The sequence below is a fragment of the Ammodytes marinus genome (assembly GCF_949987685.1).
Source record: "Ammodytes marinus genome assembly, chromosome: 19".
NCBI lineage: Eukaryota > Metazoa > Chordata > Actinopteri > Uranoscopiformes > Ammodytidae > Ammodytes > Ammodytes marinus.
The window spans coordinates 9,044,756-9,316,445 of NC_137223.1; the positions used below are offsets into that span (position 1 = coordinate 9,044,756).

The window sequence follows — 271,690 nt, forward strand, 5'->3', positions numbered from 1 at the left end:
TATCACCGGTCCCATTTGTCTTTCATCCTGACCCTTATGAAGGCATGCCCAGGGCTATTCGCCTTCCAGGAAGCTGGATTGTCAGCACACATGTGAACATATTTGTTTATTTGTTTTTTATTCATTAAAACATATTATTTTATTTATGATCCTTGAAGAAAAAAATGCCACTTTTTAGTTTTTGAAATAAAGTAACATGTATTTTGCTTGCATGTGACTTTTTTGTATTATATCTTGTTATAATTTCATATCACAAGAAGATTGCAAATTTGATAATTTTTTTAAAAGGTAGTTTGAACTCCTTTTCTAAGTAGCTTCAATTAACCAAACTAGATTTCAGTTAGTTCAACTTCTTGCAGTGTGAAGAAATTGGTAATTTCCAAAGCAATGATTTCAAAGTAGTAGCTTCACCAAAATGGATCATTGGCAACTAATCCTATTTTTTGCTGATAATCATCCCCTCAGAGAGACCCAAACATCTTGAACCTTACAGAAAACATGTAGCATGTTAGAGGATTTTAAAATCTCCAGGCTACTCCCTGTATAACAGGGATCATGAAGAATAAATAAGAAACAACAGACACTAAATTAGCATACAACGTGAAAAGGGAAACATGGAAGATAGGATGGCCCTTAGGTTGTGTGTTTTCCTGTAATTTGTTTGCGACCTTTGTGTGCGTTGACTATGGGTGAGTCTGGTTCCTGCGTGTATAAATATCACACCTGTGCCTCTCTGTGGTTGACAGTCCTGGACTTAACGCCAAGACAATGCACTCCTGTATCCTTCTGTGTGCCTTGGGCGTCTTGGTGGCTCTTCAGGTTCCTGAGTCCTCTTCCCAGGTGAGTGAAATTAACCATTTGTACTCTCTGATTCCGAATTATATTGAGTGCACATTACTTGTTTTTCTTGTGTTTATTTTTGCATCAAATGTGCAGTGACTAAACTAACCGTTTCTTTTTTCTCATCTCTGAAAAGCCCGACCAGAAAAGCAGCGAATGTTTCAACATTATTATCATTATTTTTAATCAGTATGTTAAGATTGAGTATAATCATACACATTCAAACTTCACCAACATATTCTTTATTGTGTATTACTTGTCCTTATTTAAAACCCAAACCCCTCCGTGAAGATTATTTCCTCCGACCCGAAAGAGATTGTGGACAAGCACAATGCCCTGAGAGGAGGTGTCAAGCCCTCTCCTAGCAACATGCTGAAAATGGTAAGATCCACGATGCATTCAAAGGATGTCATCATTTAGAGAAAAAATGAATAAAAAGCATAGCCTACTGTGCTTCACTGAATTGTGTTTTTTGGGTGTGCCTTTTTAGTGTTCGATTTGACATCACACATGATCCCTCGTCCAGCGAATCAGTGACAAAAAAAATCAAAAAAGAATGATATGTTTTCCCAGACAAGCACTTAGTACTTCAATTTTCTGGAGTGTATTCTGTCGTGGTCTACATGGGTTAAAAAAGACGGCTGCTCTGTCACCTTCTCCCCACAGGAATGGAATAACGAAGCTGCAGCCAATGCTGAGAGATGGGCCCAAACCTGCTCCATGGCTCACAGCCCCGAAAGCAAAAGAGAGATCAAAAGTAAGTTCATTAAAACAACTCCTCAAAGAACAAGAAAACAAAAGTCACTGGCGACACCACTTATTTTTCCAGCACATTTTCCTGACTAGGAATTACATGAGCACTAAGTGTAAGGAGCAATAGAAAAAAAGAGGGATGGTGGTTTGATCAGTGGCCATATGTTCTCAGGAGCGATATTGGTCAGGGTTCAACTCAAATTTCCTGGCTTTCACAGACAGACATTGGGCAGCAGGAAACGATGGGTTTCCTTTTGATGTGTGATCATGACTTGAGCATCATTCATTCTGGGCTTTAAGTATCTATTTCTCTCTCTCTCTCTCCTCTTAAACTTGCAGCTAGCGGCTGTGGAGAGAACCTGTTCATGTCTAGCAGCCAGATGAGCTGGAGCAGAGCCATCCAGTATTGGTATGACGAAATAAAGGACTGGCGCTACGGAGTGGGCTCTACTGGAAAAGTGGTTGGACACTTCACACAGGTGCACTTATATCAAGTCTTTCACAAAATTCAACCTGCATAACTTGCAATGAAAACGGTGATATTAAACAGTGGTTTCAAACCATGCTGATGATATTGTGTTTTATCTCATTTTCTCTTCACAGGTTGTTTGGTACAATTCCAACAAGGTTGGCTGTGCTTTAGCCTACTGTCCCAACAGTCGCTTTAAGTACCTATATGTCTGCCAGTACTGCCCACCGTAAGTACACTTCTCACTTTAAGTTACTATTTACATTCATACTTGAGTGTCCATTGTGCTAAATAGTGAATATATTTGTATTTAATGCTTCCCAAAAAGTATAAATTTTTCACACAAATGATCAAATTTTTGTTACATTTGTTATAGTTGTTGTACATTTCACCTATTCATGGCCTATTCTAAGTGCTGTTCTCATACAAATACTGTCATATCATCATTTGAAAGCACTTTTTGTTTTATCTGTAATACTTGACAGATAAGTATGTAAATACTTTAAGTATTCTGTAGTAATGCGGAGGAAAATTGCAAACATTTGCATTTTATTTCGTCGTATACACCTTGCTGGGAAGTCTTCCAACAACAGCGCAGTTTGGGCTGTGTGAGCGATTTTGCTTTCACGTTTAATATTTGACACTTTGACCCCACATTACAGTGGAAACTACCAAAAAGCTCGCCCCTACAAAGAAGGACCCAAGTGCGGTGACTGCCCTAACAACTGCGACAACGGATTGTGCAGTAAGTGGAAAATATCTGATTGGAATTTGGGTTGTACATCCTCAAGAATAAGTTTTGGGACTCCAATCTGAATAGTGTTTTGTTTTTTTATTTTATGCATCCATCCATCCATTTTTCCTCTTTTCCCTGTCATTTGCAGCCAACGCCTGTCCCTACGTCGACAAGTTCAGCAACTGTCCTGCCCTTGTGAAGCAGGGGAGATGCAGTGATTCAAAGTATGCCACTAAGTGCCCAGCATCCTGCAGATGCACCAACAAAATATAATAGTTCCAGGTGTCTGCATGGGCTCTGACTCATCAGTCAGTTTTCAATAAATATACGCATCATTAAAACGTGTGTGCCTTTGATTGAATTCTTCCGGCCATCTGACATGTTTGGTAATCAGCATAGGATAAAAAGGGAAATCTACGTTGGCACAGCACATCTCCCCACAGAGCCAGTGCCCTTTGACTGTACATGAGTGAGGTGTTAACTCACAAAGAGGTTGGATAACACTGTAGACTGGGTGGATATTGGCAAGAGTGGAGGAAGAAAAAGTAAATTCCAAAAGGATTTCCTAAAGTTGAGCCAAGAATCAAGCCTATGTTTGAGACCACACCTGCTTCCTGTGGCTAATAATAACGTTTATTCCTTTTTGTCTTTATCGAAAATATACGAAATGAAGGGCAGTTTGAATCAAGTCATCCTTGAATAATGTTTTGTGAAATTGGTACAACAAGAACACTCTTTTTATTTTCTCATGATATCAGCGACATTTTGGGACCGTATCTGCCTGCTTCCACAGGAAGCTGAAAAGGTCATTTCCTGTGTGATAAAGCATCCTTGAAATAATTTGCGTCCCATTTTGTGGGAGGTGTACAGCTACTGTACATTAATCGGTTTATGTACTTTTACTTAAAGGAATACTTCACCCATACAGAACCGGCGTTCTATCATTATAAAATCACTATTATAATATAATGAATGAGGTTTTTCTTCCCTCAGTCTTCCCTTGGCCCAGCTGTCCTGTTAATCCTAACCCTACATTTTTCTTACTGTGATGTCACAGTAAGAAAAATGTAGGGTTAGACAGTGAGACCATAAAACAGTCTTTCTGCCTTTTCTCAGGCTAGGATGAACCAATTAAAAAAAAATTGCACATTTATACTAAATAGGATCTCAGAGTTCAATACACCTTCATATTCCCACCGGTGAAATAGGTCTTTAAGTGAACTTTTGAATGCAGTACTTTTACCTGTAATGAAGTACTTTGGATTTGTTTTGTAGGGGGGATCAATAAAATACTAAGGAGGTATAATATTATTATACTGTACTGAGACTTATATTTAATAACAGGGAAAGAAGACAAGAGGTTATGGAACAGGAGTTAAAGCTGGGGTGGAGGATTTGGGGAGAAAATGGCAGTTGGGATAGAGATTCGAATTCAAATACCTCAACTGCTCCACTTGTTGTCTTTGGTCCCTCCCCTTACATGCTCTACACCAACAAAGTCGTGCCAAAGTGAATGGACAGTCCCAACAGCCAATAAGAACAGAGAATCGGAGCCTCGCTCTGATTGGTCAAAGTGTACAGCTCATGTTAACTTTGACCAATCAGAAATCATATACCCCAGCTTTAAGGTCTTTAAATCAAGGAGATATTTAGATGAATGAATTACAATTTATCACTGAATACCTATACAAACAGGGTAATAATAAGGAGCATGGTGGCATCTTACAATGGTCACACTTAGGGGAAAGAAAGGATCCAAAAAATATATGTTTGAAGTTGTGGTTATTGGTCTGTGAATCAGGCCCACATGACCAGCAGGACGTCCTTGGTATTGCCAGTTATTGGTATTGGTTCAAATAATGTGTTTGTGTGAGTTGGGCCCATGCAGTACACTTGAGAAGCACAGATGGATCTACAGGCTTTGTATCTGGACTATCTAACTTTCTCTTTTCTTTGATATTTCTCTGTTATGAGTCTGTTCCGAGTTTCCACTCTGTCCTATAACAGCATTAGCTTTGTTTTGATTTTGGCCCATAAAATAATCGGCTCTAACTTCAACATTGGATTTCCGATCGCCACCTTGTCACGCGCACTGCTATTGTTCAGAAATTAGCCCCCTGTTCGTGTGATAACAAACTCGTATCATTGAAAATAAACACTTTTCAGTTATCCTGCCTGCGTGCCAAAAAGAGCCTTGCGCTTCATACTGCAGCTGCATGAGTCAAACACAAGTCAGGGCCTTTTGTTTCTGCTCCGTTACTGCATAGGAGGAGAGCAACACCTGAAGTGAACCCACAGGAGAAAATGACGGAGTGTTGTTCTTCGAGCAGAGGGGATATAAGGTGATGTCTTTTTTTCGTCTGCCAGTTGAGTCAAGCGATAGCGGAAGACCTCCAGCTTGGCAGAGCTCGATAAGACCGGCTCTGCCATCCTGTGGGGCTTATCAGCTCCACCAGCGTGCCTCAGCAGTTAGTGCAAAGACCAGAACATGTTTATGACTTATGGCGTCAGTTTGTCTTCCTCAACGGTAGCTTATGTCATTTGGGGGAAAAAATTGAATAGTGACCATGTTAGATGTTCTGCATGGCTTAAAGGTGCAGTCAGTGATTCTGGAGAATGCTTGCTGTCAAAAATGACCAGTTTGTCCAAATCAACAAATATCTCCTCACTACCTGCTTCCTTTCTGTACTATGTGTCTGTTGAAAATAAATATTATGTTAATACACAGCTTAGCCTTCTGTAAACTGGGATGTATAAAAAGGGGGCCCACCGTAGCTAGCAACATGCCTGTTTACAGAACCTAGGCTGCTGAAGGTGAGATTTAGAAAAATGGTGATTTTGACAACAAGTCTTCTCCACAATCACTGACTGCAGCTTTTAAGCTGTTGATATATATCAACAACGTGACCTCCTGAGTCCTGCATAGTCTCTGCAGCAAAGATTGGCCTGTGCCCCGCAGTAACCTCCTCTAAACGTACTCAGTTCAGATCAGTTACGGATACATTTACACAGCATACAACAGCTACGCCACACACAGCACTCTGCATGTCAAAGTAAGTAGTCAGGTGCAGACGCTACATCTGCTTTGATATTGTGTAAAGTGTTCAGTGTATAGAGTTAAAAAAAGGGTTACATTTTGTTAAAGAAAAGAGAAAGATGGAAATAAGATGGCGGAAATGCAAGAAGACCTTTTTTCGTGGACAGGAAGACTCTAAAGAGATCTGTTGCATCAGTCTGTCCAGACTTGAGACTCTTCAATTAGTCTGAGCTGTTATCTCACCACATCACCGTCCCTTTGGATTAGAAACAGGATGCAGGGAGAGAGAAAAAAAAACTCACTCCATTTGAACCTGACCAAAGATCTCAGGGCTAAGTGCAGAATACTGGATTTGATTTATCGTGTTCAACTGACTCTAAAACCAAGATTAAATACTCTGGCTCGACTACACACTTATAACAAGAGCAGTTGAGGTTGGAGAAGTGGATGGGAGGGTTATACAACTCGTACCAGGCCCATCGGGAAGTGTTTCAGTGTCACTTGTAATTGTTCAAACCATCCTTAACATCCCTTACTCTGCATGAACACATGTGGCACAGATTTTCGTTATATGAAAGTATAATCATACACAGATACAGTATATTACAAGGTCTTGACACTCACAGAAATTTAATTTGATTAATGTGTATTTAACTCATTGAAATATCACAAACAAGTCATAAGAGCAAACCCAGTTTCAGCAGTTAAGTTGTGGGTGAGAGGGTTTTTCCCCGTCAAAAAAGCCACAGACACTAAACAGGGCGCCTAACCTCTTACTCCTTCTCATTATTAACCACACAATGATCTGTCCAACCACAGGAAAGGACAAAAAGCATGAGGGTACGTGGAATTGAGGGTTTTATCATATAATATTCTCAAAATATTTCTATTTGTAATAATATTTTTTTGGGTTTAAAAAAAGAATATGTCTGGTTTTAAAGTCTGGGGACATGTGGATAATATTAAACCCTTTTATTTGGGTTTTCCAATCCTGTTAATTTGATTGATTTTATTACCATTTTTCTTTCTTTTTCTTTTTCTCTCTTAAGCACTTAGTGACAGGTTCTGTAAAAAAATAAACTTGCCGCCATAGGATATACTTGTGTTGTGTGATACTATAGTTGTATTAGCATGAGCACTAAGATTTATAAAATAACATATATAGCCACAAATATCTTTATTAAAATAACTGACATTGCACCTTCATGCCTCACAAGAAGCCCATATCCAGCAGAGGAAACTCAAACATTTCTACCTGATGCCTTAAGAATCGTCTTCTTGCTATTTATGATCATAGTTGCTCTCTAATGTCTAACCACCAACAATTTGTGCAGATATTGCATTAAAAAAACAGACCTTCCTCTTCATTAAGAAAAAAAGCAGAACGCTGCAGTTGTGCCTCTTCCTTCCGCTCATTAAGTGCTTTGAGTCGCGGCACAACAAAACATGCTAACAGGCCCCTCTTTAGCTTTCATCACAAAAACACAGAAACAAGGCAAGAAAAAAAACAAAGCCCACTGCCAACAGATCTCCTCTGTCATACGCTAAGGCCCTTACAGATCACAGTCATCGATAAGGGTCTGAAGGAAGGACGACTGTATGCCACACACTTTATTTCTAATCTGTATGCTGTAGCTGCAGGTTCTATAGTAACCCACATGCTTCCATATATTGTCCAAAGGAGCTCACAACCTATATGAACTGGGTACACGGTATGGGCCTTTTGCTGTCTGGGCTTCCTCCAGTGATCAGGGTTATTGTTTCATCAGTGAGAGCGTGACGGCTATACAAGTTCAACCAGTGGCCAAATGACTGAGTTCTCCCATGCATTACCCGGCTAAATAAAACAGACCTGCTTCACATCAGCCATTAGCAGACGGCTGTTGTTCTTTCTCCAAGACGCTGCCGGTTTGATAGCTATTCTCACTCAATGCCCCCCCTCCCCCTCTCCAAAACCCCCCAAGCAAATGTACATTAAACAAACATTTGGAAAAAAAAGGGGTCCCCAGACGACAGTGGAGGAAATGGTTAAAGTGGGTGTAGGCGTATCCCAAAAACAATGCAGCGCACACACAACCGCGACGGTGGCAAAAAAATAAAATCAAGAGTGTGAACGGACACAAGAAAGAGTTAAAATCCGGTTGTGTAATTTTTTTTACAGAGGTCGTATAAAACAGCCAATGGTTTGGTAAAGTGGGGGTTAGCAGGGTGCATGGATCAAGTCGGATTGAAAGACTCAACTGTCAATAAATTAAATGTTGCTTTGTAATGTTTGTATGTTTTTCATACATGGATCCAGGTCCAGATGTGGCTTGTTTTTTTTCTTATAAAGCTTTAGGGAATAATTGATTAATCCTTATTAAAAACATTGCTGACAAAACATAACGCCTTTTAGTGTTTTATTTAAGAAGTGACAGATTTTAATTTGGCCTGAAGTGTGAAATACAAGTAACAGACTCTCTTAAACTAGGAGCTTCTTTACATGCGGGTCTGTTTCCATCTGTGTCTCCATAAAACTAAACTGAACATAAAGATGTCCAAACAAGAAAGTCTGCACGATGATGAAGAGCAAACACAAACTTCGGCTGGAGTTACAATCTCCAAACAACTTCAAACCCTAGAAAACCAATGACAGTTCATAGTGTCTAACAACTGGTCCCTCTGGCATGTAACGTATGCAAACATCGGATTGTTTAGGCAAATTTGTTATTCCAAACTCAGCGACAAAGTCCACACATGACGGACAAGAAGACAACAACACAGCGACAAACAACTGCAGAACTGAGCTGCAGAAATTCTATATAAGGCCTCTGTGCCTTATGCAAACGTCCCCATATCCACTCCCACAACGCACGCAACCTGAAATATATATTCTGTGAGGAATTCTTGAAAAATTGCTGCCTGTGAAAAAAATGCACAAACTGTGTAGCCGCCCTGGTGTACTATCACACACAGGCCCCTCCGACGCCCTGACAAATATTGCATGAGAGCGCGTTGTTTTCTCTGTTCTCACTCACTGCAGTTCTCTTGCTATTTATTCCACTCCTGGCCTTAATAATAAATAAGCCCCGCGGGTCTTTACATCTGCTTATCGCCGCTGCCACGGTAATCGGACACAGACGTTCGCTGGGGCCCTGACATCTACACAGAAGACGGGGAGAACATTCCTTTTTCTCATCCTGGTAAATCTGTTTGCCATTAGCCGGTGTCGGACAGATGCACGGACCAAATCCATAAGCTTCACTCAGGAATGGCTTGGTCATGCAAGGGTCAGTCGCTCACTGTTCATTATTTCAGCAGCAGCCCCATGCATTCCTGGCCCTGCTGCAGATACGTGACGTGAGAAGAGATAGTTCGAAAGGTCAAGTCCAACTGGGAAGGAATTCCAGGAGAGGGTTAAACTTTACTGCGAATGCTTTGTACACACGGCTTTGACTTTGTTGTATCATGCATTCATGTAGAAATCGGTGCTTTAAAGGTGCACTGTGTAACTTTGGGTGTGTCAGAGACGTGAATATTTTCTAAGGTATATTCTCATAACTGAATAAACAAACTTTCCTGACAGGAAAATTGGATCCCTGGAACACTGCTTGAAGTTAGAAAGCTTCCAGAAAAGTTACTGTTTCACTGTTGTTGTTTACAGCAGCAGGGCCCACAGTTTGGTTTACAAACATACTCTAGTCTTATGTTTGATTCCAGGTGACTCATGTTGTTTATATAATAATAATGTTGTTTTAATTTTTGATGATATAATTATTCAATAATAAGAATTACATGTAGAGAAAATAAGTTTTGTAAACTAACTGCCTGCTCTGCAAATCTGAACAAATTCCCCTCCACTTAAAGTCATAGTGCACCGGTGAGCGGGTAAATAGCCCATAACCTTAATGTTATCTTAACAGTATTTGGTCACTGGCTTTTAGTTATCATTACTAAGTGCAACATCATAATTTGATTTTATTTTTTATTTCCCGATTGCAATTCTGGCTTTATGCTAAATCACAGATTACACTCTGATAGGGAAGCACCCACTTGAGCTAAGACACCAAGTAAAGTGAAACAGATTTAGTGCATTAAATACATTAAGGTCAAATGTATTGTTCAAATGAGCGTTTTATCCCTGTTGCCATCAGATGAAAATGAAAGGTAGACATGTGTTCTTAGATACATATCCTCATATGCTTTCAGTTATCTTTTATCTGGGATACAAATCTGAAATCTGCATCTGGCAGTGGGGGGGAGGAAATATATTTTCACTGTGACAGGCCTTACTTTCATAGGGCCTGTAAAAGACTCAGCTGGGGAGAGATTCATTGTAGGTAATTATGTCCATATAGTTGCATATTTAGAGGTGTCTGTTCACCTCTGTATACTATCCAGTCATAAACAATAAGGAGCACTGAGCTTTATCAACAAGTTGTGTAGAAGTGTTGTGATAATCGTTGAATTTATGGTTCTGTCATAACCAACTACAGCTGTATTTAGATTTTTAATTGCAGGTATGTGAAGTAGTCTCCTTGTTCCCTAAGAGTAAATGTATTGTGTTTGAAATGGGAAATTATTTGTTCAATAAAATTTCTACAGTCTTGTTTTATCAGTTATCGTGGTTAATTCAAAGGAAAAAATTACTTGAATGCCCATCAATCACACCAACTTTGCTTGTTTACTAGCTTTTTTCCGGAGCATTCGTCCACATCTCACAGCCTTTTTGGTAAATGGAAGTTGGAATGTAAGTGTCCTTACATGGGCTAATGTTAAAAACATAAGCCATAAAATAAAGAGGGCCCTTCGCAATGGACACCAATGACAAAAGTTATAACTTACTGCTAACCCAAGTTGGGTTATTTTTAAGTGTGTATGATTCTCCCTCCCTATATAAAACTAAGTGTGATGATAGAAACATTGCCATCTCGCGCGGTCAGATCTTTCCATTCATTTGCACCACTCTGGGCAGATTTGCATCTAGTCCTGTCTTACCATTTACTTTGCATTCTGCAAAAGTCGGCTTGCAGATCAGTTTTGATTCTAAAGAAAAAGTTGGTAGATTAGAATCCCTTCTTCCAAACTACCTTTTAATCTAGTGAACAACATGGGCTGATAGGAAGCTATCACCACCTCTGCATTGACCCAATCTTTCCATACTAGAGCTTTAGCTGTTTTCCTAAATGAATCTGGAGGCAGTCATATCCACTGCAATAACTGATAATACATTTGTGGGAGAGAAAGTTTGTATATGCCTTGCTATGACGTTAACAGTCAAACTTAAACCAACATTGCATGCACACACACAGATATAGATACACATAGAAAAATGCAAATATTATCACATCAAGTGGATTGTGGGACCTAAAGATGGCTTGTAACATTTGAAGTTAAGCATGTCTTTCCAAATTGATGATGTGTCTATCAACGATTTGGCTCGAGGTGTTAAACTTTCATGAAAAAAAAAACGCTTTAAGAGAACAAACATACTGTACATCTCCCATGTACAGTAAACGGACTCTATAGTGGACATCTGTGCAGCCCTTATGTAAATAACATGCCTTCTATAATAACTTGCACGTGGGGAAACATTCAAACAGCCGGATCCACACACTAAACAGACTTTAAATATATGTTTTTCTGTTTCATGTGACTGCTAGAAATGCTTTGATATAATCAGTTAATTGCTTTAACTTGACATTTTCAACAGAGATTTTATTACACAGCGGAAACTCGAACAAGTGTTCTTTGTTTGTACTGGATGCCGACCAATTTCTTTAGCGTGCATACTGTTTAAATAATGTATACTTTTAACAAGCTCCATTAATTATATCATATTCACAAAGCTCCTCCCAGGTGTGTGGTCTGCTCTGATGTTTGCGTGACAAGTAATTTTTTCTTCCCTCCGCTCCCTTTTTCTACTCCTCCGACAGGCCTCAAACCACCAATCTCTCTGCATCCTGTGCATTGAGAGCCAACTCCCCATGTTGTTTCGAGTCAGGATGTTTTTTTATTCGCTTTTGCTTTTTTCGCCCCTCCTTCGTTTTCCTACTTCTGTGGGAAGTCCTGGGTTGTGGCCCAATCATTTTAGTTTTTATTAAGATGTGGTGATAACGCGGCAGGTTGATTGCCGCGCGGAGCCACATGAGGAAAGGGTGCGGTGAAAGGCCCCCCAATTAGACGTCATTTAAAGAAGCCTGCGCTAGATAAAGCAATTATAACATGGCTGCAGGGGGAGGCATGGATGACATCAGGATGTACTACAGAGGAAGCTGCTACCAAGGGGCTCTCATCCAACACAAATATGACAGCAAATCTTCTCAGGCTGGGCGGATTTAGCGGTGTAAGGATAAGGGTTGTGGGAAATCAAACGGCGGAATGAAATAACAGAGGTGTAATGTGTCCTTTTTGGCATCTCAAATCATGGTGTTAATTGTGCTGCAGTGAATAAGATAATCTTGACATTTAAAACTGCAAAACGAAAATGTCTCTCCTCTGTAACATTACGTGTTCAGGTCTAGCTCATTGACCGGTCAAGAATCATCCCCTTTTTGAATAAATTTTCTTGTCACTTTCTCCACCAGAAGACATTACAACTTTAACTGAGCCTTATCATACATTTCTTAGTTGCAGCAGCCTGGGACCAGGGCCTGCTTCGGTTATCTTTGTAATTGAGGAAACTACAAAGTAAAGCAAAGACTAATCTCTGCCTGTGAGCAAATAGGCAGAGTCCCACGACACTGCAAAGTAACCAAACTACCCCCCCCCCCCTGCAATCCCCCACTCCAAATAGGCCGTATACTGTGGTTGTAAACAGTAAGCACAAGTTGAAATGTACTTGTAGACAAAATAGGTCTTCATGGAGCCAAAATAAAGCCAGCCAATGCCATAAAAGCATTATGTAATAAGGGAAATCTCTTCTGTTTAAAGCCCCAAATTTGATGCATCTTTAAATCAATTCATTGTAATCCAACAGCATGCAAGCAAACTTCGTGCCATACTTCTGCAAGCTTATGTAAAAATCTGTAACCTCCCAGGGGTGACCCTCCAGTGAAAACCACTCCTCTTTCAAAAAAGCACGAGTTACTGAGTTACTGAGTTACTGAGTTACTGTACATCTTTTCCTGCTGTCGTGGAAAAGAAACACATAGCTGCGATTTCTCTGTATCACGTTTTGCACATGTGGTATTGCTCCCAAGACGTTCGTACTGTACTCACGCTCCTCTGTCCGCACTCAGTTTTGACTTATGCCTGTTGCACATCCCACGGTAACACGATAGGAATGGGCGCTTAATCCTCCCCGCACCTGTTAAGCATTCAAATGCTCACAGCCTTCTTCAAACACCGCTGCGTGTCAGCATGCGTGCAATGCCTTTTAAGCACATGGGTGCATGGTGTACAGTACACATATACGAAAGGAGGGAACATTTATGTCATGAAGATGCATTTGCCTGACAGAGAGGTATTTCTTCTAATCTAAACCTTGCCTGACAATTCATTCGAGGTGTAAAGGTTTCTATTTGGACTTTATTTGTTGCCATAGTTTCTTTTAAACTCACCTGAAAAGAAAAAAAAAGGTCAACCCTCTTATTAACCCTGTGATGTAAAACACTACGGAATGCTATATAATTGCTTGCCCTTTACATAAATAGCATAAAAGGCCACCGCAACATAAACATGATGAGAGCCATGATTGTTCTTGATTGCTTGCATCTAACATGCTGATTATGCGCCTGCATAGGCTTCCCTCCAGGCAGGCTTATCAGGGTGTGCAACTGTTCTCCTCAGCCCCAGCCACAGGAAACCAGGGGAGGGGTACGAATCGGGGGGGGGGGGGGGGTGTGCACAGGCCCTGAGATGGAAAGGAGGAGTGTCTGTGTGCTATCATTCTCTGCATTCAAATGCACACCCCCACGGTGCATCGACAGGCGCGTTGGGAATTATATGTGGGGGCCAAGGACCTCAAACTGCCAAAATCTACTGTGGTGAAATAAATCCTTTGGTACTTACAAGCAAAACACATCATAGCCTAATCCTGGAAATCTGTAAACAAACAAAGTCCACAAGTGTGGTTTAAGAAACTAACTTTTATGATTTGTAGTATTCCAGGTTAAATTTATTTATTTTTCTTTAATTGTATTTTAATTTAAGTGGGAAATTCAATAAAAACATTTGTTTGAAAAAAAGGAATGTTTTGGTCCTGATTATGATAATCTAACAGGTAGTGATGGCACACAAGGATGGGAAGAGCAAGTTTTTCTCGCCAACAGGCCAGATTGCTGTCACATATGGTATGAATATTCACACTCCCAAGAGGGTGACGTATAGCCTGGTTCCAGACCTCTGAATTGCCACCTAATGTGCATCTGGGATTTATTCAGCGATTCATTCCTTTTGCTCTGTTCACTGATGGCTTTGACCCTCTGAAGGCTTGATCGAGGATGGGGATTTCATCTTCTTAGCAACCAAAACAAAATAACTATCATGAACACAATGTTATGCTGAATGAATGAAGTGAAACAAGTTCAGGCTGATCTTCAGGGAAGGTGCTTCGGCTTCCTTCTCATTTTGGGGAACCATTGAAATTTGAAAAAAACATCATCGAGTCAAAGATTTTCTTCTGAGCAACCTCAACTTTCCTTCTTCAACCATCACAAGACAGGGAATATCAAAACGTAATGGCAGGTTGGCATGGAACCGTGAAGGACTTCACACTTGTCGGAGGATTAACCTTTTCATTTATCAAAAAGAAAAAAATATGTCTTCAAGGATGCACAAAAAACTAAATAAAGATATCACTTAATCGAATTCTGCTGACTGAAATAGAAGTTCCTGTGCAGAGTTTTGCATCCTGGGAACTCAGACAGATCGTCCCCTTTGGAACATTTTCAAACTTTTAAGATTTTTTGTTAATAACACATTTTCGGGAACATATAAAAATGTTTGCAATGCTATCTCTTTGACACACAACTCAAACATCTCTCTTGTCTGGGTCTTGTGATCAAATATCTTCTGACCTAAGAAATCCTCGTCTGGTGCCAAAGCCTACTCATCATCTTCAGCTGCAACAACAGTCCCCTGCTGAGCGTCTGAAGTGGACTACTTCCTTGTCCCACCCAGGCGTACTGACCCCTGCTCCCGCTGGACATAACACCAGACTTAAAACGGCTGCGGTGATGATGGCATGTGTGTGGAGTAGTGTAGTGTAGAGAGTTTATGTATAGCATAACATTTAGACACACCGTTATTTTACACCTTCAATAGACTTCCTCTTTTGCTACCGAGAGGCAAACCGCATAACTCCCACCACAGCAAGAAATCCTCAAGGCCTAAAGGTCGACTTCGAGGCCCCTCTTCCATATGGTCATCTTCCTTTGAATTCATACAATACATTAGGGATTCCTATTCACCACTGGAGATGTTTGTGTAGGACCCAGGAAATGATATCAGCTCAGTTCCTATATTGTTAAAAGCCTACAAAAGCTTGAGTGGACATTTAGTTAGTTCCTCCACACCACTATACACACTGGTTACTTTTTACATACAAGTGGTGTTTCAAACATGCAGTATTTTAGCCTTCCAGCTCCTGGCATTCTTAGCTGCAGGCATGGAGAAATCTGCAACACTGCTCTGCGCCTGCTACAGATTGAAAACAGAACCAGTACAACGCCTAAAGGTTTCCCAGTTGCACTTAAGATTTCAAAGTATATCTCCAGAGCCTCACTTTGAGACGAGGTCACAATTCACTCGAGGAACTCTCCTCCATGTATTCATCTGGCCTCGTAAATCAGGGATCTGGGATTTTTGTGGATATTTCTCATGTAAAGCTCAGGAGAGCCCATGCACATTTATGTAGAAAAGCTGTATATGATGTTCAAAAGCCCGACTAAAGACTTATAGCTTTATAGTTCTGATTAATGGGGAGAAAAGCCCTGAGTTTTGTCTGTCACACAAGCCGGCCTCTGTTTCTAATCAGCCACATACATACCCTCCAAACTGAAGAATGCGGTGTTGATATCTTGCCCTGAGTGTGAAGGCGTGTACGCGGCTTCACACGAGAGCAGAAGTCTGTATCGTGCAGCGTTAGAGGAGGAGCCCTCACCAGACCACACTGGTCCTCGTTACAAGTGATAAGAGAGCTAATGCTTTGGAGTTGTGTGCACCCAATAACGATGCATGCCGGGTTGACCTTTGCATGAGAGAAAAGAGCTGAATAAACAGACACATACGTATCAGCTGCAGGGAGGCCCCCCCCCCCTCCCCACGGCAAGAGAAAAAAAACTCAAAACAGAGCGTGAATGAACTGAGAAAAATGTACTTTGATAGATTTAAAGCTATAGTACGTAACTTCTGTCACCCCCATGAGCATTATGAGTGACAACAACAACACTGTTGGCGCATCTACATGAGGTAAGCATCGTTGATGGTGCATATATTTTATATCTTTTGCTGAAACCAGTTTGTGAACGCTGCCATATCGGAAAAATATAAAGAGTTTTGTCGGGCTGTAGGCTTCATCAACTTTGTGTCAACTCGTTTGGCGATGGCTTGAATGTTACCGACATTCATTGATATGAAAAAGTGACGCACTTTAGCTTCAAATGAATGACACCTTTTGATGTGTGGGTGAAAGCAAAATGTATCTCCGTTAACTGACTTTTCAATAAATATATTCAAATCCTCCTTCTCAGATAATGGTTTTCCTACATGTGGGGGGGTTACATCAAAAAGCCAATATACTGTAAGAAGTACAGTATGTATGAGGCAACGGATCCCCAAACCTCAGTTTGACCTTAACATGTGGTCGACTATGTCAGAGAATATCCTGAAACTAAAGTAGCCTTCTATCATGCAACTCCCTCTCTATTTGATACCTAAAGTCGTCTTGCCATTACAGGGAGTAATCTGCCACTCGTGTCTGTGACGGATGGACCAGGTGAACGGAGGATCAACTGTAGGGTCAACACTGGTCTCAAAGCAGCGCAGGATTCCAGAGAGCGGTCATGTGGGTTTCACCACGGCACGTGGGGATCTGAGACAAAGGATGCGGCCTGATGGCTTGTTTATTTTCCACATATCTGCGCCTTACGGTGGGGCTTGTGAGTGAGTAGAGATAAATTGCTTAATGGTTTTCCTGGAATGCCAAGTTCACAGGGAGGCTAGATTACAACTGATTTGAGAAGAATTAACTGTTTCTCTATCCATCTCTTTCTCTTTTGTTTTGTTGATTTAATGTTCAAACTTTCTCAGATTCTATGAGACTAAACAACCCAACACCGTTATTTTCAGAAGAGATTCAATTTGAGATAATACAACATCACAGTCTCAGTGAAACTACAACTACTTAGAGGTATAACATGTAGCATTACCCCCCTGCTTTGGTTATGCTGCACATTTTCCAGCTAGAAATACACATCAGTTTACCAGCTAGCTAACGAAACAGGGGAAGAAACTGGCGGCTTTTTCAGGCACTTCACGTTTATATAATTATGCCCAAACAGCACATTATGACAATCATTTGTGGTTCATATGTCGCAAGGATTTCTTGGTGAACATTCTTGGTGAACAACAGTAGAGACATTACACAAGAAGACTGGGCGTAGCGCTAAAAACGGTAACACTCTCTATGATTACGCATTCTCCAATTTCTGTTTGTGTACACACTAAACAAACAACATAAGTATGATTAATGAGCTTGGTTGCATTTTTGAGCCGGGCTAGCAGTTGCCCCCTGCTTTCAGTCTTTATGCTAAGCTACGATAACCATAGCTGGCCCTATAGCTACAGTATTGAAGGCACATGCATGAGTCTTATTAGCTTCGTTTAACTTATGGTCCATTTCTGCAGAAAATCCTGCTTAACATCATCAGTCCCTCAACGTCTAATCAAGACATTAAATTGTGTATATTCACGCTTTTAAAGAAGAAATGTGGACAAGAACCTACAATAAAAGTCTAACAACACTGGCACCTCTGGGAGAGCATGCTATGAAATGTGAGACTCAGAGCGTGTGCTATATATTGAACAGCCTTGACCATACAAACAGTTCTCATGCACTCTGTCAAAATGCTGACAGATTCAAACTGAGTAGAGAAAATTTGATCCTCGGGGCTCAAGATCAGGAAACCATAGACATAATAATGGGTCAAATAATTGCAGATTGGATTTTCACCATTATGCAAACATTTCTCAGCATAAGAGGTTCTCTGGAGGCTAAACATGACTTCATAAATGTGAGGAGCCACGGTTTTAAATGGTGATCATCATTGTAATTTTAATAAATTGACATGTGTTGTCATTCCCACTGTTCATTTGGAACCAACAGTGGTAACACTTTACAATAAGGTACACAACATTGTAGTACCTACTACATAGATATGTGTTACCTACTACATAGGGGTTTTTTTTGTGCTACCTAACACATAGGTTTTTCTTTTTGTGTAACACAAAAAAAAAACCTATGTGTTTGGTAGCACAAAAAAAAACTTATGTAGTAGGTAGCACACCAAAAAAAAACCCTGTGTTAGGTAGCACAAAAAAAAACTTATGTAGTAGGTAGCACACCAAAAAAAAAAAAAATATGTGTAAAGTAGCACAAAAAAAAAACTATGTGTTAGGTAGCACACACAAAAAAAACCTATGTAGTAGGTAACACATATCTATGTAGTAGGTACTACAATTTTGTGTACCTTATTGTAAAGTGTTACCAATGAATAACTGTGGCAATTGGACGGCAAATCCTCCTCTGTTGTTCAAGTTTGCCACTTATCTCAATTTGTCGGTGAAAAAAAGAAGAACATACGGTAGCTCCACCAATTGGATAAGCCTGCACTGTGTATAGTAATCTGTTGCGTACCATCATGATTGAATAATGAGTCAGCACGAGTAGATCAGTTGTAGCTTTGCTGCAGAGTGTTTGAAATCTCTCAACATTTGGAAGTAATTTCCCAAAGGGTCTGGGAAAACCCTCGCTGCCTTTCTCCTCCAAGACAAACAAGAGATGTGTTGCTGGCAGTGATTAACAATTGTGCTCATTCATAAAGCCCCGGGGCTCGTAATGAAGGACCCTGTGGCCTTAGGTAATTTGGCGTGAGGGTCTCAGATTGTCACCACGCTCACTGTGGGAGCCACTTACTGGATCAGGACCTGCAGGCCAAATAGAGAGGCAGCAGCTTGGAAAGTTTCCAGTGGGAAAGGAAGCACGGGTATGCAGTGGATGTTAAAGGACTTGAACCATGAAGTAACCTGATCACATTTACACACACACTCCATCTGCAGGGGGCATGAGATGGAATGACAACGTTCAGCATTTTTTCATTGAAACATAAGACAACAAAAACAGCTCCAAAGAGGCCACAACTTCTTTTCCTGGATCCAATGGTGGAGACTTGGAATGACTGAAATTCTTTTAGGCGTACTTTAAATTTCTACTCCGCAACATTTTTTTTATTGCATATTCTGCTCTCGCTCTCGGTTAGTTTAGCTTAGCAGATAGCTAACAAGAAGTTCAGGTTCCTTGAAATAAAGTCCAGGATACAGATAGAGTTTAGGCCTTTGTGATAAGGTTCTATTTACTTCAGATGATTTTTGTAAAACTGTAAAACATACAAAAAAGGAATTTACAATATATTCATATTCAACACTACTAGCATAAACAAATGAGCAGCCATGAACAAGGCTTCCATGCTAACTTACGATGTATTCTTAATGTAAAATGCTGCCGCGATTAGCATCACCGAATTTAAGTTAAAATTATACACTCAGAAACTAAACAAACACAGTTGCTATGCCACACAAGTGATTTACAAGCTTTAAACATAAATACTCACAGACTGAGACTTTCTCAGGACAACACAGGAGAGAATTAACTGTAAGATGAGCTCTCTTGCTTGTTGCATCAAAACTAAACTAAGGTAACACAGGAGGGTCAAAAAACACAAAACACACATGCAATGCCGTTTGTAACCACCAGGTGTCTTCAGCAAAAACTAATTGTGGGGGCAGAACATTGCACATCCCTTCTAACTGATGGATATTTAACGTTGAACATATTCAATGGTCAATATTGTCTTGGTATTACAGTATTTGAATTGCACTGTACATAACATAACCAGAGCCAATCTGCTGAACATCCTTGTCTGTTTATACTTTACATCAGTGTTGTACTACATGAGATCAGACTCATTCTCGAGGCCACATTTTGATGGCATTGGCCTTGGTCTCGTCTCTGACAAAGTCAAAGGTAAAAACCAGACTCTGGTTGAGTGCGTTTTGAGATCGATAAGAATGCCCATTGGGAATAATCCATAGTCTGGCAGTTTTGCCATTCTTGTGATCCGAAACAGCGAGGCCTCTCATGCTCCTGTCCTGTTAATAAGTCCAGTGTGGATCTCTTCATTGCTGTCCAGAGTGCGCTTTAGACTCAAGACCAAGGCCTCTGGGGATATCACTGAATACATACACATGTACTGCATAAAGTATATTGCAATAAAAGATGAATCACAAATCTTTGTCTATGTGTTTACAGGTGTTTCAAAGGGAATGTGGATCTTTCAGATCAATTTGAGGAGTGCCTGGTTTGCAAGTTGTATCTTTATGTGTCATGTAGTGTGGGACTCGCACTGGTCCAGTCTTGGTCGTGATTTGGTCTCAGTTTAGGTGTTGATTACAACCCTATACTGTAAAAATCCTAGTTAACTTACTGAAATGCCAATGCTGCATTATTTTGTGGTAAATATGATTTCTGTGTTTGTTTAGTATGTAGAACAAGTACATCCCTTCTTACTATTACCACCGTATTTGTTGATACTGTGCTTCTAATTGTTCACATTTGCTACTGGTTTGATTAGACAAGGTGATAAGGTGATCAGGTCATGCCACATACAGACAGTGACAGTTAATTCAATCACATGAAATATTTCCTCATGAATTTGTGGATCTGGGCATAAAAGTTTCATGATAATGTGGATTATGACTTATAACATTATGACATGCGAGTGCTTTGGTTGCTGCTGTCGTCTAGTGACAATTAAATGAAGAGATCAGTCAATATAGATACATTGCAGATTAGGATATCACATATTTTCAAAATATACAGCTATATCAAAGATGAAATGTAAATATAAAGCACTAAAACACTGCGTGTACATGAATGGTGTAGTAACATATCCAATAATATGATTTTCTGAAAATGTCCAACCAGAATACTTTTACTTTTTTCACATATAAACATGAACTTTGAATGTAGGACTTTTATTTTTTAATGTTGTGTTATTTACAGTGTTGTATTTCTATTGTAAGCTGGTAATGTTTCTGAACAGCAGGTGCATCATTCAAAATTGCAAAATAGTTAAATATCAAGGGAGTGGTGTCTAAAGTCATCTGTGCTAAGAAAGAGGAACTGTGTTCAGCAGAGCAGGTAAAAGAGGAATGTCAAAAAAGTGCAATCCTATCGAAGCTTCTTTACTTTTTTCTTTAAACAAATACCTATGTATAGAGATATTGCTCTAGCACTTTTATTCCAATGTAAGACATGGAAGAAATGCAAACGTTATACCTTTGAAGTTAAGTCAAACAGTCAACAAAGTACTTTGAAAGTGAAAAATGATTGGGGGAAAGAGCCGTCATTAAGTCCCTGCGTGTCATTACGTTTGTGTTTTTGCTTTGTCCCCCTCTGACGTCTCTGAGAGGAAACCCATCCCTGTGAGCAAAGTGCATGAGAGGGGGGTGTTCACCAGCGAGGCCCCAGTCCACTGGCCTGCCATTGGTCACCACCAAAACCTGCACCAGTTTAAAACCAGACACCACTCTCTTCCCTCCCTTCACACAGCACACAACCCCACTTTAAAAAAAAGACAGATAAGGGAGGGACAGAGTGAGCTGGGTCCGACTGTGTGAGAGATAACCCAGAGTTGGTTCTAAGGATGCCTGCGTACGCCACCAACATGAGGCTGAAGTTCCCCATCGTGGCCCTGTCTTTGGAGATACTCACCATCATCCTGTTTGCAGTGTTTGTGGTCTACGATGATGGGAAAGGTGACGGACACGGCGGGGACCACGACACGAATGAGACTCATCATGAAGCAAATCCCATGGAGCTTTACCCCAGTAAGTTCTGCCTGGGTGCTGCACCCTAAAGGGAGGCTCTGCTACTGAGCCGCCCTTAATGTCTTTGAGGAGATTTGAAATGATTGATTGTTTAATGGATATACTACTTTGCCTTTGCTGCAGCTTTGAGGTTAACATCCTTTTTATTTGGTGGAAATTATCTCTCAAAAAGTGAAGTACACCTAAATGAGGCAAGGTCCTGCAAGGGTACATAGATAATTTGTTTAGTTGTTCTACTGACTTTTCTATTTAAAAATAAATAAAAAATCTACAATCCGCTTTTGTCGTCGACCCTTGAGCTTTGATGGGGTTGAGTGAAGTTAAAAAGGAGCCGCCTGTCTCTCATTGGAATAAATTGAATTCTCTTCTTTATAGGTTGGAATTTTTCAATTGACTTGCAAACATAATTTGAGTGCTGTTTCCAGAGCAGGTCTGCTGAATGCAATAAGAGGAGTCATGGGGTTCTCGCCCGTCACAAAGTCTATTCATACACATGCAGCTGAGGGGTCCACAGGTTCCTGTAGGGAGAAGCCTCAGGGCTCCTGCAGCGGAGGTCACATGTGATTGGTATTACTGGCTCAAACACATACATCATAAAGAACAAAGACAGATGCCAGTTTGAATTCATTAAGTGTTAATGTAGAAACCATGGTACTGAGTGATTATTGAGAATGTGACTTGACGCTTATCTGCATTAAAGACAGTTGCAGCCATATACTGTTGTTTTCCAGTTGTATTAATGCCTGCATATGACTGGGTGTGGCAAGAGTGACCAACAGAGATTAGCTTAAGGCTGAGCATATCTTCTACTTCAGGCGGGATGTTTTCTTTTTTTTTCTTTTGCAATAAATGGTGTCTTGTTTTATAGTCTTATAGTACAACAGTATCTTTATGCTGAATGAGGTTAGGCTATGAGCAGTGGATAACGTGAAGGCTCGTGGTTGCGTGCAGAGAGATCAACTATGCATCGCATACCAGACATGTCTGTTTATATGTTCAAAGGAAAACCTATAAGCAGATGACTGTGGAGCGGAGCGTGTCAAAGCTCTCATTCACCAAATAATCATGCAGAAAATCAGGTGCATTTTAAAATAATGTAGTGACAGAAACTAACGCAGGTTGTATCGTATAATTTAACACAGCAATACTTAAGAGCTTTGGAAAAGAAGAAAAATTGTTGGTTTTGTAGAAAGAAAAAAAAGGCTGAAAATGTGTCACTTTAAAAAAAATTAGATGATGAATCTTTGCACTTGTTGCATCTCTCCTCTACAGTAAGCACTACAGTAGGCCCTGAGGGGATACCCTCTCACTACTTGGCTCACCCATTTCCCCAGAGAGTTACCTAACATCTGGGCGTGGTGCCAGTCACCATGGCTGCTTTCCAGCTTTACCTCCTCCAACATCCTAAAAGTCTATCTGCTCACTAGAAGCCCCTTACTACAAGGAGAGCAAGTCTCAGTCAGCCAGCTGTCCAAGGGCAAACTGCTTTCACTGATATCAAGGTGGTTGTTGAAAAAAAAAAAAAATGTTGACCACATGTTGAGCAACAAGGACACATTGGGATTTTTCTAGCGGACTTTGAACACAAAAAATAAACATTTCACAGCTGTTTTCTTGTGAATTTGTACAGACTCTCAACAACTGATTTGACTATAAAAGTTAAGAATGCCATTTCACAAGGATGAATCCACATACCTGTCTGTCAACCAGTTTTTTTATATAATTGGTTTACTATATTACTTTCTTTTCTTTCTTTTTTTTTACCAATCACTGAGGAATTTCAAGCTTGACAAGCTGAGATATGACTTTAATCATCCCTAACTACAGCCTGATGATAGTCACAGCAGTCGGTCGAGGGTTGTTGTGGAGATGATGACAATTGGGTCATTATTCAGTTAATCTACATTAGGGTACTTCAAATATATTTGAAATATATGAATCTCTTCTGACAACATTCACACTACAATCGTTTTTATAGAGCTACCAGGCAACAGCTGAGTAGATCTGAGTAGCTCAGTTTGAGTGGGCTGGTTAATGATTAAAAAGCAACATCTGTTTAAATCAAGTTTTTTGAGCATGTGTAGAAACTGGACAAAACATTACAGTTGGGGTGCCCTTAGCTCAGTCAGTTGGTAGGGCGTCCCCCCCCCCCGGGCCGGGCCCAGCAGCAGACCCGGGTTCAATTCCCAACAAAACAAAATTACACTTGATTTAAATTTCATGCATTTTTGGATTCTTCCTCACAAAAGTAGAGGTTTCATGTCTCACTCCTTACCAAATGTTAAGAGCTTGCTGACTTACTCTCTCTGTAGGTATATTGTTTGTAAAGTAGGGTGAATTTAATCTCACACATTTGTCTGTCATGCTAAAGTTACTGCATTTTAAACCAGAGCATGCTTCATGTTCTCTTTCATGGAAAAAGGTGGATACTCGCTATTTAACACGTGACATTGCGTTTTGTTCAATCAAAAATGGAAGTGTAAAAACTAAGTGTTTCGGTTTTAAAGGAGGGTGGGGTTATGTGCCGAACTATGTCTTGTCAGTACGAATAGACCTTATGAAGCAGTCTCCCCTTGTGTCTGGTCTTTGTGCTAAGCTATACGCTCACCAGCTGTTGGCAGTAACTTCATCTTAACTAGCCCTCATCAACAGAGTCAATGAATGTATTTCCCACGTGTCAAATTATTCCTTTAAGACTCGCAGAGCAGCAGTAAATTCAGCCTTTGAAAGTCAGAAAGTAAAGAGCGTCCTGTCGGGACAATAGTGGCAGCGTTCACGTTCATTACAGGCCGAGGAAATGTAGCACATTGTTCCACTGCCTTCGCACACGTACACGTTGATTGGTTTTCCATGAGGGGCTCATCTTAACGAGCTTAATGGCCTTTGGGGAAACAGGAGACCGACTTCCTGACGAGCTCAGGGCGGAAGCACCCATTTGTACACCAAACCCCCCCCCCCCCCCCCCCCCAAAATGACTGAGATTTATGGTAAATCAACTGTATAGTTTATCCACTGTATAGTTTATCCATTTAAGTCTATTGCTGTGAATATAGTGATAGCACCATGTATGGGACCTGACAAACAAATGTTGCCATCAACAAATACTAGTATCATAAGGGTTTGCTGAATGTCTCCTCCCCTTGAGACTTCATAAGTTTTAACTCAAGATCAGGGCCACCAAGTCAACAGGAACGCCAAGTTTTTTTCCCCCAGAATCCCATTCATAGTGTGATTGAATTGCTTTTCCAGCCGACGGGTCACGGCTGACAATGCAGCCCCTGTGGACGGAAATTTACCACTGTGAAGGGGCCCGCAGCAACTGCTCGATAAATCATTTAAACAACAAAGTCAAAAGAACACTGCCGTGAAGAGCAATGTGGCAGCAAATGGCCAGTATCTAATTGAAGGCAGTGTATCGTGAGGGCGATTCATCTGATTCAATTTCACGTCCACATTTAGTTGAGACTCTCACGACAAAGCAGGGCCCTGTGGTTGAATAAGCAGCATGAACTAACCCCCACCCCCCTCCCTCTTCATTCCTCCAGTGTTTCAGGATGTCCATGTCATGATCTTCATCGGCTTCGGATTCCTGATGACCTTCCTGAAGAGATACGGGTTCAGCAGTGTGGGTGTGAACTTGCTCCTAGCTGCCTTCGGCCTGCAGTGGGGCCTCCTCACTCAGGGCTTTTTTCACTTGACAGACGGCAAGATCAAACTCACCATCTTCAAGTAAGAATGTCTTTTCTGTTTTGTTCATCAATCCATCTGAGTGACCTTCATGCAGTTTTTAAAGGTGGAGTCAGTGATTCTGGAGAACGCTTGTCGTCAGAGTCACCTTTCGTCAAAATCAGTGAATATCTCCTCACCATATATATATATATATATATCCGGAACCTGTACGTACTGTGTGTGCGCTGAAAAGAAAAAAAATCTGATGAAAATACACAGCCTAGGCTCTGTAAAATGGTATGTTAACAAATGGGGCCCACCGTTGTAAGCGATGTACCCCTTCACAGAGCCTAGTATGTGTTTTAAACAGTAGGGCTTTTTTTTCAGCGAACACACAGTACGGATTGTGAGAAGAAGATTTTAAAGTGATTTCGACAAAAAATTATTTCAACAACAAGCGATGAAAATCACTTACACCACCTTTAAAAACGCATCTTAGCATGCTGAGTAGCTCTGACAGATGAGCATGACGGTTAAACTGCCTTTCCTCAATGTCCTGCAGAATAATCAACGCAGACTTCAGCACTGCTACAGTCCTGATCTCCTTCGGGGCCGTTCTGGGTAAAACCAGCCCAGTGCAACTCCTCATCATGACCGTCCTGGAGATCTTCATCTTTGCTGCCAATGAGCATCTTGTAGCCACCGTCTTTGAAGTAAGTACACAGTGGCCGTGAACCCTTGCATTTTGCCCAGCAACATTAGCTGTGTGCACTTAATCAACACCTTCTCTCTCACAGGCTAATGATGTCGGAGCATCCATGATCATCCACGCTTTCGGCGCCTACTTCGGCCTGGCAGTGGCTCGGGTGCTTTACCGACCAGGTCTAAGAAACGGACACGAGAACGACGGATCTGTTTACCACTCTGATATGTTTGCTATGATTGGTAAGCACTTGTAATGATGTCATGTATTAGTCATATGTTTACAGCAGTGACATGTTTTGTTTGGCTCCCTCACTGGTTCATCTCTGACCTCCTTCACAGCTATGACTTGTGCCACCTAGTGGACACAGATAGCAATGCAGCATGTGCAGTGATAAAGCCATAGTGACATTACACTGTTCATCAGAAATAGGCTGTTTGAGTACTTTGTAACTTTGGGTTTGTCCGTGAACATTTCCTCATGGATATTCTTATGATTGAATAAAGAAACATTTCTCACAGGACAATTAGATCCCTTGAAGTTAGAAAGCTATATGAAAAGTTACAATGTTGTTGTTTACAGCATAAGGGCCACCACTTATGTTTGCACATGTTCTAGTCTTCCGTTTGGTTCAAGGTGCCTTAACATCATTCAGTCTTGATTAACAGTGATAATACTGAGGATTATATAGAAAAAAATGTTTTGTAAACTGCTGGTTCTGCAAATAGGAGCAGTAGTGGTAGTCGTAGTAGTAAACTAATCCCCCTCCCCTGAAACTGCCTAGTGCACCTTTAAATCTATAAGTATCAAACTTTCAGTGGGATTCGATATGAATGATATTTTTAAAAGATTAATCAATTGCTGTTTTCTTTTCACGCTGTTCCACAGGAACCGTCTTCCTGTGGATGTTCTGGCCCAGTTTTAACTCTGCCATCGCTGACCCAGGCCTGACTCAGCTCACAGCAGTGATGAACACCTATCTCTCACTGGCCGCCTGTGTGCTCTCTGCCTACGCCATCTCCAGCCTCGTGGAGCACAAAGGAAAACTGGACATGGTCAGATAACTTTCCTTTAGAATCCAAAAAAAAGCATTATTTCACCAATTAAACATTTCAAAAATCCAGTTATTGATTGTTTTTCTATCTTTATATACTACAGGTGCACATACAGAATGCCACTTTGGCTGGTGGTGTTGCCGTAGGAACATGTGCTGACATGAACATCGGGCCATATGGGGCCATGCTGATTGGATTGGTGGCCGGCACCATCTCCACTCTGGGCTTCAAGTTTCTAACTGTGAGTTAACTTTGCACAATTGTAATACAAGCACCAAAAGCTAAAAATGAAAGTTACTTTAAAAGGTTGGGGGTTGTTGGCAGTTTCCAGAAAATTTGCAAAGTCTTAAAAAAATATTTGTAATTTAAGACAGTACTAAACATTTAGAAAAAAATCCCTTGTTTTAGCTTCTCAAATATGTATTTTTTCCTCACCTAATGAAGGTGGTAAGATGGTAAATGAAGTATCATTGAGTTTTGGCCTGTTTGTCGGTGTGGGCATGGAAGATATGAACATTTAATCTCAGGATTATCCAGCCCCAAATAATTGCGATTAACAGTTTTATCCCAATAATGCTCAACATTTTAAAGTATCTTAAAGTGTCTCTAAAACATACTGGAGTCAAATTATCTTTTTTGTAAAAACAATTATGTTGAGCCTCACATTCTTTGTTAGGGATACAATGGGCGAGCCAAGCCTTCAGCCATGGTGTCTAGTTTAGGATTAAGGAATAACTGATAAAGTGTAGCGCCCCCTTAAGGAAATTTTAAATAAATCAGGAAATCAATATTAGACCCTATGTTAGAGAGCTTTTTCAAGTCAAAGAGGTTTAAACATTCACGATCCTCCCATTAACAAATATCACCACAATCGACATATTGTTTTGCCATAAAATCTTATAGTTTACCAATCCTAGGTCGGACCAAACTTGACAGAACTCTCAAGCTCTGGGCATTTTCTGCAATTTGATTATATTATTTAAGACCCACATATAATCGAGAAAAGAATTGGTAAACTAGTGAAATGAATCATTAGTTGCAAAACACTTGATACTTCACTAAAAATGTGTCTGATATGATCTTAAAAATCAAAATGCATATTTCCTCTTTTTCAAAAAACCTTTTTTTCCCTTCCTCTGCAGCCCATCCTGGCTTCCAACCTGGGCATCCAGGATACCTGTGGTGTCCACAATCTGCACGGCATGCCTGGCGTCCTGGGTGGGTTGGCTGGTATTGTGGCTGTGGGTCTGGGCAAGAAAGATGGGTAAGGGACATTTCACTCCACACAAATCTTACGTGTACATAATATAATAATATATCTCTATACACATGCATGTAACCGAATGTAGCTTTGATGTCAGGTTATGCTTCAATTAAATGGTGTTTCTTTAATTCTTGTCTTCTTTCTCCTCCTTTTCTTCAATAGTTCTGCTGCCATGCAAGCTGCCGCCCTGGCTTCATCCCTTGGGTTCGCTCTGGTTGGAGGGGCTATTACAGGTGGGTGGAAATGGAAAGCGAGGAACATAAAAGTGACACGTGACGGTTTAAGTCCTCAGCACAGGGTTTGTCACACAGCGGAAGTGGCCAGGGTTCTTAGCGTCCAACAAGAGTGATCAAACCTTCTTTTTTTCTCTATTCAAGGTTTAATAATGAAGTTGCCATGCTGGGGCCAGCCTCCTGACCAGAACTGCTTCGATGACTCTATTTACTGGGAGGTAAGAAACTCCCATTCCTCATAAATCCTGTCTGTTGTTTCTGCACTATAGATAGGTGCTGCTGCAGCCCTCTATTTTAGTGAAGTTATTAAATGAGTGGTGTTACGGTCATATTAGAAGGATGTGGTTCACTGCATCAGTAAACTACAGTCAAGATTTATTTTTGATCTAATCTCATATCATCATGCCAATACCACGGATACTGCCATGTATTATTTGTGTCTCTTTTCATTATGTCACGTATAAATGGTTTGGATTGCATGTTTTCCAGGTCCCCGAGGAGGAGGAGGAGAATGAGGAGAGCTTGGCTCACGCCACGAACAAAGCAGAGGTTTAAATGTCTGGGTTAGAGAATGAAGAAGCTACACCATGTCTGAGACATATCAATTTGTCAGCTATGTCAATGGGATAAAAAATAAATATATATATCTGAATACTGAACAATTTACAGGACACATTGACACCAAAACGGCTGTGTTTCAGTCAAAATTTGAGACTGTTTTGTGAGACATGTCTACACTACAGTGTTTTTTTCTTTCATTGCCGTTTGAATTTGTAAGGCAATGAAAGGTTTACACAACAGAGACTCCAAAATTATACATGAGGATTTTTTTATTTAAACATGATGATTTGGTTCATTCCCATTTACACTTTAAAAAAAAATTAAAAAAATAAGAATTTGAAAGGGGAGCAGTGACTTTCAGGGATTTTTTTTCTTTTCTTTTTTTTACATTGACAATTTTCTAACAGTAATGAGCCGCTGTAGAAATAAGCAGTGGGTCACACCATAGCAGCTTCACTGCTGACACACTTTCATAAGCTTTTTCTTTTTTCATTTCATTTTTATATCATAAAAAAAGCATAAGAGCATGTTTTTAAGATATTAGTATTGTGTGTATTTTTTCTTCATACATTCTTTTGTATTCCCATGCACCTGGCACACGTAATTCTTCTGAAGCGGAGGTCAAAAGAGAGGGAGTTAGACCTTAAGCTGCTTCACATCACCTCACTGGAGCCCAGTCCTTCTTCTGCAAGGAGTCAGAGTCAGCAGCAGCCAGGCTCGGGCGAGGGCAGGGATAGTCGCATGATATGTTTGTAACTAATGAACTGTGGCGTTGCTAATTTTTTTCGCTGCTTACAAATCGTTTTCTATCAATCGGAGGGCAGCTGTAGGATTTCTGTAACGCAATGAGGATCACATTCATAGATAGAGTGACTGTCACTGGGCGGGCTGAAGTTCCTCCTTTTTGTCTGTTTTGTATTCAATGTATTCTTAAGTGTACATACCAGTTTAGCTTTTAGAGGGATTGACATGGTCAGCTTTATCAAAGCCCTGCAGTCTAAAATAAACAACTGGTACTGAAATGTTTGTCAGATATCTTAAATAATTCAACAGGAACTCACACACTGGTAGTTTTTAAAAAAATGATGACGTGCCAATTTTACAATGTGCTGACTTTTTACCATCCGTCCAATGCAATTTTTTTTTGCACCTCTCTCTTTTAGGTGAGTTACTGTTGGATTCATTTTTAGTCTGAGTTTTGAATCGCCACACCTGCAGCAAACTTTACATCTAAATCATTAGAGAGCAGCCATTTTCCTGCTTCTCCATATCTTTTGTTGAGCTGCATGGTGTTGGAGTGTGTTTAAAGGTGAAACATAGGATTTGCAGGGCTAGATTTAACCGACTACACAGACAGTAGTGTTAATCGATGATCTTTTTAAGTTTGTCAGATGATTTATGATGCCCAGATACACTGAAATGCATCAAGATTTTTTGTATTTTTATACAGTGGACATGTGCTCTTATTTGTATAATATACTAATACTGTCAAAATAAATGTGTTTTTGTACAATACCAGGTTTTACATGTGTTTTTTGTGGTAGTTTATAGACATGAATACATTTTGCAATCGCATGTGACAATAAGTCAGAAGTAAATGATCAACAATCATTGGATATTAATGCTAATTGATAGTGATTTCCTGACACTGAAATATTTTAAAAACTACTGGATGATTTTCAATTCAAATTAATTCAGACATTCATGTCTGCACCATGCAGGATGATTGTAATAACCCCTTTAGGAGAAGTTTGAACCCCTCAGATTTTAAGTTCAGCATCACAAGCAGAACAGAATTCAGATTTGTATTTTATAAGACCAAATACCTGCAGAAGAATGACATACCCACATTAGCCTGTTTCATGTTTTGCACCAATAAGTCGAGCTCAATGTTCCATCCAACAATAATAGGCATACACAGTAATGTGGAACTATTAACTTATATTTGTGGTCATTTTTACCATTAAATAATTAGCAAATCAATGCCAAGGAAAAAAGTCAACGATTTGGAATTAGGCCCACCTGATAAAACACTGTAAACTAATAATACTCATATCATTATTTTTGCTGAATTGGCATAGGCCTGTTCAAAAATCCAAATAGGAAATAACCTACTATAAATAAAACTTTTCCATGTCAGAGTTTGTTAGCCTACAATTAGTTTAGATAGCTGTCAGTTTTTACAAAGCAAAACAGATATTGGTTTGTGACAATTCTCTTCACAAGCTGATTTTAGATGAAACAAGAAAAGTTTTAAAGGGTAAAAGATCAGCCCTGTGTTACAGTTACGGAGCTCCTGTCTAAATATCTCGAAGTTGCTGAATTTATTTCACAGCAAAAAGAAAAATACAAGGTAAAATTGGTTCTCATATAGGACACCATGGAGAAGAGCATGATGACATGAAGCATTTTACTATCCATGTGTAGGCCTATACATATTTTATCATACCCTTTACCTTGCTGCACTGTCCCTTTTGCTGCTGAGACGATGTATTTCTTTGCTGTGGGACCAATGAATGAATATCTTTGAAACGTGTTAAAAGCGCACAGAGATACGTGTCATGTCTCTTCTTCACCGCTGGGGGGCGCTGCTCTTTTCACTCCATTGTTTTGAACGTAGAGCTGGCCGCGGTGCACTATGGGATACAAAATGCCTCCTCAGAGAGCTGGCTAATGACAACTTATAGGAGTTTACTGCGAATAAATCTATATTTTTACACTTTTTTTCAGCGGGTGTAGTGTCAGTATATGTATCTGATATATTTAGCTGTTTTCTGCCGTCGTCATGGTGAGTCAAATGCCTCTTATTTAACCGTAATCGTTGGTTTTTATCAGCGTAAAGCGGCTTTTAGCTATAGCTCATTAGACGCAGCCCCGGTAACGACGTTAAACATTACACAATTAAAGCAAGATTCATTAGCTTATTAGTCGTTAACCAGAAGTGTATTATTGTTTTGACTATAGCCATTTTAGCGTACCAGTTTTAAAGGTTTAGGTGTAACCGTATTGTGTGTACGACGCACATCAGTTGGTGTATGTCACATCCAAGAAGAAGTCACTACAAAAATATACTTGGCATTTATCTCATTTGTTTAGTCAACTAAAGCGGAGTCCAGGGTGTCCAGAGTTTCCAGCTCAAGCTCCAGAACAGATGAACGGAGGAGATCAACGAGCAGTGGCGAGTGTGCACACACACACACACACACACACACACACACACACACACACACACACACACACACACACACACACACATTTATCAATTAGTGTTTCTCATTTTAACTTCTCTCCAAAGGGGAAGGGTGGACTCGGCGATTCTGTAGAATGCTTGTTGGCAAAATTACCCTTTGTCAAAATGAGTGAATAGCTCCTCACAATCCAGTACTGCTGGAGAAAAAAACTGGTGTTAATTCACAGCCTACGCTCTGTAAACTGGTATGTCTACAAAGGGAATGTGGCCAAATAGGGCCCACGACAGCTAGCAAGCAACATGCCCGTTTACAAAGCTTAGGCTGTGTATTAACACTGGATTTTTTTTTCAGCACACATACAGTACAGACAGTTAGCAGGGTGTGAGGAGATTTACTGATTTTGACCAAGTGATTTTAACAACAAGCATTCAACCTTAATCGCTGACACCACCTTTTAATTTGAGTGTCACCTTCTGTGAAGTTTTATAATAAGGTCTATCTTTGTCCTACTGTCCGTGTCTGTCTATTCCATATTCAGGACAAGAAAAAAAGAAGCGGAAACGCAGCCGTAGTAGATCATCGTCTTCCTCTTCCAGCTCTTCATCTTCATCGTCTTCGTCTTCATCGTCCTCTTCTTCTTCAGGGTCATCACACTCATCCAGCCGTAGTCGGAGTAGCTCCAGCAGTAGTGGTAAGTGTTTCTTTAAAAGTATGCAACATGTCTGTGAATGTTTGGCTGCTAAATTTCTTCTTTCTTTAGTTGCCTTGCAGTCAGTTAAATTGCTCCTGAAATGTATTTATTTCATTATTATTGTTTTATTTTTGTCAAGTTTTTGATTATTTTTATGACATTTTTCCCTACAAAGTATGTTGATGAATCCACATATTATACCAATTTGTGTCATCGTAACAGTAAGAATGTGTTGTTTTTAGACTCCCGCAGTAAATCCAGAAAGGTATCTAAGAAAAGGAAAAAGGAGAAACAACCCAAAAAAGTAATCTCTTTGATACCTCTTTAATTTATTATTTGAAGTAACTGAAATATTGAATGAGTCACTCACTCAACACTACGTCCAACTCTTTTTCACAGAAAGGGAAGAAAGAGAAGCGACACAAACGTAAAAAAGACAAGAAAGCAAAGGCAGAAGAAAACTCGGGACCCGTACAGATCTCTAAGGTAAGTATATCGGAGAAGAAAATCTCCATCTGTGTGACTGAAAATACATATCTCTAAAGATGTATTTTGCACATTATAGTTGCACTTGTAATTACAAGCACACTACGGAATTTGGTCTGTCAACATCATTGTAATAATTTAAAGTGATATTTTCCTTCTTCTTTTTTTTCAGTACTTGAAGGACAAGAAAAAAGGAAAGTACAGCATGATTTCAGGGAAGCAGATAAAGATGAAAGTAAAGAAGACCAAGAAAGACAAACAGGTAATGTCAACGTTGTAGCTGTCATGTAAGACTTTGTGACCTTATAGTTGTGAATCTATAATTCATTTTGTATTTTTTACTATCTATTTTAGGCGGATAAAAATCGTGCAGAACTTCTGGAGTTCTTGAACTCTACCCTGTGATTGCACCGTGGAGGCCATTAGTGGAGCTCAGGCCCGGATCGTCAGCAGAACTCAGGAAACAACAACTTGAGTTTTCTGAGTAAGACATGCTGAACACGACCTACATGGACACACAGCGGCAGCACCGAGCCAGGTGGAGTGAAGGACATTTATTTGTTCAGACCAATAGCTCCATTTTCACTGTGGTCCATGTTGAGCAGGCATCATCCCAAATTTGATCTGTGCGCAAATGCATCAGATGAAGGTGGAATATGAATTAAGACGGCATCTATCGGCGCATTGATTTCTGGGTGAACAGGTGATTGCTTTCTCAACTTTGCTTGCAGTCTAACTCAAAACGTTCCCACCGACATTTTAGGACTCACAATGGGCAGGTTAAAAAAATTGTATAAAAATTGATGTTGTCATAATGTGACATACCGTCTTCCTTTTACTCCACACATTCTTCTTCCTTGTAAAGAAACAGTCAACAACATTACCCAGAAGGCAGCTTGTTTGTCGATATTTCAGTCGGGGAATCGAGTGTGTTTTGCTATTTGGGACTAATAGCCTCAATCGTTTAGCCTCAAGCAGAGATGAGGAATGACTGCATATGTCGGTTAAGCTCCACACACCTACAGATATTTGTTTGAATTTTCAATCTTGAAGTTTTTCCAGACTCAACTAATGTTGAGTCAAGTGACATCACATATGCCAATATATCAGATTGTTCTCAACCTTTCTGGAGACCCAAAATGGCTTTATACACGACTTTCTCATATGCAGTCATACTCCGCAAACCCTTACCTATTCTTTACGTGCTGGCTGTGTCGCCCTTAACTACGTTTAGGACAACCCATATATTTGTTTTCTGACCGTCATGTTTCCAGAGTGAAAGTTTGAACCCCAGTGTCTGCTGATATCCTTGTTTATTAATATGTACATTTTGTTTAAAAAGATATGAGAATCAACTCAACGTTGTTTTAATAAGTATTTTTCATAACATTATTTGCCCCAAATTCTGTCATGAATATTATCTCAATATGAGTCGTTTTTCTTAAATTGAATTAGAAAATACGATTGATGTAAGTCCCCGTGTATCAATCCAGTTCAAAGCTTTATTTTGATGGAGTAAACCTGTTGTGTACTGTTGAATTTTGCTTTGTGACAAAGAGAAATGAAACGGCAATAAACTGCTGGAAAGATTTTTTTTTTTACTTTGAAATGTTTCACTCAAAAAAATCTGGTAACATTTCCTGTTCTTTGTGTGTTGCTCTCTTTATTTCACCTGGCTAGTGAACAGAAGGAGAACCTTCAGTTTGTTGACCTTGGATGATGAATTATTGCGCAAACAGTGCAGTGTGGCGAGAGAGAGAGAGAGAGTGCATGACTCAACCCCTCTATGATGTTAATGTGAACTTCTTATAATTTGTCTCATGACTAAATGAGCATCATCTAAACATACATCTAATGCAATACATTCTGTCAGCGAAAGGTCACCTCTGTGTCCATCTCTCTGCTGTGTGAAGTAACAATACATTTAATGTGTTCCTGTAACATTTAGGAGTCAAAAAAGCCTTTCAAATGACGTAACTATCCTTACCAGGCTATAGAAAATATCCCTTAATGCTCAGATGCCAATGTCTATAAAACATAAAACATTGCTGCATGAGGTGAATATCTAGCTGAAACTGTCATGTAAAAAAAGAGAAAGTTACAGATCAGAGGAAAATCCCTGTTCATTGCCCTTTCAGTTGTTGCCTTTTTCAAGGTAGAGCAGTCAATTGATCAAATGCTAATTGGTCTCATACTGAAAACTGTAGGAGGATTATAAGGGATTTATCCTCCCTCGCCTGGCTGCTACAAAGTGGCAATACTGCTAGCAAAGGGTCCTCTTGGAGATCTCTTGCATCTCACCCTCTTAAAACGTCCCACCATCACTTCTCCCGTGAACGGCACACGTCAGACGACCTTGGACCTACAACTGCTGCTAGTGTCTTTGTGTCTGAAGTCGGGCATGCTCCACCCTCTCTGCGGCCTCTCTTCCCTAGTCTGGCCGTCCCTCTCCGTGCCTCTCTCCACGTCCTCCGACACGGTCCGGAGGTTGCTCATCCCCTCGCCGCCGTTGTCGGCCGCAGCGGAGGTGAGGCCCACCGTGCTGCCGAACGGGTTGATCTTGATGCGCGAGCGGAAGTTCATGAGGGATACGGCGCGTCTGTTGTTCCACTGGTTGGAGAGCCGCTGCGCCTCGTTCTCCTCCTTCAGGTGATCCATGACCTCCAGGAGGACGGAGCGAAACAGGCCCGACACCTCCTGCACCTCGGGCTCGTTGGCTCGCAGCACCTCCCTGAACCTGTGCACAACAATAGCAAGAACAACATACACAGGTAGTGAGCTGATGAGAAGTTTAATCTGGACTATCTGGAAGCGCAATTGAAATGCAGTTGATACCACAGAATGGTATGATGGAGGGGGGAAAAACGATTTTGAAATCTTGGCTTTTTCAAACCACGGTATAGCCTACCTTGAAACTGGTTATCAGACCATGAAACAATGCACTGTTTGAATGCATGGATAAATAGGCTACTGTATATATATATACAGGTCCATAAGAAAATAATGGACAACACATTTTCATTCTGGCCTTTGACCAAAATAACATCCACACAACGACAAATGTTATAAAAAGCAACTTGGTCCACAATTAAAAGCCTGTGTGACCAGCACGCTCCGACTACTATCACTCCAACTTCCTCCTTCTCCTCCCCTTCCTGCTGTCCCTTTAAACAAGAGCTGCAGAGGATGTAATCAGCCTTTCAATAGACAACAATTATTAGGTGAACATGTTTCCTAGTAGGCTAAGTGGTTCCAGTTAACTGGTGATTGGCCGGATTTCTACTTGGACACAAACCGCAAATCAGCGCTAAAGATAAGTGATTCAAGGCCAGAATCATATTTATTATAGTTTAGGCAACTCACTGCCAATGTTAGCAACAGGCAAAACATTAAAGAAGAAAAATTAAGGTGGAATAGTTAAAAGACAGTAACAATCCTTCTGCTTTTAAAATCTTCCACCTCCTTGATAATTTGCATAGCCTACAGTCTCTCCTCTATTAGGCTATTTAATATTTCTTTTGATTGATTTTTTACTGTCCAATTTGTATTTTCATTGTATGTGGACCACAGCCTGACTAGCAGTCACTTGTCATTTTTTGGTGGTGTATTTAAAAAATTAAAATAAACCAAAGGACTGGCAGGCATTTGGGGAAAACTAATCTGTACTGCTATTCCAGATAAAACATCCGTTAAAAAAAACTTCACGGACATCTGACACTTTACCGACTCATCCTCAGGTCGGCTAATTAAAATCACACAAACACGCTTCACTTGGTCCCTGTTGTGTGTTTGTGTGACTTTCAATTTAGCACCTCACTGCTATCCAACATTAACACCAGTCAAACTGCTTCACCCAATCTGTCAAACTCACAACGAGACTCCTGCTCAGCTGCTTTCTGTGCTCAAACGAGCCTGTCACCACGCTGGACACCAAATAAATAATTATTAAAGAGTCGTGTGGGGTGAGAAATTGGCCAGCTGATTAGTTTGGCTTTGTGTCTGTCTGTAGCTCAGCAATAGCCTCGTTTGCGAATGAGCCGTCTTGCTCAGACCTGCGCAATTATGACGCGCTCGTCTTGCTGAGCACTTAAGTGCGTAATTTCTGTCGCGGGGCATCTGTGCTATTAGGCTACAACAACATTGTCGACCCAACTGCACGAGTTAAGCCTTTGGCGTTTGCGCATGGATTTTATTCCTTCTGCTGTACGTAGGCCTACAGGTTTTTTTAGCATTACAATCAACAACTGAAATGTTTGGGCGCTATTGGGATCTTTCTGAGTTCCTGCGCCCAGTGTCGGCGGGCGACACCAGTTTGTAAACGCTACGGTACTGAGTAATACAGAGAGTTTTGTGGAGCTGATGCTGAATCAACTTTGTTTCAACTTGTTTGGCGATTTCTTGAATGTAGCCAACATTCATTAATATTACAAAGTTACACAATATAGCTTTACGTTTTGGTGGTGATCTGGATGTGACATTTCTTATTTTTTTTTTATTTTTTTTTCTAAAATGAGAAAATCTCATGTTGAATCCCAGTTAAATTTGTAAATGCTAATTACTATTAATACAGCGTTGAAACGGAGCCTTTCTTAACCGTTTGCCCTGTGTGTTAAACAGTTATTGGCAAATGCTAGCATTCACATATTCAAGTTCCTATTGTCAAGAGATGGGTTTCCTAGCAACTGAGACACACCAACTCAACGAATAGGCCTATTGTTTGTAAATAGATTTTGTTATAGTCTATGTGTGAACAGTTCTGTAACTTTACTGCAGCTGTAAGGATCTAATGCCCATGGGCGAAGACATGGGCCCACTTCTGTTTTCATGTGGGGCATTGGGCGTAAAACATTTGAGTTAATCAGCTCTGTGTCAACTCATTTGGCAATTGGCTTGAATGTAACTAACATTCATTTTAATGGAAAAGTTTTGCACTGTAGCTTTAAGTATAAGTACTAGGCCTATATGACTGTATTTAAGTAAAGTATTCTGACTATATGATTCAGTTAGTGTCTGTACAGGGTCAGTTTTTTGCACGTTACTCACTTTAGTATGACCAGGCCGCAGCAGGGCGGTGGCACTTTGGAGCACAGGTCTTCCAGGCCCAGCTTCTCCCCTGTGCTGAGGCAGTAGTGTTGCCGCGGTGTGCTAGCCAGCCAGCTGTAGTCCACCCCGGTCTGGAGGCGCCGGTACTCGTTCTCCCTCTCTCTGTGCTGCCTCTCTGCCTCTTTCAGCTGCCAGCTCAGCTCCAGCATCAGCGTGTCAGAGACCACGTCGCCCGGGTCCCGCCGCGGGCTCCGGTAGTACGGCTCATCATTCCAACCGAACCAGGAAGCCATGGGACCGGCCTGATGAGGGACAGACAAACAGAGGCGGTGGTATTCACACTGAAATGACCTAATGGATGTGACCTCTTTTCAGATGTTTGCCACTTGAATATACTGATCAGACTTTTATTCAAAGTAATGAATTGACAGCAACATGAGACAATTTGGAAAAGGTTATTCACCAATTGAACAGAGCTTGAAATAGGAGACCAATTAAACAGAACACTCTGCTACACTATACAGAATGGCAGCAAGCTGTTATGTTGAGCATTTACCTGGTGGTGTGGTTCAGTATTTTTCTAGGTTATTTGAAAAAGCAAGAATTCTCTTTTAAGATTTCCTTTATTGTTTCTATTTAAAATAGGCTGCTGTATGTTTACACGTCCTATTCCTGAGGGCCTTTTCCCCCTCTCATCTCCTCTTCCACTGGCTCTTTGTTCTACAGGTGTCACATCCACACCCACATATGCTGCATTCACCTCATTTCAATGCTCATGCTCAGCCTTTGGTTTGCTTTGCCGGTTGTGATGGAAGCACATAAACGTTACAGAAGAGGCCACTGATGGAGGCTGCATTCATTCAACAAATAAGGTTTTTAATCACCACACGATGCTTATGTTTCTGTAAAGACTACACAAAGACACTGTCTAGTTCCAGCCTCTTAAAGCTCCCATAGTATACACTTTTCGGTTCTATTATACACCATATTATATGGTCTTAGTGGTCCCTAATACGTTTTTCTTTAATTGTTTGCTGAAAAAAACTTTCAGATAATTTATTGTACTATGCTGATGTTCAGCTAATCTCACAATGGCCTATTTTTTAAAAAGAGCTGCAGCTCCCCTCGTAAATATACAATCTTTGAGCTCCCCCCGCCCCCTGTCCAGAAGCGAAGCCAGATACGCCTCGCCCTCTGTCTGTCTGGGCCGTGGACCAATAAGAAATAGGGGTGTGGGCTGCACAGTGGAAGCTTCTGGCTTTCCAGTTTGTGAGGTCAGAAATGAGGAGAATTCTGACTGGAGTATATTGGGGGGGAGGGGTGGGGGTTTCAGAAAGGGGGAGAGTGAGAAAAGGAGAGATTGTTATTTTTTTAAATATTTTGGCAGTCTCTAGGCACACCGTGGACCCATGGATATGTTAGAACACATTTAAAAAGTGCATTTAGCATAATATGTGACCTCTAAATGTGCAGATTTGCCGTCTTTTAAAGCCTTTTGTGATTAGTCGATGCAACTATTTTGATAATTGGTTCATCGTTTTCGTAATTTATTAAGGGGAAAACAAGGACAAACATTGTCTATTTTCAGCCTCACAAATATGCAGCATTCTTTATCATTATATTGTTTGCTGAATATCTAGGTTTTGGAAGAATGGTTGGACAGTACGAGCCATGTATAGATTGTTCTGGGCATTTTTCACATCTCTCTGGTCAAGTGACTGTTCGGCTAATCGAAAAAATAATAGGGAAGATAATTGATAGTGAAAATAATCGTTTGTTGCGTAATTTTCCTAGGTGTGGTCTGCTGAAGAAGCTTAAGAAAGTGTACACGGTGTATTCCTTGGCAGTAGTACACATGTATGATGTTATACTATCAACATGTGCAGAGAAAAGCTTTGGCAACAAGAGCAACAGAGTGAGATTAGTCGCAGCCCTGATCTCACACAGATCTGACCAACCCTTCAAAATGGAGTAAAACACATCAACAAAGACAGATAGCCTATAGTTAAAACTCCTCTGTGGCTTGTTATTCAATGCTGCAACTCAATTATGCAACTGCAATTCTTTTCATTGTTGATAATCATTTGATTATCAACAGAAAATTGGTGAAATTAAAAAGCCCAAGGTGATATCTTTGGGTGTCTTGTTTTGCTTGAACAATAGTCAAAAACTCCAAAATCTTTCATTTACAATTAAGCAAAGTAAAGTAGCAGATTCTTACAGTTGAGATCAGATTTGGGGCATTTTTGATTGCGACATGATTGAAACGGTTATCAAAGTAGTTGCTGCTTTATATCTGCATAATTACTGCCGCTCTAAACAGGAGACAGGTGACATCTGTTCACCAGCTTTTTGGTACATCCAATGTTTTAAGTTATTTCCAACAAATAACAGTGAAATACATTCTGTCATTTCAAATTTTTCCCCAAAGAATATGGCTTGGTCACAAACTGAGCCTCTGAACATGTTGGGAACATCACCTGTCATAAAATGTTGGTCCAAAATGTGTTTCTCCAAAAGCAGGATTTGAGAATGAACCGGTAACTTACCTCTTCTTTTTCTTCTTCTTTGGACTTTGAACAAGGAACAAAATCACCAAAAATCAGAATAAGAGTCCTCGGAAATCACACAGATGGACGCTGAATAGATCAAGCAGCAGAGATAGAAGATAAATGGATCCTCTCTCTCTCTTTCTCTCTGTCTCTGTCTCTCTCTCTCTCTCTCTCTCTCTCTCTCTCTCTCTCTCTCTCTCTCTCCCTGTCCTTGTCCTGTGACAGTCCCAAAGCGTTCTCTCCACCTCCTCCTCCAGGGATCCTGTTTGGCCTGCCTCTACTTGTTGCAGGAGGGGGGCGGGGGGCGGGGGGGGGGGGGCATCGTCTCCATTGGATCACGGCCCCCTGATGAAGTGCTTATGTAGCTTTTTACGATTGGCCGTTGCCATAGCGACGTTGCTAAGCCTATTTGTCCACAATAAGCTCCATCTGCTGAAAGAGAGCTGGAGAGCGATGAAGAGGCAGATAAAGAGGACACAGTGGGTAGAGCATGGCGAGAGAGATGAATCAGAGGATGTTGCTGTGAGTGTCAGCGCAGCGGTTAGTGTGGGGGCTCACCGTGCATTCAAGTGGCTTGTGGTGCAACATCTGCAAGGGGTCAACCTGGGAAAATGAACTTATAATGAGATTCACTCTGGCGGAACAACTGTGCATCAGTAATGGGAGGAAGGGCAGGGAGGAGGAGGAGGAGGAGGGGGAGAAGTGCTAATTGCGAGAGGAAATGTTTGTGAGCGATGCATCATCAGAGATAGAGTTCAGATTGAATGTGCAGGCACTAGTGGTTGTGTTGGTGGATATAAAGGTTTTTGTGTGTGTGTGTGTGTGTGTGTGTGTGTGTGTGTGTGTGTGTGTGTGTGTGTGTGTGTGTGTGTGTGTGTGTGTGTGTGTGTGTGTGTGTGTGTGTGTGTGTGTGTGTGTGTGTGTGTGTGTGTGTGTGTGTGTGTGTGTGTGTGTGTGTGTGTGTGTGTGTGTGTGTGTGTGTGTGTGTGCGTGGGTGGGTGGGTGTAAGCGGGTGTAAGCAGCTAACCTGAGCCGCTTTCCCTCTGCACAGATCACACAGTAACCTCCCAAGCCCCCTCACAATGCCGACACCACCACCATCTTCCACCTCCACCCCCTTCTACTCCTCCACAGTGTAACAGCGCTTAATGAAATGCTGCTGAGTGAACTACTGTATGAACCCCAGGAACCAAAATACAGAAAATATCGTACAAAAAATACACTATCACACATTGTTCACGACACGAGACACTGCACTACTAATGCAAACAACTTTATTAAACACTTTTCAAAACAAAATCAGTATGGCAGTATGTAAGGTCACAGTAACCTTTGACCTCCAACATCTATTCAGTCCATCTTTGAGTCTGGGGTTGCGTTCCGAATCGCATACTCTTTCTTTTTTCTATTTTACATACTACATCCAATGATAAAAATAATCTTGTTAGGATGCAGTAGGCATGCTATTGGGACATACTTTACTCTTTTATTTCATCATAACATTGCGCCTTGATCTTGCCTCTTGCTTTTATATCCGTCGCATCCCTGTTTGTTTTCATATGGAGGCTTCGTCGATGTAACGCCACTTCACGTGCGCAATGGATTGTGGGTCAGAATCGCCCAAATAGGATGCAGTTTTCAACACTAACAATCTTGGCCGCATGAAGTAGGACATCCGGGTACTTCTAACCATCCTAAATCTGGCCACAAGAATCGGGACATCCTAAATCTTTTTTCTACATACGGAACGCAACCAGAGTCGACATTTGTGCAAACTCTGGAGAAAATCCCTCTTAGCATTCTTGAGATATTGCCTTCACAATACTTGAGGTCACAGTTACCTTGACCTTTGATCTCCAAGATCTAATCAGTTTATCCTCCTTATCCTTTAGCCAAATGTGACGGAAATCCCTCCTGGTTCTTGAGATACTGTTAGGCTCTGCAGGATGTAAACAAAGGGTAGACAAAAAAAATAGCCACTGTATATACTGTATGTGGATTATATTGGCTTTAAAGAAATAAAGACGGAGTTTAAGTGGGTTTACCTTTTATTTACTGTACTTTACTGACTCTCTCCTCATGTCAAAGTCAGAGGCTCGTTGTGTGTCAGTGACAGTGAGGCAAAGGCTCAGTGTCTACCTCATTCTGACGGCGACAGATGGGCAGGTAAACTCTCCCAGTAATCCACACGGTTGACAGTGCTAATCCTCTAAAGTGATTCCCACAATCAGCCCCCTGTTTACCAAAACAGGCATTAGGTCACAAGGGGGCTGATGTCATCTTTATCTTCTGATGCATTTATAGTAGTAATAGTTATATATATATATATTTATATATATATAGGGGAGAACGGGGTAATCTGAGCCACTTTTTACATTTGCTCCCCTCAAAGGGAGCTAAAATTATTTATCACTCAAATGTACACATTTCCCATTAATTCGGGATGTTTCCTAGAAATGGGCATTAGCAGAATTTTTTCAAGACAAAGGGCGGTGAAAATATGATTGTTTAAAAAAAGTTGTCATGTGGCTCACTTTACCCCAGCTGTGGGGTAAACTGAGACAGACCAGAAAAATCAAGGGGGTAAACTGATCCACTTACTTTTTCCACTCTGAAACTACCATAACAACACATATTGTAACACACACATTCCAGAACTAATGTCGGACTAGTAAAAGAATGATGGGGTTTGGTCAATTAAGCAAAGCAAATTTTCTAAACACTTGAAAGTAACTCTGAACAAAATCAAATACAACATATTATAATTCAAAAGGTTTTAATAAGATTCAAATGAAAGATAGAACCAGTTAGATTAGAACACAGTCTGGGGGTCAAAACACAGGACCCTTAGAGCCAGCTTGTGTCTGGGGGTCAAAGCATAGGAAAATCAGAACCAGCGAGAACAGCCTGGGACTCAGGAGAAGACCCAACTGGATTATAAGATCAGCCTGTCATACTCTACAACTAGGCCTACTCTACATTCCAGCCCTGAAGGTTACAGGGAAAGATGAGAACGTGCTCTTTCCGTGTGGTTGCCCAAGGTCGTCTTCCTGGTGTATTTCCTTGGCATGATGGCTTTTCTACAATGACATTAAAATAAAACATATGTTATGTAATATTACATTAAAATATGTTTAAGACTAAACTTAAAGCCACTACGAGTAACATGGCACGTTGGCGTCCCCTTTGGACAAAAGCGGTAGTATTTTTACGACGCCCGCTGTCGCAAAGCTGTTTTCTAGCTCGTGCCAGGCGTGCGATTGTGAACTGAGAAGGGCGCAATATAGTGCATGTCCGTGTGTTGAAAGTGTGAGGACTCTTTTCGACTCCGTGAGAGTGGTTTTGACACTGCATCAACTAATGCCAGTCAGTGCTACACACACCTGATTGCAATGAGTTGATGCAGCAGCGTCACCTAACTACTCTCTCTCACGGAGCTGAAAGATTACGTGTCCTCACAGAAAGCGAATGAACGAGAGACGGTAGTTAATATGGATCACGATGAGGTAATGTGTTTGTGTTGTTGATGTAAATAATGACTATTTCAGATAATGGTTATCTGATGATGGTGAAGCAAAGCAAACTTTGTGTTAGTACCAACCGCTCATTCATTTAGGAGTAAACACTGCAGTCTAGTTTCGCTCTCGTGAAATTGTATACACGTTGCTTGGCAATGCCCTTGTCCCGCCCGTAGCCTATATCACTCTCCCTTTTAGCTTTTCCTCATTGCATTCTCTTTTTTTTCTTTGATGGTTCAGCCCCGTTATCAGTTATTATGATGACAAATAACTGTCTCAAACAAGGCTCCCGCTCCCCTTCCCTCACCTGGAGGGATAGGCTTCTCAGATCGCGTTGCAGCGCCACACTGAAATCTGCGACCAATACGGATATGTGACCATAGAGCCTGCACGAGCGAACCGAAAATCGGACTGGATGTGCGACCAGACCAAACGCAGTAATAAAAACTATATAAAAACGTCTTTCTTTGCACTGATGGTCTCGTTTGCTGTTAAAGGTAATTTATGATTATCAGAGGAAACATGAGGCTTTTTAAAAGATATTTAAATGTCACTCGTAGCCGCTTTAACTTGTGCCTGTGGGGGAAAGTGAGACAGTGTCTCACTTTCCCCCACATAATTTGGCTCACTTTCCCCCACCACCACAATTTGAGAAAAAACTACCTCTCTTAGCATTTCAGGCTAATCTTTAGCTAATATCATCACATGGTTTTTATATGTTGGTAGTTCATCAACACGAATGATAGAAGTTTTTCTACGTGAATACATTTGCTTTGGCACAACAGTTGTATTTTGCATGTACTTTTACATGCAAAATACCTATTTTGGTGAAAAAAAACATGCTTACCACAGCACCATGAGGTCCTCTCTTTCAGGGCCATGGGGAAATGAGAGGGGCTTGAAAAAATATATCTCACATGACCACAAATGTTTTCCGTTGCCTAGATACAGGGGGTGGCTCACATTACCCGATGCCTCAGATTCCCCCGTTCTCCCCTATATATATTTTTTTTAAATCAGTGAATATTTCCTCACCATCCGCTACCTGTCCGTGTGTGCAATGAATGTAATGAATATGAATGCTACTGTAAAATGGTTACAGTAATTACCTTAGTTAGTACACAGAAGCTGATGCTGATTCATTAACTTCATAATCTCCAACACATGATCGGGACATGTCACATGAAGACAGTGAGTCATTGTGACTCGGCAAGCAGCAGAGATTGAATACAGGAGCCTGAACTACACCTCTAACTAGGCTCAGGGTCATGTCTTCTCATACTGCACCTCTGTAAAGTTTATGGGACTATGTCTTCTAGTAAGGTTAACAATGTCAATCGTTATGGTCCTGTGAATCTGCACTGTAGACTAAAGTTCAGAGAAATTCTGTGTTTCAGCAGATCCCATCGGCGTCAACCCACCGTTTATTCATACTTTGAACAGCAATTTGGTCAACTGGGGATACTTTTTATGTCCTATATTTATTTATTTAATTTAATTTTATCATTGCTATTTATATTTCTCTAAACCATTAACGTTTTTGTCATCCCACATGGATCAAAAGTTGGATCCGATCACAATAAACCAAAAAAAGTCAGACATAACCTCATTTGTCGATGTTTTTTCTTAAAATGGTTCTATTAAGTTAAAATGGTGAAAAAAAAAGAATGAAAAACTATCTATGTGTGGTTCAGGAACTCACACTGGAAATATAAGTTAATATTTCAAATTGAGTATGATTGGAGACATTTAGTTTCAACGCATTTATAAGATAATAAAGACAACTAATTCTGCTCTCTGTCTTCACTTGTCCAAGCTTTCATTTGTGAAAGAGGAAGGAACAGGATGACCCTGTACTTCCTGGTCAAATTGAACAGGTGACGCTGTGACATTATGGTGATTTTTATTATATTCTTAAATTATGCTCCACCTTTTCTTTCACCTTATGTAAAGCACTTTGTGTTTGAAGGGTGCTAACTAAATTAGCCTTCTCACAGCCTCCAGTATCTCTAGAAACTGCTTATTTACCGATAAAATATGACTTTAAACCCTTAGTTTGTGGTATTTTGGATTGGAAACCGGTTTTCCATGAAAGTAGCCATGCCATTCCAAATTTTAAGAATTCTGTCAGCACTCGAACACACCACTAGAGGGTCGTTTCTCACCATAGTATCTGCTACACTAAATCCTCACTATTTCTTCATCACTCCGCTGAGCAGTTTGAGCCCTGTTACACAGCTTTGGGTGGAGAAACCTTTTTATGTTTTTAAGAACTTAACATTCTTGAGTTTAAAAAAAAAGCAACATGAAAAGGTTTAATCAAACAAACTACATGCTCACCACACCTCGTGAGCAAATATAACTCCCTGTACATCAACACATTCCTCACTGAACATTAAAACAACAAAAAGAGTGGAGAAGGAGACTTCAGGAGAAATACCTGACAGAGTGGTCAGATGAACAGTGCGTGTGTGTGTGTGTCGGGACTTTTAGGGATCGTAGTGCAGCCCATTAAAGGACAATCTGGCCATATTGTTTTCTCCAGTGCACAGACACAGATCAATAGTGAGCTTTGTTTGGCAGGCTGCTTCACATATAGACATCTCTGCACTCCACACTAAAGTGATGATGCACAGTCACATGGAAAGCCAAGCACAAAGCCCACAGTGCTGGTGACCTTGAAGGACTATTCCACTGGAAGCTCTGTAACACTTCCGCAGTTGTTTGGGGAGATCAAGAAAGATACATACTGTGTTAATATGTTTCTGAGTGTGTGTGTGTGTGTGTGTGTGTGTGTGATAGATCTCACTGCTCACTATGTCTATCAATAAAATGTTTTGTCATAATATTAAGATCCGAAGACATCATTTAACGTGTTTTTGTTGTGTAAGAAACCTCAGTTTATCAGACTGAATTTCAGGATTATTGAACTAATTCAATGAGTGGAAATAACCTTGATTACATTGTTGGTAATTTAGTGTGAGTACAATACATACTGTGGTCATGGCCAGTATATTTTAGACTCCACATATTTCAAGGATTATTTAGACATTTTGAGAAATATTCTGGAGTAACATGAGAATATTGATAACACTCTCATATCTGTCTGTTAAATTAAAGGGAGATTAGCGTAATTTAACAAAAGGTCTGGAAACTCACTTTTTCTTTGCTCCATGCAGTGACATGCCAGGTGACCAGAGAGTGCATGAGGTCAAACTACAAATCATTGTTTCGTAGAAAGGTGAGCTACGGTGAGTAAGTATTTCCCCTTTATACTTTTTCACATCCACTCAACAAAATTTCATACAAATCTAAAAAATACTGTACTTTTCAATCAACTGACTTTGACAGCTGTTATGACTAGATAGTTAACACCTTAAGATTTTAACTCCCCACCAATTGTTCAATTTCGTTCTTTTTTAACAATTTTGCATAACGACTTCGTTTGTCATATTTACTTTGTCGTACTTTTAAATGCAGGACTTGATCATGGTAATGGTGTATCGATACCACTATCGCTTCTTAAAGGAACACAGTAGTACTTCTGCTTGGAAAATGTGGAGGATTTCACAAGAAGTGTCAGCAGGGTGATAAGGAGGGAGGTGTGTGGGCGTGTTCCTGGGAACAGAGAGAATGGGAAAAGATAACACATGGTTTATGATATTAAAAAAAATAAAAAAAAGTACAGACATCTGAGTGTTTAAAAACGATTTATACATAATGTATAAAGCTGAAGATGTCATGACTTCTCTCTCACTGTGTGTATTCCTTATCCGTCTCAAACTTCCACTAATTATTCCTCCCTTGCTAAAACTTCATTATGTAATCAACGCAACGCAGTAACAAGCTTGTTCTTTAGCGTCTGACTGCTATTGGCCCAGCTGCCCCTCTGGTGTGACCATAGGGGAAGGAAGCTCAGGGCAGATCACATGAGGGCAGTGAGAAAAAACAACAACTCTGATTTGCTGACATCCACTTTTTCATTGGCCTTTGTCCAGCGTCCCCTTTTACTAGAAAAGCCTGTGTGGACTGCGTACTAAGGTCAGTGAGTCGGCACAGGGAGCTGAATAGTCTCACAGCTTATCGTTGGATTAGCCTGGTCTAAAGAAACAGAAGCTCGGTAACACCTCATAACGACCTGAACGTTTAGGCATTTACAGGCTTAAAGTAATTAGCACCATTTAATATTATTAACTTATGACTTGTGAATTGTTTTCGTACCAAAGATCTCCTCCGCAATTATCGATTTAAAGGTGCATTGTGTAGTTTCAGAGGAGGCGGATTTGTTTACATTTACACAGCCTTGCAACAACACATTTTCTCCACATTTAATTCTAAGCATTGAATAATTTTATCATAATAAATCCAAATTAAATTACTTTGAGGAACCTGGAACCAAATGTAAGACTAGAATATGTTTGTAAACCGAACTGTGGGCCCTGCTGCTTGAAACAACAACAGTGAAACAGTAACTTTTCAGGAAGCTCTCTAACTTCAGGGTCATGTCTTCTCATACTGCACCTCTGTAAAGTTTATGGGACTATGTCTTCTGGTTAACAATGTCAATCGTTATGGTCCTGTGAATCTGCACTGTAGACTAAAGTTCAGAGAAATTCTGGTGTTTCAGCAGATCCCATCGGCGTCACCCCACCGTTTATTCATACTTTGAACAGCAATTCACTAGCTGCTCCAGGGATCACATTTTCCTGTGAGGAAAGTGTGTTTATTCAGTTGTGAGAATATACCTGAGAACATTTTCAATTCTCTGACACTCCCAAAGTTACATAGTGCACCTTCAAAGGACTAGTTGACATTTTTGGTAGCGATAGGAAAGATTATGTTTATGACTCGTGCTTGTGAGATTGCAGAGTTAGTTATGTAAGGGTTGATGGCCGCACTGTCTCCATTTAGTTGTGAATACCTTCAATAACAGACTTTGGCTGACTGGTTTGTTTGGTTTTCTGGCACATGGTTTAACATCCAAGAAAATCTGTTTTCCTGGTAAAATCAATAACTTGGATGTCAGCGTGAACACTATTTCTAAAAAGCCACCTGCAACATACAGTTAGGCTGCTCCCGATATGACATGAATATGGGCTTTTTCACTCTTGCTAAAACTTGGATGAAAAGATTGATTGATTTGTGTGTTAAGTATGAAGCTAAAGCTAGGGTCAGCTTAGCTTAGCATACAAACGCAGTGGGGAAACAGCTAAACTGGCTCTCTCTACAAAGTAGGCAGTGAATCTGTGTATTTTCCAAAATGTCAAAATGTTGCAAAGGTACAAGCAGTGAACAGTGACAACCCATCAGCTCAAAGTTGTCATGGTGAACTTGTTAGCAAACACCTTTCCTACTGGATTACCACATCCAGCTACATGAAGTAATATTATGATTTTCTGTTCTGCTTGTGTCCACCTGACAAATATAATTCCGGTATTTGCTTTCTTTTAGCACTTGTTTTTGGTCTCAACCCAGGGAAATATCTGGATCTTAAGCTGCCAGTACAGAGACGAGAAAGGCTTGCTTGCAATTATTTTTGAATGCTGTTAGCTCTGATAAGGATTTAGTTATCCCCTGATCTTCAGAAAAACAAAGCTCTTTTGCTAGTGATAGCAACTAAACAAAATGTTGTTTCTTCTTATTACTTAAAGGTCCCATATTATGCTAAATGCACTTTTTAAATGTGTTCCAACATATCCATGCGTCCACGGTGTGCCTAGAGACTGCCAAAATATCAAAAAAAATAACAATCTCTCCTTTTCTCACTCTCCCCTTTTCTGAAACCCCCACCCCTCCCCCCAAAAACACTCCAGTCAGAATTATCCCCTTTTCTGACCTCACAAACCGTAAAGCCAGAAGCTTCCACTGTGCAGCCCACACCCCTATTTCTTATTGGTCCACGGCCCTGACAGACAGAGGGCGAGGCGTATCTGGCTTCGCTTCCGGACAGGGGGCGGGGGGAGCTCAAAGATTGTATATTTACGAGGGGACCTGCAACTCTTTTTTAAAAAATAGGCCATTGTGAGATTAGCTGAACATCAGCATAGTACAATAAATTATCTGAACGTTTTTTTCAGCAAACAATTAAAGAAAAACGTATTAGGGACCACTAAGACCATATAATATGGTGTATAATAGAACCGAAAAGTGTATAATATGGGAGCTTTAAAATATCAAAGAAGATAGCGCACCTGTTATCACTAAAGATTGGTTCCTATAATGTTAGTTATCGTGTGATCTTGAGACAAAAACAGTGTTTTATGTTATAAATAGTAAGAGGAAACAACCTTTTGCTTTGTCAAGGAGATTACTTGTGTTTCCTTGTGATACCAGATTATTTTAATTTTTTTAAATATTAATCCTCCCGTTAATTATCCCATTAAAGCTGGGGTATATGATTTCTGATTGGTCAAAGTTAACATGAGCTGTACACTTTGACCAATCAGAGTGAGGCTCCGATTCTCTGTTCTTACTGGCTGTGTCAACTGTCCATTCACTTTGGCACGACTTTATTGGTGTGGAGCGTGTCAGGGAGGGACCATTGGGGAGGGACCAAAGAGAACAAGTGGAGCGGTTGAGGTATTTGAATTCGAATCTCTATCCCAACTGCCATTTTCTCCCCAAATCCTCCACCCCAGCTTTAACCCGTTATCAAGCAATGATGTTATTCGACCCCATGCAAAAAATAATTGCAACCACGGCTGTTCTTGGCTTCCGTATGTACATTTTCCACAGTGTTCAACAGCTAAGATCGTACGTTGTCTGTCTGTTGTTTGTCGTTTTAAAAAGAAATGGCGTTGATGAAATCAGTTAGAGTGAAACCGAAACAACACTAAAGAAAAAAATAAACAATGGACTCCAAAATATGAAAATGCTTCTTACAGCTGAGGGGAATTGTAAGTCAGTTGATTATTTTCAGAGGATTTGTCACTATTAGAGATTTCAAATTATGCAATATTCAGTTTTTTCCATCCAGTGCATATTTCAATGTGTAACCCCCCCAGCCTTATTCTCTGCCTGTTACACGGCCATATTGTATGGCCAGATGGATATAAATGTGTCCTGGAGTTCCATGAATTTCCAAAAGGATTGTCTGCTTGATTTAGTGTGTATTGAAAGTCTGTGTGTCTAAAATAAAACTGCAGGCAGATTTGTCTGCAGCGTGACTCTTTGTCTGCTGCACAGTGACGTGAGGATCTCCAGTTTGTCCTTTAAGCACTGAGGTAACAATAAGACCTTTATCTGTTGACAGAGAACAGAAAAACAAGTAGGGCAGACAAAACATAATGCATTAAGAGAATGTCATATTCCAGAGGCAGTTATATTATAGGGGAGAGTGGGGTGAGATGTGCCACTTTTTACTCAAAGTTATTTTAAAGTGAGGCCTTGACAGTTATGTCTCCAACTCAAATATGTACATATATTTCAGGATGTTGTGGCAATAAAAACTTTGGATCTGGAATAAACTGTTTAAGAAATATAGCTTTCGGAAAAAAGTTGTCTTGTGGCACAACTTGCCCCCGGTGTGGTGTAAGTTGTGCCACAAGAGAGAATACCATGGGGTAAATTGTGCCATTGATATATATCTCATAAACTGTAATGCAAGACAAATCCATAAGACAATTACTTATTTAAAGAGATCCTATTATACTACTTTTCTGGTTTTCATTTCTTGTTAAAAACTGCTATAGAGCAACCTGACATGAATCACATCACAAAAAACTATGTAGATTTTCGGGACACTCTTCCTCTTACCCTAGCGAGCACAGCAGTCTCTCTCTACACACTGCTTTGAGCTTCTCCGCCCCTCCCCCCCCTGCTGCAAACCCCACTCCATTGTGATTGGTTACCTTCCTTCCAGCAGCGGGAAATTTTCAGGAAGGTGGGGGCATGCAGCCGGAGCTTGCCTGAGCGGCAGCATTACCATACATGGAAACATGACAGAAACGACCCGAGCGTGACAGAAACTATCCGGAAATTTGAACGAGTTCGGCTCGACCGGCTGCCATAGTGTTTAGTGCTCTGCATAGCCACCCCAGACGGTCAGCAGGGAATACGTCGAAATGCATGTACTTAATTATTTGATACTCTAGTATGGTTAAACATGACTATAAATCATTATAACAATGTTTATAGGTCACAAAAGTCGAAAAGTATCATAGGTCCTCTTTAAGGTTTATTTAAAGTAAATAAAGTAAATATTTTACAAAGATTGAAGGTCAATTTTCTTAAACAAGGCCTAGCCAGGTGGTTTTACCTGCAAAGCTCACAATGACAAAGTCACCATCATCATCTTTCTGGCCATCTGAACTCTTGTCAGTGGTGTTGTTAAGTGGAATGGAGATGTCAGTCTCTTCTGAGCTACTGTAGATGATCAATTTCTTTTTGGTGAACAGAGTATACAGCCATGCCACATGCACAACTCTCAGAAATGTACTTTGCACTAGCTGCTCTGTGCTTGTGGAACCAACTGCCACCTGACAAATGTGATTCCCCCTCCATTTATGCCTTTAAATCAAGGCTCAAAACCCATATGTACATCCTGGCTTTTCCTCCCCATTAACCATCTTACCTCTGCACTACTTTCTTTGTTTATATGTGGATGTATGGGCTTTATGTCTTTTATTTTTGTTATTGTTATTTTACCTTCATTGTTTACCTACTCAATGCACAATGTAAAGCACTTCGGACAGTGCAAACTGTTATAAATGTGCTTTTATAAATAAATTTTACTTACTTACTTACTTATATATATATACACCCAGGCCCTTTGGCACAAATCACCCCAACCCCCGAATTTTGGCTTATTAGCATGATGCAACAGTTTAGGGCTGACATCGTGCTAACTGTATAGACTCAAAGTGTAGCATACTAAAGCACTAAAACATGTGTCAAATGTGTTCAAACTTGTCTATAATTGTTCAGACACGATTATCAAAAAACCTTGATCATGGAAATTTTACTTTGAAAGGCAAAACACAGTTTTTTTTTAGCTTAAATGTGCTTATATCTTATGCCATGTTTCTCCCTTCTTTACATGATGAGCCAAATGGATGGCTCTTCTTAAATATATATGGTCACATTTCCAATTTCTTCCACGGTTTTCTAGAAACAAGGGGTGGCACAACTTCCCCACTGGCACAACTCAGGCCACTCTCCCCTATGTACTTGTATTTCAAAATATGCCTATGCTATTCTGTATCAGAAATCGAAAAAGAACATTGTATCTTTTCCTATCCACTCAGACAAAAACCATTTTCTTAAATGTTAAATTGTTGGGAGGCAATTGATCAGTCAGCATTATCAGTTATCTGGAGATTGCAAAATGATTAATTGACTTTGACCTCCAAGAATGTTACGATTACGTAAACAGATGTTTGTTTCTCTCTTTTTCGGTGTGGTTGAAAAATAAGTGATAATAGAAAATCATTGTTGTCCTCTTGTTTTCAAACACAACTTAAAGCTGAACCAGTTTGACAGTGGACCCTCTATATATCAAATAAGGGTTCAACCAAGGCTTATTTTCAACAAAGAGGAATTTGCAGAACATTGTCTGGTCCATGCAATTTCAGAAAACAGTGAAAAAGGGCTTTAAATCAGCAGTAATTATTTTTTAAATGCAAACAAACATTGAAGATGTCACATTACAGCAATATGCTTTCAGGTTTACCTCAAGTCGCCTTACCTGTTTCCTCCGTCACAAAATTCAAACACATGCAAGATAGGCTCTGAGGGTGGAGACTGTGTTGATCTATGCGTGTACTTTCCCGTCTGATTGCCTTCCACCATGGTGCATGCTGGGATAGCAGCTGCAATGCACCAGTCCACTCAGTTCATCATGAGCGAAATGACCCGAAAGGCCCCAGAACAAGGTGGTTGTTGTTGCCACTCCACACTCTCTCTGTTTATTTATTTATCAAATTCAATATGCCTTTGTTCAAAATCTGTACTACATTTCGGAGCAATCCCTCCAAAAGTTGTTGAGAAATTGAACTCAAATCAGCTGGTGGATCTAGAGGAAAGGTCGGGGCTTCACCAAAGTCACAGGGTTTCATTTCACCGATGTCTGTGTAAAATTTGAATGGCAAATCCATCTAATAGTTGTTATGTCTGGACCCGCGTGACAAACCAAGCGTCATCTCCATTTTAACAGCCGGGCAAATTAATCACCATCAAATTTGGTTTATTTCTATAATGGCAAAACAGAATACAGGTTATACAGAGGGCAGAGAGGGAGAGGATGAGTGTTAAATACTTTTACTTAATTATATCTTACAAGGCAGATGTGTGTGTGTGTGTGTGTGTGTGTGTGTGTGTGTGTGTGTGTGTGTGTGTGTGTGTGTGTGTGTGTGTGTGTGTGTGTGTGTGTGTGTGTGTGTGTGTGTGTGTGTGTGTGTGTGTGTGTGTGTGTGTGTAGGAGGTAAGCATATAAAAACCAAATCAGTCACTTATGTGCTGTGCTGGTGAGGAGATATCGTGCCCGCGTGAATCAACTGTTTTCACAGAATTCTTCTTGTCAGTTATTACACATGACCTACCTTGTGATAACGTGTGTGTGTGTGTGTGTGTGTGTGTGTGTGTGTGTGTGTGTGTGTGTGTGTGTGTGTGTGTGTGTGTAGCATTTGAATGTGTGTTTGTTTCCAAAGATAGACTTGACAAGATAAGTGTGTAACAGCAAAATGCATCACATTACTGAACAACTAGTTTTCACTATATACCAGGGGTTTTCAAAGTGTGAGAGAGTGAGCCCCCCCCCCCCCTCAGAGAACAAATTTCAGCAGAGCCCCCCCCCCAAAAAAAAAATTATTATTATTTTACAAATTTAAACATGTTTTTGAAACATTCTAAAAAATGTTGTGCGTTTTTAAACACATTTAATACATTTTAACATCTTAATCCAGTGTTTTAATCCTGCTTCCTTTAAGCATGGATAATACTGACTGAGTGTGCATCGGAGTGAGAAAGATAGGCAGACAGACTTGCCCAAATTATTGACTAGTTAAATGCCATTCACACACCCAGTGTTTTTTCACTAGTGCCTCCAATGTCTTGCTGGAGGAGAATAGTAGCCAGTGGAGAACCAGACCCTCCTAGGGGGGTCCGGGGGTATGCCCCCCCGGGAGATTTTTTTTCACCTTTTTAAAGTGAAATGCATGAATCTGGTGCACTTTGAGAGGACAATTAAGAGGCTAAATCTGAGGAATTTTGTGTGAACAAATAATTTGGAGACACTGGGTCTGATGAATTAGAAGCTATTGAAGAAGGACACATGGATTTTCCATAAAAATATTAATTTAAAACAAACAAAATGTATGCAGGGTCCTCTGGGTTGGGCTTGGTGCGCTTTTTCTTTAACGAGACCTATTTCTCTGTAATTTACTGAATGCATTTAAATGCAGTGAGGGGAACGAAGCAGAAGAACTTGTGTCCAGCTATGCCGTGATCTTAGTATAAAAAAGAAAAAAAAAAAAAAAAAAAAAAAAAAAATTTTTTTTTTAGTTTTTCTTTTTTTTTACATATTCATCCGCGCCCCCCCTGCCATAACCCCGCGCCCCCCAAGGGGGGCGCACCCCACAGTTTGAAAACCGCTGCTATATACTAAAGTCATAAAAGTATCTTATCATGTAATTCACTTGTCTCTGGATTAAGTGCTCATTTATAAGCTGAGCCAAAGTGCTCGACCAACCCATTGATCGATAAAGTTTACGTCAGAAAACATAGTCTGTAAACAAACAATCCCTGAAATATGTCGTTTGATTTGAAAAGGTGAAAAACAATACCCATCAAAACTCATTATTTACATATTCATTTAAAGTATGATGAAGTTGACAAATCCCTTATTCATTCATTGTCTAACTGTTTCAACTCTAATATGAAGAAAATTAAATTATAAAATGGGCCCCAGGACGAAGTTCTTGCTGCTAAAAAGCTCCCAGCCTCGAGAACACTCTGCCCTTGTTGACTTCACAGTTTGTACCAAACAATCAAAACACTTTACTGATTTGAACTGATACATCTGTAACCACAATAGATCCATTTAAGCACCTCGTGCTTCCTAAAACAAATTTTCAGTAACAACAGTGGCCAATTTTGTAGAATGTTATTCATTTTCATGAATACAGCACACTCCCTCCTCGAATCTAGGGGAAAGATCATCATCCTCACATTCACTATGACTTTCCTTCATGATTGATTTACTAATTTAACTAGAATACCTTTTGTGTCACCTTTTACACCATGTTCTACATCTTTCCATTTACTAAGAAATTTAAATCTATGTACAAGACTTACCCACAATGCCTCTGTCAAACAAGATCCCCTTAAGATACCATAACTTAACTTAGTTGAATTCACCTTTGAATAAACTGAGCATGTGATATTTTATAGTAACTACATTTATACATCATGTTGAAACCTTTTAACATAGTATCTCATTTATCTCTGAATACCACACGTCTCTTTTTAAACTTTTAATTATTCATATCTTAAGTGATTTACATTGACACACGTAGACATGTATCTGTTTTTAATGGATAAATCATCAAACAATATATTTTACAACCTTAAACTGTTCTATGATCATTCTGTTGAGTGACTGTCGCAGCAGAAAAAGGGAAGCCATGAATGAGATGTGAGGGCAATTAAAATGTGCTAATAAAATCCTGAAATAATGCATGGGAAGTTGGCGAAAATCCAACAATCCAACTTAAATATTTATCAATCCTGATAATGTTTAATTATTTTACTTGTAAAGATACACGTAACAGCCGCTGATAAGGGCTGTTAAAGTCTTTATCTTTAACTGTATGCAGATTGAAGAGGTGTTGATTCTCTTCCTTTCTCTTCCTGGAGCTTGTCAGTGGTCAGAGTTTTTTAATCAGTGAGGAATGAAATGCTTGCTGGTTGAACCCACTGAACTCTGTGATCAAAGTCTCAGAGCTTGCCAAGTGACGGTACAGTCAGTTAAAACATTAACCCAGACGTAAAGTCTCTTTTTCAACCCGACATCTTGGATCCAAGACTGAAGAAAAACACAGGGTGTGATTTGTCAAAGAAAATAATGAATTTGCCATAATAATAATTAATTAATAATAATTAATGAAGTACACAGTCCTGTAAGACACGTCATGACCGAGGTAGACCAACATTATCACCAAAGGTGGGCATTTAATCAGGTCTAGGTCATTCATTGAAGTACTATATTTTTTTCATTTTTAGTCAAATACATGAAACCTATTTTCCATGCCACACATTATATTTTCTTATACATTTATAATTACTCTTATAGCTTCTTTTTTTCTCGAGTGCCACCATTTTTAGTCTGAAAATCTTGGCTAGTTGTCATGACAACTCTTGGATCAATACTTTACACTGTATGGATTTACACAATTCTGGAGAAAGCTTGTTGTCAAAATCAGTGAATGTCTCCTCATGATCAACTACCTGTTCATACTGTGTGTGGTGCTAATACATAGCCTAGGCCCTGTAAACAAATGGGAATGTAAAGAAAACCGGGGTCCACTGATTTTGACCAAAAGTGATTTTGACAACAGGCATTCTCCATAATTAATGACTCCACCTTTAACACGGCATGGGGTCATGAAATAGTGATGGTGTCAGCAGGTGCAGCGTTGTTACCAGGTCTCCAAAACAACCACCTCAGACCCTGAGAAGAGGAGAGGGATTATCAGAGTTCCCAGATAGATAGAAATGATGGCTTGTAAAATAAATTGTCACCATTTTAATTTCTTCTATTTCCTCAAGTGCACTCTTTCTGCTCCTTTGTTATTGTTATTTGCAATTTTCTATGTCATTTTTTACAGTAAGCCACACCTAAGTGACCAAAAATTATTCAGCCGCATTGCCAGTGACACAATAAAATCAAATCACAGGTGACCAGCTGTGGGTATAATAGAGTTCAGAATCAGTAATATCCCTGCAATTTCAGACTTATATATTATTTCGTCTTATGGAATACAATACTGTTGGTATATTCTGCATCACCAAAGCATTCTACTCTGAGACTTGAGCTCATTCTGATGCTAGTGGAGGTTACATTTTGAATTGCAGGATGAAAACTAGTACTAGAAAAATTTCCCATTGTAGAGTTTTTCTATTTCAGATACGTGGAAGGATTTGAGGACTTCATCCCTCACTGATCATCATCATCATCATCAACGTGGTCGTTGTCACCACCAGAGAGCTGGTTAACATTCCAGGCCTACTAATCTCTCCCTAAGGCGGCCCGGGTCTTTTGAAGGTACCAACCTGCCATGTGGTCAGATTAGAGGTTCCTGAGAGGACTGTGGGAGAGGACAGTCCCGGAGGAAAGTCCTGGGAGATTCCTTTCACTCTCTGAGAGCCAGAAGTTTGGTTTGTCCTGTTTTAAACTATAGTCCTGCCTCAGATCACTGGTAATAGGAAATATCCTGAGGGATTGGGGAGAAGAATTCCCTTATTTACTGAATAGTATATGGTTTCCGCTTGATGTTACTCGTGTCAAAGTAAAAACACATCAAAAAATTTTTAGTAAGTCTATCTGAATAAAACTATTCGATGGAACAGATTGTAATTGACAATTTACTGAGGTTCCAAGTAATAATTTAAAATCAACCAAAAGTTCATCTAAAGAGGTTGTTGTATGTCTAAAATTCTCATTTGGTTTAATTAAGGTAGCTTCAATGAATTAATGAATATATACTGTATAGCACCTCTGTGATACCATATTTAGACACAGCAGAGCTTTAAGCTAAATGCTAACATGCAGGTGTAGCAGGCTTAACGGCATGTTCACTTTGTAGTTAAGTTTGTTGGCATGCTAGCCCCCCAAAGTACAGCTGAGGCTCATGGGAATGTCATTAGCTTTTTCATCAGTCAAATATTGGACGGATTTTGAAATGTAGCTAAAAAAAAGTCAGAGGATCACTTAAGTTAATACATTTCATCCTTCTAAGGTTCACACATTTTTGCTCCATATTTTATGGCAATCCACCCAACAGTTGTCAAGACAACTACTCAAAACCACAAATATCAACCTCACAGTGGCATTAGAGTAAAACTTAGGATCACAAACGTCAGTATGCTTCATCCTCTTGGGACCATGAAAATAATGTACAGGATTGACAGTCCATGGTGTTGAGGTGTTGAAATATCCACAGGGACACTGTTAACATGGCTCAAACTACAACCCCAATTCCGAAAAAGCTGGGACGCTATGTAAAATGCGAAAAAAACGTCATAATCCTTTTCGACATGTATTGATTATATAACAGTAAAAACACATCAAATGTTTTTGTAGAAACTGATAAACTTAATTGTTTTTGTAAATATAACATATTTAAAATGTATAAACTGCAAAACGTTTCAAAAAAGTTGGGACAGGGGCATTAAAAGATTGGGAAAGCTCTAGAATAAAAATTTAAAAAACTGTTAAGAACATTACTTACATAACATGTTAACACGTAACAGGTGATATTATCATGAATGGATATAAAGGAGCATCCGGCAAAGGTTCAGTCTTCAAAATCAATAAAGGGACTTTGGGAGGAACTGAAGAGAAAAACAGTCCAAAAGTTTAAAAACAACATTCCTGTAAATAATTTAAGGATTCAACTACAATCCATAATATAATTTAAATATTTGGAGAATCCAGACATTTCAAGCAAGAATGGGAAATAATTTTGCTTTCAAAATGTCCTCAGTAAATGTAAACAGTGGTAAACATGCCCCGGTAAAGTTGATCAGTTTAAACAAATACTACATATAATGTATTTGAACTGTTATTTATTGAATACATGCCGAAAAGGATTAGGAAATTATCACATTCTGTTTTATTCACATTTTATTTCAGAACTTTTTCGGAATTGGGGTTGTACAATTTTTAAATAAAAAAAATATCTAAAAAAAGGGACAGGAAGTATGTGACAGTTTGAGTGAAGCAACTTTGGAGGGAAAAAAAATCCCCAAATGTAATCAGGGAAATAAATATTGCCCCTTGAGAAAGTGCCACACAAAGGAAGTGAAACAAGCTATGAAAGTCAGTTTGTCCTCACAGCCTGTTGTTGACTGACGCAAACAACATCAGACGCCTTCTTTCACTGACATTTATTTCAAATGAACTGTTCAAAAAAGTTCTGCTTTCCGGCCCACGTTTCACTTCAGTATTTCTGGATACGATTCCATTTAAAGGAAACCTGAAACTGACCAGCCAGCATTTGTTCAGACCACCGAGCTCATGTCACGTGAATCTAATGGTGAAATACGTTTGAAGCTGGAAACTATGAATTAGCATTATTTTACACCAAGCGTATTTCAAGGTGCTCCAAGGCACTTTCAGTTTGTGTTCATTCTTGCATCCCCTTTGGACAAAAGCGGTAGTTTTTACTATTTCATATTTATTTTTAATATTTACAAGTTCCTTGTAGCACCTTTCAGCAATCCTATAAAAACCAGAACACTTGGGTGTGTTGCTTTTGTTTTTATTGTTTTGGGTTTTGAACTCCACATATACACATTTATGGCCAGTTACATTTTAATTTAAATGTGACAACAAACATGTCAGGCCGGTAAGAAAAGAAATCTCCTGTGTAACGTTTATCGGTATTAGTCAGCTCCTGAACTGATCGCATTGAGTGTGAATTGACCCGAGCAGTAGTGAATCCACAGCCTGTTGTCTATAAACGGGTCCATACACCACAGTGGAGTCTTTCTTTCTAAACAAAGGCCAGAGGTCACTGATTGCAGCTACAACACCCACTTTCACTGTCAGCTTCATCCTCTTTTTCTGTTAACAGCACAGAGGCCAGACTGTGTGTGTGTGTGTGTGTGTGTATGTGTGTGTGTGTGTTTAATGCTGCCTATTTCATTCCTTGTGCACTGTATTTATTTTAGCTTTCAAAGTCTATGTGTGGAGTGTATACACAATATAAAATAGCCAGTATATTACCCCAAATTTACCCCAAATTTACCCATTTTTTTTCAATAATTCAAATTATTGTTTATTTATCCTAAAAAGAAGGAAAACATTTCTCAACTCATAAAAAAAACTTTAGTAGATGGTTTCACAGGAAAGCCATATAAAGAAGAAACCATATCAATAACGTTCAGTTTCCATCAACCTGTTTTTTTTTTAAATATGTTTAATTTGTTCTCATGTTTGTACAGTGAATAATTAATCTACATCTACAGCAGCTACAGCTTCCTCGGAACCCACATCAGCAATAACCTCAAATGGAAAATAAACGCAGACCACATCTACAATAAAGCCCAGCAAAGACTTTTTCATCTCCGTCAGCTGAAGAAGTTCAGGGTAAGGTCCCATCTTCTGCTCCGCTTCTACACAGCCATCGTAGAAAGCATCCTCACCTTCTCCATTACAGTCTGGTTTGGCAGTCTAAACTCACTCTCCCGGAAGAAACTTCAACGCATCATAAACAGAGCATCCAAAATTATTGGCACACCCCTACCATCCCTTGATTCACTATACCACAAACGGACACTACGCAGAGCACAGAAAATCATCTCCGACCCCACTCACCCTGCACACTATGCCTTCCAGCTACTGCCCTCTGGGAGGCGTTACAGGAACATTGCCTTACGAACAACCCGGTTCAAAAACAGTTTCATCCCAACTGCAATAAACTTTCTGAACTCTGAACGCTGAGGATTAAGCATGGCCCTTATGTATTGTGTAGTGTGTATGTCTGTATGTACATCTGTGTTATATGTTTTGTAAGTTGGAACCTGTACCAAGCTGTACTGATAACAAATTCCACCAGCCTGGCTGTGTGGTCATTAAAAGAATCATTAAAAGAATCAGCTAATTAGCTTAGCTTAGCACAAATATTGGAAAGGGGGGAAAACAGTTAGCCAAGCTCCAAAGGTAACACAATATCTTTACTAGCACCTCTAGCGCTCACTATGTATCATGCTAGATTATGACCATCTAAGGTTTTTAAAGTTTGCCTCATCACCATTTTTTAGACCGATGTGTAGATTGGCGCCTACTAGACGCCTCTTTTTTGGGGGGCATTGTGTCCCGCTCTCCCCTCTGTTGAATGACGCACGTGCTGTGTTGGCAAAGGTGAACTCATTTAGCAGCACAGTGACCTCTGACCCCTCCAGTCCAGCCTTCATGACCCCCCCCCCCAACCCTGTTACTTAGAATATCCCAAGGACAAAGCCAGAGAGACAGATGGCAACCACACACACACTTACTGTACATTTAGACAAAGCGATTTAAACCACACTCGTGTTTGACTGTTGAATTTAGGCTACAGGTACATTATAATACTTCCATGGTACAGTCAAGAGAATGTAAGCTTAGCTTAGTTAAAAAGACTTGACATGGGGAAACAGCTAGCCTGCCTCTGTTCAAAGGTCACAAAACCTTCCTACCAGTTCATCTTAAGCTCAGCAATTGTCACATTGTATCTTGTTACAAAAACCAGAGTATCTGCTGGTATACCAAGAATATATAATATCCAAGAAATAGTTTTTAAAAATCTTTCAGAATTTGTTTTTGTGTATTAAACCGAAGACCATGATAATATCCTTACAAACCGTTAATTGTACTATAAAAAAAAGCTTACTAATGCAGATGGATGTTGTACTACAAGAGCTTTTTACTGATACTATCAGTTTCCATATTTCTGCCACTAGATATTTTCATTAACACTATCTTAATTTTAAACAATCAAGGCTGCATTGTGAATCCTTCAAATGAGTTGAATTAAAAACCCTATTTCTAGGAGACATGGTCGATAACAGAGGCACAAACTGGGACTGCATGAAGCTTAGACCTCAGCATGAGCCAACTCACTGGCAACCCCATTTCAGAGGCTGTTCCAACGTTCAGTGGACACGGGACTGATACCAGATCAGTGGTAGCTGTCCCTAATAATACCAGTACCTAAACACAATAGGCCTAAAGGAATGAATTGAGACCAGTTGCATTAACTTCTGTACTTATGAAGTGTCTTGAAAAGATATTGTTAAACCACCTGCTAACTGAAGTTTCATCATGTCTTGACCCCCACCAGTTCGCTTACCAACCAAGTAGAGGGGTGGATGATGCACTGCTGACAATGACCAGCAGTATATGGGAACATCTAGAAAGGCTGAGAACATTTGTTAAAATTGTCTTTATTGATTTCAGCAGTGCTTTTAACACCATACAGCCCCACCTGTTGGTGGATAAACTGGCAGGGGTGAACCAAAAACTCATAATCTGGATCAACAGTTTTCTAACAAACAGGACTCAACAGGTTAGGTTTAACTCAGCGACCTCCACCTCTAGGCCCATCAATACCGGGGCCCCTCAAGGGTGTGTTCCACATCCACACACACTTTCTTCAAATACGCAGATGATACTGCCATTGTGGGGTATTTGAAACCAGATAGCTCAGCGCTAACCAGCTTTGAGGAAGAGATTAGTAACTTCACCAAATGGTGTAAAGACAACTTCCTGGCTGTTAATGCAAATAAAACAAAATAAATGGTAATAGATTTTAGACGTCATAATAGTGAGATTCCTAACAGCACTGTAAATGACAAAACAATTGAGAGGGTTAGTAGTTATAAATACCTTGGTATTGAAATTGATGACCAACTCAAATTTGAGATATGCACTACGTCAAACTCAGGCAGGGGTGTCAAACTCATTTTGGTTCGAGGGCCACATACAGCCTCTCTGATCTCAAGTGGGCCGGACCAGTAATAATGGCAAAATAACGTACATACACTCAACAAAAATATAAACGCAACACTTTTGTTTTTGCTCCCATTTTTCATGAGATGGACTTAAAGATCTAAAATTCATTCCAGATACACAATATTACCATTTCTCTCAAACATTGTTCACAAATCTGTCTAAATGTGTGATAGTGAGCACTTCTGCTTTGCTGAGATAATCCATCCCACCTCACAGGTGTGCCACATCAAGATGCTGATCTGACATCATGATTAGTGCACAGGTGTGATCTTTAAGTCCATCTCATGAAAAATGGGGGCAAAAACAAAAGTGTTGCGTTTATATTTTTGTTGAGTGTATGTAAATCCAAATCTTTAGCTTTGTTTTTCAGTTATATGCTTTATACCTCAGCCTACATATGTAACCTACATTATCACGGATCACAAGGGATCTCTGTAGCCCCCAGGAAATATCTTAGTAAAGGTTGCTGCTGGTCACGGGAATAGGAGGTGCGGCGCGGGGTATTTTGCTCAAAGATGCCAATACACACTAACGAAATAAACAACCGTTTATTTGAATACACAAATACAACAGGCACTGACCTAACAGTTGTCCAATTTTGTTTACTATATGTACAGGGACACATTTTGTGCAAACATGCAGACAGTACAAAATACAATTAAATAAAAGTGCAACTTCTACTTTTTTGATTTATTTTTAAATACAGAGGTTATTTGTTGTTTTGGAATACGTTTTTCCCAATTTAATTAAATTTTAATTTAACTTACTTTTTTTTTTTAAAGCTGGGGTGTATGATTTCTGATTGGTCAAAGTTATCATGAGCTGTACACTTTGACCAATCAGAGTGAGGCTCCGATTCTCTGTTCTCATTGGCTGTTGGGACTGTCCATTCACTTTGGCACGACTTTGTTGGTGTAGAGCGTGTCAGGGAGGGACCATAGGGGAGGGACCAAAGAGAACAAGTGGAGCGGTTGAGGTATTTGGATTCGAATCTCTATCCCAACTGCCATTTTCTCCCCAAATCATACACCCCAGCTTTAATGCTCAGAAATGTGTGCTCTACAAGTCGCGGGCCGGATGTTTGACACCACTGCCTTAGACACTTGACACAATCAATCATCAATATTAGCATGCTATTTGGCCACATATATTGGCCTATTTACAGCCCTCAGAAAACTGACAGCTCTTCTTAGATGCAAGTTCATCAATTCATGGCTTAAAATCCTGAGCTGTAGAACTTTCAGCAGACATTCCTAGCTGTAAGCCACGTAAGTTTCCTAACAGTTGGGAGCGTATGCGACGTGCGGATATGGCACAGGCTCCATGAAGAAGAATTATTATTTATTTTTTCAGAATTGATTCAAATCGGCCGAATTGATTCGCGGGCCAGATCAAAACGTGTCGCGGGCCTTGAGTTTGACACGTGGTCTAAGGTAAAAAAAACTACAACAACGGCTGTTTTTTCTACGGAAGCTGAACTGCTTTCAGGTGGACTGTATTATTTTAGAATTGTTTTACAAAACAGTCCTTCAGAGTGTATTGTCCATTGGTTTAGTTTGTGTATATGGAAACATGCGCAAAAAAGACCAAAATAAATTACAGCGTTTGGTAAAGACAGCAAGCAAAATCATTGGATGCAGTCAGACGTCAGTCACTCAGCTATGGTCAGATCTTGTTGTGAATAAAGCTGAGCAGATACTCAGTGATCCTTCCCACCCCTTCTATAGGAGGTTCCAACTCAGCAACCGTGGCAGTAGCAGGCTGCTGCAAAGGTCAATCAGAACCAAAAGGTTTAGCTTGTCATTTGTCCCCTCTGCTATTAGACTTTTTAATGAAAGACACAGGTCATGATCATGAACACTGTGTTTTTCTTTTACTGTTTTTATCTTAATTTTTGTGAATGTTGTTTTTAGGCCTGCTACTGATTCACTGATGAACTGAACTATTTATTCTTAAAGGTTGTTGTGTGTGTGGCGTGCCCACTTGTATGCCTGTGTGTCTTAAATGTGCTGCACTTTTGACCACACAAATTTCCCAACTTTGGGAGAATAAAGTATACTTTGACTTTGACTTTGAGTGGTGGATGTGCACACAGGCCCACTTTACTGTTTGCATACATGGAGCTGCAGTAAAAGTTGTAAAGAACACCTGACTTCAACAAAGAACACAAAAAGGGCCACACCAAGCTTTTATTTCCACATTAAAAGGGCACAGAGAGTGAGGGGAGAGCAGCACTGAGGAATGCTGGGTAGAGCCCAATGCTTGTTGCCTTTGGAATGCCCCCATGGCCTCTTGCATAAGTCCCCGGCCCAATGATGGCTGCTGCTCCTTCAGCCACAAAATCACAGTCAGCAACCACAACAGACTCCCAGTGACACAGACACAGATCCATGTATCCGCTTCTTTAAACAGTGGAGGAAGAGTTGTGAAACGCTTTCATTATTGACTTGTGTAATAACAGCATGACAACTCCAACAACTCACTCAACCTTTAGGCCGTCAGATTCACTTCTGACCGTTATTACTGCTAAGATAGCCAGAGGGTTTTAAGCCATGTAAGTCATCAGCCACAAACATCCTGTTAGCTGTACAGACTAGATCAACATAACATTACATACAACCTACCTGTTTATATGGTTTTTGAATGACAATTTGACTGTATTTCTCATATCATACACTGTAGCTTTAATCGGTGTCTGAATAATTTCTTACACTTCTGCATATGTTTGGGATGTGGGATATTTGTGTATGAACTGCACATAGACTCTTCTGTTGATTTGTAGGCTACAATACAATGTTGAATTAAATTAGAAAACTCAACACAGCATGTTTATCTGTCTCTCTGGTGAGCAATTCAAGTCAACAACCACCTTAAATAGCGGCTGCAAAATTTAATCAATCATTAAAACAAGTCCTTAAGTATGTTGTCTGCATGGACAGCTGGTTACTGATTTATGCAACAATTGTTTAAATTATTATGACACTTAAGACACACATGAAGGAAGATTCACTTTTTGGTGTAGAAAATCTTCTCATACGAGCTCTCAAGACTCATTTTACAAAGCAAAAGTGTTAAGGAGAGACGTGCAACGTCAGTTCATAAGACCTTCTAACCCTAACACAAGTGTTATAACACTATGGCGGCCTGACAACAGCCTCTGCTTCTTTAAACCTAAATCTTCTCTTTAATCTCCTTCTCCAACTTTGGCTGAGGTGGTGTTAAATAGGCAAAAGACACCAAAAGATCAGTTGGGAGTTAGACAGATAGAAACTGGGGCTGTCTGTGGACTCATTTGAGATATAAACTACATGGCTCACAATCTACACAATTCTCCCTGTCACTTTAAGAAATTCATTTCAAAGTGATTTAACATCACTTGGTGGTACAGGCTTAATGAAGGGGGGGGGGATCATTTGTAAGCTTTAAAGCCCTGGCTCATAGCAACAAAAAACTAATTATTAGAAGTTGAGCATTTATTCAGTGTCATAAACAAATGCCAAATAAATCATTTAAAATGGTTTAACATGAAGCTGTATCAGTAAATAGCTGCTATTTGTAGCTCTGAGTATCTTATAGCCATGGACAGATTGTGAGACATCATTTGTCATTTCACACAGAAGCTAATCAACTTTTAAAAGCATCTTAACCCTGTGAAACCCAAGCATTGATTTTGTTGATGTAGGATTTTTTTCTCCTTTTTAAAATTGTTTTAGCAAGCCTCTGATCAGGAAAATATATTTTAAAAAAAAAAATTATAATTCCTGAGGATTTTGTGAAAACGTTGCAAAATTGCAACAACGGGTCTTAGTGGTTACACATTTAGCCCATAAGAACCCGCACCCAGTTCTACTTATAGGAACAATATGAGGGATGGAACACAGACTAAGTAGACCACATAGAACACATTTCTGATGTTTTCTCATTTATTTTAATTTTTTTTGGAAATTTTAATTTTTTTTATCCAAAATATTATCCAAATTTTTTTTTTTTAACCCTAATATTACAATGTGTTGTCATTAATTTTTGTTTAGATTTGTTCAAATGTACTTTGAATTTAGCAAAAGAACATATATTAATTCAAAATAAATGAAACACTAAAATTAATTGATTAGCTTATTACCATTTTTGTTATTGTGACAAATACGTCACTCCAAATTTTTTTGACTATGTTGAGGCTCACGGCCCGATGTGACGTATACGTAATTCTGGGACATTCAAAGTGTGTGTGACCTGGATGTCACCGTGGGTCGTTATGGGTTAGGGTTAGGGTTGGGTTAGGGTTAGGGTTGGGGTTGGGGTTGGGGTTAGGGTTAGAGGGGTTAGGGTTAGGGTTAGGGTGGGGTTAGGGTTTGGGTTAAAAGGTTCCTTTGTTGGAATGTGGGTTAGGGTTAGAGGGTTAGGGTTAGGGGTAGGGTTGGGTTTAGGGTTAGGGGTAGGGTTAGGGTTAGGGGTTAGGGGTTGGGTTAGGGTTAGGGGTAGGGTTAGGGTTAGGGTTGGGGTTAGGGTTAGAGGGTTAGGGTTAGGGTTTAGGGGTTAGGGTTAGGGTTACCCTTTTTATCTTTTGCAGATCTCACACATGTATATACTGTAAATTATTATACTATAAAGCAACACTGGGATTCAATGGGAGTAATTTTTCAAAACAAAAGTTTTGTATTTGTGTTATAGTTTTAGGCTAAAGTTTAAGGTTATTTAGTTTTATATAAAACTAAATGACTTTAAACCTTAAACTTTAGTGAACTTTAGCTTAAAACACAAATAATACACAATTTACTCATGATAAGTGATTGGGCCTTTTGTTTGGAAAAATTACTCCCATTGAAGCCCAGTGTTGCGTTTTTGCAACATTAAAAGAAATCACTGAAAATCATGTAAATTTAACTTTTTTAGTTTGGTTATTGAAGTAATATGTTACAGAACAACTTTACAATACAAGAAAAAAATATTAAAGGTCAAGTACTTACTTGGAAAATTGTTAAAATTGATCCAACAGAGAGAGCTGGGAGCTCAGTGGGAGTCATCCATGTTGTTTGAATTTGAAATGTTGCTGTTCTTACAATATTAATATTTTCCCGCCGAAATTGGTGATTTGATACATTGTATAGTCTGGAGTGCTGGAATATGTAGTATTTGTGTACATTTAGTCCTGGAAAATGACTACAAAACAGCTTCCAATAGATGTTGCAAATTTACAACAGTGGGTCTCAGAGGGTTAAAACACGTTTCCTTTAGCTTGTATTCAATTCTAACCTTTTCACCGTTGCTTTATTTCCTTTCCCTTTTCTTCTTCTCATCAAGCACTATGTGACTTCTGTTGGAAATAAACTTGGTGGCCAAGATAGATTAATCACTTAAATAATCACATAAATAAGGCAAAGGACAATTTTTGGTACATCAACTGTACAAAACAGCCATATATTTGTTTTATTATTTCACAATGACACATTAGACAGGTACTGTAGATATATAGTATATCAAAAACACATCAGTTGACATGTCATATCTAAAATAAAAAAAACACTTGTTTATAATTTGCACATAGAGCTCAAGTCTTAAAAGACACAGAATAAAAGTGACAATACAAATGAAGGAACGCATCAAAAAACATTTCCCAGCACATAGTTCTATATTGCATACACATTAAATCGGGAGTGGAAATCTGAAACGCACCGATGGGTCACCTGCAAATGATATGTGTGGTGATGAGTGAAAAAAATTATCCTAACAGTTCAAAAGGCCACCAGATGGACTTCAATACAGCAAAAACAGTCAGCTGAGCTGCCCAGAGCAGAGGACAGAGAAGCTGTTAGGATGAGTCATCCCCTACACAGTAATGAGTTGTTTCAGGGGATGGGGGATACCAGCAGGTACTGGTAAGCAGCAAGTGGGGCTCATAAAAAGGTCGAACACCAGGTCTCAGTTTGGTCATGCAAACGTAGTGGAACGTCCTGAAAATATATATATAAAAAAAAATTCCCTCAACATGGATTGGTACCAAATGCCAAACGCATTCATGAGGATTTTTTAACTAATATCAACCGCTGTCCCCAGAAAGCTTTCCAGTGTGGTTTCATACAGAGAATAGGGTTTCATCGTTCATAATGGCATACAGCGCTCATTTCTTCACAACAGACCTGACCCTCTGGCTTGCAAGGCATCAAATTTGTGAATGGACATTTAATCAGCCATCGCTAGAAATCCATTTGCACTGTGTCTACTATACGCAGTGCTATACCACAGCAGTTGTTTCTTTGTATTTAAAAAGGCAAGGTGAGAGAGGTGGTGATACGGCTTCTGTATCCAACTAACAACTGCAAGTACAAGGCCAGCGATAAAAGTCTCTCGAGGAACAGAATCGTTATAAAACATCACATTTGAAAAACCACACTACAGCAGAGATGGTCCGTCAAAAAATCCACAACAGATAAGTTGCAAAAAAAAAAAAAAGTCTATATCATCCAAACTAAATATTACAAACAGCATCTAAAGAGAGGAATAGATTATTTCTAATAACTTAAAATACTTAAATTAGTATGCAATACAATACTCTTCCACTTGGGACCAGAGGATAAGAAAATAGATCTGCTCAAAGCCGAAGCAAAGAACAAAAAAAAGGTAGACTCTTTGCCGACCGGTCCGTAGGCTAATCCAAATAACCCAGTGATGTGTGCTCTGACTTGCATGTGTTGTGTCAGTCCTTTTGTAGGAGAGGACATCAAATCAGATCCCTTCAGTTCTGCAGTGAGAAGCTTTGGCACAGAAAAACCATGGGACGAGATTATGCATCACAACACGGTGCTAATGAGGGACACTCATGCAGGCCTCACTCCAGTCCTGGAGGAGATAAGGTCAGTGAACCCCAAACATGCATCGCCACCATACTGCCAGGGCAACAGACAACCAGAGAGGGCCCGAGCGCCAGAGAAGAGGCTGGCTAGAATGTGTGTGTGTGCGCGTATGGGGGCGGGCGCGCGTGTGTGTGTGTGTGTGTGTGTGTGTGTGTGTGTGTGTGTGTGTGTGTGTGTGTGTGTGTGTGTGTGTGTGTGTGTGTGTGTGTGTGTGTGTGTGTGTGTGTGTGTGTGTTGGGGGAAATAGGTACACAGAGGGATACAAATTCTAGAAAACGGCTCAAATGCATTTTTCAGCCTTAACGAGGGCAGGTGAAAGAGAATAAAAGGCTAAGGAAAATAATTTCCTTGTCTGGAAAAATATAACAGTGTCCATGACAATGATGATTTTAGCCTGATGTGGTGGTCTTCCAGCTTCTCCTCGGGTTCTCTTCTCTAACCCCTCCATCTCACAGAGACGACTCCACCTCTCTGGCGATGGGGACCTCCACCTCTGACTGAGGGAGCACCTGAACCTCAGCAGCAGCAGCAGGCTGCTCTGAAGCCTCCTCGATCACCTCCAGGGCCGAGGCGTCGCCCAAGCTTTTCTTATCAGAGCCTGTGCTCTGTTTGTCCGCCGTGCCGCAGCACAGCTTGGGCGCACACTGAGTCCGACAGGAGAGCTCGCACAGGGAGTCTCGAGACTCGGAGCTGAAGGTGACGAACTCGGGCTGGATGGTGGTGGCGTGGATGCCCTCGTCGTGGAAGAAGTCCTTGATGCGTTTGGCCACGTCCATGTACGAGGTGGGGTCGTGGCACTTGATGTGCGCCGTGGCGATGATGCGGCTGCCGGCCAGCTGCCAGATGTGCAGCTCGTGGATGGCCAGCACGCCGTCCAGACCCAGCAGCTGCTCGTTGAGCCGGTGCATGTTGATCTGCTTGGGCACGGTCTGCAGCAGGATGAGGGCAGACTCTTTGAGGAGAGGGTAGGTGGTGTACAGCAGGATGCCCACCATCGTGACGCAGAGAATGGGATCCAGGTAGAGAACCCAGCAAGGACCAGCACACTTCACGGGCAGCGAAGTAGGACCATCCAGCAGGTCTACCAGCGTGTGGTTGATATGCTGGTGGTCCGTGGTGTGGCTGTTGATACACGGATTCACACAGGCTTCGCCGGCTATGCAGGGCTGCCACACAAAGATGAATATTACAGCATTGACCACCACAATGACAGAGCCCAGGGCGTCACCCAGCACGTGTATGAAGACCCCACGCATGTTGAGCTGCGATGCAGAGTCCTGTTCATTGTCCATCTCCTCGTAGTGGCTGTTGCCATTCATTTGCACCTCTGTGCTGTCCTTTAGGATGATTTCTGAAGATAAAGACAAAGTTTTTTGTTGCATTTACAGGAACATAACTTGACAGTTTGATCATTAGCTGGACGTTCCCACTGAGATTCTAATACAGCATTCATAAGAAATATACAGACAGAACACGAGCTGTAACGAATATAAAATTGTTGCTTTAAGGAATTACGTTAAAAATTATATATATATAAAAACACTACCGCTACCGGGTGCAAGAATTTACATTTACTGAAAGTTGGAGCACCTTAAGGTCATTAAAGAGCAAACACAAAGCTGTAACTTATTATCCCACAGTAAGGAGAGTCCAAGAAGATGCTATCAGTGCAGTCAGTTGATCAATTGTTCAGTTACTTTTACTTAGTATTACCATGTAATCACCTGGTCAATGATCAAATTCCTTCGTGATTTTCTCTACTTATGACATCTATTGCAGTATGTCCGTCCTGGGAGAGGGATCCCTTACTCTGTCGACTCTCCCTGACATTTCTTAAAAAAAAATGTATTCCCGGTAAAGGGTTTTTACTGGGAGTTTTTTCTCAGCCGAGCTAAGGGTGTAAGGGCAGGGTGTCATATTGTATCATATATCATATGTATGAAATGTAAAGCCCACTGAGACAAATGTATTTGTGATTTTGGGCTATACAAATAAAACTGATTTGATTTGAGTTACATCACTTGGGGGTCAAAGCACATGTCCATTTAAAACTTGAAACAAAAGAGCCAGAAAGGCCTCCAATGTAAATCAGGTGACACGTGCTGAAGCTGCTCCATTCAAAGTGGAGTGGGGTGACACAACCAATAAAGACATTCGGTCCATTAACTTGACTCATAAGTGATCTTTGTTTTGGTAACAATGTTCCAGCTTTCACTGGGGTGGACAGTTCAGTCTTGTGACCCAAGTCTGTGCTCAAACAGCTCGGGGCTAGCACAAACAGGAGAAACATACTCGTAAACCCTGCTTCCAGCATGTGGGATTCTAAACCCTGCTAAACACTCTGCAGTAATTCACATCAAGTGGGTTTGATTGGTAATTGCAGGCAGCATACACAACTGGAACGGAAGGGGCACCTGAGCAGTTGGCTGCTCTCTACGATGGCAGGACCCCACCGGGTCATTCATCACCGACTAATGGTGTGGCTGTGGCTGTCGACTCGGCGCTTACACTGATGCATGACCCAGTCAGAGCACGAGGAGGAGGGGGTACAGGGGGAGAGGTGAAGCCTCCATTTATCCAAACTGGCAGGGCCTAATAGTGAGGAGGGGACGTGTTCTTCTGTATAGGTTTAACCCTTCAGTGTGGGAGGATTGGCACCCGCACAGAATGACCAGCAAGTTTTTTGGGTGGTGGTGGTGGTGGGGGGGGGGGGGGGTCATCCTAATGTTCCCAGATTTATATATGGCACCAAATGAGTTGTTTAATTAATTTCATATTTGGTTTTGTGGATTAAATACAGTTGTAAAGTTGTAAACAACACTGACTCTATTCATTTGTGATGTGTTAACTTTAACAGATTAAATCATCTCTATACCATTTGAAAGAAGGTTAATACAACATACATATATATATATATATATATATATATATATATATATATATATATATATATATATATATATATATATATATATATATATATATATAATTAAGTAGTACTTATTTTCAGTCCACCTACTTCTATGAAGTTAGCAACACGAATTTCCCTCCAGGCAAGTGGTGGACTAGTTTTTCCCAGACAAATAATCCCATTGAGCCTTGGAACATTGATACTTCCATGGTGTATGGCTTTATTGTCAAAAAGCAGACACCAAAGTCTTATCTGACCACAACTAACAGACATAGAGGATGATTTGTGTACTGTATGCTCTGAGCATACACATATGGCTAATGTTACAATTATGTTATTATTTTTGTATGAATCAGCAGAACAATACATGAGCGCTTCTGTGATTTAGATAGATTAGACAATGTTACGAGTGTGTTTGTTTTTTTAAAATGATGTTTCTTGGCTGCATCTGATGGCAGCTATAACATATCTATTCTTGTTTTACAAAACAAGAGACTGGAGGCTTTGCCCGTTAATGGCCACGATTCCAGGGATAGAATAACCCACAAACAAAGATCTGATGACAAACAGTTGTCCAAATGCCCACTGTCACAGAAACAGTAAGGATTAGTCACTCGGGCAGGATGTAGGCTACACTGACACTCTAGATATAATATGTACTGTTGTGTAATCTGGATGGCTAACAATGGAGATAAGGGCCAGGCCAGCACATGTTGTCAGATTAAACGTGGGACACAATGAGGCTGGGGTTTTGACACAGTGGCCTGTAACATACATTGAACTATGAGATTTCATCACTTTAGACAGAGGGGCAATTAGATTAAAACCAGATTGATATTAAAAAATAAAAAGAGAAGATACTCCGTCTTCCCATACTCACCATTTCTCAGTCTGCCTTCTCCCGGGCTGTTGTGATTTGCCACCAAGTTGTTCGTCTCCTCTCCTGAAGAAGACCCGTTCCCAGCATTCTGGCACTTCCCGGTTTTCCCCCTCTTGTTCTTGTTTCCATGAGAGTGACCACCGCCGCCGTGGGAGTGTCCGTGGCCTCCGCCGGCGTGTCCGTGGAACAAGCAGAGCCCGAGCAGGTTGACCAGCAGCCCCGCGGCGCCGACCCAGGCCACCATCTGCGGGTTTTCGATCTCTTGGGGCTCGGTGAAACGCTCCACCGCCTCCAGGATGATGGTGAAGCACAGCGCCGTGAGGAAGACGGCGTTGACCAGAGCGCCCATCACCTCCGCGCGGATCCATCCAAACGTATTTTTTTTGGTCGATTGGGTTTTCTCGGCGAAACGCACCGCCACCAGGGCCACCACCAACGCAATTACGTCCGACAGCATATGAAACGAGTCCGAGAGCATTGATAGAGATGAAGTCATCCGGCTGACCACCACCTCCACGATAAAAAACCCGAAAGTCAATGATAGCATGCAGAGCAGCCGGGCACGGTTAGGTTCACAAGCCATTTTTTCCCTCGCAGTCCTTCGTTGAGTAAAGCTTCGGGTTAACGTTTGAAAACGTTTCACGGCGTCTCCGTAGGAGCTCACTAGAACATCAGCTAGCTAGCTCTCCGGTACAACACAATTCAAAGCTAACGATTTACGCTAAGCTAGCTGGCTGCCCGAGACAATACGTTCAATGCTAACGGCGTCTTCATTCACTGTTATCCAGCAAACGGCAGCATCACTCGGTTAGGGCTGAAGTCACCCCAGATGTGAAACTCGTACGGTATACGAGTCTTGTTAACGAATGAACAAAACCGTGGTCCTGACCAGTATATTCCAGAAACGTTTGCCGACGAGCTCCGATTTGCAGACGGCTGAAACTTTGCACCCGAGCCGGGAAACTTTCCACACGGAACACGGCTCCATGCCGACACGATTCCTATTGGTGCAGAGGGCACAAGACGGAATCGGATTGGTCAGATATTGCAACTCTCGCAAGTAGGCGGTGCAGAAAAGCCCGACAACAGCGGTTGCTATGCACGCTAACTACAAACCGTAATCTCGCGGTGATGTCCTCAATCGATCTTACTAACAGGCTATAAAAACCCCTTTTTAAATTAAAGGTGCAGTGTGTAATATGACATTACCAAGAAAGTTCTAGAATGCAACACTCCCTGGGTAACCCCAACCATTTCGAATAATAACAGAAGCTACAGTGGCCTTCAAGGAGACAAGGACAAGAACAATTCTAAATGTTAAACAATGCACCACCTGATGACATTCCAACTATGACACTTTCAAGATGGCGGCACTAGGCCTTGGTCCAAAATATGCAGAAATATATGAGACCCTTTCTAGGGGTAAAAAAAATAATTAAAAAAATGTTTTTCAGCTATTGTGCACAAATTAAATGTACTTATGGATATTATAATTACTTTCTACAAAATCTGCTAGGAAATAAAACCCAAAATTCTACACACTGCAGGTTTAAATATAAAAAAACGACTATTTGAACAGAGAAACGATTATATTTACCGTATTCACTTTCTATTAACACACAGTTTGAGTGTATTTCTCATTACTGAATGTGAAATATAAACCAAACTTTTTATTTTTCATTGGAGGCTTATGATTGATAGAAACCAAAATATAATCTAATTGTCACTCTTTCAATAGGCTATTAATCAACAAATGACCTAGGTGTGAAGGCTGATTACAGTTGCCTGTGGGCCTATTCACTGGCAGGTCTTTCAATGCTGTGGCTGACCTTTTATGGGAAACTGATGACCCCTTGTGGGAGTTACCTGCTTTGTATCATTATAATGTAAATAAAAAAACATTTGAGTAATTGCTTTGATTGATACAACATAGGAAAAACTCCCCCCCTAGAACTTAAAATGACAAAACACCTCACGTTTTTAAAATCTTATTTATTGCTACAATTTGTAGTAATAACATAAAAAAAAAACTTACATTCACACACATACATGCATAGTTGAAATGTTCATTGCCATCACAGGTTCAGTAGTTTTTCTTCGTATATATATTATTACAATAACAATTGAACATAGAAGCTGCCCTTTTATGACTATTTTTAAGCAGGTTGTGAAAGAAGACAGACTTAGGTATTATTTAGCAAGAAGAAACAGTACATTTACAGCCAAGATAGCGGTCTGAAAAATTAGCACGTCAACACATAAAACTCTCAAACTAAACAAAATTCTGACACTTTAAAAGTTTGCAATAAAATACACTGGATTGAATCATGTGACTTCGCTACCGTCACGGCTACTGAATATACCACATAAATAAAGCTTAATTTACATCCACCTATGATGACTCCTAGCCCTTTGTGGTCAGCGGATGCCCAGTATCTGCCTGCTCTTGAACTGGCAGGTCTTCTCCACTTCGGTCAGAGTTTGAGCGCGCATATTGGCCACCTGAAGCCTCCTCAGAATCAGATCCTTGGGCGCTGCACTCTCACGAACAGTGGGTCGCTGATTCTCTTTGCTCTCGCCAGCAAAGTGGACCTTCCTCTTGCCGGGGGAGAGGTTCTCCACATCTATGACCAAACAGTGAGAGGACGCCGATTAACAACAACTAAGCTGGGTATCATCAGACAGCCCCTTGTACATTCTTTCAAACCCAACATCACAGCTACGTTTCAGACTGTCGGATGTGTTAATTGACCAGATTTTTTAGTTGTTGTTGTGTGTGTGTGTGTGTGTGTGTGTGTGTGTGTGAACCGTGAATGCAGGTTTATTTAAATGTATTCTTTATGGGTGTATAAAAACAGTATTTACATGATTTAAAAAGTAATAATAATATAATAAGAAAAAATAGAGTAAAAGTATTAAATAACATAAATAATAAATAAGTCATTCACATTTCAAACACAAGCATAAATACATTATTGCTCAGTTATTGTCTGCGTTCAGTAACTCCAGAGGTCTTCTTCCAGTTCCCATACCTATGTCTTTGCCATAGAACGGTGACAGGTCCCTCGGTTGCTGAACACAGTTGTGATTCTTCAGTAAATTCTCTGCTCTGTAACAGTAGATTAGGATCAACACTTAGTACCAATCGGTTGATAAGACTGGCAAATATGGACATTGTAGAACGAGAGAAAAGGTGAAGAGACGAAAGTATTGTTGGATTTCTAGGTTAGTTTTACCTTGCGAGCTTCTCCTTTGACAGTCGCTCTCGAACACAAAGCTCCTGCTCTCTTTCTGCAATGAAGAGGAAAACCAACTTTATTTGTGTGGCTGTAGATGTGAAAGAAACTGAGTGTACTGTCTGTAAACATTTGGCTGCGACACTTCAGACAAAAGCAGCACGAATAAACCTGTACCAGTTTAACAAGTTTACCTGCAGAGAATGTTGAGATCTTGTGCAAGAGGAGTTTAGAATAAAGCTCAAAGTTACGCAACTCGAGATACAGATTCCCCTGTCACTTTAGAAAGAAACCAACGCAATACTTCACACCTGAAGGATGACTCTCCAAAAATTAAAACATATTTAGAATTATAATTAGCAGCTGTTTTTTTCTTCTTCATCATGAGTGAGTTCTCCCCTGTTGGTTAAAGGTGGAGACGGCGATTCTAGACAATGCGTGTTGTCAAAGTCAAGTTGTCAGAATCAGTGAGTATCTCTTCATGATCTGCTACCTGTCTGTACTTGTGTGTGCTAAGAAAATCCAGCGTTAATACACAGCCTAAGCTATTTAAACCGACATGTTGCTAGCAACAGTGGGCTTCTCTGTTTACAGCACACACACAGTACGGACAGATAGCAGATCGTGGGGAGATTTTCAGTAATTTTGACAACATTTATTTTGACAACACAGCATTCTCCAGAATCACTGACTCCACCTTTAAAGCCCACTTTAGTCAGTAGTGACCACACTGCCTCATGGCCAGGCCACAGTGTGATGTTAACCTCACCAAACGTGGGTCACAAAGGAGAGTAGAAAATAAATGCCTTACGTTCCAGTCTTTCCTCGCGTTCCTTTAGTGCCCTTTCTCTTTCCCTCAGTGCTTGTTCCCTGAGCCTGAGCTCTGCAGCAGAGGCGGCTGTGGGTTCAGCCGGCTTGTGAAGGGGACAGTCTGAGTCCTCTGACCTCCGCCTGAGTCGCGCCTGTGTCCTCTTCAGCTCCTCGGCCACAGCGTCTGCCAACAGGCTGCTCTGGACGATGGACTCCACAGAAGGCCTCAGATAATCCTGGTAACAAACAAACAGAATAGTGCACTCATTTACACCAAAAACACACAAACTGACTAACTGGTAGCATTTATCATTTTTTTGCCTCGCTCTCCGGTCGGTCCCAAAAAGCACCCAGGAGCGTTTAGTGAATGTTGTAAAGTTAATCTTTTGACTGGCTCCCCTTGACTACCAGTGTTTGAATTAAGCTAACCTCGATGAGCGACCTATGCCCATGTCTTCAACAAAAATGGAAGCAAAGTTACAACATCATAGAATGGTCAAACAAATCATTTACCTTCAAGTTGAGCATTTTGCTGATTAAAGTGTTTAGTTCCTCAGAGTATCGGTACGGGATTCTCCTGTACTTGCCATCTCTGATCTTCTCAGCCAGCTCTTTTTGATTGTAAGCAGTAAACGGAGGGCTAAACAGGTGAAATTTAGGGAAAATGTCAAATTTCTTTCCACCATTCGCAGCTGCTAGGGAATTCAGGTCAAGCAGAGGAGCTAGAGAAACTTACGATAATGCACAGAGTTCATACAGCAAACATCCCAGTGACCAGATATCTGACTTCTCGTTGTATGACATCCGGTTGATTTGTTCCTGAAGAAAAAAAATGTAGACATACAGTATAGTGGCACATGTGGCTAGTCAATACAATCAGGAGGGCCAGAGAGACGGTCAAAATGTGAAGATAAATGCCCCAAATATTCCCTTAAAAACAGCACAGCAGCATCAAACAACTCACTGGAGACATGTAGTAAGGTGTCCCGACAAATGTCTTTGCAAAACTGGTGTCATGGTTCAGGATCCTGGCCAGGCCAAAGTCTCCCAGCTTTACATTCTGTTTAATGTCGAGGAAGATGTTGGCTGGTTTCAGGTCTCGATGGAGAACCGTGGCCCTGCCGTCACTGCGTCTGTGGCACTCCTTCAGGGCTAATGCCAGCTGTGCCACGACTCTATGGATGAACTGCTCCTCCAGGTAACGCCTGCCATGGGGGAAAACAAACACACACACCCACATTCTTGTTTCTGCAGATACTTCAGGAAGGATACGACACAGGTGTTGAGTTGAAATACACATAAGTCACTAAAAAAGGATGGCACAGTTACCTTTCCTTGATGCATCGGTTGATGAGACTGGACAGGTCCCCCCCCTCGCAGTGCTCCATGACGATGTAGAGCGTGGTGTTGGTCCTGTCAATGATGCGGTCGTAGTACCTCACTATGTTGGGGTGCTTGAGCTCCCTAAGGAGGTTCACCTCCGACACCAGCATCTGTTTTTCACTCTCCGCCATGGTGCCGTAGTCCAGCTCCTTCCACACGAGGATCTACAAAACAAAAAGTTGAATTAACCAGGAAAGAGATACACATTTACAACATCCATCTATGATGCCTTTCTGCGGGATAAAATATTGTGTAATAGAAGCACAAGAAGCGTAATAAAACAAGATACAAAAGGTTGCTAACTGCAGCGAACATTGTCTACACAGCACACAAAGTATAAGGCTGTAGCTGACTGTAAAACCCCTGACAATACTGAATTCAGCAATTCAGCAATAGTGTTTTATTTAGTAAGTGATGGGGAGATTGGGTTACTTATTATTTCAAAAGTTACTTAGTATCACTTTAAACATATTGCAACTACAGGTTTTACTAGGTATACACAGAAGTAACAAATTATAATTTCACAGAGCCAAAAGTTCACAGGAACAAATAGCTTGTTTAATCCAATCAACAAAGATACTCAGTTTACAAAGTTAAAACAGGAAAAAGGCCATACACACATACACTAGAGAGGCAGGACCCAGATCATTTTGCTTTCATAATGGTTATTAAAATAGTTTACGATTTAGTTTATGTCAATTACATTAAATTAAGAAGGCTTATTTGAATATCCAAATGGAAAGAAGTCTCTAATGATCTTCATATGGTAACTAGCTGCATGTACACCTGTGCTTTCCCAGCTGACAAATATGTTCCACTTTTGTTTTGTTATTTGATTAAAAGATAAATAGACAGATAGTTGTATAGATGGTACTTTATTACTTTTTATTCCCAAAAGTGTAATGTAAGTGTTGCAGCAGTAATTCACATAAATACCAAAAGAACACACATCACTTAAAATTCACTCAAACTTATTCAACCATAACCATATTTGATTACCTTCTGGATGCTCCTTTTATCAGTGGACTATTTGTCTATCTACTGGCTTTAAGTGCCAATCATTTGTCCCTAAGAGACTTTGCTCAATGCATTTTGTTTTCGTTTTTTGCTAAAATTAATAATAAAATGTTTTGAACATTAACACAAGTTTTACATTTCTCAGTTTAAGCCCCTCATTTCTAAAGCACCACACATCCTGTTATACAATCTCTGATATTTACGCTCGGTAGTCAGTAAGGTTTATTATAGAGTAACTACCTCCGGACAGGTAACCGTTACCTACAGGTAAGCTGTGCTTTCGTTTGGTCGGTTACTCACTTTTCCGTCAGGTTTCCGTCTTATTTTCTGGCATTTTCCATACGAACCTGAGCCTATAGTGTACAACACCTCGTAGTCCTCAACTCGGGACGGCATCTTATTTTTAACCGAATCCAACGTTAAAAGTTACCCGTCCTAACGTTAGCTACAAGCTAAACAACTGTTAAGGTCACGATATACTCGGCTGTAGTTAAGACATAAACGAGCGACTATCGAGTGCTGGGTATGTCTTTGTTACTCATAAAGTTGCTCAGTTAAACCAAAATGTTTGGTTTTCGGTTCATTCGTTCATGTGTGTTGTTATCGTTGTGCAGCTAACAAAACAGGAAGCGCTTGCCGTCGGTTTTTTAAATTGGTGCCCAAATCCTCGATTGGGATTGGTGTGCTCGCTCCGTGCGCCGGCCCCTGATTGGTCAACGCGAAGATACAAGTTGCAGGGTTGCTAAGAGCCTAAAACCCGCGAGAGTAGAGCGGGAAGGTGCCACGTGGTCGATTCTCCACAGGATGGCGCCAAAAACACCCAGTCAGTTTAAAACCCAGGTTTGATTAAAATTGTACGGGAGATCTTCCAAATTAACTTCAATATATTTCGAAATGTCTCGCAAGAGTACAATCTGATTTATTTTAATACATATGTTCATATTTACACCTGGCTGTTTATTTAATGTGTATACCTGCATCATATGCCTAAACATCTCTAGCCTAGCCATTAGATAAAAATAGCCTAGGCCTACCCATATATATTTATACTTTTCCACATTCTACCCCATGTACAATATTCTATTATATTTATTATTTATTTAATTCCACATTCTATTTATAATTTATAGCATATAGCTTATATAACCTACCTTACCTTTATTTTCTTGCATTGTGGCTTTGCACTAGTTCTGTGTTTACATAGGTCTTAGATGACTCTCTTCACCTGTGTGTTTGTCTTGGGAACCCAGTAAAAGCATGAGCATGTTAAATTATGTGAACATCTTTACAAGTGCTGGAAATACGAACTGATGCAGAGATTGCAGGCCTAAGCTTATTTTTTTTATTCTGTCTGCAGTCTGTTACACAATGGTGCATATATAGGTCAGAGGTCATTTAAAGATATTTTTTGACATTTTTATGCTTTATTGATAGTGTAGAGACATAGTTGAAATGGCATGCAGAGAACAACCGCGGGCTGGAATCGAACCCGGGTCCGCTGCTGGCCGAGGCCCATGGGGGGGACGCCCTACCAACTGAGCTAAGGGCGCCCCCGGTCAGAGGTCATTTGATTTGACCAGCAAGACGACATGAAGAGCAACACGCAGCGACCCCTCTCTCTGCACATACTTCTGGGTATAGCTTAGCCTACTGTCAGTCATTATTAGAAACAGTCAGCTATGAATGAATTGAAGAAATGTGCCAGGCAGCCCTACCCAAACATTACAGGCATTGTTAGATATTAAAAGAGGCCTCGTCTTTTAAATGTTACGTATATTTATACACACACATTACATACCACCTGTTCATTATGTTTATGTAAGCTACATTTGTTCATATATGTTTATATCGCCAGTTCATACCTCCCCAAAATAGCCTGCAAAGTATGTTCTAACTTTATCTTACCTTCTATTTTACTTGATATTTATATTATTTTTGTTGCAAGATTATGTATCTTCACTTCTGTCTTTTTTCTGTCTTAGATTCTCGTGTGTGTTCTTACTTTTTTTGTTGATTGCATTTTTAGAGGGAGCCAGATATTTTACCTGCCAAAGAAAGACTGCATATTTATTTGTTGTATACATATGATAAATAAAACAAACTTCAACTTTAAGATTCAAGTTCTGTGAACACACAGATTTCCATTACAGGAACAACTTTTTTCTCCTCTATACTACTGTAATGTAATCTCTGGGGTATTAACCTTTTGATGGTTTTGCATTGCATTTGAAACAAACTGAGATCAAACTGACCCGATCTGATTATTCACTGTAGTCATATATTTTATCACATTACTGATTCCCCGACACACATTTAAAAGGACTAAAGCAGCTAGTATTATTTTCAATGTGCATAATCAAAGCAAGACAGGAATGTTTGCTACATATGACAGATCAAAGACTTCCCTCATTACGAGTACATGTTGATGTGGGATCCCCAGCCTGTGATAACAGCCCCTCTCACTTGGGGCAGTAACACAGTAACAGTTGTGCTCAAAATACCATTCTGGCCCTGCCCACTCTGTGCTGCCAGTACCACACACCGACACCACCAAGAGAGCGAGCGAGCGCCAGAGCCCGTCTGTCAGTCTGCCTCTGCAAAGGTCACTCCTACTAAAGAGCTGGAGGAGATTGGACATGAGCCAGATACAGTCACAGAGAGAGAGAGAGTGTGTGTGTGTGTGTGTGTGTGTGTGTGTGTGTGTGTGGGGGGGTGCAGAATGGAAAACTGACAGCTAAAGAACAACAGAGACAGGGTTGCCGTGACGTCATGCCGTTAAAGGCCAAGAGTTGAGAGGGAGCAATGGCGAGGACGGACTAGGCCTACGTCCCACACTAACCTCCTTGCCTCCGCTGCCATGGCTGCAGGGCTCGTGTTTACAGGAGGGTTATGATGCGCACCTGACCTCTAACCCCTTTGTCTGAGTCAAACGTAACCCTAAAGGTGACTGAGGTCATCTTTATGCTTTAATTTTTTTTTAACTTAGAATATGTCTTAATGAATAATAACGGAATGCATTTGGATAATAACAGGAATATTAACGGGAGGCTACAGCTATATAATAGGACAGTTAGCTTAGCCTTAGCTAAGCATAAGGACTAGAGAAATGGGGAACCTGCACTTCTCAAGCTCACTTGTGAACACTATTATAATATGTTTCATCAGTACAAAAAAATAGTGTTATAACAATAATCAGGCCAATATTCATCTTTGTCACATACATACACTCAGGGGTTATTAAAGAATTGTGACCAAGGTATGTGCATAGTGGGGTATTTTATACAGGCAACATTGTATTTTTAATAATTGGGATAAACTGATCCTTTAACCCACCTCCCTGCTAATTTCACTTTATTAAAGTAGGCCCTGTTTAAAGCTATAGTGCGTAACATGTTGCCCCCATTAGTAATTCTGAGTAATTACAACAACACTGTTGGCGCATCTACAGTACAAGAGGTAGGCCTAAGCCTTTGGTGATCGCGCATGTATTTTTTATTCTTCTGCTGTAGGCCTAAATCCAGGTTTCTTAGCAGTAGAATCAACAACTGAAACAATTTGTGGGTGCTTCTTGAGCTCAGTGTCGGGTGGCGACACCAGTTTGTAGACACTGCCATACTGAGAAATACAGAGAGTTTTGGGTGAGCTGATTCATTTATATGATAAAAGTTATGCATTATAGCTTTTAACATAGTATTTAATAAAAGCATGCATTTCTTCACTGCTGCACTTCTAATCTCCAGTGTCAACACAAGTATTTTTACATGGGGGAAATGGAATCCTATACGACCTGCTGTCGGTGTTGTCATGTTACAGCAGGAGTAGCCAGAGATACTGTGTGATGCCCTGTGGTTGCTGCGGTGACATTCAGCCCGGGCCCCACCTCTCCTCTCCACAGCTGGGTGTTTTAGTGTTTGCTGACTCAAGGGACGCCACCACCACCACGTGGCATTCACGAGGAGGGAGGCAGGCATCAAAGTGTGACATTGAGGGGGGAGGGAGCAGTTCCCTGTGAAATGGGCTAGTTCATTGCAGGTGTCCCAGGTGAGGAGGAACACTAGTGCTTCTGCAGAGGATGCAAAGGTTTCCTCTGGTGGCTGTGTAATGTGGTTGACCTTGGGAAGAGGTGATCGAGTATGGGATACTCCGTCTGGGCACCGTGCTGAGTCACAGACACCCCTGCTGGCTCTTAAATTCTAGCCCCCTCTCAGTGTGTTGGTGAAGATTCGTGCATATTTAATCCCATTTTCCAGCTCACTTCCCACTGTTTTCACCCTGGGCTCCCATTGGCGGCCTGAAGCATGTGGCTGTCCCTCAGACCTGACCCTCCACGTATCACTCCAGCTGCTTTTGGGAATGTAGGCTAGATGATGGCACGCCTCACAGCTGGGTTTCCATTCATCCTGTGAATTCCACGATTTTAAGGCAGACTGGCAAGTCAGAAAGAAAGATATTAGGAATGATTTCAAAGCGGCAGATCCACAGTAGTTGATATGATGTATACAGTATAATGTGACCATCGTTCAACTTCAAGTCAGAGATAATTAGATTGTAAGTGCTGTCAGAGGACGACTAAATGTGTTTAGTTAAGTACTGTACAGTATAGTACTTGAATGAACACATGTATAAAATTCTGATCGGCCAAAATTGGTATCGACAGGTTAAGACTCTTTGTCTCAATTGCAATCCGTGCACCCCTTTAATTTTTCTATATTTATTACTGCACACTAGGATATAATATTGATTGAGAATCTGACAAGAGACCATCCTAGGTAATGGAATGCATTATTTAGTAAATCTGTTCTTCTGGTAATTTGCCATAATCGTATTTAGAGAAAAATATGATTTTTAGGCCTTGATTATTGACTGATAATTTCTTTAAGATTGAGGTTATGACATATATATAGCTATATTAATTTTCTCAAATTAATGCACCAGTGATGAAAGGACTTCAAGTACATTTATCTAATATTGTATTTTTAAACAATGTAAAGTACAGTAATAGTGTGGAGTCCCTCCCAGGGAAAGCAGATCTCTGCAGTACACACCCACATCATTCACATGGCTGAAATCAGACCTCTGAAATAGAAACCAGTGACGTTCAGCAGCTTGTGAAGGACACCACAGTTAAACACCGAACAGTGACCTGAGCAAACACAGGTCTCGGTTCCATTCTCAGCCCGGAACTGAACGAAGACAAGATGTGACTTATATATTAACAACATAGAATCGTACTTTAAAAAAAGTAATTTAAATATTTAACAATTATGCTTTTCTCTCACAAAATTGTTTTGCAAACTGTTGAATAATAAAAAAAAATAAAAAATCATAGGGAATCAAGTTGTTTTTGTTTCTACGCAAGTTAGCTTTAGCCAGGCTCCATAGTTGACTATGAATGAATAAATATGGTATCCTGTTAATCCTAACCCTACATGTTTACAAGTGTGATGTCACACTAGTAAAATGTAGGGTTAGACAGTGAGACCATAAAACACTTTTTCTGCCTTTTCTCAGGCTAGGATGAACCGATTTAATTTTTTTTTGCAAATATATACACTACATATAGGATCTCAGATTCACCTTCATATTCCCACCGGTGAAGTAGGTCTTTAATATTGTTCATACATTTTACATACAGTCAAAACCGAAATTATTCATACCCCTGACACAGTTGTACTTAAAGTTACTTTTATGAAACCAGCAAGCTGTTTCTTGATTGGAAATGACACAGGCTTCTCATAAAAGATAATAAGACGATGTACAAGAGGCATCATTGTGAAAATAAAAAATGATTCACCCTTCTCAATAATCAAAAGATAAAGGCTTTATTTGCTATTAAAGCTATCAAATGCTTCCTATAATTGCTGACCAGCTTTTTGTATGTCTCCACTGGTATTTTTGCCCATTCATCTTTGTCAATGAGCTCCAACTCTTTCAGGTTGGGGGGTCTTCTTGCCATCACCCTGAACTTTAGCTCCCTCCACAGATTCTCAATTGGATTCAAGTCAGGATTCTGGCTTGGCCACTGTAAAACATTCATGTGTTTGTCCGCTAACCATTTCTTCACCATTTTTGCAGTGTGTTTTGGGTCGTTGTCCTGCTGAAATGTCCAATCGTGCCCAAGGCCAAGTTTCTCTGCAGACTGCCTGATGTTGTTGTCGAGAATCTTGATGTATTGCTCTTTTTTCATGATGCCGTTTACTGTGATTAGGTTCCCTGGTCCATTGGCTGAAAAAAAACCCCAAAGCATTAGGTTCGCACCACCATGTTTGACAGTGGGTATGGTGTTCTTACTGTTAGGGATGAAGGCCTCTCCTTTTTCATGCCAAATGAAGGATACATCATTGTGGCCAAACAATTCAATTTAGTTTCATCTGACCATAAAACAGAAGACCAGAAGTCTTCTTCTTTGTCCAGATGAGCATTTGCAAAGTCCAGGCAGGCTTTTGTGTGCCTTATGTGGCATCCTCCTTGTTCTGCGTCCAAGGAACCCAGCAGTGTGCAGTATCCGTTGGATTGTCTGCCATGAAACTTTGCCTCCAGCAGAGCCAAGATTAACCAGGATGGCCTTGGTGGTGATGCTAGGATTATTTTTCACCTCTCTCACTATCCTCCTGGCCAGTACAGGTGTAACTTTTGGCTTCCGACCAAGTCTTCATAGGTTTCCTACCATGCGGAACTTCTTGTATTTTTTTTAATAATGCGACAACGACCCAAAACACAGCAAAAGTGGTGAAGAAATGGTTAGCGGACAAACACATTAACGGTTTGCAGTGGCCCAGCCAGAGTCCTGACTTGAATTCAATTGAGTATCTGTGGAGGGAGCTAAAGATCAGGGTGATGGCAGTGAGACCCTCCAAACTGAAAGAGTTGGAGCTCATTGCTAAAGATGAATGGTCAAAAATACTAGTGGAGACATACAAAAAGCTGGTCAGCAATTATAGGAAGCGGTTGATAGCTGTAATAGCGAATAAAGCCCTGTTCTTTTGATTATTGAGAAGGGTGAATAATTTTGGACATGCCACTTTTTGTTCAAATGTAAATAAAAGCTGAAAAATATTTTTTTTCCACAATGATGCCTCTTGTACATCGTCTTATTAGCTTTTATGAGAAGCCTGTGTCATTTCCAATCAAGGAAAAGCTTGCTGGTTTCATAAAAGTAACTTTAAGTAAAAATTTGCCAGGGAAGGGGGCGCCCATAGATCAGTTGGTAGGGCGTCCCCCCCCCATGGGCCTCGGCCAGCAGCGGACCCGGGTTCGATTCCATGTCGAACCCGGGTCCTCTGCATGTCACTCCCCTCTCTGCCCCATTTCAACTCTGTCTCTACACTATCAATAAAGCATAAAAATGCCCAAAGAATATATTCAAAAATAAAATTAAAAATGTTTTGCCAGGGATATGAATAATTTAGGTTTTGACTGTATGTATTTTTAGTTCTCCCACACAAGCTATATATTTTGAATTTCAAATTGACCAATGTATCGATCATAAATGAAAATCCGATATTAGAGGAGCGGATACTTGGCTGACGTGTCTATCCAGCAGCAAAAGAAAACTGTTACATGTCAAGGTTTAATATTATACAACTATTTAAGTTTTATGCATGACACTTGTCAAAAGAAAAGCATTACACTGTTAGGATCTTTTTGATGTTTTATTCCAGCACAAGTCATTTGTGTTGTAAAATAGCTGTGTAGCTAGGAATTAAAGGAGAAGTACAAAATGGAAAATTACAGACAGTTCTAGTATAATTTGTTTAAATTCCTATTGTGTTTATTTCCTAAAACCACATCTAGGAACACATATATTTCCCTGCCTTCTTTGGAAACATGGTCAGAAAAAAAGAAGAATATGAAACTTAATTTCAAGTCACTCTCACGATGGAGGGGAATCTGGAAGGGCCGCTGGATGAATCACATTTACAGCCTTATTTGAAATGACTTTACCTACCCAGTCGGGTAGCCTTTTTTTTTGTATTTCACACACGGTTTTCTGCATTGTTTTTTTTAACAATGATAATTGCTGCTCCTCTATCATTTTCCTAATTAAAGCAGGATAAGCATATTACATATATTAAACCTCAAAACCACAGCACAAGTACATTCAAGAAAGAGAACAGCTGCATCATTGCAGGGCCCTGCCAGAGTTTCCCTCGTAAGTGAAGAGTGACCCCTTCATCAGGGGCCCACACCGTGAAACCGTCTTTAAAACAAACACCCCAAATGTTTGTCAAGTGGGAGTGCGAGGGAACAGTATTATTTGGGACCGCGGTTCACCTGGACATCAGGTAAGGCTAGATGGTCAAGGTTTTCCACTAAATCCCTATCATTAAAAATGTACAATGGTACAAGTTTGAAACTGGGCCTGTGTGTTGCTGGGCGCACACAGACGTACAGTAGCTCTGAAGCACACAAAAACTTCCTGTTCAGGAACTAAAAAAAATAATAATTAAAAAAATACAGGGTAACACTGAGAAGTGAAGGGGAAAATTCTTGCGTTCGACGTCGTCTTTCTTTTTTTAAATAAAATAAAAAACATTCATGATATTTTAAACTAAAATTCTCTTAAATTAGCACGGACCAAAAAGAGAAAAAAAACGCTTCAGTCACTTCCAACGATGAAAAAGCCTCAGCGTTGTTATGTACAAGATTTAAACATACAATGACATGAGGACCACAGTTCATGTAATTTAAAATGAAATAAAATTTGACCACTCGTGGTGAAACTGCCGCCACACTCTGACATCACAGAGCAACACGACATGAATCATATATATCAAAAAATTTGGGGGAGACAACCACACACACTCACTTAGGCAGGTTATGCTGTAAATTTACAGTAATGACACCTATAGTTCTATAAGCCAAAATCTCTATTTTCGATTGCTGCACATTAGGGTAACTTTCTATAAAAAAATCTTTATTTTTTTTCCCCCTTCGTGTCATCTTCCCCCAACTCCGACGACACTAAGCATATGGCTTAAATATTTGTAAAACTATGTAGTCCAATGGGGGAACGGGTCTCTGCCTTCTCAGGCTGGCTAGCTGAGACCATCCTTCGAGACTACTCTGCTGTGTGTAGCTGCACATGGCTATGTGTGCACATTGTTTCTGTAAGTGTCTGTGTGTATGCGTGTCGGAGAGCAAAAAGGGGAATCCACAAAGAGAGGAACTTTTCAGGTGATCAGAATGCATTTCTTGCCCTGCGTGCCACCCGTTTTCTCTTTTTTTTCTCCTTTTCTAAAAATGAGCACTACAGCACAGTCTCTTTTACCTCCCTTTTAATGTCTGAAAACAAACGATTCCTCGATCAAGCGCTGCATCATAGCCACCATCCCTTTAGGCTTTCAGCAGGGCCGCCAGTGTAAACATGATCCCCCTTTCTCAGCGAGCTCAGAATACTGCCTCCACAGACAAGCGGAAACAGGAGGTTAAGGGGGGAAGAAGTCAACAAAAAGTCATCAACAACAAATACAATGGCCGTTGTTGTGGAGATATGCGGGTAAATGGGAGGAAAACATAAAAGAAATTAAAAACATCGACAGCTACCACTCAGGAATATTTCCTGGGACAGGGAGCGGTTAGGGCAGTATGGATCCTTAGTGCAATGAAGGCCAGGAGCGGCCTGGCTGCGCAGCCTCAACGTTCATACAGCCGCTCGCTCTGGAAGGTGTGGCCCGGCCCGGCTAGTCGGCGGGCTGATAGAGAGAGGTCCATTGGGGCGTCATCAACTCTCGCCAGGAAGAAGAACAAGGGCAGACAATATGTTTCCAGTCACAGGTATCCACTCAAACATACTCACACACACGTACTTTACACTCTGTAAAACTACTACGGCTGAAGCCCAGGAGGGGAAGGGAAGAGAGCGAGTCCAGTCCAGAGCGTCTTCTGGAGGAATCCTGAGCCTCATTTTGTCAACTTTGAATAAAAAGTCATGTACGTGTGAGCGTCTACGTGTATGAGGAAGTGTAAACATCGAAATGTGAGTCGTGACGAGTGCGAGAGATTATTCTGTTGGCCGTTTCGAGCGAGTTGTGTGGTGTTGTGGGGTTGTGTTCAAGTTAACTGTGCCTGTGACCAGTTTCATATTGTATGTTTTCTTTTTTTGTACTATGTGTGTTTGTGTACTCGTCTTCCTATTGTTTTTTGTATTTTTGTTTTTTTTTGTTTCCTGTTAAAAGTCTCTCCATTGTTGTAAATGTACATTCATCCATCGTGAGGGGGCAAGTACGACGCTGGGCAACACACCAACTGATCCTGAGGCTTTTCCAGTGGTCCGATTAAAAGACTCTCGCCTCATCAGCGCATTCAAAATAAACAACAGTAGAGGTACTGAAGGACGCTGTACCATACGTAGCCGGAGCCGAACGCAAACACCTGGATCAAACAGAGCCGCACTGGGTCCAGGATCATCTGCCGGGAAACGGCCTCCTTCTGCCCTTCTTCAGGGGGGAATGATCCTGGTGAGGGAGATACAAACGCAGACCAATCAGGAGCGTGCTCTCATGTACTTGAGATTTCTAATACCGAATGGGAAATCAAATTGCTGGCTTTTTCTAAGGAATGAGTTTATACTTGTGAGTTGTTTTTAATTTGTAATTACCATGAAATTAACATGCATTTTGTTAAATTTTTTATGCTTAGGTTAGTACGTTTTTCTTTGTTCTTACTATTTGATCTCAGTTGCTATCAGTATCTGTCAATCAGCAAATAGCCTCTTGAAGAATCAATAAGTTGTATTCCCATCTCTATACATTTGATTTAACCATGTAACATGACATTATTAAAATAGCATGAACCAAGCATCCGGTGAGAATAAGTGCTAACATAAGTAAGCTAGGCTAACTAGCTTCTACTTTCTGAGTGGAAAGCACACTTAACAAATGTGTTTTAACTTCCTAGTGGTTGTGATCAGCTACTCTACACGTGATTATTGAAAAACTTGTAACTTAGCAACAATAGCCCTTAAATATCAGTCAACAGTTGCTATGATAAACACCCACCTATAGGGTTTGAAGCTTGGACATCATTTCACAACTTTAGTTTTATGAAATATGGATGAAATTGTGTCATTGTAGTTTAAACATTTCAGTGAGACTTGAACAACTTGACGCTGGGAGACAGACCTGTGTCGTAGAAGTGGGTCAGGAGCTCTTCCTTGTCCACAAACTTCTGATACAGCCAGTCTGTCAGGGCTTCCTCCTCCATAGGAATCTCTTTTATTGGGTACATCCTGAAGGAGAAGATATACAGACGAGAGTGAGATAAAAAAAACAGCAAAAAGGGATTACTGAAGTCCCACTCAACAGAAACTCAGCGGTGGATCCCTGAGCACAGCAAATTATTTCCTGAAAATCTATTACGGCAGTCTGCGCGTTTTGCTGTAGCTTCAGCGTGTTCATTAGCTCACAGGCTCATCAGAGCGGCAGAGGGAGACAGAAGTGCTGACGGGAGCCCTGACAGGAGACGGACAGGCCGTGTAGCTCCACAAAATGGCTTGGTTCAAGCTTCAAAGTGTGTGAGGAGGAAAATCAAAGTTAAAAAGGTCAGATCAGTTTTGCCACCAAGACAGCGAGAAGCAGCACTTTTAAATTCTGTCTTGTTTTCAACTTTTAGCAATCATGGATATCACACTGAATTTTTGTGGGGCCTGTGGTGCCCATTGGGTTACAATAAGGCATTAGAAGGGCTGCAACTGATCATACGTGACATTATTCCTGGAAGAAATAACTGCACCAAATTCAAATCAATGCCCTTTTTCCCTTTAACAAATTTAGACATGTTATCTAAAAATTGCCAAACTCTACCTGCAACTGTTTTAATTAACAGTAACAGTAAATGTTTTTTGGAAAAAAGGGTCACAACCAGGGTGCTAATGAAATCTTGTTTCTAGACAGAAGGGGTCCCTAGTAGGCTGCACTTCCACACAGCCGGCTACTGATCACCTTCAACTAGAGGTTACAGTCTCCTTGCTCAGACAAGTATTTCCTATACACTGAGCATTTGCTCAATAATATTCCAGACCGGATATTGTCCACTGTAAAAGTACATCTGTGTCTACGAAAATATATCAATCTATATTGAATATATATTTAAAAAGCAATCGAAGTCGTAGGCAATAGCACCCCTGTCAGTATAATATATTGTGTTTTAAATTAGGGCTGTGAATCTTTTGAAATCCCACGATTCGATTCAGATTCCTGGGGTCATGATTCGATTCAAAATAGATTTCTGGATTCAGTTCAAAGGAGGATTTCTGGATCTACTCCAGTCCACCCTGTGCTAAAAGGCGTTGTGGCATATTATGGCAAGTCCATGTCTTATTTATCTTCATTTAAGTCATTTTTAATGTGAAGCTTGTAATGCATGTGATTTTAAGGCAAGTGAACATAACTGTTGGCAAAATTAAGAATTAATTTTTTTTAAATCGATTTTGGCAAATTATGAATAGATTAAAAATTGCAGGAGATAGGAAAACAATTTTTACATGAATCGATTTTTTTCCACCACCCCTATTTTAAATACAATACATTTTTCTCCACGCTGCTGCATGAACGACCACGAGACAGTCACATTACAATATCAATATTACGCACATATGTTTGATTGTGGCCGTTAAGTCCGAATACGGTGTTAAATTAGGCATTTTTGAATAGAATGAGCTTTTAGTCAGACTCAACAAGGTCCTGTTTAAATATTGCTAATATAGCTAAGTTGCTGAGGCCACCTGATAGGGCAATTAGAGGTCGAAGCAAGACGTTGTGTGATGTTCTCCAACTTTGTCTACGGATATCGAGTATCTTTCATATTACTAATGGGCCACAAGGACCGACCAACTAACGCCAATGTATTCTCCAAGCACAAGAAGGATACAATTCATTCCGAAAGTGGCTCAGAATAATGGACACATCTTTACCTGACAACTGATACTATAATATGTGGAAAGAAGGCAATAATAATGGGAAGGATAAATTATTTTGCAAGTGCTTCTTAAGCCCCTATCTCACTGGGCTGCGACTGTTTGCGACCAGTTGGAGACACAAAATTGCAATTGACAATTTTCACTTGCAGTCTCACTGAGTTGGTTCCTCACGACACGTTTGCGAATGTCTTTGCCGGAAGGTCGCATTTATGTCTCACGAACGTCTGGCGAGTGTCGCACGAACGGAATGTCAGTCTCCTTTTTGTCTCAAATCAGTCGCAATTTAGTTTCATATGTCGCCAAAATCTCGCAAAGTTGTCTCACACTTCTCGCACTTTCTGACTCGCGGAGACTAAATTGAGAAGGGTTTGCGACGCGTGCGACACACCTGCGACGACACACCTGCGACGACTCTGAGACTATTTTGAGACTGATTTGTCGCACACTTTTTTTGAACTTGTTCAAAATTCATGCGACAAGACTGCGCGGCTCTGCGACTCATGCGAGGAAATTGAGACCTCCGCGAACGTTTGGAGACAGTTTAGAGACTCGTTTGCGAATGCAGTCTCCAACTTGTCGCAAACAGTCGCAGCCCAGTGAGATAGGGGCTTTGGTTGTGTGTAAAGGTGGTACTTTCTGGTTTTGGCTGCACATACAGCTCCCATTAAAAGCCTACTTGAATGGAAATTTGCGCTTTTGTTTCCACAGTAACAATGGTGACAGATGTGTTTTTATTTAATATCAGTAAATTAAAGGTGGAGTCAGCAATTTTTTTTATAACAGTATTCTGACTCGGCCCCTTATCGAAAGTCTTGAGGATTTAGGGGCCTTGGGCAGTAGGTGGCTTCCACAGCGTTTTCCTAGAGATTAAATATTCATAAAGAAATTAGGGTCTTTTGGTGTGGAGCTGGTGAGGACAGCTGAGGTTGAAGGAGGCGCTAGCTGATTGCACATAAACACAAGGGCCCTCATTTATCAATTTTGCGTGGAAACTGGTGCAGATTCTGGCGCAAATACCTCCCTATGCCAGGTGTCGCGTGGTATTTATCAATCAGTCGTATCTCGCCAATCTCGGCGTACGCCAGGCCATTATTGATAAATGCGGCGGATGAAAACTAGCGTATCACGCCCCTATATTTTCTCAGTTTAGAGGCCTCGCCCAGAGGTTTTACGACATGGATATGCGCAATACGGCACTTCCCTGAAGTAGAAATTGACAGAATAACAGCGAAAGTAGAAAAAAAAGAGTTTCATTTCGGAGCATTAGCCTACAAGCAGCATCAAAGATGATCGACAGAAGGCAGCAGTTAGGAAGGAAATAACTGCTGCGGTCAACAGCGTTGGTGTTGACTCAAAATCGCCACTAAAAAAGCGTGTTGCTGTTCTGAAATGCAACCAAATGGGGGTGCGGGGCTGCGGGCATAATATAAGTGGTGGAGGAGAAAAAGACGCACCAACTGTCCGATAATGGACCCCATAAAATAAATACAGGTCTGCAGAGATTTGAACGATTAGAATGTATTGGCCCTTTTAGATAGCACTATTCAAAAGGGTTTTAAAAACTAAAAATAACACATTTAGCGTTTTACTGTATGACAGCATGCGCTTGGCACGAGTGGTCAGCCCGGCTGTCAGCTGCACAAGCCAACCCGGCAGCGATCAGCTGTGAGAGCGCCCACCGTCCTGCTCCACCAGCAGATAGGAACAACGTGCCGGTTAACGGTGGAAATAAATCGCTTGCTTTAGCATTAATGACACATTAAAAGAGGAACTAACATCTAAAAAGTGCGTCAAATAAATAAAATGTTAAGCTGAATGTTGTGCCGTGTATTTTTTGGTATCATAAAGAGCACTGTATGTCTACTACATATTTAATACTTAGGCTAACATTTTGAATGAATGCAGCCCCCGTGCCTCAGTGTCCCCCCAGCTGCTCCAAGACGGAGACAACTGCCCGTACGCAGTCCCATGCAGCCCTCCTAAGTGGCCGGTGTGGGCACTATTGAATCAGCTCTCCTACTCAGTTGCACACCATAAGCTGCTCATTTTTAAGTGATTAATATCTTTATTTCGGTCTTATTTGCACTGCATTTGTATTATCTTCTAATAATTGTCCAACAAAGTCATCGGCTACCCGGCACAGCCTGCACTGCGAGTCCAAGCTGTTTTCAAATTTGCGTACACGAGCTGAGAGCTGGCGTGGGATTTGAGCGTACCCTACGCTCACGTCCATATTGATAAATGCCGAGATTTGCGTGGAAATGTACGTACACCCATTTTTCTGGTCTACGCAAGATTGATAAATGAGGGCCAAGGTGCTTAGATATGATAAAGTACCATCCCCCCAATCAGATGCTTTCACTGGTTTATCAAACATCTGCAGCCATATCTTTAAAAGTGGCACCACACCAGACAGATGAGGGCAATTCACAGGGTTAATGTCCTGCCCTGAAAACACCTGACTCTACATTTAGTCTGCAACATACCAATCATACCGTTTAGGCTCCTGTCTCATGGATCACTTAAATAGGGCTTCAACTAAGCATAATCCATAATGAGTGAAAACTCAGAAAGTTTGTCATTTATACTTTTATAAAAAGAGATTAATGGATTATCGATATAGTTGCTTATGAATTGTCTGCTAACTACTAATGTCTATAGTATAAATGTCAACAGCTGTCTTTTATTGCACTATGCCTTAATGTGTTGATGTCCGTTTTATGTTGTCTATGTAATGAAAGGCACAGGTATATGTGCTCTGATCACAAGGTTTCTGAATTATTCTGATTATTAAAACCCTATTTCTCTTATATCAAATGTAGGTGCATTTTATAAAGCAAATACTTATTCAACCAATCAGTATATCTTTCACTACACTTGCATACAAGTTGAAAGGACATTACAAATGAACATGGGTCAAAACTATAGTGGATGTAAAAGTAGCCAGATGACAAAATAAAACAGTTTGTCACAGTCTATTTATTTTTCCGGTCATGTTTGATTCAGCAATACAAAAAGTTCAAGCTTAGGCCAACATCAGCTGTCTTGTTTTGGCTCGTACCAAGCCAACAGTATTTACTGAATTTGTGTACGATGTCTCGCCCGCAGGCTGCACGGTTACAGTCAACACCAACTGCGAGGATGAGGATGCAACAATGCTCCGCTGTGGGTTATGTTTGCAGTAGCGTGAAAAATGGAAACATTGCAATACAATGTCAACATTATGCTGAGTGAAAAAGAAACAAGAGCATGGTGGTGTCTGTAGTTTTTGTGCTAAGGAGCTGGTGGGGCTGTGTTGGCATGGGGCCACGGCCGCCCTCTCGTTTCAGCCCTCAACCACTTGGCACCAGCCCTGCTTGTTAACCTGACACCTTGGCACTTGGACTGAAGTGTGAGTGAGCTGCAGTTTCTTCTGTCGATAACCTTTAACATCAGATCTTTAACATTTGTTGCCCTGCGCTACACCAAGCAAATCATTTATAGCCTTACAAGTGATGGCCTAAACTTTGTGGTTGTCATGGTTAGTGACCGTACGAGTTTGATGAACAGATAAAAAAAAAAAATCAAAATTCAAAGTTAGTTCTTTGGAGGGTTGTCCATGTGTTTATTTACGAGAAGAAATGACGGTCATTAACAGTGCAAATCAGAAGTTTTTGACCCTGCATAATAATTGCCTCGTTTGAACCACTTAGCTTGTGTGCGTGTTGCTCTTATTGTTCAGATATTGTTTCCCTTTCTAACTGTGCTCGGAAGCTAATTAAATTTAGACTGTTGTTGAAAACGTCTGTCCACTAAACAAGCCTCTTTGGAGGGTAGCCAGCCATTGTTTGGGGACTCTACACACCTAAATATCAGTGTTAGTAAAATCTTCAGAAACAAAAGATGCGCCCTGGGAGGCCTGCTCTCGGCGGGCACCATGTCACAAATATTGGAACAAGCTGCCAGTGTGCGGCTTTGGGACCAGAAAAACTCTCCCGTCTTGCTCCAAGTCCCTTTCTAGTTAAGATGAAGGTCCTCAACCATGTGCAATGAAGCTCCAAATCCCAAAAAGCTGACTTTTAGTAGTTCTTTCTCTCAAACCTCCTGTGGTGTGAGGGTCCAGTGAAAGCAACGATTCGACAGAGAATAAGTAAAGTATTATAATTATTATTTGCAAAATGGTGTGCTATGCGATCAATAATGATGCGAGAATTCCTTGTATAATTGTTTCCAAGTAAACCACCCACTCCCACTTATGACTCTTAAGGGCTATTGCTTGCAGAATTGCCAAGCGCTTATCTGCAATCAGACAAGTCGAGGGACACTAGGAGGCCACGTTTAATTGCTCCATCTAGTCTGTAATATGCTTCCTCTGTGGTTCAAAGATGTTCCAGGAAACAGTTTCATGCAGAGCAATGGACAAATCAGAAAAGGCCTTTGCCAGGGCAAGAAAATAATTGAGAAAACTGCCAACATGTTGATACATTTAACTATTTTCTGTTCACATTAAAACTGAGAAAAAAACACTGTTTCATAGAAGGCATTGGCTATAACCTTGAGGTACAGCAGGAGTAAGAACACCAACTGCAACTTTCTGTATTACAAGCTTCAGACAGAGGCTCACAGAGGTAATGTAACACATGATATTATTGGATCACTGACTGCTACCCCCCCTCCCCAAACCGGCTTTACATACTCTTGATTGACCATGTATTAAATAACATGACACCGCCAATCCTCACATTCTTATTTAAATGAGTAGTCACGTTACAACTCCGCCCTTTTTGGCAAGGGTGTGCTGAATTTTGATTATGCTTTACAAGCAGCCTCAGCCCATACACTATGTATTGAGACACCACATTTGCACAAGAATCCTGTGCTTTAACAGTTCTTCAATAATGAGTGAAACATAACCTCCACACTAACTAACCTAAATGTTACGGTACAAAATACCTGTTTATTGTTCAGCTTCTGTCTCAAAGAATTCTTCAGTTTCTGTCTCTACTTATTTACATGGTCCAGTAGCAGGAGTGCAAATATGTATAACAAGAGGCACTGTAGTCACCAGAATTTGATTTCTGGCCGTCACCAAAAGTCAGTTCAAGATCCTATATTATGCTAATTTTCTGGTTCAGATATTTTATTTTGTGACTCTACTAGAAACCTTTTTTAAATGGTGTAGTGTCTAAAAATCCTTTATTTCTCACACTGGCCTTGCTGTATTTTGTCTCATAGCCTCTCTGACATTCTGTTTAGAGACTTAAGAGAACTCCCTTTAAAGTTTTGGAGTTTTTGTTTCGGATTTGAACTTGAGTGACCAGCAAACACTAACATGCTTTGTTCCTTAAATCTAGACTTTGATGTTTGTGTCTACATGGCAGCATCAGCTCACTTTGACATTGTCACAATGACCATATGCCTCTGACAGGAGTGATGCTGTTGGGGCTGAGAGATGGATGAAGTGAGAGAAGCAGTATAGAGGTTAATAACAGTCCAACCTTGGGAGCATCGACCTCTTATCAGGGCAGAGGTTCGAGATAAGCGGCCATAAAGTTACGGTCAAAGGTGGATATGGACTACCTGGCCTGAACTGACTTCATACCTGCAAAGATGTTGGTACACGTGTTGTTTATGAGGATGCCAGTCTGACGTCATCCTTTAAATTTAAATCTGAAAAGACTCATTACCTCGACACTTTTAGTGACGGTTTCATAGGGTTAGCGTTTGGAAACATTTACTAAATCTGTATAGCTCCTATACATAACATAAGATGAGCTTCTTAAACAGGATGCATAGTATGGTGATTTTTTTCTTCTATTATCTAGTCATTTTGGCCAAAATCTTTACCTAAAATCGACATATTGCAGTAAGAAATGCACCAATCCAATTGTTTTTGTTCTTGAAACCGAGTCAGAAACCAAGTGGCGAGTGCTGATCTGATACAATGAGCTTCCTAGTTACTTGAGCTAGCTAGCAGAGCAGACCAATAGCCACAAAACACATTCCACTTTCTAGACAACCCTAATTGTAGTTTATAAGTGTGAAATAAATGAATTTCCGAAACAATTCAAAAATGTTAAATAAAGTTCCAAAAGGTAAAAAAAAAAACAATGACGTTAAATAAAGTATCTTTCCGTCTGTCTATCCACTCATCTTTCTAGAAGCCCTCTCTCAAATACAAAACACATTTGATATCTAACATTACTGTCTACAACAAGCAGGAAAAACACATGATTTTTTATTCTAATTTTCTTAATATCTTCTAAAGTCTTTGTTTGAATCAAATTTGAGAGCTTTTTAAGACCTGCAGATACCCCGTCTTCCACCCCGGCAGAGTGGTTTTTGAACTCTGACACCTTTTGAGGAGGATTTTCAATCTAATTAAGTGAATACCGGTGTGGGATGTCTTCTGTAAGGGGTTTCTATGGTGACAAATGTCCTCTGATGACCTTAAGAAAAAAAGAAAAAAAAAAACGACTCGTATATTATCCCAAGACACTGCCTCTAATCACAACGGCACTAATTACACAGGTAGAACACGGGCGTAAGAGATATTGATCCTGGGAGAGGTGTTGAATGAACCTTAATAAATACAAAACAGGAGGAAATGTAGTGTCTGATTTACATCTTGTAACTACTGAGTGTGCAACATTTCTACAAAGTGCTAAGTGGAGGGAAAATAAACCTGCCTCAGATATCTTACGAAAGCAAGCAAGCCTCTTCTCTGTGAGAAAGCAAGGTGTGCAGCCTCCAGAGCAGTCATGTGATGACCAGTCAGACTCACACGGCATAAATCATGTCACCTTTCAGATATTTTCCAACAGCAGAATTCAGAAACGCACACAGCAGCAACAAAAAAGGGGGAAAAAGAGAGGAAAAAGGTGCATTTAAAAGAAAAGGGATTTCAACATATTTAACACCCACTGCTGCCCTCGTTCAGCTCTCCCATCTCTTCCATTCAGAGACATAGGGCCTATGATGCTGCAATTTGGAAGACTGAGAATATATGTGGAGAGGGCAGGAGACACTGTGAGGGAGGGTGGAGCTAGGCAGGGGTTAGGGACAGCCAGAGAACGGAGGTAGTAGAAGGAGAAGAAGAAAAAAAAAAGTAAAGAGCAGTCATTGTGGATACATCTAGCCTTGAAGTGGAGGCTCGGGCTTAGTAGTAATGTAAACAGCCCGTAAACGATAATGCAGGAGGAAGAGGGCGGTTTGTCATCAAGGTCAGTTCATATGGAAGCACCCTGATGTAGGGCTGCAGAGGACAATCAAATGCTGCATGTCTTCTGTTAAAATGATGGACTTGAACACACCATAAAGATTACAGTCGTCGTCTAACTGACACACATCGATGTTCAGCGCCTGCAAGGAAGGCAATGGCTACTCTATTTATGATCCAAAAAAAAAAGCAACAAAAGAAAGAAAACTAAACCATGGATACCCATTCCTGTGTACTATTCAACATTTCCTAATATGTGTAGGAGGGCTGGTGAAATGCTCTGCTCACTGTAGATATTGTCCCAGACTGACACAGCAGAAACACTGTTGTAGTGTTGCACTCTTGTCTAGCCGCCTCTCCTGTCTGCATCACCAAAGTGCATCATATTGCTCATTCCCCCGCAGTGTTCCCTTGATCAGCAGACACAATAATCCTCTTGTTGACTCTGCACCTTTACCGGCAGGGGCCCTAACTTCTGTGTCTCTTCTACACGGACTGAAACTGAGCGTGCACACGTTGCACAGGACCAGCTGGGCTCTAGGCTTGTTTGGGTGCCTCCCTGTTCTGTAACCACGGCTGCAGAACTGCTGACCAAGCGTGGGAAGCCGATTGTGTCAATGGCTGATTAGAGAGTCCCTAAGGTGGGCTGGGACGAGTGCATCCTCTGTTGGGCTAATTATAGACTTAATGAGTCTTTAGCTGTAGTCATAGAGGGCAGAGGAGCCTGTTGAGGTGGATCCAAGAGTCAGGGTTCATAAATCACCTTTTAACTTGCTCTATCCCACAGACCAACCAAAGGTGAGCCCAGTCAAAAGAGAATTCAGATACATTTATCTTGAACCGAGTTTACAGAAAATCTAATCTTGGCCCTCCTTTATCATGTCCTTGAGTGGAAGGATTAGCATCAGAGGAGAACCTGGAGGGCCTTATTGCTTAGCATAAGGGCAGTGAAATTCTTAGCTTCAAAATGCTGAATGTGTGTTCCTTTCTTACAATTTGCTTGTTTTGTTTTTCATAGCTGTCACATTTTTCTGTCAACGAGTCACTCAGTACCCAAGTTCACACTGCAGTGTCTCCGCCTAAAATTGCTTCCTCCTACATGTTTGGTCTTGCACAATCACACAAAAATATTTCACATTAAATCAGTTGCACACCTGGAGTAGAACAGCATTATCACATCTGCAAAAACACTGGTTCAAAACTTTACAAATAAAATACAGAAGCTGGCTGAACCTATAAGATGTTTTACTAATTAATCTGCTTATCATTTTCATGATCAATCACTTTCCCGGTAAAATGTATTGGAAAAAACACGTCATTCACATCCCTCTTTTGTCCAAAACAATTAAAAAACTAAAAAGTAGGTAAATATCATATGGGAAAGAAAATTAATCAAAATTGTTGCTGCTTTATTTCAAAATCAGTTCAGCTCTATTTTTATTTATCTTAGCAGGGACCGATTCTCTGTAAATGCCTCATATTTCGGGGGCAATATCCGACCAGAAGCCAACGTGAGAATGTAAATGTTCCAAAGAGATTCAGTATTTATGCAACTGTAAAAAACCCTTTGCCACCTCTGCCTACAATCAACAGAGGAAAAGGAAGAAGGCGTGTTGCATATATGAGATTACTTAATGACAAGATGGTGAAAACATGAAAAGACCGGGCTGAGCACAGGCACATGGGACACGTCTTGTAACTATTTAAAAAGGGGGCTCTGCAAAGGTTTTGTGTTAACAAATGGATGTTATGTTTCTGTAGTGGACTAGTCTCATCAGTGGGTGGACAGTCATCAAGTTCCCCTTTAATATACATGAACTAGTGGTGTGCATAACTGACAAAATTGGTGAACGTTCAAACAATGGGCCACTGTTACTGTGAGGATTTTATATTTCAAGGGAATCACATTAATAGTACCCAGTCTCAAAATCTCCTTGTGTACCAAACCAAAGTGACTTGCAACTACTATCTAAACAGAGCATTTCACTACAGAAATTATGACCTGAAAGTATTAATACAACTCTGAAAAGTTTAAAAATGCATCAGCGACAAATTTGCAAACACTATGTTGTATATGATAAAAATGTGTCACATTTTCATGTGACGCAGTGTCTTTGCATGTCGGCTGCAGAACAGATTTGCATAGGGAAACGGGTTTTGCTGCTCCCCTCTCATGTGAATGACAAGGTTCAACAATTCATTCTTACTTGTAGTGCACATGTGTGACCGTAGGAGGCCTGTAGCCAAAGATCCAGGTCTGGATGTCCATGGGTTTTGCGTTGGGGTAAGCTATTGTCACGTCTATTACCCACTGCAGGCCTTTACGTTTATTACCTGCCATTGAAAAAAAACACAAATACAGGGAACTGAGTTAGGACACATTTCAAAGGCATTTAACATGCACAACTTTACCCAGCACTCAAGGAATGGCATACTGAATAATCTACTGAGTGAAACTCATAGCCAGCAAGGCTCTGGGTCAAGGACACACAGCAGAGCAGCCTCACAGCTAAACATTCAGACCACGTTTACATGGTAACAGTCTCACTGAAAACGCAAGGTTTTCCCTTTACGTTTTCAAAGGTTTCCACGTTCAGCCGCAATTGTTTTTATAAACTTTACTTGTGCACATGGTCTCGGAAAAACGGGCCAACATCGCTGTAGTACGCATGCCAAGCCAGTAGTTGGCGGTGACACTTAGCCTAGTTGTTACTAGGTAACTTACTGTAACCAAACAATTAATGCCACTAACGTTCATGAAGCTTTTGGTGTAGCAAATGACAAGCTTTCTGTCCTCTTTTTTCACCGGGTAGCATGACATGCTGTTAGTGACTGGAGTGCTGCAGAGCTGTGAAGGGGCTGTGCCAGCAGCTACCTTCCTGTTAGGACTACTTCAAAATAAAAGTCAACTCATGTTTGTCCAGTGAAATGTTATTAATGTGAAGCCAGTGAAATGCTTTTAATGTGAAGCCGCAGCCTTAATGCTCAGTTTGTTTTAACGGTAACTCAACTGCTGCGCGCTGATCTATAGATAGTGTTTTTTAATGTAGAAAGCCATGTTCCAGGCATTGCCGGTGGTGACTAGGGATGGAGATTGTTAATTTTTATTGATATTAATACCATTATCAAGCCTCCTTATCGATCCGGGTCTCTATCGATACCACTATCGATACTTTTCTATTATTTTATTGAAAGATAACTGGTATTATTGCTTTAATTGCCCATAAGATGATCAAGATAGGACGTTAAACAAGTCATAATTCCATAGTTACTATCTATTTTATATTGCTGAAAAAACAAGTTTTTTACCAAAATGTTATTAAAGTTTCTCTCCAAAAACAAACATTTTTTTTGTAACATTTGAACACACCATGATGACCTTTTATTTACCTTTGCCTAATATTTATACTACTGAGCCGACCTGAACACAACACATTTGACACCGTTAGCAACTTTTTTAAGCTGACTAGCTCTATATCACATGCTATATCCTGCCGATTTTAACATGGATTTGAAAACTATTTTTAACTGACGGGATTTTCTACACCTTCCGGTTGTGTGATAACTACCGCTGCTTTGAATGACTGTTGATGCGCGCGACGCCGACTCTCCGAGCCCGTCTGCAGCAGCAGCAGCTGTGCGCATTTTTTATTTTTTTTTGGACAACTGGTAGATGGATACTGAGTTTAAGGAGTTTTTTTTTTAACCCAAAGACAGTTGAAGGTAGGCCTACAACACTTTTATATGCAGTCTATGATGCGGACCACTGTGATAAGATATGACACTGAAGTGAATAGATTTTTTAAATGACAGGACTCTGCTTGAAATTTAAGGGTGTATTCACACATGCCGTGTAGGCAGAAGTGCATCTGAGTTCGGTTGAAACGAACTCAGAAGCACTTCTGCCTTCGGTGCGCATCTTTCAGGCAGAAGTGCATCTGAGTTCGGTTGAAACGAACTCAGATGCACTTCTGCCTTCGGTGCGCATCTTTCAGGCAGGTGTGAATACAGCAATCGCACTCGGGTGCGGACCAAACAAATGCTCCGAGATCCAGCTGAAGAGGTAGTTCCAAACGCACTCTGCTGCAGTTCGTTTGCGGTGTGAATTTGTTCGGACTCGATCCGACCCAAATGCAGGAGGCATTGTGCTTTTTCTTTCTTTTCTTTTTTAATAAATAGCCGTCAGCTTCACATTATGGGAAAGTGTTGTTGTCGCCATTGTTAGGAAGATAAGTTGTGGTTTGACCGGGAGCCCAGAACAATATATTACATTTGATCGAGAGGACGCGTAAAAACGCTGAATGTGTTCAGCGATCAGATGAAGGAGAGGGGAGCGTCTCTCGCACAGTGCCAACAGGCAGCCATTGACACTAACGGTTGCCCGCTTGCCCGGGGCAAGTGAAAATAATGCTCGGGCAAGTTGAGATTGCTTTTTGGTTGCCTGGACGGGCAAGTGGATTTTAGAGGGGTTGTCAGTAGTCTAGCCTATTTATTCATGAGTTTTAGAGTCCTCAAAACAATTTTTTTCCCGCTAACCCACACAAAATAGATATGCCATATTTGCAATTGAGCAGATGCGCGCGGCGGCACCATCACGCTCGCTCGCGGGCACGCACGCACACACACACACACACACACACACAAACAGCCTGTGTGCGCAGTTTCGCTGTCTACGTTCCGAAAGCCGGCTCTAATTAGGCTATACGGACCTGGTTCCGCTATATTCAAAACCCAGAAATCAATAGGCCTAACGTTTGAGCTTATCGATACCGCTATGGAGTCCAGTAGGGCACATGATGTCATTTTAAATATCGAGTAGAGTCGGGTCATCTTCAACTAAAGTGTTGTACCTTCGACTGTGTTGAAGAAACTCCTTCAACCCGCTTCAACTCAGTCTCCAAAAAAAAAAAAAAAAAACCTTCCGCTGAGCCGCTGCAAAACAGCAGTGTTCAACAAGTGAGAGATTGTTTAGCAAGTCCCTAAATCCATATTAAAATCTGCAGGATAATAACTAGTTAGCTTTAAAAAAAATCGCAAACGTTCAAATGTGATATGTTCAGGTCGGCTCAGTAAAATGATTATTAGGCAAAGGTCAATAAAAGGACATCATGATGTGTTCAAATGTAACATCAAGAAAAAAATATTTTTTGTTTTTCGCGAGAAGCTTGAATAATACAGTTTGGGTGAAAAACTTGTTTTCCCAGCAATATAAAATAATTAGTAGGCTAAATATGGAATTATGACCTGTTTAAAGTCCTATCCTTAGCTCTGCTCATCTTATAAGCAATTAAAGCAATAATACCAGTTCTCTTTTAACAAAATAATAGAAAAGTATCAATAAAGATTTGGTTTGTGGAGTCTTTATAATGGTATCAATATGAAAAGAAATCAATGATCCCCCTCCCTACTTACAGTATAACTGGGCAATAGCTTTAACATGGTGGACTTTAATCGTTTTATGGCAGACGATCACTTTTTGGCACAATGTGACCGTTTTAAATAAGTAAAATAAGTCACATTTTTCTGAACACATTTGTGTGGAAGCTAACATTCAGCTTGACTCTGAGCTAGACTGAGTTTTCTGAGACCCCCAAAACCAGGCCAGGTGCATGGCAAAAAGAGGCCCTTTCACAATGCTGCAGCAGGACCAAGCTCTTGGCTGTATGTGTGATGTCATGATATCTAGGCTTACATGAATTGTTGTTGGTTGTATGTGGTCAGGATGAAACAAGTAAGCAGTGTTTGCATTTAAGAGATAAGGTTAGCTAAAATGTATATTTTAATAAGCATATATCACAGTTAAACACTTTTTTTTGTTTTTTTTTTGGGCAAGTGAACACGACATTCGGGCAAGTAAAACATTACCTGTACTTGCCTTATGGGCAAGTGCTTTTGAAACCTTAGTGTCAACCCCTGCAACAGGTTCACGCTGCGCAAGAAGTGTGTGTTTTTATTTTGCTTCCCATGTACGGGACCGTCAATACTATCCCCGTGTCAGTTTGGAGCTGAACTGCGCCGACCCAGCTGATACACAGCTTGATCAGCTGAGTATCAGCTTGAGCCTATTCTTCTCGCGTGACGCGCGTCCAGCACCAAAAGTACAGTAAAAATTATGTTTCACATCGTAGGCTACAAGCCACATAACGTGGCGTTGACATAGGGCTACACATTATAACCATATGAAACAACAATAATTTGATGTTTTTCCTCTTTATTTATAGGTTAGATGTAGGCCCTTTTATTATTTTTAACCCCATATTATATCAATGATATATATTTCGCAGTTTTAACTTCGTGCTTCCTGTTTCTCTCCACCCCAGAATGTCTGTCCAATGAATGAATGACCTCAGATCACATGTGGTTTTGCTTCGTAATACTGGTTCCCTTGCAAAAGGGGCAATATGAAAGTGGACCAAACCAAACAAAAAAAATCAAAACTCTATTTGGTCTGGACCAAAGCAAGTGCACTAGCGGACTTTCCCAGTGTGAATACACCCTAACATTACGTTGTGGGACCTACTGGACTCGATAAGGGTATCGATAAGCTCAAACGTTATTGATTTTCGGGTTTTGAATAAAGCGGAACCGGGTCCTTAATAGAACCGGGTTTCGATCCCCATCTCTAGTGGTGACACAAGTTTATTTAGCCAGAAAAACCGGCAGAGCACACATCTTTCCCCAGCTAAAGTAGCGGGTGGTCTCTATAACTTACTACTCACTTATACTTCATTTACCCGCATTTGGCGAGTGTTATATTCAGTGTTGGGAATAACGCCGTTTAAAAGAACGGCGTTAGGTAACGCCGTTCTTTTTTCAGTAACGGGGTAATCTAACTAATTACTTTTTCCGCCGTTACACCGCCGTTATCGTTACTGAACGTTAAATGCGGTGCGTTACATTGATTGAATAAACTGTGTAATCCGAACGCACCCCTGGCTCCATACACAAACTGCTAGTGAGGAGACCGGTGTGTTTTAAATTGTGTTGTGGATTACATCATAACTGTCATTTAGCGCCGTCACGTCAGTCAGCCGGAGCGCTGTTTGGTGAAGTTTATTTTTCTTTCTCTCTCTGTTGTGTGAGCGAGCGTGCACGTTGCCGCAGTAACCACCTATCAATCCACGGTTGAAACGTGCTCTCTCCCTGAGTTTGTTTGCATCGCCCAGCCCTTGTGAGTAAGTGCATGGAGTTTCCCGATCTCTAATATAATTTATGCACGTTATTAAACGGCCGCGATTCGCCGGTTGCAACAGCTGTTTAGCTTGTCATCACGAGCCGAATATTGCTATTGTTCTTTTCCTGGGATCTGTATGCTGCTGTGCATGTTAAAGAAGAAATAAACAGCGGATAAATCCTTACTCCTCCTCTCATCGTCTCATGCTTCATAGTCTGACGTTTTTGGCCTTAAGTGGTGTTTTAGCCGACACCCCTGAATTGAATCCAGTGATAGCAGATCAGCACCGTACATTCAGCAGTTTCCTCTACTACTTTTGTTGAGAACAAAATGCTTGAAGTGCAGGATAAACCTCTTGCTGTCTGTTGATGTGCAATACATATTGAAGGGTATGTAGCCTACAAGTAGGCCTACCTGTCTGTTCTACTCATTTCAACTGACTTGTGAAAACTGCCCAGAAAAATCCAAATTTGTTGACATAGGCTATAGCAACTTTTTTTTTTTTTTACAGTAGGCTAACGCAAATAGTTACTTTCCCTGGTAACTAGTTACATCTATTATAAAGTAATTCAGTTACTAACTCAGTTACTTTTTGGAACAAGTAGTGAGTAACTATAACTAATTACTTTTTTAAAGTAACGTTCCCAACACTGGTTATATTTGAGCCCTGCACTTGACTCTCCACTGATCAACGTTATAGTGCCGCGTGTGAGTGAATTTTCGGTCTTTAGTTGTAATATTTATGGTATTACTACTGAGTACTATATGATTAATAGTTCATTTATGCATGTCTTGTGTGTCTGTCTCTCAGACTCTAGGTCAGCTTTGGAGCCTGTTAGGAGACACTTAGGTCAGCTGTACAGATATGGTTCACTGTGTTCATCTCTGAAGTGCAAGTCACCCGAGTTGCAGTCCGGTTCTCCTTGGCCAAGTATGTAATAAATATTGCTTCATAATTCATCCAAGTCTCCTGAAATATTCTTCCACCTCAGTTGACCTCGACCTTAAAAGAACTTCCTTCACACTGCGACACCGTGCATGTTGTCTTCTTAACTTCTTACTCTTGTGTGTGGCTATTTCGACAGCAAATGTAATAGGCCTAAGCATGTGCGGAGTGGAGCCGTGATGTCATCGTTATCACAGGGAACGGCATTGCTATTCACATGGTGACGCTGGCGTTGCGATTTCAAAAGATTCCACTCTGTGACATGGTTTCAAAAGTTTAAGTTTTCAAGGCTGCGTTTGCTGTTATCATGTAAATGATAAGCCGCATACGTAAACATACCGCTGCGTTCGTGCCGTTTCGCGTAACCATGTAAAGCCCCCCTCAATGACACCACAGCGGCTGAACCCATTTCAGTTTAAAAACAGTATCTCATAACTACTACATGTTTCTGCAGATTTTTAGATGACAGCAGTGCAGCCAATATAAGTCTGTTTACATGCCAATGGGACTGGTGAAAAACAGTGTTACAAGCCAAAGTCCTAACTTGAGAGAATGTAGCTTTCGAGAGAATTCATGAGACTTTTAAATTTAAAAAAAAGTTTTACATCCAAAGTTTACCCTTAAGCAGATATTGCTACCTGATTTTACCAAGAAGTGACCACAAAATGTTTCTATGACTGAGAGTACCTGCGGAAAAGAAATAAAGCATATGGGGGAAAAAAATAGTGGAAAAGGAAGGCAAATGTCGACAGATGGGAGAGGGAATGCTACTGCTATTTATGTACATTGTGCAGCGTCAGGCTCTGTACTCACCTGCACGTAACCAAAATCAGATTCAAATATGAAGAGAGAAAAAAAATCAAAGAATATGCATGAGAAGGAAGCCGTTTTGTCTGCATATTAAACTCCTGCCTGTCATTCATTTGAATCCTGCAGTACTGAAGTTGACTGAACACTACTTGTGTGTATGAGACACACAAGTAGCTGTGGCTCTGACAATAAGGACACAGTGACTTTCCACAGTACGTCACCACCATAACATGGGTTACAAATCTATATTTCTTCCCTATTGACATAAGCACATTTTTTCAGCTATATATAGAATAGTTCAGCTATTCTAGACACGTCCAGATATAAAAAACGATTATATCCGTATACCCGGCTGTGAGTTTAGACAGAAAACAAGCAACTAAAACACTGGAGTGTTCCTTAATGATGAACAAGCTTGTCAAAAGTCAAAAGTAAAAAGAGAACACATTGCCTCACGACAAGCTTCAGTCAGCACGGATGGATCTAAAAAGAGAATGATGTGAAGCAGTGCAGGATGTCTGTCACAGCCCAAGCTGCAGTTACTCTGCAGCTTGCACTTCACTTCCTTCTCCAAGAACACTGGAGTCATTATGCAATGTAAACATGCCATGCCTTGTTGCCATGTGACAAGCCAAAACTATATATATATATATATATATTTTTTACAACTGATTGAGTCACCTTAAGTTACACTCCCTCAGTGTCAACAGCAGTAAATACATAGAAATTAGAAATGTGGTGTGATGGTGGAGATGAGTGTTACAGAGACATTACCAAATTAATGGGTAACAGAGCAAACACAGAGCTCCTTTGACTAAGATATGCTATGTCTATGGAGCACAAATCAATCAGAAACATTGTCAATGATTGTTCCTATACCAACAGACTACAAGTCAGTTTGAATGCTATCTAGTGAAAACTTTGTACAGGGAGTTGGCTGATCTGGTGATATAGACGATATAACATTGTCTACAGTACTAGATTCAACCCTGCCGATTAAACTGTGATAGTTATGTCTTACACAACTGTGGGTGTACTACGCCTTTGTTGGAAATGTTGCAAATCAATAAGCCGGACTACCTTATGACATGTACTCAAGTATCTCAATTGTTGGGTATCTAAATTTTGAAATTCCTGTGTGGTTATTTCCAGTTTGCTAATCAACAACATGCTAATACATTTCAATATAACGATACAAACAAATACAGTATTTACGGTGAAAGACTATTTTATAACCATTCTAAAACCCAGTATTGGTGCCAATGGATAATGTTTTTATCGTTCAGTTTTGACCTCAGTGAGGCTGCCAATGCACCAGCAGCTTGTGCCGTTTATCTATGATGCTGATGTACTTCTAGGAGCATTACAATTCAAACTACCTTATTGTGAGGGAATTTTGTTGACCTCCAACCTTAAAAGAATTTCCTTCACATTCATTGTCTATCATAAAGCTAGACAAAATTGCGTTCATTGTGTGGCTCAAACAACATAAAACTCACATAAAATCACACAAACAGTTCGATTAAGACAGTATAAACGTGTGTAAAGTAAAACTGCATTAAAAAGTAGTTTCTATTTGCCCTTGTGTAAAGTGCATTTTGCAGTGGGAATAAAATAGTTATTTCAAGTAATTTCTTTTAGCCAAAGGTACTCTGAAGGAAGTAACTGAAATGAGTGGTGAAGGGGACGTGAGTAGTCTATAGTGATGCAACCTGCTTTCCTCTCTACTGCACTACTATAAAGGTTACTAAATTAATTACTGCACTAACTTACTTATGGGGACTTCATTTTGATCAGTCTTTCTTTATATACATTTTTTTCTTTTGTGTTTTCAACTTTTAGATAGTTGTCAAGCAGAATTGAAATGGGGACTAATTACACTCTATATTATATATTCTTGTGAACTTTATCATAAACTAGTTCTGCAACTATTACTCACACCACTTATATGGTTTTGTATTTTAATTCTATTGTCATTGTTGTTTTATATGAACCTGTTATTATTTTTTACTTTGCCTATTTCACTAACATTTTCTCTCTTTGGGCTGCTGCCACACCTAAAGTTAAATCATCAATAAAGGCTTATCTTATCTTTTCTTCCTGGCGGGGACAGTGTAACTAATTTGACAGTGTACAATGTACTCTGGTGAATTCCGTTGTATTCGTTACTGAGCTAGTTCACCTGAAGTTACTTCACATTTGATGTAGCTCTGGTTTAAAATATTTAATCTTTTTCTGATTTGTAATCACTATCATTGAATTTGTTGTCCAACACTGCTGCTTATATCGTTTCTCAATTGCTTCAAGTACATTCTTCACATGCCAATGGCCGTCTTCAACTTGCACCTACACAGAGGTGAGTGCAGAAGACCGAAAGTGACACAAGGCCTTTAAGAATGCACACCTTGGTTTAGCTAGCTCTACACTGGTCTCAGAAACCCCCAAATAAAGCAGAGGAAATTAAAGCAGCTGAGGCGAATGCTGCTGACTCATTTATTCCAATGTTACAGTGACTTGATAGGCAACCTCGGTATTGATGGGCATGACTAACACCACAGCTATCCCTGTGTGGGTAATTGGATCCAGTCCTCTGACCAAGTGTGCTGAAGTGCAGCCATCTCCTCCTGCGAAGGGCCGGCCAAAGAACAAGGCTCCGAGCCAAGGTATCGCTGGTGCCCTATACGCTGTGTGACAAACAATACTGTCACAACAGCAGCCACGGTAATTTAAAATGACATCAGAGAGGACCTGTCCTTGTGTAAACAGCGAGAGGAAGGAAACACACTGGCAGTTTTCTGGCTCTCTATCAGGCCACTCTGCTGGCCAATTAAAACTCTAGAAGCCCACACCTGACCCTCCCCAACTGAAAAAAAATGTAGACAGAAACTACCTCTGATTGGTTGGTGCCATCAAGCACAATTACCACCCTAAATGAGTCACACCTGTGAACTCTGCTTACCTGCCAACTGTAAATGAATATCGGTTTATAAAACGCATAAACCTTATCAGTCTAAGCTGAACATGGAGCCTTTTCTGAAAGGCTATAAACTACAACGGAAACCAGTGACCTGTGGGCTTTGTACCCGCACTGAGCAGTATATATTCAGCTGGCTTGACATTGAGTGGCTGATACACAACGGCACACACATTTAAATCACATCCTATTCTCTCCAATTGGCACATTTGTCTGTGAGTGAGTCAGCAAAGCTCTGGGCACCTCTGTGGAGGGTTAGAGGGGTACAGAGCTGTGTCTTTGATCAGCCAGGCACACGCAGCAGAGAGCACAGGATAGTGAGGGACATAGCGCGCTGCTGGGTGTTTTTTTTTCTTGCCCTAGGTTTTAATGCCATTAGCTAGATTCAAGAGGAAGGACAAACCCTACTGCAGCATTCCGCTTCCCATTCTACCGAGCTGCTTGAATAGACGAAAGGACATTGGGAGATAGCAAAACTACTGGGATATGAACTGGGAGTGCACACTATACAAAAGCAGGGACATATAAATGGAGCAATCAGACTGAAAAGCATTGACATGCCTAAAAATAAAATGCTTAAAAATCCACGTCCTGTTAAAAACAAAGCGTCTGCTGTAATCACTGTTGACGGCGACAAAAAACTTTTGTCAGAAGCTAAAACAAAAACAGACATATTCAGCGGCAAAATTAAGCTTTGCTAGCCTTAAGCAACATTTTACGACTGCCGATTAGGACACAATCTTCCTTTGGTTTTACAGAGGGATAAACGGATGGCATCTTGCCTTTAATGCTGAGGCTGTAGGACGCAGAGCTGTGTTAGCAAAGGTGGAAGGTTTAAGTCCCTAAGCCTCATTCTCAATTAGGGCCCGACCGATGTGGATTTTTGGGTGCCGATGCCGATTATTTTCTGAGAAAAATTACGATAACGATTAAATCGGTCGATTATTTAATTTTTTCAATCCCATGAATATATATTGAAAAAATTTACTTTTTTGAACCCTTAAACATATATAAATACTTGTTACTGTCAATAGGTGTACAGGAACTTTTTATTTATTGAAATATGCATTATCTAAAAAAAGTGTTACAAATATGTCTTAAGTGACATGACGCATTTTTTAACTCAGAACATTAAGCATTTTATGTAACTGCACCCAACCCTCTGGAACTCCCTCCCTCCAAACATCAGCATCTCAGACTAAATAAACTCATTCAAAAGTCAACTCAAAACTCACCTCTTTAAGAAAGCATAATTACACCGGACTCCACTCCAAACCTTATCTTTAATTTGTCTGTATTTTGTTTTCTTTTTCTATAAGTATGATTTTCTATATGTTTGATGTAAAGTGTCTTTGAATGACCTCCAATAAAGCACTATATAAATTGTATATAATAACAAAATAGTAATATCAACTACTATTAAGAGTCAAGAGATGACCAATGACTCTGCTATTGGTGTCAGGGGGTCAACTGTCAAGTGTGAATTAATCTAATGTATTACAACACACCTGCTGCTGCTGCTAATATGCTATAAGGCTACCTCCGTCATTTTGCTGATTGCCGATTTTCGGAGAGGTGCTATAATCAGCCGATTAAATCGTCCGGCCGATATATCGGTCGGGCCCTATTCTCAATAATGCTGGCCCAAAGTCTCTCCCAATCACTTATAACTCAGCACGCCCAAAAAATGGATTTTGAGTCAAAGCCAGGAGAGTCCGCTGGGTAAATTGAGTGTGCACGGGAGGTTGATGGCTGTTAAAGAGCTATGCTTTTTGCTGGGGATAGATACCAGAAGCAGGGTTACCGAGTTATCTGGGTTATGTGAATTAGAAAAACATCTATGTTTGTATTACCTTCACTACAAACAAAGACAACCTAATAATATCTGCATCTGGATTATTTGAAGACAATATGTTGAAAGAAGAGAAAGAAATGTACAGCCTACTAAGTTTACATGCTTTGGAGAGCATGGCTCCAGGGTGCGCATGTTTAAGGCTCACATGCGCTTAAATATCTGTGGAGATATTTTCACCGGTCGCACCAGTGCACCTGAAATGTGCGTCACGTCATATTAAATGTAATATTGGGTTCAGGGCTTCATGATAGGGCTGGGCGATATGGCAAAAAATATTATCACAAATATTCTTTCGATATTGATCGATATCGATATTGACCACGATATATAGTGTGATACTGCTGAAGCCTGAATAAACCAGAGTGTTCATTAGTTAAACTATACAATGTTGTTTATTACTAGCATATTGTGATAAGAGAACATTGAATCACATTTAAATAGGGGAGAGTGGCCTAAGTTGTGCCGGTGGGGAAGTTGTGCCACCCCTTGTTTCTAGAAAACCATAGAAGAAATTGGAAATGTGACCACATATTTAAGAAGAGCCATCCATTTAACTCATCCTGTAAAGAAGGGAGAAACATGGAATAAGATATAAGCACATTTAAGCTCAAAAAACTGTTTTTTGCCTTTCAAAGTAAAATTTCCATGATCAAGGTTTTTTGATTATTGTGTCTGAACAATTATAAACACGTTTGAAAACATTTGACACATGTTTTAGTGCTTTAGTATGCTACACTTTGTGTCTATATAGTTAGCACAATGTCAGCCCTAAACTGCTGCATCATGCTTATTATCCAAAATTCTGGGGTTGGAGTGATTTGTGCCAGAGGGCCTAGGGGGAGTTATAAGTAAGTAAGTAAGTAAAATGTATTTATAAAGGCACATTTATAACAGTTTGCACTGTCCAAAGTGCTGAACATAGTGCATTCAGTAGGTAAAAAATGAAGGTAAAATAACAATAACCAAAATAAAAGACATAAAGCCCATACATCCATATATAAACAAAGATAGTAGTGCAAAGGTAAGATAGTTAATGGGGAGGAAAAACCAGGGTGTACAGATGGGTTTTGAGCCTTGATTTAAAGGCAGAAATGGAGGGGGAATCACATATGCCAGGTGGCAGTTGGTTCTACAAGGGCGGAGCAGCTAGTGCAAAGTACATTTTCTGAGAGTTGTGCCATTGGCATGGCTGCATACGCTGGTCACCAAAAGAAAGTGATTGTCTACAGTAGCTCAGAAGAGAGTGACATCTCCATTCCACTTAACGACACCACTGATGAGAGTTCAGATGGCCAGAAAGATGATGATGGTGACTTTGTCATTGTGAGCTTTTGCAGATAAAACCATTATCAATGGCACAATTTACCCCATGGTATTCTCTCCAACGGCACAACTTACACCACACAGGGGGCAAGTTGTGCCACAAGACAACTTTTTTTCCGAAAGCTATATTTCTTCAACAGTTTATTCCAGATCCAAAGTTTTTATTGCCAGGGATGCACAACACCCTGAAATATATGTACATATTTGAATTGGAGACTCTACTGTCAAGGCCTCACTTTAAAGTCACTTTGAGTAAAAAGTGGCACAACTTAGGCCACTCTCCCCTATAAACTTGTCGTGCATTTTCACACTTTTGGTGTGGCCGCTCCTATATTTATTCCCCTCGTGTTGCGAGCCTATAAAGCTGGTAAATGCACAGAGACGGCTCGGTGCAAGCCGACAGACACAGTGAACGAACAGCGCTGGCCGCGGCAGCTACGTGATTATGGTGTCATCGTAGCAGTGGGACACAGTGTAGCCTTTAGAGGTCCGTCAGTGTAGACTGCCGTTTTGGAACAGCCACCGCTCACGCTGCTAATAGCAGCAGTCGGACGGCGATAAAAACTTGCCGCGCATTTGCCGCTCCAATATATATTCCCCCCGTGTTGTGAGCCTATTATAACGCCGGTAAATGCACAGAGACGGCTCGGGGCGAGTCGACAGAGACAGTGAGCGAACAATGAAGAGGAAAAGCACTACACAACATAGTGCTGCGCCGACATTTTTCGCTAAACACAAGACTCTCTTCACTCTTGCCGAGGTGATCACACACGGCTCTCCTCTTTCCTTACCGCTGGAAGCTCAAAGGCTCAAACATGCACGTCGCACCAGGAAATGGGCGTGTAATTAGACAGGAAATGCAAAAACTGCAATCTGACTGGCTGTTGAGTTTATTTCTGCTTTGTGATTGGCTGTTAGGGGAATCAATATCAGTAATGTTTTTTTTTCTTTCATTTTCATATCGAGCATTTATGTCAAACGCATATTGATGTAATCGACAGGAGTTTTATCGCGATTCCTAATCGTAATCGAATTATTGCCTAGGCCTACTTCATGATTATTCTAATCGCGATGTGAGCTAGTGCAATTATTACATAACCGCACAAATGGCTGCGATTGCGATTTATTGTAAATATATGTGTGCACGACGCACGTGTGTCTGTAAACGTTCCAACCGCTCCACTTGTCTATTTGGTGGCACCTTTTAGTTAAAAACAGGACTCCTAGAGGACAGTGGGACACAAAGCTGTTGATTTAAAGCCCCATGTTTGAAGCAAGGCTCCATCACTGGCCCTCTTAACCAACATAAGACATTATTTGATCAAGAGCTAACGAATACAGTGCAGCGGGAGAGCTCACAGAGACTGTAAGGTAAAGTAAGAAAAATTATTCAACTTCTGCCTGACTTTCCCAGAAATAGAATTTCACTTTTTACACCCAGAACCCTTCGAAATTCAATCTCAACGTAATTTGTGTTCAGTAAAACAAAAGACTGATACTTAAATAAATTTAAAATCCATTAAAATTGTCAAGCACAAACAAAATCAACCCATTCCAGATTTCTGTTAATTTGAAAAAAGTCTCTCACAGCAAATACAGGGAGCAGGTGGCAGGTGCAAACATGCTTTCGGTCTCAATTTAAGATGTGATGTGACTATGGGTAGATGTACATGAGATGAAACCTGAACAGGAGGTTTTATAGTCTGGTCTGGAGACTTAAAAGGTGCAGTCAGTGATTATGGAGAATTGTTGTAGTCAAAATGCCTTTGTCAAAATGATTAAATATCTCCTCACGATCCACTAACCTGTCTCTACTGTGTGTGTGCTGAAAGAAAGGCCAGTGTAAATACACAGCCTAGGCTCTGAAAACAGGCATGTTGCTAGCTAAGGTGACCCCCTTTGTTTACATACCCTTCGTTAACATACCATTTTACAGAGCCTAGGCTGTGTATTCACAAAACAAATAATACATCATGCACACTTGGACGGGTAGCTGATCATGAGGAGATATTCACTGATTTTGACAAAAAGTGATTATGACAATACGTGTTCTCCATAATCACTGACTCTATCAAGATTGATCCCTCAAATATTCTCATGAACGGATCTGAGAAACATGAGATTGTCAGAGGTGAGTGTGTGTGTGTGTGTGTGTGTGTGTGTGTGTGTGTGTGTGTGTATGTGTGCGCACGTGAGCGAGGGCGTAGTGATTTACCTGTCTGATTTGGAGTCCCGGTCTCACAGCCCACACTGCCATTCTCCTGCTGTGCTGAGAGGCTTTTCAGGATAACTCGTGTGGCCCCGAGACGTGGCAATGTGACATGGGTCAGGTGGGGGAGAGAATGCTTCTTGGCAAATAACTGGCTGGTTTCCCGCCTCTTGCGCAGGAAGCCGCCCTCTGGGAACAGCACTATCCACTTCCTGTCACGGCTGTGATAGTATTTGTCTAGGTGATCTTTCAGGTAGATCAGCTGCTTGTCTCGGTGAGCTTTACCCTGCAGAAACAAATCACATACATTAAGGAATTAACCAATTGTAGTTTAAAGTCTTTAACAGGCGATAAAGTTATTTCCAGTGAAGTTTCGGTTGTTTCCAGCACTTTAAAAGGGGATCTTAAATCTAGGGGACTACATTCAAAACAACTGCAATAATTTAAAACGGTTTGACACTATGAGCAATAGCAACGACTGGATGAGGAGCAGCAGGATTTACTTTTTATAAGTTAGACTCGGTCAAAAGTCATTTTAAATGCATTAGCATATCTGGGCTGGAGTCTGGCTGGATGTGTCATGTAGTTGTCACACTGCTAACAACGCAATAAAAAGTGCTAAATATCATGATTAATTAGACCAAGACAAAAATCTGTGAAGAATTAATCTTAGAAGCAGCTACAGCCTCTCTGACTCACACAGACAGAGACACATCACAAACCTACACATGACCTTGAGACTGTGGTTTAACTGTAGCTACAAGAGCCACATGAATTTCAGGAACCACACTCCATAATATAACTGTCAGAGCCAGGCTGTATACATAGTGTGGAGAGATTAGCTGCCAGCCTTGCCCGCTTTCTTAATGTCAGAGGATTCACTCTTTTTGTATTATGTTTAACTTTCGGACTTTGTGTTGGATTTGAATGAATAATCAGATGGTTAACCCATAGCTGAAGGCTTTTGATATGAGGCCACATGTCTGTCAAGTGAGCAACCTTCTCAGCTTTGCTTCAGCTGTCTAATACAACAGTCCTGCCATTAATCCAACCTTTATGAAGGTTATAATGCTCAGTCTTTGCTGAAACTGTTTTTAACGGGGTAATGATTCAACTTTATGGCCATTTTGGAGGATGTATTTTGTGCTTAGGGATGTCCATGGTTAACTGGTTAACCGTTAAGAAGATCTTTAACCGGTTAATACTAAAGGTTAAACGGTTAAAAAAAAAAAAAAATCATCTTAATTTCTCTGAAATCCGGACTCTTATTTTGATATCGCTAAACCGGATGTAAGAATGCCAACTGTCGGTAAAGAATGAAAAGAGTTGTGTAGGCTACTCTCAACTTTATAATAGGTCCATGGTACGCTCCCAGAAAGATAGCCAGTCACAACTTATGGTCACAACAGTCCCCTGCCATGTGTTTGTATCATTTAATTAACAGCGTGGGCGCCCGCTAGCTTAACATAGCGCTAGCATTAGCCTTCTTGAGGTGGATGCTGTCCTGCATCTATCACCGTCTCAGTGAGTGTGAGAGAGTGACAGACAGCCAGGCAGTGCCCGCCCCCTGCACAGATACAGAGAGGTCTGCCATGCTTGTGTGCGAGGATCAATAGCGAGAATCCGACATAAACAAAAGCGTAAAGTACCGTTATGCAGTACTGTTAACGTCGGAGCTTATCAATACTACGGTCTTTCAAAATGTTGCCCCGTGCTCAGCACTACTTTGCACCGGGTTTCGGTAGGCTACCCATCCCCTAAGCCTGTGTGTGTGTGTAAATGCCCCTTTTCAGTCACTTATTTCACTTTCTGCTCCTACATTCGCATACTAGACCTCTTCTCACAACAGACAAAGGTGCCGTGTGAATGTCAAAATGTAGGCATTTAAATTGGCTACTGGTCCCTGAATTGTTTTTAATTAATATGCAAGTCCTTGGAACAAAAAAAGGTCGGGAGCCCTGCTATAAGGCTTCAGGTATTTCACTATAAATAGGCTACATTAAATCTTAACGGTTAACCGGTTAATAACCATTAATTCTTGTGGTTAACCGGTTAAAGAAAAAATTCTAAATGGCCATCCCTATTTGTGCTGCATTTGAATTGTATCAGTTATATATATTGAGAGATAAACGGCAGCCTTCACAAAGACTACAAACGCTAAGTAACACTTTCAACAAATTCTGAACATCACACCTTCTTTAACGGTATATCTTACTCTATACGACTGAATTATACAACTGAGTATAGGTAGATAATCAAATAAAAAACATCAGTTTACATGCATTAGCTGGAGGTCAGAGGAATTATAATGAATATTAAAAAGGATTTCAAAGGAGGGTGCTCAAGACCATAAATAAGGTTCCCTAGTACCATTAGATATTGGTTGTAAATATAGCTTAAATGTAGTTAAAATGTAGGGTAAATGCATAAGCATGCCAACAAGTAACACTTTCTATGCATTTTGACTGTCTCAAAAGCAAGCATAACAATGTCTTTCCTGTAACATAGTAGACAAACACTGTCCTGTTTTTTTCTCTTCATCAAAGCTTTTAATGTCAAATAAATCAAATATTTTTGTATGCTTTAATTTCTTGTCATAAGAACGTTATATTTGTTTTGACCACCATCTAGCTGGCCGATATAAAAAAAAAAAACACATGTCCTTCCAACTGCATTTGATGGTGGTGTAATTTGAAACTAGGTAAGGATCATATGTGAACAATTGCATTGTCAAAACATGCACTTGTAATGTGAGTGTAATCAGAATACAAACTATAACTTTTCATGGCTCCTTAAATTAAAAAACAAAACAAAAAAAATTAAACGCTATTTTGAAGTGTGCATCTTATTTAAAAGGTTTTTAAAAATTAAGAAGTAAAAAGGTTAACAGGCCTGTACCACAATTAACTGTGCTAGCAGCATCAAATCCTGCTGTGATGTGCTGTGCATAGTAATGCTGGACATACACTCAACAAAAATATAAACGCAACACTTTTGTTTTTGCTCCCATTTTTCATGAGATGGACTTAAAGATCTAAAATTCATTCCAGATACACAATTGTACCATTTCTCTCAAACATTGTTCACAAATCTGTCTAAATGTGTGATAGTGAGCACTTCTGCTTTGCTGAGATAATCCATCCCACCTCACAGGTGTGCCACATCAAGATGCTGATCTGACGTCATGATTAGTGCACAGGTGTGCCTTAAGACTGTCCACAATAAAAGGCCACCCTGAAATGTGCAGTTTTGTCTCACAGCAAAATGCCACAGATGCCACAAGCATTGAGGGAGCGTGCAATTGGCATGCTGACAGCAGGAATGTCAACCAAATCTGTTGCTCGTGAATGTTCATTTCTCCACCATAAGCCGTCTCCAGCAACTTCGCACAGCCATTGAAGAGGAGTGGACCAACTTTCCACAGGCCACAATTGACAATCTGATAAACTCTATGCGAAGAAGATGTGTTGCACTGCATGAGGCAAATGGTGGTCACACCAGATACTGACTGGTTCTGAGTCCCCAGACCCCCAATAAAGCAAAACAATTCACATTTCAGAGTGGCCTTTTATTGTGGACAGTCTAAGGCACACCTGTGCACTAATCATGATGTCAGATCAGCATCTTGATGTGGCACACCTGTGAGGTGGGATGGATTATCTCAGCAAAGCAGAAGTGCTCACTATCACACATTTAGACAGATTTGTGAACAATGTTTGAGAGAAATGGTACAATCGTGTATCTGGAATGAATTTTAGATCTTTAAGTCCATCTCATGAAAAATGGGAGCAAAAACAAAAGTGTTGCGTTTATATTTTTGTTGAGTGTATGTCTGTCAGCCTGAGTTGACAGCAGGTGCTTGGGAGGCTGGGGCAGGTGCTAGCTTTACCCTATGGATTTGCGACTTGTATTCTGGGAAAGGATGTCAGGAATGCACACACAAGGATGCCAGAGGGGATCACAGACAGAGGATGGCAGAAAGGGTGCTTCACCCTCGGCACACTGCCGGATGTGAAATTCAATGACACAGCATGTCCATCCATGACCTAAAAAATTGAATTCCCTCTTGCCACTGCAGCTCAAAAAGTGACTGAGGGGCGTGTGGGCTTCTTGTTAATTTTCCAACAAAACAAATCAACGAGACAACCTATCAGCAGTGCTGCAATTTAACTTTAGGTAAATGATTCCCGATTCAAAATTGATTTTTGTATTCAGTTTAAAAGAGGATTTCAGGATGTACTCTAGTCCACTGTGTGCTAAGAAGTGTTGTGGCAAATTATGGCACTAAATCAAATTAAAGTCCATGTCTTATTTAACTTCATTTAAGCCTATTTTAATGTGAAGCTTGTAATGTATGTGATTTTGAAGCGCCCCAAAAATGTTTCAGTTGATGAATCTACTGCTACTAAAAAACCTGGACGTACAGCAGAAGGTATAAAATCTGTGTGCGATCACTGAAGGCTTATCTCATGTACAGTGGAGGAAATAAGTATTTGATCCCTCACTGATTTTGTAAGTATGCCCACTTACAAAGAAATTAGCAGTCTATAATTTTAAAGCTAGGTTTATTTTTACAGTGAGACACAGAATATCAAAAAGAAAATCCAGAAAATCACATTAAAACATTTTTATAAATTATTTAGCATTTCATTGAGTGAAATAAGTATTTGATCCATAAAGGATATTGGCCCCCACAGATTAGTTCTTGTGCTTTAAAAAAGTACTCCTAATCTCAACTAGTTTCCTGTATAAAACACGTCTCAACTTGTTACCTGTATAAAATACACCTGTCCACAGAGTCAATAAATCAAACTCCAACATCTCCATCATGGGCAAGACCAAAAGAACTGTCTAAGGACATCAGGGACAAGACTGTAGACCTGCACAAGGCCGGAATAGACTGCAAGACCATTGGCGAGAAGCTGGATGAGAAGGATACAAGTGTTAGTGCGATTATTCGAAAATATAAGAAATACAAAATGACCATCAATCTCCCTTGGTCTGGGGCTCCATGCACGATCTCACCTTATGGGGTATCAATGATCATGAGAAAGGTGAGGGACCAGCCCAGATCTACATGGGAGGAGTTTGTTTATGATCCCAAGGCAGCTGGGACCACAGTCACCAAGACAACCATTGGTAACACACTATGCCGTAATGGATTGAAATCCTGTAGTGCCCGTAAGGTCCCCCTGCTCAAGAAGGGACATGTACAGGCCCGTCTGAAGTTTGCCAATGAAAACCTGAACGACTCAGAGAATGCTTGGGAGAAGGTGATGTGGTCAGATTAGAACAAAATCAAGTTCTTTGGTATCATAGTGACTAGCCATGCTTGGAGGAAGAGGAATTCTGACTATGACCCCAAGAACACCATCCCCACAGTCAAGCATGGAGGTTGAAGCATTATGCTTTGGGGGTGTTTCTCTTCTAAGGGGACAGGTGGACTTCACTGCATCGGGGGAACTATGGATGGGGCCAAGTACCATGAAATACCTCTTTCTCCCAGCCATGTCTGTAAAAATGGGTTGTGGATGGGTCTTCCAGCACGTCAATGACCCTAAAAATACACCAAAGGCAACAAAGGAGTGGCTCAAGAAGAAGCACATTAAGGTCATGGAGTGGCCTAGCCAGTCTCCGGACCTTAATCCAATAGATCTGTGGAGGGAACTGAAGCTCAAGCGACAGCCTCAAAACCTTAAAGATTAGGAGAGGATCTGCAAAGAGGAGTGGTCCAAATATTCTCCTGAGATGTGTGCAAACCTGGTCATCAACTACAAGACATGTCTGACCTCTGTACTTGCCAACAAGGGTTTCTCCACCAAGTACTAAGTTATGTTTTGATAGGGGATCAAATACTTATTTCACTCAATGAAATGCAAAATCATTTCTATCTTTTTTTATGTGAATTTCTGGATTTTCTTTTTGATATTCTGTCTATCACTGTTAAAATAAACCTAGCATTAAAATTATAGACTGTTTGTTTCATTGTAAGTGGGCAAACTTACAAAATCAGTGAGGGATCAAATACTTATTTCCTCCACTGTAGATAAAACGACAGTGTTGTTGTAATTACTCGGAAGGGCAAAAAAAGTTACGTACTATAGCTTTAACCTTCAAATCTTGCATAATAGGAATTCCCTGACCAACGGGATCCCTGCAGACTCCATGTGTAGGCCTGTCAGATTAGGCAGCTCTGACCTGGGGCTGACCAGCCCTGCCACTGCCGTTATTCTTCTCAGAGGACGTCATGGCTGTGGGAAGCCCGCAAAACATATCTGCCGTCCAGCTGGGACAAGCAGATGGGAAGCTACTCTACTTTTGCAGACCACAGTAAAAAACAGGCCAGCAGTAGCGGGGACATAGTTGGACTATGGCTAAAATGTATATGTTTTAATCCTGAGACTTTGGGGGGAAAACAAGGCATTGCATGCGAAGGGAGAATAATCATTCGTCTGAGAGCGACAACAGTTCATTTACCAAATAAACTATCTGATGAGCAGCTAAGGTGTCACAACAATACTGCAACACTTGACATCATTTTATGTACATAAGTCAATTGAATAGGTTTTCTGATCGTTTTGTTACAAAAAACAACAATATAAAGCGAAAATTAAAGTGAAAATGAATGACTGCTGGCTGCCACTAACATTCATGAAGGTTTTGGTGTGAGTGCACTGCAGAGTTACAAGTAAGACTTTTGCAAATGAAAGGCTTTCTTTCTGTTCTTTCACCACGTGGTCCCAGAGTCACACACGGAAGACACTACCAGTGAAGGAAGCGCGGGGCTAAGAAGCGCCGGTTTCCGGTTTCTGCTTCAAAACTAAAGTCAGAATTGACTTGACGTTTAGCCGTTTTGCCAAGTAAATTATTTGAATGTGAAGTTACACTATAGGAAATGTTCAGTTTGATCTAACAGTAACTTAACTGCGAGCTTCTTGATGCTGTTGTAGTGTTTCAAACATTAATAGTTGTTGCAACAGCATGTGAATAAACTACAAAGTTTGTTAGGCCAAAAAGAAAGTTAATCTTGCGACAAAAACATTGACAATGTTAAAATGGGTTTGCGTTAATGCCGTTACTAACGCTTTTAACTGACAGCACTAATTTATACTTTTAAAAAAACTAAAAACTAAGCAAATTGTGAGTCTCTTACCTGTCTGATGAAAAAGTCCCCGTGGATCAGGGACACTAGGCCAAAGTTGGTGTATTTGAACACATGGTCCATCAACCACATCATTTTTCGTACCACCTAAAGAAAGGAGGAAAAAGGAAATGAACATCTGTAACAAACGTTGCACAATTTTGCTCAATCCCCAATTAACCTGTAAGCAAAAGCACAGGACCTTGGCTTTGGTGGCATTTTCCTTAACTCTTACACTGCCTGTCTGAGCACTTCCACCCTGATGACCTGCAACGACACAGCTTTGGCTTACTGCCCTTCCAATGCTAAGAGGATAAACTGGGGGATGCAGTTGTTGAAGCGGATCATGTCATCGCGTTTGTGCAGCACAGTGTGGCGTGGGACATCCAGTCCAGCGCATGTCTCAGCCAAAAAATTAAAAACACTACAGCTCTCTGTGAAGCCTGTACTACAAAGCAGGATTTAGGGCTATCTCAGTTACCTCAGGTTCACATTTGGGTTTTTAGTGTCATGACGCTGGTTCACCTTTAACAGGAAGAAATAACGTTCCAGATTATAAAATCATCAAGTATAAAAGCACCGCCAATCAATTATTTGGCATCACTGTCTGTTGAAGATCCCATGGACCCTTGATGTGTGAGAGTTGGAGAGTGTCCAAGGATGTCCAGAGTTTAAAGACAGGCAAAACCCTTTAGTTTCCCTGGCATATTTATATGAGAGATATAGAATCTTAACTTTTGACGGCTTCGTAAGCTGCATGTTGCCATTGCGAAACGTCAAAGTTCTGCGCTTGCGGTCCCGATTGTACAGTATACAGGTAATCATCATAACGAATCCTGGAGACACATGCCAGTGTGTCTTACTGGTAGCTTTCACTGTTAACCTCTGTATGTATTTACCTATTTAATTTATCCTAAATTGTACCAATATGTATACTTATTTATTTAATAGGCTATGTTTAATGTTTTAAAGTTTGGTTTTAATTAACAGAAGGACGTTTTCTAAAAATGTGTATTATTATTAATATAATAATTATATGTATATACAATATTTTTTTTTAATATTTTTATGGGGAGAAATAATTCTGAATCAGCAAAAAATTGCAATTGGCAGGTTAGATTCTTTTGTCTAAATTGCAATCAGTGCACCCCTATTCATTCTTCTATAATTATTACTGCACACACTAGGATGTAATATTAATTGAGAATCTCAAATGAGACCAAGATGACATGCTCAAAGGTAATTAGAGCGAAATGTAAGGGTTAAGGTTATGCAAGTTTTCGATCATACTTTGTGTGCTACCAAATTTATTTTTGTGCTACTGAATTTTTTTGATTGCTAGCACCAGTGCTACCACCTAAAAAAATAAGCGTACGGCCCTGCTCATAAAGCAATTAATACCTACAGAGAGCAGGAATAGTCTATTGTCTTATATTCAGTTACCAACTATCATCTGAACAAGACAAAATTATATTTCAGATTTCACCAAAGTATCAAGACAACTGTGTGCACTTTGGAACACATGACATGTTGTTCCGTAAGGAAATGTGTGGAAAAATGATCAGTGAGAAAAAATGCAAAGCAGCCATCGCGTGTATCTTTGCACACCTGTTGTCGGCTTCCTCAGCAACTCTGGTAGGCGCTCAAAACTCCCTTTTTGTAATTTGAATTTAGCAAACCATAGCACTGCGCCACATGTCCGTCTCTACAGTCTTGACTTTAAAAATGTATAATGCTATTGCTTTTACTCCTTACTATTGTACAAAATGAAAATCCTGTTAAAAAGACAATACAGGAAACAGGCACACAACTTATTGCAGAAAAGTCATCATCCATAACTAAACATCCCAACTTCATAAGTTATTGCGTAAGAAAGTTGGAGGACCTTTACTTTAATTTGAACTAAACCATGTCTTCACAAACACTTCTCTATGTGCAAATAAACAAACTGACAGTTAAGACACCTGCTAACTATCGGCAAACGTCCTTAAAACCAACATACTTAACTTGTGCTTAGGTGGGTTTCATACTGTATCAACTACTTATTTGCGGTGACAAACGCATACAAACATGCACACTAGACAACAGCCTGTGCGTTAAAATACAGACGGTGCTAGTTCAAAGTAATGCATGGTTTGTTCGACCAAATATCTTTGGATTTCCTAACAGGGACACAATGTGGCATGTCATTGCTCTTACCGTGCCCTTGTCTTGCAGGCACATCATGAGGGTGCACACGTCTCCCGTGGATTGGTGGTTGACGAGGACCATGGCTTCTTCTTCAGAGATGGGCCGTACGTCGTCACCCCACTCCGTTACTGCAAGGCGAATAAACAGACGGGACACCTTTTGGTTAAACGGGCTGGGCAAATTCCATCTATCAAAAAGTGCAGCCCTTGGGAGTTTTCTCTCCAGTGGCAATAAAACCACTCGTGTACATCTTTATGGTCCAACAATCACATTAAACTAAAATAATTTTCAAATCATGCATTGTTTGCATAAATGATTGCTAGTTTACAGTCCTATCTCATTGCCTTAGTTGGTGCGTTGCTATGTTTTCAAAACCACTAATCTGTATTATCCGCCAGATTTTTGGACATTCCGATCAGCGAACAGAGGGAGTAGCTAAGAACAATGACGTGCACCAGTTTCAGTTGTCAGAAGCCAGCCATGACATACATCACGACCAAACGTTATGCGATTGGTTGGCAGATCCAGAGTGGCAATGGGCAGATCCAATAGTTTTAAACTTCAACAGACACCCGCCTTCAAGTGAGTTTACGTTTGTCAATTGAGCGATTCCAGACTCTCTGTACAAATGAAATTAAGTACGATGGTCTGGTAGGACCAGGCTATCTCCTTACCAGAGTTGAATGAGAACTGTTAAAAGTTATGCTAAGTGATACACATACAGTGAGACCAAAAACAAACCCAAAGGCAACAAGTATGCTTTAAAGACCCTGGAGTGCAAGGTTGGTGTAATTCACAGTGTAAACACAATTTCTATGAAACTGTCCCTCCTCGTTTTTTTTTTAATATAAATCCTCAACTGTCCTAACACTCCCTGACTACAAACAGCCTACTTACTTACAGCTTACTTGAAATACATACGTTTTCTACAACACAAACATGACGTCCAAAATGACATGGCTTGTATGCTTGGACAGTCAAACCAAAACACTTTAAGTAGCATTACATTTTTTTTTAAACTTTACAGTTCTAAAACAGGAACATTTCAAGTTTTAGGTCTGTTTATTGTATTAGCTTAGACACAGTAAGTATTAACTAATGTTGAAAGGGAATGACAACATGTTGGCCAAGTGGTTTTGAAACGAGAAAGGGGAAGTGAGATTCAGGAAATGGTATTACAAGCACTTTCCTTTGATCCCTCTGAGCAGAGGTGAGGAAACACGAATATACTGTATACATATATAAAAAAATGTATTGTCATTTCATCACATCCTACTAGACTTTCAAGTTGCGGGTTTTCTGGTACAGCAACAAGGTGTAAGATTCTTTAAAACCCGATGCAATGATTCTACGGGGTGAATACCTAACTCCTCGTAATGAAAAACAAAAGATTTTCAAAGAACTTCATTGATAATGTTCATCAAAATCAGTTTAAAGTGTGAGTGTATGAAAGATGACAATGTTATTATGTCTATAACAGGCATTTAATGGCATTATTTCCAATGATTTTAGCTGTCATTTCATTGTCAGTTTCTAGATTGAACGTTTTATTTTCCATACAAGACTACACATACTGAAATATCTTAAAGGATAGAAATATTAGCACAATCAGCTCTACTTAGCATCAGACGTTGCACTTGGGCACCTATTTCTTTTTATAGGTAGCATTAAGTTATTTTTAGTAAAGAGCACCGCAGGACGTACGTAAGATTAAAGCCTGAATATCCTCACTTTAAAACGTAATCATCACTCTTTGTGTCAACACACAACATCACAAGTGGACTTGTTGGTGTGGGAGCTCCCTGCCTAAAATAAAATTTTGTAATTTGGACATCATTAACTCAAAGCTACATCCTGCTAGAATGGGAGATCAGGCTTATTTGCAATCCTACAATCCAGAAATAATACTTCCCTCTTCAATGAAACAACATAAGGCATGTATACTACGCTGTCAAAGTGATAAAAATAATGCAAAGCAAAATAGAGCTGCAAGCCGCAGTTTTTGTTAGGCCAAAAGGCACATCAAGCAGGGTACAATGCACATATAGGTACACAAAGGTCTCATCTTTGCCCGGAACAATTTTGGTCAACATGATCCAACAAAATGTTGTCGAGATGTGACCCACTTCCTGCTTTTGTGGTCATACAGAATGGGTCCTTTGACTGTCACAGCCAAACAGTTTGGTAATATTACAAAAGTTAAATAAGTTTAAGTTTGTATCCATGGCTTGCAGCAGGTAGAATGGGCTTGGGCTTGGGCTGGTAATGATTGAAAACACGACAGCTTGCCAAAACAAGCGCACCACAATAAATGGGATACCCAAAGGTGCTGTGGTCTCGTAACCAATCTAGGATCTGGCTTTAGAATCAAGGAGCATTGACAATGTATGTTAACTGTTATATTCATGAGTAGGTTACACATAAATTCAGACCAAACCTTGACCACTAAAACGATCCCTTCCTTTGTCAAAGGTTAAAACAGTATGAGGCGTGCAGGAGTATAAAGATCAACACATAGGTATAGGAAAACTGATTCAACAGTGTGAGATACAGTTTGGCTTCACTGACGTTCAAAACACAGAAATGACCTCCATTCTGTGAGAAACATGGCAGAAATCCAAATAGCTGTCAAAAACTTGACCTTTCCAACAGTTTTTATGTGCATGTGTGTTCTTGTGACACAACTCTCTCCTGCCAGCTATCTACATTGTCCAATCACACACCTGTTATGATCAATCTGCTTCCTGGCAACATTTCCACAGTGGAAGATATATCTATTATTAAATACTATTTCTAGTAACCACAAACCTCTGTTGTAGTTCTAGAAGGAAATGCGTGCTCTGGTAGGTCTTAAACATATCCCAGTTAAAGTCAGTATTGATCGAATTATATAAAAGAAGATAGGTTTTTCAATTTAACTACTCAAAGAAATATGCTTTAAAAAGGTGGTGTCTGGAAAATGCTTGTAAAAATACGTGAATATCTCCTCACAATCTGCTACCTGTACGTACGACGCAAAACAAAAATAATCAAGGGTTAATACACAGCCTAGGCTCTGAAATAGGGCTGCAAGGATTAATTGATTTTTAATCGAAAATAAAAAAAAAAATAGTCGCCAACTATTTTTATAATCGATTAATCGTTTCGAGTCATCTTTTTATATATTTTTTTTCAAATTCTCTGTTTTCAGCTTCTAAAATATATTTTCTGGTTTCTTTAATCCTCTGATGACAGTAAACTGAAATATCTTTGTGTTTTGGACATAACGATACATTTGAGGACGTCCACATGGGCTTTGGGAAATAGATCAACATTTTTCACCATTTTACGGACCAAACCACTAATAGATCAAGAAAATAATCGACAGATTAATCGATTATCAAAATAATCGTTAGTTGCAGCCCTACTATGAAAACGGGCATGATGCTAGCTACGGTGGTCCCCTTTGTTTACAGAGATTCTGGATCATACAGTATATCTACACAAACACACATCATTAATGTTTAATGACAATTACCTCTCAACTCCCTGATTTACATTGTCAGACCTCAGAGCAGACGTATTGCTTAACTAACCATTCAACCTGTATATGATTGTTGAAGGGATACATGCGGGAGCTGCAACAAAAGGAGTAAACACGGCTGTGAGATGAGGGGCAACAACAATAGCCCTCCTGGAGGACATGCAAGATTCTCTTTGCAATTAAAACGCTCTCAGAGCTTCAACAACTCTGCATATCAACAGAGAACCATCAGCAGCAACCATTTTTTTTGTTTACTGGGAATCCCTGCAGTTCTGGGCGGGTCTGACCAGTTCTGTGTCATGCAAATGTTGTGTCAGGGTGCAGAGTGTGAGTTAACATAAAGATTGCTGGTAGATAAAGATTCATCAGAAATGTTCTATGCACCAAATGAAACATTCGATTGAGCAAGAACATTTCACCAACAGAAAACCAGAGAGGTAAAAAAATAAAATAAAAAAATATACTGTATATATTTGATGCATGATTAAAATCATGAAAGTACCTCAGAACAACAATTATAGATTATAGAAGATTATACTGCCAAAATTGCAAACGTTATTTTAGTGAAATCTAAATATACTGTATATTTAAATGTTTTTTTTTCCATTTCTGGACCTCTTTTGTTTTTGGGTGTTGCCTGACAGTCCAGCTGTATACCAAAAAACGTCACACTGTGATTGAAGATAATAAACAATAATTGTCTGCTTATGGTGTCTGAAGCAAGTTATACAGATAACAGAATCTGATCATTGGAATTTGTCCACTGACCGCACCCTCAAAAAGACTAGAAAGCAATGCATCTATTGTTTCCGTTTGGGTAAGAAGGGTATCGCTTACCTCGTCTTTACTGTCGAAACTTACTTTCTTGCTTTTACTACTACTCTATCTTGGCACAAAAAAGTACCAAGGTCATGCCCACTCTCACTGGAGTAAGTGAAAAGCCATTCTGGGAAATGAAGTACACAAAGACAGCATTGTGTAAACAAATTTTCAGAAACAGCAGCAGCCCTTACACAGTCGGTGTCGGTAGTGAAAAGGACAGCGAGTGCCCAGCTAAGCAGTAATAGTAGTAGAGTAGAGTAGTAGTAGTAGTAGTAGTAGTACCACGAGCACGGCTGAACTGATGGGTTCATCTTAAAAATAGATTAGAGCGGTTGTGATACAAAATAAAGTTACACATGTTCCCTTAGTGCAGAACTAAACATAACTGGCATGCTAAAAAGTCAAAGATCAATACATATGATAAATTGCCCGGGCAAAAAGGCCTAAAAATATTATCATGATATTGCAAAGTATTTTTGCATTAATCAATTTATACATGTTACATTTTTCCCTCTTGATTATGATCGATTGAGCCAAAGTGCTCTACATAATAGTGCAGCCTGGAGACACAGGGTGCTTAATTGAATCTTCGGAAATCCTCACAAGGAGATCGTCAAAGTCTAAAGTTAAAGTTTTTTTTTGTGATTGACAGGGGTGAGTTGTTGCCATGTTCAATTTAGGCCTATGTTTCAACTCCTGTCCTCTAGAGAATGAGATCGATCCTTATGCGCGCAGGAATTGAGAGCATACTTCTTGAAAAATGACACATCTGTGACACCTGACAGGGGTTGTGTGGGCTGTATGTACCTCAAAGGCAATGTCATTTCATAAGGAGCATGACTTGGTGCTGGCTGTAGTCCCTGTTGTTACGGTAGATGAGCATAAATGATATCACGGAGATGGGTCATCTGTCAGATAGAATACATTAGGGAAATTGTCTTTGAGAGATGACACAGTTAGCGGAGCAGGATGACAGCCATGCTGCAGGCGCACTGTCTAATCCGGTGTCAGTGGTCAGCTAAACGTTGTACAGCTGACCTTGCCTCCCATCATTACACTACTTTTTATCTCTCTAGAGGACAGAGATGTGTCAAAGCATCACACCAACTCCTTTATAAAACGTGGCTGTCCACAGCAGAGTGTGGCCAAAGAGTCCCAAATATTTATGAGACATAATTGGCAAACCAGAGTAAATTTGGGGGGTATTTTGCTCAAAGATGCCAATACGCACAAAAAATAAACAACTGTTTATTTTAATACAAAAATACAGCAGACATTGACCTTACAGTTGTGCAATTGTATATGCTATGTGCAGGAACACATTTTGTGCAAACATGAAGACAGTACAAAATACAATTAAAGAAAAGTGCAACTTCTACTGTTTTGCCGCAATAATATGCAGACACACTCAATACAAATAATGGACCATACACTTAACATGTGTGTGCACTTCAAGGTGCAAATTCAACCTTTTAAAGTTCCTTTTTGGATGGGGGGCTGTTGTGCTTTTATTGAATAAAAGACAAGCATTCAAAAATGGTGCAAAGTGATAATGCTTTTAGAGCTGCTCTCTCACAGTAGATTCTATCATAAGAAGCATGTTTGCAACTTGCAAAGCTCTACATTGTCTCCTTCAAACAGGTGCAGCAAAGATAATTCAGGACAGTAAGGAAGGAAACATCAATCAAGTATGATCTGCCCACACCCACACAGTACAGAGATTAAGTTTAACTAGCCAAGTAAGTTAACTTATAAGACCTGTGTGGGGGCACCATGGCTTTAATATATGAAGATCAGTTTATGTTACAGCTTGAAAGGGAGATCCTCCACATTGAATGTATTCCCACCCTATGTAGCACATATGAAATCCAATCAATCTTGTATCAAAACATTTGCAGGAACACTGAAATCTCAGTTATGCATGTACACTGGAATGGTTCCAGTAACTCAAATGTGAGGATTTTACGCTTATTTTGCTGTATGAATATGGTAGTGTCGGCCCTAGTTGGAGAGATTTTGGCCCTAGGCATGTACACACCGCAATCAGGTCTCTGGTCATCTGGGTTTGCACAAGTGCAGTTACCTTCAGTAATGTAGTATTTCTAAAAATGGATTGTATTATCAATCCATCTGTCAAATATTTCCCAGATGAATTGCTTAGTTTATGAAATGTCAAAACATGGTGAAAAATGTCTTCACATCACAGCTCCTCAAACCCACCAGTTCACCAATGCAGATCACTTTTGTCCAACAAAAAGCTTCAAACCCCAATATATTTAGTTCACACTATTCACAAGCTATTTGCATATATCAACTCGGACTTCTTGGGCTTCTCAATAATTCACACTTGAAAAGCTCGGATCAGTGAATTTTTGGCATTTTTGTTTTCAATATAAAATCCAATACCAGTGATAAGATGCAGAAACCAATTTAACAAAGACAGTATTCAAAAGCAACAATGGATTAAATGACCAATTACATTCTTGATTATTTGAGTAGAATATGAGTATAAGAACATAGGAGCAGAAAGATACGAATTTAAAACAGCAAAACATTAAAAAACAGTAAAAACTGGAAAACCTACTGTGGAGGAATGGATTGACATTATCTATGATATTTTTAAGATGGAAAGGATTACTTTTGCTTTCAGACTGCAACAGGGAACTTTTTTGAAAAGATGGGAAAGATGGATAACGTATGTCACACCAATACGACCATCCTTTGTCTAAAGTGGATTTTTGTGTCCTTTTCCCTCTGTAGAGGGCTTTTCGTGTCATTGAGGTTTACCCCAACATGTTTGTTTATTTTGTTATTGTTCTTATTTTACTAAATTTAAAAAATGGTTATGTGTATATAATACAGTATGTAGGAAGTTCTAATGGGTCCTTGCTCACTTTTGTACTGCTTACCGAGCCTGTGATACTTTTCTGTGGGCTATAAATGTACATCTACAGACGGCTTGGTGAGAAGTATGATATGTATTATTATTGACTGTAATGTATGAACCTGGAAAATCATAATAAAAAAATAATAATAAAAAAAACAGTAAAACAAATATCTATATATATATATATATATATATATATATATATATATATATATATATATATATATATATATATATATATTTTTTTAAATAGAATATCCCCGAGCCAACATATCTCGTTTTGTCCAACTAATAGTCCAAGAGCACAAATATTTGATTTACTATAATGTAAAAGCTGGAGGAGCAACTCTGTTTGACAAATGATGTAAATGATTTAATCTATTATCAATATAGCTGGAGATTTAATTTTGTATGGACAGCAGACAGGGATCAGAAGTCTGGATCATGTTATATCCATGTAAAGGACATGCATAACCAGGTTACCGTGTGTTTCATGTAAAACATGGGATTCTAAATATGATCAAAGACTCACAAGTGATAAGTCTGCTATCTCACAGTCATCATCTTTGATCTCTTAACGTGTGCAGCAGACCATCCACTCATGGAGCATGCAACTTAATCCTGCTGGCTTTAGTGCACCTGTCTGTGGGGTGTGGGGTGTGTGTGTGCGTGTGTGTCTCAATGAATCAGACATCATAGAGTTGTACAGCTTTTACCAACAAAAGGGGAAAAGGAGGTCAGGTTAAATGACACAAGTTACCACATACAAATAGCTTTCTAAAAAAAGGTGGCTTGTGTAAGGTGTTTGTGTGTTTTGTGCCCCCAAACGGAGCCTCCAAGGCAGCGCTGCGTGGAAGGCACTGTTGGAGGCATAACAGTTAGGGTTAGGGCCTTCCAGGCAGCGCTGCCTTGAAGGCTCCGTTGGGGGCACAAAACACCATCGAGCCTTGTGTAACTAGAACATTTCTCAATCAGTTTCATAATTATTCATTTCTAGCGCATTAAGCTGACAGTTGTCTGAAATGCAGTTTTCAAATCAAGATTAATCCTGCCAAGTGGATAAACAAATTGTAATTACCATTATTTGTTGCATCCTTTACACCGGGCATCAATGTTGTGCCTCTGCTGATTTAGGTTATATGAAGTTTGAATGCAATTTACTTAAATTGTATAAAAAAAAGCTGCTGAGAGATTTTTACTGCGCTACTAAGTGAAGCTGGTGATTGCAATATTAGCTTGGCCATGCTAAAGCCAATTTTTTTTTCCATAAAATGGGTATCTATCAAAATAAATGAAGCTGGCTCAGTTGTTTTAGTTATGGCTGAATGATTTAAACACATATCACTGTGACCTCACTCATTGAGAGCTGAGCTGTACTCCAGCAGAAGTTATTATTACATTTCTATAAGAAGACCGTCGTGGATATTGGAGACATTTTTATAGCAGTTCAGGATAAGTATTCTGTCTGAAGCTGTCTGAATATGCTTAATTGCTTCTCATGAGTTAACCTGTTTGCATAGTGCCTGAAACATCTTCCCTCATCAAATGTGCAGCACGTATTTGATATCATACCAAAACATCTGCACAAAAACTAATCCTGTCTCTATGGTGGAACATAAAAAAGCTTATTGTACACACCAGGAAACAGACAATGCTCTACTATAGGTATACAGACAGCAGCAGATTGTACTTGATTTTCAAGACACATTTAATAATTCACACTTGAGAATAAAAGTGTGTTGATACTCTCACTTTTCACCCTTCACATAATGAGTCCAGATAAGCCTCGATGAGAAGCTTGAGATCTAATTTCTATACCAGAGGGGGTCGGACTATGATTTGTCTTCTACAAACCATCTTCAGAATCCTTGTGTCCTTTTTCTACAAATTGTCCCAATGATAAAGAATATACAGTACAATTTGGTGCTGATAACGCGATTGTACAGTATATTATAAACAAAGAACCGTTGATCTGCTTCTCCGGTGGAGGAGACACAACATCCTCCATCTCTGATAGTTAACCAAAGCTCAGCTTTCAGACTTCAGTAAGTCGAGCTGTGAATGAGTATCCCCATTACCTTCACACACCTTAAGCACCTCTTGAGCGCAGGTGCAGGCTGAAGAACTCAGCAATAGTAAATCTATGTTCTATTAAAACAAAGTAAGTAACATGTAATATCTTTTTAAGCATGTCATCAATAAAACATACAAATATTTCTTTTTTCAAACTTTGAACCTACACAAAAATGTATCTTTGCAGATAATCAGTTAAGCACATTGAAGAAGAATGTGTCTAAAATACATCACATTGAATTGAATAGGGCAACTACATAGGTCAGCCGTCTGCTCTTTGAATGCCAAATTGTTTGTGTTTAAAAGCAGTGGTACAGATACCGGCACAAATATGATTTGAAGCTGTTAGTTTGAAATAAAAAGGGAAATTATAAGATGAAAAAGTGTGACGGTAAAGATGTGAGCTTCGACAAAACCTTACAGAATCTAAAATAAATATGTTTGAATGAAAAAGGTCATTCACACGGTGCAGAGAACTGGTGCCATGTGAGGTAAAGGTAACAGGGGTGATTCACCAATGCTTGTCAAAGTGTTGTTGATCGATGTTTACACATGCTCTACAACAAGGTGACCCCCTCCACTGAATCAGTTCATCTGGACCTACGTTTACATCCATAGTATGTATGTGTCAGATGATTTACTGCTCAGATTTTTTTTAAATTGTTAGGCTTCTCACACAGTGTTTTGTAATGTGGCCAATATCTGACAGCAAGCTAAACAAGTCCTGACCCACATGGGCCAAACAACAATACAAAAGATGTTACTCTTGGCATGCTTGTGCATAAGTTACTTATCAAAGTGATTGTGCATGGCGTGTATCGTAATGCCCCTACACAGCATCATACAGTAGAGTGCTACTCATTGTATAATGACATATTACCCATTGTGACTTTTTTAAGTGTGTGGCTATTTTGAAATGGATTTCAAGGCTCTTAACTTTGTGTTAACATTGCACTCAAATACCTTGTGTAAGATATCCTATCTTTTTTTAAAGTAACGTTTAAGATGATTATGTGACCCGATGCCTCAGTGTTCCTTACTGACTGACTGATGATGAGTTGAAGTAGCTGCAAACATTTGAATTATAATATGACTGGCCAGAGAAAGGTCAAAGTAGTTCAAATTTGATGCGAGTCAGAATAAGGAGCATATGAGATTGACAAAAAAATCTGTTTTAAGTTCCAAATTGCAAAATATAGTGTATGTTTTATATGAAAGTGTAACTTACAATTGATTCACAATCTGTATTATAAGGCCTCGCTGTATCCCACATCTGAACCCTGCCAGTCAAGGTCTGTAACACATATTGCTCAACGTAAGACCAGGTGTTCTATAGGCTGAAAGCTTTGCATTATTAATCAGGATGCTGTGTTGCTCCCGTGTTCGCCACTTAGCAATTTGTAAGCATTTTGCTCGTAGCTCTGTGCAACTAAATACCTCCGTCTGCCTGAATCACATCTAGACATTCAACCGGCCAGTTGAGAGGAACAGACAAACACTTCTGCTGACCTCTTACAATGTTTCAGCACAAAAACAAACACCTGTGCCTTATCTGTACTTGGTAAATCCAATAATTATAGCCACTACAAAAAAATTAATTAAAAGGTTTTATCAATTACTCTGCCAACGATTCGTCTTATTTACTCGATCGATGAAATGTAAATATTTGTAAAACATGCCTATGAAAATATGAGAGCCTGAGGTGAAATAACCCCTGGTACTGACTTATTCCACATTTGTTACATATGGCAGTGGTACAGCAACTACAATACTACATAACTAGTTTACACACTGGTCTGGAGAAGGAACTATGAGATAGTTTGTGCCTATCATGGATTAACATTGGAATCACCATCTTTTTTTTAAATTAGGAAAACAAGTGCCGTAAACTTTCATTATGCAGCAAACAGTATGTTTTTCATTCAGGTGTTTACAAGAGTCTTTGAGAACCTGGGTAAACTTTTAAAACAGCAGGACATTTTGTTGAACGACCTTGTGGGCTTTTCAGATATTGCTGTGTATACGTTTTACAATACAGCCCAGGTTTATCTCTGTGACTCAAAAGTAGATATATGGAGCACAAACTGGAGCTGGTGAGCAACTCCAATGGTTTGAGTATTCTCTGCAAGCTCAACTATCAGGAAGCAGTAACCAATGAGTCCAGCATGCAAATACATCCGCACATTGAACAATGGCAATGTGTGTGTGAATCTCTTACCTGTATAACCCGCAATCCAGCCCCATGTAGACACCATGGCGAGACACCATTTGAACATTACTCCTTCGATGTTCCAGAAAGTGGAGCTGTCCCATATTCTCAGCGGCTGCAGGAGCAGCAAGTACAAGCAGTAGGATGGGATGGCTACAGAGTTATTGAGGACCATGAACACAAAACGGACCACAGACTGGAGCAGAACCCAGCCCAGTTTGCCGGCCCCGTCCAAGAGCTGTGCCATCCTGATACACGCCGTCTGCAAAACAGAGACACAGCAGCAGTTAGCATCTCATCCTGGACTGTAAGACAAAACACAACAAGTTAGACAAACCGATGGGCTCAGAGCAGGGACCCAATTCCACAAAACAATGTTACCTTACAATACACACCGTGGACACACACACAGAGGGGTGTCTGCCGCTAACCGGTTGAGGGTGAGGCTCTTTCGCTGAATTGCAATGTTAACACACGCTTAGTGGACGCTATTCTCCTGGTTATTATCCAAAGGAGATTTATCCTTGGTTGTTCCTATATGTTATTGGTGACTTGCTGCTAGCTAGCCACCTATCCTTAGCAGTAATGCACGCAAAGACAGGACCATAAAAGGACCAGTCGCACGGGACGTGGTCGAGCTCTCCAAGACATGTTAGCTAGCAGCGGGCTGAGTTAGCTCAACGGGAACAGACGTGAAGAAATGTGTCGGGCATGACAACCCGTGAGCTGTACCATCACCGCAAAACAAACCGTCACAAGGGATAGGAAGGAGATAATAAGATTAAGTGCTTCGGTATTTTATTAGATACAATACCAAACGTTAACTCGGACGCTGCACGTATGGATGCTGGTGCAGAGCGCAATATACGCGTGCATCATTCAGAACACAGCACGACCCTGTAATTCAGTAAAAGTCACGGAACTCACCCGGTTAATGTCACTGAAGCATCCAAGGACGGTCAGGGGATGTTAGCTTAATGTTGGGAGTGAGATAAATTATGTCACGTGTAGCTAACCTTAAACGGTTAACTTAGCATTTGTTTTGCTAGTTGCCATGGCCAGTCTGTGTTAAAACGAAAGGACAGTGGTGGTAGTGTGTGATAACGTTACAAGAAATCCTGTGCGATAAATCTGCACTTGCACCCATTTAGCTAGCGTTATCCGGGGCTACTGGCTCGTGCACCGTGAATCCCGGCGGGCACTGTTAGCTCGCTAGCTAGCTTGCTAGCAAGCAACTCCACTTGAGCGTCGCTGGCTCCATCTCAGCTCGAGACACCGGGATAATTCCCCTGATGCATCATCTCATCATCATCATCTTCGTCGTCGTCAGGTTAGCTAGCTACCAAGCTCCCGCTAGCGAATATAGGCGCGAGGCTGGTCGACCCAAGCCTGGGTTCAACGTCCGCGAGTCAGACACGCGCCACATAAACTATAAAGGACATGAACACATTAAATACGAAGAACGGAGATTTATCGTTTCTAGGCGGCCCGGACCCGTTATCTTCTCCCCGGAGCCGGATTCACGCAGAGTCAATGTACACAAAAGATCAAAGGAGTCCGCAATGCCTTCACAATAAAAGCTTCGGTTGTTGGCATATGTTATTTGGGAAGACCTCAAACTCAACCTCAAACAAATAATTAATAAATATATAAATTAAAGAACAACAGCAAAACATGCATTCTAATGTCATCCCTTTTATTTTGTATGTCTGTCTGTGGAAATCTCTAATAAAATCTGAATATTAGTGGGCCTATACAAATAATGATATTAAAACATTACAGCAAGAATCTCAACCAGAAATACTTTCTTAATCCCCAGGGGGAAATTCATATTTTAACCACTTGTTTTGTGAATATTTTGTACAAAATTTTAATTAGGCCTACTTTCTTTATCCTTTTTAAAGGTAAATTCAGTAGCCTATGTTTACGAATGATCCCATTTTAGAATATATGAATATGAATAAGAAATATATAATTATGTAAGAATGTGTCCTTTATACATAGCTTAACACCATAAAATAATCAATAGTTGAATAAGAATAATATTCAACAAGATTAACACAATAGAAACATAACAATTAGAACTATACCTAAAATATAGTATACAAAATATTCACAAAACAGATGGTTAATAATAGGTAAAAATGCAAGACCCATTTAAGTTGATATTTTACTTTAGTATTGAAAATTCCCTTCATCAATTTGCAATTACCATAACAATCAAAATCCAATGTGATATAGGGCGAGTGGATGTTTGAGGAAAAGTAATACACTAACATTTTAAATAAGTCTGCAATCAAGAAATATTGCATTATTTACTTATTGCATAACATTTGCATTATGTTTACACTTTGAATAGTGATTATTATTATACTTATATATGTACACCAAAGAAAAGTATCAAAAATTTAAAAATAAAGTTGTAAAAGAAAAAACTACTTGTGGAGAGAAGAGAGTAGTCCACTCCTTTTTCTTAAGTGTAAGATTGTATTAGATTTAACGTGGTATAAAAAAATCACAGTATATTCAGTAAAACGTTTTATTTTGAAACCCACGTGCGGAAGTGTCCTTTTTAACTTCTTGTAACTTGACGCTCTCCCGACCTCACCTGACGCCAGCTTCTATCTATGAAGTGCGCATGCTCTGTGATGTCAAGTGCGGATGGTTTCTGTGTTTGAACATAATTTGGTGACTAAAATCTTATGACTTCATCCCAAATCATCTCATCCCTGGCTGCAAGGTATTGTCAGATTACATCATCGGTGTGGGTGCGTGAGTTACCCGTTATATCAATTTATCTAGATTAATTTGAACCAGAAACAGAGTGGCCCTTATTGAGCAGCCTTTGCATCATTATTTAAAATATATCATAATTTGAGAGGCATAAATGGAAAATAACATGAGAAAATCATAACATCATAGTTTAGTAAGGTGGTATTCATGTAAAAATCTATTTTAAAAAAGCCTAAATTTAACGTTGTGATTCAGACATGTCTGGAATTAACGGGAGAGAAGGTAGTGCTCTTCAGACACTGATGTCCTTATAATGACTATGTCCTGCCCCCTGATGGCCCTTTACGTTATTACACTTAATGTAAAATATACGACACAGAAGCCAAGGACATTCAATACTAAATTGTCCTTTACTTATGGTCAGCATTATTTTGAAAGGATTACACTCAATGTGCAGCATTAAAATGAAATCAGGCTTTTTAATCAATGAACAAATATGTACATGTAAAGTTTCCACATTTGGTGCTGTCTTTGTTGTTTTTTGACAAAAATGCTTGGAGAGGACATTGGCTAGAAGCGAGCGTATGCACTCCTTTGTGGGGCGGGCTGCGCTGCGGCCTGCTGCTGCTGATGGCGGAGCTGTTGGGAGTACGGGTCCTCCAGGGATTTGACCGACACCGTGGTCTTGGGCCCGGTCTTCCACTCGATGCCGCTCTCATCCACCACCGAGGCCTCCACGGTGACGCTGTGAGTGCCCAAGATGGAGAAATTCAGCAAGAACTGGGTGCTGAAGTAGTCGTTGTGGGGTTCCACCCGTTGCTCGATATCATTGGTTTTAGTGTCGAGGGGAATCTTATAAAAAGGGAAAACAAGACAAATATGGGAATTTTATCACCGACTGAGCAGCCATAATTGACCACAAAATAATAGAAATAGGATTAAAACCGAAAAGTGAGCCTGAACTTTGGGTAAATACAGTATTATATGCTTATTCAGGTTAAGAAAATATGAGGAATGCTTCATATTGCACTTTGATACTGACATGTTTTATGAAGTTTCACATTATTCATTGCCTCTCTACCTCATGTCATGTGTGTCAGTTACTATTTTGTTGTACTGTTGTTGTCTAACAGGTCTGTCTTGAGAACGAGACCCAATGTCTCAATGAGATTACCTGTATAAATAAAGGTTCAATAAAAAAAATAATAATAATAAAAAAAAAAATATATGTCTAAGATTTTGAACAGTGTGAATTTGAAAGTAAACTCTAGAAACCTTGAAGTCAGTTCCCGTCTTGCTCTGGAGAACAGAGCTGACGCTGAGACAGACGGACTGGATCTTCCTGAATAGTCCCGGTGTGGACCCGTGCTGCACCACCCCCTCCACCTTTAGAGTCAGCTGCTGACTGCTCTGTACCGGGATCGGTTCACTGGGCGTTCGAGGGGATGGAGACAGGGCAAGCTGGGAAAAAAAGAAAAAAAAAAAGAGACTGAAAGGGAGCCACAGAGAGAATATCGTATAGAGCTGCAACTGTACAGTATGTCACCATGATTACATGGCGATGTAAAATGTCCCAAGGACAGGTTATTCTAAAACAACTGCACATATAGGAAGATTCAAGCTTTTATTTATCTACGGAAGAGAAGAACACACACACACACACATCCAACAAACATTGTTATAAATGTTTTACAATCTGTAATTGCAAATTTGAACATACTTTTGTTTGTGCTTCTCTGAATAAAGTGAGTAAGTGTACCTTAATGCTTGTTGACTGGAGCTTTTGGAAGAAATACCTCTGCAAAGACAGCGGGACCTTCAGCAGAGCTATGACGGCATCACAGAGACACCCCGTGTGCTGCAAAACAAAAACAGCAGACAACATTTTCATAATTGACACTAGAAGCTAAATTTGCCACTGCTCATGCATAGGTTTTTGTAATTTTCCTTTATTACTTTTTATAGGTAAAAAAGTAGTTTAGGTTCAAATGTCTTTGGCAACGATAAGACATTGTTACAACTATTAATACAAACACGATAGCTGACACGCACTTGAAAATAACATATACAGGTATGAGTCCAAAATGATCCTAAAATGCAGCAGCAGGATAAGTAATAAAGTAAGAAATACATAAAAAAGACTTAATGCATAATATTAGATACAAGCAGAACATCAGCCTGCAGCTAAACGCTAAGCTAAAGTAACTTCTAAGGAAGTGGTTCAACATGAATCTCACCAGGCATGACACAGGCGGGTGTTTCTTGGTGAGGCCCTCCACTTCCTCCAACACTCGACTGAAGACCGACATCATCCGTCGCTCGTACTCGCTCTCCGTCTGCACACACCCCAGGGTGCCATACTCCTGAAAACTACATCACAGAGACAATCTGTTACAGACGAGCTCTGTGCCTTCGGGGGATGTGTGTGTTATGGCAAGGCACTTTCGCAAGAACACTATGGAGAACATGTCACGGGGGAAAAAACCTTATCAAATTAAATAAGATGTATTTATTTTTATGACAGTGCCATCTACCCACAATGTGCAGCATCCATACATCATGCTGTAGTTGGTTAAACGATGATTTCATCCCTGAAAAATGCAATAGATGCATTTAAACTAAGTTGACATTTATTTTTACACAAAAAAAGGCACGAATCATTTAAATCTACAGTAGTTTTCTATGAAGTTCAAAAAGATTCACAAGGACATCAAGACAACAATTGAGTGAAACTTTCTCCTAAAGCATAGAAATCATATAAATTACATTGTTCAGCCATTGTTGCCTACAACAGCTCTTACCTGGCTGCCTGTGGGTCTAGTATCAATGCCTCTATAACATGGGAGACGAGCAAACAGCTCTGTTGTTGTCTGAGCAGACCATTAAAGAATAATGATTGATATTAAAAGGACAAAAAACATTACATCAGAGAAACCAGGGTGGTCCAATGAAGGATTTGACTGAGGCACGTTTAAAAAGGATACAGCTCCACGTTGCGAAGGGTGGCGTAATCTGCATCAAACGAAGACTGGTGTAAATCAGAGTAGCGAGCTGCAAGGCTTCTGAACTCCTCCATGCAGACCTTCATCTGCAAAAAGAAAAGAAAAACGTTGCATTTTGAGCACATTTTAAGTTCTTGGAAACACAAGTACTGCTGAACGGTGAAGTAAAGTTCCTCTCAATTCACACCTGCTGCTGTCCATCTGTTCAACAGCCTTCTGCAAGGTCTTACAATGCATTTACCTGTCCTTTCACTCCCCATCCCACCGTGTAGCCATTTACCATCTCATTAACTCATATTACGTTTAAGTTGTATGTGCAAACAATACATCAACTATGAGTCACAAATAGATGACACATAGCTTTTACGTGAGTAAGTGGTTTGCTAGAGGGCTTATTCAATCCATACAATGACCTTACATTACAACATGATGATCAGTGTTTTACCTGCATGGAGATGCGGCCGCACCGCTGCAGGTCGTTCCCCGAGGTGATTGCGACGGTGGTGGCGATGGCAGGAGGAGGGCTGGTTTTCAAGCTGTTGCAGGTACAAATGAGTTGCGACAGCGCTTGCAGGGTGTCAATCCTCAGTTTAATGAACTCGCACTGGAATGTAAGCGGGCTAAGAGGAGTGCTGGCCGCCTTGAGAGAGGGATTAATCAGATATTAGCCCATAAATACTACAGTTAAAAAGGGACACAGGTCTTGATGAGTTGACAAAACAATACAGTGAGGTATCAGGAGAGGTAATCCATGAAAAGGTAGAGTCAGTGATTCTGGAGAATGCTTGTTGTCAAATAAAAAAATTGTCCAAATCAGTGAATATCTCCTCACGATACGCTACCTGCTAGTACTGTGTGAACGAGCTGAAATAAAAAAATTCAGTGTTAATACAAAACCTAGGCTCTGTAAACAAAGGGGGCCTACCGTAATTCGCAACATACCAGTTTACAGAGCCTAGGTTGTAAATGAACACTGGATTTTTTTTTTCCTAGCACACACAGTATGTACCGATTGCAGATCGTGAGGAGATATTCACTGATTTTGACTAAGGGATTTTGATAAAAAGCATTCTCCAGAGTAACTGACTCCAGCTTTAATTGGAGACGCTATGACAAGCAGATGCCTGGAAATTGACGCACTGTGAGGGAGGCGATGCCCTTCTGGTAGGAGCGCAGGGCCTCAGCGATGGCGGTCATGGCTCCGCTGTAGTCACCGTCCTCCACGTGACTCAGACACTGCTCTGCCTGGGAGAACTCCTTCAGGCTGTTCAGCCAGAAGTAGAAGTGCTCCGACGCCACACGGGTCCGCAGGCTCTGGTACAGCTCGCTGGAGAACTCATGGCATCCCTGCAGAATAAATGGGCATATTTGGTCACGTCGCAGGTGCAGGATTTGGCAGTACTACGTCTGGCGCATATACTGAAGTCAAGGACAACTGGACTGGCTTTAGATTCTTGAAGACGTTTTGCCATCCTTCTAGGCCTGTCACGAAAACAAATTTAGTTGGATGATATATTTTCCCATTTTATGCTACTGATAAAATGATAATATAGCATAATAATGCAAGAACATCCTTTTAAAAAGATTATTTTGTGTTCTCAAGAATTTTCAACATTGGAATTGAAATGTGAGAAAAATATTTTAAAAATCCTTACATAAACAAACAAAATAAATGAAACACGCACATAAATAGCAATATATAGTTCAGAAAAACGATCGAGTTCATTTATATATATATATCGAACGATAATAAGTTGAATTTTTTTCATCTTTGCAGATCAATTCAAACACAGAATACAGAGTACAGTCAAGTTGGTCACAGCCTGATTATGTACAAGCAGATGGGATTTACCATGCGTGAGGCCTGTCGTGCGATGCGGTACACAGTCCAGCCATTAGCGACGTTTTCCAGCTGCTGTTTGATGACAGTCTTCACTTCGGGCGACAGAGACGACTGGCTAGCAACAAAAATCACTGTTGCCAAGGAAACCTGGAGCCAAGAAGACGAGCAGACAGAGAATTAAAAACACGAGAGGGTTTTCAAACTGAACGCAGTGTCAGCTGTTCTAACATTGTTGTGGGTTAGCAGCAGTGCGTGAGACAGGTGTGTATTGATTGATTGATTTTCTACTTGAACATATTTATAACAAAATGACTGGTTTTACTGTCATCTAATTGCTGCTGTGAGTCTCCTGGACCTCTTTTTAAACACATGAAGGGCTACATTCAAGTGTTGTGAACCTCTTGAAGCTTATATGAACTGTCCACACAGCAGCTGATGTCTGACTCGTGTACTACCCCCCTCACCAGAAGCTCTTGCTGCTTGTCAGTGGAGGAGTGGCTGGCCACTCTGTAGAGGTCCACCAGATCTCCCAGCATGCCGTCTCCCAACACAGGCAGGTGTGTGGCGATGGCTGCCAGGGCGTGGCACATGAGAACGCGAGAGGAGTCACAGGATAGTTGGAGCTGGCCAAGCAGGAAGTCCACCGCTGATTGGCTGAGGTGGGCTCGACTTTTCAGCAGCTTAACCAGTGAGGTGAGGGCCGTCTAGGGGTTGGCACAACAATGTTAGAAGTCAACACACAGCATCCCAAATGCCTCATGCAAGACAAAGTTTTAAACATTAATGTTATATTAAATGATCAAGAACATTCAGCATGACATTATCCCCTGATAGTAGAGACTACAGCTTGGTATTTGAAATGTGAGACTATTATGTATAGCCTTTTAATTTGAACAAAAATGCCAAATATCTCAAATGTTTGATGTTTTCTGAACAACTTAGCTTCAACACACAATACAACTGTTTTGCTTAGTTATTTAAACCAGAAACTGATCATAGAATAAGTAAACAAGGTAAATAACATGACAAGGCATTCTGTGCTTTTATATGCTTTGTGCTGGGAACACGTTTGGGTTGGTACCAAAAAAGTATTGAGATACATCCAAGCTAGGCCCTTTGCCTTATAGTTTTAATATGTGTCTTACTTTGAGTGTAGCCTGTGCACTAGGGCTGCTGTCCTGACTGCAAATCAACACCAGGGACTCCATTCCCAAAACAGTGTCCTGCTCCAGCTGTACTATATCTGACGAGTAGAAATACACACAGCAATGCTTAGCCTCAGCACACAAGAGCAAACATCAGTGAATGGTGAACACAACACTCAATAAAATAATGAGGAATTGAGAAGTTATTCGTTGTCGCTAACCTTTTTCTGGACAGGAAATGGCAATGTTTGAGAGAACTATGACCCCGTGAGCCGCCACTGCCAGGTTGCTGTGGTAACAGCATTCTTGTGCCAGTTTAACCAGGTCAGTGAGACGGGGGGGAACCGAGGAGCCACCTGAGAAGAACGTCAAAGGAATACAGATCAGCCCCTTCTTCACAATATAAATACCAGCGATGGAAAACTGCAACTAAAGCAAGGTTTAGAAAATAAATCTTTAAGAAATTCATAGTGTTTAAAAGTGAAGCCAACCTGTCATATTATTAAAGTACTGCTTGATTGCAATTGTTCCAGAGAGTGTGGAGAGGACAGCCAACATCCCAAGCTTCAGACTGTTGTAAGGGCTGGTCAAAGCGCACTCACACAGGGTCTGCCGAAAACAAAAAAAACATAAAAAATATTTTATATACAGTTTAAAAAACCAATATGACCACAAATCCCTAAAGTGCGACTGTGAGCCTCTTAAACTACACCTGAGTGTTTTCTCTGATCCAAAGGTGAGGAGCCTTTTTAGCCAGGAGCTTTAGGTCATTAATAGCGAGTCTCTTCACAGCTTTTCTTGGGTCATCTTTCAGGTATTGAAGGAGGAGCTGCAGCTGTACGGATAAATAATACAAAAGGGCAATCACTTGTTGTTGTCTTTAAAATAAGCAGTAAATGGACTTTACTTATAAAGCGCTTTTTAGCCGATTTTCTCAGCCCCAAAGCTCTTTACATTTCTTACCACATTCACCCATTCATGCACACACTCACACACACACCGATGACAGTAGCTGCCATGCAAGGCTCCCTCTGAACCATCGGGAGCAATTTGGGGTTGAGTGTCTTGCCCAGGGACACTTCGAGATGTGGCGGGTTGGCGGGGGATCGAACCTCCGACCCTGCACTCCAGAGGCGATCTCCCTACTCACTTCGCCACTGCCACCCCAAACAGGGTTCAAATCATAACATTGGCAACAGAGCTACGTCATCAAAACAAACGACCACAGGTACACAGCCATGGTGGTGCTACCTGCTTTGGGATATCAACGAGGGAGGAGGCAGCCAGCTGGGTGAAGGTGTGCAGGCTGACGATGACCATGGGGGTGGATGGGTAGGAGCTGAGCAGGTGCTGCAGGAGCTCTCTGCTGCTGGAGGCCAAGCTAGCGTTGTGATGCATGTGCTGCAGCATGGGGATCAACTTCAGCTTCAGTTCCACTGGAGTGTCTAGACCTGGGGGCCAGACAGGGGTTTCAAACTAACATATAAAAGACTAAATGGACCTACCAACATATTTTTTGCCATAAGGAAATCTTTGCATAGATTAGACGATTGATGAGTGACTTAATGTATCTGTTAATTCTGTAAAAAATATGTACTAAGAATTTGGTGGTATTTGAATGTGCAATAATAAGTTGTACATTTAATTTTCTATTTTAGTGCCCATTTAAGTTTTAAAATGAACTTTGACCTCTCTGGATGCATTCATTATTTATCACCAAGCCTTGATATGTTTCTAATAAATTTTGGATGTTTTTAAATATAAAGCATTTGCTTCAAGTTTAAATCAGGGCAGGTGAGTTGTGGCCTTTTTAGTACACAAAAGAGATCTCACCTTGAATCATCTCACTGACTTTGTTGCAAATCCCAGCTGCAAAGTCTCTGCAAATCAGAAAAAGTAAAACACATGCAAATGTGTTGTTAACGAAAACACCGACCTGTATGTTATGCACTACAGTTAAGGTGAAGAAACAGTTCTCCTTACTTTGACTGAGCAGAGAAACTTGCAGCAGCAAATATGGCAGCCTCCACTTCTACGTTGTCGTGAGAGTCCAGACTCTGGCGAATACTGTGGTGGGCGTTCTTCCTCTCTGGGATGATGGAGGCCAAACTGCCGAGCATCCTGAACAGTGGGAAACACAGGGTAATAATTGGTTTTGAGCCTCGCATAACTGGATTAGGCTATAGTAGTCCCCATGACCTCTATTACATTACACCTTATTACCTCAGAGTGATGGCTCTGGCCACCGGGTCGTTGCTATGGATGACCGAAAACACCCGTTTGACAAATTCGTCCACATTGAGGATCTTTTCGAGGTGCTTCTCGCTCTGTTGAGTTACTTTCAGCACACACAGGCGCAGGAAGTTGTTCCTGGAATCAGACAAAAGGCAAGCTGTTCTTAAACAAAGAGGTCTGTGCAACAATAAAAACATGTTTGGTAAGGATATCTTACTGTCAATGAACTCATCCTTTATATATTCTACCAGAGCCTCAAACAGCTTCAATAGTTTTTTTTTCTTTTTTTCGTTCTTACTTATGACCAACCACCCAAAACACAAAAGCATTCGATGAATAATAACATGAAATTCCCAAAAGCAAGCAGCTGTGCTGGTTTATATGTACACAGTTAAAAATTATGTAGTCTAGCAAAGCAGCCTTTTATTAAGTCCTACAATCATCATGAAGGTTATAATGTTTAGCTTTGGAAGTTGTTATAATGGAGCTGTTGAATTGTAGTGTGTGAGTAATATGTAAGTGTGTCTAATTGACATTATCTTGTAATACACTGCATTGTTGTCTAGGGTTAGAATCGCTCCGATTATCTGATCTAATTTATTTTTATCTTACATGGGTCTGTGTGTAAAACTAATCCCCTTAGGGTCAACAAAGGTCCACCATCATCATTATCAAAAGTAAAGATAAGGGATGACTGTTACTGGAGAACATTAATATTGGTATACGAGTCCTGTGTATGTGTGTGTGAGTGCTTTTGTAACTTGGGTTGTAGAAATAACACGCTGGGCCGGTATGCATTCATACAGTGATGATGTTTTATGGTTGAAATACAGTATTGACTTAATCATGTTTGTAATCCAATAATCTGAATTTTTACTGCTGGCTAGTGTGCTCACTGCTTTGTCTGGTTGGTTTAAGATCATCTATATCACTGTTTTTCTGCCTATGAAATGTTAACCTGTGAACCAGACTGTTTTATCTTAGCCATTTGAATTATTTCTCTTTTTTGTATCGTACAAAAAATAAAGAGTAGTACAACTAAAGCCATGATGTGTGTGCCTCTATTAATGAGGAAGAACATTAGTGTAACATTATCTATGAGCAACTATCGTCTTAAAGTCTCATGGAGCTTCCATACCCGAGTCTGAAGATGTCGGCTAGTTTGAGAAACGCAGAGTTGATGAGGATGGGAAACGGATACTTCTGGAAGAGTTTGGGGAAGAGCACCACAGCCTCACACTGCTCTCCCAGCTTCACCGAGCGCAGTCCTGGAAATGCAAGCGATTTCACAGGTCACAACAGAGCAGGGATATATCATACAGCTTGTGACATTTGATGAGAACCAACACATGGAGAAGACACAACACACACACAGGAGTTTGACTGCAACCCATGAAACACATGCTAACGCGCTAGCGAATTAGCTCGCGCACCTTTGTCCAGCTCCATGAGAGCAGAGTTGGCGTCGAGTTCCTGTTCACCATAACACGCCTCGGACAAGAACGACCGTTGAATTGAAAGCGACATTATCGTTTAGGCGTTTAACTTAATTATAAAGAATCAGGGTTGTTAACATTTCATTGTACAGGCGGCGAATGAACACACTCAATCCGGAAGTTACATGAATCCTACGTCCGGTCTACAGCTTTGGTTTTCACAATAAAGCGACTATTTACTCATTTAAAATATAACTTTCTGTTATTTTTGAGGTATTTGTTCTTTAATGCAGAATTTATATTATGTGCCACTTTGGCCATCTACTCTTCCACATTCCGGAGGGAATTGTTTATTATTAAAAATGTTATCACATTAAAGCACTATTTATAATTAGTTACATTTTATATCAATATTTTTTATTTAGTTTACTTTGAGATCATTATTTATTATGTACTGCTTACATGATAAGGCCTCAGCAATAATTATCCAAAAATGTAACATTACAACACTGACAGTGACCGTTCTACATAGCAAGTGTGACATTCTCACTTATTTTGTCAATTTAGAAAAAAAACCTGCAGAGAAATTAATATTTTAATAGTAATAGCATATTGGAAAATAATCATTAGCTGCCGCTTTATATAAATCTGATCCTAATACTACTTCCACTATAAGTAAGTTAATAACAAACGAAACAAACATAAGAATCGTAATGGCTGACTGAATAGTGCTCTGAATACTTCCTTCATCAGTGCAGCTAGATATTCTTACAATAAGGGGCATTTATTTTGAAGGAACGGGTCTCAGTGGCGCTTGGGCGCGTGCAAGGAAAGCGGATGTGGAGGCGCGCCTGGTGACGAACCGTCTGTCTCAACCAATGGGAGCTTGTTTCGCAGGTTTAGCGGGGGATTCGGTCCCTGTGTCCGGATGATCTGTTCGCGGGAAAGACTGGGAGAAGAAGCAGCCGCAGCACGGAAAAATACACCAAGCTCACCATCTGAACATCTCAGTGTTATTATTGATAATATATTTTTCTGATCGTCTTCTACTGGAGTGTTAGAGATGCTTTTCCGCTCGATCGTTGACCGGGGAGTGGGCAGACGGAGGCAGAATGGTGAGATAATCGATGTGTTTGGAACCATAGGAAGACTGTTCTTTCTGCTATCTTCACCGCTAATGACAACCAGAAGTTAGCTTAACAACATGGAAAAACGTTATCAACCTTTCTGTTTTATGTTTGGAGTTGAAGCTAATAACCACAACGCAGGATCGTTTCAGGCCTATGCTTTCTGATTCAGTTCGCAATGTAATGTAATATTAGAAAATGGTTGCGCTTAAACGATTAACGTAACGCTACGTGATGTGTTCTTCAACGTTGGCCTTTTGGTAGAACACCAATAATCTGTTTTTCAATTCCACACAATTGGTGCGATTGATCAACACTGGCTATGTCTCAAATCGTGGACCTCAATAAAAGCATTGTAAAGTTTATGTATCAAAACTAAAGTGAAAACTTACAAAAGACGCTCATTGTAAAGATTAACTTAGTTCTGGGTGATATGGGTCGCTAAAAGATATATAATTAGAACATTTATACAAACACAGGCAAATTTTATTTAAACAATTAAGTTGATGTCTAAAGGAATGACCTGTAGAGCACAGGTTCCATTGATGCACATTATATCCAACGCTAAACTCTGACAATGAAGAAAACAAAGTAACTCTGCAGTTACTTGTTTTATTTTAGATAATAAGAAATTCCTTTTGTAATCAATAATTTGGTCAATCAAACGCTGGGTAAAGATGTGATATTAGTTGATGAATAATCATACCAAGTGTATAGACTTTTATTAGTGATTTTCACTGTTATGGTTAAAAGGGTTAGGGTTAGTCAAGCATGGTCCATGTTGAACCTCTGAATGCCAGTGAAAGACAGTCAGAAAAGAGGAAATACTTGATCATCAATATCTCCATGTAATGTCTGACTAAATGTAAATGTCTTTTTTGACCCTCCCAGCCCTCCTCGCAGATCTGTGGCCCAGGTACCCTCTGAGCTCTCTGCTGGAAGGCTACCAGTGCGTGCGACATGACGAACACATCTCTTACGGCAACGTGGGTGACTCTGTGCCACCGTTTGGATTGGCTTTCTCCTCTGGTAAACCCACCACTACCTAAGTACCCCTCCACATTATCCAACACTGGGGGTTTTCTTGCCACTTACCCATCTTACCCCTCTTCTCCCGTCTCTCCTCAGCCCGGGGCCAGCAGAACATCCTCGCGGTGGCAAACGAAGAAGGCATTGTCAGAATCTACAACACGGAGAGCCGCAGAAACTCACTCATTAAAGGTAAGTGTGGAGATTTTTTTTTCCTTCTCATTTACAGTTCTATCCATTATCAGAAAATACAACAGTGGCTAATCGTGTGTGAATATTCGCAGAATGGCTGGCTCATGAGAACGCTGTTTTTGACATAGCCTGGGTACCGGGGGAGCCTCACTTAGTAAGTGCAACTCAAATTCATTCCATAATGCATTTATAGACTGTCGATGTTTTATGTTTTTGCTTGGACATTGTTATATCCTCAAATACTGACATTACCTGGTTATGACGTGTATTTCCCCATGATCTGTTCTGAAAATAAGTGTATCTGGTTATTATTCATCCTTAGGTGACTGCTTCCGGTGATCAGATGGCCAGGTTGTGGGACGTGATGTCAGGGGAGTTGTTGGGCAGCTTCAAGGGTCACCTCTGCAGCCTCAAGTCTGTTTCATTCGCACCACAGGAGAAAGGTAAGCTACACACTGAATCAATACTTCTGCTACTACTTCTACAACTTAAGTTTCCCTTCCCTTTTAAAAGGCACCAGAGAACACTGTGTTGATGGTGTGGATTTCTCATTGTCAGTCATTAACCTTTTTATAGGTGTCCTGACTTTATAGTATGGGACTAATAACCACTCATGTCTAAGTACTGTAGGTTGATGAATGATTTGAGGAAAAAATGTGAATGTAACTGTAATATCGTTTTGCATTACTGATGCTTTGTCCTCTATCACCAAACAGCCGTGTTCTGCACTGGGGCCAGAGATGGAAACATAATGGTCTGGGACACCAGGTGCAGCAAAAAAGGTATCAATTACAAAAGTTTTAGTTTTGTTCTGTATGATATTGAGTGTTTCGTCCGTACTTGTGTTTCAATTAAATAAAATGATAGAATATTTGAAGCATCGCGGGTGCAATAGTCGGGGTGTCACTGTGTGTCTTTTTAACAATGGTTGCGTTCCGATTCGCATACTTTCTACTATATAGTATGTAGAAAAAAGATTTAGGATGTCCCGATTCTTATGGCCAGATTTAGGATGGTTAGAAGTACCCGGATGTCCTACTTCATGCAGCCAAGATTGTTAGTGTTGAAAAGTGCATCCTATTTGGGCGATTCTGACCCACAATCCAGTGCGCACGTGAAGTGACGTAACATCGACGAAGCCTCCATATGAAAACAAACGGGGATGCGACGGATATAAAAGCAAGAGGCAAGCTCAAGGCGCAATGTTATGATAAAATAAGAGAGTAAAGTATGTCCCAATAGTATGCCTACTGCATCCTAACTAGATTATTTTTATCGTAGGATGTAGTATGTAGAATAGAAAAAAGAAAGAGTATACGATTCGGAACGCAACCAATGTTTTATGTCTTCCTCTCAGATGGTTGCTACAGACAGGTGAAGCAGATCAGTGGCGCTCACAACAAGGCAGAGACCAACCCCTCCACAAAAATTAAGAAGAGGCGGGTCAGTGCACGCGGCATGGCTCCCAGTGTGGTGAGTTTCTCCACCAACCTACCCTCTTTTCTTTCTTTTTTTAATGAAAAGCATCTGAGGCTTGTGCAGGGCTGAAGGCTGATATCTGACTGCCTCCTCTCTCTCTCTCTCTCTCTCTCTCTCTCTCTCTCTCTCTCTCTCTCTCTCTCTCTCTCTCTCTCTCTCTCTCTCTCTCTCTCTCTCTCTCTCTCTCTCTCTCCCTCCCCCTCCCTCTCTCTCCCTCTCTCTCTCTCTCGCAGGATACCCAGCAGAGTGTCACAGTGGTTTTGTTTCGGGATCAGCACACCCTCATCTCTTCGGGGGCTGTGGATGGGTAAGACACCACTTGTGCCTGACACGCAAAACAAACTGTCACTCCAAAAAGACATGCATTTTTTTCTTATTTGTATGTTGATTTGTCTCTTACGTCCCTCTTACACCCCAGAGTGGTCAAGGTTTGGGATCTGAGGAAAAATTACACCGCGCACCGTCAGGATCCTGTCCCACTGCAGACGTACCCATACCCAGGTTCCTGCACGCGCACGCGACTGGGTTAGTTTAGCACGGTACATACAGGGCATAATGTTTACCTGAAATGCTCAGGTGACCAGAATGAACTGAGTGTTGTTTTGAATGCGCTGCAGGTTATTCCGGGCTGGTCCTGGACTCCTCCAGATCCAACGTCATGTGCAACTGTACCGATGACAGCATCTACACCTTCGACGTCAGCGGAGTAAAAACAGCTCCAGGTAAACAAGGACTCCGACTCTGACTCCGACATGCTACATGTTGAGTATCACTAGATGGGGGCTGCAAACTATATGTCGTTTGCTTTCACTGCCCAAAAAAAAGTTTAATAGAGGAAATGTATTGATGCTTTGTGTGTATGTTTTGTATAAACATATTATAATTTCCAGTCAGAGCTTTGAATATGTGAAGCCCTGAAGGGATGTGGACACCTAATTGAAGTGCAGATCAGCACCACATGCGCTGTTTTATTCCTCTCACAATGCAATACAGGCAGCCATTTTGAAGCATATTACATTATAAAGTGGACACTTGTTGTGTAGGCATTTTATTGCCACTGGACTATGGCCTACACTACACTTAAAGGTCACATATTATGCTAAATGCACTTTTTAAATGTGTTCTAACATATCCATGGGTCCACGGTGTGCCTAGAGACTGCCAAAATATCAAAAAAAATAACAATCTCTCCTTTTCTCACTCTCCCCCTTTCTGAAACCCCCACCCCTCCCCCCCAATATACTCCAGTCAGAATTCTCGCCGACTATTACGTAATAGTCGGCACAGCCACATCCCCATATTTTCTTTATATGTCCATGCTTCCCCCCCAGAAACGTCCACCGTGCACTAGTCTATGATAACCCCACCCCCCAATTTCTTATTGGTCCACGGCCCCGAGATCCGATGGAAAATTTTCCGAGCGACAGCCATGTTGTTTTCCCCGCTAAGCGACAAGATGCCCTTAGTACAGCCTGAATGTTACATACACCAACACAGAATGCTTTTGCTCATACTCCACTAATTTATCTTAACCACAGCAGTCTATTAATGCCTCGTTTTTAATAACCCAACGGATAGGAAAGCAACCAGCTTTTGCTCATAACACGCTGTTTATATTCCCCACAGCAGTCTGAAAATGACTCGTTTTTAACATGACAAAGGATGGGAAGATATTCCTGTAGAAATGACACTTTGAAGCTACTGTTTTCACTGGTTTAAATCGTCTTGAGTCTTATTTTTAGCGTTAGCGCCCATGTAGCTTCGGTTGTAGCACCAAGTTTTGCTCCTAATACACTAACTTAGCTTTCCCCTTGCAGTCTAATAATGCCTCGTTTTTAATAACATAACGGATAGGAAGCTACCTGCGCTTTTTTTAAAAGCACAGGTAGAAACTAAAAATAATACACGGTGAAACTAAAATAATAGTTTTTGTTGGTAGTTTTGCCTGACTGGTGTATAGCTATTAGCTTTGGGACAAGCAACCAGCTATGGCTTAGCTCCGGGTAAACACTGTGTTCGCAGTCACGCAGTGTCTCTCTAGTATTGCGAGAGCACGGCAGAGACGGTGGGAGAGCCCCATGGACATATAAAGAAAGCCCGGCAGAGAGGTGGGAGGGGCCAGCCAGATCGCACAAATATAGGTCATCCTGAGACCAGAGGACAATCAGGGTATAGAGGCTTGCTACAATAAATGATCTGAACGGGTTTTTCAGCAAACATCTAAAAAAATAAGTATTATGGACTACTTAGACCATATAAAATTGACAGCAAAGTGCATAATATGTGAGCTTTAAAACTTTGCAACTCATTATGGTTCCTGTCATGTGTTTGTTTTACTCCATCCATGTTTTTCTCAACAACTTTATTCAGTGATTCTTCTCATCTTGCTGTTTGTTTTGCCTCCACAGTGGCGGTTTTCAGTGGCCATCAGAACTCCTCATTTTATATAAAGTCCACGATAAGCCCAGATGACCAGTTCTTGGCCAGTGGTTCAAGTGACAATAACGCCTATATCTGGAAGGTACGGCCCCTATTTGAGTTGGACATATGCAAATGGGAATTGTTTTGTGTTTGTATATTTTTTCCTGTGATGGTCGTGGTTTATTTGAGTGTTTTTAAAATCAAATTTCTCCTTTCAGATCTCTGACCCTAAACATCCTCCCATGATGCTCCAGGGCCACAGTGAGGAGGTGACATCTGTTGCATGGTGCCCAACCGATTTTACCAAGGTGAGAAAGCCACAAAAGACACGGCACTGTTAAATACTGTGTTATGATAGGTAAATCACGGCATTCTATTGGCAATTATTTCTCGATAATGCCCGCAGTCAAGGATAATTTACTGTTGCTGTGGACCTACAGACATTGTTCTGATCGATCACTTCCTGCCATATCAATACTGATAAATAGGCCACAAAGTTACATAATTACCCTGCTATGGACATAGTTCCTAACGTAGCAGGCTATTGTTTTGTACTGTTAGATTTTTTTTTTTTTAAATCAATAAAACCTCTAAAAAAATTGTTTTTGCTTCAATTAATACATTTATTTAGTGAGTATCCTTGTTATAAGCGGGATAATGTATAGCGATCCCTCCACTGCGTCAGGCTCCTGTTGACTTTATGGTCTATAAATGTACTATAGTCAGGGTTACAGTAATCTTCATTTCTGTTTCCTCTTCTGCAATAACTACCACTGATTCCAAGGTTTTCTTGTTTGCCTGCTGTAAAGATGAGCTGTTTTGATTGGCTAGGAAGATAATCCCCACTGTTCTGTTGGCAGATTGCTTCCTGTTCGGATGACCACACTATACGCATCTGGAGGCTTCACCGGGAAATGGATGGAGTGCAGTCTTCAGTGGGAGAGGCCAACCTTGTAGGCTGGGCACGTTCTAAATCTCTCTCAAGTAAGGTTTCACAAATGCCATTAACTGACAAACCATGTCTTTTATTGTTTATTTTATTCTTCATAAATTTTGCCATACCATAGCCTGAGAATTATGTTATAAATCACTGCGGTACTGCCCGAGAATGAGGGGCTGAACAGTAACTATGAGGTTGCTGGTTCAGGTGGTGGTGGCTGGTATTACATGTACGGTGCCCACCATCTCCACCATTGTTTCCTTGTGCAAGGCACTTAACGCCAAACTCCTCCAGGGGCGCTGCACTGGGGCTGACTGCACGAGGGTCTTTCCAAGAGTGTGGTATCTTGAGAGGGGATATGCAGACAAATTTCAATGTAGCCATTGACTAATAAAGTAACATGCAAAATGTTAGATTGTGTATTTACATCTGAACTAACAAGGACTGCTGATTTTTGTAAAGGGCTTTCAACCGGAGCTGAAACAACGCCCGCCAAGATCCAGAGGACGGAGAGTCTTGGGGGCATGGCTTCACCGCAGTTGGCTGCCTGTGCGCCCAGCGGAGCCTCCCTGCCTCTGCCCTCCAGCACCACCTCACTTGTCCCCTCTCAGAACGCTAAGTCTGCCACCATGCGCCACAGAACGCCCCCGTCTTCCATCAAACAGTGGCTGTCCCCTAGCCATGGCATCTCCCCTGCTCCGCTCAGCCCTCTGCTGAGGCGGGTGCTGAGCCCGTGTTCCCAGAGCCCGGCGACCGCCAAAACCTCTCCCACGGAGCGGCGGGCCAAGCGCAGGCTGGACACCAGCGAGGGGCCACCCGTCAGCTGCAGGGCCACCGAGCAGTGCCACTGTGTTTCTGAACTCTACCCGGCGGCCAAGAGAAGCCGGACCCTGTCTGGAATCTGCTGCACTGCTCAGGAAAGCCGACTTCACACAGACTGTCAACAGAGGACAGACGCAGAGGACAACAACAACAAGCAACAAGCCTCGTCGTCACAACAGACCGGCAAGGAGAATTGTTCTCCCAGAGCCGGCGACTGGTTGTCAGCGATGGGCCAAAAGATGAGGAAAGGTCAAGGAAGCCCTAGTAGTACTCCCAGAAGCCCCAGTGCCTCTAAGAAACAAGACGGCAAGATGTCAGCTTCACCGGTGAGCACAATAATCCCTGCTTTTTTATTTTTGTTAGCCAATTTAAAGCTTCTGGAAGCCTGGTCTAAAATGTAGACCCTTTCCACCTGTTTCTTGTCTTTGAATGAATCTAAGCTAACCGAGTGCTGGAAAGCGTACTTCCCACAATGTGTAACTATAATTTTTTTAGGGCAGAGGAAACCTGCCTTAATAAAAAGATCGATGCTAATGTTTTCTAGCTGTTAAAATAAGTACTTGCAGTTGACCTTCTCTGCTTCTTGTTTTATTTTTTCAGACCATCCGTTCACCACAAGCCACAAAGAAAATCTCCATGTATTTCAAGAGAGGGCCTCTGGAGTGACCCCTTGTGTCAGTCAGATGCTCCATAATTCAGATTAAAATGCTATATTTTTTTTATTTTCAGTATTTTTTTTTTTTACCTGAAGCCACACACGGTAAGCCTTTAAAATCCACTGTTCCATGTTCAGATGACTGGAGTTCACGGACCTGCGCTGCACAGAGATCGACAAAACCGCCATTCTGTGAAAGACGGTTTTCACATCCTTAAAGGCTGATCTGTTTTTATTGGTATTAGGTCATAGGTTTTGCAGTTGCCTCCTACACAATTTATCTTGTGCTGTGCAGAATCCCTGTTTGTAAAACCAAGTTGCTGAGTAAATCTTTCAATTTACTCAAACCTGAAATCTTTAAGAGACTCATTTATATTCAAAACAAGTAGGTTGGCCATGTATTAATACTCAATGCAGATAAGAATATTTGTCTGCTGGTGTGGAAATTTTGGATTCAAAAAAATAAAAACAAAAAACATTCATTTGAACCCAACTTTGAGCCGGTATGAACTCCACCCATATATATCGGTCCATTTATTCAGTGGGTTTTTTCATGATTTTTGACCTTTTTCTTTCTGTGTTACACATATAACATTCTGCTAAATGTATTTTTCTTGAGCAAATGCTTAAGTTGTTTTTATGTACAAAATAACCATTGATAATTGCTTGGTTCCTTTGTATTTAATTGACACAAATTTGCTGTTGTCAGATTTTATTAAATTGAAAATAGTTTTCAAAGTGAGTGCGGTGCTGTTGATTGCATGTTATCAGTTTGATTTGTGTTTCTTGTATAAAAAATGTGGTGTTTACAAAGTTGTTTTTCTTGTGACCCTTATTTGAGTGTCACTTCTCTCTTTTTGTAATTCACAAAGGGATATATAGTTATAAATAATACAATTTAAATACTTCAGTAATTTAGAAAAACGGTTAAAAGGCTGCCTTTTCCATCAAGTTTAGCTTCTTGCAACAATATAAAATGGAAGATTAAAATGAATGTAATTGAAATACAATACTGTTAATTGGACTATGTACATTTAATGTGTACAGATTGAAACTATAAGTTCATGCATCTATAGTACACCATGTTCAGCTGATATAGACCTTATGTTTTGATTATGGTCTGACTCCACTACAGCGGCCACTCCTAATTCAACTGTACAACGTCTCGTATTTGTTTTCACATGTCACGTGTTCAGAGCCCGCTCTCTGCCGCAACTTGATTGGTGTAAAAAGTTTACAGATAATTTTGTTCTCTGCTTGTGGTTGGCCACTGCAGGCTGTCGCTCAGTGACGTGAACCTGTCAGGCTCCGCAGTCCAGCGAACAGCGAAGTCAGACAGTCAACGGCTGAGCGGCGGCGCTGGGAGTGTTTCTGCGGCCGCATACTCAGCACGACATCCACAAATTTGTCGAATTCGGTGGTTCCAGAGGCCTCGGAAACCAAACTATCGCTCTTTGTCAGCGAGGAATGTCGTTAAGACAGTCACTCGAGTGTGGACGCCGCTAACTCTTGAGTGCGTGACGAGAGTCGTCGAGCAAAATTGAACTTCATCGATCTTCTGAAAACACACTCAGCGGAAGAGTCTAACTGGATTAAAAAGCATTGCTTGAGCACCCGGACTTGGTGTTTTAACGAAGGACTCCGTGAATTTCATGGGGCAACTTATTTTACGTAACTTCCTCCCCCCATTCAACAGCGGTGCAGACGGTTTTGTCGTAGTAGCACACGTTAACGAAAGCTAATTTTAGCCAGCTAGCTAGCTAGCTAGCTACATTAGCTGGCAGCCTAGCCGTACAGCAGTTTGCCACTATAAGGACTTTATATAACTTTTTGTTTTACGACAATGTATTATGTACATTTTGCAACAGGTATACCCTTTGCAAACACGAAGAATCAGTAAAATAAACACCAGTACTTAGTCATTTTAAGTGATAATTATCTTATGTTTGTAACTCCAGTTTATACTGCGGACAATGTCATGAGTTGTAGTTTGGCTTTTTCGTTCGTCAATTGAAGACATTCCCCAGTGTTTCAGAAAACAAGTTACCCCCATGATGCAGTCTTTGGACACAATCTAATCCCCCCTCTACCACCGAGCGACCATGTTGGATCATACAGAGTAACCTAAAGAGTTTGGCCAGGGGGACGAGCTTCAAGTCGTGCAGTTTGCTCCACATTGTTTGTGCCGATGCGAACGGAAGAGGAAACCTTGCGTATGACCTAGGAATAACCGTTGCTCGTCTTTAGTCTTCAGTCAGTTTATGCATCAAAATGTCGGCCATCTCTGCATCCGAGAAGGTGGACGGGTTTACGAGAAAGTCCATGAGGAAGGCCCAGAAACAGCGGAAATCCCAAGGCTCTTCGCAGTATCGCACTCACACAGCTCCAGTCGAGCTTTCAACGCTACCCCAGCTCAAAGGTACGGTAAGAGGATGAAAGTGTCTGTGGCTTAAAAATAGGCTGCCATGACCAGTGTATGTGCACGGCTGACGTGCTGAATTGAGCAAGCCTGTAACCAGAATTTTAAACCAATTGAATGTTACATTCAATAGTGTGCACACGTCTTAAGCCACTATGTTGAAACTCGCTAGATAGGTAAACACAGTGGTCAAAAGAGTTGTGGACACACCTCCAAACGCTTTCTAAGTTTATATGCTGCATTTCCTCTACACAAGCAGCTTGGAAGGGTTGACCACAGGGCATTGTCAAAATATGTCTGTTGCTTCTGTTTGTGTTGCATAATATTGAGTGTTGTCTGTCAACAGGGTTTGTTTTTGTTTCCATTCAGAACAGTTGCTTTGTGTTCACTTCCAAATGACAAGGTGTCCTTTTTTACAGAGCAGTTAGGGAGGAATTGACATGCAGAGGCATATCCATAGATTGTGAAGGATTTATACTTTGTGGCTAGGTCTTGTGGATGGTTCCATATCATAGAAGTGACTACAGTCTGTGCTGTGGCTATGGTATGGAGCCACTATGTCTAAAACATAGAAAGGGTTGGTTGTGTTGTCGTGCCTGTATGTTGGGGTTGACTGTTTAAGTAAAGAGAAAACTGAGAAAGTTAAGGGAAAAAGATGCAGTTATCTTTTCTCTGCAGCTTGACAGGTTTATATTTTGTGATGTTGCAAAGCTGTTTCTAGTGCAAACACGTGAAACTGCTGGAACATTTCAACCAAAAAACTTACAGCTGGCTTCACTCATTCCTATTCATTCCAATACATTATCCAAACCATCCTAGCAAGTCTAGGACTTTAAACTTGCAACCTTCAGGTCACAAACCAACCAAGCCTGATACTGAAGCTATACTTAACAAGGCTGAAAGTTACCACAGTGCTGCACGTAAAACATTTTGAACTATCTGTTGATGATTACCATTTATTAGTTGTTGCAGCTTGCAAGGCTCAATCTTAACCCTGAAGGTAAATGTGACAGTGTTTGGGATAATATGGGTGACCAGTATCAAACTTTGAGAGTGTGTTGTCAGTTGATGCAGTACTTGTTGTAGGTGGTATTGGGCACGTGGGTTGTAGGTCTGATAAGGCTTGGCATTTGACCACATCAAGGGGTCCGTTCTCTATACCTGTCAAGTCTCTGCGTGACATCTACTCTTTGAACTGTGTTGTATATTTTGGACTTGGATTTTGAACTCCAGGCTGTTTCAAACAACCATGATTGTTATAAACTTAAAGTATACAATGATAATCTGTGCCCATTGTGGTGTATTGACATACTTTTGTAAGCAGTTTTGTGTGTGTATGAATCCAAAACACAACTGGTCCCACTCCCCCAAATATTGTACTAATAAACATGTCATACTTAAAACAGTCTAAGCTCTTCCTGTCAAAAACTGGTCACTTCTTGACTAGATCCCCGTTGGCTGTCTTCCTCTAGCTTGTGGGTAAACAGGAGCTGAGTCTGCTTACAAGTGTGTGTGTGTGTGTGTGTGTGTGTGTGTGTGTGTTTTTAGCTTCCATTCACAACAATGCGTGCATTTACACCATGTATAAACAAGTTACTGTGGTACAGCATACATCTTTTATGGTTTACATTGGGTTGGATAATGCAGAGAAATAGAAATCCTGCATTTTGCTCTTGGTTTATCTTTGTCTAATAATCTTAAGTATATTTTAGTTAAATTGAATATTAAGAGACACTATATGACAGTAATGGGTATAAGATCTGATTCTGACCCACACTAACATTAAAGTTTAGTTGTTAACTAAGGGAGCTTTCACACCTACCTTGTTTGGTCTGGACTTTTCTGTTTGATACAAACTTAAATTACAGGTCTGAAACCTCCTGTGGACCGCAATCCGAACAAAACAGGCCGATCTTGGTCCAAAGAGGTGGTCTAGGTTCGAACTTTCGGACCGATTATAGGCTTCAGGAAGTCCTGACTGGCAGTCACAAAGAGAAGAAATGAGCCGCTGACGGCCGAGCTGTATTATCAGGGGGTTGCTGACGGGATACGGGCAATTTATTTTTTATACAACTGTAGTCAAAGCTGGAGGTGTTTGTTGTCTATACAGCGCTGCAGGAAATTAATCTGTTAACATCTTATTTTTTTAATTAATTCATTTAAACTGAATAGAACACTGTCAGACGCACACCCATCTAAAAACCAATCAATGGCCAGTATGGGGAGACGCGGCCCATGTAGGTGATAAACACAGGACATGAGTATGTCATGGAAAGTAATTTAGCGCGCTGGCAAAACTGCAACGTGAAACCAAACCTACGCAGATCAAATCCATACAGGGGATTGAAGAAAATAGTCCTTTGTGCGGTCTTCTAGGTGTGAAAGCCCCCTAAAACTACCCATCCCTTGCCTTTTTATTAACGGCTTAAAATTTCAAATTCAAATTCAAAATGTGCTCATAAAATCCTGTGACTTATTTGCTCACATTTATGCAGACAAGCCTCAACAGCGTATCAGCGATGTTTACGTTACAGGAGGAAAGACTTGCCTAGTCAAGTAGTTGGAACGTGGTGCAACTTCTTAGTTGAAGATACTGCAAAAAAAGTATGTCATGGATGAATTGGCATCAGCAGTGACTGCTATCATATCATATTTTTATTTTATTGATAATTGAAAATTAATTGTGTAATTCAATTTGAGTCTTATGACGCATACAGAGAGCAGATTCCAGCAGGAGATTAAATCGTTTGTATGATTCTCCCAAACCAAAGCCTGAAACAGCCCGGCAGCAACTCTGTTTTGTTGACAAGCAGCGACAGCCAAATTATCCAACGTTCTTCTATTAAATGCCTGAGGGCGATTTAAGCTTAGTCATGGTAGTTCCTGCTCTATACAATTAAGGAAATATGTATTTAATAATTTATTTTTGATTTCTTTAGACGGTGCCCATTATTTAGCTGATCACTCGGTCGAGTTTGTCCAAAATGGACTTGTCAGTCATATCTTGTGTTTGCATTCATTTATTACAAGCTAAAGTTTCATGCTTTTTTCAAAGTATTGATTTATTACAGCAATGCCAGAAGCTGATCAAATTGTTTGGCCCTCCTTATTTTGTTATACAAATCTGTTTGTCTTTGAGAAATTCTGCACTGATCGGTGTATTTGTAACTCAATGCATTTGACTAATTAATTTGTATTTTGTAGGAAAAGAGCTTTCCTGAGTGGTGAAGTGTCGCAAGTACTGGCAGAGCTGGAAAGTGTTAACTGTCTGTGAAGGAGTTATTGGCATGATGTACAAGGACATGTTCAATGAACAGCACCCACTCATTAAAAGAAAGACTCATACAGCCTTTGGAATTTTTGTTTCCTTGGATCACTTAGGAACATTTGCAAGAGAGCTACAATTCACATCAAATGTTGAGCCCATTTGAATGATAGCTATGATAACTGATTAATGAATAATAATAAGAAAATGTTGCAATGACATACGCCGTGACAAGATTGAGAAACTTTGGCGCTTTAAAAAACTGGAATAACTGGGCCTGCAAGCTAAAATGTCAATGCCCTTCTGTTGCAGCCGCAGTAAACGAACAACACTGTGGCTTCATTAATACATGAGCAGAAATGACTCTGTAACTGGAAAATTATAAATGTGTTGAACACTAAATGTGTAATTTCCTGTGAAATGAACATGTGTTGCACTGATTCTCGTGCCTCACCACAGACACATGGTGATGCGTGGGTTTGCTATTTTCTCCTGCACAGTTGTAAATGATCACTGTAATGACTTGACTGAGTTCAGCTGTCCACTCCTGATCAGTGGAAACTGTCTGGAGTCGGACACAAGGGGAGTCACTATTCTGCCAGTGTTTCCCATACATACATGCAGCAGCGGGGGTACTGAATTTTGTGCCCAGCTGTTAGGCTGATTGATGAGGAGGCGGTAAGGTAGCCTAAATACCATAAATAAAAGTGTAGGGCCCTATGATTTTCCGCCATGATGAAGGTGTCAAACCACTATCGGAGCCTGTCCTATGCTGAGCTGTGATAGCCTTAGCGTCTATCTTTATTTTATTTACATGATTTCATTGCTGCATATTATAAACCCTTCCGTCTGAAATGGTTTTCTTGTTTCCCCCAAATCTGGCAATATTTCTCCAGAGAGAAGGGGATGCTATGTTGGCTCCCAAAGCTTGTCATGATTCATATACAGTACTATATGAGTGTGTTGTTAGAAGTAGGCTTCATGAACAGGCAGAGCAGACCATGCTTGCAGTATGTAAAGATGTACTGTTTGAACTTTTGCTTTTTGCTGAACGTGAGTGCAGTAGTTGAACACATGGAAACAAAATGATGTTAGTATTGTGCATCAGCTGAACACTGTTTGAGTCAGTATAGTGGCCTGAAAGCGATAGGAGCACAATATTGAAATGCAAAAATATCCACTTTAAATGAAGTTTGATTAGAACACATGCTGAGTAACTGTGTTCAATTTAACAGCATTATTATTATAACTCCTAGAGTAACTAGACTTAGCACTGAAATATTTGCAGCCAGTACATTTCAGATCCTAAGAGATTGCACACACACAAACACGCAAAGATGCTTCTTGCATCCTGAAATGGAGAGGTTGGAGTGCTTATAGCTCCTGTTGTGTGAAAAGACACTGAAAAGATGAGTCACTCAGAGACCAACATTGTTGCCATGGCAGCCAGAAGCCTTGAGTGCAAGCCAGGGAAATGTTTTACTTTCCAAATACAGACATTGCCTCATTTAGGTTGATATTTCTGTCACTGCAGTGAAATTGCTTGAAACGAGCAGTGATTTCTAACGAGACTGTAGCTTACACGTTTGGGTGGTCGGGTGGTTACTGCCAATTGCCTAGACACATTAGGCTACTGTCAAATATTGATTTTTTTCATTTTCATTAGGCCTACTTCTTCCCACACAAACTCACACAAAAAAAATAACATAACTTTATAACTTCATAAGTAATTTGTTTGTATCATTTTTAAACAAACATTCACATCACTTGGGGAAATTGATCAGACTTTATGCAGCTCCATCTGGGGTGTCACCAACTGTTTTGTTTTTAACAACTTTTCACATATGCTGTAATCCTCAGGACCTGTAAACAGACTTTGATTAGTAAAATTAGGGCACTTCCTCTTTAAACCAATGTGTTGGTTTGTATTATCCCTTCATTTTAAAATGGAAAAACATGCTTAACACTAAGCTACTGTTACTTACTGCTGTTGCTTAACCACGTGTAAGCTAATCACCATCCTTGCTATAACCAGATTAGCGGCCTCTGTGTTGTGCAAAATTGACCACAGCCTTTTCTACCAGCAGGACCAAGGCTCAATGCTCCATGAGGATTAAGAGGAGTGATGGTCCACCAGTTTATGTATGTTGCTAATCACTTGGAGCTCATTAAGCATTGACTAGCTGTTGGTGTCTTAAGGCAAAGGCATGCAAAACTTAGTTTTTTTAAGCAATGGTCAATTTTGAGATTTGTCTTTTTTGCTTCTATAATTTTTTTCATACTAGTGTAAATGAAGTCCAAAATGTAGCTACTTTTAGGTGTTTATTTTACTAAACCCTGTCTGTTTTTGTCTGTTTATTTCTCCTATAAAACCATCTTACACTGCAATTTTCATTACTAAACTTTCCATTATAATTCTTAGCACCATTCTGAAGGTTATTACAGAAGGATTTGTTTACTTGTTAACTGTTGATTAGACCAAGCAAATAATTTGAGGACCGTTAGAAAACCTAAAATCAAAAGTTATTAATCAGAAAAACAAAACAAAATGTTAGTTGCTGCTTAAGTACCTCCATTTTAGCCAGTTGTTATTAACCAATAGCTCATCATTGCCATGTTCATGGAAAACAAAATTGGCATATTGATTGACAGTAGTGAGCCATGCAATATGTTCCTGTCCCGTCTGCAGGCAGATGGTAAATCGAAATATAATTTCCATGAAATAAGGGGGCAAAGCTACTGTGATGGGGTTGCAAAATTCCGGGAATTTTTAAAGTTCGAAACTTTCCATAGGAATTAATGGGAATAAACAGGAATTTTGGGAATAAACAGGGATTATACGGGAATTAACAAAATTTAAGGTTTGACCTTAACAGTGATTTTATTGTTGTTGGGGTAAATATATTTTAGCATAATCTTGACTAAAACAACCAGATTTCATGCAAGTACACTTGAAAATATATGGTATTCCTCAATCACATGCACATAGCACACTGCTTACTGCAGGGGTATTGAGGCCACACCACTTACCTGACTGTGCAGTGTGCATTACTCCATCAGATGCACAGATGATTTCTAGAACCCTGAAATATTGAGGCAACATTTTTGAGATCATATATATTATTAATTGGAATAAAATGTACAGTATTTATAGGAATCTTATAAGTTATTTGCTTCACAGCTGTTGTAGATGCAACATTTCATATATAGCTCATTGAAGTAAAAAACTGTGTAGTATTTGCTACACGTTGTCACGTTAACTGCTTTATAACTTTTGCATTTAATTCAAGGTAAAAAGTTTGGATGTGGCCTGCTTCATTTCTTTGCCACCGTTGGCTCTTTATTATAAGCACAGCAATTCATTAGTGACTCAGACAAGAGTGCCTTAGTAGTGTTTTTTCTTTCCCCATCCCAGCTTAAGCTAATGTGTTGAATACAGAGCAGATTCTCAAACATTAATTATACTCGCAGGAATGTTGCCTCAGCATCTGGGCCTGCCTGTCTTTATCATTTCACTAATCTTTCAGTAGCATGCACATTTGTGTTTTTAAAGCTATAAAAAGGAAGTGTGTGTTCACTTGTTTAACAAGCAGGAAGTTGTGACAATGCTGTACATTATGTGATATTATAGTTTACTAATTTATCTCTGCTGCAATTGGCCTCTTTAGAAGTTTTATGTACAATAAGTGTTGTTTGTATTTGGTGTTATTTTTTGTCCAAACCATTTGTTACTTATTGTTATTATTGACGTAAATTGAAATCTGTACCATACCAGAATAAATTATTTAGCTAATACATATAATGGTGCATATTTTGAAGGGTGTGCAGTGCCACTTACGCTGGCTATACCTAGGGCCAGGGTTCGACATAACGTATAGCCCGATGGCCCGGGGCCAGTAAAATCATATGCAGGGCAAGTTGATTGGCCAGTCACTGTCCCGCCCGGGCCAGTGACTGGCCAATCACAGTTCAGTATCTTTTTGTAGACTACATCATGGTTCATTGAAATGCGCGTTGAGAGTCGGAATGAAAGCAGTGTTTATTTAAGACTCAATATAATAAACCTAATATAAAATATATTTTTTAATGAAAGGCCAGTGGACAACCGATGCGTGGGCGTTTTGACAGGCAGAGCAACAAGCGGGTGCACTCTCGCTCCGTTGGCAGAGCTGCCTACCGTCCGCCTGCGAGTCGACTTGCTTTGCCCCCTTTCTTCCCACAGCAGAGGTGTGCAGAAAATGATAACTGCGCTTTTCCTTTATCTGCCGCCGTAATGTTACAGTATTTGCATCCAAGCTCCAATGGTAATACAAATGAGAGGCGTTATTTAAACGCTGTGAATGCGTCTCCGGTGATTGTGTCGGTTGTAGACAGAAACGAACGGAGGGACTCCGCTCACTGTACAGTTCCTATAGTCGCGCAGTTTGGCACTGTGTTTTCAGGCTCGAGACATTCAATCAGATCGCGGAAGTCTTTCCCATTGAAATCGCTAACGGGGAGAATATCCCCGGTTATTATTTTAGCCACAAACCACAGTTCATCTGCGCAGCGGCTCACTCGCTGCCGAGATCACACGGTGAAACGCTGCTGTGATCGGACGAAGGCATTGTGTGTTTCTAAGGTGATTTAACGTCATAGTCTTAGACGAGCGTTTAACTTATGCTGCATATTTTGCACTGCATTGTTTTTTATCAATAGTTTGAAAAAATGGTCCCACACCGGACTCTTATGTGAAGCTGCCACTTCATGGAGAAGTGACACTCCTGCAGCGCGCTCACGACCAGACGTGAACTCACATACACGGTGAAATCTCCCATTTAAAAAAACGGCATAACCCACTGATTTTCGGATTTCTATTCTATTTTTAAAGTCAACTTGAGCGCAAGTGGAAAACCGGTCATTCGGTCGACACATTCACATCCCTAATGCATATAGAGAAAGTAATAAAAACAGCCTACCACACCACAAAGAATGATCAGACCTTCATATCTTATTTTTTTTTTATGTTTGAACATGACTTCTGCAGGTGAACTATTCATTAAACTGCCCAAATTCAAGAATACAAACAACCATCAAACTACTGGACTTTAAAATACTGGCCGACTCTTTCAACATACTTTCAGTTGTAGGCTTCTAATTCAATATGTTTGCCTAGTTTTTATATTATGTGTATGAGCAATATCAACATTTCATATAATTAACTATAAGAAAAATAACCAAATCTAAAGGGAATATATATACTGTTACAGTATAGATATTCCCTTTAGATCTGGTTATCTTTCTTTATTTTTCTAATACAGGTATTATAATTATTGACACTAAATTATGAAGAAAAAAAAAGTGTGTGCAGGGCCAGTGAAAATATACAAGGGGCCAGTAAAACTCGGATCCACTGGCCCGGCGGGCCAGTAGGAAAAAAAAGTTATGTTGAACCCTGCCTAGGGCTGCAACTTACTTTTATTTTCATTATTGATTACAGTGCCAGTTATTTTCATTCATATTTCCATGAACAAAGAACAATTCCCAATCTCTTAGAGCACAATGAGGCATTTTTAAATATCTTTTTTTTTTTCAAACCTCCAAAATATTAAATTTACATTTTGCTCCAAAATTAAAACTATTCATGGTTCTTCAGAAATAAAATGGATGCTTAATTTCTCAATACTTTTCAACTGGTAAAATGGTCAGGAGGTATGATTCCATTACATATATAGTTGTTTATTGAATTGTACAAATTGAGTTGTCATTTTGTTTATTAAATTAAACCTGCAGTGTGTAGAATTGTGGGTTTTATTTCCTAGTAGATTTTGTAGAAAGTAATTATAATATCCATAAGTACATTTAATTTAGTGCATAATAGTTGAATTTTTTTTTTTTATTATTTATTTTTCCCTTAGAAAGGGTCTCATATATGTCCATATTTCTGCATATTTTGGACCAAGGCCTAGTGCCGCCATCTTGAAAGTGTCATAGTTGGAATGTCTTCAGGTGCATTGTTTAAAATTTAGAATTGTTCTTGTCCTTGAAGGCCACTGTAGCTTCTGTTATTATTCGAAAGGGTTGGGCTTTCCACCTGTGGCTGTTTTCCTTTGACATAGATAGAATACTAAACTTGAACAGAGGAATTGTGTGAATGTGCTCTTACGGGGCCATTTGGAATGGACGAGTCCATGACTTTAAAGCAGACCTTGACGTGTTGAAATCTACTACCATGGCAAAACATAGGAAAGTGCCGGGGCATCCGGCCTACCAGCTTTCTTCACAATTTTTCTGTGCACTTCCCTGACCTCCCTTGGCCAGATTGCCTGACAGTCATCTTTCTCAGGAACTGTAACACATGTTCAAGTTTCAGAGTCACTATAGAGGTAGTGGCCCTCATTTATCAAACTTGCGTGGAAACTGGTACAGATTCTGGCGCAAATACCTCCCCACACCAGGTATCTCGTGGAATTTATCAAACAGTCGCATCTCGCCAATCTCAGCGTACGCCAGGCCATTATTGATAAATGCGGCGGCTGAAAACAATCGTATCACGCCCCTATATTTTCTCAGTTTATAGCCCTCGCCCAGAGGTTTTACGACATGGATATGCGCATTACGGCACAGAAGAGGAACTTCTCTGAAGTAGAAATTGACAGAATAACAGTGAAAGTAGAAAAAAAGAGTTTCATTTCGGCGCATTACAAGCGGCATCAAAGAACAACAGAAGGCAGCAGTTAGGAAGGAAATAACTGCTGCGGTCAACAGCGTTGGTGTTGACAAAACGATCTCCAGCTGAGGATTTAGCATTTTAGGTTTACATCAGTACTATCGCTCAAATGCTATAAAACAGCTGGCATATACAATTATAGGTCGCCATTTCTTTTCATAGATGAAGAAAAGTGGTTTGACTCAAAAATCGCCACTAAAAAAGCGTGTTGCTGCTCTGAAATGCAACACCGACTGGAGGTGCGGCCATAATATAAGTGGTAGAGGAGAAAAAGACGCACCAACTGTCCGATAATGGTCCCCACAAAATAAATACACGTCTGCAGAGATTTGAATGATGAAAAATGTATTGGCCCTTTTACGTAGGTAGCACTACTCAAAAGGGTTTTAAAAACTAAAAATAACACATTTTGCGTTTTACTGCATGACAGCATGCGCTTGGCACGAGTGGTCAGCCCGGCCGTCAGCTGCACAAGCCGACCTGGCAATGATCAGCTGTGAGAGCGCCCACCGTCCTGCTCCACCAGCAGATCGGAAAAACGTGCCGGTTAACGGTGGAAATAAATCGCTCGCTTAAGCGATCAATGACACATTAAAAGAGGAACTAACATCTAAAAAGTGCGTAAAATAAATAAAATGTTAAGCTGAATGTTGTGCCGTGTATTTTTTATCATAAAGAGCACTGTAGGCCTACTACATATTTAATACTTAGGCTAACATTTTGAATGCATGCAGCCCCCGTGCCTCAGTGTGTCCCCAGCTGCTCCAAGACAGAGACAACTGCCCTTACGCAGTCCCATGCAGCGCTCCTAAGTGGCCGGTGTGCGCACTATTGAATCAGCTCTCCTACTCAGTTGCACACCATATGCTGCACATTTTTAAGTGATTAAAGCCACTACGAGTAACATGGCACGTTGGCGTCCCCTTTAGACAAAAGCGGTAGTGTGAGAAAATGTATGCAAGTATCTCTGGAATGACAGGCCAGTAAAAATGTTGGTGTCAGGATTAGGCTTGAAATCATTGTAGAACTGCTGTACTTTCCCTTTTTTTTATTGCTCTGTCTAATTGCCTCATTTAGGTTTTAGTCACTGTTAAACTGTTCATCAAGTGAAGAAATGGTACATGTTGCATTGAAGAGTGTGCTGCAGGTTGTAGTTATTTTAAAATAATCTCAATCGTGAGTAAAACTGTTCAAGAGATTATTTAAGTGACCTTTTGGTTGCTGGTGGTGTGACATGTTGTGGCAGCATTATTTGTATGTGCACTCCAAACAAGTCTTTAGCTGCACATGATGTGGTACCATCTTACCAACCCAACCAGTTCTGCAGATGCAGCGTGAAATACTTGGCATCACTCATGTCGTGCATTAATGGTCACATTTGTCCTCCAGTTTATTACAACTTTATGTATTTTATACAATGTTGCAGTCACCTTAATCTAATGTGGGTCTGGATTTCCAGGCTAACTTGTAGGGTCTTAAGTGACAAATTGCATGCAGGCCGAATCATCACTGTGCAGAGGTCACCTAACCTGCATTCTTTGCTGCAGTTTGTTTTGGTTTCTTTCTGCTTGGCTATACTTGATTAGGCACCAAAAGGGCAGAGCTGAGTGTAAAGCAGTTTTGACTTGGTGAGCTTCAGAACTCAGCGGTATCATATAAATATGTTTTTTGTATATTCATCCGGGAATAGGTCAAGAGCACCAGTGTTCTTACTACCATGGACATTTTTTTTTAATATGTTCCAACTACAATTCTGTTGTCATGGTTGTGCTTAAGCATTAGAGCCGAATGCCCTGCTGCAACAGTCAGAAGGGTCTATTTAAACATTAGTCTGTAGCAGATCTGGAATTTGATAAATTAACTCAGTTACAAATATGTTATTACATTGACTCAATTTCCTTCTCTTAAACCTCATTTTGGATTTGAGTACCGTACTTTCCGGCCTACAAGCCGCGACTTTTTCCCCGTTTTTCGACCCTGTTATTACACAGCACAGTATATATTCTGTAGCTACTAGGGATGGGCGTTAGTAATCGAGTACTCCTCGTTTCAAATGATCTCGATTGGTGGATGAGGAAAATCGTTTTTTTGTTTTTTTTAGTGTTTGTAGCCTTTAGGCCGGCCGGCGGGCCGCCCCTATTTTAAGATGTTATATACGTGTACAAAACGGCACAAAACGGATATAAAGTTTAACAAAATTAAATATTTTGTAATGTCAAACAGAAACCGCAAATAACTGCCACCTCCGTGCAGCGCAGCCAGTGTGTGGTCTCCACAGCACCGCGGAGCTGAATGCGGTGCTGGAAAACTTGGAAAGTCACGTAAAGAAGCCAGGCTGACTTCGGGCACATTCGATCAAACGACATTTAAGAAGCCTTTATTATGAAATATAGGATTGAGATTCAAAAGCCGACCCGTGTAACGTTCCGTTAACGAGGAATTAGTCGCGGTAATTAGTCACGGACAGGAGTGAGCATTACACAGTTGGATATACTACTACTTCTACTGCTTTGGTGAGTTATTTAGCCTATGTGTTTAAATTGTAGGACAATAATTTTATTGTATTTGCTGCCCTTCTTATTTTAAATGTCTATTTTGATTGTTAGCCAACTACAACCCATGCTTTTTTTCTCTCTCTTTTTTCTCTCTCCACCGCAGACCTACTCGATCGGTTTAAATTGTGGCCCGCTTATTTAATTACTTTCAGTTAGGAAAATGTGTTTTAAACTTGTGGAAAATAAATCCTTAATATCATATGGCAACTGTGACTGTTTGACATAAGCATTGAGCGCTTTATTGCGGTCAACCGTTGTTCTGTAGACAGATGCGTTGCGTTCTAAAAATAGAAAAAAGTTTAAACGAGGAATCGATTGATCCTCGAGGAATGCAAGCGATCACACGAGTAGCGAAAACACTCGTGCCCATCCCTAATAGCTACTATTGCACAAAATGGTAACACTTGCGTACGTTATACAAATATGCAACTTGTTTGTTGAAATGTTAATAAATGGGAGCTTCCTCAAGCAGCCATCTCTTTCCCGACAATCCCCTCTGTGCACAAACTCTTACATATGGTAATTAAACATTATAACACCTGCGGCTTATTGTCCAGTGCGGCTTATAGTACGGAAAGTACGGTAGATGCTTAGTGCTGTTTTGGCTGCACATTGGTTATCAAACACTCAACTCTAGCTGCACAGTAACATATTTCATTGCTATGAAAAATATATTATTTTGCACATAGCAGTCAGCGATTCTGGAAAAATCTCTTTTTTTTTTAATATCAATGAATATTCTCCTCACAAGGCTCTGTAAACAGGCATGTTGTTAGCTACGGTGGACCCCTTTGTTTACGTACCCTTTTTTACAAACCAGTTTACAGAGCCTAGGCTGTGTACTTTTGACACCAGATTTTTTTTCAGCGCGCACACAGTACGGACAAATAGCTGATTGTCAGGAGATGATATTCACTGATTTGAAGTGATTTTGACAACAAGCGCAACTCCACCTTTAAATGTCTGTTCCTTATGCTGCAGGTTGTTATCAATATGAACGGCTATTATTGTAAGTATCTTTTTAAAATATATACTTGAAAATGTAGACACAAGTCTTGTTATTCTGCGTGTGTTGAGAAAGAAACTGAATGATTGATTGCCACAAACTCAGCACCCCATTTCTCTTTTTTGACTGTTGCCCTCTACTGCAGTAGAACACTATTCACTATTCAGGGCACAACACATCAGTCATTGGGGCAGTGAAACTAGGGATGCTCCAATGGAAAATGGTTGCATAACTGCACCATCCTCACTCTCACATGCAACACATTTCAACTGTGACGATGCTGATATTGTTATGTTGAGAAAGTTCTGGTGCTGTTTTTGACATTTCAGAACAAATTAGCATTGTTGTTTTTTTATCTGCCCCCTTGCATGTTTCAGTTTGCAGCTATGTAGATTATTTGTATGCCTTTCTATTATCAAGTTAAGTTAAAGGTTCAGTAAGCGGAATGGTCAGTTTAGCTAACTTCCTGTCAGTTACTGCAGTTAGCGGTCCCCTCCCTCGTCCCTACGTCACCACATTAATGCAATGCGGTCTTCAAGCAGCTAGCTATCTAGTATCATCTCAGAATCATAAATGTGATAAAACATGATAAAAACCATCAAAACAGACATTGGTAAGGATTTTTACCTGCTCCGCCATTGTAGGCGCATAAACATTCACCCATCTGTCGCTCTGCACGTGCACCAGCACTGAGACGGGTGCCGGTTTGTAGCGTTCTCTCTTCTGATTGGATACCAGTTTTGGAATCCCCAAAAAGTTAATTTGCCGATTACATGCAGAGTGAGTGACTGAGAGATCGGCTTTATGAAACGTGCACACTATATAAGTGATCACTGTACGAATAAAGAGCGATTTCACACTTAAATTAACATAAATAAATCACTTACTTCATCTTTAAATTGCTTTATTGGTCAATTAACACAATGATCTATTGAGATTTGTCTTTTCACGTATACCATTTTACACCATACTCCAGAAGGGGGCCTCGCTAGGTTTAAATGCTTGCTCAAGGACACAATGGTAGAGATGGTGGCACAGTTGATGGTAATACATCAAATACGTAATTGGCTTATGATTCCTAACATTTCACATTGATGAATTTTGGGAACTTTATGCCACTTTTAAAGCTATTTCTTTAGTCTATTGAAAGGCAAGCTACTTTGACTTTGCTTCCCTAGCTTAGCTTTTTTTTCTTCCTCGCATTAATTGGAAACTGTATGGCCTAAGCCTTTCTGAATAATGTCCTTTAAAAAAAAATCTTTGTCTAAACTCCACAGAAGTTATTATAGTTCTGCTGTAGTTCGTGGTTGTGTTTTGGCATCAGTCCTCAAACTCACCCCGTAATACAGGCCGATCTGTACTGGGAACCTGGCTGTGTAACTGAAAGAAGGGCTAAGTGTCATTTGTACAGACTTGTTTTTTATTCAATGCTTTTGGATGGAAGTTTCTCAGAAGCTGTATAGCACACTGTCTACACTACATATTCATTAGGGATTGTAAGTCATTCAGCTGGAGGCCCACCAGCTCCCAAACACCCAAGATTTTTTTTAAATGCTGTGCATACTAGTGAGAGCTTTCATGCTTATAAATCACTGGATTCACAAGTTTTCATCACAGCCTTCTGTATTACCTGTTTTCTGCCTGTGTCTGCACGCACATCTCAAACGGGCTTCACTGAGTTTCCAACAATGATCAAAAGAAACAATATTCATCTATGCTGAATGTGCAGTCTCGCATTAAAAGGTTGTAAAGAGATGCTGCATGTACATCCAACACATCTTTGTTCCATCTTTGTTTAACACATTTGCAAATGTTTTATCATGAAAATATGCTCTGTCATTGTGTGGAGATTTGTGGTAAAATAAATCAAGTTAGGAAAGTAATAGGAGTTTCTAGTACGGCAAGATTCACAGATATGAATGAAGGTAAGTACTAATTTGGGGATGACACTACGTTTTGAGGGTGATGTTCGAGGGTGCTGTGCAACACTTTGGCTCATATTCTTAAGCAGCTGTTCAGTTGTTGGGTTAAGATCTGGCGAGTATTAGGCTGTAGCACAAGATCTACTCATCAACACATCCAGTGACGCACTTGTTCCATGTGTGGTCAGAATGGGCAATATGTGTCCAAGAGCATGCAACACAGACCCTTATTCACATGTATCTGGATAGCGAATAAACCTTAGAATCCTTATTGATATTATTATTAATGTTTGCCATTTATGACTTAATTTACTTAATGTTCAGCTTTTGAAATGTGCCTGTAGAAAATGTCAGAAAATGAAATGCCACAACACTGAAAATTGCTTGGGCCATGTATTTAAAATGCAGTGTTTGTAGTGGCCTGTACTTAAAAAGAAAAAAAAGAAAAGTTGTACACCATATTAGGCTTGGCAGGTACCCAATGTTATTACCACCAGACAAGTAGGTAGTAATATAATGCAGCTAAGTCTAGTAAGCATTGGTATTTCATATAAATGTAGCTAGTTATAGTGCAGCCAAACAATACTGTTAGTTTCCTGCTCAGCTCAGCTAACATACTGTAACATTAGTCTGAAGCAGATATTTTCTAGGGCTAACCCCCTTTAAGCACTTTGACATAAAACAAAAGAGACCTTTCTTTGTCTTTTAAAAACTGCGCCATTTGATAACTGACACACTGTATCCTATGAATTACTGTCGGACAGACAACTTACTCTTAACCTTTCTCTGTGCTACACTGCATTCACCGTCATTTTTCTGTTCGTTATGTGTCTTTCTCTTGTGTATTCAGCTTGTCTATTTAATTGCACTGTTTTGTGGTTTATTAAACAATTCCACACACACTTCCGTCAAACTCTCTTTGCAGAGCTGTGGTTAAAGAACTGAGATCATACTTCCTGTTTGTGTCACTAAATCTGGCGTTTTGTCGTGTGTATGTTTTCTAAACATAAAATAGTTTAATTTCAACACATGAACAAGTGTTAGGGCATTTCTGCAAATTGTCTAGCCATGCAATTATAGGGGTTTGGAAATGACAAACAATAGCATTGTGCATTGTTTAGCTGTGAAATACAGGATTTGTTAGTATGGCATGGTACATGACAAACCCCAAAATACAGTACATCATACTATGCTATATTTATACTACACTACTTCAAACATTAGATTAAATATTTCATGTGTGAGTGAATGACCAATTTTTTTCTTATCCCCCAGATTAACATGAGCATGTACTGCTCTTAAACATAATCCATGTCGATTTTTTGGCAGCTTGATTAATTTGGAATTTGATCCATCAAACGATGTTTTTCTCTTTGTTTTCAAACATAGCTCCATAGTCCTTTTTGAAACATTTTCCTTCCTTCCTGCGCACCCTGAGGAATTTGTGCACTAATGCTTGTATCTGAAAGACAAAAATAGCCTCACATTGGGGGAAAAACATCTACTTGTCAGACTCTATCCAACAAGCCCAGCCATTTCTCCTCTCATGGGAGTGACTTAAAATACTCTCAGGTTACTCTAAAAGCTGACAGAAACAAAGTCTGCATATGTGAAAGTCCAGCTTCTTGCAAAGAGTTAAATGAGATCGATACCACAGCCACATAGCTTAGCTTAGCACAAAGGCTTACATTTTTTATTTTTTTAATCGAGTAGTAGTCTGACATCACATAAGGGTTGCCAGGCAACCAGAGGCTACATAAGGGCAAGAAATGGTCCATCACATAACTCCCAACAAATCTTGTGCACTTACGAGAAAGAAATGTGAGCTTAATATCCATGTGTCATGTTAATAACAGCACAATCAGGCCGCAGGGCCACCACAGTCCTTTTTTCCTCTCGTGTTCCAGTTTGGTATTCAGTCTACCCTTTGAATGTAGAAGCCTTTGAGATACGATACTTTGGAAAACTGGCATTAAAGCAAAGTATTGCGTTAACATGGCAGCTTGCTGTAGCTAGACTCAGATATTGAGCAGCAGCCACTGGTCTGACTCTGACCTGTAGAGTTCAGTTGCGTAATTCATTCGTCAGCTGTCAACACCACTGGAACATTTCCACTAAGTGTGAAACTCAATGTGAATCCTTCAGCTGTGCATGGCCGGGCTTTGCTCCCTTGCCACAACGTTTTATAGGTAATGCCTTCTCGGTTGCATCATTTTGCTCCAATAAGAATTCCCAACCAGGCTCCTCATTTTGCTGTGACACTGCAGTGTGTTTGTGTGTTTTAGGGCTGCGATGAACACATTGTTTTTTATGATGGATTAATCTATTAATAATTAATTTAACTTTTATAAAATGTCTGAAAATAGTGGAAATTGGCTACTGCTAGATCTAAAAGTGACACATTAAAGTCCTTGTGTTTTTCTAGGTCCACATACTTGAGAAGCTGCTACCAACAGATGTTTCACAGTGGGTTACTCAAGTTCTGGTATAGATGGGAACAGTACTGAGTTGCTTATTAAAAGCTACAATGAACTAAATTGTCCAAATTAATTACACTGAAAAATGTACAATCTAAAGCTTCCCAAGTAAAGACGTATTGGCAACGCAGTGACAACAAGTGTCATGGAGGGCAGTTATATTGGCGTAACCCCAGGCTCTTTAGGGGTATCTGGTGCTGGTTGTGTAGTAAATCAGACTTACAGCATTGGTTGAGTTAACCCTCTGCTGCCATTACAGAAAGAGTCTTGTGTCTGCTGCTGTGTGGTTGGAACAGAACATCAGTGTACACAGTGTGTCACTGCATTTCTGGACGGCCGCCAGATGCTGTTTATAGCTTAGCCGGGGTCAAGTTTGACGGCTCTAATAACCCTGAACGCACTCACCGTCTAATCCATAAAAGGCTTTACAATCAAAGCCGAGAATGACTGGGCTGCCTCTGTTTGTGTGTGTGTGTGTGTGTGTGTGTGTGGGGGGGGGGGGGGGTACAGCGTCATTGTGTTGGTCCAGCAGTTTACTTACAGTATACACGTGACGGTGTGCAACCATTTACTGATTGGATAATTCAGGACTGTTTTTGGTATCCCTGTGGGGGATTTCAAGGATGCTCTGTTTTAATCATCTCTTCAATACGATTTCAATATTTTCTCATGTCTAATCTAGATGTATTTATATGCCCCTGCAAAGGCACTTTGAATTGCATTGTGTCTGAATTATGCTTTATAAATAAACGTGCCTTGCTTTAAAATAATACAGAGAAATAGTTCAAATGTGCATCCTTACATTTCCTGTTCTAACATAACAAGTCACCGCACATAGGGGAACCGTGTCCTCGTCCGAGCTGTTATGTTTCCATTGAGCATGAGATTTTGATTTCTAGTGTAAACAAGCCGTGAATCAATGCATTTCCTTTTCTTTTGTGTGATTCCAGACGCCCCCTCCACAGAGCAGCAGGAGCTGTTCACCCAGAAACTGCAGCAGTGCTGCATGCTCTTTGACTTCTTGGACTCTGTGACGGACCTGAAGAGCAAGGAGATCAAGAGGGCCACGCTTAATGAGCTCGTGGACTATGTCTCCACCAACAGAGGGGTGCTGGTGGAATCAGCGTACCCCGAGATCACTGATATGGTAAGGATACAATAACACAGGGCTTAAAGTCTATTTTCTATACATATCTTTTTTTATATTCAGAAAAAAAACTCTGCCCGCAATAGCAGAAGCAACTAACTTATTCAAAGTGTAACGTTATATGCTATTTCCAGTTTTTATAATCAAGCAGCAATGCTTATAATCAAGTCCTCTCTCCGTCACATCCTGTGCTGTGAGCTGGATTACAATATGTAGGATGATCATTTGTCTAGACAGGGTGTGTCATGTCAGCAGCACGCGAGGAACGTGTTTTCACCTTCATACCAAGCCTCGTACCATACCTGCTCCATTGTTGGTGTTATTTGATGCTTTGTCAATTTATTTCTGCCACTCCTCTTTCCTCTCACCCACGCCGCATTCCATACTGAATGCAGGACATGCAGAGCAGAGTTCATAAAGTTGTATTTAGATTTTCTTCAACTTTCAGCACTTCTATCTTCTAGCTTTTTCGCACCTGTCTACAGTGCTTCTCCAAACTTCAAAGAATCAGCTCTTCTCAAATGTTGGTAACGCCAACAAAGAGAGCTTTATGTTTTTTTTTTTAAATATACAAAAGAAAAAACTTTTCAAATGCTGGCAATGTTGCTTGAGTGTTGAAAAACATGAAAAAGTTCCTCATTGAATGGTCATAATTTAACCATTGGATCCAATATATTTTGATACGCAGTAGTCTTCTTATTTTATTACTACATTACCTCACCTGAAGATAAGATATTACCTGAAAAGTGCTAGGTCAATTAAGGTGAGCTCAGGGTCGAGTTATCAACATTTGTTAACACTTTGGCTGTTGCAGAAATCCATTCACATGTAAAAGTATATTTGGCAAACACGTATAGTTTCCTCCTACAGCCATCCATATTGAGTCATTTGCAGCATTAGGAACACAACTAGTCAGTGCTGCATTGATTCACTCCAAGCTGCAGATTAGCATGATGGATAGGAATGAGCCCATCTACAGCTGAGTCAAGGATTCTTCAGATTATTAATGGACTCGGACAGTAATCCATGTCATACCTTGCAAGTATTGATTTAAGATTCAATTTGTCTTTCAGTATTGTCTTGTAAGGTGTTTTACAGGTTAACATAATTACTTCAAGTGGGTGATATGTAAATGGAAGCTACATGAAATGGCATAGGTTGAAGTCCTTTTGATAGCTGTTGAAAGTATGTTTCTGCACCAAATTCTTACAAGAAAAGGACATTTTAACTATTTACTGCATAGTTTTGGACACTCAGTGCCCTATTCTAATTGCACAAGTGGTAGGTCTTTGGGGCATGGACTGAGTGGGCACCACCAATCACCCCTGCTATGTGGTTATTGCCGATATAGCACCGTTAAGTTCTAAAGGTTAAATTGAACATAAACCAGAGGGTGTGGTAATTAATCTGTCGGTCACGTGACTGGTCTCATCGCTCTAAAACCACTGTGCTAATCAGAGTAGTACACGGTTCTAACTGTAAAACAGCGTCTCATTTTACTTCTCCAGGAAATACAAATTTTGAGTGGCTCGACATGAACACACAGCACAGCAAGTCTGCATCCAAGGCAGATGGTGTGGTATTTCATTTGTACAATGGTGACAGGAATAGATAATCATATTTTTTTTTATATTTGATGAAGCCTTTTATATGTTGCTGCCTACATATTGCAAAGCTTGTTTCCATGACATGACTTTAATGCAATTAGAAGTGCAGTCATATGAATCCAGTCAACCAATTTAGTGCTAACAATAATGGCCATCTGTCACATACAGCAGTCTGTTGTATTGTCCAACTGTCATGTGCTAAATTATATTTTCTGATTTCATTTGTCTCAAATATACACGTTGTGTGGTGTCTAATTACAGTAATAAACTTAAGATCTTAGTGCTGTTTTTTTATCAGAAATGCCATAAACTGCAAAAAAAAGTTTTCAATTAAGTTTTGTCAGTGAAAGCTAGCTTTGGGTATTTCTACCGCAGTTTGGCAAACTTTGGCAGCAGAAATGCAAGGAGAAGCTGGAATAAAAGGGTGAATAGGAAGTTGACAGCTAACGTTCAACCAGCTTCCATTTGATGTCAATGTTTAAAATGGTAAAACATCTTTGTCTAAGATACAGTATGTTTTGACTAAATTCTGTACCCTGTTTTGTGTAACATGGCACTGTTCCAATCCTGGAAGCAACCCAGAACTTCATTTTGATCTCAAATGGAAAGTCTGCCCGGAGTAGTATGGATGTTGTCAGTCCTGGCTGCTAATTAAACCACACTATAAATAAATACGTGAACTCTACCTTACTGTTGTCAGTAGGTGGAAAAGCTGTTGGCTCTAAAAGGAGATATAGCAACCAAAAATAGCTCAAATAAATACACTCTAGATAGAGGTTATTTTTTCAAGCTGCTTTTAAACTTTTTATTTTACTATTTTTTTTTCTTACTTACTGTCATCATTTCCCAGTCTCCAGTAGATTGTTTCATCAATATAAAGATTGGTACTTGTGGTAAATACAACATGGCTATGGGATTTTGTGCTATTTCTGCAACATGGCACAATTTTTTGGCTTTTCAATGTGCCAACACAGACTGTCAATAACAGCAACTCCTATTACAGTTATTCTCACACCTACTTTAAAGCATGCTGATCAGAAGCTAGAAACCTCTGCAGTGTGTGAGCAACAAGTTGTTCACTGAAGAATGAGCTACTTAGTTTTTAGTAACCTGTGTCCACCATAGCACATCAGTGACTTGAAGGCTCTTGCTCATCCACATGTATTGCAAGGGTTCTTTCTAAGTTATGTAATTTTATCAGGGCAAAACGGAGGGGACACGATTCGGTCTTGACTGGCTTTTCTCTTGAGCGCAACCCTAGTGTCCGTACTCCAGATGGGTTCCTGAATGAGGTTAGACAAATAGCAGCTGCGCTTTCAGAAAGCCGGGGCGGATAATAGCCCTCCTGGATACTCCATGCTTTGCATCACATGATGATGAAGAGGTGAGTGTTCAAAGTGGTGCCCATTATTCTGCTGCTGTGAGGATGGCTTTGATCCCGGGGGGTTGTTAGGGGGTACAAACAGTAAGGGTTTTCATCTATGTAAAAGGAGGTTTTGCCAACTCTATAATTAGTGCTACCAGTGTACGATAGAAAAAATCACCTCTCAGGCAGTTTTGATTGAATTCTTCCCTTTTATGTGCAAAAGAGCCAACAGGCTTAGTAAAACAAAAAGAACATCAGTGAACTAGGGGAGAACGGGGTAATATGTCACACGGTTAGGTTGTCACAATTGTTATATCTCGGAACCGGAAGGTGCTGTCTGTTAAATTTTGGTATGTAAATATAAATATCCACAACTGGGATCAGAGGTCACCTACATAGTCTTTCTTGGAGTTAGACTGCTGAATTCGAGGTGAGAGGACTGTTAGTGTTTTTCATATCAAATTGAAAATATTTAGCTCCTCTGTATTTTTCTTCTAGGCTTTTACACAATGGGTTTATAACAAAACACTTGTTACCCTAAACAAGTGTGAAGGGTAAGCTATAGTTTAGATTGTTTTTAGCAAGCTAATTAGTTGTCAGATGGTTGTTTGCCTTGATGCTAGCAAGAAATTCCAGTTGGAGTTGGTCGTCACATTTTTTGGGGGGTTGGTTGTCACATGTTATCCAAAGGGTGCAGCCAGGAAAGGAACCCAATAACAAAAGAAAATGTCAAGCTGTATCCTCACTGACACCCCAGAGAAGGAGAGAATAGAGCAGGAAAGGCAGCTAGCATGCAAAAGAGAAAAGGGGCAACAAAATCAAAATGACCCAGTGGGCACACAATCTCTGCTTAGTTAGTGAGCAGACCCTACATTTGCCATCACTGTAACTCAGATAGTGAATGTGTGTATCGTGGTTGAGTAGGCTATTTGTTTTGTTCTTTGTGTTGTTACATACAGTAGGTTGGTCTTAATATGGATTTCCTTTTTGTTTATTCCTTGCTAATTTTGTGTTAATATGCATAAAGTTATGTAGGCCTATTTTTCAACTTGACAATGAAATTTAACTTTCAAATTTAGTTCTTCTTTTTTGCCTTCTTTTTAAGATTTTTCCCATTAAGATAACATCGTGACAAACAACCCCATAGTGTGTGACAACCGACCCCTTGATGGGGTTGGTTGTTACAATGTGTCAGTGTCTTTGATGGTAAATTTCTTCTTTATTACAATAAGGTAGAAAAAGTGAGGGGTTCACATTTCAAGCCAACACCTTAAGCTTCAATTTAATGTAGGAATGACTATTGAAAGATGTTTAGGTGATGAGCAATTCTCACTAGAGTAAAAAGTGTGCCTACTTACCCCGGTCTCCCCTATAAATCCTCTTGTATCTGCTTTAAAGGTGGAGTCAGCGATTCTGGAGAATATTGGTTTTCAAAATACCTTTTTGTCAAAATAAATGTATCTACTCGCGATCCGCTATCTGGCCATACATAACTTATACACACACTCTCACACAAATCATTGTTCCTTTTTCTTTAAATAACTGCCATTCTCACATTTTTCCTCCCGCGATACTTTTTCTTGTTTTGTCCAACTGAAGTTATTTTTGTGATATTGTGAAGTCACTGGGAGAATTAATTAAGCGCGCCGGATGCTTGCGTGGTGCATTATGTAACTCTTATTGTTATAGAGACAGAACAACACCCCCCCCCACAAGAAAGTTTGAGATATGAGGAGCATCTTTTTTTTCTAGGATTTAACGAGCGGATTTTTCATTATTATTCTTGATGGAGACTGGAGTTAACGATATCCTCGGGAAGTGTCAGTAACACTGAATCTTGAAAGATATGTGTATCTCGAGAAGCAGTGCAATTTGACTCGAAATACAGCAATCGGACACTAAAGATTTTCAAGTGCCTTAATTGCTCTAATCAGTGTCATAGACTACAATGACTGATGTTCAATTGTTTTTAAAACAGGCCCCTGTCGCTTTCTTCTTATGCGGTATCTTTGCCACATGTCTCTCCCCCTGGATGTGAACCTCACAATTTGACAACATCTACTGTGGGCCAGAGAAGCGACTAATTCATTCCCCCACTCACTAGAGACGGGCTTGCTTGGCCCGTTCTGTGATCGAAACTATTTTATTTACTTACACCTTTCTTGCAATACCAGGCTATGCTAGGATCTTATTGCGCTCCTGTTTGCACTCCCCAGTTCTGTAACAGCCCCACCATTCATCTTGACTTGCTGAGCATTTTGCCACAAAAACACTCCACTGGAAAAAAAACGGGCTTCACACTGAGGCTCAATGTCCCGCCTGGCAACCCACTCTGGAGCCATCTGATTCCAGCTCAGTTAATGATGTGCCTCGCACCAGGGAGGGCAAAGTAATACGCCACAGAGAACGCACCGAGGTGGCACGCTGATTTATTCAGCTACCTCATTATCAGCATCTGCATACATCTGCAAAATCTACAGAGAATGACGTAAGGCCAATAAGGCAGGCTGCTCAAGACTTGTGGTGCGACAGGTTGCATTATGTGTTGCCATAATATATCAGGAGATAATAATTCAAACTTAAACTATGAGAGACCGGCTCAACAACATAAAGTGTCATCACTCTGCGTAGAAAGCATGCAGGCAGTCAATAGGTTTGGGTAAAGAATGGATTAAATGCTACATGTTAAAGGTGGAGTCAGCGATTCTAAATAATGCTTGTTGTCAAAATAATTTGTTGTCAAAATCCAGTGAATATCTCCTTACGATCCACTACTTGTCCGTTCTGTCAAGATATTATGTGTTAATACAAACCGTAGGCTCTGTAAATGGGCATTTTGCTAGCTATAGTTGGCCCCTTAATTTACATACCTGTTTACACTGCCGAGGCTGTTTATTAACACTAGCTTCTTTTTCAGTGCACACAAAGTATAGACAGGTAGCGGGCGTGAGGAGATGTTCACTTATTTTGTCAAAGTGATTTTGACATCAAGCATTCTCCAGAATTGCTGACTCCACCTTTTTAAGCGAGTTTAAATCATTGTTTCCGGTAAGGATGGGCATTTTAAGAAATTCAATTGATCGATCATCGGGAAAATTAACGAGCAATTATCGATTCATCGTAATCTTTTTTTACATGCCAACAGAACATCCAAAATACAGCGTTGTTACCATAGACTGTATACAAGAGTTTTTTGTTTTTTTTAAGATATTTTTTGGGCATTTTTATGCTTTATTGATAGAGAGACAGAGGTGAAATAGGGCAGAGAGGGGAGTGACATGCAGAGAACGACCGCGGACGGGATTCGAACCCGGGTCTGCTGCTGGGCCCGGCCCGGGAGGGGGACGCCTTACCGACTGAGCTAAAGGCGCCCCCATACAAGAGGTTTTTACTCAATTATATCTTTATTCCAAGATCTTCTAGGCAAACAACAATCTATTAAGGCAAGGCAACTTTTTAAAATAAATTAATAATAAAATGCGGCGCTGGTTAAAGCCCGAGGCTATGACCCAACAAGGAGCCAATGCTACGATACCTTTAAAGTTTAAACACATATGCGCCTCCTAAGATGGTGCCAAAGACTGCTTAAGGGCACGGCACGTTTCTCTGAGTGGTAAAGGACCTAACGTTACTTCATCTAATAAACAAAATGTGCAAATTAGTTCCCTGATGAATGCAAAGTAGGAAAGCATAGACGCTAAAGTTAGCCGCTAATGCTAGCGGCGCTAACGTCACACGTTAAACCGGGTCGGATGTAGGCTTCAATGTACAAGTGGTACATAATTCGGTTTGTTTGCCATCTACGAGCAGCTCGGAAACAGCTGCACTACACTGTTTGACTTTAAAACAACAGGAAGGACACAAGCTGGCAAATAACTGCTCAGTACAACATCGGTGCGCTGAAGGGCATCTCTTAATGCACAGCCCGTTCAACCTTGAAGGGAATGGGCCACAGCAGCACGAGACCATGCTGGCTGGATACCATTCCTTTCAGCTTATAACAAGGTCGGACTAACACGTCATGTGACAATCAAACGGATCATTCGAATGACAAGGATCATGAGCATTGTTATTGTTGCTCACCAGGTTTTCCAGCAGGGTTATGTGTTATCTGTCAAAGCACCTCTGGATGCTTCCAGGAATATTAGTGACTTTGGTGGTGTTGTCCGAGAGCTCCAGCCAAAGGTCCTGTAAAAGGTAGAAAGAATATATGCAGACATTTTAAATGTTTGAACAATTCAGTTTAAGAAACTTCTAATTAGGCTTGCACAATATATCAAAGTATAGCAAAGATTCTCAGCACGTCCGAGTTTCGAGGCCACTGTCGGGTTTAAAATTCCTTTGCCATGGTTCCTCTCCCATTTGTGTCAATGGGATTTTCCGGATGCCAATACGTAATTTGATGTCTTCAGCACGAGAGTGTGCACCTAGTCACATAATGCCAGCTTTTCCAGCTCCCAACTGCAATGTGTGTCACTCAAATGAACCCTTGCTAAAAATAACAAGTTGGTAAAGAGGTGGATGTGACCTGTCTACAATGATTGTCCATGGTACAGAATTTGAATCGGGGGTTGTGGCAGATGCAGAATCCGTAACCGTTTTATGGTCTTTTAAAAAAACAATTTAACTGATGTTCATAACGTGTTCTGTCTCCAGTGTTTCCCCTACCATTGGCCTGGCGGGGCCGCCAGGCCAACAACAGCCTGACTTTCATTTCACTGATCTTTCATTGATTCCGTAATACTAATTTTTGAGCGTATGCGCGGCACTGTCAGTCTACCCCTCGTGTGCGCCTGTCTTTACAACCTCTCGTTTGTTCATCCCATCAGCTGGTCTGTGTGTGTCTGCGTGTGTGTGTCTGCGCGCGGCGCGATGCGCGTGTGCATTCGGTGCACACTTGTTAAACACGGAAGCCAATGAGCAGAAGCATGACTAGCAAGCAAACGTTGAACTAGTGGGGAAAATAAAACCAGCGCCTGCTCTATGGAGATATTAAGGACTCAGTAACAGGGACGTTGAACAGGAAAAAGTGCTGAGCAAAACTTAGAAAGTTAAAATCGCTACGTCGCCGTGGCAACACAACCAATCTGTATCAACAGCAGAGACAGCGCAGAAAAAAACGGCATGCACTCGTTTCAGTAAGTTTACAGAAGTGCCACACCTACTGCCTTTGACATTCTCAGGAAAGCATTAATTTATTTTCAAGGGACATATTAATTTATTATTTAAACTGTTAGGTTATCTTGAAAACAGAAGGCTATTGTAGGCCTACAAGCTTTATTTTTTTGTATTTTCAATGCTACTTTATTTTTATGTTTTAAATTGAGAAAAAGGCTAGATGAAATATAATGGTCGGAATAGGGAATTTGCCTTATGTAGCACACTTGTTGATAGGCTAATCATGATGTGTAGCCTATGTTAATTAATTTATTTTCAACAAGGCTATTTGCCTAAAAAAAAAAAAATATATATATATATATATATATATATATATATATATATATATATATATATATATATATATATATATATATATATATATATATGTTTCAGTAGGCTAGCTTCAAGGTTAGGTGATTCAGATTATTCCAGAAATTAGTCCTAGACAGGACCTGTCTATATTAGATCTTAGTGTTTATTGTTTTTTATTGAAATCCACGTGTTTTTCTTCAATAGTTTACATGGCTTGTGTCTCCAAATTATTACAGGAAATGGTTATAGGCAGGACATATGACAGCTGTTTACAGAGCACAACATTAATCAGATTTCGCCTCTCAAAGTGCACCAGATTGATGCATTTAACTTTAAAAGGATAAGGTTTCTTCTGCAGGGGCATGCCCCCAGACCTCCTAGAAGGTCCATTCTCACCCAGCAGGATCTAAAAATCCTGTGGGAAACACCAAATTTACAAACGTACTGAATGTGAAAGCATAACCCTATGCCCTCATTCTTAACGGGCTGTCAAAAGAAGCTCATCTCAAATGGGGTTCGTTCTGGTCAATTCCTTCTAGAAATTTGGTACGCACGCGGCGCGCATACTCTTCATCAGCTCTTACCACCGGGCCTAAAAAAATTCTAGGGGAAACACTGGTCTCTATCAAATAATAACCGGGGTTATTTAACATCCTCAATTTAATCAAACAGTAGAAATAGTTGCTTTCACTCCAGTTAGCAAGCTGTCAGTCATGTTCACTCGTGTGTTTGTATTAGATTCCACTTGTTCTGGTGAATTCAGAATGTTTTATTTTGTGCCCACAGTTTCAAAATGCAACATCACTATGTGCAACTGCCTTTGATAAAATTTTGCATTGCCACCCGCGTTTATTTAATCTTTGGGCAACAGCTGCTTTCCACAAAGAAATCTGGTCATAGAAAAAGTGGATTACAGAGTCTTGTGTATAGTCAAATTAACTGTAACCAAATTTGTTGCAAGGCTTGTCACACTGTAGGCAACACTGTCCTATACTTTCACACTACACTACGTCCTGTATGCGGTTTAAAGAAGGCTGAACCAATTACAGTAGCAGGTTTTCTGTAATGCTATATAAAAAGAACTTGTTTTTATAAGATGGCGGTGTGGAGCACTGGAAACCAAATGCCATTTGGTGAAGCCCAACAACATTTGGTCACTTATGTGCTTCATTGGCATACAATAGTCATAATAATATGTGACAGAAACGTCTCATTGTATTTCATCAGCAGTTCGCAGCGTTTACCCATCGTGATCTATAAATAACTTTATCTATATTCCTGCTGTGTCTTCTCCCATGCTCTCCTGGGATTGTAACCCTTATTTGTCTGGTTTCCTTTTTTATATATATTTTTAATAAGTCTCTTTCTCCTCCTTCCTCTCCAGATCTGCACCAATATATTCAGGACTCTTCCACCAAGTGACAACCCTGACTTTGACCCAGAGGAGGACGAACCCACTCTGGAGGCTTCCTGGCCTCACGTTCAAGTAAGCAGGCCATACCCCAGCCTGCATTTCCTTAACACCCTTTAGATTACAACATGTCAGTGTGGGAGGGGATAAAAGGTGTATATATTTTCATTTATTCAAAAAGATTACATTTGTCTTCCAGCTGGTCTATGAATTCCTCCTGCGCTTTCTGGAGAATCCAGACTTCCAGCCAAGCATCGCAAAGCGCTACATTGATCAGAAATTTGTTCTGCAGGTAGGAGTTTTTTTTTTAATCAGCATTTAGTTTTCAGTTTCATGATAATGGTTTTGTAAATGTATCAACTGGTCCAAAGTTAACCACATTTTTTCAGCTAAGACATGAAGTACTTAGTTACAGGCATTAATGTAGATTTCATGTTATGTAGACATGTTCTAATTAAAGAAGAAAATGAATTCTCCAAAGTTTTCTTTTCTTTTTCCATTAATAAGAATAGGGGGACGTGCTGCACATATTTGTGATTAATATTAGATATGATTTTTATAATTTTTTTATTAGATAATCATCGTTATAGTTGTATCTAATAGGAGACTCCAAGCTATCAGTTGGGAGTGTTGTTACATCCCTACGGTTGCATTTATTAATTTCATAGTCCAGCGTGATGTATTCTGATGCAATTTCAAAAACATAAAATATTCACATTTTAAAAGCGCCATCATATTGCATTTTGCTTGTCAAATAACTCCCATCTATTAATCAATGCATCGCTGCAGCTGTTACAGATGTTTCCTCAAGTACTCAGCATTTTTAATTTTAATATGGTGAATATCATAAGCGTAATTACCATCACATTGTGACGTGTTTAGGGATTTCAGAGACTCCCACAGCATGATGAGTTGATTAGATGAGTCAAAGTGTAGCATCTGTCCTGGCTCAGCACCCAGTACCACCTCCTGTAGGAATGCTCCACTTCTCTTCTGAAGCCGCGGCGCGAAGCAGCAGCTAACGGGGGCCGGGGGGGGACCATACCACACCACACGGCCTGGAATGTTGGCTGGGCCACATCCGAGGTGCCTGGACGGACTTTCCATGATGCGAGTGTGTCGTGGGGGAGCTTTAAATAGCCGGCCTGTTGTTTATCTTCAGGTCGAGAGAAATGGACTGGGGTTGGATTAAAGAGGAACAAGGTGGAGGTCTGGGTGGCAGTAAAGGCAGGGGGAAAAAAGGCCTGTGGTTTGTTTAAAGTTGGAGTCAGCAATTCTGGAGAAAGCTTGTTGTCAAAATCTGTGGATATCTCCTTACGACGTTAACCGGCAAATACTTTTGACAAAGTGATCCTTGTGAATCGCTGACTCCACCTTCAACTCCAGTTATCATAATAATACACATCGCATAGGAGTAAGTCTTTAAATATCCCTATGAGGTGTTCACATACATATTCAACATACAGGTCAGAACACGGTCAGCGGAGCGTGCCAAAGGGAGGCAGAGGTTAAGTGGTTTCCTTAAGGGCATTTTGACAGAGGATCACAAGGATGAGATAAAACCACAAAGGTTGAATCCTTGTTGGTGTATCTGGGCGTGCCACGCCTTCTGCCTTCGCGCCTAAAACACATACCTACCTAAGACAAACCCTGGAGTAACCTGGCTCATTATTGGTGCTCGATATTTGTACATTCATCCACTTGAGAAATGGGTGTGGAGTAATACAAACATGCAGCGTAGCAGCTCAGTGTGAAGAAAATGATTTGATGCTAACTTTTAGCATGTGAATGGGACACGCCACCCAAGAGAGTTATCTCCAGGATGCAGTGAAGTGTCCAGTGTTACTACAACATACTATAGTGTTGAAAATATATCAATATATGTTCCTTATTTAGACTTCAGATCTCCACCAGTTTTTTGCCCTACTCGTTAGTTAATGACATGTTTTGGTCTTTGAAAATAGTGGTAGAATCAGCACTGCCCTGGTGAGACTTCATCAGCTAGTTTGAAAAACAGCTGCAGTAGAAAACAGCCTCCAGCATGGGAAAACAACCTTTTGAGGAGCAGAACATGTGATCAGACACGTAGGCAGGGTGTATTCTAGGCTTTTTATGTCAGGGATCACTGGTAAAATGTTGTGTGTTAGTGATCTGTTTTTTCTCAGTTCATGGTTCAATATAAATTGTTTCTAAAAAGTGGGATGCGTTTCTATCCATACCTGATTCAGAGTTCCATTAGTCTCTTGTGTTATTGGTTTTCCTCCGTTTGAGCATTAACTGAAATGTGGATACCTAGAAACAGTCATGAATTTGCAGAATACTCATTTGCTGGCCCAGTCTAGTTTTAACTAAGCCACTCGGCTGCAAAACAAATTTTTTTGTGTTAAAGACATGTCTTATACATTCAGTATGTATATATTTTAGTTGTTGTCATATGATTACACTTACTCTTTTAATAATATCTAATCAACAGGCTAACTGCTGTTATTCTATGAATTACTACAGGAAGAATATACAATATATACCTTTTTTTAAATAGAATAAATATATGTTTTTACAGAGGATAATCTTTTTATCACTATATAAAATGACCATAGAGTCACTTAATTGCATAGGGTTTGTGCGATAACTGTGCTCTCTGTCTTAAAGCTAATTGTTCTTCCTGGTTGTTCATTGTGTCTGAGCTAATATTCATCTCTAGATTCTAATGATATATAGTGTGCCCTGCTATGTATAGAAGTTGAATATACGCAGTTCAGTAGGGGTTTTACAGCTGGGGGGAATGCACAGGAAAAGAAATAAGCCACAATCCATGAAAACATCAATGTGAAGTGGTCCTGTTGCAAAAAAAGAAGGACGACCTGTTGCTCCGTATACCCCCCCTGGGTTTGATGAGTGCAGCTGAATAACTTTGTATTAGTGCAGACAGTGCAGAGGAAGAACATGTGTTCATCATTTCCTGGATAAATGCAAGTTTAAAAATAGACACCTATCACTGAGGTGCTGATGGTACGCGTGTGGAAGATGAGTACTATGAGCCTGAAAGCATTCTCTTCAAACTGGGTGGCAGCGTCGGCTCGGCTGCCCTCAACTGTATTGTACTAATGACTCACCATATGTTTCTGGAAATAGCTGATAATGCCAGAGGTTTCGAATCTATTTACAATACGGGCACACATACTGTATATGTGTTATATAAGATGATGTTGCTGGTGATACTTATTTAAACATATTACTTACACAGGGCGATTTACAATTATTTATGTTATGTAGGAAGGGCATAGTTAGCTAGTTAGCCCAGAAGTGGGTGATAGGAATACTACTAATTTTACAGCAATAAGCCTTCACACCACCTAGAAGTTCATCAGTATGAGTATTTGGGTAACCAGCAGAGTTTAATAGCAAAGGCTTATTAAGGCTCAGGAAAATGGTGCAGTATGTGACATAGCAACAGGGGCCCACAAACGGAGTGAGTCATTTACTAAATGAAAATGCGTCAGTCTGTCTTCAGTTCAGCAGGGGATTGATTGATTGATTGATGACATCATACGTTCTCTTTGCAGAACGTTACGTCATTAAAATGGATTGCCATGAAAACAGCTTATAATATATAATAGGTTGAATGAAAACCCCCTTTGAATAAATCAGGATTTAAGACTGAGGAAGTTTGCGTTTGTCCTTTTCCTCCGTCCATCCAGCTGTTGGAGCTGTTCGACAGCGAGGACCCGAGGGAGAGGGACTTCCTCAAGACCATCCTGCATCGGATTTATGGAAAGTTCCTGGGTTTGCGAGCCTTCATCAGGAAGCAGATCAACAACATTTTCTTGCGGTGAGTGAAATGTCAAAAAAAAGCAACCAGTACTACAGGAAAATACTTTTGGATGTCCACTCGTGTGCTCACGTTGAGGGGGTCTTTTTCTTCCTTTTTATTGAAATAGGAAACCAAAACTTACTTCTTTTGGACCAGTGCCTTTGTAGTCCTTGATTAACCGACACACAAGCTCACAGTGAAGTACCTCCAAATCTGAGGATAAAGTATTTGAAGGAATTGAAATGTATCTTTATTTGAAAAGGGATAATGTACAAAAAGATGTAATGTTTAATAAACATTACATCTGAAACTACATAGTGTACCTTTAAGGCAAGGAGAGATGTAGTGTACCAGGTTTTAGCAAAGGGCTATTTTTTTGTATTTATTTATTTTATATAGTCCCTGCGCAGGTAAGTAGAATCATAAAATATAAGTACAAAAAATAGAAAAAGTACATGATATACAAACATAGGATTAAACATCAAAAATATTACCAGAAGCACTACATGGCATTTTTTTATGAAAATGTACCACTTCCCCACCAAAATGTTAGAAGTGTGTACAGGTTTACAGTACTGTGTGAGTAACCAATATGTTGTCAGACTGGAGGAAGTTTGAAAATCGTTATTGGATCTCTGATTAGGTCTCTGATAAGAGACTATTGTGGCCACAAAAGTGAAGAACTTTCATAACAAGGTTTTGCATTTTAGAATAATGCACTCTCCCCTACAGCACAAGTAACTCCCCGGTTGCTTGTGCTGTTCATTCTGAGCCAAGTGTCACAAAGTTCCTTAGGGGAGGAGGTGCAGCATTATGCATGCTTTTATGGATTAAGTTAACATCAGAGTGCACAATTAGATCTTCAAAATTTGGCAGATTTTATTTAGCAAGGGTTCCGCAGTGTCGATATTGATGTGGTGTCGTTTTTTTTATCAAGAATTTTAAGAGTTTTAATTAATATAATAATCGCATGGCACAGAGAGCCCTGTGGAAGTTTATGGAAAACTAAATGAGAATAAATGTAGTTCTTTTGCAACAGTTGTCCTTACTCCGGGGGGCGGTTTCCCAAGGTTCAGGAACTATCGGAGTGAGAGAACGTCCCTGATTGGTCAATCCTCCCAAGTCTGTAGATGTATTTGAAACGCCAACTGGAGCAAGGCTTTTATAAAGGGGGAGTTTCTAAATCTATTTGGTAATAAAGACTGGGACCATATCCACTTGGATTATAAAAGACGGGTTTCCTTAGGGAGTATTAGACTAGACTCACTGCATCACTTTCGAACTGTGTCAGTTTACATAGGCAAATTAAAGAAACGTACTATTAATGCAACTGGAAAATATGTGAACTCAGTTAACACAGCAGGTGCTGTTATGGAATTTCTGTTCTTGTTTTTTTTTTCGGATAAAATATTATGATTTAGCCATTTAACCCATTGATGACGGCTGCTGCGCGATGCCACATTGGCTCTCCTGCCTGATGCTGCGTCGCGCAGCATTATTACTTTATCTAATTTTCATGGCATTCCCAGCATAAAATGCACTGTCATTGGTTCAAATACACATGAGGTGGGTTTTGTTGATTTTTTTTAAGACCACGTGACCACCCAAAAGTTGTGTGGTTTGCCGAAAATCATGTCAATCAAAAAAATTAAAAATAAAACAAAATAATAAAAAAAATACGCCGGCAGTGTCGGCGACAGAACAGTTAGTGGCGTTTGGTGTGCAGAATCAAGGTCTACTATAGACTACTGACGAAAATCACACAACACATTGCATCTATTTATTAACAATATTTAATAATTTTCTAATTCATCTAATTTTGACGATTTTTAGAAATATTTGTTGGTTTGTAAGCGCTAAGGGAGCATGTTTAAATAAAACCTGTGAACCTTAACTTTTAAATGTATTTTATTTCATGTTTCTATGTGCTACACAGGCTTAGATATTAAGGTTTTGGTAGACTTGACAATTCGTACTATTTTTTCAGAAAACCCTCAGGCATTAAGGACATGCATCCTAGATTGCCATAGTCATCAATGGGTTAAGACATAATTTCTCTGCATGTCTTTCACATTAAGTAGGCACAAACAGAGTTGTCCATTTAACACAGAGAGGAAGAGGAAACATTTTCAGATGGAAGCATCAAATATTTTTAACAGCAGTTGTGTGGATTCTTCCCAGCTCCTGTTGCTTCGTGACAAAGGGCTTTAGATGATTGGAACAGGGGGGGTCGGAGGAGTGGGGGGGGCACTCGATGTCATTTCCAACCGGCAAGGTGGCAAATCGGGTGCACCCACTTTGACCATCTGTCATTGAGAACAAAAATAGTGCCACAGTTGTCAGGCGCTGTCTGTACATACCATGGCCACGCGCAGCTTCGATGGAAGTGGATTACCGAACAGAGCAGGTGAATGATGTATGGATCATCAGCTTACATAAGAGCAGGCCATTAGAGGTCTCCAGCTAAATGTGTATTGTTTCCTTAGTAATTCTCAGTCAGCTGTTAAAACGAGGCTTCTAATCAGTTATAGAAGATTTATCTGATTTGGATGAACAAGTGATTGCTGTGCCTTTTCTGGGCAGCCCAAAACACAGGCACACTGACGGCTTCTTGGGGCACAAGTCATGTGAAAATTCATATAAAGGATAATATTAGAGTTTTGTGGTCTGCGTGTGTAAGAAAACGGTACACCAGTGAATAAATCCAAATCAGACTGACGATCTCAGTATTGGGATCAGTCTAAATCCATTGTGTGATCCTAATAATAATCATTTCTGTGACAGGTTCATCTATGAAACCGAACACTTCAATGGAGTTGCAGAGTTGCTGGAAATCCTGGGGAGGTGAGTAATACCGTTTGGTCGTGTGACGTTATGTGGGCGTACTGTGACGTGCCGAACGATCACACACATTAACATACTCTAAACAAAACACAAGGCATGCATTATAAAACATTCATTTGATGTGAACACTAAGGTTATAGACATACCTTTTATGTTGTCAGTGGTCGTGTTGCTTTTTTTATTTTTGCACCTACTTTTATATACAAGTTCTAAATATTTGTCTGTCTTTGTTCCACTTAGTGGCCATCGTTTGTACCTGAATCTTTTCTCTATTTCAACACTGAAGTAAAGCTGATTCTGACCAACACATTTAAAATATTAAATGCATTATAGCTATAAAAAAAGTCAAGTGCTGGTGTGCTAGTTTCTTACCAGCATGCGTCTTAATTTCTTATACTGTGTGGCATTTGAGGACACTGACATTTTAACTCACAGAAAGACAGGTTTGAAAAGCATAGTCATCAGTTTCATAGAAACCTAGTTTTTATTCTGTTGTAGCCGTAGTGTTCCTGCTGGCTTTCCCAGGTTGTGAACAGGCTTGTGGAGAATTTTGTATCCGATGACGTGGAGGACTTGTGCTCTCTTGCAGTCCCTAACCAAAAGGCCCCTCAGGCCTTTTCTCTCCTGCCATTTTCCTGCTACCAATCCACCAAGTTCTTTCTGTATTTTTTCTTTCCTACTTCATGAACTGAATATCCTCCGTCGTGCCAGGCTCTGACCTTGTAGTAATCAGTGTGTCTTAAGATATCCAGCGTTGCTCTGATGTTTTTCTGTTTACAGTATCATCAACGGCTTTGCGTTGCCTCTGAAAGCCGAGCACAAGCAGTTCCTCATGAAGGTGCTCATCCCGCTCCACACCGCTAAAGCATTGTCCCTTTTCCACGCACAGGTAGGAACATTTTGAAATATTGTTTTGTTGTACCTCACATTCATTTAGCCAGTACTTGGGTTTTATCATTCCAAACTGCACAGAAATAATTGGATGTATTGTCAAAGATAAATGACAGAGCTTGTTAGGGATTGTCTCTGCAGGTTTGAGCTCTATCATAATGTAACCACTGTACTGTAGCACCTCCTGGTGGCGCGGAAGTGGAAATGCACTTGCATATTTTGGATTCCGGTCCATAAGTGAATATAAATATTTAATACATGTAACTTATATGAGTTGAGTTAATACAGTATGGATTTATAAGCTTAATTTCATCACATATATTTTACCCCAAATGCACATCTTCCTATAATGATAACAAAATAATTACTGAAAATGCAAATAAGATTTTAAATGGTCCTCTACACATAGCATGGCAGACGAAAAAAATGATACAGGAATAAAAAATAATAATATTAGTGATTGTCAGGGATGACAGAAGTAACCAGAGACAATAGAGCAGGAGAGATTCAGAGGGTTTTTAGATGAGGTTGTGTGTGTGTGTGCTGCAGTCTTTGACTGATGCATATTTTGGGTGCATTTACTGTTTTGCCTTTTTGTCCCTCAGCTGGCCTATTGTGTGGTTCAGTTCCTGGAGAAGGATCCTACACTCACTGAACCGGTATGTTGTCTGTTTTTAAATCAATTTAATTTGTTATCTCTCCTCCCACTTAAAGTGTGCACAGCCATGAGCGCTATATTAGTCCACACTGCAAAGAGATTTTTAGTAGGTGCAAGCAAACACCCACTCAAAGAGACTGTTGAAGGTTATTTTATTTCCTCTTTTTTTTTGGTACGAATTTGGTTTTCTTTTTGATATAAAGAGAAAGTCTCATGAAATTCTCTTTTTTATCGGTGCAGGTGATCCGCGGGCTGCTGAAGTTTTGGCCTAAAACCTGCAGCCAGAAAGAGGTACGTCTAATAAAAATCCCATCTCACGCCTATCACAGCTGTGGACAAGATCTTGATGTTGCTTCTTGTCCTGCCCCCTCTTTGTCTACTTAGGTGATGTTCCTGGGTGAAATCGAGGAGATCCTGGATGTTATTGAGCCAACTCAATTCAAGAAAATCCAGGAGCCGTTGTTCAAGCAGATCTCTAGATGTGTGGCCAATCCACACTTTCAGGTACAGACACAGTGGTTCCAACCTTTTGTCCTGTTCCGACATGAATATGAATTGCTGCTGCTGGCTTCATGAAGCAACCGTGTTTTGGCATTCTGTTAACTAATAAAGGGTTCATAATGTAGCACACTGTAATGTAGTTGTAAGCACATAAAAGTTTTTTTTTTATCTTACTTTAATTAGTTTTTCAGCAAACTATAACATAACTTCCGATACGTAGATTACAGCCATATCGGACCCGATACAAATATTGGATCGGCCCCATCCTTATTAATAATTTAAATACAGCTTTCAAAATGATCATAAAGTTGAATCGACTCATCCCTAAAACAGTCTAAACAAAGACGGGACACAATTACCTTCATGTAATAGTACCATTAGGTAGAACTCATTGTAGGACTGTTTAATTAGGCTGTGTTAGTTTTAGCCAAGTTTACCTAATTAATTGGCTACTGATTGTATTTTTCTCAGTGCACTGGAGATCACAACTTTTACATTTAAAGTTTCAGACATGTTACGTGATGTGAAGTCGCCATTGTTATCTCCTTCAACCGAACAAAGATTTTTTACTTTTTATTTTCCCCTTCTATTCTTGTGTCTGTCCTCGCAGGTAGCAGAGCGAGCGCTGTACTTCTGGAATAACGAGTACATTCTCAGCCTCATCGAGGAGAACATCGACAAGATCCTTCCCATTATGTTCGGTAGCCTGTACAGAATCTCCAAAGAGCACTGGAATCCGTAAGTCCTCCAGGATAAAAAGCTGTGTCAGACATTCACGTACGTTAGCACGTTGCTAAGGTAAATCACCATGGGTACTCCACAGGAATTCAGGTCCTGTGCTTTGTATAAGAAACCTGAAAGTTTTTTTTATTTAATGCTAATGAGTGAGTGGATCTATTGAGCCTGGATTCTACATATTTTTTCCCAAACCCCAAGGAAAATCTTTCATGCACAAAAAAAAAAGATTTCCAACAGAATGCTTTAATTACTTCTTTTTTTTGGACTAATCATCTGAAGTATTATGCATGAAATCTATAGTCATTTATGGATAATTAGGTGAACTGGCCCTTTTGTTAAACCTGGTTGTTTGTGGCTGTGTAATTGTTGCTTTACTGAGTGTATTTCTGCTGTGTTGTAGGACCATCGTGGCTCTGGTCTACAACGTGCTGAAGACGCTGATGGAGATGAACTGCACGCTGTTCGATGAGTTGACTTCCTCCTACAAAGCAGACAGGCAAAAGTGAGTCAACTGACACTTAAAGTGACAAACCACATGGAACTTAAGTTAGATTGGAGCGCTCACCAAGTTTGTCACTTAGAGGACTTTCTCATACTGTTGTTTTAGTTGGTTCTTTATTTCTAATTGAAACCAAAATGGAAGCATTAACATGTTGTGGTGTCCCAGGGAGAAGAAGAAGGAGCAGGAGCGGGACGAGCTGTGGGTGAAGCTGGAGGAGTTGAGGCTCAGCAGCGCTCTGGGCCAAAACAACAGCCACGGGCTCCCGGGTGTCCACAACAGCAACAACAACAACAACAACAATAGTAATAATAACAACGATGACCACCAGGACAGGAGCGTTGATGCTGCCGCCGCCGTCGCCACAGACAACAAAGATCCTGACGCCAGTGTGGCAGCCAGCGGGAGCACCTCATGTGCCAAATGACACCGGACGTCAGTTTTTTATTCCGTTTTGGTTTCGACACCGCGTTCACACAACTGTCAGGAGAGGATTGACGGAGACAGAAAAAACACAAATTACACCTCAACAGTATATTAAATCTACTTAGAGTGACTTAGAACGCCAGCATTTCGTTGGCAGAAAAAAATATATATATTTCAACTTAAGACTATTTTTGGATGTTACAGTGTGGCTGCAGTATAATGTTTATTTGTCTGATCAAAGATGTATCCTTTCACATTTAGTTTCTTAACTGAAAATGATTTTTTTTTCTCTCTTTCTGCTATATTCACTGTATAATACATGGGAGGGGAGAAATTAATGACTTGAATTCAATGTTTCCGATTGTGCTGCACTTAGACAAGCTGAATGGCTATTTAAAGATGTCTATTTTTTAATGTGCTTTTCCTTGTTGATGCCAACACTTGGGTGGAAAAACCTTAAGGAAGAAGGGAACTGCGGACTTTGGGAGTATTTGGGGACGATGGGACCAGATCTATAAATTAGACATTTATTGTCCATTAATGTGTAGAAGAGACCATGTTATGACGGGCAGAAGAAGCTAGAGGACAGCTGTCTCCCGTGAGAGAGAGAGAGGATGGGAGGATCACGGCCAAAAATACATAAATCCTTAAGTATAATAATCCCACATGTGGATATCTCTGTAAGCGACTCAAGTTGGGACTGTAAAGTTAAAACTTGTTGTGGTAAATGACATTTGTGAGAATATTTTTGTGTTTCAGGTGTTGGTAAATATTGTTTTATCTGGGTGATAAACATGAAGCTAATTGCTGTTAAACACAACACCTGCATTTATAAGATTATTCACACTAGAATGAAACGTTTTAACCAACAAAAGGAATAGTTCGCCATTTAGGGAAACTTGCTGGATTGTAATTCTTCATCTTGTCAATGAATTCAGGTGTATCTTGTTTGTTTAATACACATCAAAACTTACACATACAAAGTGTAAAAATTGACATTTCTAAATGGTTAGTTTTTACATTTGTATACATATAAAACTAATTAAAACGTGATTCACTAGTGAGCTTTAGGGTTGCGGGTAGGTGGATTACATGTGGACTGAGTCTAGCTAGATGTTTTCCCTTTATGCTAAGCTAACCGTCTGTATCTTTAAAATCACCATACAAACATGCGGTGTCGTCTCTTAATCTAACTCTGCAAGAGAGCGAATAAAGGTATATCCAAAAATGTCGGACTATTCCTTTTTTGTAAGATATACATTTAGGAAGTACAAACACACAAGACTATATTTTCCTGGGTATTGAGAAAAGAAACATTTTTGCAGATGGATCATGATCGGAATGGGATGCAGGATGCCCTTGAGTGTATATTTGTTGATTGGGTATATGTCTGTATATGTTCAGTTTGGAGGCTTATGTAAAGGGAAATGCCACTCAATTTAAGATTTCTATGTACAGTTTATTGTTTCCGTGGTCTAAGAAAGTGCAGTCAGTGCTTAGAAACATAAATGGTTCTCTGTCAAAGCTGAAAACACTTACACGTGTCTCACTGAGTTCTTATATCCAAACAATTCTCAATCAAGTAGTGATATCAAGTCAAAATTAAAATGCTTAAAAACCACTGGATTGTTTATACATATATTCTTTACCATCAATGCCTGTTCACTTCCTGCATCTCCAGACTATTATAACCTCACGTTTGCTTTATTTTTCCGGTTAAAGACATTGGGGAGTTGATAAATGTGTTCATGAACTTAATCTGACTGCCATAGATCATAGGAACAAGTTTTGAAATTAATTGAATGGTGTTCCCTCTGAACCCTGAGTGTCTGCTCTCTTGTGAGTTCATATGTTTTTTCGGTCCAGTCTCTTTCTGATGCCTTTCTGTCTGTACAGCATTCCAACCTCTGTGACGTATGAAAAAAAAAAAAAAAAAACTGTGTGGAACCTGTTTTGTAATCGCAGATCTTATTTAGGTTTCACCAACAAATAAAGTCGACTTTATCTTTCTACTCAAAGCACAAACACCCAGTCTCTTTTTTTCATTTTTGTTATGTGCGTTGAGTTGTAGTACATCATGAGGTCAACAGAGGGTGCGATTGCATTTCTTTTTTTCCTCATGTCTTGTCTTTGAGCTTCTGGACAGAATGGTTATTACTGTTGGTTGTTTCATACTACAAATGCATATCTTTGAATAGTTATCAGGCACACAAGCACAAGCTGTCCCATAGTAAAGGTTAAAATGTGTTCAATCATAAGCGTTTAATATTATTGAGTATAAAAAATAATAATACTTTCTTTGCAGAGAAAGGCTTGTGAATGATGTGTTATGACATTATGAGCTTATTAATACCGAGATTGCAACGGTGTGAAAAAAGCATGTTCCTTTTGTAGCTTTTTGAGGTGGAGCTGCTTTTAACTACTTTACATTGAGTTAATGTTATTTTTTTGCAGCACTTCCCAACCTGGGGCCCACCTAAGGATTATCATCTCACAAAATGATATAACTATTCTATAAAAGGCACGTCCAACTGATAGGTTGCTAGGAGCAGCAGTCCTCCCGGGTCATGGAACTCCTTTTGATCCACAATCTCATTCTTCAATTCACTGCCAGATGGTGATCAGTTGACAGCTCAGCCCGTCTCTTGACAGGAATGTCCAGAACATATGGCAGCAGGTCTAGTGAAATAGTGAAAGTGTGTCAACCTTGTGTTTGAACATGGTGTTCGTTATGAACAATCCATGACTAGCACAGAAGTTCAATAACAATACACCGCTGGGTTTTGATCAGGGAGGCCGTTCCTCCCAATCACACCCCTCCAGGTTTCCTTGTCATTACCCACGTGAGCGTTGAAGTGTAGGACTATGGAGTAAGTGAGCGAGGCATTCTCCATCACACCTCCTAACGTCTCCAAGAACGCTGCATACTTTGAGCTGTTGTTAAGTGCATACGCAATAACAACAGTCATAGTTTTCCTGTCTGCAACTCGTAGTTGCATTGAGGCAACCCTCTCATCAACCGGGACAGACTCCAACTGCGGGGGACTTGAGTATCCCCACACCAGCCCAGTACCTCTCGTCCTTAGCAACTTCTGAGTAGGACAGAAACCATCCTATATCAAGGACTTGGGTTCCAGTCCTATCTAGGTGGTACCGCTTTCCCCCACAGAGAGGCTCATACCACATACCAAAAGCCAGATTGCGTTACCTTGGTTCAAAACGCCTAGGACCGTTTCCCCAGTTCCGATTGTCTGTTGGGTAGCCTATCGCACCCCATCTCACCCCTTGCTCCTTGTGGCTGGCTGGTACATGTTGGGGTGCTTAGTAGCTGCTTCAGGCTGATGCCGAATGGGTTATATAGGCTCCAATTCCAGGCCTGGCTCCATTAGTGAGACCCAGTGACCAGGTTTCTGGCAAGGTAAACACTTTTTCTTTGTTCACCATCATAAAGGGGTTTGGATCATGTTAGTCTGGATTCTCCAGCCCAACGTGTACGCTATGGGGTACCCTACCAGCCTACCCGGAGCATGCATTTGCTGACGACATAGCTCTGGGGGATCACTAGAACACACAAGCTTTTCCACCATGACAAGGCCACAGTAGTGCATGCTTGAGTTTGGAAGTGGTATAGCTCTGGGGAAGAAGCTGTCCTTGAGTATGTTTGTCCTTGATCAGATCCTGTAGCACCTGCCTGGGGGCAACAGATCAAACAGATGGGAGCCATCAGAGCTGTCCTTCACAATAGCTGCATTTCATTAGTAGTTGCACTTCCCCTCGTTCACTTACCCTCAGCCCTTGGTATGACGTACCAGCATACGTTGCACGGGAACTGAGGTAAACTGCAATACATTCACTGGATTGTTCCTATGGAAATAGGATAGGCTAATTGAGGCGTTTTGGAATATATTTATATATATATTTGTCCTGTGGGTGGCCGCGATGTCCCTAAAAGCATACAGTCTACCAAAAAATAAAAGGAGAAGAAATCTGCATTCCATTAATAGTTGCACTTCCCCTCATTCATTTACCCTCAGCCCTTGGTATGATCAGGGCTGCCTTTACCTGCCACTAGGTCCTGGGGCTGAGAGGTTTCGTAGGCCCCCCTGCTCTTGCAAGATCTCTGCACCTGCTTTTTGGCACATTTACTGTAACATTTCCTGTAATGTAAGCTTTTAGACACACCAATGCTGTAGGGGGGGTTTACCATGATAGCACTGCTACCAGAAGCTTTCCTCATCAGTATAACAACCATCTGCCACCTTCATTTAAAGGCTAAATATGTAATTTTCTAATTTTCTTAGAAAATAATAGATAAAATATACAGAATAATTTCAAAGACACCTCAAAACTTGATGAAATATCACAGTATATCTGAATTGAAAATACACTTCTGCTAGCAGAAATACTGATATTAAGGAATTTTCCGGGGGTCTAAAGCCCTTGAAAGTTCCCTTTTTTTCCCTTTCTTTTCTGGTACCCTGATTTATGTCCAGGTCCTGGCATCACTGAGCTTGCTAGGTTAGCTTGCTCATCATCAATGCATGCAACGGTTTTGAGGGGGAAAAAACGACCCATGATACTTTTAGTTTTTCAATATAAAATGTGATATATTTTACCCAAGTAACAATGAATAAAATGTTTTCTTTTATAGAAAGTTCTCTTGCGAATATAGCGTTCATAATAAAGGTTGGCTAAGTTAGGTAATCTGGTGGCTGGGCCCTAGAAAGCTTTCCCACTTTCCACCCCTTATGGGCGGCCCTGACCTGATTACAGTGTTTTTCGAAGTTATTGAGGAGACAGTGGTGGAGACCCAGGACCTTCTAGAGGGGTCCGGGGGCATGCCCCCCCGGAAGAAAAATTTGAACCTTTTAAAGTAAAATGCATCAATCTGGTGCACTTTGAGAAGAAAACTAAGGCTAAATCAACTGTGTCCTATGTGAGCTATTTTCTGGAATAATTTGGAGACACAGAAATACCAAAAAGCAGAAACAAAAATATATAGGTTTAAAAAATCCAGTCAGTCAGCATTCAAATTTGTTTTAAATAATCCCTTATCCCAAAACTACTTCTCTCTTTGAATTATTTGTTTTGTTCAACTCAATATAGGCCCTTGATCTGCGTTGCCCCAAACAATGTTATTTAAACAAAAATAACAAAAATGTACTGGTGAATGATAGGCCCCCTGATCTTCATAGGCCAAAAATAATGTGATTTTTTTCTCCCTTTTCTTTACTAGGTAATTTATTTTTATTTTATTTAACCTTTATTTACCCAGGCAAGCAAATTAAGAACAAAATTCTTATTTTCAAGTGCAGCCTGAAGGGGAAGGGGGAGGGGAGTGCTAAAAGTGAAAACAAGGTTATATATATATATTACACTTTTACAAAAATATATAAAATACACTTTAAAAAATTCAATATAATACAATACAATAAAATAAACAGTTAATCAATAGTGTATGACAAGAAGGGCTACTAGCAGGTGCAGGAGTCAACTAAGATTTTATGCAGATTTAGTTTGAAAACAGAGAGAGAGGTGAAGACAGAAAGTTTAAGGGTGTTTTGAAGGGTGTACCAGTCAAAGGCTGCAGCGAACCGGAAGGCACTGCGTCCAAAGACAGTGCGGACAGTGGGGATGGAGAGGTTGATGAAAGCCCCTGATGGGCCCCTGATCTCCGTACGCCCCCCCCCCCCCACCCTCCCCTCCCTACGATGATTAGGGGCCTATCATGAGCCAGTCAATAATTTATTGTTTTAAATGACAATGTTTGGGGCCTTCTTAGATCAGGGGCCTATATTGAGACAGTAAAAAAAAAAAAAAAAAGAGAGGCCCCTGATCTTCGTAGGCCCTGGGGCTTCAGCCCAGGTAAGCCTGTGCATTAAGGCGGCCCTGGGTATGATGTACCAGCATACGTTGCACGGAGGGAACTTGGAGCTCGGAGGGAGAGTGGGAGATTTAAATGTCAGTTACATAGGTAGTTCTGAATGCAAATAATACAGAAATATAACATTCTGCTAAGGTAGCCTATATTGCCGAAAGCCATTTCCATAGCATAACAAATATTGAATTCTGACATGGTAACTCAGATTATCAAGATATTGTTACTTACACATGTAAATTGTTTGCTCCGACGTATTTTCTTATTTCTGTTAGTTTCAACCAAAAACATTTGTTTTAAATAGTCCTATAATTGGCAGCCATCGGTGTTTTAGCAGCAATGTGTAAACTGCAATGCATTCACTGGATTGTTCCTATGGAAATAGGATAGGCTAATTGAGGCGTTTTGGAATATATTCATACAATACATTATGATGATGTGCCCTCTAGAACAAGAAAATTCGATGACGTGCCTTAATGAGTGCCCTTATAGTCCCCTTCTGCCCATCTGGTGCCCTTTTAGTGCCCCCTATAGTACCCTGATAGTCCCCTTCTGCCCGTCTGGTCCTTCTAGTGCCCTTCTGCCCGTCTAGTGCCCTTCTAGCATGCCCTGATAGTCCCCTTCTGCCCACCGGGTCCTTCTAGTGCCTTTCTAGTACCCTGATAGTGCCCTTCTACCCGTCTGGTCCTTCTAGTGCCCTTCTGCCCGTCTAGTGCCCCCATGGTTGAAAAAGTGTTGCTAAAGTGCCCTCTATGGTGGTGAAAATGAGAGAAAGTGCCTTATTGGCTGCCCTTTACACTTGAACAAAAATCAATGAGTGCCCTAGGTTGCCCCTCCATACAATAGGCCTAAATGATGATGATGTGCCCTCTGGAGCAAGAATATGGCAAACCGAATAAAACATGTTGTGGTTAGCTAATGAGGTGCAGACGTTCCTCTCTTTGGTTGCTGACGAACGGGGAATGCGAAAGAGGCGCTGCTTTCATGTGGCGTCGCTATGACAAACAGCTACATCGAGTGGTATTTAAATCTCCACTGGATAACAAAGCAAAAAGTAGATTAAGAATATGTCCGTACCCATAGTGTAAAAGCGCAATTAGATGCCAAGTTAGAAAAACGTAATATTTTCAGTTTGCATAATCCGTTTAAAATGTATATACATTTTTTGAGCGTTCAAGATCATTCAAGTGTAGGTAATTTCATGCAAGAGAGACGATAATAGTCAGCTATCACCTCAACATGAAGGAAAACTTCCTTACATTTTTCTGTAGCTGGCTGTCAAAGGTCAAAGACTGTATGGTAGCGGCACATTGAATTTTCTCCAGTCTAATTTTTACTTAAATGTTAGTAAGGATGAAAGCAGCAAGGCATCCTCCTTTCTTTGGCTAAAATGTGAAAGTCCACAATGATGTGAACAACTCATTTTGGTGTTTATAAAGTCGCTAGAATAAGGGGAAACAGTGTCTTTGAAGCTAATTTTTTTATGGGGGGGGGGACCCCCAGATCTCCCCTTTAATTGTATGAGCCCAACAATTTTTTTAAAGTGCTACATGGAGATGTGACAAGTGCCCCGAATGGGACCTTCAAGGCAGCGATTGCTAAGGTTGGGGAATAGGGCCTTCCAGGCAGCGCTTGCTAAGGTTAGGACCTTCCAGGCAGCGCTGCCTTTAAAGAGGACCTGTTATACTACTTTTCTGGTCTTAATTTCTTGTTTTACACTGCTATAGAGCAACCTGACACGAATCACATCACAAAAAACTATGTAGATTTTCGGGAAGCTCTTTCTCTTATTTTGGCGATCCAGCACGTCCTGTCAACACTTGAGTGTGTGTGCTTCGGCCATCTCCGCTCCCTCCGCTTGTGCTTCGGCAATCTCCGCTCCCCCCCCCCCTCCTGCAAACCCCACTCGGTTGTGATTGGTTACCTTCCTTCCGGAACACTTTCAGTGGCGGGAAGCAAGCATGGACCTATAAGGGCGCGAGGCAGACGCGAACAGGGAAGTGACAGCATTACCATACATGGAAACATCCGCGTGGTGACGTCACAAAGTTACATGCGACGTCACGAAGTTACAAAGGGTAGACCACTTTGAACACGTGACTTCTCGACTGGCTAGAATAGTGTTTAGTGCTCTGCACAGACACCCCAGACGGTCAGCAGGGAATACGTCGAAATGCATGTAAGTCATTATTTGATAATTTAGTATGGTTAAGCATGACTATGAATCATCATAACAACGTTTATAGGTCATAAAAGTCAAAAAGCATCATAGGTCCTCTTTAAAGCTCCGTTGGGGGAACAAAACACCATCGAGTAATAAAAGCCACTGTGTGTGCTGGTGGGCCCGTGTTGTCCAGAATGTGCCCTTTTAATTTTTTCGCCCCTGCCCTTCAAACAGTCTGAGTCCGCCACTGCAACATTGTCTTTAGGAAGAGTATCAGCATCACGTTTCCCATATCTGCACTTGACACGCACGCCCCCCTCTCTCCTCCACGCTCCTGGCACTTCACAGTAGCTCTTGCTTTTTGAGGACACCTCTTTTCCCGCATAAAAAGTCAGACCTCCGCACCGCAAACACCTCGTCTCCTCAGAGGAAAGTTCGGATTTTAACCGCGACCACATCAGGACCCGCTCCAACAAATGCTGGACTCCTGCGACGACAACCACACCATCTCCGCGTTCACCTCCAAACTGACACCCGCAGCTGACATATGTGTCGGGCTGGTCATCCTGTCCGTCGGTACGTGCATTTCAACTGCTCTCTGCACATTTTCACCTCACCTGAAAACATTTGAAAGACTCGCCGTGACAAACAGGTGGCCACATATTAATTAGAAAAAATTGTTATTTTTTCGGTTTAAACTGAGATAGAAATAATGCAAAACCTATATAGGCTATATATATAGGCTATATAGCCTATTTAAAGCGATTTCTTGAATTATTGTAGTGGAATTACTTCATCATTGCGAAATAATTCACAACTTATTTTCATTTAAGTAGGACTCAAAACGACTATAAAGCAGCAGGCAAACATCATCTCCACTCAAGGCTTAAATATCATTTAAATAGGATATGTTATTTTAATATGAAAGAAGGTTTAATCTGCACTTGCATTTATGCACATTAAAACAAACATTTGTTTCATAACAAGGTGTCCTTCAGGAGAAAATAGACATGTTACTTTTGCCTGCTCAATAGGCTACATGGCAACAAAACTCCTTCATAAAGTTATGCCATTCACCCCTGTACACTTCTACTATAGTATAAGCGTTTCATAAAGAACTACAGTACTAGTCTCCTGAGAAGAAGATCGTCTCACGGATACATTTTTGTTGAAGTTGGAGAAGGAGGTCAAGTGATGTTGTTGACAAAGTCCTTGTAAGCATGTCGGTTAGTGTCACAGACAAATGATGTTTTCCTGCTCTAAACGACATATGTTACTGTTAAATCTGGAGGACTCGTTGGGTTTTGGAGACCGGATTGTGGAAGTAATTTCCCTATCTTTCTGATGATTACCGCTGCAGGGATTGTCGGGGTTGAGCATCTTGAGGAGAAAAAGGGAAAAGCGGAGGATGAAGAAGAGGGAGAGAAGAAGAATGACAAATACACAAGGGCTCAGCAGAAATGCCAAAGATATTCATGCTCATCGTGTTGATTAGGTCCAATTTACAGGCCCGCTGTTTAAGTGACTGTGTACAGGGAGTTGAACTCCCAATCTCTGAAAACCAGTTTCAACCTTGTGTAGCTATGTCTCCTCTAAGAAAGCTGGGTTGATTTAATAACATGACTTAACTTTACCTGAACTGAACTGATTGTTCATTTCCATCATGTGTGTTGATGCAGAGCAGATCTAAAACATGCAGGGCGGCAGTCCACAGCACAATGCCTGATCATTTATTAGATGACCATACTGCAACACAAAGGCAGGTGCTGATCTCATTGAGCTATTAGTTTGGTGATTACAAAACTGGCTTTACGACATTGAGTAGACCATGGGCAGGACTGCATGAAAATGAAGAATTTTAAATTACTGTAAAAAATTTGTTCATCACAAGCGGGCGCTCTAACCACTACACCACGAGTGCCCCCCTGTGATGAATACATTTTTGTCTGTAATTTAAAATCCTTCATTCTCCCAGAGGCTCAGGCCACGCAGGGGATCCAGGTTCGGATCCGACCAGGGTCAGTTCTCTGCATATCTTCCCCTCTTTGCCCTATTTCATCTCTCCAAATGTGTCCGGTAAAGTAAAAATGCCAAAAAAGTATGTACTTTGTCTAGAAAACAAAGATTTGCCTGTTATTTATTTTCTCAAAGAATGATTTCTCCATATTTGACAAACTGATGTTAAAAGATGCTCTATTTTCCATTGACCTTAAAGAGGACCTATGATACTTTTCGACTTTTATGACCTATAAACGTTGTTATAATGATTTATAGTCATGTTTAACCATACTAGAGTATCAAATAATTATGTACATGCATTTCGACGTATTCCCTGCTGACCGTCTGGGGTGGCTATGCAGAGCACTAAAAACTATGGCAGCCGGTCGAGCCGAACTTGTTCAAATTTCCGGGTACTTTCTGTCACGCTCGTGTAGTTTCTGTCATGTTTCCATGTATGGTAATGCTGCTCAGGCAAGCTCCGGCTGCATGCCCCCACCTTCCTGAAAATTTCCCGCTGCTGGAAGGAAGGTAACCAATCACAACGGAGTGGGGTTTGCAGCAGGGGGGGGAGGGGCGGAGAAGCTCAAAGCAGTGTGTAGAGAGAGACTGCTGTGCTCGCTAGGGTAAGAGGAAGAGTGTCCCGAAAATCTACATAGTTTTTTGTGATGTGATTCGTGTCAGGTTGCTCTATAGCAGTTTTTAACAAGAAATTAAGACCAGAAAAGTAGTATAATAGGATCTCTTTAATGGCTTAGATGAAGATACCATTCAAACATTTTTAAAACTAATCACTTTTTGAGGGAAAAAAAGTGTCTGAAACTTTACACACTAAATCTATAGTGACCTTAGTATATTGTTTTTGTTTTCCTTGACCGTCATATTCTTTTGTATGTTGTTCCGGCATACTTTATTCTATATACTCTTAAACTGGTCGTCAGTGTAAACGAAGGAAACCCCAGGAGTAAAAAAAAAGGTTGATATAGTGATTTGAAGGCATAATTCTCACGTTGGTGCCCCTTTTTGAAATGGGTTTGTCAAAGGGTAGAATAGGCTGATTGTTAGGCCTACTGAGGGAGTGACACATTGTTGCTTTAATTTCCAATGCTCTGAAGGCTGTCCAAGTAATACAAACACCATTAGTGTTCAAGGCAAAACAGAACTACTGCATTGTAAGTCCCCGGAGTGAAAGGTGAAAGGTCTTTCATAGTTTAGATTGCATCTGTGATGCATGTGTGAATAGTGCTTTGTTGAGTGGTGGTTATCCTTGAAAAACACACTACAAGATATAATATACACAGTTAGTTTAGCAGAAATCAAGGTGATCTCTGTGAAACGAAAAATCAAGTTGGATTTGTAGAAATCTAGATTGTTAAACACAGTTCAACGCTCCAGATATTGTCCTCCATGTCATTGATTGTGTATCAAATAGAACAGAAAACTGATGTACAGTATATTTCTCCATGGAGTTTGCACAATAACTCATTTTTCTGGCCACTTAGAGCGGAGCAGCGAAAACAAGCCGTGAACACTGACATAGTGGCAGCTTTGAAAATGAAGTTCAATGTTCACATAGCTTTTATTTGCTGCTTTGAACTTGAACCAACTCACTATACTGAGCATGTGGTGAGCTGTGGGTTTATCATGTGTTTTGTTTTCCAAAGAGAACAGGTGCTTGAAAGAAACTGATATGAGCGGTAAAACAACTTACTAGAACATTGAAGTCCGTACAAAAAAACAGTCTGATTATTTGTGTGTTCATCCCTACAAGTTTCACAACTTTCACGATGCATGCCCTCGTTAAAAAAATAAAAATAAAAATTCCTTTCTTTGTCCTCTGTCTAGTTCTGGTCTCTGTTCTGGGCAATGGCCTGGTTCTGCTGGTCTGTTATCGCAGGAGGAAGAAGATGGCGAGCTCGGAGCTGCTGTGCGTCAACCTGGCCGTAGTGGACTTCCTGTCCTGCATCTGCCTCTACCCGCTCTCCATCCTGTCCTCCTTCAACCACGCGTGGCTGGGAGATCACACCACCTGCGTTTACTACGGCCTCGGCTGCTATATCTTCGGCCTGTGTGGCATGTTCACCATTGCAGCCATCAGCGTCGCCCGCTACTTGAAAACCTGCTACGGCGTGGCTTACGGTGGGGGCAGTTCCAATCAAATCAAATCAGTTTTATTTGTATAGCCCGATATCACAAATAGACATTTGCCTCAGTGGGCTTTACATTCCATACATTATAACACCTTGCCCTTTAGCCCAGCGACAGACAAAGAGCTTCCATTCTCAAAGACACTTCACATTGTGTATGTTCAATGGCCTATTGATCAATGTAATCCATCTTCAGAATGCCTAGGAGACAACACATATTCTTAATAAAAAAGACTGATCCACAAAGCCCCTGGTATTCAATACAGGATCCTTTCATATATAGTTCATCAATGAGGAACCCAGGCAGAATCAAATCAAATCAAATCAGTTTTATTTGTATAGCCCAAAATCACAAACACATTTGTCTCAGTGGGCTTTACATTTCATACAATATGATATATGATACAATATGATACAATATGACACCCTGCCCTTACACCCTTAGCTCGGCTGAGAAAAAACTCCCAGTAAAAACCCTTTACCGGGAATAAAAAATTGAAGAAAGTGCTTCCGCTTTTTAGCCCAGCGACACTCACACAATGGGTTTATTATGTTATGGTCAAAATGGCATGGAGGAGTGTTTCCTATATGTGCCACTTGAATGTGGAGGTCAACCTTTTTGTCATGCTCTTTCATCCTTCTGACAGATGACATCAGAGAGCAATGCTGTTTCCTGCTAAAAAGAGAATTATAAGTGAATGGTGGAAGGTTAAATTGGTTCCGCACAATTAAATGTATAGGAAGTCCCTACAATTATTGCATCAAATCCAACCATTTTCACACACACACACACACACACACACACAAACACACACACACACACACACACACACACACACACACACACACACACACACACAAAGGTGAGACAAGGATGAAAGCAGATGGATGGGTTAATGATAGCTTTTTAAAGAAATTATGTTGTGGAAAATGAACATATCCCCTTCTTGCTGAGATGAGAGCATTGATACAAATCTCATATCCGATACAAAATCTGCCTATACCAGCACCTCTAAAGCTCCCTAATTAACAAGTTTAATTTGTGGTTCCACAGGAATCCTAGTTGTAGTAGACTTGACTAGAAATAGTCAAGAAATAGTCCAGAGAATAATCCACTGCAACAACAAATTTTCATATTACCACTTTCTCTATACAAACAAATACATAATCTTAACAACCTACAAAAAGCAACGGACATGAACTTATTTTCATTAACATTTGGACAGAGCCATATGCTTGCTGCTACACCCTATTTTCCGTCTTGGTGCTAAGCTAAGCTAATCAGCTACTAGTTGTTGCTTCATATGATGAAAGTGGAATCAATCTTTTCACCTAGAATGTGATTAAAATAACTCTTGAACTATTTACTTAAAGCAGTGAAGTTGTATGGGGTACTTTGGCATATTTGATATGTAAACTTATGGAAATGGGGATCAGTGCAGTCACTATAAGGGGTTGTCGCTGTGGCAGAATTCAGCATTGTACTATTGCAGAGGGGGCCAGTAGATTAAAGGAATACTTCACCCATACGGAACCAGCGTTCTATCATTATAAAATAACTATTATAATTTATTGAATTAGGTTTTTCTTCCCTCAGTCTTCCCTTAGTCTTCCCTTGGCCCAGCTGTCCTGTTAATCCTAACCCTTACTGTGATGTCACAAGAAGGAAACTGTAGGGTTAGACACTGAGACCATAAAACACTCTTTCTGCCTTTTCTCAGGCTAAGATGATCCGATTTTTTTTTTTTTGCACATTTATACTAAATAGGATCTCCGAGTTCAATACACCTTCATATTCCAACCGGTGAAGTAGACCTTTAACGTTTAAAAATAAATAAATATTAAAAGATTTTATTTTGCCATTTTTATGCTTTTATTAGACAGTTTGGAGGGACAGGTGAAATGTGGCAGAGAGGGGAATGACATGCAGAGAACGAGCCAAAACCTGTGGTCTGGTGCTTCTGAGGAATGAGCCTCTATGGGCAGGCACTCTAACTACTAAACTACAAGCCCCCAGAACATACCTAAAACCTGAATATCTGTTCAATTGAACGCTAAACTGCGATTTCTTTCCACAGCTTTAGTTTGCTGCCAGACAGTTGTTTATTTTTTGTATCAATTCGCCAATCAGCTGCTAGACTCAGAGCTATTGCGGATTATTCCAGACACACAAGAAAACTAAAATAAACTGCTGTCTGGCGGCAAACTAAAGCTGTTGAAAAAATATCAGTTAAGCACACAAGTGAACGGATATTTAGGTTTTAGGTTAGCATACAGTATGTGTGGAGAAAAAAACGTTTTTCTTCTGGCCCCCTCTGCAACAGTATAGCCTACAATGTTGACTTCTGACTTCTGCTACAGCGACATCTCCCCTTAAAGGTTCAGTAAGCGCAATGGTCAGTTTAGCTAACGTCCTGTCAGTGACTGCAGTTAGCAGTCCCCTCCCTCGTCCCACGTCACCACCGCACCGCGGTCTTCCAGAAGCGAGTTATTTAGCATCATCTCAGATCCGTAAGTGTGATAAAACATGATAAAAACCATCAAAACAGACATTGGGAAGGATTTATACCTGCTCCGCTATTGTAGGTGCATACACATTCACCCATCTGTGCTCTGCACATGCACCGTCAGTTAGACGGGTGCTGGTTTGTAGCGTTCTCTCTTCTGATTGGTTATCAGTAGCAGGATCCCCGAAAAGTTTATTTGCCGATTACATGCAGAGCGGGTGACTGAGAGATCGGCTTTATGAAACGCGCACTCTATGATCACAGTATGAATAAAGAGCGATTTAACACTTAACATAAATAAATCGCTTACTTCACCTTTAAACTCCTTATTGTGACTGCACTGATCGCCATCTCCATAAGTTAACTATGCCTAAGTACCTCATACAACCCAACTTCAAAAATACTGAACTATCCCTTTAGGCACTAAGGCTGCTGAGACATGGATTGTGGTATGAGTCTATGATGTGATGCCCTGCACTGTACTGCTGCTGACTTACAAGTTTCTCCTTCCTCTTCCAAGCTGTGTGGCTGGAGAGAGCCAACATCGGGATAGCGTGCGTTGCCATGTGGTTCGTGGCTACGGTGTGGTCTAGCCTCCCTCTGATTGGCTGGGGCGAGTACGTCCCTGAGCCCTACGGACTGTCCTGCACCGTGGCCTGGAGGGGCTATTACACCTCAACCAAGGACGCAATCTACGTCATCTGCTCCTTCGCTATCTTCACTCTTATCCCTGTCGTCCTGATCGCGGTGTCCCAGTATAAGATCCTCTACAATATGTCACGATTCTCTGACTTGCTGTCTGCAAGAGGCATCCAAAACAACCTGCGACACGCTGAAAGGCGACTCTCCATGGTGAGCCATCAAAGTTTGAAAATGATGAGTACTACATTTAGTGCACGACTGAATGGATATTTTAGGTACCCTTTTATATATGTGGCTAAAAAACGGTTTTCGGCTGGCCCCCTCTGCATCAGTACTTCTGCTGCACTGACGTCTCACACACATTCGTACATCCAACACTTCTGACATTATTCATGACATTTCCTTCTTTGCTTCCGAAAATAGACTTTATTTTTAGGCACTTGAACATGTGACCGACGCTGTCATTCTTCTAAGAGTCTTCATTCAGATGACTTTTAGAGAATAACTGGCAGCAAAACTTGACCACCTGAGCACTGCTTTTGTTTGACAGTCTCCTAGGAAACATGCTCTTTGTGACTTCACTCCTATCTCACAAGTGTGTCTCATGAGACACTTTTCATTAAAGGTGGAGTGACCATTTATTCATCATGCGACACACACTCAGGTATGATCAACCTGTGGTGGGCCTCCCTGGGCTGAAGGTGTATTATGATGATGGTTGAAACACCCAATGAAGCCAGGCTTTGTTCTGGTTGAAACATCACTATGTGGTCATCACGAAAGTCATCCCAGCAAAGAAGACACCTTCTACACCACTCAAGACAAGTGCTGTGCAAAGCCGTTCGTGATTGTAACTCCTAGTTCTATAAAGCGAATGGGAAAAAAATGACTTTTATTGACTACTTGACAGTCTCCTAGGAAACATGCTCTTTGTGACTTCACCCCTCTCACCAGTGTGTCTTGTAAGAAAGTATTCATTAAAGGTGGAGTCAGCGATTTTTGAAATGCATGTTGAAATTTTTTTTTTTTGTCAAAATCTGTCAATATCTCTTCAGGATCCCCTACCTGTGTTTGCGCTAAAAAAGAAGAAGCTGGTGTTAATACAAAGCCTGGGCTCTTTAAACTGGCATGGAAAAAAAGTATTTGTAAACAAAGGGGGCCTAGCGTAGATAGCAACATGCCTGATTACAGAGCCCAGGCCTTGTATTAACACCAGATTGCTCTTTCATCTTACACACAGTCAGACAGGTAGCGGTTTGAAAGGAGATAGTGACTGACACAAAGGGATTTTAATAAGTGTTTCAGTGTTCTAAATGCCTGCAATATGTCACATCCTCTTCCAGATGTTTTTCTGCATCAGCCTTGGTTTTGTGATCGCCTGGGCCCCGTACGCCATCGTGTCCTTCCTCTACATTTTCAAGAAGGAGCATCGCTACATGGCTCCCGCAGGCTTCGTTTTCCCCGCCCTCTTTGCCAAAAGCTCCCACGTCTACAACCCCTTCATCTACTTCTACTTCAACAAGACCTTCAAGCAGGAGCTACTCATTCTTTGGCCCAAGCTCAAGGGAACTCGAGTGGGCGCCCACATGGACCTCCTGGCTCCGTACCCCATCCACATTCAGCTCCAGGAGAGAGACTGCATCCAAAAGAGGAGACTTGCTTTGTCTCAGGACAGAACTCGCAGCAAGAACGTAGTCAAAACCCCGCTCAGCGGCAGCAACCGGGTCAGAGGCAGGCCAGGGTTGGTCGCATGGGGGTCCACCTCCAGGAATGGCCCCATCTTTCTAGACAATAAACCTGCCAATGACCTGCCTGACAGCATATGAATTATGTTAGTCAGATCTATGATTTACTGTTTCACTGATGTAGTAGTAGTAGTAGAATTTTTATTTTCGGTCCATGACCACAAAGACACAATAAAAAAAAACAAGATCAATCATTTACTTTTAAAAGTAACAATGACCGAAAAAGGGTATAGGACGAAGCCGAGGCTTATTATGCCTACCCTCTTTACATATTGTTATATTTTAAATATATAATGTATTACTATTAATATAATATAATATGATACAATGTAAAATAACATAAATATATTATAAATATAACATACATATAATATAATATAATAAATAATAAAATATAATTCAACATAATATAATATAATACAATACTATGAAATATAATATACTATAATATAATACAAAACAATGCAATGTAATATACCATAACATAATACAATATAATACAATACAATATTTAAAAAAAAGCAAAAACAAAGCAATAACCTGAAAATGTAAAACAATGCAACACAATATAGATTTACATGTCTCTCAGAAATGAATCAGGGTCCACATTTTTTAAATAACTGATCTTTTAAACAATTCAGTTACCGTCTGGATTGGGTGCATCTCGGGGACATCGTTGCAGCAAAGTTTAATTTGCAACCTGCCTCCTGTTAAATCCATAGGATGTGGGCGTGTAACTCAATGTGAACAATAAGTAGCAGGTGAACAGCAGCGCTTGTCTATGACTTGTCAATTCTGTGTCACATTCTGTGTTAAACATGCAAACAAACTGTGAAAATCTTAAATAACTGTACTGTGTAGGTGAGCTAGACAGCGTTTTCAAGTCACGCCTTCGGAAATAATCACTATTATGATCATGGCAAATACAATCACGACCACGGACAACATATTGTGATCGTTATGTATCGCGATTCACGATAAAATCTTGTATCCTCGCATCCCTGTTCTAGGGTTCTGGTATTCAGCGTGTTGGGTCACTGGTGTCGCTTAAAGGCTGAGTGCAATAGAGCCATCATTAATGTGACAGTGTGTTTTCAGACACGCTAGCAGTGTCGCCGTATGAGTGGAGGTGGAGGAATGTCTGTATCACGTTGGTCCAGATGCAGTTTTAGTCAATTATTGTGCATTGATACATTAGTATTATTATTAGTGAAGGGCACAGTGAGTGTGATTTACTATGTTTAATTTGAAATAAATGTATGACATTTTGCATTTGTAGGTTTAATGTAATGTGATTTAACTTTATTTGAACAGGGACAATGTATAAAAAAAACATAAACCTTGTTTAGGGCGACAGAGAGATGTAAGCCCAGTTTACACTGGGCATCAAAAGTATTCTCCGACACTAAATGCTATACATTAAAATGAAAAATAAAACAATTTATATTGTAATAGGAGAGCTATCTAATTGTTAGTTTTTGAAGTTATGGTTTTCAAGTTGGTTTGTTTTGAACTGTTTTTTAAGCATACATTACGAATAGAATGAAATAAGCATTTCCAGTTCTGTGCTGCCTTAAATTTAAGTCAGTAGGTTTGTTATGTAGGAGTTTTGTAAATTAGAACAAGTGTTGGTATTTGCTTTGTATTTTGGGTTTGGGAAAAACGGCAGAGTGAGCCCTCACGAATAGAGGATCATCGCGTCAAATCTCCGGTCTTTGCTCGGACTTTCTTTGGTCACAGTTTATGCAGACACGTCAGAAGGAAGAGCATAGAGATGAATGCTGTCGAGTATTTCGGTTAAATCGCCGTGCCTTGGAGACTATTTGTCTGTGAGTAGTGTTTGTGTGGTTAAGTCTAGCTTATTCATATATTCATGTAAAGTTAGCTACTTATTGTATGTTTGTTTACTGTGGCTAATGTGGATTGGTTAGCTAGCAGCCTGCAACAGTATTGTGTTGTTAGCTAGCTCTCCTTTATTTTACATTTGTTAGCTAAGCTTTGTGTATTATTCATGTCATACTTACCGTCTATACTTACTGTGTATTGTACTTAATGTTTGTATGGATCTGTTGATGTCTGTATATTGATTAATGTTTTTATGTATGTTACAGTTTTACAAATTGATAAAGCGACCGGTGGAGATACACTGAAGGAAAAAGAAAAGCAAGCCTTGGTTCTTCATTTCAATAGCTGGCTGTCAAGCCGTGCTCCAGGATACGCGCTGCCAGGGCAGTACAAGTTCTGTTAATTCTTTGTTCGATGTCTAATATTTATTGTTTAACAGTTGTATGATGGATTATACTGTTAAAATTAAATTAAATCAATTCTCCAAATGATATTACATTTTCCCCCCTATATTTTCCTGTATTAAAGCTGGGATGGAGGATTTGGGGAGAAAATGGCAGTTGGGATAGAGATTCCAATTCAAATACCTCGACCGCTCCACTTGTTCTCTTTGGTCCCTCCCGTATGGTCCCTTCCTGACACGCTCTACACCAACAAAGTCGTGCCAAAGTGAATGGACAGTCCCACCAGCCAATAAGAACAGAGAATCGGAGCCTCGCTCTGATTGGTCAAAGTGTACAGCTCATGTTAACTTTGACCGATCAGAAATCATATACCCCAGCTTAAATAGGAAGTTTATTGTGGTCCATAATGTTCATATGAAGCTATAAGATCTGTTGTTACAATTGCCCCCACACACTGTTACAATTGCCTCAGCACCAGGGGGCAATTGTAACGTTTGACTTGCAATTTCTATTTTGATATTGTGGTTCTAACATTGCCTGTAAAAGAAAATTATTAATGTTCACAAGTAGAGTACAGATACCAATTCTCTAATTAAAGAAAATTATCAAAATAGTTCAAGAGGTTTTTGAGTAATGACACTAAAACCAAAAAGTGTCACAATTGCCTAGCCTGGCTCCGCCCGCCCACCTACTTCCGCCCCAAATTTAATTTTCCCTTCAGTAGTTAATTGGCAAACGTTCACTCAATTGGAGGCGGGTGTCTGTCGAAGTTTAAAACTATTGGATCTGCCCAGTGCCACTCTGGATTAGCCAACCAATCGCATCACGTTTGGTCGACACGTGTGTCATGAGCCGGCTTTTGATGGTGCGTTCCAGTTGGACAGGGAACTCGGAAATTTCCGACTTCACTACATATTGTAGTCTATGAATCTACCGGTACCTGGCAACAGTAACTTGTTAGAGCCTATCGTTTAGATATTTGGACGAGAAAGGTTTTAGGCGTCCATACTTTCGCGAGCAGATGCACTGGAACACAGACAGGTCGGAACTACCAAGTCGGAAATCTCCTTCTTCCGAGTATAAAGGAACGCAGCATTCAACTGAAACTGGAGCGCGACTTCGACGTCATCGTTCTCAGCCACTCGCTCTGTTTGCTGATTGGACGACTGTAGATTCTCCGGCGAAAGCTGGGAAATGCACTGTACACCCAGACTGACTACTGAAGGGAAAATTAAATTTGGCCGGAAGTAGGCGGGACGGGCGGAGCCAGGCTACTGTTTCCCCTTATTCTAGCGACTTTATAAACACCAAAACGAGTTGTTCACATTATTAGACTGGCCAAAATTCAATGTGCCGCTACCATAGTCTTTGACAGCTGACAGCCAGCTACGGAAAAAATTAAGGAAGTTTTCCTTCATGTTGAGGTGATAGCTGACTATTATCGTCTCGTCGGAAATGACCTACACTTGAATGAGGACCGGATCTTGAACACTCAAAAAATGTATAAACATTTTAAACGGATTATGCAAACTGGAAATTTTCAATTTTTCTAACTTGGCATCTAATTGCACTTTTCCACTATGGGTACGGACATACTCTTAATCCGCTTTTTTAAAATACCACTCGATGTAGCTGTTTGTCATAGCGACGCCACATGAAAGCAGCGCCTCTTTCGCATTCGTCGGCTACCAAAGAGAGGAACGTCTGCACCTCATTAGCTAACCACAACATGTTTTTTCGGTTTGCCATATTCTTGCTCCAGAGGGCACATCATCATCATTTAGGCCTATTGAATGGAGGGGCAACTTAGGGCACTCAATCATTTTTGTTCACGTGTAAAGGGCAGCCAATAAGGCACTTTCTCTCGTTTTCACCACCATAGAGGGCACTTTAGCAAAAAAAATTCAACCATGGGGGCACCAGACGGTCAGAAGGGCACTATCTGGGCACTAGAAGGGCACCAGATGGGCAGAAGGGCACTATAAGGGTACTCATTAAGGCACGTCATCAAATTTTCTTGTTCTAGAGGGCACATCATCATAATTTATTGTATGAAGGGGCACCCTAGAGGGCACACAATCATGTTTTGCACGTGAAAAGGGCAGCCATTAAGGCCTTTCCTCTCGTTTTCACCACTCTTGAGGGAACTTTAGCTTTTTCAACCATTGAGCCATGAGGGGGGCGGCCCTGCCCGCCCCTGAGTCCGCCACAGTGTGTGTGTGTGTGTGTGTGTGGAATAGGCCCCTGATCTGTGTCAATGACAGTGTGAAGAAGAAGCAGTCGTAGAAGTTTAGTATTTTTTTCTTTTGTTTGCTTCCTAAAAAAAATTTATTGTATATTATTTTTTTATTTTTTCAGCTGTGATGCACTTTTTGTAGACTTCACTTATTGTCCAGAATTTGAAGTATTTATTTGTGTGTCTGTTTTAGCTGAAAGGGAATTTCTATGCTTCTAATGCTTTTAGTGCTTTGTGTTCTGATGAAGCAGCCCTAAAAACGCTTTTTTCTTCTAATGCGCACAGATGACTCATATGACATTTACATCATTTTCCTTTGATGTTAAGAATTAGGAACCCCATAAAACAGAGATAAATGTAGAGATTTGATAAAAAACAATCTGCAGATACCATATCTAATCGAAGAGAATAATATACCGTTCAACTGATAGCCTACTATAGAATTTCACGGTTCAAAGTGGTCAGATAATGAACTACCCAGTCCGTGGTTCTAACTAACTGGTGATTCACACGCTCATTACTGGAAATAAAAGAAAAAAATACCGTCACAGAGCAGAATCCCTTATATCTCATTTCTCTACGCTCACTCTTAGTGGTTTAACAGCTTCATGCATGTTAATGAGGCGGGCAAATTCGCCATGTGCTCTCACACTGTTTGAAGAGCTCCTAGAACCCTGCCGTGGCAGCAATTAGAAATCTAAAGTGGAAGGACCGTATTAGTTTTGCCCTGTACTATTGATGATTTAGTTCATACAACTCCACTTATGGCTTTAAGGTGAATGTTGTTGTGATGAACCCACAGAGAAATATCAAAGCTCTACAGACCTTTAGAGCTCTTTCAGGTCATTGTTCGAGGTTTGACGGCCCTCAGCCTTACGGTTTGAAATTAATTTACTTTAAGGATTACAAATCGAATGGACAGATCAATACAAGGAGAGTTGAGAAAAGGACGTGTCAGTGACGGTGACATTTAAATTTCAAGAGCCCTAAGAACATGAACAAAGCCCTGGGTATAGATACTGCGTCGGAATGTTCCTGTGAAAGGTCTTTATAGATGAGTGGCCGGAGATGATGTTTAACCAGGCGTTGTGTACGTACTAGATTATGTAACCTCTTAACAATAGGCTGCATTGATGAGAAAAGCCGTAAAGCGACATGCGGTTCAGCCTTCATCCAAATGACAACTGTGATGGAAAAATTATTTCCTGTGTTTTTTTTTCCAGTCTACTTTAATAATGATCCCCATTGTTTACTGTCTTGTGACACATTGTCTTTTTAAGTAATTGATGAGCGAAAAACAGTAGAACCCTGAACAGGTTAGTGTTTTCCTTGTATTGATCTGTCATGTGTTTCCTCTGTTTAATGTCCTATTTTGTGAGAGGTCTTTATTTTAGTTTCCTGAGAGAATCAACTTATTGAGTAAACCCCTGTATAAATATTCTGTCTGGCAAACCGAATGTTGTCAGTCTCTTGAACCAACTTTGTTTTATCCTTTTTTATTAAAATACCTTCTTTTTCTTACAAGGTTGTGGACATATCAAATTTCAATAACAACAACAACACTTAATAGCATCGATCTTTGTAAATTTTACGTGGGTTTGGTTACCTTGGTGTCTATAGGCTCAATACAGTTTAAATATTGTGTAGATTAGCAAGAATATAGCCTAAATCAGCTGTTAAAGGCAGCCAGTGCTCTGGTTCAGGTGCTCAATCGTTCAGCTTAGTTTGGAAAACGCTGCTTATGTGCAATGGAAAGCTTTACAAAGAGGCATATTAGTATTTGGCAGCCTAACTTCCTTTCAGTGCCAATCAAGAAACACACATGGAGGAAAATTAAAACCTGCCTCATAAGTAGATTGTTTAAAGAAAATAGCATCAATTACAGTAATGACTATCATTAAATATATCTTACGAATAAATGGAACCTATCACTGCACAGAGACCAGACGAAAAGAAAAAAAAACACTCATGAAAACAGCTAGCCTACTTTTGAATTGGCTTTCATGCTGAGCTGAGACAATGGCTGGAAACCATTAACTTTCCTAACTAAATCTAAAAATGGAGACCTCCAGTACGAGGGCTAACTCTTCTTGAAATAATGTAAAATTATTTCAAGAAATTATTTCAGCTGTTGGCATGAAATATTAGTATAGTTTGTTAACACAAATGCCAGCATTGGTAAACTTAAATAATAAATAAGAAAATTCCTTAGGTTATTGAGGGAAATCAAGAAAAAGCATGGAAAATGTTTTTTTCTTTTTTGTGTAAAATATCGGAGAGAAACACATTGAACAAGGACAAGACTACAGAGTAGGCTAGTCTATAGCCAAACAAACAGCTCTCCTGGTTAAAAACTGAAGTCCATAGTTTATTTGTATCCATAGCAGTTGTGATATTCAATGTAAAAACTGGAGGAGTGTATCAACATAAAGGTATTTCATATCAAAAAGGGTTTATTAGTTTTGAGCTCCCAGCAGGATGATGATTGTAATACAACCCCAATTCTGAAAAAGTTGGGACGTTATATTAAATGTGAATAAAACAGAATGTGATAATTTCCTAATCCTTTTCGACATGTATCCAATAAATAACAGAACAAATACATCATATGTATCTGTTTAAACCATAGATAGTATATAATATGGATGTTTCATCCGGGCTGACCTCAGTTATTCACACGGCATCCAATAATCCTGGTTTGTGCGCGTCGTCATCTTGTGAGACTTTTACTCCGCCTCACTCCTCTTGCCGAAAAAGGGAGATAGATACGCCTATCGAGCTGACGTATATCTCCGAGGCAAAGTGAGGGACAACGGGCGGATAGCTGTCACACAAGAGATTGCGCCAATACATTTTAACCTCCAAAAAGAATAAAAACTAGCCTGCTAGAAAAAAATTCACCCCCCTCAGTGTTGTTATGGAGATATGACCTAAACATACAGACTAGAATGTTTTTTTGGACCAGGCTGTAAAAAGGTTTAATAAGACTGTGAAAACGGCCTGTTTAACAAGTGAGTCAAAGAAAAATTGTTCAGTCTTGGTTCCACCCCCAGTGGCCACCAGAAGGTACTACAATGTGTGTCACTCACTTCCTTATTGGATGCTGGTAAAAATCGCTGTGGTTGGGGCTTGGTTTAAACTGATTAACTTTATTGTTTTTTTTGTAAATATACACAAATGTTACATTTTTAAACACTTTTCGAACACTTAAAAAAAAAATTGGGACACGGGCAATTTTACTGCTGTGTTTCATTACCCTTTCTTTTAAGAAGGATCTCGTCATTATGAGAAAAGATCTCGTAATGACGAGATCAGGATCGCCCTCTCATTCACCAATAATAACGTGGCTGGCTGGCTGCAGGACAACAACGATGACGCTACCCGACGTTAATGTCTCTTATGCCTGTTCTAAAAGCAAATTTTTCTCTATTTTTACACACAATTCATGACTAGGGTATCGTGTATGAGAATAATGGCCTTCTTTCTATCTTTTCTCGTAATTACGAGATCTTTTCTCGTAATTACGAGATCTTGATGTCGTTATTACGAGATCCTGGTGTGCTAGCACCTAGACAAGGTGAGAAACTTTTTTTTTTGGTGAATGCTCAGCGCCACCAGACTCGTCAGACCACACCACACTGTTCCACTTTTTGTCAGTCCATCTCAGATGAGACAAGGCCTAGAGAAGTCTGCAGCTTTGAATACATGTCGGATACATACAAAAGGATTAGGAAATAATCACATTCTGTTTTATTCACATCTTACATAATGTCCCAACTTTTCCGGAATTGGGGTTGTACTTTTACGTGATGAAACCAGATTTTGCCAGTTTGGGAACGTGCTTCAATTTAAGTGTGGTTTGTAAGAAGCTTTACAGTGACAGTTTACATGCACAGCATATTCTGATTAAGTCCATTAGGACAACATTCCAAATGAGGTGTTAACATGCGCAGCAGCTACCAGGATATTCCTGTTTAAATGTCAATCAGCATATTATGAATAAACCAGTGACTACAACCATTCTCCAGACTCACTGACAAAAAAATCCTCAAGTATAATTTGGGACTTTACTTTGATGCTGCTTCATACCTCTACATTAAAAGCTTGTGACTTCTAACACTTTAGCATCATTTGAACAACTAATGCTGGGCTTACACTAGAGGACTTTTAAAAGACTGAAGACTGAAACCCTCTTACATCTAAAGACAATCAACTCACACCTGAAGACAACTATTCATTAGTTTTCAGTCACAGACTGAGATTTTGAAAAGACAGGGGTCTCATATTGCAAGACTACAACTAGATTCCTTTTGAGATTTATATTATTTCCGCAAACGCGATTGTGATTATTTAATTAAAAACAAGTTAATTCAATATTCCGAGCGGGGGACTTCCTTTAGTTATTTGACCAGCTTTATTTGCTGATCTCGTCCCCCAATAACTTTATCTCCTAACCCTGTATTTGACGGTAGATTGTTCAGGTTGCGCGGCTGTCAGCCTGGTTCTCCACCGAGGCTTCTATGAAAAAGTATCCGAAATAAGTGCCTCACCAGGCGGACACAGGTCTAACTAATGCCGCTCCTCCTGTGTCGTGCTTGGTGCATGCGAGAGTGTGACAGTGTTTACGTCATTTCGCTTGAGCCAACCCCTTAAGACTAACGATAATATCAAACATGTTTGATAATGTCGGAACGTCAAGACGGGAAGAAGACTGGCTGAAATCGGGTCAGAAGACCACCATACACCAAACGACTGAGATTACGTGCGTGCGCCACAACTCCAGCATGACTCCCGTGATTTCAGTCCGACATTGGAAGATTGTCTGCGACTGTAAAATCGCGTGAAAAGTTGTGTAGTGTAAACCCAGCATTAGCAACAAATTCGGTCTTCCACGGTCAGATTTTTTCAGATATCTGCTAAAAAGACATTATGTACTATCCAAATTGACCAGCTCTTCTATACCAGCAGACACAACCCTTGCTGATTTTGTTCTTTCTATCAACCCATCTCAAAAGAGACTTGTCTCTGCGTTCTATGGCAGGATGTTGGATCTGAGACCCTGTTTCCACCTGGGATTAACATCTGACTTTTTGAATCTGGTTACAAGTGGCCAGCTCTCAGTCCGTGTGTTCACACTTCTATTTTCAAATGTGACTTCTTTGTCTACTTGTGATCCGATTCCATTTACCCGCGCTGTATTTAAATCAACACGTACATAATTTCCGTTTAACCGGTGGGGTTCAAACAAGTAAACATACAGAGCTGTACAGTGCCACAGTTTTAATCGCATTTGCTATTAAAATGCATTACATGCGAAGATAATTACCAGTCTAGGTTGATGAGATAGGCTACTGTCTCATTTAGACAAGGAGGAGCGATGCACAACACTGCTTAGAGGGCTCTACATTAACACTCGCCAAATGCGGCTAAATATCATAGATAGTATATAAAAGTAAAAACTCTTAGGCGAGGCGAGTAAGGTATTACGCCACTTTGGCTGGTGAAAGATGTGTGCTCGCCGGGCGGCTTTTCTAATGTCTGATACACTCTTCAACAGTACACAGCTTTATATGCAGTTAAGTTACTTTACGTGCGAACAGAATATTGCCTGTGCGCCTTCACATTAAAAGCCTGTTACTAGCCAAACGCGAGTTGACTTTTATTTTTAAGCAGATAAGAACAGGAAGTCGTTGCCTTGTAGCTCTCCAGTCAATAGCAGCGATTTTCGTATTTTCAGATTTACGCAGTGAAATGAAAACAGAGGACAGAAAGCTTGTCATTTGCAATACTGGCGGATGCAACTAACGTTCATGAGGCTTCTATAAAAGCTGCATGAACGCCAGTGATGCATTTTCAACGTATTTCCGCTCAGGCAGGTGGCGGCAGTTGAGTAGGAGGTCCCTAAAGTGGACAAAAGTCACATTGGTGTTCCCACTACCAAATGAATGCGGACACATCGGACACAACCGACGTAAACCACCTCCGAATGTGGTTTTTGTGATCCGATCTCAATGCGTCTAGAGAGTGTTTTCACCTGTAGTTAGAGCTGTATTCACGTGATCGTATCACAAAAACAACATGTTAAAGACAAATGGAAACGGGGTCTAAGACATGTCTCTGTGGACAAGATCAAAGCAGCATGGGAAGGGGACCTGGGCTTCTCTTTAGCGGAAGATACATGTCGCTCCATTCTTAAACATGTTAATTCCACCTCTATGTATGCCCTCGACACTGCCTGATCCAATTCAAAGTGGTTCACAGGGCTTATATCTCAAAAGCCAAATTATCTGCAATTTACCCTGATGTTAGTCCACTGTGCGTAAGATGTTACATCTATGAAGCCTCTCTACTTCATTGGTTGTGCCCCAGCCTTAACAAATTCTGGGTAGAGGTCTTCCAAACATCATCTCAGGTGTTAAACATCAAGTTTAACCAAAACCTCTAATTGCACTTTTTGGGGTCACTGACAAGGTGGTTGGATTAACTGCAGTTAAGCGACGTAATATATCTTTTGCCTCTCTTCTGGCCCGGCGAACCATTCTGCCGAGGTGGAGGGAACCTGTCCCGCCCACTCATACACAATGGCTGAGAGATGTTGGGCCAGTTTCACAGACATGGATTAAGCCTAGTCCTGGACTAAATGGAAATTTTGAATGGAGATTGTCCATTAAAAGTACAATGTAGTCCAGAACTAGGCTTAATCCATGTCTGCGAAACCGGCCCATCATGTCCTGTCTTAAGCTGGAACAAATTAGGTACTCGCTTCGGCATTCCAGTGCAGGGTTTCAGAAAGCATGGGGACCTTTTTGGGCTCATTCCAGGCTTTGTGAACTGGCAGTGATTTGGGAGGGATTTTTAATTTTAATTTTTTAATTTATTTTAATTTATTTTTTTGATGTAAGTGGCATAATTTGTTTTTTATTTATTCTTTTCATACTTCCTGTCTGTAACAAATTAACAACTTTGCACTTTGCTATACTGAAAAAACAAATAAAAAGATCTTGATAAAAAAAAAAAAAAGCTTGTGACTTCATGGAAAAAAGCAGTGTCTTGTTTCGGGTCCTTCGTTCAAATGTTTATGAGTTGTTAATGTCCTCTGTAAACTTCTCATATGGTTTCATTTAACTTCCCTTTTATATCCTTAACATTCACATTAATCATACATTAGATAGTAAAAGGTACACTGCATAGTAAATAAAAATAGCACCACTGCGACCAGTCTGCATAATACATATTTTTACATCAAAAATGTTGTTTACATTCACATTATTATACTTTTGTACCTTTTCTTATTACACTAACCAGTCATTTGTCATCGCTATATTAAGCTGAAAATACACTTGCCATACTCCACTCTAAAAGCACATTTGTTTGTTTGTGTGTGTACCTATTCATGTCATATGAAAAAGTTTGGGAACCCCTCTCAGCCGGCATTATAATTGACTCTGCTTTAACACAAAAAAGATAAAAGTGGTATGTCTTTCATTTACCAGGAACAGCTAAGTACTGGGATGTTTTCTAAACAAAGATTTTTTGAAAAGCAGTATTTAGTTTTATGAAATTAAATAAAATGTGAAAAACTGGCTGTGCAAAAATATGGGAACCCTTGTGGTCTTGCTGATTTTAATGCATGTAACAGCATGTAAAACTGAGGACTTTAAACACAAAATTGGTTGGATTATGTTGTTAAGCCTTGAACCTCATATAAAGGTCTGTTTAATCATGATAAAAGGTATTTTAGGTGCCTAAATGCAAGTTCCACTTCTCTTTGACTCTCTGCAGAAGTGAGACAGAATGCGATCATCAAAACAGCTCCCAAAATATCTTAAAAACAAAGATTATTCATTGTCATGGTTTAGGGGAAGGCTACAAGAAGCTTTCCCAAAGGTTTCAATTGTCAATTTCTACTGAAAGGAACGTTGTCAGGGAATGGAAGGACACAGGCATAGTGGCAGTTAAACCCAGGTCTAGCAGACCAAGAAAAGTACAAGAGCGGCATATGCGGCGGATTGTGAGAATGGTTGCACACAACCCAAAGATCACCTCCAAAGACCTGCAAGAACATCTGGCTGCAGATTGTGTATCGGTACATTGTTCTACAATTCAGTGTTGTTGAACGATGTACAGATACACAATCTGCAGCCAGATGTTCTTGCAGGTCTTTGGAGGTGATCTGTGGGTTGTGTGCAACCATTCTCACAATCCTCCACCTATGCCGCTCCTGTTTTTTTCTTGGTCTGCCATGCCTGGGTTTAACTGCCACTATGCCTGTGTCCTTCCATTTCCTGACAACGTTCCCTACAGTCGAAATTGACAATTGAAACCTTTGGGAAAGCTTCTTGTAGCCTTCCCTAAACCATGACAATGAACAATCTTTGTTTTTCAGATCTTTTGGTAGCTGTTTTGATGATCCGATTCTGTCTCACTTCAGCAGAGAGTCAAAGAGAAGTGCAACTTGCCTTTAGGCACCTAAAATAAATGTTCTCATGATTAAACAGACATTTCTATGAGGTTCAAGGCTTAACAACATAATCCAACCAACTTTGTGTTTAAAGTCATCAGTTTTACATGCTGTTACAGGCATTAAAATCAACAAAACCACAAGGGTTCCTATATTTTTGCACAGCCAGTTTTTCACATTTAATTTTATTTCATACAACCAAATACTGCTTTTCAAAAAATCTTTGTTTGGAAAACATCCCAGTACTTAGCTGTTCCTGGTAAATTAAAGACATACCACTTTTATATATTTTTTTTGAAAGCAGAGTCAATTATAATGCCGGCTGAGAGGGGTTCCCAAACTTTTTCATATGACTGTATATACACACAGGGGGGATGGGCAGAAACCCTGTTTTTCAGAGGACCAAGCTGTCATGGCATCTCACCCTCGTTAGCCTGGAACTGAAATGGGGACGAGGCGATGGGCCTTTATGTGACGCACGGCGATCTCATTATGGGAGGAAGCTGCCCTACTGGAGCGGAACAGGACAGAATGGAGGGAGGGATAGATGGAGGGATGGAAGGAGGGATGGCTGGAGTGATAGTTTGTTTGCAATGGGGCACTGCAGGTCCAGGTCAGGCACAAAAAAAAATGTTGTGTGCCAGCTGGGCCTCCATTGTTTCAACCCTCATTAGCACCAGTGAGAAGATGCTGTTTTCCAGGACGTGAGGCGTCATTCTGCAGCCGTTCCCCGGCTCGTTCACAGCAAAGCCCCACAACTGGCACGTTCTACTCAACTTGCCGAGCAAAAAGAAAGCTGCAAACTGTTGAACTGAACTTACAAACTGCAGTGCAGGACAGGAGAGCAGCAGTGGGGTAGAGGGTTTGGTGCCATGGATGCTCCAGATTATGGAATTGCAACAATGAGGAGAGGAAGCTACGATGACGCTGCAGCTTCCCTACGCCCTGTGAGTATAGACACGCCAAAGGTGAAAAAGATCCTGTTGTTGATGACCGCTGGGTGTGTTTTGAATTGAGGTGCTGTGTTTTTCTTTTTAAAGCTTCGCCCTCTGTAAACCTGGTTTTAAATAGTAAACATCAATACATGATATCAAAGTTGGTTGTTAAAATATGTTTTACAAAAATCTGGTTGAAAATAAATGTTCATAAGTATTATAGACCGTTTCACTAGACAGTGTAGTTGGGGTGGGGCCGTATCAAACTTTCTCCATGGCAACAGTCATTGTTTTTATAAAAAAAGTTCAGGCAGAGAATGGCCTTGATTGGTTCAAAAGTAGCTACAATTTAGTAGCCTGGAAATTCAGACCCATATCTAGAACGATATAGGCAGGGCCGCTGCTACGCTTTTGGGTGCCCTAAGCAGAAATTGTCAGTGATGCCCCCCCCCCCCCCACCCCCCAAAAAAAAAAAACACCCAGAAGCTCGCGTCCGCAGGGCGCGAGCGAAATTTTTTTGCCACTGCAAGATCTCTGCGACTGCTTTTTGGCACATTTGCCAGCATTTACTAACAGAAAGAACAGCTTAACTTGTGAAAAAACTGCCTTTGCAAAGGAATTGAGTGATAGGATCATAGACTGATTATGAGATAATGGGCCCCTGGTCTTACACTCTTAAAGGGCCCCCCACTTGTCCTTATCCAGTCAGGTACACTGAATTTTCTACACGGATACATACAATTAATGGCAAAAACATATTAAGGAAGTCAGTGTTTCCCACAGGATCTTGGGGTATTGTTGGAGGGACCCTGTACCTTGTTTGGGGGTGGGTGGAATTTTTTTTACCTTTTTAAAGTAAAATGCATCAATCTGGTGCACTTTGTGAGGAAATTTTAGAGACTAGAGAGATATCAAATCCTGAGATGCAGAAGGAACATTATTTTTCAGATTTTTCTTAAACAGGTAGCACTCTTTACTCTGCAACTGTAAAAACAGTAGATTGGTCTGTAGACCCATGTTCTATGATGGAGAGGCCCATTTCAACAGATAAAGGGTGGATATGAACAATTTAGAATTCACACATAAAGTTTATTTGTGTATGTGTGAGGGGGCCTTCAACCCCCTTAGACAGAGCTACTAATGCTGTTGTTTTTAACTTGCTTTTGTATTTCTCCCCTACTAGTTGAGGGGCCCATGATGATTTCTATCTTGTTACATTTTAATGAGTACTTATATTTAGGCTATTCCTTTTTGGACCCTGTTATTGACATTGACATAAAAAAAAATAAACTATTTTGGGGGGCCCCCGGACCATCTCTTTTTCCTTTTTAATAAAAAAAAAAAAAAAAAAAAAAAAAAAAAATTATAGTTATAATTTTTTTTTTTTTGGGGTGCCCCCCCCAGGAACTTGGTGCCCTACGCAGTCTGCGTACTCTGCGTATAGGGAGCAGCGGCCCTGGATATAGGGTCTGGCCACGATCAATAGACCTTCCCAACTCAAGAGGTGGCTCCTACTCGTGCCTTTCAAATACCACTGCAGGCAATTGGATAGCACTAAAACCAATCAGAGCAATGAACAAGGTGACGTATTAAGCCCCGTTAGTTTAACGAACAGCGGGATTAACTGTTAGTTTAAACTTTTGGCGTGGTCGGCGGGCAAAACAGAACATTCCTCTTACTTGCTAATGAAAGATTTGAGTGCCGTCTTCCAAATCGTAAAGGGTCGAGGCCAAAGCTGTCTCAAACTCAAACAACTTATCCACAGCCATCTCTGTTGTTTACTATATCACGGCTTCGACAGCGCAAGTACAGCACTGCCGTCATCCGGTTACGTCCGCCCAGAGCACCATACATAGGGCTCTGGCCCGCCCATATCAGATAAAACAGATTAAAACTTAGCTCAGAATTTTGACATATTTAATGAGCTTCAATGGAGTGTGTCCAGACCAACATGCGCAGCAAATTTAATTTGCCAGCGGCAGGTCTGGATTTCCAGGCTAACAATTTATGGGTAGTCATCGGAAAATGCACAAATAAATGCTGCAGCCTAATGCTCTGCCATTGTAATCTAGTAGGTCTACTCAATTGGGCCTGCAACTAGTTTATGTAACACAAAGTGTAGGCTTACTCTTATACAGTCCCCTGCAATAGTATTGGAAAGGTGAGGGCAATTCCTTTATTTTTGCTGTAGACTGGAAACATTTGGATTTGACAACAAAAGATGAATATGAGACAATAGATCAACATTTCAGCTTTCATTTCCAGGTATTTACATCAGAATCTGATACACAATTGAGAAAATATCATTGTTTGTAAAGGAACACCACATTTTTAGGTGAGCAAAAGTATTACAACAGATAGAATTAAAATAAATGAAAGTGAATAAAACGTAATATTTTGTCGCAAATCCTTTGCTTGCAATAACCGCATCAAGCCTGTGACCCATTGACATCACCAAACTTTTTCATTCTTCTTTTGTGATGCTTTTCCAGGCTTTCACCGCAGCCTCTTTCAGTTGCTGTTTGTGTTAGGGGGTAACTCTCTTAAGTCTCCTCCTTGGCAGGTAAAATGAATGCTCTATAGGGTTTAAGTCTGGAGATTGACTTGGCCAGTCTAAAACCTTCCACTTCTTGCCCCTGATTAACTCCTTTGTTGTGTTTTGGGTCATTATCTTGCTGCATGATGAAGGACCTTCCAATCAGTTTGGTTGCATCTTTCCTTAAATTGGCAGACAAAATGTTTCTGTAGACTTCAGAGTTCATTTAGCTGTTGCCATCATGTGTTACATCATCAATGAAGATGAATGAGCCCGTCCCAGAAGAAGCCGTGCAAGCCCAAGCCATGACATTGCCTCCACCGTGTTTCACAGACTAGCTTGTATGTTTGGGATCATGAGAAGATCATTTCTTTCTTCAAACTTTAGCCTTTCCATCACTTTGGTAAAGGTTCATCTTGACAACAACACAGTAACACATGATGGCAACAGCTAAATGAACGTAGAAGTCTACAGACACATTCTGTCTGCCAGTTTAAAGAAAGATGCAACCAAACTGATTGGAAGATCCTTCATCATGCAGCAAGATAATGATCTGAAAAAACTGCAAAAACAACAAAGGAGGTCATCAGGGGCAAGAAATGGATAGTTGTAGACTGGCCAAGTCAATCTCCAGACTTAAACCCTATAGAGAATGCATTTTACCTGCTAAAGAGGAGACCGAAGAGAGTAACCCCCCAAAACAAACAGCAACTGAATAAGGCTGCGGTAAAAGCCTGGAAAAACATCACAAAAGAAGAATGCAAACGTTTTGTGATGTCAATGGGTCACAGGCTTGATGCAGTTATTGCAAGCGAAGGATTTGCAACAAAATATTAAGTCTTATTCACTTAAATTTATTTTAAGTCTATCTGTTCCAATACTTATGCTCACCTAAAAATGTGGTGTTCCTTTTAAAAAATTCTATCTTCTCAGTTGTGTATCAGATCCAGATGTAAATACCTGGAAATGAAAGCTGAAATGTTGATCTATTGTCTCATATTCATATTTTGATGTCAAACCCAAATGTTTCCAGTCTACCACAAAATTAAAGGAATTAGCCTCACTGTTCCAATACTATTGGAGGGGACTGAATATATATTATATGGCTCGTTTAAAAGCTTCCATCCAAATCACACGATTTGCCTTTATGTTGCTTGGCAACATGTCATCATCTGTCAATCACATCTGGGCAGCCGAGATGATAATATGTGAGCCGTCAATAATAGAAGCACTCACTCAAAGCCATTTCCAGACTCTCATTGTGAATTGGGAAATTTTCCCTGCCAAGAAACTGAAGACTTACAAAGAAGATTGTATTGTTCCGGGACACAATTCAAAAGAGACAAATGAAAACAGGTCTGTCATTTATTTATGTGGCCTTTGTACCGTAATTACCGGTAATTACCGTAATTGCCTTCATTGTCCCGTGAATGATGTTTGTTCACAATACAAGTTTGTTTTCAAGTTTAACTGCTGAAAGAGTGATGTTTTTCCTTCCACACATTATGTTAGAGTTCAACAAAAGCACATGGGGGATGATGTTGTTACAACAACTGGTTTGGAGGCCAATACAGTCGTTACCTTACACAAGTGTGCATTTGAAACATCCAGTGGACACTTATGTCCAGCAGTTACATTTTTAAATTGCAAAATGGTCTTAGACTCTGTCCTAACACATGTCTCAAAGGGATCATTAAGCAGTGTATTGCAAGGGTATTGTATTACTCAATATGTTGCTTTCTACTATATTTCCTTTACTCCGCTTTTATGGAGAATGTGGGCAAACATATCTTTAAGTCACTTCACAGATTGACTCTCTTATCTAAAGCCATTCCCATTATTCATTTGGCAGTACAGTATAGGCTGAAGGTCACTGGAATTTAAATCACTGCCCCATTCTGAGGTTTTTCGCTGGATTTGTACTTGTTTGTTTAGTGCAGTTTGTGGTTGTAATTATAATAATACATGTTATTATGAGGCACCTTTCATGGCTCTCAAGGTCGCTGTACATTTAAAAACATATACAGTATAAAAGCTGAGGTGGGTTTTGAGTTTAGATTTGAACAGGGATATGGAGTCAGTGTTGCGGATGTCGGGGTAGTGCATTCCAGAGTAGGGGGGCAGAGCGGCTGAAGGCTCTGGAAAATCTTTAATGGACTTTTACCAACAGCTCCTGCTCTTCCCTACGTGCAGTAATCACACACAGTAGGGGAGAACGGGGTAAGTAGGCACACTTTTTACTCTAGTGAGAATTGCTTAACACCTAAACATCTTTCAATAGTCATTCCTACATTAAATTGAAGCTTAAGGTGTTGGCTTGAAATATGTACCCCTCACTTTTTCTATCTTATTGTAATAAAGAAGAAATTAATCATCAAAGACACCCTTACACATTGGGACAACCAACCGTCAAACACTTTGGGGTTGTTTGTCATAATGTTATCTTAATGGGAATAATCTTAAAAAGAAGGCAAGAGAGTAGAACTAAATTTGAAAGTTTAATTGCATTGTCAAGTTGAAAAATAGGCCTACATAACTTACTGTAGCCTTGGCAGCTGGTCTAGTTTGGGATGCACTGGGTTGTTTTGATTTTGTTGCCCTTTTTGCTAGCTGCCTTTTCCTGCTCTATTCTTTCCTTCTCTGGGGTGTCAGTGAGGATACAGCTTGACAATTTCTTTCGTTATTGGGTTCCTTTTCTGGCTGCAGCCTTGAGATAACATGTGACAACCAACCCCCCAAAACATTTGACGACCAACCCCAACTTGAATTTCTTGCTAGCATCAAGGCCAACAACCATCTGACAACTAATTAGCTTGCTAACCACAATCTAAAATATAGTTTACCCTTCACACTTTGTATGGGTAACAAGTGTTTTGTTATAAACCCATTGTGTAAAAGCCTAGAAGAAAAATACTGAGGAGCTAAATATTTTCAATTTGACATGAAAAACACAAACAGTCGTCTCACCTCAAATTCAGCAGTCTAACTCCAAGGAAGACTATGTAGGTGACCTCTGATCCCAATTCTGGATATTTACATACCAAAATTTCATAGACAGCGCCTTCTGGTTCCGAGATATAACGATTGTGACAACCAACCCGTGTGACAAATTACCCCGTTCTCCCCTAATCCCTGGGCGCCTGACATTTCCTCTCATATTAAAGATGTCACTGGCCAAAGCGTCGGTCAAAACTTCCTGTCTTTTTTTGCGACACTGTCGATTAGGAAGGTTTACGGTTTACTGACCTGGAAGTCTTTCTTAATAGGTACATGGTCAAAGAAAGCCCCACAGCAGGCACAGTGTCGCAGATTACAAGACAACGTAATGCGCTTTAATAGTACAACAGCTAAAAGCCGTAAGTGCAGAGTAATGTCATTTGTATAGAGTTAATAGCAGTGAGGCGTTGATATATCAAATGACGATAAGAATACACTAAGATTTATACACCAAGAACATGTGCAGAAGTTTCATTAGGCGTATGTATAAGATGTATAGTGCCTTGTACTGTGCAATAATGATTCAAATCAAATTATTTCAAGCTTCTGTATGTCCTTTATTTAGATTTGTCAGACTTTCTGACTGTATGGAGACAAATGTTTCAACACAAGGTACGAAGAGAACAGCTTCAAAAACCTCACAGCTGTTTATTATTCACCAGCTTGTAGCAGGTTAAAATGACAGCATGGTTAGTGGTGTTAAGTGTCTAAAACATATTAAAGAAAAGGAAACATCAAAATAGGAAAATATGGGGAAAAAGATTCTTATTTCTTCTGTCACCTCTGTTTTCTTGCAGCACTTCAGACACTTGGCCCAGAGACGACGCTCTGCCCCGTCCCTGGTCTTTGGGAAGGCGCTGGGTATGCCATGGTCTCCCATCAGGTGTGTACATGACTGTTTTAAACCTTGTGACATATGCCAAACTATGTGTGTCAATCATTCGTAATGCATTCTCTCTTCTTCACACGCTGTTTTTTCTGCTGAACACCGAGGGGTTTAGCTGAAGGTGCTTGGGTATCTCATCCGTATTGTGATGCACACACGCCATATTTTCTGAGAAAGTCTTAGGATTTCTGTGACCTGTACATACTTCAGATATTTGGCATGGATTAGATTACTAATATGAACATGGATAAGGAGGAAGGAGGATGCCGCAAGTGATGTCACATCGATAACAATTTCCCAGGTTGTTTAGCCTTTAATGTGCATTTGTCACCTCACGTCAGGGATGGAAATTAACTTTTTTGCCTACCAGCCACTGTGGCAGGTAGATTTAAAAATCTACCAGCCACTCATCTTTTTTACCAGCCACTTTTTATACGCAATATCTTTTTTAATATATGCGTTAATGTTAAACAATACAATAGTAAGAATAGCTAATGAAAGTGTTTTTCATACAAATGTTTTCCATCAGAAGTCATTTGTACTGTAAGTAGGTGCTACCAAGGAACTGAGTTGCAAATTAAATGGTACACTCTTACTATATATGATACACAATACACGCCATCTTTATTTCAAAACATTGTATAATTGAACTCCATATATACTCTTGGTTCAATGCAACTTTTTTTCCCAACTGGCCCGCTTGGCCAATAGATCCGAGTTTTACTGGCCCCTTGTATATTTTCACTGGCCCTGCAGACACCTTTTTTTCATCATTTAGTCAATAATTATAATACAGTATTGAAGTTACCTTTAGATTTCTTTTTTCTTTTTAGTTAATGATATGAAATGTTGATATTGTTTATCACTTTCTCCATATGCATTAGGGATGTGAATGTGTCGACACATTGACCGGTTTTCCACTTGCGCTCAAGTCGAATTTAAAAATAGAAATCTGAAAATCAGGGAGTTATGCCGTTTTATTAATGGGAGATGTCACCGTGTCACGTCTGGTCGTGAGCGCGCTGCAGGAGCGTCACTTCTGCAAGGTGCGTGCATGAAGTAATCAGCTACACATAAGAGTCCGGTGTGGGACCATTTTTTCACTGTTGATAAAAAAACAGTGCAGTGCAAAAGATGCAGCATAATGTTAAACGCTCGTCTGAGACTATGACGTTAAATCATCTAGAAACACACGATGCCTTCGTCCGAGCAAAGCAGCGTTTCACCGTGAGATCACCAGTGAGTGCGCGAGCCACCGCACGGGGAAGAACTCTGTGGTTTGAGGCTCAAATAATAACCGGGGATATTCTCCCCGTTAGCGATATCGATGGGAAAGGCTTCCCTGTTTGTATGCGATCTGATTGTATGTCTCGAGCCTTAAATACAAAGCCATGTCGGCAAACTGACTGCGCGACTCAAGGGACTGTATGTGAGCCGAATCCCTCCGTTAGTTTCTGTTTCAGCCGACACAATTAAAATCACCTCTAAGCACGGACAGCGTTTAAATAAAGCATCTCATTTGTATTACCATTAGGGCTTTGATGCAAATACTGTAACAACGGCGGCAGCTCTGCTGCTTAAAGGAAAAGCGCAGTTTTCACTTTATTTTCAGCACCTCAACCTCTGCTGTGGGAAGAAAAAAAGGGGGCAAAGTAAGTCGATTGATTTGTCGACTTATGCCTCCACACGTTAACTCGCAGATAGTATTTCCTAGCTGAGCGGATCGCGCCGTAGTTCAGTTCGACTAGAAAGGCAAAAAGAAACTGTTGAACTGTGTAGCGCCCTGTCATCATGTTCATGACGAATGTATTAAATATGCAAATTAGATCGGACCTGACTGGAAAGTATTACCCGACACAGTGGCGGGTGAAGTGACACAATTTACACGCCAGCACGCAAATCTACCCGCATTTGGCGTGTGGCGGGTGTTAATTTCCATCCCTGCCTCACGTACAGGCAATTATGCTTACTTCTGACCTACAGGCCTGATTATCCAATGGCTTTAAAGTGCCTGTTGTTGTAAATTGTATAATATTTATAAACATTTATTTTAGGGCTGTCAAGCGATTAAAAAAAATAATCTAATTAATTACAGGCTCTGTGATTAATTAATCTAAATTAATCGCATACTTATATGACACTTTTATGCCTGTTTATAAACAACTGTGGCCTATAGGCTACCATTCGTTTCTCTCTCTCTCTCTCTCTCTCTCTCTCTCTCTCTCTCTCTCTCTCTCTCTCTCTCTCTCTCTCTCTCTCTCCGTCTCTTGTAACTTCTGTCTCCTCCCCTCAGCCAGGCTTGTACATTAAATATATTTAGGAACTACTAGCGCCGAAAAAAACACAAAAAAACATGCAGGCTAAATGACGCACACACACACACACACACACACACACACACAAAGGAGGAAAAAAGACAGGCATATGCTTGGAAGAGTGAGAGGGGCCGGGTTTCCGTTTAGACGATCGCAACTAGCAAACAAAAGTGAGACACGGAGGAAGATTGAGAGATAGGCCTGCTGTTTTGAACCTACATTGTTAATTAGGCACCCACTAAATCAATAATGCACAGACACTGCGAAGAATAACACAAGACGTATTCCTATTTTCATACTTATTTGCCCGGAGCAGCCCATAACACATCCATAGAGCCCTCGCCCCTTTCCCCTGCTTCTTTCTTTACTCTTTAATCCCGTGCGGGTCGTGTCCGCAAAATGCAGGTGCAGCTCCGCTATCGTCTCACCTCTTTTGCACCGGGTCAAAGGGCAATATAGAAGTGCGATTAATCTGCGTTTATTTTTTTTAATCGCGTTAATTTTTCTGTGATTAATTAATCGAAATTAACGCGTTAATTTGACAGCCCTAATTTATTTTCAATCTGTTTTTTCTAAGAGCTTATTGAGAAACCCAATGGGTTGAGGGCTCTCAAGGCGAATATTTTTAGCGTCAAACACAGCCTAAACACTCGTGTAATACATTAAAACAAAATTAATCAAACTATTGGAGCTAATTTGACTTTTTATTATTACATTTTCTCATGCAGCTTTAATGGAGTAAAACCTAGTTTTAATGGAAAATATTTAAGTAAACATGTCCATTTTGACTTTCTCTTTACATGATCCTCCTCTCTACAGATGGCAGCACTAAGAATTGATCTCAAATCATCTCTGTTGTCGTCACAGAGCAGTACTTGACATGACGCATAAAGAAAAAGAAACGTGTCACCTTGGTATAACCCAGGCAGCCCACTTTGTTCAGGCCACACACACAGATGTCTCTGCAGGGGAATTTCCAGAGAGGGGTTGTGAAATAGCGACTTGTGCATAGCTAGAACTCCTTTCAACTTACTCAAAAGCAAGGTTGTGTGTCTGATATTGATCTGTCGTTTATTTTCTAATAGTTATCTCTGAGACACCAATCAATGAGGCTCAGCTTCTTCAATGAGAAAAGGTGCCTGTAATCAACTGTTGGATTAATTTACAGGATGTTGTCTTGTATACAATGAGAACAGGAGACTTTACCCATACTTTTTTATATTTTGAATGTGAATTATGAGGTTTAAACACAAAAAAGGAGGTATTTTAATTGTATCTACTCACGTAGGCTAAGAGATCTCCAATGAAACTAGTTGGGTGTTTGTGTTTTATGAAGCCATTGGATTCTTTTCAAGATTTACAATGTTTTTTTTCTTAAGTATAAAAACTTTTACCATGTTCAATGTTTTGTTCTACATTTTCAAAATGCTGTTCAGCATCCTATATCCAAACTGTAACGTTTGAAGCTTTATGATTTTGGATAACTTTAAGGAATATTTCATTTATGGTTGTAGCTACCATGGAGAACAATGAGGGTCATGTCCTCTGGGGATCTGTGTGTTGTAGTTGTTGTTTTTTTTTGTAACGTGGGTGGCGATAACACTTGGCCAGCATTTGATTTGCTGATCATAGGGCAACAAATAAATGAAATGGTAAATGATTGTCTTTAGATGTGAGAGGGTGTCAGTCTTCAGTCTTTTAAATGTCCTCCAGTGTAAGCCCAGCATTACTCGTTAACCTTTCAGAGCTGTATTCACACAAAGACCACCAGAGCAGTGGGTGAGTCTATCAAAACAACAAATAAATGTCAGGCATATCCCACTCTTACACCTCCACCCCTTCAGCACACAAACACACACGGTGTGCATTTCCATGAGGCGGGGGACTGCGTGGGTTTTAAGTTTCACTTTAGTGGGATTGCTTCTGACGTGGAGAGCACGTCACCATAAATACACAGTGAAGATAGCCTAGCTGTATGTGTTTAGTTAAATTGAATATTTTACACACCTCTGTAAGAAAACATGGTTAATTCAATTCAATTCCAAACACAAAAAACAACAAAACAACAAAAACAACTCACCTCCCCCACTCAAAAAACAAAAGGCACATCGAGTGGCATAACCAAACACATGACTGACATAAATGAACAATTTAGCGTTAGCTAAGCTGTCCAAAGCAAACAACAACAACATAAACTGTAAAAAACAACATGTTGTAGTTTTACAGGGAATTATGTGCCGGACTCACAAAACTCTAAACCCGGTAGTTTTTACACTTTGGTTTTTATTACCTTTGGACAGATCAGGGCTAGCTGGCTATCTTATAAGGTTTTAATCTTCTCATTTAACTTTTAGCAAGAAAGTGAATATGTGTTATTTCTGAATTGTTACCTCAATGAATAATAGTACAGTTAAAGCAGTGGTTCATATAATGAATGAATCATGATTAATGATACACGTTTGTAACTCCTTACTTTTTATATTCTGGTTTGATTTGTGTTATTTGCTTTCACACAGAATGATAACCACCAGTTGGAGTTTGTAGTTCTCCCCCTGATTTATTTGCCTGCATTTATGTGTCATATATTCAGTAGGCCACAAAGTCAACGGGGAAAGTACCTCTGCAGCAACAATTTGAATTTTTGCCCTGAATGCAGACCCCGTGGGTAGAGCTTTGACCAGAATTGGTTTCATAATCATGTAGAACAAACAACTTTTACTTCTTTTATACACCTTGATATGTGTGTTGATACATCCCTATACGGCCAACGTGTGCGCTGTGTCCGTATTCTTGGCATTGAGGCTTTGCGTCTTGTCACTGCTTCTGTCAAAGAACGATTTGATTTGTAGCTCAGGATGTCTTGAGATATTTAATGAGCTTCAATGGAGAGTGTCCAGACCCACAGGCGCAGCTAATTTAATTTGCCAGCGGGAGGCTACATGGTCAGTGTACAGCCCACTGAATCGGCTACAATCCCTGCTGTGTGGGAAGGGACTTCTGTGCTGCTCTGCTGGCCTGCCTGCTACCACGACCCTAACCTGGACAAATGGCCAAAGCAAAAATGGAATGAATTAGCCTATGTTTTAAAATAATAATAAAATGGGAAAATTCTGCGAAAACCTGAAGTCAGCTCCTCTGAAATGCCCATAATTCAATCATATTGGGTTATTAACATATCATTGACCCCTTGGGGAAGGTGATGCCTTCAAACAAAGATCTGACCTTTTTCTTCAAATAAAAAGTTGAGTCCATGATCCCTGTAGTATTTGAGTGCTTGCGGGTATTGATTATTATAAGTGGATATTTAACCAAAAAGGTTGTTTTTTTTTCTCGCAGTTTTCTCTTCATGAATCTGTTGTGATAATTCAACCAGTAAAGCAGTAATGTCTGCCCACTGATTTGCACAATACCGTTGTTTATGCATGGTAGTTTCCATTATCCGAAGAACGATAAATCAACTGCGAATGTGCAGATTTGAAGGCTGCTACAGGTGTGATTTAGCCTGGAAATCCAGACCCACATCTAGAACAATGTAGGGTCTGGCGATGAGCAATATACCTTCCTAACTCAAGGGGCGGCACCAATGCATGCTTTTCAAATATCACTGCACGCAATTGGATAGCACTAGGACCAATCAGAGCAATGAACAAGGTGACCAAGCCCCAACCTCAGCGAGTTTTACCAGCATCCAATAAGGAAGTGACCACAACTGTAGTAACCCGGAAGTGCCACGGTGACGTGGTACCAAGACTGAGCAATTTTTCTTTGACTCACTTGTTAGACAGGCCGTTTTCTTATTACACCTGTTTACAGCCTGGTCCACAAAACCATTTTAGTCTGTATGTTTAGGTCATATTTCACTTACACTGAGGGGGGTGAATTTTTTTGGACCACGCTAGTTTTTATTCTTTTGGAGATTAAAATGTATTGGCGTGATCTCTTGAGTGACAGCTCTCCGCCCGTTGTCCCTCACTTTGCCTCGGAGGTATACGTCAGCTATCTCCCTCCCCCTGACGTGAGGCGGAGTAAAAATCACAAACCAGGATTATTGGATGCCGTGTGAATAACTGAGGTCAGCCCGGATGCTATATCCATATTATTTACTATCTATGAAGGTGACGTGTTCAGCCCCGTTCGTGTAGCGAACATCAGGACTAACTGGTAGGCCTACATTAAACTTTTGGCGTGGATGGTTGGCAAAACAGAAAATGAATCTCTCTTGCTAATGAAAGATTTGAGTGCCGTCTTCCAAATCGTTAAGTGCCGAGGCCAACGATGTTTCGAACAACGTATTTGCATCCATCTTTGTTGTTTACTATCATGACTTTGACGGCGCATGCGCAGCACTGTCGTCATCCGGTTACGCCCACCCATATCAAATAGTACGATTTGATTGGTAGCTCGGAATTTTCAAACATAGTTAATGAGCTCCAATGGTTTATGCCAAGACCAGTAAGCGGAGCAAATTTAAATTTGCCAGTGGTGGGTCTAGATTTCCAAGCTAAGTGTGATACAGTAACCAGTAATGTTTTAACCATCAGGAAACTTTATTGAAACAACTGGGTAGCTAATACTGGTTCTACCTAGAATAGTGGTTTATTAAATATATAGGTCTACTATTCCATGAATTATCTCCTGGAAATTAAGACCAATGTTTCCCAACAAAAAAACAAAACAGAACTGATGGGTTCATGAGATCTCTAATCTTTTTCAAATACTGCATCATTTTACCAGGTGAGTCTTGAAAATGTATTCACATGAGAAAATATGTGATTGAGTTGAAAATGCTTCAATTATAGACTCCTGGCTGGCACATGTAAAGGCCAGGACACACCGGTCCGACTACCGACCGTCGCCCGAAAATGGAGTCTGCTGATTCAGGCAGATCCAGTCTGCCCGTCGCGGCCAAAAAAGTGGCAAGAACACACTGAGCCGACTACTGACTCTCCGTACGCTCTGCGCTTGCGCAGGACGTAATGTCTCCATAACAGCAGGCGGCGCTAATCTGTATTGTGGCCCAAAAAAATATGGGAGCCGGAAATGATGGGACAGCCGGTTGGAGTAATTTTTGTCAGCAACCGCAAACCGCGACGGTCTGTCCTCTACCATGCTGACAAGTTGTTCCTCGATTTCTTCGGTCCTCATGATCCCAAATATTAAATATCAAGCCAACGAAATTATGCCAAACAATGTGTTGAGAGTGTTACAACATTGCCAGCGCGTCACTGCTGTTTGTGCTACCCGCCTCACTTCCGGGCTTCACTGATTCGCTAGCCCTCCACCGATCAAATTGCTCTGACTGAAAGACTGCCCGACGCCGATTGAACATGTTGAATCGGCTGAAAAGAAGCCCGACGCCGATCTATGACGGCCGACGTCACTAAACACACCAAACAGATTTGTGTCCCCGCCCCCTCCAGACTCTCCGACCATGTCCGATGGCCGATTATCGGGCCGGTGTGTCCTGGCCTTTACACGTTGTTACATTTTAAAGGGAACTATATTAATGAGATCACCTCGGACACCATTTGTCAGCTGTGACAGGCATAATTTTCCTTATCTAATAACACATGCAGCATGACTATTTAAAGGAATAATTAGTTATTTGTAAAGTATACTTATTCTCTTTCTTGCTGAGTTTTTTCAGAAGATCTCCTGATCTCACAAAAGTGAAAAACGTGATAAGGTTAAATGGGGATGTTATGTGTCTGACAAATACCTACAACTTGTAGTTTTTACTCTTGGTGCTTGTTGGCAAAGAGATTGACATCTCTAGTCAATCTTGAACATGTGGCTCAGGTCCTGGCTTTTAATTAATAATTTTTCTTTAGGATTAGATATCGAAAAGGTTCATTACGCCCTTGGTTCAATAGGTGTGCACAATTAAAAAAAATCTACCTTTTACTTTTTCCTTGATTTGTACTCGGCTGCATAATTAACAGAATATATGATTATAATCCAGCTTCTATCTGTAAGTAGCCTACTTGTTGCTTATTAACAAAAGAGCTGTTTGTCAAAGCCACTGGAAGCTAAAACTCTTGATGATTACAATCACACTCATATCCATACCACAACTTGCCCACGGTTCCAGTAGGTACACACAGCTGGGACAACATTAACATACAGTAAACAGACTGTGAATCTTTGGGGTTTATATGAGCATTCATTGCTTCTAGAGATGATTGTTAATGGTTCAACATGCGTGTTTGTGTGTGTTGTTGTTGTTTAGCCTGTGGAGTAACCTTAAAAATACACTGACTTCACTCAAGTCACAGAGGTTACTTCAACCTTAAATACTGTCCCCCGTTGCTATTGAAGGAGCTCTCTAATGATGTAATTTCAAATCCTTTATCCAGAGGCTATATTATCAATCATACATCTTGGGGCCACAGAATGTATGTGTGCCAGTTGGTTTGAGTGCAAATTGGTTTGAGGATTATCACTATGACAGCTGATAAAATCTATAAAAGAATACTTCAATGCTTTGGAAAAACACTGTTTCTCTTCATTGTTGAGAGTTGGATAACAAGATTAATACCGCTGTTATTTCTGTGTAATAAATATGAAGCTTTACACAGCAGCCGCTTAGTTAAGTCTGGCAAATACCTACAACTTGTAGTTTTTACTCTTGGTGCTGGTTGGCAAAGAGATTGAAAACAGGAAAACCTGCTCTGTGCATAACAAAATACAGCTATCAGCACATCTTACGCTCACCAGCTAACATGATATATCTGTTTTTTTTTTAATCAAAATCAAAACCTTAAGTGTAAAAGTGATACGTTTCGACAGCAAGAGCCTGGTTAGCTGTCAGTCTTAATGACAACCATTGCTAATGGTCTCGTGGCTCCAGCTTTATATTTACCGTATAAACATGAAAGTGGTATCAATCTTGTCATCTCAGCAAGAAAACATTCTCCCCAAATACTACCACTAAATTTAAAGAGTCAGTAAGTCAGTGCTTGTGTCTTTAAAATCTCTACACAACCAAAGTTGCATGATTCTTGTTAAATTGGTGGTTTCCAATCACACACATAATATTGTTGAGAAATATTGCTTTCCATTAATAGTTGTACCTCCAACATTTATGGAATAATAATAAATACTAAAACTAAAACATTTGCATATTTCAAATACCTCAATGGCACAATTGTATGCCTGTTAATTGTTGTAAAAGTAAAAATTAATGAGGCTCACCCTGTCATGTTCTGTCTTTGTCTTGTCTTGTTTTGGTGGTTCCCTGTATTTCCTGTTTTATTTTGGTATGTCTGTCTTGTTCCTCCCCATGTCCTGTCAAGTTTCCCTCCTGTTTGATTACTGCTCCCTCCCCTAATGTGTTGCACCTGTCCCTCGTTGTCTACCCTGTCTTGTGTGTGTGTGACACACAAGACATTGTAGACAACGTGAACTCCCTGTGTTTCTTTGTTCCCTGTCCGAGCATTGTACCTGTTGGTGAGTCTGTCCCTGTATGTTCCTGTGTTCCATGTGCCTTGCCTTTTTTGCCTTTTTGCATGTCTGGAGTTTTTTACTTACCGTAACAGAATGCTCGGACCTGAAATGGACCCAGCAGACAGCTCTTTTGAGGTGGGCCTTGAGGAGGAAATTTTTACAATTTCTTGCCTCAAGAAAGCCTGGGAGAAGGGCCACACACTCGACCACCGAGAGGCAGCCGTGACGCTGGCACGTCGAGGTGTGGAATTACAGCCTTGGCTCTGGGAGTCCCTACCGGAGTGGGCAAATAACTTTTTATACTCATCTGAGGTTTGGCCTCCCAGCTACCAGCACAATCCCAAGCCTCTGCCCCAGGTCCCCAGCTTCAAGCCTCTGCCCCCGGTCCCCAGCTGCTTCCAGCCACAGCCCCCGGTCTCCTACTTCCAGCCTCTGCTCCAGGGCCCCAGCTAGCAGCTTCCTCCTGCTTTAAGGACTATCAGTGTGGGGGTGGTGAGTTTGGATTGCCTTCCATTACCACAATGCTCTCCAGCGCCCGAGTTGACCTCGGCCTCCAACAGCAAGCTCCAGCCCCCGGCCTCCAGCAGCAAGCTCCAGCCCCGGCCTCCAGCAGCAAGCTCCAGCCCCTGGCCTCCAGCAGCAAGCACCAGCCTCCGGCCTCCAGCAGCAAGCCTCAGCCCCCGGCTTCCAGCAGCAAGCTCCAGCCTCAGACTTCCAGCCACAAGCTCCAGACCCCGGCTTCCAGCCGCACGCTCCAGCCCCCGGCTTCCAGCAACCAGCTCCAGCCCCCGGCCTCCTGCAACCAGCATGCTAGCTACCAGCCCCAGCATGCTAGCTACCAGCTCCTGAAGGCGCCCAATCAACCACAAGAGCCCTGTCTACAGTAGTTCCTGAACCCACTCCAGAACCCAAGGTCCTTCCTGAACCAGAGCCTGTGCCGGTACCTGAAGTAGTTCCAGAACCTGAACCCGTCTCTGAAGTCCATGAGGTGATTCCCGAGCCCCTGGTAGAGCCCGTGGCTGAACCTGTAGTTCACTCTGAGCCCGAGGTGGATGTTGTGGCTGAGGAGGAGTGTTTACCTGAGCTGATCTCTGGACCCCCAGTGGAGCCCTCTCCACGTTGTCATGAGAGGGTCCCGTCTCCACATCCTGAAGGGGAGGCCTGCCTTCTTCGCCTTTCAGAGGAGTCTCCTCCTCCGTCTCCGTCCGAGGGGTCCAGCCCCCTCTTTCCGCCTGAGGGGTCCAGCCCCCTGCTCCTGCCCTAGGGGTCTTGCACCCTGTTTCCGTCCGAGGGGTCCAGCCCCCTATTTCCGCCCGAGGGGTCCATCCCCCTGTTTCCGCCCGAGGGGTCCATCCCCCTGTTTCCGCCTGAGGGGTCCAGCCCCCTGCTCCTTCCCAAGGGGGACCGCCCTTCGCTCCTGCCCGAGGGGGACCGTCCTTCGCTCATGCCTGAGGGGGACCACCCTCTGCCACGCCTTTCTCCGGAAGGAGTCCGCCCTCGTCACGGTGGCCGCTGGCGTCCTGGGGCATCCTGAAGGGGAGGCCTGCCTTCTTCGCCTTTCAGAGGAGTCTCCTCCTCCGTTCCTGTCCGAGGGGTCTCCTCCTCCGTCTCTGTCCGAGGGGTCTCCTCCTCTGTTCCTGCCTGAGGGGTCTCGTCCCCTGTTTCCGTCCGAGGGGTCCAGCCCCCTGTTTCCACCTGAGGGGTGCTCCTGCCCCAGGGCTCTTGCACCCTGTTTCCGTCCGAGGGGTCCAGCCCCCTGTTTCCGCCCGAGGGGTCCAGCCCCCTGTTTCCGCCTGAGGGGTCCAGCCCCCTGCACCTTCCCAAGGGGGACCGCCCTTCGCTCCTGCCCGAGGGGGACCGTCCTTCGCTCATGCCTGAGGGGGACCGGCCTCTGCCACGCCTTTCTCCGGAAGAGGTCCGCCCTCGTCACGGTGGCCGCTGGCGTCCTGGGGGTTCTGCCTACGTCGTTCTGCAGAGGGGGTCTGCCTTCGCCGGTCTCCTGCGGGGGTCAGTTTTCGTCGATGCCAGCTACCTGTGGATCTTCGCCGATGCTGGCCTCCAGAGGGGTTCCCTCGCCTTAATTTTCGCCACCACCGCCCTCCTGAGTGGTTCCGCCTTCGTCGTCCTCCTGCGGGGGTCAGTCTTCGTCGATGCCGGCTACCTGTGGGTCTTCGCCGATGCCGGCCTCCAGAGGGGTTCCCTCACCTTCATCTACGCCGCCACCAGCCCCCTGGGTGGTTCTGCCTTCGCCGTCCTCCAGCAGGGGTCCGTCTTCACCGATGCCGGCTACCTGTGGGTCGTCACCGCTGCCTGCCTCCAGCAGGGTGCCTTCGTCTTCGTCGCCGCCGACCTCCAGAAGGGGTTTATCGCCTTCGCCAGCCTCCAGAAGGGTTCCATCTTCCTCGTCTTGGCTGAGGCCGGCCTCCAGAAAGGGTTCCTCAAATTCGTCTTCATCGCTGCAGGCCTCCAGAGGGACTGAGCCCGCATCGTCCGTGCCGTCGGCCTCCTGAAGGTTTCCACCTTCACTCTGCCCCTGCTTGCCCCCCAGGCCGTCCGCCTGAGGCTCCCTTCTGTGCCCTGGGGCATGTTTCCGGCCGCCCGCTGGACACCCCTCCATTCTGCTCTACCCCAGTTCCCTGGCCAGCCGGTCACCCCGTGCACTGCCCCACTCCAGTTCCCTGACCAGCCAGCCATCCCCCGTGCTCTGCCCCAGGCCATATTTTTTGTTCCCTCCTTCTGGCTCCCCTCCACCCACCCTGTTTGAGTTTGACTTTTTACTTTCTTTCCAGTTTTTAGGGTCGCCTGGAAGTCGACCTTTAAGGGGGGGGGGGGTACTGTCATGTTCTGTCTTCGTCTTGTCTGGTTTTGGTGGTTCCCCGTGTTTCCTGTTTTATTTTGGTATGTCTGTCTTGTTCCTCCCCATGTCCTGTCAAGTTTCCCTCCTGTTTGATTACTGCTCCCTCCCCTAATGTGTTACACCTGTCCCTCGTTGTCTACCCTGTCTTGTGTGTGTGTATATAACTCCCTGTGTTTCTTTGTTTCCTGTCCGAGCATTGTACCTGTTGTTGAGTCTGTCCCTTTATGTTCCATGTGCCTTGCCTTTTTTGCCTTTTTGCATGTCTGGAGTTTTTGTGATTTGTGTGGAGCTAATAAATAGTCTTCTAGTTTAACTGTCTGCATCTGGGTCCTACTTGCCTGCCTGTCTGCCACTTACCGTAACACACCCACCCTTTTCTGTGTGTCTTTTTCTTCTGGCTCAGGGAGGAGGCTTCGTGCTGGGTCTCTGTGGAGCAGAGTCCATTTGTCCTCGGCCTCACCAGCGAGAACGGAGAGCTGCTGCTGGACGAGTGTGTTCAGGTCACAGAGGGCTCAAAGACCAAAGAGAGACATCTGTTCCTCTTCAGCAATGTCATTGTCATTGCCAAACTCAAGTAAGAAATTTAGATATGAATGTATACCCCAATATATTGATGCTAATCATATCTATTGAACAGGAAAAGACCACTCGGAAACTACCGAATCAACTGACCACTGCAAATAAAAAACAAACGCAGGAAATGCAATAAGGATGTAGGGTGGAATTTGAGTGACATTCTGCTGAAAGACATGTCACATCTTTGTACAGTTGGAATAGGAGTGTGAAGGAGGAAGTAAAAACAAAATGTGTATTTTCGGACTGCATACTCGGACTGCTGGGGAATCTCCCAGCACACAGATTTATGTTTGTGTTTAGTCACTCTGACTACGAGAAGAAAGCATGGTAGTTCCCTTTAAGGGGAGTCACATGAGGGGAAACCATAGGGGAAGCTCAACAGTATTCACTAGTGTGTGAATTCAATAGTATGTTTATTCCCAAAAAAGTCATTTCAACACACCTGCAGCTCTGTTGCCTTAAAACAAACAAAATGTCAGTGAGATACTTTCACTTCTAAATGCTGGTTTGTTTTTTCTGCAAATTGTCAATATCTCCAATTAAAAAGCATCTCTTGTCAATCTTGAACAGGTGGCTCAGGTCCTGGTTTTTAATGAATAATTTTTCTTTAGGATTAGATATGGAAAAGGTTAATTACACCCTTGGTTTGTTGGTTTAATTAGTGTGCACAATTTGAAAAAATTTACCTTTTACTTTTTACTTTATTTGTACTCGCCTACATAATTAACAGAATATATGATTATAATCCAGTTTCTAGCTGTACATAGCCTAATTGTTGCTTATTAACAAAAGAGCTGTTTGTCAAAGCCACTGGAAGCTAAAACTCTAGATGATTACAATCACACTCATATCCATACCGCAACCTGCCCACGGTTCCAGTAGGTACACACAGCTGGGACAACAACAGTAGACTTTGAATCTTTGAGGTTTATATGAGCATTCATTGCTTCTAGAGATGATTGTTAAAGGTGCTGGGGGGAATTGTTCATTGTGTGTGTGTGTTGTTGTTGTTTAGCCTGTTGAGAAACCTTAAAAATACACTGACTTCACTCAAGTCACAGAGGTTACTTCAACCTTAAATACTGTCCCCCGTTGCTCTTGAAGGAGCTCTCTAATGATGTAATTTCAAATCCTTCATCCAGTGGTTATATTATCAATCATACCTCTTGGGGCCACAGAATGTATGTGTGCCAGTTGGTTTGAGTGCAAATTGGTTTGAGGATTATCACTATGACAGCTGATAAAATCTATAAAAGAATACTTCAATGCTTTGGAAAAACAATGTTTCTCTTCCTTGTTGAGAGTTGGATAACAAGATTAATACCGCTGTTATTTCTGTGTAATAAATATGAAGCTTTACACAGCAGCCGCTTAGTTAAGCGAGGCTCCTTCCCAATGAAGAGAAAAAAAAAAAAAAGATGACCACCATCTAGCACCTTTTAAAGTTCACAAATTTAAATGTTTGTTTAATCTGTGTGCAAAGAGAAATGTAAAGTATTTACATTTTGGTCTGTGAGTGAGCTTAGTTTGAAAAAAAAACTCCTGGCTATAGTTTCATGCTACATGAAAATTCTGTAGCCTGGCTCCGCCCGCCTACCTACTTCCACTCAATTTTCATTTCACTTCAGTAGTCTGGGGGTGGGGTGTGTTAGGGGGATTCTGCTCGTCAAAATTTTTGGCGGTCCAATCAGCGATCAGAGCGAGTGGCTGAGAACGATGACGTCGAAGTCGCGCTCCAGTTTCAGTTGAATGCTGCGTTCCTTTATACTCGGAACTCGGAAATTTCCGACTTGGCAGTTCCGAGTTCCGACCTGTCTGTGTTCCAGTGCATCTGCTCAGGAAAGTATGGACGCCTACAACCTTTCTCATCCAAATAACTAAACGTTAGGCTCTAGCAAGTTACCGCTGCCAGGTACCGGTAGATCCATAGACTACAATATATTTCCTATTTCCCTGTACAACTGAAACGAACCATCAGAAGCCGGCTCATGACATACGTCTGACCAAACGTGATGTGATTGGTTGGCTAATTCAGAGTGGCACTGGGCAGATCCAATAGTTTTAAACTTCAACAGACGCCCGCCTCCAAGTGAGTGAACGTTTGCCAATTACAGCACTTCCAGACCTTCTGTACAAATGAAATGAAGTACGATGGTCTGGTTGGACCAGGCTAAGAATTCTGATCCTCTAACTAACTATTCTAAAATGTAGTAGTAGTAGTAGTAGTAGTAGTAGTAAAATATTCCCTTAAACAACTGAGCTGTAAATTAGTTTAGAGGTGTTGACAGGTGTTTTTTTTTACTTAGCCTAGCTAGCTATTTCTAGTCTGCATGCTAAAGCTTGACCTAACACAAAATCTTCAAATCTTAGTTCCCCAAAAATTACTTTAAAGGTGAAGTAAGCGGTTTATGTATGTTAATGAGTGTTAAATCGCTCTTTATGCATATAGTGATCACTTTCATAATGTGCGCGTTTCATAAAGATGATTTCTCAGTCAGCTGCCGGTGCACGCCAGAGCGACAGATGGGTGAATCTATGCGCCTACAATGGCGGAGCAGGTAAAAATCCTTCCCAATGTCTGTTTTGATGGTTTTTATCATGTTTTTATCGCACTTATGGATCTGAGATGATGCCTGATAACTCGCTGCTTGAAGACCGCAGTGCATTAATGTGGTGACGTAGGGACGAGCGAGGGGACTGCTAACTGCAGTAACCGACAGGAAGTTAGTTAAAAGAACCGCTTACAACACCTTTTTTAAAGAAGTATATTTTCCAAAATGTTGAACTGTCACTTCAAGGTGGTGAATACCCAATGTTGTTGCCCTGTATCAATAAAAGTTGGGACACCTCTATTTATTAGGCTACTTTTGGCATTATAGAGGTTGGAATGGTAAATGATTCACAGAGCATTCATAAATAATTGTAGGTTTATTCAAATTACCTGTCGGATCATTGCTGTAAGGGTTGCTGAGTGTTAATGATGTAGATTGGCCCTGCAGAGCCCCCACTGTGTTTATTTCCACCAGGACCCCCCATTGTTTGGCAATCAATCCGTGTTTTCTCAAATCCGCTTTCTATATAACATATTTCCAGTTGACCATGGCTCCGTTTTCTTTCTTTTCTTCTTCACATATCCCCAAGTTCATTCCCTCTCTCCTCATGTCTCGGCGCTCCGGGATCCAGTTAGCACACTTCTGCTGCAGTGGTCAGGGAGGTCATGGTCGCGCTCTTTACAGTGTCCCTGTATGATTCTCCCTCTCACCATTCACTTAACACCTCTTATGGAAGCCAGTTTTTGAAAGCTATTGATTCAGTGTCAACCACCTACTCTCACAACACCTCTCAGGTCACAAAGATCACAGCAGTGTTATTTATAAAGCTTCACTTCTTTGACATTCCTGATTTCCTCTCACTTCAGTGATTGAGCCCCTAGTCAAGTGTATACAGTTTAAACGTTATATCCTTAACAATCACCATTTGCAACAAAAGACTGTTGTTCCTTGCCATTTTTTTCCTTCACATAAATCTATTTCAAGGTGGATTAAGCGACTCTGGGGGCGCCCTTAGCTCAGTTGGTAGGGCATCCCCCCCATGGGCCTCGGCCAGCAGCGGACCCGGGTTCTATTCCAGCCCGCGGTCGTTCTCTGCATGTCACTCCCCTCTCTGCCCCATTTCAACTCTGTCTCAACACTATCAATAAAGTATAAAAATGCAAAAAAAAAAATATCTTTAAGATTAAGCGACTCTGGAGAAAGCTTGTTTTCAAAATAACTTTTTGTTCAAATCAGTGACAATCAATCAAAAAATGTCCTTATAAGCCACTACCTCTCCGTGCCGTGTGTGCCCTGAAATAAAAACCTAGTGTTAAAACACAGCCTATGCTCTGTAAACTGGCATTCATATTGATTGATTTATATTTATTTCGTCCATGGATGTCTTCCAACAAAACTCATTTCAACATTCTCACATGTACAATCCATAAAACCATGACGAAAAGGAGGCAAGATGAAGAATATCTTATATTTCCTGCCCCCTCAAAACAAAACAAACAAAAAGAAAAATACTCTACATGTCAACTCATGTCAGTGCATGACGATAATAAATGCAACAAAATAGAAACCAAAACATCAATCTGAAACTGATTCCAAAACAAAGCAAACCATGATCACAACCATCAATATAGAAATCATACATTTTTCTTTCTATATTATATATAATAATATAAAATATTTTTATTTCTATAAGTGCTCATACAAATGAATTGTTTTCTCTTTAAATCGTTTTTTAAACTGAAATATATTTGTACATTGCTGTAGTTCACGTTGCAGAGAATTCCATACTTTCGCTCCTACCACTGAAGTACACATTTGCTTTGCTGTTGTCCTTGCAACTTGATGCTTAAAGTGTCCTTTTCTTCTTCCTTAATTTTCTATAAGGATAAACAGATTTTGAAGATTTGCTGGCAGTACTTTATTTTTTGCTTTAAACATAACAATAAGTGCCTGTAATTCGACCAATTCTTTAAATTTTAAAAGTTTAGAGTGAAAAAATAAGATATTTGTGTGCTCTCTATAACCAGTTTTAAATATAATTCTTATTATTCTCTTTTGTAGCAGATAGAGTGACTTTGTGTTGCTTTGGTATGTGTTTCCACACAGTAGCTGATGTAAGGCAACACTAGCGCACAATACAGGGTTCTCAATGCCTTATAATCTAACACATATTTTACTTTATTTAATACAAAAGTGCTCTTAGAGCACTTTTAAAGAGTTATGTTAACAAAGTGGGCCCACAGTAGTTAACAATTTTCCCGTTTACAGAGCCTAGGCTGCGTATTAACACTGGATTTTTTCTGCACACACACAGCACGGACAGGTAGCGGATCGTGAGGAGATATTAACTGATTCGACCTCTAAGAGTCAAGCTTATTCACACGTTATCATCATATCATTGAGAAATATTTTCATGATATCATTTAAAGCGATGCAGGACGCGTGAAAAACGGAACCCCAAATAAGCTACTAAAAGCTTTTCGGTGGGAATTGTTGAATGTGTAGAGATGATTGTTACACATGTGATTGTTTGGAAGGTGCAAGCTTAAAAAAAGCTCTTGCATGATACATTTCACCATTGATCTCTATGTTTAACTCCAACTTCTTCAGACAGGGTGCTAGTGATATTTATATTCATGGTTGTAGAGGGAGGAAAATCATCACTCAGTCAGAAATTTATGGAACTGAAACTCACATTTGCCCATTTTTTCCCTTTGCTTGTCTATAACAAGGACGACCACAAGCTACCGTCTGAAGCACAGGGTGAGCCTCGAGGACCTCTGGATTTATGGATTTGAGGATGAACAAGAGGATGAAGAGGGGACAACGGGGGATATCGACCTCAGGGTTACCCTCCTCTTGGCCTGGTCTCTCACTTTTTGCTTGGTGTGTTTTCGGTGAGCAGAAACGTAGCAGATGACTCATACAAACAACAGCTAAGTGTACCGATTCACACAGGCTGCAGTGCCTGATTGCACATTGGTTATGACATGTAAACACGTTTGGCTGTGAGGACCTTCACTTGCTGGTTATCCTTTGTTTTATAAGCTAATCCTGTTTTTAACTAAAACTAAATCTCTTCTCAATTTTAAGAAGTTGGGGAATTCACAAAAGTTTAAATTAATAGTTTGACATTTTCAGAATGACTGAATATGTCAAATCAGAATGTCAATCTCAAGGAAATGAAGCCTTGATTATTTTGGAGCTTGGAGACAAAATACAGAATAGACAAAATTTACTAAAAGGACATGGATTATCCCCCTCAGTATCAGACACTTCAACAAAATATAGTCCGCAGGCATTATTTTGTTTATGTTGTTTTTTTTTTTGACACAAGTCTGATATTTGCTAACTAACGTTAGCTACCCGACTAGTAGGCTTACCCAGTTGGAATAACTCAATTTTCACAAAGTTGTCCTTTTCCACATTGTAAAAAAAAAAATATATATTTATTCAATTGAATCAGTTAAATATATTGCCAGATCTACTTATAAGTTTTCATGTCTGCAACGGGATCATCCCTAAAAAAGGGTCCTATGTTCCCCGGAGAACCCTAACCCGACCCCCCTTTATGTTCCCCAGTCAAATACAAAGCGGGGAACATAGGACCCGGGGAACATAGGTACTCTGCTACTTCCCACAAATGGACAGTTAGCTTAGCATACGGTAAAAAGTCTAGCTTTGTCCAACAGTTATATCAGCTGCCTACCATAACTTTTTTAGATTTTGAATGTCAAACAAATGAGGTGCAATATGTAGAGTCATTTAAGTTTTAGAAGTGATTGTAGGTAGCCAGACCATTGTACTTAATTTCATTTGTACTGAAGGTCTGGAACTGTCGAACGTTTACTCACTTGAAGGCTGGTGTCTGTTGAAGTTTAAAACTATTGGATCTGCCCAGTGCCACTCTGCATCTGCCAACCAATCGCATAATGTTTGGTTGTGACGTTATGTTATGCATTGGTTTCGGAGCCAGTCCCTCTGTTCGCTGATTGGACCGCCAAAAATCTGTCCGGAGAAAACCTAAGAATATACCGCAGACCCAGACTGACTAATAAGGGAAATGAAAATTGAGCGGAAGTATGTAGGCGGGCGGTACCAGGCTAGCTTGTATGTACATTTTTTTAACCTTTGGTCAAAGGCAGGCTAGCTGTTTTCAGTCCTTGGGCGAAGCTAAGCTGATTCCCTGCTGGCTGCAGAGAAATGGAGATCAAATCAACAAACCCCTGTCAAGAAAGTGCTGATTTTCTAAACTGATGAACTATTTCTATATAGGTGGAACTGATATGTTTCCTATTGTTCTCACTCAGTCGTTTAATGAAATCCAAGGCCATTCCTGGAATATTCACACATGTAGTAAATGGTCATATGATCTGAGGCCTTTTCAAAAACGAGGAAGTAGCAAAGAGAAAGTCCTCCCATCAGCATCACAAGATAGTTGCAAAAGTGGGAAGTGCAGAGCTGACCACCAAACCGATCCCCATGTGAGGGGATTAACATCCGCATCAGACTTTATATGGAAATACTGGCTTTTACAATAAAAATTAAGTGCCGGAGAAACACTATCTCGTACTGTAAATGACTAAAAGAAATTATGCATATTTTCTTTACAGTAAATGGAACATTGTCTGAAGAATCAAAGGCACTTAATGGCGCCAGTCAAGAAATACTTAGTCTGTGGCATTAATTGGTGCTACTCATTGACTCCCACGTTTCTTGCAAAGCAACAAATCAATCTATTGAACTGTGTTTTTGACTCAATATATAAGGCTATTCCAAGAAGATAAGGAATCCCCCTGGTTGGTTTTGAGTTGTTTTGTCATTTTCTGATTGGATGATTAGGCTCTGGTAATGATTCAGTGTCTGAAAGTTTCATTCATTCTCCACTCACATGGAGGTGTTCGCGGAGCTTATACGAGAAAGCATGTGCTCTGTTGTTGACGGCTTGGTCTGCCTTGTTGTCAGCATACATACAGCCAGATGTTGCCGCCATCCGCCTGGTTGGTGCTACAGTTTATTAAAAAGGTGAAGGCCTCCATGTGTACATGTAGGCAAATGCATATTTGTTGTTGTTGTGTGTTTCCACTGATGGACAGCATGCCGCATCAAACCTAGCCTAGGAGGAAGTGGAAGGTGTCTGGTTGGGGGCCGCCGTGATGCTGCTTCCTGTTCCCATGACAGAGTTACAGTTTCCAGCAGAGTTCTTAAAAGAGAACGTGGGTTTGCACTTTGTCTCATTCCTCCCACTGTATTCATCTGCTGGCCTGTCGGAGCCTCTCTGTGGATTAGTAACTCATACCATGCTGTTATTTTGCCCATAGCTCGCCCGAGGTGAAAGAACGCTGGTTAGATACACTTCACAGGTAAGATGAAAACAATATTCTCAGATGAGACATTAAACAATTTAACATTTACAAATTCTTATACGTGGTACGATTTGGCGTTGGACAATTTGAGCTATATTTTAAAGTAATTTTGATGGATGTTGACAACATGTTGTTCTAAAAAAGTACGTTATAGCATTATATTGATCCCCTTCTGATGCGCAAAAATGTTAAATAACAGACATCATGTGTGGTCATCATGTCTAATAAAAATGCAAACCTGAAAATGTGAATTCAAAGAGGAAAGTTGAAAGAGTTCGAGGAGAAAAGGGACATTTACGAGTACATTTATTTAATATGCGTGTTTTTGTCATCATAGAAAAATTAACGACGCAAAAGCAAGGGTTGGTTGTGCTACTTCAACTCCAGACATCCTCATGAAGGTGTTGAGTGGCAGCGTTACAGTAAGTCTCTCACCTCCCACTCTGCCATGGCCACTCTAAAACATGATATTTAAAACAATTAAAAGGTGATTTTATGTAACTTTTCATCTCTCTCTCTCTCTCTCTCGCTCTCTCTCTCTCTCTCTCTCTCTCTCTCTCTCTCTTCTTGTTTTTAGACAAAAACTCTAACAGGAGGCGGCATGGAACAGTTCATTGAGTTTCCACTTGATGTAAGTAAAAAGGCCAATTTCTACTGGCTTCTTGAGATTAAAGATATTCATGCCAAACAACTGTTTGTGAAAGACACCTGCGCCTTTTCACTCATGCTGAAAGGAAGCTATAGCTTAGGAAGATTTGATGGATATATACAGCAGATCTTCTGAATTGCATAGTGTCGCTTCAAGAAATACAGTTGAATCACAATTCAAACACGAATAATAAAATATTTCATCCTTGAAGATGTTGTATGATGAATGTGTCAGATTGTTGGATTGTATATAAGTGTTGAGACGGTTTGTGTTGCTGGGGGATAGAAAAAGAAACATTGTTCCTCTTACAAAAACATCATCACATCACTTTTTCTTGATTTTTTTGTTGCCAGGGCGATGCAAAGACATCTGTGCTGTCGAAGCTGTTGAATAACCAAGAGGACAAGCAGACGCAGCCCATTGGTGAGTTTTGAAAGTGGCAGTTGTGATGGAGGGAGGGGCTCATTAACTGTGCCATGTGTTGCAATGACACCAAAGAGAACAACCACAGGAACAGAAAAGGGAAATCTAACAACTGATAAGAGTTAGCGAGTGCAGTTTTTTGGCACTCTGGCCTCAATTCTAGCTGCTGCTGGTTTTGTGGTTGTGAATAGAAGCATTAAATTAGATCAACGCTTGAATGTATCTATATACCATGTAACATGTCGAATAAGCTGACGGATCAAACATTACTGCCTCTATCAGAAACCAAGTGGAACCTGGTGAGGAGGCTCAAAAAGGGTTCTAGTTTCATCAGCAAAGCACGGCGCTCAGAAACAGACACCAAGACCCAGCTGTTTGGACAGCCCCTGTGCAAGATATGCCCAGACGACTGCTCACTTCCAAAACCAATCGCAGTAAGTTGACTTTCCACCTTAAATGTCAGATCTCCAAGAACCATTTTCGTGTTTGGTACCATTGTTGTTCCTATGGTTTCAAAGAACAATAGGACAAATTGGTGCGATGAAATCTACCTACCTACGAATAGTACATAATATGAAAGGCGTCCTTTAACAGTAGCTTGTGAGAATGTGCTAATGCAGACAGGAAATTGTGCAAGCACATGCATGAGCTTGCATGTTGATGAGTTTGAGGCTGTAGTGCACTTGTTTTCTCCCTGTAACAAGCTCATCTCACCTCTTCTCTCCTCCTCCCCCGTCCTTGTTATTCTTCACCAGGAGATGCTGGTGCTGCTGAGGAAGAGAGGGCCGTCCACAGAGGGAGTGTTTCGTAAGCCGTGCAACAACAAGAACATGAGGGACATCAGAGAGCAGCTCAACGGAGGCCTGGAGGTGGACTTGGAGGGCCAGCCAGTCGTCTTGCTAGTCGGGCTGCTCAAAGTACGTTCCCTGCTCCCTGTGCTAGGATCACTCCCACACATATAGGACTTACGACATATCAACGCTACTGCTACAGCACCTGCTACTACATTAGCAGCAATTAAAAAATCCTTTCAACTGAACCTCCTACTATATCACCTCAACCATTGCCACGACTACCGCAACCCCAACTACGACTGCGGCAGCTCCTGCTACAACTAATATACTGCTACGGCTAAACGGCATCCACTGCAATTACCATTGGTAATGGAAGAACTAACAGAATATTTACTTGAGAAAAAGTAGCAATACCACAGTGTAGAAATGCTCTGATGCATGTAAAACTCATGCATCTAAATTCAATTATTATCATCAAAATATCCTCCTTTAAAAAAGGTGAAACATATGAATGCAAACCTGCCATGGAGTGTTCTATATTTGCCTCTAAAATGTTGTTGGAGTAGAAATATAGGAAATCAAAGTATCTCAAAAGAACGTACTATGTACATCACGAGAGTTACTATACTTAAGTACTTTCTACCACCAAAAATGTATTGAACACATCTACAATATGAGCTTTCTCCTTGGCACCTGGACCTTAATCATTTTGTTCCTATCCCAAATTTAGTTTTTAAATGTTATTTTTCATAAATAAGGTTTTTTATGATTCTGAAATATTTCAACCTCTTCTTGTCTTTAAGACAAGCCAGTACAGTTGAGTGTCATACACAATGCTGTCTCTCATCAATGTCCCTCTCTTTGTTTGTCACAGAGTTTCCTTAAAGAACTGCCAGGCAGCCTGCTGTCGTCTGAACTTTATGACAACTGGATGACAGCTCTTGACAATGATGACACCCAGCAGCGAGAAGTGGATATCAGAAAGTAAGCAATCAACACCTCAGGAGTACAGTGCCATACCTATCTGTGGTTCCCTGCTTCTATTCTTACATGACATTTACGCTGAGTCTGTCGGTATTATCAAGAGTAAATAGCACTTTGAGTGGAGTTTTTGCAGATTATTCCCAATGTCCTCCGTCTGTAGGCTGAACACAAACCACTTCTCTATTTTATTCTGGCTTCTGTTTAAAACAAGGAATTAAAAAAAGGGCGCCATTCTAATGTCTTCTTCCTGTTCTCTGTTTTGCTCCTCGCCCACTTCCTTCTCCATTTTCCCTGCCCACCATACAGGGTTGTAGACAAACTCTCGAGTGCCAACCAGCTCCTTCTGCAGCATGTGGTCTGCGTCCTCCATCACATCCTGGAGAACGCTGACATCAACAAGATGGACGCCCACAACCTGGCGGTGTGTATCGCCCCCACGCTGCTGCAGCTGGACGGCACGCCCCTGGATGAGCAGAAGGAGAAAATGAAGAAGGTAGAGAGATGGAAAGTCTTTGTTATGAATATGCCTTTTCACTTTCCAGACATTGAAGCTTTTGCGGTTCACAGTGCAGAAAACCTCAAAAGGTTTCACAAGTAAGATTAGGATTGCGCGGACTCGTTTTAGCTGTTCGTTAGCATACGTAAGTGCTTGTGACCAAATGGAGCACTGCACTGAACTGCCTCGCGGATTGTATCCGTTTTTAACCTCAAGATGTGATTTTCTCGTATTCTCTCTATCTAATTTTTTAGTTTTAGTTTTATGAACATTGATATTTGAAGACAATTTTACTTATCGTGTTTTTTTTCCCTGTTTCGCTGCAGGTCACAGAGCTAACTCAGTACCTGATTGAGCACTGTGAGATACTTGGAGAGAATATCACAAACCTGCTGGATACTGACCAAGGTACATTTACACACGGCTCACATCTCTGTTATTATCTCCTTTTAAGGGACTTTGTAAATTATTTTGGAAGGCAGGTGGGTGCTGATCTTTATGGTTTAGAAAAAAAAGCAACACCAAGGTTCTTCCCCATTGTTATCCATATTTGGTTGGACCGTCCCCCTTGACATTTACAAAACCACCTCCCTTATTTCCCAACTCTGATTTCAAGCTTATCAGAGAAACAATATGTTTTACAAGGCACAAATAGCTCATTACTACTGGAATGAACAGAATTAAGGTGTGCTTTGCAGGCTTTTATAAAGTAGTTTAATATAAGTTGTGTACTGTAAAACCTGCAAGAAATAGACACGATTAAATATAAATAAAAACACTTTAAAATAAAAACTTTTCAGACAAGACTCACTTCAGCAAATCATTTAATACATAAAATACAAAACCATTGCACTTTTCTGCTGCCTTCCCCTGAATAATTTACATACAGCCCCTTACTCAATTGAATTGGTATTTGCTCAAAGCGAGTAACTGTTTGATTTAATTACTGCAATTTTTGTCTGCAGACTCCCTGTCCTCTCAGCATCCTGACTCTGCGTATGACAGCACCGACCCAGATGGCGATGGAGAGGCGGGAGAGAGTGCCAGCTCCACGGCAGGAGAGAGCGGCTCCTCTTCCTCTTCTCTCAGCCCCAGCTTCACCAGCACCTCCTGGCCGAGTGATGCCAGCTTCAACACAAAGCAGCAATACAACCGTCGCTGCTCTGAGCCTATCATCCTCCTTTCTGCCGACCTGGAGAGCCTGTGCAGCCACGCCAGGAGCCACGACGACTGCTCTCTGGAGAGGAGGGACTTCCAGGAGCAGGGACCCCTGAAGAAGCAAATCTCAGATGACTCCTTCCTACTAAGACGTCGAGGTGGGATCAGGCCGGTGTCGTCTTTTCCAAAACTGAGCAGCAGCAACTCCAACTCGGATCCACTGCCCTACATGGCGGCCAATCGGATCAAAGACTGCTCGTGCTCTTCCCTAGAGAGCGCTGCCTCCAACCAATCAGAGGGCTCCGTTTTCACCAGTTCCCCCGTGGGCTCGCCAGCCTGTCTCCGGAGAGCGAGCGCCTCCAACCAGCTTTCGGTGTCTGCAAAGGCTCAGCCGGAGCCCGCCGGTCCCAGTCCAGATGAGAAGAGGCGCTCGCAGTCCATGAGGGTGGCCACTAAAGTCCTGATGAGGACCAGGAGCTTAGGGGCATTCGGCAGGACCAGCCTGAAGAAAGACTCTCAGAAGGAAAGTGCGTTCCCTTGTGAAACGCTCCAGGAGGACTTCCAGAGTGAAGCAGATCCACCGGCTGAGCTTCTGCAAAAGATTCGCCCTCTGTCAGCCATCGAAGTGTTTAAGCAAGTGGACAGCAGGCTGCCCTGTAGGCCACCGTCCTACGAGCGCGCGGTTCAGAACGTGATTCTTCCACCGCATTACGGGTCAATGACTGTACACGCCGCCGTAGAGCTGGAGAGAAGGTCCCGCCCAGCTTCTGTAAATTATGACCTCACATCCTGTTCTGTCACTCAGCACATTGACTGTTTCACTCAGGACAACATGGGCGAGGGGCGGCAGCCTTTCCGCCCGAGAGCGATGTCCGAGTCTGTGTCTGCAAGTCATCATGATGTGGTGACACGGAGATGTAGCAATCCAGTGTTTGACGACTTATCCTACGCCAAGGAGTCTTACGTTTGATTGACTTTAGCACTCATTTCATTTTAAATGTACCAACATTGTTTTGGAGTTAAATATCCGTGGGCAAGTCCAAGGGACCACTTTCAAAACTGTGAAGTAAGCAACAGCGAGGTTCTTTTATATTCATTCATTCAATGGCTGGATATGTTTTCTACCAACAGCAAGAGAGCGTGGCTTTGTAATTGCAGCAACTTCCTCTCCCCTACCTCTTCCCTTTACACTGTTCTGCTGTTGGTCAGGCTGATACACTGTGTTTTCTGGTCTCTGCCAACTGAGCCGCTCTGTGTTACTGTATGCCCAATCAGTTCCTCTTTCACTGTTTCACTTTGAATGTCAGCTATGTGCCACCGCTGTGGTTGCACTTTTTCAGTAGTACTATTTAGAGTACACCATTTTAAAAGAAATGTAGTTATTATGATAGATATCTAGTCTATCACGATGAAGCTATGAAGACACAGTTCACTGTGTATAAAATATGCTATGAATTTATAATGTCTATGTTTTGTTTTTCTGTTTGTGTCGACATTGTGAAATGTACAATTATGCACGCTGAGCACAAAGTTGTAGTTGTTTGTTTTTTTTTAGCTTTTTGTAAATTCCTCTTTACCTTGTGTGGTCTTTTTTCTTCCACTACATTAAAGCACTTTCCTGATGATAAACTATGCTTTGTTTAAATGTATGCTAATATGTAAATATAGTGAAGAGCAATCGATAGAGATCGTTATTTGTTGTCAAGTATTGCCACCATAAATTGTACAAAACAAGTGTCTTCGTTCTGATTTTTTTTATTCAACCTCTCTTTGAAATGCTCTTGACACAAATTGATTTGTAGGTTTCTAATTTGCTCCTCAGTCCAACCATTAGTGGCATAATTGAAGGGAACATGGAAGGGTCGCATATTCAAACCGGCTTAATTCAGAGAACACCGTGTTCTGGCACATGTGCTAAAACAGAAGGAAACCAGTGGTGATCACATGGGCGGCTTTGGTTTTTCTCTGAATTGCCGTTCCTCTTGTCTCCTGACTGCATGATGAGCAGATGCCACATCTCCTTCCTTCCGTTCTTAAGCTTTTTCAACACATTGTTTCCTTCCTCAACAAGTTGAATTAACCTAAAGGTTGCATCAAGTTTCAAACTGAGTTTGATTAAGTAACATTTTATAGTGAAATAAGCTAAGGTATGATGGTGCTTGTCTTATATATGAATTATTATATATATATTAATATCAGACATGAGACAAGAGGCCTGCACAAAGGACTTCATTTGTGAAGCTATACACAGTATTTTAATGTGCAGAGGGAACAAAGCATAAGATCTTGCAACATAATGGAATACAACACCACCAGCAGCAGCACCTATCAGACACAGTGTCTGCAAAAACCTAACATTACAAGTTTCTTAAAGTTACCATTAATTGCGGGTATGGTATGTCAAACTGGAGTCATCAACTGGGGAGGTGTGAAAAGAAACCTAGACCAGGGGCCTCATTTATAAAGCTTTGCGTGGGATTCACGTGGAAGCTGGCGTACGGAAGAAATGTAGGATGTACGTGCGAACAAAAATATTCGGATTTATAAAACAGTGCGCACTCACGTCCTACGCCTGTTTCCCTTTATAAATCACAATCAACTCTAAATGTGGCGCAGCCTTTGCGGGCTTCACGTACCGCCCATATTTACCCATACATAGTCATCGACACGCCCGAATTAATATCATTTACTGAGTGCATGAAGGCGGTAGTGGCAATCGCCGACTGAAAGGGAAATGGAAAAATAAACTCCACACGGTGTGGATTCTGCGGTCACCCCGAAGTACCCGTTGGAGAAGTGGCGAACAGGGAAAATATAGTTTGGTGGCAGTGTGAGCGTAAAGGCGATAGAGTGCAGCCTGTGGCGATTTCTGTGAACGCTGTGGCCGAAATAAAAAGAAGTGATCCGACATAAAAGTGGACGCAAACAAGTGCATATCCTCACTCACACAACAGTGTTTGTGCCACGAGCGGGGGGCACTGAGACCCCCCATGAGATACAGATTCGGAGAATTCATCCCGGGGCAGTGACGGGCGGCGGAGGGTTAATAATAAACTTCACAGTCCCTTTCAAAACACAATCGCGACGTGCTTAAACACAAAGAAAAACACATAAATAAAACGGACTAAAAGCCGTGAAAAAAATCACAATAGCCTATGTGATGTACAGTATGGCTTATCATTAGTGTATGAAAAGGTGCACTCCTGTCTGCCTGACTGAGGCATCGAGAACAGCGTCAGTGTAAAAGTAATAGGCTGTATTCCACCTCAATATTATCGTTGCTATTTTGTTTTTATTTGCACTCATATGTCTCCGTTTGTAGGCTATTTAAGATCCTAATTCGTTTTGTTTTTGTTGGTATCACTCCATGGAAAAATCCGTGGAGGCATTTGTTCATTAGTTGTAAGAATGGCTTCATCCGTTTTGCAAAGGAACTCCCAATATATGATAGACCTACATGGCTTATAATAGGCCTATCTGGATAAATTTTACACAAACACATTCGTTCTCGCACTTCATACATGTGCCGACGGAGTCGCCGTTTCTCCTTTCTCCACTTTCTGTGCGTACGCATGGGTCAGAGTTTGCGTGGAGGACCGCACATCTCCCGTCAAGTTTGGTTTTTATAAATCCCAATATTTGCTTAGAAATTGGCGTGCGCCCTCTTCTGGGCGTACGCAACGTTTATAAATGAGGCCCCTGGGCAGCAGATTTCGCTGGGTCCTGTGTTGACAGCCACTGCACAAAACACGACATTTTAAAAGTCAATATAGTCTGCCTGTTGATCTTATTTGTTGTCTGCAAAGAGTAAATGACAATGTGAAGGAGCTTGAGTCATCAGCTCACATCTTTTATCGATCGATGATCTGTGAGGTTTTTGTTGAGAGATGTTTTGCCCACACTGCGGTAACATTGCATGTTATTTCCAACTCGACTTAAACACTAACAAAACAAAACAGTTTAACTTTAATTTTGTCTGTATAAGAATAATTAAGTATTAAAAAAAAAAACATTACACATTCGCCATATTAAGCTCCTTTCACACATAAACTTCGGACAATACCCAGAGAATCTGATCAGCACAATGTGTGGATATTTTCCATGTGCGACCTGTTCACACCATAGACTGTAATAAAGGTCCACACGTGTTGGAAATAGTCTGGGTAGTTTGGGCAAGAGCAATGCCTTAGTATGAGGCAATATATGACGCAAAAGGTGGGCTGTGAATCCTCAGTGTTTACAGTCCATTGAACTGAAGATCTCTATGATCTCTTAATCCCCCCAGACAGTGTGCAGCTATTTTCATCCTCGTTGATTAAAATTACTCTTTAAGCCTCTGACTTTTCTTTCTGGTAACACGGCAATATACACATCGATATTTACGTCATTGATATGCCCACCCTTGTCAGCCAATGACCATCAAATAGTTTTTATTAGAATTGAGCAGCAGAAAAACAGGCATCTTAATTGGCAATTTGAAAATTATCATCTACCTTCACAGGCTCATACTGTACATTACAGAGTATAGTCATTTTAGCAGTAATTCCATATATAGGTACTGTACACTGAAAAATGTTAAATCATACTGCAGTAATTGCCTCATTACTGTTTCACAACTTCGATAACGTTTTACTAGCTCCTAGTTTTCCGAATTGCTTAAGGTACCACCTGCTGTACCAACAGTAGGCATGTTGAAACGGAGAGGTAGGATTTTATTCCCTATACTGCTCAAAGTAGGGAATAAACCTAAAAAAGAGAGAAAAAAGATGGTGTTGTGTGAGGTACATTACTGCACTGAAAACAGAGAACGAGTGTTTGGAGATATGCCCAGCTGGTTACCTAATCTCATAGATGGCAATCAACACTAATGAGAAGAGGCCAACAGAGGGGCCTCTCAACAAATAATGATTTGCGACAGCCAAGGCATAAACAATAACAGACAGATCGCCATTTTAAAATCCAGCCTCGACTGGCTGTGTTGTGTTACATAATGACCTTTTGTTTATTGGTATTTATGGGTGAGTCACCAGTTATATAAAACATTAAATATGTGAACCTATGGTAAAATAACCTTAAGTAGTAGTAGGCCAATGAAAATAATAATAGTATTAGTGCAAGTACCTGTAGTTTTAGAAAAAGTAGTGGAAACGTAGTTGTATGAGTGGTGAAAAGTGCTCTATAAATACAATTTGATTGATTGATTGATTGATTGATTGATTGATTGATTGATTGATTGATTGATTGATTGATTGATTGATTGATTGATTGATAGTACAAGTACAATGCTGGTGTGTTCTGATACATAATCATCCTTTGGTTACTTAAAAAGTCAGTGTCGAATCACAAATCAAACCTGCAAACCTTTGTCACAATCAACTTTTTCATGAAACATTTGAAGTGAAAACATAAAAAAAAAATAATGAGCCTGTTCAGTCATCACTCTAACCAGAGAGCTCTTACCTTTGTCCTCACAAATACAGTTTACTGTGTATTGTCCTATTTTTCTCAGAGCTCAAAATGATCTCTGTGGTTAACTTCATCTTCAGTCGAGTTTCTACTTTCCTTTACCAAATGGCTCATGCCGCCCACATTGCAGTGCCACCTGTGAGCAAAACAAATCTGTGTTCAAGTGCACAAGTTTGTTTTGCTTGTTGTACACTGTTTGAGTATGCGAAAATAAGTTAGAGAGCTGCAACAGAGTGTTTAGCCTGAACCACAGCTCCCAATAATATTTTGTCTTCTATCTAAACACCACAGTAACATCTGCAGAAAATGAAGAAGTTATTCATGAGTGAGTGATTGATGTGCAGTACAAGTTGGTTTTGTTTTTTACCCTTTGACTTCTCCCTGCAGGAAGTGGTCTGTGCATCAACAACTTATACTCAGAAACAAAAGTCACAGGAGGCAGGGAGGTGACAGATTTAGCGCTGTTCAGATACTAGGGGGAGTGGTAGTAGCAGCAGAAGGAAGA

General features: G+C 40.6%; 12 protein-coding genes across 12 annotated transcripts; 7 read left to right on the forward strand and 5 right to left on the reverse strand.

Annotated features, from left to right (window-relative positions):
- Nucleotides 1-614: 614 nt before the first annotated feature.
- On the forward strand, nucleotides 615-15,948 carry LOC307266268 (cysteine-rich venom protein TEL1-like; the record flags this gene model as incomplete). Its single annotated transcript, XM_080048244.1, has 9 exons — nucleotides 615-637; nucleotides 747-840; nucleotides 1,132-1,221; nucleotides 1,507-1,597; nucleotides 1,933-2,072; nucleotides 2,197-2,291; nucleotides 2,725-2,807; nucleotides 2,947-3,012; nucleotides 15,794-15,948. The coding sequence occupies 9 exons, from the start codon at nucleotides 615-617 to the stop codon at nucleotides 15,946-15,948; spliced, it is 837 nt and encodes a 278-aa protein (XP_079904370.1).
- A 5,792-nt stretch (nucleotides 15,949-21,740) lies between these two features.
- On the forward strand, nucleotides 21,741-30,029 carry rhag (Rh associated glycoprotein; the record flags this gene model as incomplete). Its single annotated transcript, XM_080047592.1, has 10 exons — nucleotides 21,741-21,924; nucleotides 25,470-25,653; nucleotides 26,156-26,306; nucleotides 26,391-26,538; nucleotides 27,185-27,351; nucleotides 27,455-27,592; nucleotides 28,494-28,615; nucleotides 28,778-28,848; nucleotides 28,993-29,066; nucleotides 29,338-30,029. The coding sequence occupies 10 exons, from the start codon at nucleotides 21,741-21,743 to the stop codon at nucleotides 29,401-29,403; spliced, it is 1,305 nt and encodes a 434-aa protein (XP_079903718.1). The 3' UTR covers nucleotides 29,404-30,029.
- A 2,032-nt stretch (nucleotides 30,030-32,061) lies between these two features.
- LOC307265933 (uncharacterized protein) lies at nucleotides 32,062-35,339 on the forward strand. The gene is made up of 7 exons (XM_080047781.1): nucleotides 32,062-32,197; nucleotides 32,506-32,587; nucleotides 33,139-33,291; nucleotides 33,534-33,595; nucleotides 33,691-33,777; nucleotides 33,950-34,039; nucleotides 34,132-35,339. The coding sequence occupies exons 1-7, from the start codon at nucleotides 32,195-32,197 to the stop codon at nucleotides 34,180-34,182; spliced, it is 528 nt and encodes a 175-aa protein (XP_079903907.1). The 5' UTR covers nucleotides 32,062-32,194; the 3' UTR covers nucleotides 34,183-35,339.
- Nucleotides 35,340-36,123: 784 nt separating this feature from the next.
- Nucleotides 36,124-39,113, reverse strand: rd3 (retinal degeneration 3, GUCY2D regulator; the record flags this gene model as incomplete). The annotated part of the gene is made up of 2 exons (XM_080047456.1): nucleotides 36,124-36,514; nucleotides 38,821-39,113. The coding sequence occupies 2 exons, from the start codon at nucleotides 39,111-39,113 to the stop codon at nucleotides 36,124-36,126; spliced, it is 684 nt and encodes a 227-aa protein (XP_079903582.1).
- Nucleotides 39,114-70,024: 30,911 nt separating this feature from the next.
- On the reverse strand, nucleotides 70,025-76,176 carry slc30a1a (solute carrier family 30 member 1a). The gene is made up of 2 exons (XM_080047850.1): nucleotides 75,241-76,176; nucleotides 70,025-72,800 (listed from the first exon to the last, which is right to left on the reverse strand). Exons 1-2 carry the CDS (start codon nucleotides 75,821-75,823, stop codon nucleotides 71,899-71,901), a joined length of 1,485 nt encoding a protein of 494 aa, XP_079903976.1. The 5' UTR covers nucleotides 75,824-76,176; the 3' UTR covers nucleotides 70,025-71,898.
- A 1,148-nt stretch (nucleotides 76,177-77,324) lies between these two features.
- nek2 (NIMA-related kinase 2) lies at nucleotides 77,325-82,082 on the reverse strand (the record flags this gene model as incomplete). Its single annotated transcript, XM_080048101.1, has 9 exons — nucleotides 77,325-77,864; nucleotides 78,273-78,349; nucleotides 78,477-78,531; nucleotides 79,288-79,522; nucleotides 79,800-79,926; nucleotides 80,023-80,105; nucleotides 80,251-80,491; nucleotides 80,616-80,833; nucleotides 81,987-82,082. The coding sequence occupies 9 exons, from the start codon at nucleotides 82,080-82,082 to the stop codon at nucleotides 77,659-77,661; spliced, it is 1,338 nt and encodes a 445-aa protein (XP_079904227.1). The 3' UTR covers nucleotides 77,325-77,658.
- Nucleotides 82,083-89,365: 7,283 nt separating this feature from the next.
- lpgat1 (lysophosphatidylglycerol acyltransferase 1) lies at nucleotides 89,366-141,430 on the reverse strand. The gene is made up of 8 exons (XM_080048090.1): nucleotides 140,867-141,430; nucleotides 139,949-140,201; nucleotides 128,435-128,553; nucleotides 126,248-126,343; nucleotides 119,101-119,380; nucleotides 104,011-104,137; nucleotides 92,810-92,916; nucleotides 89,366-92,143 (listed from the first exon to the last, which is right to left on the reverse strand). Exons 2-8 carry the CDS (start codon nucleotides 140,184-140,186, stop codon nucleotides 91,992-91,994), a joined length of 1,119 nt encoding a protein of 372 aa, XP_079904216.1. The 5' UTR covers nucleotides 140,187-140,201; nucleotides 140,867-141,430; the 3' UTR covers nucleotides 89,366-91,991.
- A 1,629-nt stretch (nucleotides 141,431-143,059) lies between these two features.
- On the reverse strand, nucleotides 143,060-152,496 carry ints7 (integrator complex subunit 7). The gene is made up of 20 exons (XM_080047833.1): nucleotides 152,331-152,496; nucleotides 152,036-152,165; nucleotides 150,886-151,032; nucleotides 150,646-150,783; nucleotides 150,496-150,542; nucleotides 149,914-150,113; nucleotides 149,375-149,497; nucleotides 149,154-149,271; nucleotides 148,884-149,018; nucleotides 148,663-148,760; nucleotides 147,982-148,221; nucleotides 147,527-147,664; nucleotides 146,815-147,021; nucleotides 146,120-146,314; nucleotides 145,657-145,760; nucleotides 145,474-145,542; nucleotides 144,910-145,042; nucleotides 144,432-144,530; nucleotides 143,948-144,133; nucleotides 143,060-143,524 (listed from the first exon to the last, which is right to left on the reverse strand). Exons 1-20 carry the CDS (start codon nucleotides 152,422-152,424, stop codon nucleotides 143,243-143,245), a joined length of 2,883 nt encoding a protein of 960 aa, XP_079903959.1. The 5' UTR covers nucleotides 152,425-152,496; the 3' UTR covers nucleotides 143,060-143,242.
- Nucleotides 152,497-153,294: 798 nt separating this feature from the next.
- On the forward strand, nucleotides 153,295-161,586 carry dtl (denticleless E3 ubiquitin protein ligase homolog). The gene is made up of 15 exons (XM_080047385.1): nucleotides 153,295-153,448; nucleotides 154,352-154,489; nucleotides 154,589-154,681; nucleotides 154,774-154,835; nucleotides 155,004-155,124; nucleotides 155,398-155,463; nucleotides 156,039-156,154; nucleotides 156,394-156,467; nucleotides 156,579-156,685; nucleotides 156,778-156,882; nucleotides 158,569-158,681; nucleotides 158,800-158,889; nucleotides 159,442-159,565; nucleotides 159,984-160,669; nucleotides 160,944-161,586. Exons 1-15 carry the CDS (start codon nucleotides 153,397-153,399, stop codon nucleotides 161,007-161,009), a joined length of 2,013 nt encoding a protein of 670 aa, XP_079903511.1. The 5' UTR covers nucleotides 153,295-153,396; the 3' UTR covers nucleotides 161,010-161,586.
- A 742-nt stretch (nucleotides 161,587-162,328) lies between these two features.
- On the forward strand, nucleotides 162,329-204,734 carry ppp2r5a (protein phosphatase 2, regulatory subunit B', alpha isoform). Its single transcript, XM_080048029.1, has 13 exons — nucleotides 162,329-163,417; nucleotides 182,302-182,498; nucleotides 192,328-192,429; nucleotides 192,554-192,646; nucleotides 196,053-196,183; nucleotides 198,950-199,009; nucleotides 199,790-199,898; nucleotides 200,506-200,559; nucleotides 200,799-200,849; nucleotides 200,943-201,062; nucleotides 201,670-201,797; nucleotides 202,198-202,299; nucleotides 202,465-204,734. Exons 1-13 carry the CDS (start codon nucleotides 163,270-163,272, stop codon nucleotides 202,721-202,723), a joined length of 1,554 nt encoding a protein of 517 aa, XP_079904155.1. The 5' UTR covers nucleotides 162,329-163,269; the 3' UTR covers nucleotides 202,724-204,734.
- A 6,506-nt stretch (nucleotides 204,735-211,240) lies between these two features.
- Nucleotides 211,241-219,884, forward strand: opn8c (opsin 8, group member c; the record flags this gene model as incomplete). Its single annotated transcript, XM_080048245.1, has 4 exons — nucleotides 211,241-211,340; nucleotides 214,608-214,901; nucleotides 217,937-218,268; nucleotides 219,402-219,884. 4 exons carry the CDS (start codon nucleotides 211,241-211,243, stop codon nucleotides 219,882-219,884), a joined length of 1,209 nt encoding a protein of 402 aa, XP_079904371.1.
- A 13,703-nt stretch (nucleotides 219,885-233,587) lies between these two features.
- tagapb (T cell activation RhoGTPase activating protein b) lies at nucleotides 233,588-267,427 on the forward strand. Its single transcript, XM_080047393.1, has 14 exons — nucleotides 233,588-233,696; nucleotides 240,015-240,100; nucleotides 253,125-253,295; nucleotides 258,582-258,746; nucleotides 261,171-261,212; nucleotides 261,553-261,637; nucleotides 261,793-261,846; nucleotides 262,218-262,287; nucleotides 262,570-262,721; nucleotides 263,043-263,204; nucleotides 263,956-264,065; nucleotides 264,372-264,558; nucleotides 264,888-264,969; nucleotides 265,527-267,427. The coding sequence occupies exons 1-14, from the start codon at nucleotides 233,622-233,624 to the stop codon at nucleotides 266,687-266,689; spliced, it is 2,604 nt and encodes an 867-aa protein (XP_079903519.1). The 5' UTR covers nucleotides 233,588-233,621; the 3' UTR covers nucleotides 266,690-267,427.
- Nucleotides 267,428-271,690: the final 4,263 nt, after the last annotated feature.

Bases quoted from the DNA above. Each gene is read 5' to 3' on its own strand.
- LOC307265933 (XM_080047781.1), top strand. The intron at 33,596-33,690 runs GTAATCTCTTTG...TCTTTTTCACAG, and splicing joins AGGAGAAACAACCCAAAAAA to AAAGGGAAGAAAGAGAAGCG. The intron at 33,778-33,949 runs GTAAGTATATCG...CTTTTTTTTCAG, and splicing joins GACCCGTACAGATCTCTAAG to TACTTGAAGGACAAGAAAAA.
- slc30a1a (XM_080047850.1), bottom strand. From the start codon at position 75,823: ATGGCTTGTGAACCTAACCGTGCCCGGCTGCTCTGCATGCTATCATTG. The intron at 72,801-75,240 runs GTGAGTATGGGA...CTTTATCTTCAG, and splicing joins AGAAGGCAGACTGAGAAATG to AAATCATCCTAAAGGACAGC.
- lpgat1 (XM_080048090.1), bottom strand. From the start codon at position 140,186: ATGGCACAGCTCTTGGACGGGGCCGGCAAACTGGGCTGGGTTCTGCTC. The intron at 128,554-139,948 runs GTAAGAGATTCA...TTCGCCTTGCAG, and splicing joins CTGGATTGCGGGTTATACAG to TAACGGAGTGGGGTGACGAC. The intron at 92,144-92,809 runs GTCTGTCTCCCA...CTCCCTCACCAG, and splicing joins GACCCACTTCTACGACACAG to GATCATTCCCCCCTGAAGAA.
- ints7 (XM_080047833.1), bottom strand. From the start codon at position 152,424: ATGTCGCTTTCAATTCAACGGTCGTTCTTGTCCGAGGCGTGTTATGGT. The intron at 145,043-145,473 runs GTAAGAGCTGTT...TCTGTGATGTAG, and splicing joins CTAGACCCACAGGCAGCCAG to TTTTCAGGAGTATGGCACCC. The intron at 144,531-144,909 runs GTGAGATTCATG...TTTGTTTTGCAG, and splicing joins ACCCGCCTGTGTCATGCCTG to CACACGGGGTGTCTCTGTGA.
- dtl (XM_080047385.1), top strand. From the start codon at position 153,397: ATGCTTTTCCGCTCGATCGTTGACCGGGGAGTGGGCAGACGGAGGCAG. The intron at 154,682-154,773 runs GTAAGTGTGGAG...GAATATTCGCAG, and splicing joins CAGAAACTCACTCATTAAAG to AATGGCTGGCTCATGAGAAC. The intron at 156,883-158,568 runs GTAAACAAGGAC...TTGCCTCCACAG, and splicing joins CGGAGTAAAAACAGCTCCAG to TGGCGGTTTTCAGTGGCCAT.
- ppp2r5a (XM_080048029.1), top strand. From the start codon at position 163,270: ATGTCGGCCATCTCTGCATCCGAGAAGGTGGACGGGTTTACGAGAAAG. The intron at 192,647-196,052 runs GTAGGAGTTTTT...CCGTCCATCCAG, and splicing joins ATCAGAAATTTGTTCTGCAG to CTGTTGGAGCTGTTCGACAG. The intron at 199,899-200,505 runs GTAGGAACATTT...TTTGTCCCTCAG, and splicing joins TGTCCCTTTTCCACGCACAG to CTGGCCTATTGTGTGGTTCA.
- tagapb (XM_080047393.1), top strand. From the start codon at position 233,622: ATGGATGCTCCAGATTATGGAATTGCAACAATGAGGAGAGGAAGCTAC. The intron at 240,101-253,124 runs GTGTGTACATGA...CTTCTGGCTCAG, and splicing joins ATGCCATGGTCTCCCATCAG to GGAGGAGGCTTCGTGCTGGG. The intron at 264,559-264,887 runs GTAGAGAGATGG...GTTTCGCTGCAG, and splicing joins AGAAGGAGAAAATGAAGAAG to GTCACAGAGCTAACTCAGTA.